Source organism: Molothrus aeneus, chromosome 2 (assembly GCF_037042795.1).
Source record: "Molothrus aeneus isolate 106 chromosome 2, BPBGC_Maene_1.0, whole genome shotgun sequence".
NCBI lineage: Eukaryota > Metazoa > Chordata > Aves > Passeriformes > Icteridae > Molothrus > Molothrus aeneus.
In genome coordinates, this window is record NC_089647.1 from 84,130,367 (window position 1) to 84,391,974 (window position 261,608).

General features: G+C 38.2%; 1 protein-coding gene across 1 annotated transcript; it reads left to right on the forward strand.

The window, feature by feature from the left end:
* Window positions 1–35,168: 35,168 nt before the first annotated feature.
* Window positions 35,169–194,577, forward strand: OCA2 (OCA2 melanosomal transmembrane protein). Its single transcript, XM_066571574.1, has 23 exons — window positions 35,169–35,434; window positions 56,115–56,213; window positions 56,826–57,014; window positions 60,408–60,465; window positions 61,324–61,396; window positions 69,526–69,680; window positions 70,158–70,240; window positions 70,583–70,736; window positions 86,632–86,703; window positions 87,533–87,598; window positions 88,690–88,746; window positions 90,004–90,128; window positions 93,612–93,750; window positions 102,728–102,860; window positions 113,734–113,881; window positions 115,312–115,369; window positions 116,794–116,902; window positions 129,161–129,288; window positions 133,853–133,912; window positions 134,467–134,571; window positions 144,681–144,774; window positions 157,621–157,714; window positions 193,977–194,577. Exons 1-23 carry the CDS (start codon window positions 35,169–35,171, stop codon window positions 194,062–194,064), a joined length of 2,553 nt encoding a protein of 850 aa, XP_066427671.1. The 3' UTR covers window positions 194,065–194,577.
* Window positions 194,578–261,608: the final 67,031 nt, after the last annotated feature.

The window sequence follows — 261,608 nt, forward strand, 5'->3', positions numbered from 1 at the left end:
GTCATGCCCAAATCTCAGTACAAGATCTTTGACCAAGTTCAATTGCCATTCTTAAATTTCAAGACCCGTTTCAGAAGCATATGGATTACTGTAACATGGAGTTTATAACTTGCTTGTAGGAAAGAAAAACAATGTCAGGGTTTTCTATCCAAGAAAAGCAAAAAGGAAGCATGCTTAAGGAAAGGAATCTGTATGCATTGTTGCATTAAATATTGTATTGTTGCATACTGTTGCATTGAACTGTAAAAGAAGTTTCTTAGGTCTTCTTTTTTGCTTTCCCATCATAACAGAAGAGTGGCAGGCAACTTTTACACTGTGATGCTTGTGACCTGTGGCCTGATTTACAGTATTTCATAGATTATCAGGTTGGAAGGGGCCTCAAGAGTCACCTGTTCCAACCTTTATAGGCAAAAGCACAATTTAGACAAGACAGTTCAGCATTCTGTCCAGCTGAATCTTAAAAGTGTCCATGCTGGGGAAATCTGCCACCTCCCTGGTGAGATTATGCTGTGAAATTTTTTTCTCTTCTAATAATAATCTCCTCAAGAATAATTTGCACCATTACCCCTTTTCCATGTCACTCCTTGTAAAAAAGGAGTCTCTATCTTTGTAAGCACCCTTTATGTACTGAAACATGTTGATAAGTTCTCAAGGCTGAACAAACCCAGTTCTTACAGCCTTTCCTCACATGACAGGCCTTCCAATCCTCTGGTCCTCTTTGTGGTCCTTCTCTGGATCCTCTGCAGCCTGTATGCATCTTTTTGCACAGTAGGAACTAAAACAGTACAGTGTTCCAGGGGTGGCCTCATAAGTGCCAAGTGGGATAAAGACTACTTTTATCAGTGCTGGTGATTCCATGTTGATGTAACCCAGTATCTGGTTGGGTTTCTTTGCTGCAGCAGCACACCGTTCATTCATTCATATTGAGTAGGCAATGTCCACCATGTGCCACACACCAACCCAGTGAACGTGTTGTAAAAGGTGAGCAGGTTTGTCAAGCCTGGTTTATCCTTCATGAACCCCTGCTTGCTTTTCCCAGTCATGGGCTTCATCTGACTTGTGATAGACCCCCAAGAGGATTTGTTCCATAATTTCCCCAGGGACTTAAGTAAGACTGATGAGCCTGTAACTTCCTGGATCACCCTTTTAGACCTTATTTTAGATGGGAGTCACATTAGCCTTCTTGCTGCCTTCTGGGATATCCCCTGATCTCCACAGTTCTTCAAGGTTGTGGAAAGTCAAAAATTATGTCAGCCAGCTCTCTTAAACACTCTCAGGTGGATAATGTCAGGGCCCATCAATTTGTAGGGGTTGAGCTCCTGCAGCAGTTCACACACCAACTCCTTCTTCACTGATGGTGAGCCTATGTTTGCATCAACCTGGATTTTTGTTCCAAAGGCCAGAGGCCAGAGGCTGGTAAAGACCAAAGTGAAGGAAGTGTTGAGAACTTCTGCCTTTTAAGCATTGCTGGTGACTAATTCACCTTTCCTGTTGCACAGCAAGTCCATGTTTTCCTTCTGTTTTTACTGGTTGTTTACCTACCTGGAGAAACCTTTTTTGTGTTTTTCTTTATTTTTGCATCTCTGGCCAATTTCAATTCAAGCTGAAATTTTGTTTTTCTAACTGCATCTCTGCAAACCTTGACAATGCCCTTGTAGTTCTCAGTGGGTATTCATCCCCTTTTCCTCTAGCCTATACCCATCTAGTGTGATCCTACAGCCATGTGAGTTGTCACCATGTTTCCATAATTCCTGTGACATCATAAATTTCTGACTGGGTGCAGAGCCCCAATTCCTTGTGCTTGTTCCCCAGGCTGCTGGCGTTGATATACATACACTTGAGGTGGTTAGTCCTGAGGAATATTTGTGTCTGCTTGAGTCTGGAGCTAGATGATTTTTAACATCCATTTGGGTTTGTTTGGGTTTTAACATCCAACCCAAAACTATTCTATGAGCCAGCAAAGTTAAATGAAAGATTCACCTTTCCAGAGAATGTGGGAAAAAGTAACCCCTCCAGACAGGGGTGTAGCAAGGAAAGGGAGAAGAAAACTCTGGCAGCCAACCCCATGACTTTTGTTTTCAGGATGAGGCTAAGACAGAGCTAGTGGTTCATTCTATCCTTAGTGATATTAAGCAAACCTACCCTGCACTCTGCTGCTGTTGCAAGTCTCTGAGTGTTTCATATCATTCTAAGATTGTAATTGCACTGCTCAGGCCAGCACCGAGTGTGCCGTGTGTGGAATGGCCACAGGGAAAGCAAAGCATCCACGAACTTTTGATCTTTGCTCACAGTGTGCAGCTGGCAAGGACACCGACGCACATCCCAGCCCTGTTGACTGTGCCTGGATGTGATCTGAAAGGCTCCATGCAGCAGGTCATGGGATGTGGTCAGGAAGGAATGCAGATAACAAGAGTACCCTTTCAGCTCTGGGCTCTGAAAGGTGGCATTCAGTGCCGGCCTGACACTCCTCCTGCTCCTGGCCATAGCCCCTGGCCATGCAGCTGCTCCACAGGCCAAATGCTGCCCATCTTCACAGGCCAGGGAGCTGCTGGACATTTATACCTTGCTTCAGGGGCACAAGGGCAGGACAGCAGTGTCCGGGTGATACAGGAAGGTCTACCTTCCTGCAGTACTGTAAGTGGAAGGACCATTACATTACTCTCTGTATAAGAAGATACAAGAGCAAATGCCCTTTTGTGCACAAGCACATACGTCAAAAGAAGCATGAGACAGTACTTATTTCATAAGGGGAGCTTCATGTCCAGAAGTCATCCCTTGTCCTTAGGATTAATCATAAATCAGCTGAGGCAATTACAAAGATAAACCTTTATCTGTGTGGATCTCTTATTTACATAGAGGAAAATGTCCTGAATGGCTTCAAATTCTGCATCTCAGTGCACCTATGCTGGTCTCCACATCTATTCCAGAGTAACCACATACACCCCCTCTCCACTTTCCCACTCTGCACTGGTGTGGAATAGGGCAAGATAAATAACTACTCCAGGACTGTTACACTGGTGTCCATGTAGAGGCAAATCTTATTCTTGAATGGGGTTATGGAGCCCATTATTTCTGTCTGTGAGGCAGAGCAGAGAATAATGCTTCTAGCAGAGGTGAAACTAATTTGCTTAAACTGGGAAGTTTTCTGAATTTTCCATAAAAGGAGTTACTTGACTGCCAAGATTTTTCAGTAATGTTTAATAGTGGTTAACAAGGCTTTTCCCCCTCTTCAAAATTACATATTCCTCTACCACTTTTTTCGAAATATGTGTATAATTAATAGTGATGCATTATGATAATTAATGATTCATGCCTATTTTATATATGATTCTGCTAGGAAAGTCATAACATTATCAAATATTACTTAACATGTCCCAGTCTGTTTTACAAAATCCGTTGTGTCAGTTCTGTTGAGCAGAAATATCTCTACCTCAGCATTTGCCAAACTGGTAAGAATTTTTTTTCCAGATTCTTTAAAGCAGAGGTGGTTCCCATAAGCTCATTGGTAAGAACACCTCACCATAAATCCTTGTCTCCATGTTGGATTTGGAGGTATGCTTCACAAGACACTCACTTTCACCTTACTTGACTGTTTTTTGTTTCTGACCTTTACTTTCCACTGATGTAAATCCATCAGACCAAAAAGCCATACTGAAAGGAGAACAGCTCTGCAACATCACAGGGATTGACCTCCAGGGACCTTGGCCAACTTTGCATTTCTGAGCTGCACACACAAGTTTATCTCTGAAGGGTGGATCTGATCACACAGGGTGCTGAGGACTGCTCAACACTGGCAATGCCATCTCAGAGGCAGGAAAGCATCATGTCACTTCACAACATGGATAGCTCACCAGATGAAAGACCCCTGTCATGCCAAAATTGCACCCCTACACAGTATAGCCCCTTCTCAGAGCAGACTGTCATTCCCAAGTTGGCTTTTCAGGCTAGTGGATAACCCAGAGCAGATACTCTGCAAACCCTCCCAACCCAGCAGTACCATGGTTATGATGGTATTAGGAGCTGCTGTCTTCATCAGGCAACAGACAAGTTTCTGAAAACTCTTGAAATTGCCACAAGACCAGCCATTGTCAGTAAATGAGTGCTCAGTTGCTTCAATTCACCTCCTTCCCAAAAGCAGCAGAAGTGAATCCAGGCTCTGATGGGTAGAGGGGGCACTGACTTTTCCTGAAAATGCTACTGTCTCAAAGTTGTTTTGAGACCATAAAATAACTGAATCTCCCAGAAGTGCCACAAACAGTTGTTTTACCATCTCCTGTGAGGCCTTAGCAGCAATTGTTACCACTCCATAAGGGATGAGAAGGTGATACTGCCTGGCAAGAATGAAGCCTTGGCTGAGTCAAAGAATTGTGTGTACATATAATTTTCATCAACATAGCCTATGTGATGAAACAGCTTTGTCTGTACAAAACAGGAACTTTTGATCTCCTGACTCCTGGTCCTGTGCCTTAACCACATAGGAGGCTTGAAAATCTCCCACGGGCTTTTCCTCCCCTATACACGGGTATTTTATCTGCACTGCAAACTGCCTGAGACCAAGCCAGACCATCTTGGAAACAACCACCAACCCAGTACTGACATCCAGCAGCACACAAGGCAGTATTTTTTTGTGGAATCCAGACTGAGAGGCAAAACCAGGTCTGAAGCCAAAAGTAATTTCCCTGCAGTTTGTCCCGTCGTCTTGCATCTTCTTATTAAATCTTTTAGTAACTCTCCCTCTGCCATGACTGCACTCTCTATCCCATGTATACACTCAGTCACAAGGGCTGAATGCCAGACACCAGTGAGATCTGTGTGGGAAAGGTGGTGCTAGCTGCTGGCACAAGTGAAGCCTTGGCATCAGCTGCTGGAACAGTTGAGGGTTTTTAACTCCTTTGTTCCAAACTGAAAAATTCCAAAGGTGGTGTCCTACATGGGGGATCACAGGAAGGCAGGTGTGTAATTTGAACTCCAAATCTCATTTCTTTCCTGGTTCTGTCCAGCCAGCTTTTGCCCAGGCATCCCTGTCCTCTGCAGGACCATGGAGGAAGAGCAACTCACCCAAGGCAGCCCAAATCTCACTACATATACCCACACAGATATTAAATACATTGCATTTCTTCCTCCTGCTATGTACAGCACTTCATAACCTACTGACTACTGCATTGCTCAGGTCAGACAGCCCTTCTCCTGTCAACTCAATTTTGGGCATCAGCCCTGTTCTCCAGGATATTGCTGGGTCAATGTGATGAAACTGATGAAAAACATGAGAAGCAGCAGAAGCAGGAAGGACATACGCAGGAGTCTTGCTCAGAAAGTCTTTCCAGTTTAGGAAAAACCTTCACATTTTGCCTGTAGTTTTACCTGTAAAATTTTGATGTTACACTTTCCTCCTTTTTTTCTCCTGTATGTTGCTGCCAAACAGCTTAACAAAGCTCAGCTGACCACCAAACCACATTGGCACTTTTTGTCCCCACACTCTGATGAAGTTTTCACAGGTAAACAAGAAGGTTTATACTCCTAGCTTAGACTTTATTTTCTAGAAGTGGTGTACCACATCCTTATTATGGCTAATTGGCAGTAATAAGTACATGCAAGTGCCCAGTAAAACTAAAGTTTCTTTTCACTTAACACTGACCATTTCCAGAAGAGAGTCCTAGAGTATTTTACAGTATATCCATGTTCTCCAAACAAATTTCTCAAAATGCTTCTGCTGAAAAGTTTTCACATATGATGCTAGTGCACCACATGTGAACTCAGTGGAGAGAGCTGATCAAAGATGAGCAGAGTCAGGAAACAACTGAAACAATTCTACTCTGTCTTTTTGAGTAATCTTTGCCCAATCGTAGTCGCTGACCATCAGATGACTAAATGCAAAGAAGAGTGGTGCCTTGTAGATATACCATTAGCATTCACATTTGAGATGGATACTCAGATCAGCAGAATCTTTTCCAAGTATCAGGAGCATCAATTCACAAATAGTTTCTGTGTCACATTCACAGTTGTGTTGCTCTGCTGCAGTTTTCACTTAAGACAATAACATGACACCATGAATATTTTTTCCATCAATTCCACACCTTTCAACTCCAGTTGAGTAAAAGAACTTGTGTTGGCATGCTTTAGTTAACACCACAATTTTTAATAAGAAGGTTTGCTGGGAGATTAGCCTTGAAATGCAATATCTGCAAGAAACTCTACATCTATACATTTTCTTTGATTTAAAAAGGGAAAATGTTTTATCAATGAGATCTTTGGAGTCCATGGCTTCTGCTTTTTCTGAAAGAGTACTGCATGATTTACTTTTCCACATATGCTGATTAAGATGCTTGCAGGGGAAGCAAGTATATACTGGCCTGAAGATTTCTTTCACTAACATGTTAAGGAACATATACTATGATTATAAATGGGTCACATCCCCTAAACTCCCTGATGGGACTCAATGACCTTCTGTCTTTATTCAAAGGTTGTTTAGCAGCCTTTGAATGTAGTTTTAGAAGGTTAATTCCTTTTGCTTCTCAGAATAGGAATTTGCACCTAAAAGCCCATTAAGAGCAAATCCCATTTTTGAACACTTAAAACATTTTTTTTGCAAGAACAACAACTGGCTACTCAGAAATACTACAGCCTGTTAGGAGTGGGGGTATCCACCTGCCTAGAAAAGGCAAAGGAATCTTTGGCAGCAGGCTGGGCAGCTTGGTGAAGCAGGCTTTAGGCTGCAGGACTTGGGTGGTACAGTCCAAAGTGGCAACACTCCGACCATCACAACCCACGGGGGAATAAGCCAGGTGTCTAAGCTGAAGGTCACTATCTGCGAACTCAGCGTCTATCCTCCACATTTTGGGAGTGGAGGCTTATTTAATAGAGCTGATACAGTCTGGAAAGTTTTTACTCTCATCCTGCAGTGGTGACCACAGCTAGCCGTGGTCAGGGTGTCTTTTCTTAAACTGCTGATCCTTCTGCTCAGCAGTTCCGGACTGTACTGATCCTTCATCTCCAGGGACTGCAACGGGAAGTTTATACCTGTGACTTTCGCGTAGCCGTGCAAAGTTCGCCAGAAGGCAGCCCTCCTCCCTACGGCAGGCTGGCACAATTCGTCAGTTTTAGGTGTCGGTGCGGCAAGGAGGGCGGCGTGGCTGCTCGCCCCCCAGGTGCCACAGAGCAGGGGCGCAGCCGGGAGCGATGGGACCGCGGCCGGAGGGGTCGCCCCTGCCCGCGGGGGAGGGAGGCGCCGCTGCCGGGCTGTCCTGCAGCCCCTCCGGCCCCGCCTCGGGCTGGGCGGGCAGAGCTCCCGCCTGGAAAGTCCGGCAGGAATGCGAAAGCCCCTCTGTGTTGGTCTGAGCAATGTAGTTTCACACAACAGCCGTCCTATTTTCAGGAACTTACTCCCTACTGAGGAATGAGTCCGAACTTCACCTCTAGCAGGGACTTGTTTAGAATGCACGGGCTATAATCTTATCTATCTAATCTATCTATCTATCTATCTATCTATCTATCTATCTATCTATCTATCTATCTATCTATTTACCTGGCTATCTATCTCAACTTCAAACCCAGAATTTTCTCCATAAAAACCTTGATACAGGTTTGGAACCCCCATTTTTGCTCTGAAAAGACAACCAGAACCAACCCTGGTTTGCCGCACAGCTCTGGCTAGTTCTGTGGGAACCAAGACCTGTAAGAATTTGGTATTACAAAAATGATCTGTTTGAATCCAGACCCCATTTAGCTCCTCTTTCACTCTACAGGTTTACAGACTTAAAATCTTAAATCAAAGGAGCAGCATCACTGCTTTCTTTTACTAGTCTTTTCTAGATGTGATTTTATAATTAACTAGTATTTCTTGCATCTTTTTGTTCCCATTGCAGCTTCTTCTTCAAGTGCAAGGCCTGATATTTCTTCCATTTGGGACATCAGCAGCAAGCACCACTTTGTCTAGTATGAATATAAAGTGCTTCTTTGCTTTTTGTCCTTAAATTTAATATTAGAATTAGAGAAGACAAAAACTTTTTCCTAGCAATATAAAGACATCTAACAACACTGTGTCCCCAGCTTTCACAATTCCAGTGTATTCCTGGAATAAATGAGAATATCACAAATGTTTACCATGAGTGTAATAAAGGCCACAGTATTCCACATGCCAATAACCTGCCACTAAACTGGAATGTTTCTGCCAACTCCATTGTGTGTTGCATCCTCCAGCTAACTCTGGATTTCTGCCTGGCCTTCCAGTGTTATCATGGCTAACTCGGTGATATAACACAAGTCTTAATGGAAATGTAGGTTAAACGGGGTGATGTCTGTTTGGTGAACTCTCACAGTACACAGAACAGTCTGTATCCCTTAGATGAGTGCCCTCTGGAAACCCTACAATTACTGTACAAATCAGGGATGTCTTACTTGCTCCTTACTGTGCTGTCTTCTGCATTTTACATAATCTGTAAAGAGGGACACTTCACCTTTTTCTGTTTTTAAAGCATCTGCAGCTCTGTGGTCCTCATCCATGTCTGAAGCACCCAAGCAATGGAAACACAAATGAATTGTTATAAAGTTGAAAGTGAATAATTTATCTTAATAAAGGGACTTTTTTATTTTTGTATCAGAATAATCTTTGAAAGAAGAAGTTGTTTTACTTGTCTGAATAAAATTGAATGGGAGGACACCTGTACATTAATGTTTTAATGGAAATTATATTTTCTGTGATTAAAAAGATGTTTCTCATGCTGGCAGGTCTATTGCCCCATTACTGCAGTCAGGGGATAATTGAACTGTGATAATGGGGATAGGTATAAATAGATTCACCATCACAAAACATGAACAGGTACTTTTGAGTTACAGGAATATAAATAAATTCCTATATCTTAAGCTATTGTCACCTTGGTGTTTGTAGACAACCAGATAAAAGTGGAACTTGTGTTGCATCTGTTGCATGTACTCTACAGCCTATGGGAAAAAATAAAACAGAAGGAAAAAAGCTTGGAAAAACACACTTTTTGATGATTAACTACCCCCAGCACAAATGGAACACTAATAGAAATTGCACAATGGTCCACTTTATTGCATTCTCTCACCAGACTCCTGTAGTAAGCTGCTCCCCCCAGAAGCCAGGGAGACAGGCCACGGATGTACATCCGTGATGCTCATCAAACGAGAACACTGAAGATAACTATTGATGACCTTATGGATAATCTTGAGGGAGCTGGAAGCATTCATCTCATATTTAAATATTAGAAGGTCAAAAATGGTTATTCATCTTTCAGTAACAATTGCTTCTTTAGGAAGGCTCAGCTAGCAGAAACCATCATTTCTATTTAATAACATGCAGCTATTCAAGGCAAAATGTCAATAGCATCATTCTCTTTATGAAGAATAAATGTTGCATTATTTTCCTTTGCTCTATTCTGCTTGTAGCCATGAAATTAATGTAGCATCTGTTTCTTCTCTTTCTTGGCATATACTATATGTAGAGTGTAGATTATATTATCTTTTATCAGCTTTTGGCTGATACAGACAAAAAGGTTTTGCCTGATGTAGTGCTTAGTTATTATCCCACTGAACACTGCAGTGGCATTTGTAAACCTCTGAAATTCCAGTATAAAGAACGAGTGTTTGTCAGGATAATCTTGTTAGTAATTTCTGACGGCTGAAAAAGTGAATTTTCCCCCCTGTCCCACCTTTAAATCTCACCTCACCACCCACCCCTCCCCAATATTCCCAATTTTTCCTAGTAAAAATTGCTAAATTTGTTCTTTTTTAATTTCCGTGGCAGTCTAACAATGGTACTTCTGCTCTGTTCTCCTTCTGCTTCCTGCCTAAAGTGTCTCAGTGTCTGGTCAGTGAGGCTAATCCTGATTTGTGTGCTCTTTCTCTCTTTGCCACTTGTTACAGCCATGGGAGGCTTTGGAAGTGCTGTGTTTGGGCAGAGAGTAACGGGTGCTGGGAGAAAGTCGAGTGCTAGTTCCTCACTGAAATCACATGATGGCAAATCTGGGAATTCCTGCTTCATTTAGGAGTGTGCAGAGAATGCAATGTCACTCTCTCCCCATCCAGAGATGCTTACTACAAAGAACTGAGCTGGATTCCACAGCAATGAAGTTATTTACCTAAATAAACTCTCTCTTCAGAAAGCAAGGGGCATCTCTCAGCTCCTGCAGCTGAACCAAGCCTTTTGACATCTGTGCATCTTTTTTTTTTTTTAATTGTTTTAGGTTTTTCTTTCCAAACAAAAGAACCTCTTCAAGAAATCTTCAAAACAGCAGGTAAAATGCAATTTTTCTACAAGAAATGTTTCCTAGAATAGTTTAATGCTATGTTATTTTGTGAGGATAACTTTTAATATGTGCAATAAAATATTTCATATTAAAAGTTGATCAAACTTTGCAATTAGTGAAAGGTCTCTGGACAGCATTTATGTGTAACTGAGTGTTCAACATTTTAAAACATCAGTGAGCCACATGGAGTGTATGTTATAATATTCAATTTTTTTAGTTGTATTCCTATTTACCATTACATTTTCTCAAAAATTAACCTTTCTTAGTATATTTATATTTAAAAGATTGTTTTAACTTATTTTAGATTGTAGATTCTTCAAGGACTCACACTTCTTGCTATTGTTAGTATAGTTTATTGTTGCCCTTCTTACTCCATTTATGTGTAAGGGATGAAGTTCAGGCTTACTTTTTGGAGTAGATGTTTTGTAAAACATGAAGCTTTGTGCATAAACAATGCACTTTTTGCATAAACTCATGCTAAAAAAAGTTTATTCAGCTCTGTATTTGGAGATAACACATTGATGTGGACTGAATATATCTCTCAGGTAAAATGATTTAGTGAAAATTGAATCACTTTTCTTAAGCATTCCTTTTCATGGATTTTACTGATGTTGGCTGTATTTGTAACAAGCTGTTGTGATTTTTCCAGTCACCTTGCTGGAGTAGTTTGCCAGCAAGGAAGCAGTCTGCAGACCAACAATGGGCTGGTCTGTTCTGCTCAGCCCTGCTTGTGCTGAAAGAGTAAAAGTGCAAACCTTCCCCATTTCCCAAGAGCTTGAAGTTTTATAAATGGGATGCTTGGTTTTCAATGGGACTTGAGGTGAGAAGTCAGGGGATCAGTCACTTAAATGTAGTTATAAACTTTTTTAAGGGCAATTTTTACCTGTATATATTTTTTAAAATAAAATCTGTAACTCATGTGAAATAGATGTTGAAGAGCTGCAGCTTTTGAGAGTTGCTCAGCTAATATGTAGGAAACTTTCTGTATTTCTTAATACAGTCATAGATGGAACACAGACACTTGTTTTCTGAACTCTCACAAACATAGTTGGTCATCAGAATTCCTAGTATTTCCATGAGGGCAACTGCCATAAGCTGCCAAAACTCAGCTTTCAATCCAGAATTTGGTCTAATGGTGGGGGGCTGGTTTGGACCTCCTCAGTTTTCTCTTGAGGCACCCTTATGTTGTCTTCTGTGTTAAGCAGGACACTATGAGTTAGTCTGAAGCATCACTGGAACAAAGAAGAGAAACCATGGATGGCAGAACTGCTGACATTTAGAGCTGAACAGATCCTAGTGAGTACAATCCAGAAAAATTGTCTGTGTTATGGGCTTTTCCTAGGCTAAATCTAGGAGGAGAAATGGTTCCTCACTGCAAACATTTTGGGCACTGCTTGAGTAGAAACAAGAAAAATTCAGGCTTGTGGCCTGATGTCAAAGGAGAAAGAGGGAAGAGGAGAGCATTATTCTAAGGGATTTTTCTATGATTTTTCATTCCGAAAGTATGTTAAATAAAGCTACATATATATATATATATATATGTATACTTGGAGAACTGAAAAGTTAAACTTTTGCCCTCTTTTTCACTGGTAGAGGAAAGTACAAAAGGGATAAAATGTATCACAGAAGAAGAACCTTGTTAGACTGAGACAATGCAGCAATTATTTCTATAATATTTCTCAATAATAATATCTACAAAAATACTGAGAGAAAAATCCCACAGTTTGTAGGTTGGGTTTTTTTTCTTTTTTTTTTTTCTTCATTCTGTGACTGAGTGCTTTTTCCAGAGAACATTTTCCCCTGTGGATTAACTTTGAACTGCCAATTAAAAGTTATTGCTAAATCCTGTTACAGCAGAAAGCCTTCAGGCTCTTACTGTTAAGATTTGGCCATTGCTCTTTCACATAATAGATTAAACTGCCGAGATTTTGGTAAATTGCTTTTGTACATTTTGTAGGATAGCCACAAAGTCAGTATAATTTTTAGGGAAAAGGTAGGAACTGTCTTAATTAATGCTAATTTCATTGAATTAAAAACAAAGGGCGAAAATTGGAATTGAGACAAGCAAATATTGTTCTGAACACATTGTGTTAATAGTGCAATGAAGTTTGCCTATCAATTGAGTGATGACCTGGTTTCTTCTGCAAGAGCTTCACAAAACCCGGTCAGCCTGTCCTAGTTAGAAAACAAATTTGCTGAAATCTGTGTGGTAAAGTTTAGATGACCTTTCCTACAATTTTTGGGCAAAGGAGACAGAATACTGCAATAACTCTGCTGTTTCTGACAGGTACACTCTGTGTGTCATTGCTCTGAGCAGGGACAAATTGAACATTATCTCAGAAGCCCCAGAAAGCTTGGTGGTAATGGTTGGCAGATGTATTTTTTTTTAATGTGGTCATAGTAGGATCATCAGTTGCTTTAAAGTCTGTGTGTTCAGCTAGGAACAGATCAAACAGGAAAGAGAAGTGAACCCAGTGATAGTTTAATTTTCCTGAGAGAAAGAGAACCATTCTGTGGCCATTAAAAAAGCTACATGATTCTTGCCAAAACCATCCATTCAGTCTAAGATATGATTACCATAAAAATGTGTTCAGCCATAAATCAACACATTTTCATGTTTTCCATGCTTCAGCCCTGATTCTGTGATCTTGCTGAAAAGATTGAATGTCTTGATTTCTACAGAAATATGACTGCACCCATCATTCTCCTATCAAAAAAGAGCAGAAAAAGGGGTGTCTTTTTGGATGAGTAAAGATAGCCTGGAATAAAATAAAAGTTGTGTTCCTGTTCAGCAAATGGATGGATGCTTCTATGCAGGGTACAGTGTCTTCTTGTTGATGAATGACTTTTTCTTGCATGCATCAGCTTGTTTTGAAGCCATCTACTCTCTGCCCAAACACAGCACTTCCAAAGCCTCCCATGGCACCAATCAAAAGAAGGTGTAGGCTGGCAAAAATCCTTCTGCAGCATTCAGTTGGTTTAGGTACCAGGTCTGTGGTATTTCAGGAGCCTATAAAAAAAGTAAAACAAGTATATTGAACAGGAGTCCTTGATAACTGGTAGCAATAGCCACAGTGAGGCTTTCTGGGGCTTTGGACATCTCTGTCAGAGAAGATGGCTTTTAAAACAGAGCATCTGAAAGTGCAAAAGAACAAGGGGCTATTGAGGTTTCTCTTTAGGTACATGGCACAGGACCAAGTAGGGCATGGAGACATCTATCCTCCATAGGTTTTTTTCAGTATGCTTGCAATCCCCAGCCATCTCTACCACCCCTCTCTCCCTCCATCCCTTGACAGCAGATGTCCTTATCTTCTTTCATGGTGATATGTCACTTCAGAGCCTTGCAGCGTAAGTCAGCTCAACGCTGTAGAGGTCTCATTTGATGCTCATTGCCTTTGTTAATTTGCATAAACTCATGCAAATTTTTACTCTTTTGTTGGAGGGAGGTAATTGTTGCTTTTATTTGATCTATAGCACTGCCAGCACACCCTGTGGATGCCATGCTTGAAGTCTTCTCTAACCATTTCTCTACTCTGACATCAAGTGCTTGTAGCAGAAAACTTCACCTCTTTTACACATATCATTACAATTATTGGCTTATGGTAACATAGACAATGCATCTGCTACATTCCTTTTTGAATTAAATAAAGAATCTAGGCATGATGAGTCTTACAACTTGCAGTTTCTAAATTGACAACAGCATTGATAATTCTTTTTTAATAAACTGGTCTATGGTCTTTCTGGTTGCTTCACACAAAGGGACAGTAGGATTTTTTCTTTCTTGTTTCATTTTTTGGGGGAGATTGTGTTTTGTTTTTTTATTACCCATTGGTTTCCATATGTTGAATTCTGCTCAGCCCCAACAAAACTGCTTTCTGTTAATATTGCTGTGGTGTTGCAGCTTGCAACTCAGCCACCAGAGGTTTGGATCTGGAAAACGAGGGAGAGCCTTATTCAGCTAATGCCACAGCTGGGCTGCAGTTCTCAGCAGCCTAATAGAGGTGGCCTACAGGGCACTCTTTACCAGCAGGGTTAGAAGTGGTGCCATTGCTTTTCCCTGACTGATATAATGACTTCTGAGAAATGTTTAGTCAAGTATAAAGGAGAGAGGAGCTCTCTTATGCTGGGATGGTCCCAGGTTGACCCAAAACCAGAGGCTTGCTCTGCCCTCAGGCTTTGCATCTAATTGTGTAATATTTTATTTTCTATTGTTCATGGGATAATTTGTTAAAATTCTCTTTTTTTTTACCTGTTATGAGAACAGGAGGACTTGAAATGTGTATTTTCATCCCAGTCCAGTGTCAGTAAGCCAATACAGTTGCATGACTTTTTGATTTCTGGATTTGTGATTATCATAGATTTGTTAATTACTGCACAGGGAAGCAGCTATCTCATAGGGTGTGATGCACAGCTGGGATGTATTTTGTGCTCTGAAAGGAGGAGCAGCACTGTGAGGGCACTGAAGTGCAGCTCCAGCTGCACCATGTGGGAGTGCTGGGAAGTTTACTGGTTTGTTTGAAACTAAATCAAAGCAGAAATATAAGTGTGATATTTGGTACCAGACCCTTTTTCTTGAACACCATCAAAGGGCACTTATGGGTGATTTTTCCTCTAAAAGTGGTTCTCTTTCAGAGAAGTAAAGAAATACAGCATTTTGTATTTGCTTGTCCTAGAAAAGCATTTTTGTTATGACTGTCATTTTACAAGTTTGCTATCTGCTTTTTAATCAGAACAGCTGGATTGGTTAAACTGTTTTGTGAAAACCATATTTAATTCATAGCACAAGCATAACAAATATTTGAGATATTTCCATTTTCTTGGAAACAGTGCAGGGACAAGGTGATAAATAGCAAAAGATACACTATGTATAAATTGGAGAGGTGTCACAACTGTTCAGGATCTAGCTGACAAGCTGCTACTCCTCTTAAACTACATCCTCTCTTAAGTCAGACATTAATCACAGTCTATAGGCATAAGCATAATTGAGGCAATATTTCTTCATCTGTAAAGACATCATCCAATAATTGTATGATTATGAAAGAGCCATTTTAGTGTTTGCATGCCTGTCTCTACTGCTTTATCTTTACAAACTGTGTCTGTTAACTTGGGCCTCTAGTTTTAGTTCCTAGTACAATTCATGCTATAAAAGCTGCCATAAATTCCACAAAACTGTGGAGATCTCATGATAAATGAGTAATTTAGAAATTTGCATTAATAGTCTAATCAGAGTTCTGGAGGCAGAAATATCTGTTAAAGCAGTATCACTTTTGATCAGCAATGTTCATCATCAGTAATGTTCACTCAAAGTACTTTTGAATGTGTGCCATTTGTATTTAGGAATGCATACAGAAAGGTTTGTGGTTAAGGGGCTGTTTAGAGCAAAAATAGTTTCTTCTTGTTTGGTATCTCCAGCAATATACTTTTTTTTACCTTTTCAAGGACAAAATGTATCTTTGTAAATCACTGTTAATTGTCTTCTAATTTCCTTATTAGGTGATTAATCTTGCCCTGTCTCACCAGTAGCAGGAAGAATTTTACCTGGCAGTTGTGAATGACCAGGGTCTAATTACAGAGCTTTGAATAAAATATCACTACAATTGGAAAGTGATATTTCACTTATTTTGTGAAATTATGCCTGGGAATATACATGGACTGAGTGCCTCAAAGCTAAAGCTTCTGAAAATTGGCAAGGCAGGGACAGGCAGAAATACTTCAATACTGCTTCTGTAAAAAATGAGGCAGCTGAATGCACTCTTTAATTGGCACAAGAAAATTTATTGGGAAAGCCTTAAATATCCTCAAACATTGCTCAAGCTTCAGTCAAGGACCTGACTTTTTTTCACTTTTTCAACAATAGGCTCAGTCTCTTACAATCTGTTGAAAGAAAGAGTCCCTTAGGTTTTGGTGTGGGTGGGGTTTTTTTTTGGTTTTTTTTTGATTTTTTTTTTTTTGTGTTTTTTTTTTTTTTTTTATGTGCTGGTGCTTTATACTCACTTTTATAACTGCTAATACATTTCTTTTTTTTTTCTTTTTTTCCAAAATTGGCAGTCTTGTGCTTGTATGCCTTTACTTCATTGACTTTAACATTTTATAGTATGCTCACTGGGGCTAGTTTAATATAGACACCTGTGTCTCACACAGCAGATATAATTTCTCATTGAAATTCTTTTTCCTGGAGTGTTACACTAAGAAGCTCAGAAGCACAGGAGAAAAAGCGCTCAACTATAGCCAGTAGTGGACAGTTATCTTTTATCTGAGCTGGACAAACCCACTGCCCACGAATGGCTCTTCATGCAGCAGCCTGAGGGAGGCTCTGGCAGAGCAGGGAACCAGGGGGGGTTTCAGGAAGCATGTGGGGCAGTAGGAATCTGTTTGTGGATCCCCACCTCCTCGCGCAGCGGTAGTGCATCCAGCTGCTCCTCAGACTGCTGGAGTGTGACCAGGAATGCCTCGCTGCTCTCTGAGGAATTTTACATAACGGTCTGGCTGGTCAGCTGAGGGGTGAGTGTCAGGCAGCCAAGTACTCTGGCTGTTCTCCTGTGTGATGGGGTCTGGCCCTCCCCTGCCATGCCTGTGCTATAGTTTCAGGTGGTGGCTTGCAGAGATGGTGTGAAGAATAAACTTTTCATGAGTCACTTGATAAAATAAGGACCTTGTGAATTGATAAGGAGACCTAAACCCTTAGAGAGAGGGGGTTAGGTCCCTGTTCCTTAGACACCGTGACACTTCAGATTCATTTGCCATTGATATCAAGATGAAATAAAGAATTCAGAAATAGGAGGCATCATGAGGATTCTCTAAGTGACACTCTCATGGTTGAACTTGGCCTCAAGATACACAAACTTCATATCTGTGTCTCCCAGGAGACAACAATGTACTGGCTACTGGGAGCCCATTCCCTTCTCTTGGATTCACATGTTCAGGAAGTGCCTGGCCCAAACATTGAGCTGTTTTGGGTACTCCAGCTGATAGTACTGTGATCTGTCATATGCCTTGGCTAACTTTGAAGCCAGGGCTGGTTTCAGCAGGGACTGGACTAGGAAATCTGGAAAGGTCCTTCCGGCCTGGACTGTTCTTGATTATGTTTCCTCCTCCACAGTGAGGCTTCAGATGGCTTCTGATCTTCCAGGGAAGGAAGAAACTTCAAGCTTCATTTTACCCACAGGAAATTAGTGCCATGACCAACGGCTGACAAGTGCCCTTTTTCCTGAAAGAAGAAATACACAAAAACTGGTATGGTAAACCAGTTTGCAGAAACTGGTGTAATTCCAACAGCTTGTAGTGGTACGTATTAGCAGGAGACTATGCAACATCAAGTCAAATGCTGGTCTGGTGGGACATTCAAATGCAAATCTAGTTTTGGACCAGATATTTTAACCCAGCTTCCCTCTATTTCCAAATAGAAATGGTCTCCCAAAGAAGTCCCAAGAGGGACTTTAGAGTCCCTCTTTTGGTTTGTTTTTAACCAGAAAGTTTGCAGTTGTCTAGGAAAAACCTTATTCTAATAAAATACCACTTGCAATGAAGTGTCATGGGTCAGGAGCTCCTTCTAGCAGGAAGCTGTAGGTAGTTGGTGTTTTCATGGGTTCACCAGGTGTCTGAGTGTGTTTGTGCCCTGGAAGTCCAAATGGGCTGTGGAGAGCAAAGCTATCTGCTCAGGAGCTGCAAGTCTCTGTAGACTGGGGAAGGCAGGATATTGGATTTAGGGCAGAGGGGATGTAGCTTTGAGCTGTTCTGGGATGGACAGTCTCCAAGCATGGCATTGGATGCCTATGAGCAGATTTGCTGAGTAGTGCCTTAACTTTAATCTCGCTGCATTTTGGCAGCAGTGCTGTGGTTTTTCCTACACATATTACATCCTCACATGATCATGTATCCTAATGACTGTCTTACAATCTAATGCACATGTTTTGGAGTAGAAATATTTTTGTAAATATTTCAATAGAGGAAGGGAATGAAAGGAGAGCTTCTTGTGTCGTTGTGTATTTGTTGTTTTGTTCAGCTGCAGGCTTTTAAGTTAAGTAAGTTTGGGCAGTGGCTAGTGCATCATGCTTGTGCCTGCCTCCAAGCAATTTTCCTAGCTGAGTAAAAATAAAAAACAGGAAATGAATGGAGATCAAAACAAGTAAATGTGAATTTAGACTCAGAGAAGCATCTTTGAAAAAAGAGATATAACAATCACACATACCCAACTACTTATAGTTTGAACTTTCATTTGTTTTAAGAATCGAAGGGCTGTTGCTCTACGTCTGTAACCTTGATGACCTTTGATGTGTTAGCATTTCGTGTCAGCCTGTTAGGGAGCATTCCTTTCCTCCTGAGCATTGTACAATGCTGTAACATTTTTCTTCTGAAGAAGGAGCCTGAGTAATTTCAGTGAACAATATGGGCTTTGATATCAATTAATGATCTAATGTGTTTTTTAAAGTACCATGTGGTAAAACATTTTCTTTTCGTCCTTGACGTTTTCTGTGCATTGTCCTTGTTACCTCTCCAAACCCACTAAGCAGTGAACTTTTTCACACCATCTATGGCAGTTTTATCTGCATCTGCCAGAGGGGACAGGATGACTTGTTTCAATACGTCCTTGAGGACAGTTGTTCAGGAGTTCTTAACTAGTTGTGTGGTGCAAGTTTGTAGTTTTTTCTCTTTGGGATGTGGGTGCTAATCTTTCGTACATTTTCCTTTTCTCCATTTAATATGACCACTTGTGGATGTCCGTTCCAGTCTTACTGTGCACATTGAAAGGTGGATTAGATATGTTTATCTGAACCAAATCTCCACAGCACCCCCCCAGTGCTGTGCTTTTGTTTGTGTGGAGGAAGAACCTCAGAGTGCACGAACTTGACTTGCAGCTGAGATTTAATCAAGAGGTGTGCTCTCACCACTGCTGGGTCCATGGGACCACACAAGGGACAGTCTACACTAAAGCTTTTTGAGATGTAAATAGTGGACAGTTTAGATATTCAGCACCAGTCCTTCACCCTATAGATTCATTCCTATTGTGCCACACCAATTACTAGCACAGATGTGGCCACAGATGGCTCAGGGAGTACTTTTGTCTTCTTTTAATACTATTTGGAACAATAAACCTATGCAAGGTGATATATGAGATCTGGTAATGTGCTTCTGGTCCTGACTCCTCCTGGTGTTTTTCCAGCCCAGAACAAATGGTGTACTTCTCTTTTTACTAGGTCGATTGTCTAATATCTCTCTTTGTCCATGTTGAAAGCAGTTTTTTGCTTCCCTTTTACACTCTCTGTGTGTGATGCACCCAAATGCAGTTCAGTTGATGTTTCAACTCCTAATCAAAACCCAAAGTCTCTGAAACCCTGAAACCAGGCAAACTTTGCTTTGTAGTGGCACTGGTTGCTTTAGTTAGAGGCTAGAGAGTCTCACAATCATCTAAATTGCAACTGGTCATCAAAAAAACTAGGAAAACTTTGCATACAATCACATCTAACTTGGTCTGGTGTGAGCAAGGAGTTGGTGTATCAGAAGACACCCCTCATACACTCCATTTTCTGTTTTCAAGGAAATTCTCAGCAGGTAGGTACTAATTTGTGCATCACTTGTTCACTTCTCTCCGGCAGCATGGGACATATTTGGTGTTGTGTACCCAGATGCTAGCACCCATATGTGCCAAATATATGAAGGTTATAACTTCAGAGTGTATATCTTTATAAAGGCTGTGTGGTCATTAATTCCATGAGAATACACTTTTCTGCTAGCATTTTCTGTGCATCAGATTTCATACTTGGTCCTTTTCTTGTCTTGGACATAGAGGCTGTTCAGGTGCTAGAAGTTGTGTATGTGGTAAGGTAAGTGGTTATGTTTCTGATAAGATCCTGATGAAACTCCTGTACAGAAGATTGTACGACTGAGGATGTCAGCAGGCACTCTTTTTACTCCATTCCCTCTCACTGTTCCTCATAGCACCTCTTTGCATCTCTTTCTTACCTTACTGTTTATAGCTTAAGTAAGCTTAAGACTCAACTCTGTCATGACACCCATGCTTCAGCTTAACTAACTTAAATGGTCCAAAAGAAATAATATTAAACCAATTCATTTGCATACATGTAGAAAACACAATGAAGCTTAGTGGTTTTAGTGTAAAACCATTTTCCCTTGTCCTATTTCTATCTTGTGTAAAAAGTCCCTCTCCATCTATTTTATAAACTCCCTTTAAGTAGTAGAAGGGACTATAAGGTCTCTCCAAAGCCTTCTCTTCTCCAAGCTGAACCACCCCAACTATTTCAGACTGTCTTCAGAGGAGAGCTGCTCCAGTCCTCTGATCATTTTTCTGGCTCTCCTCTGGACTTGCTACAACAGGTCCACATCTGTCTTGTACTAGGGACCCCCAGACTGGATGCAGCACTGCAGGTGGAGTCTCACCAGAGCAGAGGGGCAGAATCCCTTCCCTTGACCTGCTGGCTAGCTGATTTTAATGCAGCCCAGGACATAATTGGCCTTCTGGGCTGTGAGTGCACATTGCTGGGTCATGCCCAGCTTTTTGTCCACCAGAACCTGCAAGTCGTTCTCCACAGGCTTGCTCTCAATGACTACTTCTCCCAGTCTGTCCTCATACCTGGGACTGCTCTGATCTAGGTGCTGCACCTTACACTTGGATTTGTTGAACTTCATGAGGTTCTTATGGTCCACTTCTCAGGCTTTGCCCAGGTTCCTCTGGATGACATCCCTTCCATTTGTTGTGTCACCTGTGCTGCGCAATTTTGTGCCATTTGCAGACTTGCTGAGGGAATACTTGATTTCATTGCCACTGAAAGGAACATTAAAGAGCAAAAGATGTTAAAGTCACATGAGACAGTAGATTGCCATGAGCTTTTTACCCATACTCTGAGTGTTAAAAGGAAGAAAAGCCACTCTACTTTCATTTCCCAGAATCTCTTATTATGCCATGCAGAGAATTAGAACCACACATGAGTCAGTGACATCCTTTGCAAGGCTGTTGGGCAGTCCCTGCATGAGCTGCAGTAAAGCATCTGTGCATGTGTGGGTGCTGGGTGGGATCCACCTGGGCATGCCTGAGCATCCCACCAAGCCCAGAAAGCTCCTCCTGGGCACAAGAGTCCCTTTTAGCAGCTTCCCAAGAGAAACAGGGCCTGAGGCCTCTCACTTTTGAAACAAGATTTGGACTGAGAAGAGGAGCACATAACCAAGTCTCTCTCTGGCATGACCTATTGGGAGGCATTTCTGCTGGTTCATCAGCTTGGGGCTGGGAGGGGAGGCTGCAGGCATCATCACCATCATCATCAATCATCATCATCATCATCTTCCTCCTCTACAGAGAGGGGGAATGAGCCAATCCACTGGGGCTGGAATCATGAGGTTTAAAGACCCAGAGACATCCCGTTGGGCACAGGGGCTCAAAGGGAAAAAGCAGAGTCATTCTTCTTCTCCTTTGGAGGGTTCATTCTTAGATTTTTTTACTTTTACTGCTGGAAAATCCAATTAAAATACAATGTCTGGCTAAATGTGGTATCCTCATCACAAAAGAATAGGCTCTCTGCATTTTGTGTCTCTCAGCTAATGAGTTCTCCCTTTTTATAGAGAAATTCTGAAGACAGATTTTTATTATCTTTTTTTATTATTATTAAGAAAGGAAAAAAAAGATAGTCTGAATACGGTACCTCTCAGACATTCAGCCCATGTCAAGGGCTGGCAAGGCATGTAGAGAGTGATTACAGCTTCCTATTTTATTCCTGAGTGGCTCTATAAATAATAGTATTCAATGAAATTGCTGGCAAAAGCATTGCTTTTAAAACATGTAAATGTACAACCCCCCCCCTCAATAACTAGATGCTTTTTTTTCACCTAAGCCTCCTAAGGCTTTATAGGTCCAAAAGGAACAGATTATCTTAAGGATTTTTGAAACAACTTTTCTCCGCTGTGATAACCATTTCTGTTTTCCCTCATCGCTATCAAAGATCTGCAAAGCTAAGGTCTAAAAAACCAAATTCCAGTTGATGCTGAGGCTGATTTACTCCCTGAGCTGGAAAATTAACCTCAAATGAATTTGAGATCATGGACCAAAAGCAAATCTGTACAGCTGGACTTTCATAGCATTTGGGGCCTGAGGGGGAATCTTGACTCAATCTCTCACATTCTTATCACACATTTGCACATTTCAGACAGTTTTCCAAGTGTTGGACTGAGAGTCATGCCTTGTCTAAGCAGATGTCCCATTGATAGCTGCAGTCCAGAAGACATTGCCAGACTGCTGTCCTCAGTAGTTTGTTTCAGTACATAATCAGTGTGATGACTTAAAAAAAACTTAATAAAAATCAGGCTGTATCTCCTGTTTGAATTTATTTGTCATCGGCATCCAGCCTTCACTTTGTGTCATGCCTTTTCCATTAAGTGCAAAAGCCTTTTAGAACCAGATATTTTGTCTCTGTGAAGGTGGCCCAGTAACTGTGCCATTGCTACATCCTTTTGTTTTTTTCTTTTGAAAAGTGGAAGCAGGTGGAATACCAACAATCTCTTTTGTGGTATGGCATTTCTCAAGCTCTAGAATTATTTTCATGGAGGGTTTTTTTTTTTTTTTTTTTTTGTCTATACTGCCTCCCTCCTTCAAAATTCTATTCCAAAAGGGCACCTTGGAACCTTATGCAGAACTTGGTGAGTAACAAATTCTTACATGGAGAGAAAAAACCAATCTCAGTTTCTACCCACTTACACCTTCAGGGATTGTATTCATCCTTTTGCTGCCTGGTGCAGGATATTGTAGCCTTGCTATGTGTGTTCGATGCCGGGCCATTTTGCAGGGCCACAGCTCTTTGAGATACAGCTTCATTTAATTTTTTTTTTCCGTAAATAGATTTCAATCCTTATTCCTGGACTTATTATTTGCATGAGTCTCTTTGCAGAGATGTTTTCTCTAAATGGGCCCAGTAGACTGCCTTAAAAACAATTTACAGCCCTAAAAATTCAAATTACATTTCTGTCCATTAAGCAAAGGTATCTCAATAATTTTAGGGCATGCAACCCTAAACCAAATGAGTCTGTGTCTTTAAAGAGAAACTTCTCATACCAGTTCCAGCAGTTGTTACTGTTTTTTCTTAAATTTTGAAAGGAACAAAGTTATGTTTTCTTTTATAAATGGGTTCCATATATTTATCAGTCATTCACACATTGTAGACAGCTTTTCCCCTCTTCATGAGTATTGGTATTGTTTAGCCACATATTATACTCTGTTGTAGAAATTAACCCAGAGCTCCAACTTCTTGGCTTTAATGAAACAGATGAGAAACTAATTAATTTTGTTGGTAATCAGATTATTCTGTATTTACCTGCAGACTGCTTTAAAGTACCCCCACCCCCTCAAAGAAAAAGGTTTATCAGTTTGGATGCAACACATTTCATGAGCATTTTCAAAGAATTTTGGACTGTACTAAACAATACATTAGTTGAGTTACAATTCTGAGCATCAAGGAGACTCGATTTACTTTCAAATAACTGATATTTTGTTTTAAAAGACAGACTACTTGGCTGTCAGAAGAAGTTAATTATTTAGAATTTTTTGTTGCTCTGCTAACTCAGAACTATTTCTGCTATGTGGAAATTTTTGTGAACTTTGATAAATCCAAAGAAGTCTATTTCATCTAACAATTATCCATACTCTAGTAATGGTTGCGTATGAAGCAAAAAGAGACAAATATCTGCAGTTTGATGTGAAATTCATACATATCTTTGAATAATACATAATATCTTCAAATCTCCTGAAGAGTGATACGTGTTTAAATCAAAGACTTTTGGATGCACAAAATTATCTAGTCATTGTCTTCACTTTCATATGGTTGCTAGGGTAAGATTTCTAGATTGTATCAGAGAAAGAAAAATCTGTATTCTGTAAACTTTAGAGAGGCCATTTTATCTTTTTGAAGATAAATTGCCCTTATTCCCACCAACTTCAGCATTCATTTACACCACTTTGACTGTGAAAATAGGATTTAGAGTAAGTGCAAATATATCTAGCTGTAGCTTCATGGTTGTGTGTAAAGCCATTAGTGTGAGTGTCAGGTCCTACAGTTTTATCTCATTTCCTCTTATTTATACCTGTATCCTATAGTGGGAATAGGGTGTCATTTCCAGAATATAAGGATAGGGACCAAGAGCAGAGTGATACCAATTGTCACACAGCAAGGTGATAGTTTCTTACAGCCCTCTGTTGAGCTCTACGACCTGCAAGTTATATTTTTCAGGGGCTATATTCCATTAGGTATTTTTAAAGGGGTAGTGCGATGATGGAGGACATAAAACAAACTCATCCAAACTTTTCAAAAGCCCAGAGCTGTCTGTGCCTGTAGGTCTGCCCAGACACAAGATGTTCACAGCGCTCATCCATGCTCAGGACAACTTGCTGTCAGGTGGTGTGCTGCCCTGCACCACAGCCAGAGCCGCTGTGGGATGTTTTCACTTCCACCCAAACTGTTAGAGGCTAAAAAGCTTTGAGAAGCATAAATAAAGGAAGGGAAAAGTGGGTGAACATCTCCTTCCCCATTCTGTTTAGCCGTCCCTTACCCTGTTGGTTGATGGTAAAGTTTTGGTTGTGTAAGGCTGTCATGTCACGTTGGACTTAGCGCCTGAGAGCCAAAAATACTCGAGGGGCTGGAGGATCATGTGGCTGTTCTTCCAGCCAAGTTTCCCTCAGATCTTTAAGCAGCTGCTTCAGAAATGCATTCTTGCTGCAGACCTTCTGGAGACTTGGAATGACTCTCAGAAGGGCTCGCTAATTACGCTCCTGTGCAGTGAACTTTCTGCCCAGGAATGCACTGTCTCCTGTGAGCGCCAACAAACACAATCACTCGCAGGGGGCAGCTTGCTTAAGATAATCTGAACAGAGAGGCCACCCTTATTCCCCATTTCAGGAAAACACACTCAGGTGTGCTCTCATATAAGCTGAGCATTTTGATGAGCAGAGGCTGTTCCTGTTCGTACAGTAATGTATTTCCTCAAAGTATCAAAATAATTTATAGCTTTCCTGAATGAAATCTGATGGAAAAATGTTATTTGGCAGACAAGGTACGCCTTAGCCCTGAGACAAGCTTAAATGTATAGTAAAGCAGGGAAGGGAGAATTCCATCCTGTCTCCAGCAGCTGCTAGGCTGTGGCTTCACCCCCTCCTCTTAAATGCTTAAAGCATTTTTGACCATTTAAATTGCTTGAACACTTCAGAGATTTTATTGCTTTTCCTATTTACTGAAGTATGAAAGTTCTGCTTCTGTGCTAAATTTGAAGCATCTTCTTCCCAGGGATACCTAAATAAAATAATTCACAATTCACCTAAATAAAAAAAATCACATTCCCATCAACATGAGAAGAGTGCTCCCCATGGGTGAGGGAGGAGGAGAACATTGTGGCAGGCAGGGAGCAGCCATAGAAAGTGGAAATATATCAGTCTGAACATAGATACTCATACTAGGGGTTGGGGCTGCTCTGGCGTCCCCTTCTCACATTTCCTCTCCTCATGCTGCCAGCTTGCCAATGTGAAGGCTGCAGTTTCTCTGTGTAATTTCGATATTCTGGCTTTGAGATTCCATCACTTAGGCTTCCCCTTTGAGTTTTGAACTCAGACATTTTCAAACCAAACCTCATCCACAATCTAGGCATTTCAAGCCTGTGTTTTACATCTTTGAAAGGCTCAGTCCAAAGCTGAGTGAAGTCAGTGGAAGGACTCTCCCTAACCTCACTGTGTTTTGGATAAAGACCTAAGGCAAGGCTCACATTCCATACATTTTAGCTTGGATTTGGATTTTCATAAGCTTTAACACTCCAGAAAGCTGCCAGTTTCACAAATCTACATCCCATAGTATGTGTTTTCAGCTTCTTGGTTTTGTAAGAATGCTTAAAGTTGAGAGAGGAGTTAATGAATTTTTCAGGACTATAACATGAACCAGTGACCTCAGCACCACACCAGTTTTCATTGAGAAAGCTGTGTTTCTTTCTCGTGTGAACATTTGTGTCTAAGAAATATGAATGCACATAAAAGCAGGTTCATTTACAATGAGGGAGGTAAAAAGCTCTGCTCAGCAGAAGGGTGCAAACAGAGTGCCCAAATCCAGAAAAGAAAGATGTAAATGCATCTGGTTTCATATTCACCCTTGCTTCCTCAATGTAGGTTTGGTTTGTTTTTGATTTATACCAGAACAGATTATTAGAATACCACTGAAATTTCTAATCCAAACAGACTTATTATCTCAATTGGGTCTGACCCCTTCCTGGCTAAAATCAAAGCAAAATTTGATAGGAACAGAGCCAAATCCCTTTGGCTGTCTGCAAAGAAGAAGTACTCTGATGCCTGGAATCAGTACAGCTACATCCATTTACAGAATCACTGTCTGGCTCCCAGAATGCTTTGTTTTTTGCCATGACTGTCTCCAAAGAATGTTATTTTTGTATTCATTGCAAAAATAAATGTAAAACGGGAAATATGTTTGTCCTGTGATGATAATTAATTTCTGAATATAGCCATGAAACTGTTTAGTACAGGAAGAAAGCAAATTTTTAAATGGATAAAGCAATTTTTTAAAAACGTAAACGAAACCTGCAACATTTTTTGAGCATTGAATATAGAAATGAATCTATGTAAAATACTTATCTCCCTTAATGTCCACTCTTTGGTTTAATTATCTTGGATGTATTATGGTCAATAACAATAAATAATGTTATTTTTACCTGCAGTGGAGTAAAAATTCTAGCCATATTATCAGGCTATGGAAATTTTACAATAATTCTGAAAAGTATAATTATATAATCCAAAGTAGTATATGGCTTTGTTTACCACTTGAAATAGTTGCTGCATCAATGGGCATTTCATAAACCAAAGTCCTGATAATACTAGGGCAAAGAGGACAGTTAAAAACTTCAAGTCTATCCCACTGCTACCTCCATTTGCACCTGGGTCCTCCAGGAAAACATCTTGTTCTGCTTTGCTGCATGTTTGCAATAAGGAGACACCAGCAATATTGTGAACTCTACTCTTCTCCAGCTGTTGGCAGCATCTTTTTTCCATCATACAGCTGCCAAGGCATATGGAGGCTCTAATTCCTTTGTGCAAAGAGACTCTTTTTCATCACCTTTTTTATGAAGTAAATTTAGGCTAAAAGCATACAGGAGAAATGTGACATGAACCCTTGTTGTGTATGAGTATTCTAGCTGCTGCAGCAATTTCCAGCACCTGCAGTTTATCAAGTTAAACATAAGAACAATTGACATTGTGGGAATAACAATCATCTAGGCATGCCATTTGGGAGGCAATAACACATTTTTTCCATGCACTTTGTTTTTAGGAGCTTAGTGTTCAGCTTGAAAGTCTAAAGAAAAATTTCTTATGAACATGTAATATTTAATAGAAAAATATTCAGTAGAAAAATAAAGCTAAGAAACTCCTCCACCACTCACCCTGTAAAGATATTTCTTTTCTACCTGTCATCCTACTTTTTTATTTCTGAAACAAAGCAGAAAGTAACCAGCTTATTTTAACAATTTCAAAATTCAGTGTCAGCTAATCAACCTCTTCCTACTGTCTTGCTCATAATTAAAAAAAGGATGCTATGAATACTTTCATATGCACCAAATAAGAGCATAGAACACTTCTATATACTTAGTCTGACATGCCTAAAATAAAATAACATCGTCAGTCTGTATTAATCAATAAAGACCTGTTGGAAGACATTGAAGATTTCAAAGTACTGAAAGATTTCAGAGACTGAAGACCCTCACAGAGACTTCAGAGCTGGGCATTTCTTGCTAGTCTCTATCTTCAGATCTTGGCAGTAACCCACAGAAGCTCTTCAAAGTGAGCTAAGAGTGTAAGATCTCATTTTCTTCCCATGGCCATGTAAGGAAAGTTTATGAAGGGCAAAAGAGAAGTAGTATAAAGCTCTCAAAAGTCCTCTAGCAGAATTTGAGTGCTGAAATCTAACTCATGAGTGTGACTCATTTCACATTCTTGCACAGAAGTGCCATGAAAGGCCCTGGAAACCTTAGCAGGCTATTTATCTTTATTGAGATATGGTATATTTATCTCATTTTTAAGAGAATACAGAAACATTAACTTTATGGCAAAAAAAGCATAGCTAAAGGAGAAAAAAAATCTCTGGGTTTACACTTGGGTTGTGACAGGAAGTAGACTGAGTCTACTTTCCTTTCATAACTGCCTGATTTCTAAGCATCTTTTAATCAGAGTAACCTGCACATGCTGTAGAGACAGGCTGAGATAGTTTGGATTGCTCCACCTGGAGAAGAGAAGGCTCTGAGGAGACCTAATAGCAATTTCCAATACCCAAAGGAGCTACAAGGGAGTTGGAGAGGGGGACTTTGTACATGTAGAGATAGAACAAGGGGGAATGGCTTCAAACTGAGAGTAGGTTTAGATTAGATATGAGGAAGAAGTTCTTTACTCTGAGGGGGATGAGTCACTGGAACAGGTTACCAAGAGAAGCTGTGAGTGCCCCGTCCCTGGCAATGGTCAAGGCCAGGTTGGATGAGGCTTTGAGCAACCTGGTCTAGTGGAAGGTGCCCCTGACCATGAGAGGGGGTTGGAACTAGATGTTCTTAAAGTCCCTTCCAAGCCAAACTGATCTGTGATTCCATCTATTAAATTCTTAAGGTCTGCCTGGCCTGACTGCAGTAGCTGGTGTGTGAGCCACTGCTGTCAGTTCCCTGTAGGATCAGGAACCTGCTTCCCACTGCACCTGCACACAATGGGATGCTGTGCCAGCATTCCCGTGCCCCAGCAGCAGCTCCCGCTGGCTGATTACAGATGTTTTACCCAGGTACCACCATCAGGCGGGTGCTGCAGCCACCCCCTGGCCTGGAAACGCAGACACTCCTCTGACAGCCGGCTTTAAAAATTGGACTCGCCTGTAAGGAGGTTGTTTTTTTTTTTTTTTTTTGTTTTTTTTTTGTTTGTTTGTTTGTTTTTTTTTTGGTTTTTTTTTGTTTTTTTTTGTTTTTTCCCCCGGGGAAAAACGGCATGTGGCCTGTGGTCAGGCAGCCGGCAGGCGGCAGCCTGTGCCCGCGTATGGCTTGCTGAAGGTTTAGCCACAATGCTATGTGTTTATTTTCTGGGTTTTTTTTGTTTGTTTGTTTTTTGGGTTTTTTGGTGTGGGTTTTTTTGTGGGTTCTTTTTTTGTGTGTTTGTATGTTTGTTTTTTCTTCTTGCAAATTGTCTCCCCTCTTAAGCTGTTTGAGTCATGTCTGTACAAATAAGCCTTTGAACTCTGTCAAAGCCCTCAGCTTCCCTCACCACCCCTCTGGTGCAGACCCACTTATTCTAAACCCCATCCCGATTTACAAACTCCCTTCTCTTCTCAGGGCTCTCTAGCCTGGCTACCACCTCACTGCAGGGAGGAACCTCCATCCTGTAAGGCCTCCACTCCCAGGCCTCCCTGAATTCTGTGGGAGTCTAGGCAATGCCAGTCCCCAGAAGGCAATGCCATGTCTCCAGGCTCAGCAGCTGCTGGATTACAGCAGCATCAGGAGACTGGGGACTCCAGCCTTTGCAGAGGCCAAGTTTGGCCCTGAGCACAGCAAGATTTCTCCTGTGTCCTGTTTCAGTCAGCATCTCCCAGTGGAGCTGTGGTGCTGGATCCCCATCAGCCCTGTGAGCAGCCCAGGCACTGATGAAGCCAAGGCCGTTTGTGTGCACCAGGGGCTGCTGCCTTAACACAGCAGTAAGGTCTGAGCAGCAGGGTCTCATCAGTAAGGCCTGCTTTTGCTGAGCTGGGACATCCCTAGGAACCTTGTGCCAGCACAGGCTGCCTGCCAGCTACAGGAAGGCACTAAAGTGCAGCAAAGACTATCTTGCCCTGAGATCTAGGGTCTTCTGCTGAAGTCCTCAAGTCCTCCTTTTTCACATTCGTGGACACGAGAATGTCTGTCCCAGATCAACAGCATGGAATGTGAGGTCACAGGGAATGGCTCCATGCTGCCCCACATCCAGTAGGTCTCAGCATCTAGTACATGGATTAGGAAAATGAACTGCTCTCAGGCAAACACCCTCCTTCTGACTAAGGAAATGCAGCAACTTGCTGAAAGCTGTTAAGTTTTGCCAGTTTGCAAGTGTGGTATTTGAAACACTTTAAAACCCAATGAGAGAGAGAATATAAGGTAACAGGGCTTAAGCATTGGGTGTGCCTGCGAGCCACTACCTGGGAACAGCTCTCTTGGGGGAAGTTTGAAACCATTTCTTATTGGGCAGACTGATGGAGACAAAGCCTCTTATAAGCCATCACCCTGCTTCCACCTGCTAAATAGCCCTTCCTGCAGCCCTGGGCCAAGAAATCATGGGGAACAAAAGTGGGGAGTCTTAGACAGGAATCTTAGGAACATAATGGAGTCTTATTTGTATGTTTGGTGCATAATGAGAAAGGTTTACCTCACTGCTTCTCTTGGCACTTGAGGATGGCAAAAAAAGACAACCCCAAAACCATGGACAGGTCAGTGGTGATGATCTGCTGTGGGCTGTCCTGCAGCCCCACTCTGTACATCCATGGTCTGTCATCTTCCCAGTCATGCAAGAGGTCTGCTTTGCACAGCTTTTTTCTCTGCAATCTCTAACATCATCCTATGAGATAATGGGGATCATTTATGTAGGATAGGCAGCGATTTGTGGAGAACAGCAGCACTGGAACTGTGAAATCCTAGATGTCAAAGGGATTTCTTACACTCTGTGTATCCAAACCAGCCTTCCTGCCTTCCTACAGCTAGAGACACTTCCAATTTATAAGAGAAAACACACCAATTAAATACCAAGAGTTCTTGTTTGCACATGGCAACATTAGATACTGCAGTACTTTACTCAAAATAAATAGATATAAATTAATGTTTTGGCAATGGCATTGCGGGAGTGTGTGTGTGTGTGTGTGTGTGTGTGTGTGTGTGTGTGTGTGTGTGTGTGTAATTTTAGATTGTAACTCTAGGGGTAGGTTTTCAGCTGAGTTTTCATCTCCCTGTCCCCAGGATGGCAGGGCCAGGATTATGTGTATCAATGGCCATGTGAGGAAAAGCCTGTGGTGGGAGGAATTCTGAGCTACAGTACTGAAGCCTTGCTCTGTTTCTGTGAGCCACAGGCTGAGAGCAGCAAATCTCCTCCATGCTCTGACTTGTGGGGAAGCTGTGGGGAAATGCGTGTCTGGAGGGGAATGTATATATAGAATATATGCATCCCTCCTCAGCTAGTAATTTTTTAGAATTTCAGTTTCTGCCTGAAAATGGGAAGGTGACAGTGCAGAGGAGATTTTTTTTTTCCAGTCTTGGGGGAAAAAGGTTTTGATAAATAATAGCATGAGCAAGACAGGAAAAATTATTTCTGGGCATTACCTTGAGCAGATGTGATATTTCATAGCCAATAAGATTAAATTCTTGACCCTAAGATAAAAGTCTTAATTTTTAAATGCAAAAAGTCTCTTAAATAAAATAACATAACCTGTTGATCTTATTTGCACCTAAAAAATTACTTCTCCACTAGTACTTTTAGAGTGGATGTTCAGCTGCTTGGATGAAAGGGGATGAAAAGGGGTGACAAATGTGGTTTAAATACTGTATTAGCTCTTTTATTTATTTTATTTATTTATTATCACTTTATTAGCCAAAGACAGGATGGGTGGTTGCTGGACCAGTTTCTAATTGTGGCTAAAAACTCTTGGTGGTGCATAGCTCCAGTATGTACCCAAAATAGGCTTTTCTTGGCTAAAATCTCTCCTCACCTTCACAAGATAGCATTTCACCTATGTCTCATTGCTGATTGAGGCTTTGCAAGGTAAGAGAAAAGAAGAAGAAATAAAAGTGTAACTACTTCAAGATGTGATCGTTTGAGAATTTCTTGGATGCACTGATGTCTTAGAAGCTTAGATACCATGGAGATAGTTGCCTTAGCAATGTTTTAGCCACATAGGCATTCACAATCATGCCTGCCTCTTGTGGCAAAATGATGCTGTGTTACTTTTTTACTTTTTTTTATGGGTTTTTAACTAGACATCAGATTTTCTCTCAAGCTTCTCGTCCTTGACATTCTTATATTTTTTCGTTGATGTTAATTCTGAAAATAAATGTCTTTCAAGCTAAGGCTTTTGTACATACAAGAGCCTCTCTGGTTTGGTCCCTGTTCACATCAAGATAAAAAAAGCCCCACTTGGAGGGTCACAAAGGGTCAATTTCAGAGGTTGTGTTCAGATTTTTGTCTTTTAAAAACTAGTACAGCCTGAATTGCTGTAGATTTAGCATTTCCACAGCATGACATAATTTTAAAATCTGTGTATTTTCACCGTAGGAACTCAGACAAGCCAATGTTATGAAAAATGGAATAAATAGGCAGATGTTTCTATTATGATTTGCAAAGTATTTTAATAAAACCAGTATATAAATATAAAAAGTGGATTGAAGACAAAAGCATTTATCTCCTCTTGTTGGAATTGGAAGTATTTGCATTTCAAAGTTATTTTTTGGAAGGAAGACAGTTTGGAATTTTAGTAGAGACAAACCTACTGCCTGGTAGGGCAGCAGGCTGCCAGAGGTGACAATAAAGGGTTGGTGGGGCAGTGATGGCCTCTCTGTGGTGTGTTTGCCCTCCCAACACCTCCCAGCTTTAGATTCCATGCAAGAGTGGCAAACCTGGCTTTTCAGCACTTTCCCTCAGGATTTTGTCTTTGATCACAAAAGCTCTGTGATTTTCAAGCCATGGAGAAGCCCTGGACCAGCTCACTTACAGTGTGTTTGGTTTTACCTCACCCAGGTGTGTGCTCCTTACACCAGGTATCCCTTGATAGAAATATCTAGAGGAGAGGTATAAGCCATTGAAACTTGAAGTGTCTTTGGTGTTTTTTGGTGTATGCTAGCCATATCTAAATATGGGAGCCCTGTGAAAGCAGTAGATGCTACCTTCTTGCTTTCAGTTGTTTACCACACTCTCCCTACCTTCCATTTCATTTTTCTCCCTTCCAAGAAAATCAATAAAGCACATTTAAGAAAAAACTTATTTATGTTGGTCTTTTTCAGGCTGTAAACTATAGACTCATAGATCAACTCATGTTGGAAGGGATCTCAAAAGACCATCTGGTCTAACCTTTTGTGGGAGCCTCAATGAGATTGTGTAGCCTGTTTAGTTGTGCCTTCAAAACCTGCAGTGATGAGACCTCTACCCCTGGGGATGTTGTTGCTGTTATTCTTCCTGCAAAAAATTTCTTTCTTGTTATTGAGATGAAACCTATCCTCTTGCAACTCATATCCATTTCCTCTTTTCTTCTTTGTGTGTCTGCTTGTGAAGAGAGAGCCTGTCTTCTTTGTATTCACCTTTTAACTACTGAAACTACAACGAGGTCCCCCTTGAGCTTTCTCTTCCTGAGGGAGGAAAATACTTAAATCCTGTAGTCTTTTTGCATAGGGCAGATTCTCTAGCTCTTTGATCATCTTTGTGGCCCTCCTTTGGACTTGCCTAGTTGTGCATAATTTTTGAATTGTGGGGACCAGGACTGGACACGATACTTCAGCTACTGTGCAATGATGGGAAGAGTCAAGTTTGTCAATCAGCTTGGACGATAAGGACAGGTGAAAAAATATTAGGAGATGAGAACTAAGGGCATTGAAAATAGAAAGAAATAGAAATACAGAACTGAGGAAGGTTTTGCCACCTGGGGAATTTCTGATTTAGATTTAGTTATCAAGCCTACCTTTACCTAGGGTCAAGACCTGTGTTTGTGGTGGCTTGTATGTGCAGTCTTTTTTTTGTTTCAGTAACTTCCATTCCCATCTAATCTGTAAGGCCATGAGAGCTCAAATCTGCATGAAATCATAATTAGCTGTTTATCATTTCAGTTTCAAGTGATTTCTCACACTGGGACTGAAGCAGAGCCTATTATTGTGCTAATTTTGCCCCACAGCCCTGCAGGAGTAGCTAAGTGTCCTGTGCTGAGATCTCTGCAGGGAGGAGCAGGTATGTGCTCTGACAAGGCTATGTTCCCCACCTGTAGGATGTTGGAGGCTGACAGGCCTGTTTCCCAAGCTCTTGCTGTCCTCTGCAGTGGCTTTGGCACTTTATGCTGAAATATTCCCATGATTAAACTTCACAGCATGTGTTTAAGACAGGTTGATCTTTAATTCAGTTGTCATGTCTGAGTTGTGCACTTTGTGGGATTCTGAAGTGGTTTTTATAACTTTTCAGATTGAATTTTAATGATGAGAACATAAAAGCTTTTCAACTGTTATGCACTATTTTTTGTTATAATCACCATTAATAATCATATCATAAACCCTCATTTTCATCAAGGTTTGATTTACATTTCATAAAAGCCTCTGGCAACTGCTGGAATGGCACACTCTATTCATAAAACTCACATACCTGCTCTGCCTAATGAGGGTCCATCATCCGTGGTGGATCTGCAGCAGGACAGGGCTTTCCAAGGGAGCACAAGGCCTGGTGGAGAGTGATGGCTTCCATGAGGCTGCTGTCACCACAGCTGCTGGAGAGAAGCTGTGTGGTGGTGGTGAAGCAGTGCTCTTGTAAGCTGGGAAGATGTTCTGCAGCAGCAACTCTTGCGCCACTAATGCAGAGATGATTTTGCCTTATTTTATGGGATAAGTCAGTGCAAGTCACTGGGAGATTTGTGGGAGAAAGTAATGGTAGACATGGGTGAAGTAGATGACCCATCTATTTATCTAATTCAGTGCTTATAGTGGCTAATTTTGAAGTTGCAAAGATGATTAAAACATTGGAATTGTTCCTAGTGTAAATAAATGAACAAGGCAAATTCCCAAAAATGCACTCAAAGAAATCTGATTGGCATTTTTAACATGCATGTACTGCAGTAAACATTGAGCCCATTCAATTTAATCGAAGTATATTCGTTTTCACTTTTTTAGGAGAACACCCCCCAGGGACAGATGTACTTGGACAACAAAGATTACAGTACAGTTTCTAAACAAGAGATGGAGCTGAATCACACATCATCACATCAAACCATTTTATCTGCAAAGGTGGCAGCCAAACCAGCGACCAGAAGTTGCAATGAGCTGCAGTTATTTAAAGAGTATCATGGCATGGTAGCAAGCCTTGGAGAGTCACAGACCCTGTGTGAAAAATCAGCAATAAGGGAGGATGGCTGCATTGCACTTGGGAAGGATTTCACTCCTGTGCCCATGCAGGGAAGGTAAGAATAAAAACAAATAGAATGTTTTTTCTGCAAATTAAAATTAATTTTTATTTCCTTGCAGGACAGATACATATGTTCATGAGGTCAATATTTCTCCCACTGACACAAAGAGGCAAAACCTTAATGGAACATCAGGGCAGTTGTAATTGCCATGGAGGGGTCATGGATCACCAGATTTCTAAATTAGTCTCAGTGTTAATAGCCACCACAGGCCAATTTTGCTGTGTTTCAAGATCAGACTATTGACTTTTCTTCTCTACTTGGTGTCAGAAAACACACAGAGATAAAGTAGTCTCCATGTCCCCCTATACCTCTGTAGGGGGATAGAATATAAGAAAATATAGAAAGTAATCTTACCCCCTAAAGAGCTGCAGCTGGGTTAATTATTAAAGATTAAGGACAGGCCTGACTTTAACAGGCCACAGCTGTAGCCAATAAGAAGCGTGCTATAAAAGAGTAGATTGGTTGGTTGAGGGGAATTGGCGTCAGTTGGCTACTGCCAGAAGAAAAAAGAGTCGGTGCTTGGAGGAGCTGCTTATGAGAAACATCAAGGAGGTATGAAACTCTTGCTCTTAGGAGACAGCAATATGAAACCTTTGTAATATAATGACAACATACCTCTTTCAGAAAAATGCATCATAAAGACATAGAGAGAATCCCTACGGCTGAGGCTGCAAACACTAAAATGGCACAATATAGCACAACTCTGACAGCTGACACACCACACCTCAAATGGACAGTGTGTGTTTCTTATGCATCCTCTCCCACACCAGGAAAGGTGCAGGTTGCTGGGCAGGGGTGTTAATCTTTCCTGTTGAGACAGATACAGTATTAGCAGTTCTATTTGTAACTGCTTAGAAATAATTTATAGACCCCAAAATATTTCAGGTGGATTTTGAAAGCTTTGAACCAGCAGCAGCCACAGTCAGTGAAAGACAGCCAGGGTGGACTGGCAACTTTTTTGGGTCGTTTTGAGCACCTTTAGAGTGAAACCTAAAGTGAGAGAGAAGTGCTGTACCTAATCCAAATTCCTGCAGAGCATAGGCCTCAAAGTGCTGCCTGGCAGTGTCTGCATTGAGCAAGGCTTAAGCTGCAGGTGTGAAGTAGAGTGCCAGCACAATATCTGGAACCTGATGCTGGAGACCTTTGTTGTGTGGCAACAAATCAGGAAAATCATGTCATGTGGAAGATGCAGTCCTGGGGCTCCCCACAATTCTGGCTGTGCTGGTGACAGCTCTGATTTGATGAGCAGGGCTGAGATCTGTCCCATGCCCCTGCATCTCAGTTAGAAGGAAATGTGCTTATCTTGGGAAGAAAGGAACTTTGGGACATTTTGGTAAGTTCCCTGACCTGAGCAAAGGACAGCTAGGCTAGCTGGGTGAGTTTTGTTGTGCCTTTTACTTAGACACATCATAAGTATGGCATAGAGATCTATAGCCAAACCCAGTCAGTTTTTTAATGTGCATCTGAAAGTTGTTCTGTCAGAGTGAGAATTGGAAATCATTATAGCTATGCTTTCCAAATATTAAAAAAGCAATCAAATTATCAGCCTGACCAAAAAAGTCCTGTAAATCCTTTAGATTTTTCTTTTTTTTGAGTATTTGAGGAATTTTTGTGTTGATTAAAATTTTTTACTGACAGAAACAAATCTTTTAAAAGTTCTTCAGTTCAGTATGTGAAGGCATGGGTTAATGTCCTATTCTGAAAGAGTATGGTAAGTACAATATATATGTGAGGATGGGAGGAAGGCAAGGCAAGAGAAGGTAAGGACTGAGTGCATCTGAAGACAAGGTTTTTCCTGTGTGAATTCACATCTATATCTTGCTACAGCTGTATTTGCCAGTGCTATTTTCTCTCCTGTTTACTATCCTGGTACTTGACCAATATCCAGATTTGTATTCTTATGGACCAGCTTTCACCATTCTGGCTTAACTTCTTCCTATTATTTTTCAGTGAGTGATATGAATTTGTGTAGCAGTGATACACAACTTCTGTGAACTTCTGAACCAGTCTGGCAGTCATCTCTGGTCTCAGGTGCCAGAGATGAAAAATACTAGGTCATGGGGGAGGTCATCTTCCTGTGAGCACGGGGGTAACTCCGAGTCTTTTGCTAACACTGTTAGTGTTGAGTAAACTGGAGTTACTGTTTGTGATTTAGGAAGAGAGGTACAATTAAATAGACAAATGCATACCTGTGTTCCCTTACAGACAAGCGTATATCTAATCTTCAATAGCAGTATATTAGGGCTCAGGAAAGGATCTTTCAAAATTTTTTTCTTGTTGAACTTTGCCTATTGCTTTTCCAATATTGATTTTTTTTTTTTGGCATGAAGATTAAACTTATCAGTCTTTCCTTAGCATGTATTTTAACCAATATACATTGGGCACAGTTCAAATACTGATGTGACCTGTATCACCACTCTATATGAGCAATTACGCTTAAATCATTGGGACTACCAAACAGAATGCAGATAAAAACCTGGATAATCTTTTGCAAAGTCACAAGTTTTTTGATTAGTTTCATTAGAATTAGTTTTCAATGTAAATTGTTTTTTTGCTTGCAAAGAAAACTACTGATAATTAAAAAAGAGAGGGTACCAAATATTTTTTTCCCCATAAAGTGGTTCACTAAGTTGGCACATCTGTATGGTTTGTTTTAATGCATCTACTTAACTTAAATTGCTGAATTATCTTTCAGGATAAGATTCCCAGGTTCTCTAAATTTTTCAAATGTATACCAAGACAAGACTTTCCAAAGAATCTATTTAATGGAACAGGGGATTTATGTTGCTCTCTAAAATTAACTTTAAGAAAGTATTCTTGTTTAAGCAGGACCATTTACCCTCGCTAAGAGATGTCCACTCTATTTTGGACTGAGCATTTCTGTTTGATTGTAGCACAGTGCTGCAGGTATTTTGTGATCACTGTACCTATTGGGCTGCCTGCCTGTCAGCATGCCTTCTTATTTACTTTCCATTTTGAAGAGCGGTACCTTCTAATTCCAGGTTTTACTGCATTGCCTTAGGTTCCCTTGGCTCTGTGTGAGGGGATCTGGACCATCCACCATGGTCACTCCAATAATCCTGTATTTCCAGAGTGTCCTTCCCCTAGAAATAAGCCTGTCTGCCTTCTTGTGAACAACAGATTCTTCAGTCCTGCTTACTGTGGGCAATGTAGGCATGTCTCTCTGAAGTGGACCAAGAATGAGCTCCAGTGACATTCTATTCAGTTGGAATGCAGCAGGCCTAGGTGTATGTTTGCACTGAACTGTGGTGTACTTTGAACTATCAGAAATGCAGCTTTTAAGGTACCAAAATATGGCAATGAAGTCTGCATTTTGATTTTTAATTTCTCTCAGATTCCTCAGACTTTAAACAGTGGCTTGACCAGTATCCTTTTCATTACAGTTACATGAAAGTGAGTTTTACAGTCAATGGACCTTGGTCCAAACCACCTTCATGTGCTCTTCACCTTGCAGGAAGATTCCACACTGCTTTTTGGCAGCAAGGGCAACACTCTTAGGTCAGCACTGACATCTCTAAAGACACAGGCTGCTCCCTTCCATCATGTCTCTGTACATATGGAATGTGGCCCCCAAAAAGGCCCTTTGGTCTTATCCAAAGGGCCTTATCTTATTATCAGTGCTATTTGCATGGGAAGAACTTAACAGCATGGTTTTATAAGAACGAAATCTGAAATCCTCCTTTGTGATTCCAGGAAGGGGGTGAAGTCAGCTATTTTTGTCTTAGGAGTTCATGAGCATTAAAAGTAATCTGTAGAAATGAAGTGAATAGTAATTCTTAATTCCATGTAAGTAATTACTTTGCGTTACTCCACTGAAGTTATGTTTGGATGAATTTGGCCCTGGAGTTTTATGATCATTTAATATGATAGTCCTTAGAAGACTTTATTCTTTGTGAGTCATTAAGAAAATCCATCTATAAAATAACAAAAAAAAACCCCAAACAAACCAAAACCCTCAATTTTTAAAATCTGCTTGAAAATGTGTTTCAGCAAGCAAAACTATTTCTTTCAGCATTTCTCCTGTCCTTCAGTTTCACTTATGTAATAAAAAGTAAAAACAATCAACCAAATCCACCTCTTCCTGAATCTCCCAGGATCAGTAGGGAGATTGGTTTGCAGTGAGAAGGTCAGTGAGTTAAAAGTGTTTATTGAATCCTTGGTTTGTACCAAACAGCAGGAAGATTGTAATTTTATTTCCTGTTAGCAGGAGAAACTGGAAGAGGAGAAGGTATTGTATAGTGAAAAGTCAATATGAGAGTGAAGTTATGCCTTTAACCATAAGGGATTATAAATCTCAATTTTGATTTTTAATTATGTTGATGTATTGCTACTTTTAAAAGACGTTTATGAGAGATAGAATTAGATGTCAAGAAGACATGCTTGCTGTCTAAATAAGTAAAATTTATGTGACAATTTAAAAGCTTCTTTAATTTATATGACAATTTAAAAGACAGGGGAAAAGACTAAGGGGAAAAAAACCTCTTGAAAACAATAAAACTACTTTTTTTTGGTGCATCCTAAGGCTAATTTTGATCTTTGGCCACTAGAACAAAATGGGATAATATATTCAACAGTCAAACAGAGAAAGCATCGTTTTCACATCATAATTGCTTGTTTGGGTAGGAACCATTCTGATTTTAGTGTCAATCACACAAACATTAGAGAATAGTCCAGGACAGATAGATGACTTCATTGCCAACTGCCACCCTCAACATTCTCAAGTGATGGTTCTCTTGCTTGCTGTCTGAAAGATGGTGCTTCTGGCTTCCTTCTCATTTCTTATCTGTAGTAAATGTTTCTGTATTTTGATTCCCTGTGTGGATCTTTAAATACTATGACACTGCAGTAAGCAAATAATACAGAAGGAGTTGTACAGTCCGACTTTGCTAATTGATTTAGTTTGATTCATTTGGTTTTAAATTGACCCCTCTCAAACATTCATTGCTTCTGTGGAGGTGGCTGCAACACAGTTTACCATGAGCAAACTGTGTAAGGGCATGGAACTGCTGAGACTCTCTTAGCTTAGATTAAAGCTTCCTGCTGTTGCCTCTACAATATCATAAAATACCATTCAAAGCCTGAAAAGCTCAAAGGTAGCAATAAGCAGTTCTAGCAAATCTTTAGGTTAAATGGTAGGAAGTAAAAGAGAAGGACCATATTATGCACAATGGGCAAACAAATAAGTTATTGTGGGGTTCTGCTGCCCTGATCTAATTTGCTGTTCTGCATTTCCTGGGAAAAAGGTACCTTGACATGGTAACAAACAAGACTGAAATGTAGTTGTATGATGTAACTTAAAGAGAGTGTTTGACTTCATTTGAGCAAAAAGGGGTGTGTTCAGGAAAAGACTGATTTTGACATCGTTTCTGCTGTTAATGAAACCTACAGAAAGAGGCTTCACTCATTATAAGTTTCTTTGTGTTCAAAGTGGTTTAATTTTTTTGTTGCTTTGTATTATTCATCCTCTCAGTGCTAATTGCTTATAATTATTCACATTATCTCAGATTGGTCATATACTACAATTTCTATTCTGCCATTGACAGACTAAAATCACAGTGCTCCCATGTAGCCACTCAAATGCTTTCTGCTCTGACAGAACATTTTGTAAACAAGAAGCCACCATTATTAATTTTTTTTTTTCTGAGTGCTCTGTTGAAAGAATTAGGGGATACTAATTAACTGCTTCACACTTTCCCAATTGTCAGGCTAAACACTGAGCTTAACACTCAGTGAAGAATTTGCAGTGTACTAACCTTTAAAAACCAAGTGTTTCATTTGAGTGCCTGTGGCATTCCACAAAGATGTTGAATTTTGAAAGCAGCTGCCCTTTTCCTAATAGTTAATAATATGGTAATGTGAATGTGGGGTTTGTCTCTGTGAGACCTCTTAGGCCAGTTGTGGAAAGATGCCAGCCATATACAAGATGGAACTGGACAGCACTTTCCTCACATAAACTTCCCTGTTTAAACAGAGAAAGGCTTTTATTGTCAGAATTTTTTTATTTTGTTTTTTTTACATTGAAGGGTAAAGCCAACAAGTCAGTCAGACTTCAAAAAGCAATGTGTTGTGAAGGGCCGGTCACAGTTGAGCAGGAGGGTATGCCTGGGGCTTAAATAGCTGACATGAGGAGTAGCTGGCCATCTGTGATGAAGCAAATAACTCACTCAACAACTCTCCATGAAGCTTTTCATTGAAAAATGGGTCTGTGTGCTTTGCTCCTGGCTGATGTGTGTGCGTGCAGGTGGCAGCTCTGACATACTGAATGGTTTACAGAAATCATAACATCTCATTAGCAGCTGGACAAATTATATTAATTAATAAGATTTCAGTTTTGTCCCAGTTTTTCTGTCATGTGGATGTGCATGTTTTATGTGAGGAAAAACAACTGAGTTCTCATGGACAGTGACTAGGAAGAAGGAAAAGAAAGCATAAAAAAATCCATGGTCCTTACGTATATGACTGCGTCAGGCGGACATGCATATAGGCAGGCACTGCAGCACTGGTTTTGGGTGGTAAATGATCTGCATGATAACATGGCAACTTTTCTGTGGGCCCAGGCTCTGCAGCTGAAGGGTAGAACAAGACCTGAAAGTGAAGCCAAAATAGTTGCAAAAGAGATTAATAGAGAGAAATCTAATGATTGACTAAGTTTGGGCCATTGAAATTTAAGATGTGGATCTCAATGAGCCTGAGGAGGAACAGGAGCCGATGAACTTTGCAGAGCATAGAAGGAGAGGAAAGAAAGCATTTTGATTTCATGGTCTAATCAAAAAAGGAGTAATGCTAGTGGGGGTTACATTATGTAGTTGTTTGGTAGGAAATGGGTACACAACTTCTGCTTTGCTCTGAGTAGCATTAAACACACATCTCCCAGTTCTTGGTAAGTGTATGGATCCACCTGCATTTGTCAGACAGTCTGCCAAGACTGTATTTTCTTTTTTTTCTTTAATTGTAACTTTGAAAATATATACTGAAACAGCGATTAAAACAGCAACTTTTACTCAGGTATTTTATTTTATAAGAAAATTTCTTGTTAATCAGCATTGTTTTGTTTATATACTCTTGATTCTTCTTTCCAATCACTATTCTTTTGTTGAAAGTATAAAGGCCTAATAGGAGAGAAGAGGAAGGGTTTGCAGTATTTAGTCTAGTAGCCAGGGTGATGAGAGCTTGGTTAGCTTAGCTCATACTGAACCTTTGGCTAAAAAAATTGTCTCATCCTCTGCCCAGACTGCTGGGGAGCTGCTGAGAAGGAGAGAAGACTTAGAGACAGAAGTGGAAGAAGAATCTTTTAAATGGACAGATATGAGTAAAATGCAGGGGCAGTAGAAGTAGTGGAAAAGACGAATGGAAACTCTTCCATGCAGCTACAAAGGGACACTGGGTGAAGGTGAAATACAGCATGAAATACAGAGTGCATGCAGGGTGTACTTAGCTATGGATTGAATTATGTAAAAGCAAGTTAATGCTGTGGTTATAAGCTAGATTCTAATGCAATCAGTCCCCATACGTGAAAAAAATCTCAACTCCACCCAAAGCTGCAGATAACAAGAATATGAATTTGTCAGTCCCAAACCCTGAAGCTAGACAGCCAAGTTAGCAGCATTCCTTGCTAGCACTGAATATCTTGCACTCATAATTACTTACAGCTTGGTCTTTCAAACAAAAGCAAGACATGTTAACAAAATAAAGACATGGAAGGCTATGATTCCTCATAAAATAAAACAATCTCACCCCACAAGGGAGTACAGAAAGAAATATTTCCTTTCTTCTTTTTTTTCCTTTCTTAGCTTGCTGTCAGGAGCAGATGTTTTAGAGCACAGTTCTCCTGGTGATGGGGATCTTTCAGTCTCCCCCAAATTGTAAATGTCTCTCTCTTTAGAATTAATTGGCATTAGAGGGTTTTGTCCTTTTGTGTTAAAAGCACTGGAAATCATTCCTCAGCTGCAGCAAAAATTTCCCTGATAGCAATGGTCATATAATAAAGAACTGAGGTTCATGTTAAATTGAATGTAGCTGATGGAAAAATAGATTAATGTAGATGGGAGAAATTAGCCACTGAAGAAAGAAAAAAAAAGGTCACAGTCTAGTCTGGCAAATCATATGGCTTTTTTTAAAAACCTGCTGTACATAAGGAGCTCAAGTGATTTACTATCTGAAATAGACAAAAAAACTGATAAATGAGTCACCAAAATGCTTACAGACAATGACAAAGCAAGCAATTCTCTGCTTGATAGGGGCTAATGGGGCTGCAGGGACAACCTGCAATAATTGTGCTAATGGACCAGCAGCAGTCAGAGACCACACAGAGCTCTGCCCACAGCAGGTCGGAGCTACATCAAGGACAGCACTGTGAGAAGGAGCCAGGGCTGTCAGATCTGGGTAGGTTCAAAAGTAATGCACTTGTGTTTGTTTTTTCCTTTATATTTTTTTTTCTTTGCTGTTTTTATTTTATTTCTTTTGGGCAGGGTGCAATATAAAACAGATTGGCAGTTACAGCCACTCAGTTTTAAAAAGTGGAGCAGAAGCAGTTGAATTAGTACTGTGTGAATTAGCATCATTCAGAAGCAGCTGTGAAAGGCTGAAGGCTTTGCTCACACTTTCAGAGCTACTGTCTTTTCTGTGCTAGTCAGTAAGGACAGTAAACACAGTCCATCTGCCATTCACTCCCTGCTATCCTTGAGCAGAGCTTCTGTAAGAGCTCCCTTGCCTGAAGTGGAGATCTCTGAGGTGAAATATGAAAGCATCTCCTTCAGATGGCCACCCTGGGAGCTACATTGAACTCATATGTCTGGCAGGGCTTTGCACTTGATATTTGAGGAGGAAACACTATGCTTTTGAGGAATTTACGGTAAGAAGTCTAATCCTGAGTAGCATAGAGTAAATATTTTGCAGTGACTTCTCCTCCCACTCTTGTGGTCTGATGCAATTCATTCTCTCTGCTGGCAAGAAATAAAAAAGGCAGTTTCAAATAGTCTTTTCTTTCTAATCTTCCTAGATGTGATAGGAGCAATTCTACCTCCTCAACCATGTCAATGACATGTGACCTGCAATCCTCTTTAGGAGTCTATTGACAGCTGCTTCAGCATGTAAACCTCATACAGTGAAAAGGATGAACCTGAATTTAGTGAATTGTTCTGCCAAAAGGAAGAATAAACCCAGAATGAGCATACCAAGGGATTCCCTTCTGTTTTCTCTGAGGTGTCTTTAGTCATACGAGCTAAAAGAGAAGAGCTATGTGGTAACATTATATAAATATGTGAGGTTTTGTTGCATCCATTGGCAACATGAGTCTTCTTTTCCAGTTTGCTCTGTGTGTTGGGTCTCCCAGTGCTTTCTAGTACAGGTCAATGAAAAAAAGAAAAAGCTCTACAAAGTGGTGCAATGGAATTCATGCATTTTAGACTTTATTTTTGGGTTCCATCTACTTGGCATACTGTAGTATGTGGCCAAAACTTAGCCAAATCAGAACTGTAAGAAGTAGTGATGTTTCAGAGTAAAAACATTGAACATCAGTGTTTGAAAAAACTATTGTTTTTAACCTTAAATAAAATGACAACAAGCACTCCTTACAAACCTGTTCCTAGTTGAATGGAAATATTGAAGAGAATTACCTAGCCAGAAATATTCCAACTTGCCTATTTTGACAGAAGACAGACTGTCCTTGGCAGAAGAGAATGATAGATTGTCATAAGGCCTTGCATGTATGGACATTGTACTAATCACAGTTTTGGATCTATTTTTCTGTTTACAAAAGTTGATAGAACGACACTGTTGTTGTTGGACCTGTCATGCTTTCCTTCAGCTGGAAATCTGATGTTTGTGAGGCAGAACATACAGGGACTCTACATCAAAAGCATTTAATAAATGTATTGATCTATTTACAATTTGGAGTAGGACTGATCATTTAATTTTCTTGATAGACCACTCTGAAAATGTTTTAGGCTCAAGTAGATAGGTTGGAGAACAGAGAATTCTGGATCTTCATACTTCCTAAACTCTATGAACCTGAGAAGATTCAGGTCATGCATGTAATACTTTGTGATCATCTAAATTAAGTATTGACACTGGCTTTCTTATATGTAATGTAATTTATTTACTTGGATGCAAAATTAATCATCTGGATCCCACCTGTTGCTGCGTCTGTATCTCTTCAGGAATGAGGGTCTTCATTAACAATAAAGTTGCAAGTAGCAATATATATTCTCCTATTGTGGTTACAGCATTTGATTATTGACCAAAATAAACTAATAGATAAACTGGAATAATACTTCAGAGCTGAGACTGCAGCCATACCTTGTGACAAATAAAAAATGTTGATGGAGTCCATCCTCTCTAAACAATGCCCTTTCTAAAATTTGTCCACCTTCTTTTTTCTTAAGTTTCTCTTAGGTTAAAATCTGTTCTTTTAGCTCTACCATGTGTCATGTTATTTTTTTTTCTCTTCAGTCCACTCTTTTTCTTAATGCTGCTGGAGGAAATAATTCCTGTAGCTTCAGTTCTTCCACTATTCTAATTAATTTTCATATTCCATAATCTTAAAATAGTACAAAGTGTTTTTTCTGTGACAACCCACTATGGACTTCTCATAAACATTTTATATTTGTCTATTTTTAAAACATTTCTTTTCAATTAGAGCCTACTTCTAAATGCCATGACTCAAATGAACCTACATTATTTGCTCTCTAAACTGTTATTTTTGTATAAAAGAAAAGCCATTATTCTGTGTTCTTCCTTGAGGTGCAGAAGGCCTACTTCCACATTAACTTTTAATAACAGTGTCTGATAAATGGGCACTTTGGTGTCTTTTTTTGTTTGTTTTTTTGCTGTTTGTTTTGTTTTGTTATTTTTTGCTCTGCTGCCAAGAGCATCCACTTATGTGGCTCCTCTGCATTTCCATTTTGCCAGAATGTCCTTCAATTTTCCTGCTATGTCCCTTTCTATTTTCTTTTAAAAAGAGAGTTGTTGATGCTGCGACTGTTGACAACAATTTCTGGATATGTTTTATTGAAAAAAATATATGCAAGAGTTGTGTTTGTCAGCACCTTTTCTTATGTTTCAAGCTTTTCTTATTTGGAGGCACTGTTGGTTCAAGGAAATGAAACCTGTTTGATCCATCTGAGTTGATAACCAAATACCTGTGTAACTGTCTGGTTCAACACATGGCAAATGACAAGAACTGCTTATTTAACGTTTAAATAGTGGTTTCAGTTCGTTGTTTTAAGAATGCTAACAAGTGTTTTTGATTGAAAAACTAATAGATTATTCAGGCACTGTATCTGCTAGAGGAAGCAAACACCTGTAAAATTTCTTCTGTCTTTAACTGTTAGCTGTGTTCTGCTGCTGGTACAGAAGCTGCTAACATAGGGCAGCCATGCCAGCTTGGGCTTTCCCCTTTTCTGCACATAATCCCTTGCTGAAGAATTTTATTTTCAAGTCAGGCACACTGACACTTTCCCTTTTTGTATTTTCTTTTTCTTTGGGAAGCACAGAATGAAGTTTTATTTATGTAACCTCATTTCTGTGTGGCCAGAGATTTTCATAGCTTTGTGAAGAGTTATTTTTTTTATCTATATTTTGATGATCAGTATTCAGGATTTATTTAGCTTTGGGATGGTGCTAATTTTTAAAACATACACAACAAATATTATGACAGATTTCATGAAGACTATATTATTTGAGGAACAACATGGAAAGAAGTCACCTGTGTGAGACCATGGAACAACCAAAGTTATTCCATTCTGTATAGGGTTGAAGGGAATGTGGTGTCTGAGATGAAAGAGTCTGGCATCTCTTTGACAGGGAGGGAAAAAGTCTATTAAGAAGTATCATGTACAGTTAAACTATGGAACAAAGCCATCTGCTGTGTAGGAAGAGTAATTTCCTTCTGAATCCTAAGAGATGTGATTCTGGTTTTTGGTTTTTCAGTGCACAGCAGTATGTTCTTACCTGGATGAGCTAAAATCAGAAATCAGGAGGAAGGGAAGCTGAAAAACTTTTTTTTTTTTTTGTGCTCAATTAGCCCACTTTAGGGGGGGCTTACCAAATATAATTTGCATGATACCCTGCATGAGAAAATCAAATTCCCAGAATTTTTTTGGAATGTGTTATTTATAATCCTTGGTGTTTAGGTTGATTTGTTTAGTGGTCGTTTTTCTTTCCTGCCTTCTTTTTACTTTGAGAATTTCAGCTGAATATTTTTATGGACTTCAGTCTTGTGTCTTAAATTTGTCTCCCCTTGGTCAGCAACAAGTCAAAAATATGTGTTTCAAAGCTGCTTGTTAATACAGATTAGAAGCTCCTTCTCTGACATTGTATTCTTGAGGATCCAGATCTCTAAGGCCTTTTAAGGCAAAAAAGATGTCTGGTAGCCAGAACTCAAGGCTATGGAATGAATTTCCTGAGGCTTGTAGGAGGTGTATGTTAATGTGTAACAGTGATCTAAGTGAAGGACTGTTGCAGGGAAGAGCACCATCTTTGTGAGATAAAACAGTATTTACTCTTGAATAATTTCACAGAATATCACCCAAATGTAAGAGAAAATATTTTATTGCTATGAGCTGCCTTTTTATTCTGTTTGGGTTTTTTAACTTGTTTCTCTGGAATTTTCAATGTTTTAAAAGTTTTTGGCTCTGATATAACTCAAGGTGGAATGCAGATGACCAGTTATGTGGAATCACTCTGTTTTTTAAGTTACTTGCTAGGAAGTTATAAGTAAGTTGTGTTCGGAAGGACTTGTTGATTTTTTTTTTTGTGTGAACTTAATCAACTCTGAATAACCTTTTTGATGAGAACTCTTATGTATAAAAAAGAGATTTGATCCAAGTGCAAATAAAGTGTACATATAAAAGTACTTTTTATTACATTGCAATATAGACATTATTTGTATAAGGCTTGTATATCATTCAGTGAAAAAGTCTTTTTGTTATATCAGAGTTAATTCACCAGGTTGAAATAAAAGTTAATTTGATGACAGCTTGTTTTTTTTTTAAGCTGTGTGGTGGCCTGCCTCTGTAACACCTCTCCAGGCACAGAAATCAGCTACATTTTCTCATGTTGTTGGTGAATGCTTTTTTTGGTAGATGTCTGCCTTTTTTTTTTTTTTTGACTCTAAGGAATGTAGACACTTTTTTTTAGTGACAGTCTTTTTTTAATCTAAAAGTTACAGTTATGAATAATCCTATATCCAAATTCTTGGATGAAATATGTGGAACAACAATTTTCAAAGAAATGCTTTAAAAAGGAAAAAAATAGATTTTTCATTTCTTGATCTCTAAGTATAGCTAGCTAATTACTCTTTTCAGTCTCCAAAACTGGGGCTAATGGCATAAGGATATATGAAAAGCCAGAAGAATCAACAAATGTCACAGTTTGTCAATACATCGCTTGGATTAAGGAGAATTTTATCAAAATAATTCTCCCTCACTGTTGTGTATGAAGGTGTTCCTTCATCTTGGAAGTGGCCACTAGCCTTGTTTTAATAGTGCTTCCTTTTCTTGCATAATTCTGGAATTCAGCTGCTCTCTAAGTAAATCTTCATGTTTTAACATATGTTCCCCCAAACCTTTGAGATGACAACATTCTATCACTTCAATGCTTGATGAATAAAAACCTTCTCTGGGCATGGTTACATCACCTAGTTGTATCTCAGACCTACTCTTCTGTTCATACTTCGATCATTCAAGTGCCCATATTGCATCTAAAAGAGTGTCTGATCAGATACAAAGTATTAAGCTGTGACCACTTTCTCAATGTTTGAGATTTTTCAAATTCCCTTATGGACTAGAAAAAAAGTGTGATCCCCCTTTATTTGTCATAATTCAGTTAGCAGCAGAGCTGGTTAAGCTGGAAGCCCATTGAGAATGTCAAGGGAAAATGGTGGCATTTAAAAGCCAAACCTGCAGAATATACTAAAGTGTCACAAATGCTCTCATGCTTTAAGTGTTCTTGATAAATTGCTTCCCTATTGCAGACTCATTTTTCAGTATACCCTGCAGCATTTGCAGATAATACTTCTTAACAGGTTATCAGTGTAATCCATAGGGAAACTAGGGGTTTGGAATTTGGGCTGCTACCCATACTGGCTCCTGATGGCTCTTTCAAATTTGCAGCTTGCTGGCAGTTGCTAACAGCTAAACTCTTTTGGCAGCCTCTGCTCCTGAAATTTATTTTCTCCTTCAGACTCTCTGCAGTTTTCCATGTGGTCTCCTGTAGCTTTTTAATTTCCTTTGCTGAAACAGAAAATTTAGAGGAGGAAACAGCAGATACCTTCCTCAGTGCAACTTCTCACTCCTTCAAATGGTAGGTTTTTGCACCTGCTGTATCCCTGTGGTCCTGCTGGCTTCTCATGAAATCAGAGTTGACTTGTGCTTCCATCTCCACCCCATCCCTGCTCCCTTGTTGGGTGCTGTGGGACAGGCTCTGGTTGGGAAGATCATGGCCCTGCCAGACCCATGGCCAGTCCCTGGTCCTGCCTCCCTCCCACAGGCAGATGGACCTCATGATACCCTGACATGGGAGCAGAAAATGTGTGTCTCTCTGTCACAAAAACAGTCCCTCTGAGGTACAGTCAGAAATGTTTCATGGCAGCTTAAAGGTTAAGTCCTTTCTTTTATCTTGACCCACTAGAGTGGGGTCCTGGTCTGTTTACTATCCCCCAATGTCCTATTGATGGAGACCTTCCCTGACAGAGGTAGGCAAAGACTCTTGAGGTAAACAAATTACCAAATTGTGGACATACCCTTCTTTTCTTTTTTCAGAGAAGCACCCTACAAACCCCGATTTGATTTTAAAACAGGAAACACATGAAGCACTCTGTTTTCCAGGCTATTTTTGAACTTAAAATTGCCATTGAAGAACATGTTCACTTTCCAAATCCAGCAGAAATGAATGAAGTGCTCACATTGTGTGTGCCCTACCATTTCCATCTAGGATAAGTTCAGCACACATTTCCCTACACATTTCTTAAGCATGCTCTTTAATTGCCTGGGGTCTTGGCAAGGCATATGTTTCTCAATTTGGAATAATAGAATGATTTAGGGTGAAAAAGACCTTTACGATTACCAAGTCCAACAGCTTTCCCAGCACTACCAAGTTCCAGGAAAAGCACTAAATCCTGGGCCTAAGTGCCACATCTACATGTCTTTTAAATACCTGAGTTACCTGCTGGTAACTCAGCACTTCTCTGAGCAGTCAGTTCCAATGCTTGACAACCCTTTCTGTGAAAAAAATATTTCCAAACAGTCAATCTGAAATGTCCCTGAAATAACTTGAGGCTATTCTCTCATGTCCTGTAACTTGTTTTCTGGGAGTAGAGACCAATGCCCACCTCATTATGACCTCCCTTCAGGCAGGGAGATATAAGGTCTTCCCTGACCTTTCCTTCTCCTTTTCTTCAGACTAAACCACCCCAGTCCTCTCAGCTGCTCCAGACCCTTCACCACCTTATTTACTGTTTGAATGCATTCCAGCACCTCAATGTCTTTCAAAATGAGACCTGCCAGTTGGCTGTACCTCTCACAGTGTCATGCTATCAGGCAGTGCCAGCCCTCCAGGATCCCTTTCTGGGGATCCTTCTGCAGGATACCATACAGTCCTGTCCAATAGAAAATTAGAGAAGTAAAAAAGAAAATGAGTCTGTAGTAAATAATGCTTTCATTGCTCATTTTTTCTGACATCTTAGTGGGGCATGGGTTTAAAAGGTCTGGAGGTTATTTGATGATTTGGTGAAGCTACATAAAGAAGTCATCAGGAAATATCTAGAAACTGTTTTGAGATGAGAGCTCTGGAGTCTTTGATCCTTCTCTTGACTCTGTATCAGCTGCCACACTTGATTTGTGATGGGTAGTCATAACAATTTCCCCATGGTGTGCTACCTCTGAGGAGAAATCATCACAGAGGATTGTGTCTTTGTGTGGGCACATGTATATGACAAAGTTGTCAGATGTCTGCATACAGCTGCTTAGTGCACAGTAAAAGTTTAAGAGGTGAATGCTCTGATGTTGGTCAGCACAGTTTGTACCACATAACTGTTCCCCAAAAAGTGGACTTTATTAGAAAATCACAAATACCAACTTGGTGGGAGAATGTGTTTTAAGCGCAATCAAAAGCTGGTCTGGGGATCTCTTTCTTTGTGGCTTTTGTTTTGTTTTTACAGTTATGGTAAGAGTAATTAGTTCAGTACATATGATTTGTATAAATGTTTTCTATTTAGGAAAGATGAAGCTTCTGAAATTAGACTTTATTCTAAAAGAATGTAGTAATGATAAATTAAACTCATGCTGTTGTGACTAGTGTCGTTCATGATTAATTATCTCTCATATTTTTACTCTGGACTTCTCTTTTAGGAAACTTTGCTTAGTTGTTGTACTTGTTATAAACTCTTGGGTCAGTAGTATTCTTAAGCTTTTAAGAGGTAACCTCATGCACAGAATTCACAGAATCACAAGTTTGGAAGAGACCTTAAAGATCATAGAGTTCAACCCATGCCCTAACACCTCAACTAAACTATGGCATTGAGTGCCATATCCAGTCTTTGTTTAAACATATCCAAGGATGGCAACTCCACCACCTCCTCAGGCAGACCATTCCAGAGCTTTGTCACCCTTTCTGTAAAAAACTTTTCCCTAATATCCAACCTATATTGGAATGCATCAGCCTTGATGCAGCTTGAGACTGTGTCCTCTGGTTCTGTCAGCTGCTGCCTGATTAAAGAGACCAACCCCTACCTGACTACAATCACCTTTCAGTAAGTTGTAGAGAGTGATAAGGTCATGCTTATAATGGTTTTAGTTACTAGCTTTGAGTCAGATTACTAATTCAGGGAAGCATCCTAGTTCTTTTTTCCCCTGAAGAGGTTCTGCTTTTAATTTTTTTATAAAATAAAATTTTTAAATAAGTTATGGTAAAAACTGTTGATGTTCTTACATAATATATATACTTCCATATTCACCTCTTCAATTCTGACCAAATCTTTCCCATGGAAGTGAGAATTATTGCTTTCTGTCTTCACAGAAATTGCTCCCCAAATGATAGTTGTGTGCACAGCATATCATATGGGAGATGAAGGATTATATAGCTGATATTTAAAATGTATCTTTTTTATTATAGGGAATGAAAGCAATACATTGTGTACCATGATTAATCTTTTCAATACAGGGCTAAGTAATAGGTTCCAGTCAGATCTAGTGATTATTTTAAGTGTTTGCAGCCTAACTAGGATGAGCATGATTTTTTACTTGGTCGGGCTCTTGTAGGATGTATATTTCTTTTGGTGTCCTTTGCTGTTGTGCATTTGGGATTGAAACGTTGCTTATGGCTGAACATCAGGGTCCACCACAGTCTTCCTTTTCCTTTTGTTTAAAATTTCAGATGTAAACACCATTAGGAAATGCCTGAAAATGTGGTCAGAGTGCAGGTCTAGGGGTTGACAGCAGGAAGGTATCACCTGCAGGTAATGGGAAGCAGACTTTGTCAGCCACCATCTCTGACTAATGTCTGAGGAGTCATGAACCCATCAGTGGGAGCAACTGGAGTCTCTCACATATCTTCCTTTCATCTCCTGCTCTCACTGTACCTCTCCAGAAAGCCAGTTTGACCAACGCAAATTATTCTATATTCGATGTAGAAAATGCTAATTATTTTTGAGTCTGAACTGTGAGAAAAGAACTGTGGACACAAGTGGTGTCCAGCTTACCAGATCATTGCCTGCAAATCTAGAGTGGTCTTTTCATCCTGAGAACAGGCCTACCCACAATTGGTTAATGGGCTAACCTGGTGATTAACCTCTTGGTAATGTTGCTGAATTGCTCAGTAGAGGTGGATTGCACTCCATTCTAGCATATGGATATAAGCAAAGTTTCTAGATATTTGTTCAGGAAGAAACATTCAAAGTGTGACCCAACCCCAGTTTTTGAAATTTGTTACATTTTGATTTGTTTCCTATTTACACAGCTTCCCAATTATCAGCTACTTGCAGGGCTGAGGTACACTAAGAATTATGCTAAGATGGTTTTTGAGCTCTGTAGACTTCCTCCATCAGCAGGGGGTCTTTGGGCCTTCCTAGGTTTTGGTTGCAGATGATCTTTTATCTTTAGATAAAGTGGATTATCAAATTGCACCTCCAGCATCCAAATCCCCACAGAGGGGTTTGTGCCAGGCTCTATTCAAGGATAACTTTCATTTTTATAGTCCCTGCAATTTTTTAAATGATGTTTTCACAACTTTTCTTTCTAGAGCTTTCAGCCTGCAAGATTCCTTTATGCCCTAATTAACTTTACTGTTTATATTATTCTCATTCTCTAATTAGAGTAATCGCATCATGGGGGAGTTGAGGCTCTTCTGCTTTTTCTCTAATTATTTTTGTTTTGTCAAGCCTGGCTGTTTCCTGCTGCTTATTCTTGTCCATGTGTTTTTATTCTCTGCAAATTGTTGTTGTTGTGTACTAATTGTTTTTACTTTATCTGAAGACCTTTTCCTTTTTTTCCTGTCTTTGTCATTCTTGGCCATCTGTTCAGCTCCGTAGTTCCATTTAAAAGTGACAGGACCTATATGAGCAAGTGGGGATAACAAAGCGTAAGAAGAAAGTGAAGGTGATATCTAAGTAAAGGTGATATGTTTAATTAGCATTCTGGATTCTTCACCTCAGGTTCTGTCACATAAGCCATCTTTCACCTGACCTTTATACTCCTTTTCTTGTTGCCATTCCTGTGGTTGCTTTGCCCTCTAGCACTTTTTGCAAACTGGTCACTCACAGTAGTGGTGAAGAGCTGCTGAGGTGTGGATTGTCAGTGGATATACATATGCCTGTGTGACATAAAGCAATGTTGGTGTCAACCCCTAACAATTAGAAGAAAATGGAAGTTTTTATAGAAAGTGTCTGGTTACTAGTCTCAAATTTTACACATTCCAGGAGGAAAAGAACAAAAAGAAGTGCAGAAAGGCAAATAGTGTGCACAAGGTGAGGGAAGATCAGAACAGCATATATTATGTATCATTTGAAGCCTTTTTTTCCTGTGGAACATCTGACATTGTTGTGTTTAAAAGCAGAAATAGTAAGTGGTCTTTTCATCAGTCAAATTCCTGAACTCACACATTCAAAGTCCACCATCAGAATTGTTATAAATTTGCCTGATTTGGATGCAGACTTTGAGTATAGTGGGATGTTGGGATTAGACAGAAGTGTATCAGCAATGCATGTGAGTGCACATTTAAAGTCCTGGTAGTGTTCCTGCTATACCTATGGGCTCCGTTTTGTAAAAGCTCTAGGTAGCTTTTTACATTGAAAGCTGTGATGAGATTAGAAGAGTAGTTACTTCAAAATAACAGTTTCTCCAATTAGACTTTCTTCTGTGTGAAATATATTCTCCTGCTTAAAAAAGGAAGCACTTTGATAGCTACAGATTATGCAATCATCTCTTCACAGATGAAGTGTCAGTGCAATGTAGCACCTGAGTTGTAATCTGCCAAACTTTTTACATGAGGTATTGGGTAATTGAATCTCCCTAACTCTTTCACTTCATCTGATACTGAAAATATGTGACTTACAGCAGAGTTTGAATGAGTATTGTGGTCATTCAAGACTGAAATAACCGTATCCAATTGCTCTGCACCTAGCACATCTTCTGACTGAAAACACTACTGAACAAACAAGCCAAAGCAGTACTTGGAGGTTTTAATTTTACAAACTCAAAGTTGAGACACAGCTCTACAAATTGCAAGAAACTTCATTGTGTTATAAATTCAAATACACAAACCCTTCTTTTTGAGCTGTCCTTATAATTAGAGGACTGAATAACTAGTCACTGTTGTGTATTTATTTAGAAGTCAATGATTTTATAATTTCTTTCCCCTCACAGTCCAGCAATAGTGGAAGAAATTTTGGGTTTCCTCTAATCTGCATTTTGACTGTATGTCTAGCATATTTCTTTGAAACTTTCTGGTGGTGGGAGGCTACAATTTTGAAGGGAATAAATCTGAGTGTACCTGAATAATGTTGATTTTGATAGGAAATTTCTCTGGAAGAGCCTGGTCATGGGAACATGTTCTAGAATGGCTCAATTATTTAGTCTCTACCAGAAGTCTGCCTCAAAGCCAGACCTCTGTGACTGTGATTGTCTTCAGCTGCTTCTTAAGTTTGGGGATTTATACTTCAGCAAAAAAGGTCCTTCACAATGCTAAGCTGCAATATGGCATGAAGTAGCTTACACTGTTTAATTATCTGCAACACCAGGACCAAGACTTGACAGAAACCATTTGGAAGGGACTGTGCTGCAGAAATTAAGTACATGTATTCAGGTTTTCTTTCCTAATACCAAGAGTACCAAGGTTGCTGTAGAGATTTGATTTAGAGATTTGTAGATGGTGACCCATGTCTCAAATAGCATTTATTATAATAAATGAATAAGTTCTTCTATTATCTCATATTTTATGAAGTATGCTAGTGTAAACTTATATGAATGAGTCCCCTGTGAGTATAAGAAGGTAACTACTATGACTAGTTCAAACTTAATGAATGAAAACCCTAATTTAGGTCAACACCATTCTTAAAGAATATTTAACTAATTAGATGGGCTTGTAGCAAAATATTCTGCAGATCTTTAGTGAATCATTTTGCTGCAGACTTACTATTCTGTTTTTTTTTCTCCCTCCAAAGATATCACTTCAATTTTTCAAAATTATTCAGCTCAAGGTCAAAAAACACTGTTTTTACAGAGAAGACACCACTACTGAAGGTTTCCTCAGAGGAAAGTGGGTGAGTTACTTTCATTTTTCTCAAAATATTTTTTTCCTAAGTTATCCTCTATTTAGTTGCATGTGGTTCTTTCTTATATCCTAACACCAAACCTGCTGGGAAATAAAGGGAATAGCTGGGACTGTAAGCAGAGAATTACTCTGGAGGACCTTGGTAGCAGAGAAGGGGCTGAAAAAAGGGAAGGGAAGGATGTAAGGTGTGAGGTCAGGGTCATTAGAGAGCCCTAAGCATAGACAGCTGTAGGTTCTGTGCTCTTATTTCCTCCATGGGCTGTTACATAAGTGCACTGAAAGACTCAGCAGAACTATAGGGAAGGTCCTCACGATGGAGCTTGCACACCAAATACATCCTGAAATACATCTGCCTGGTGTGTCAGAGAACTTGTACTCTCAGGTGCATCTAAATGTCATGGGGTCTTTGCTCTTGCTCCCCAGACTACTCAGCTGTGTCACCAAGGGAACCTTGGTCTGTACTGAATAAATATTTTTCTATGAAATTTTCCATAAAAATCTCTCAGAGTGAACGTAAGGTTCTGCAAGGTCAGTTGCATCTACTACCTGTTGAAATAAAACACTGTTTTGTTTTATTATGTTTACTGAAAATGTGTGACAGGTTGCAGTGTATGGCTCTTCATAATCCAGATTTTACCACAGATGATGATTCATGGGACAACAGCTCTGCAGAATTTGAGCAAAGGTTTCAACTGGAAAGTGAAATGACAAGTTTTCCCAGATCTGCTTCTTCTGAGAAATATGAAATCTTGGACAACCTTCATGTCAAGTTCAATTTATCAAAGATGAGGTCTGAATTCAAACATTATTTTTTTTAAATTTCTGCATGTATTTGTTTTTATGCATAGGTATCTAAAAATTATTTTATGTAAATTAATATAATAGGATTCCATATTTAGACTGTATCTAGTTTGAAACTGATCATGGAGTCTCCATAATGATCAATAGCCCCTTCTTCTAAGAAGAATCAATCATTTACCTATTCTAAATTTGTAATTGAATACCTTCTATATTGCTTTTAATATTTCTCTGAAACCATTTTTTAAAAGACCTGTGGTTGATTCCACAGCATTTTTTTCTTCAGTGTTTTGTTGCTTCACTTTAATTTAAATATGTGTGTAAAAGTTCTTCTGTAGTCATTACAGTAGCTTTTCACATATGCACAAAGAAAAATATAACTGAGCATTTTTCCATCTTGGACAACATTAATATATTTCATTCTTTACCCCAAAGTAGTCATTTAGGGTTATGGCTGGAGGAAATTGAACCTGTTAATATATTAAAAGATAGCAATATGATAAGAGCATAACTTCAGATTTTCTTGGGATATTTTTGCTGGGGGCTTAACTAGCAGAGCCTTTAATCTTGTATACTAATTCCCTCTGCCCCCTCTAGAGGTTCAATGCTTTTTCTAGTTTGTTTTGGTGTCTGTAGGTAGCTCTGCAGGGTTTTCATGGAGCCCAGCACTGCAGGTCCGCATCTCCTTGTTGATTTGCTGCACCTTTCCAGCAGAATGTCAGTGTGTCTTTTCCCAATCTGTATGTTGTTTTAGCTCATCACTTCACAATTGTTTTCTTCTCATTGTGCATATGGTTTTGTGCTCTCCCACTCTGCTGCTGAACAAATGGAGCAGGAGAATTCCAATGACTGCAATTAGTGCAATGTGAGCACATGCAAAGAAGTTTGGCAGGTGTTTTTCTTCACATTTGTGGTAGATTTCCCTGGTGTTTGATGGAACAAAGGTATCAATTGGGAGTGTGAAATCCATTGTTTCCAGTACAGCATAGGTTTATAATCTGGAGAGGAGCAAGTTTTTCTGGCAGAAGCTCCCTTGAAATATTTTCACTGCTATAGTGCAAGCTGTACATATGGGATCAGCTCCTTGGCTGTTGTAAATTAGCACAGCACTGCTGAGATAACAAATGATGCTAAACTGCCCAACACCATATGCAGATCAGATCAAAAATCATTTGGCTTAGAAGAGAGGGTGAAATTCTTCATAGATTTATACTCCATGCATTTCCAACTGAAGTCAGATAGGATTGTACTGGAGGCATATATCAGCATAGGATTTGGCACAGGGTTTGTACTTGCATCCCTGTGCCAGATTAGCACTGTAGGAAGAGACAGATTGTGAACCACGGGTGAGTCCAAAGCTGATCATGTCTCAAATGTAAGCTGTTAAAAATGCTGCTTCCCTAATACAAAATGTCATGAAAACAAACAGACAGGAGGAAAAGACCCTTCTAAATGCTGTATTTATTAAAACCATTTCCAAAACCTTCTTTTTATTACATCTTGCCAGCTCCTTTGGATGAGTTTCTGTTATTTACAAACAACTGGTTATTAATTTATAAATGCTTAATTAATATTTTATTTCACTTGTGTCTTAAAATCAAAAGGTTTTTAATAAGAACTTTATTATCATAAGTTGTAAGTCCAAAGTGCAAACAAAAAAATAAAAAGTACACGAAAATTAAACTAGTCTGGATTAAAATTTATTAATTCATAACCTAATAAATTCTCAAAATTCCAGAAGGAAACTGCAATGTAAAGATAGACAGAAATGATCAGCAGGATAGAGAATCTATGACTAAACTGTCACTATTTTCCATAAATCACATGATACCAAAAGACATTATCAGCGATGAAGTGCTTATAAATGGCTTGTGTCATCATTCCTTCTTTTCATGCCTGTATCACTTTCTTCCTCTCTGTACCATCAGTAGATCAGGACTACTTGGAATTTCTAGAAGAAACCACCTAACTGGCTTCCTTCTCCTCTTCCTCCTTCTCTAGATTTTCATGTTGTGCAAAGTTTGGGTAAAGTTGTTACCACTTGTATTAAATAGGGGACTTTAGCCCCTTTGTACCAGTTTGTGACAAGACATTTTTATTAGCTGCTGGTTTTTATTAGCTGCTGTTTGGACAATTCTAGAGAGGGGGGAAACTTTGGAAAACAATGTTTTTGAAAAATGGATCGCCAGTAATTTCTGTTGCTTTTTGTCAATGAATTGATTTAGGGAATTATTTCCACTGTGATTAAAAATTATTTCTAACATTCTTCAGACTATTCTGCTTTAATATTTTGTCCTGTAGCATCTGTCAATGCAGCTTTTTATTGCACTCTTTGTTTTTCAACTAATTATGCTGGTAACTTGAAATGTTTTCCTTCTTGCTTGTCATCAGATTTAAATCAAGTCCTGCATTTGTCATTCTGTCAGAAAAGCAAAAGGAATAAGAATATTGATGCTTTCAAAATGAAAATATGTAACAAGGTCAAACCTACATAAAGGCTTCTGTAAATTAAGGCATCAGTATAACATATTGATGGGCAGTCAGAAAATTTTTAGTTGTCTTTTCAGTAAGATTAAAAAATGGTAATTTAAAATGTTAAATCTTAAGATTTCTTTCTGAAGACCATGTATCTTCAATATCCACATTTTAATTTAGAGTTATTCTTGCCTAACCCACTCAGTAGTAAGTGTGAACAATTCAGAATATTTTGTGGCATCTCATTTCTGGAACAAGGCATTCCTTTAATGGGCACAGGCATGCCATGGGAAAAAAAAAATCAGTTTTGTTAGTAGATTTATACTCATGAAGTATATGTGGTTTTAAAAGATACTGCTAAACCCAGAAGATTCTTAAATCTTGTTCTTGTCTTTAAACTGCATTTCCTAATACTTTTCAGGGTGTGTATTATAAGTCCAGTTTTGAGGAAGTCTCTCATGACACCATCTGTCTATGCAACAACCTGTGTTTTCAGCACAACCATGCCACCTCCCTGTGATAGCAATGCTCCTTTGCCGCTCTGGGAGAGACAAGAATCACCTGAGGGGGATTAGGGTCTCCCAGGGGCCAGCAGCAGTAGTGGACAAGTAGTTCCAGGAGCCAGCACCAGCTCATTCTGCAGCCTTCCCTTAGATTTTCCAAGGGGCAAATCCTCCTTCCTGTGCACTGAGATCCTTCTGTGAGCAGAGCTGGTGCAGGAGCCCTGATGGTCACCAAGGCGTCCTAAACCCTTGCTGACCTAGCTTTGTGGTGTCTGCACTCTGATGTGATGTACTATCACCCATAAGTGCTTACCATGATGTTTCTGAAATGTCAGAGCTGTTAAGAGAATAGGAAAGGTTGTTCTTAAACTAGCCAGATAGTAAATACGTGTTTCCTTGTGTTTCAGATGCTGTCTAAAGTTCCTGAAAGTTTCAGGTCTCTTTATCTTCGTAGTTGTCTGCTCTGTAAGTATTGAATTTTTAGTCTTCCCCTGGCCCCCATTTCTTTAGAATTAGTTCAAAATGAGCTATGATATTTTCTCTTAGCACACAGAAAATATCTTGGGGCAAAAACTGACAATACTGTACAGGGCTTCATGCCTAGTCATAGTAGTATTTGGTGCACTTGTCACCTCTCAGGACAATGTGGTTGGGTAAGCAGTTGATTTGGAGGGAGAAGCAGCTTAACCCCAAATTTGCAGGTTCCTTAAGGATGCTTTTTGAATTCAGGATGATCTTTTGATCCTGACACCTGAGGAATGCTCACAGGGAAAGCTGTGCTTGGGAGGATGCTGCAGCAATGACAGCGCTTCACAGTGTCAAAGGCAGAAGTTGATGGGGAGATTGGCATCTCCTTCAGGTGGCCAAAGTGCTGCCTCCCTTAGCAAAATCTTCAAATTCAGCAAAATCTTCAACTGAAAGTCTAGGGAAAATTTTAAAAAGCTGGAGTTTATTTTTTTAGTGGCTGTGAGGAATTCCTTTTTGGGGTAGCAGGGCTTCTGTGCCAGGAAGAAAATAGATGACACTCTGCACTTCCTTAGGTATGGGTGCTGCTTTACAGACAGATCCTGAAGGTTGACCTAGGAGACATTTTGAAAAAATGCATAAAATATGGGACTTTGGCTGTAAATTAACTGGAGGAATACTACTTACCCTTGTTAAGTATCCCAGAGATGCTTTTCAGCTGTGGTGGAATTATACTTAAAAATACTGAAACTCACAACTGAATGTGCAAAGAGTCTTTTTAAAGTACTTGAGATAAGTTTAGCAGGTCTTTGGCAGTTTTTGTTACTAATGAATGTTTATTCTTTATCCTTGCCCTAGATTTTATTTGGCATTTATCCAGATCAAGGTACGCCCTGGCAGATGTTGGCTGTATCACCTCTGGAAAGCTTCTGTATCCTTCTTTCATTGGAAAAAAAGGGATCTGATGTTTCATTGATAAAGCAGTTGAAAGGGTGTGTATTTACTGTCTTGCACCCTGAGAGGACAGGGTGATCTCAGAGCCTTGGCTGCATTTGGACTTGTCCTTGTCACTGGCCCAAGTATTCCTTCTCCAAGTTGTACTGAATGGCACCTGTCTGGGGCCAAGCAACTGTTTAGAAGAAGAAGCAATAGAACAACCCCAAATAAAAATTAGTCATCATAGGTCAATACAGATCTGAATGTGAAAAGTCTTTGAGGCTTGAACATTAAGTTAGTAAACAAACAAAAACTTTTGCAAATTAGTTACATTTATTCTTCACACTATATTTCTAGTTAAATCAGTCTGATCTGAAATCTTCTTGGCTCTTATTTCACTAGTGTTTAGAGAAGATGCACCTATAACTACATTTCACAAGCTCCTGCAAGGTCCCTTGTTTTGAAAAGGTGCAGTAGGTTTTCATTTTTGAGATGCTCTGTTCTTCTATATAACTGATCAGCTCCATAGCTTTGGGCAGGGAGAGTCCATTTTAAATAGATTTAATTATTAGCATTCTCACTGTCACCAATAATGACACTATATAATGCACTAATTAGTAGGGTAAATAAGGAAGAAAATGTTAGTGCTTTAGGGCAGTTTATAATTAAGAGTTGAGACTGCTTTTTGGAACGAAGCAGATGGACTTTTAGTAGGACAAATGACAACTTCAGCTGTAATCTCCTGTTCACATCAGTGTTTTTGGTCCTTCTTGAAACTGTTGTTGAAAGTTCCTATGGGGGTGTAGTGTTGAACAGCACCACGGTTGTCACAGCCTTATCCGCCAAAAGAGAATGAATTCAAAGAGGGTCTTTAAGCTCAAGTTTTAGTCAACTGTCGTAGCATAAATTGAAGTTTTCCTCTCTTTTCAGATTTGGGTTGGACCCATAGCTGTTGCATTGTACAAATTAGCTCTGCAACCAAATATTCCTTTTGTTTCAGGGAACTGCATTTGGGACTGGGATTTTAGACAAACAGATGTTCCTGTATTTTGCATTTTACCTATCACGTCAGGACACTTTGAGACAAATAGCTGTCAGACAGTCAGAATATAGCATTTCCATTTCTTACTTGACAAACCCAAAGCTAGAGCGTTTTAGTTTGTGTAATGTGTCTTGAAAACTAGATATTCTGTCTGCTGTCTGATGTCACTGAGCTGGGGAAAAGTGAAAGGCAAGCAATCCAGGAAAGCCAAGCTTCTTTTTCAAGATGATATAGTAATTCAAGCAGAAGAGTCAAGGAGAAAGATTGCCTTTCTAAAAGAATTTCGCAAAAGGCCCCCTGAATGTCCTCTTACTGTCACTGTCAGTCTCCATTTGCCCAGCAGAAAGTTAGTGTGGTTGTCTTCCCCTTTATTACATAGTGAAGAAAGGATTCCCCTTCTTGGCTAGGCCTAGGTAATGTTAACCATTCAGCCAGCAGTGCTGAAGATGCAATTTATGCTGGCTGACAGATTGCAGTACTCCCAGTGGACACTATGGGCTACTCTCTGAATGACCACAAGATTTTAATGGTAGGTTTGCAGGTGTGCCGCAGCAGTCCTTGCCACAAAGCCCTTGGAGGTTATAATCTGAGACTTTGGGTGGAAAATAAGTATCTTAGCTCATATGATGCCAAAATTGCAAATGAGCACACTTTACCTCTTGCTTCTGCTTCAAAAGCTGTTTAGAAGTATTGAATGGGTACTAAACACTTTTTTTTTGAGCTCCTTCCTCACAGTTTTTTATTTCCAGAAATGCCCAAGTACACTGTTGTGAGTGTCTGCTCACATATGCAATGTATCTCCACACACTCGAAAAGACAAAACAAAGTGTGAAATAGTTTTAAAAAACAAATTGAGTGATTACTTTTGGACTTCATGTCCTTTGTCATCCTAGTGTCACCCGGATTTTTTCGTTTTTTCTGCCATGCCCATGAAATCTCAGGTTTGCTTAGGGGCAAGACTTTCCTTCTCTGGTGCTGGGAGAGGCCTTCATTAGCTGGTGTGGAGGTGACCTGCTTTTCCAATGAGATCTCTGTTTGTGTTGCTATACCTGTATCTCTGGTTTGGTTTTACTCTAGCAGTTTTTCTTCTCATTACCTTCTTTATTATTAGCACACACGTATCTCCCATGGCTTTGTCCATCCCCGTGGGTACAAATCTGGCATGTAACACAGAGGTGTGCTGGCTGCAGATTCTGGAAACAACATCTTGCCCCCTGTGAATTAATAGAAGTTTTCTGAGTCTGTAATTTTGTGTGTGGTTGGTTTTTTTTTTTTTTAATACTGATTTCCGCATCAGCACCAGGCACAAATGCAATGATTTTAGTATAGCTTTTCAAAATATTGGTAATATCTTTCTTTGAACATAAATTCTTGGGATTTATTAGTTTTTAAATTCTAACAGTCAACTCTATAATACCAGAAAGAAGGAAGTTTATACTGAAGCCTGACTTGAGGACCCTTTCTGCAGGAAGCGAGATTCAATGTCACTGTTGATGTAAAATGTGTGAAGCATTTTCAGATCTTTTGTTCAAAGGCTGTATGTTAAGGGGAGAACATTTTTAGTTATTAAGATGATAGAAGAAGAGATATAGAGTCTGAATAAATTTCAGCATTTCTTTGTTTAAATTACATGTACCTATTCTAAGACATGAACATTTTTATTTTTTCTTAACTCTTTGGCCATTTAAACCTTCAGGAAGTGTCTCTCCATTAACTGGGTGATCAAAGAGTGAATAAGAAATATTCTTCACAACTTACATACATTTTCAGACTTGAAAATTTTTCTGAAGTATTAAATATACTTTGTGTTCATTCTTTTGTTTCTAAAAACTACTGCCCTGATCTAAGCAAATTTTAAGCTTTTGTCCAGCAATAGGGAATGGACAACTGGACCAGAACTAGACACTCACTTTTTGACTTGAACTAGGTTTTATGAAATTAAAAAGTAATTGAGAGTCATCATGCTTTTAAGGAATTATGCAAACTGTATGCTATTTCACTGTAATTTAGAGAAATGTCTGTCTCCCTGATGCAGTGCCTTCTTTTTTTAACTGTATCTCACACAGTTATAGCTATTCCTACACTTCTCAATAGTAGAAATATTTTATTTTTCAAAAAATGGTTAAGTCTTCAGCTCATTTCTATGCAATGGATCTCACACCTACCTCACTGAAGTGTGACTTTCTAGCTTTATTCTCTCCCTCAGTAACAACCTTTTCTTCCTCTCAACATTTGTACTTGCACCCAGTCATGTTATAGGTGAGGAAAGGTTAGATCAGTGTGAGCAAAGCAATTTCATTTTGCTTTTTTGGACTGATTGTCAGAAATTACCTGGAGAGTGGGCTGTAAATTCTTCCTGAGTCTGGCCAAGGATGTTGCATTTTTGTAAATATGTTTTAAAGTCTTTCAGTCCTGATCTGATTATCTGATTGTTTAGGTATTTGTTATCTCCCCAGTTAAATTTTTTGAACAAAGGATGACATTTTGAAAATTATATATTTTCACAGCACCCAGCATAGAGGGTTTCTTACTCACTTGCTCTTTATGTTCAAAATAAAACTCAATAAAAGTACATAACCTGAAGTCACATCTGAATGTGTATCTGCTTATTCCAAATCAGACAAAACCAGAGATATCAAACTGACTAGACAGGGGCCATTTTTGTGGATGTATTTCCACTCTCTCCATGAGAGATTTTATCACTTCCAGTCCAGGATTAAGGTCTCAAATTTAGAAAGTAGAAGATGTATCTCAATAGTAAAAATCTGTTGAATTTTAAATCATAGGCTAGATTTCTCTTTTCTTTGGATTCAGTGGAACTATTTAGAACAATTCCACATATGGATGAGGAATCTCTAGGACAAACGGACTTAAGACTCCTTATTATCGAATTCCTTGCTGTGGTTGTATGAGTTTGAATGATTTCTTAATGAATTTGTGTTATTGGTGCGACTGTTGGAGCAAGGAAAGGTCACTAGAAAACATGCAATCATGCCATGACCATTAGCGACACGGAAAACAACATTTCCCACTCCTGTGCAAGAGGTGTATATATAGAAAGAAGGATTGTGAGGCAAAGAATATAGCTATATTTTAGCAGAATTTTCAGCTTCCTTGAAGGTTCTTCTCCAGGGAGCAAAAATTAATGTAATTAATTACAAAACCACTCTAATTCCTTTAATTCTTTTCCTCCTTTGAATATTTTCTTATTTTGTAACTCTAGTTCTCTGCTGGGGGACTCTCCTCCATAATTTTTCCTTGCAGAAAGCATTTAAAAATTGTTTCTGTTTTTGATGTTGTTGGAAATGTACTAAGCATTTAGGCCTGCAGGCAATGTTCAAGCTGTTAAATAGATGGATGAAGACCAGGACCACGTGCAGAGGCAGCTAAGAAACAGAATCTCAAGACACAATTGATAAAATGCTGTAGAAATTGGTTTGTTACAGAACTTCTCAAACTGATGGAGCAGAGAGAAAGGATGTATCCACTGTAGACAATAATGGATCTGATTGCTCACACTCAAAAAAGGAGGAAAATAAAAAGTTCTTAGAGCATTCATCAGATGGGGAAGCCAATAGGGACAGAGAAGTGTGTAGTTTAACTTGTTATGTTAGGAAGGGATGATGTAGAAAAATCCTCACCAGAGATGAGAACAGGGATAGGAAATGAAAAAAAGAAAAGCACAAATACCAATGCAGAAAATAACACCAGTTAAGGACAATGCAAAAATGGATCCAGGGAAAAGGCCTTCTTTAAAATGGTGATATCCTAGAGAAACTAGCATAAGTGACCCGGTCATAAATCAGGATAAATGGTGTACAGCTACCTCAGAAACTTGAAAAGTAACCCATAGGCATAGCATTCTCAAGGTCTATTCTACAGTATACAGAATAGGATATACAAATAGATATTAAAGAAAGCATAAAGTCAGCCATCTGTGTGCAAATATAACAGAGAATCTCTGTCAAACAGAGCTTTTTGCCTGCCTCTGTACATTTGGAAATAATTACATGATGGAGGGTAGAGCAGGGGCTTGGTATTTTGGGGACTGACTCAGCTACTCCTAAGTTAGTCATCCTAGGCTCTCTTTACAGTTAATAGAGAGAATGGATGTTCCTCGTGAGCAGTTATTCTGATCTTCATGTGCTAGTCCAAAATCAAGCCATGAATTCCATCTTACAGGCACCCTTTCATCACTGATTTTAGGGAAGCAACCATCAGATGCAGATGTCCAAAGTACAGAAGCAGGACCTGTGGTGAATGAATACCAGTTTAAATGTTCAGCCACTGCATCCCATTCCATCATGTTGTCTATATAAGCCACATAAAAATAAAGTAACATGAGGTGACTGTCACACACTCCTCAAAACCTCTTCAGAAAACCAGGATCAGGAAACACAGCTCTTGGTTCAGATGGGAGCAGCAGACCTGCTCTGGTGCCAGGTGTAAATACAGACAGCCACAGTGTAATGCTTCACAGAGCAAACATAAACCCAAATCCCTTGACGGGCTAATTCACAGCAATAATGTGATTTCAAGAATAGAACTATATCAAAATGAAGCAGTTTAGCTGAAGTGAAATAAAAAATATCAGCTCTGTCTGTAAATCTCCCCAGGGAGATTTTTGCTTTAAAGGGGCACAGTGGAGGACGCATTACAAAAGAAAAGTTCAGGAAAGGAAAAGCATACTGAAATTGCAGAATAAAAAGGAATATTAGAAGTAAAAAGAGAGTTTTCCCAAAAGTTGTCCATATCTGAATGATTAAAATTCAGAGGAAATCACATTCTGGCAATTTAAAGGAAATATAAAAACAAGGTAAGGCAGAACAAAAATATTATGAAGTTCAACTTGATTAAAAAAATCATATTTTTTTCATGTAAGCATGTCTGAAGTTTTCTTCTGGTTTATTATGATTCCACCTTTCATAAAGGCTGTGATCTGCTGCAGTGTAACAATGGAATTATGACAGAGTCCCTAAATATTGTTTGGAAAAAGATAACTCTGATGGGTTTTAAGAGCCTCAATGCAGACTGGTGAATGCTGTTCTGTTGCACTTGCAATCAAAGGAGAACCTCTCTCCCTTTTTTTTCCTATGGCTCTTTATAATGGTTTTATAAGTGCACAGAATGGAATGGAAAAAGTATCCTTATCTGTAGAGGAAAAAAAGAAAGGAGCCACTCTTCTTGAAAATAAGGTTTAATTTTAGACATCCTTTCTAATAGCTCCTGAATGTGTCATCTAGGTAATTACAGGATTTATTTTAAAAGTATTGCTTAAAAGGAAGCTGCCATAATTATATGCACCTGAAGCTTTTCAAGACATAACTGGCTACATGCCTAGTGAAAAACTGACTATTAAAAGTTGTCCCAAATTGTAGGGTTAATGACTTCAGGTGAGCAGACCTTCTAGAAGGTTTAATGAATGTCTCTAGTTAAATGTATGGATATATGTCCTATTGAGACTCCTATTATATATCAACTAGTGACACAGAAAAACTGTCATGCCAAATTTTATTTAAAACTTTCAGAAACACAAGAGAACTGTTGTCATTTCTGTTTGTGTTTGCTAAGGATTGTGAGTGTAAATTCTTCAGACTGGACTTGTCTCCTGATTTGTTACATGTGAGATAATTTTTTTATCCTTTCCTGTGTGATTCCTTTAAGCAAAGAGATGCTTGGGAGCTTAATTCTTTAATTAATGGCATGTGAATGTCACTGGTGGTGTTTGTTCAGCTTGCCTTGCCAAGCAGGGTGGCATTTATTTACTTTGAATGCATCGGCTGCCCACCTGGTACCAGACCTAGGGTTTTTTTTTTTTGCTTACTATGAGAGATTACTCTTTTCTAGTTCCCAAAGGACCTCATAATCTCCCAAATCTTTCCCCATTAGACACTGACTTAACATGGATGATCTTCCCTGGGGGTCATTGGAAGCAGGACAGAGCACAGCACTGCCCTCTAACTATCCTGAGTTTTATCTTTTCCTGTCAAAGTCTCTTAGTTTTGAGGGCTATAAAGCATCTTTTTGGGAAAATTGTTTTGGTGGGTATATGATCTGGTACATTTTACTCTCTCTTTGTAGTATGCTCAATAAAATATTAGATGTTAAAACCATAAGATGTTCAAGCATGTGATTAAGTCTCATGATTTCAATGGAATACGTGTGTGTAAAACCGAGGAGTTATTTTTGTTTGTTAGCTTTTTTTTTGTTTTGTTGCTTATGCCTTAGCTTTCTACCTGTCACAGACAGGAGCAAAACAATTACAATATTGCTCCATTACTGTAACAAACAAACTGTGGAGAGTTTAAAAGCTCAGTTTTCCTTCTTCCCTCCCTTCCCCACCCACCAAGCCACAGGGATGCTTTTTTCAACCATGCCAGAAGTGGACTATTACAAATCTAGGTTTTAAAAGCCCTAGATGTATTGGAACTAATAGAACCAGACTTCCAATGGATTTGTGGATCATGGCTGGCTGATCTTTCAATTATACTAGACTAGGAATGTAGTTTGATCATATCTTATGTGAGATATCTCAAGAAAAAAGCAGCAGATGAGGGAGCTGAGTGCAATAGAGTCTGTGAGTACTTCAGCTGAAAGGACGCTGAAAATATCTTTCAAGTATTTGTAACATTGTGAGCAAAACTTTGACCTAAAAGCAAATAATCAGGCAAAATCCTCTGAAGTTTCTACATTGTTTTTACCAGTACAAGTTTTGTGATGTTTAAATTTCTGAGCTAATGGTGTAGCCTTTCATTAGTACCAGTACTTAAAGAGCCTTACTCCTCTGTCTCTCTGTGTATTTCTGTATGCTATTTTGAAGCTTTGATACATCAGGTAAAAGCCAAAAGTCACTAGAGAAGATATTTGTTCTGAACTTTTAACTCTTGTTTTATTAGGAAACTTGGTCAAAACAGTACCACTTGGTGAGGAAGTAGACATCGGTTTTGTTATTTTCAAAATTTCTGAAATTTAGCTGCAGAAAGTATTTTTTCAATATAAATTGACTAATTTTTTTTTCCTGGAAATTGTACAGCCTACACTATTTTTACTGGGAATTTGCACCTTAACAACTTTATTAATAGCTATGAATCTGACTGACTTTCACGATTCTGCTCTGTTAAAGTTAGACATAGGAGGCCCATTTGGGGCACAAGTTGATGAGCAAACAGAGGAATACATTGTCGTACAAATCAGCCAGAGTGAAGACACAGGATCAAGGAGGAGGCACCAGCAGCAGGTGACAGTCTTTAAATTCTCTTTCACTTTTTCTGAGATGTGTTTTATAATTTATTTCCATCACCACTGTGTGGATTAAGTGGCCATGCTTCTTCTTGCTTCAAAGTGTTTCACTTTCAGCATTAGAAAACTTACTGTAATTAAAGTTGCATTTTCTTTTGCCTTTATAAGGCTTCTCTGGGCTTCCTGCATCAAAATTTTGTTCTCTATATTCAGTGCAAAATGTGTTTTGGCATCTTCCCTCTGGAGGACATCCTGGAGGTGTCCTTCACTTCGTTGATTGAGTATGAGGATGATTTAGTTTGATTAAACCTGAGCATCCATAACAAACCTAATCAGGGAGAACTGATTTAGGCTGATTTTATTCCTGACCCACAAAAAACCACAAAAATTGTCAGAAGAGAGAAAAATAGGAACAAAACCCTCTATCAAAGACATATCACTTCTGCTGATATTGCTGAATATGACTCTCTTGCAGGTGGTATACAACTGGTCTCTACCCTTAAGTTCAAGAAGAAATCAGCAGATCTTCACAACTAGAACCTTTCAGATACCAAACAGGTTGGCTAAGAGACTGAAAAATGATGCATTTAAGGAGCAGTTTCCATAGACTTGACTAAGATATTATTTTAAAAATAATTATCACTGCATGTTTCAGAAAGGCAGGAAAGGATGACTTCTTGTTGGTCTTTGAAAGTATTTACAAGACTGTTTTTTTCTTGAGTTAATTTCTAAACAATACTTTTTAGAAGGAGAGAGTTTGTTTGAAGATATTTGAGGAGTTGCTTGCTTTTGTAAAGCTATAACAAATATATTAATAACTACTCAATATAAAATAATGTACAAATAAAACAAAAGGTATTTCATTCCAGGAATAAATGAAACTTCTTTTTCTTTCACCAGAGGCACCATCTTCATAAACATTCAAGCTTTCCTTCAGGAGTCTGGAAGTGTTCCTCTCTCCATGAAGCATCAGTACCTTCATGCAAATATAGAGGCACAAGTAACAGTAGCATCCATCATCTTAGTAGGTGTCTACGTGCTGATCATATTGGAAGTAAGTCAGTTTTGTACTTGGATTTCATTTTTTTTCCTAAGCTGTAAGTGGAGCACCAGAAGAATTTTCAGTCTTGGGCTTTGATATAATTTTAAAATGTGTATATAACTTCATGCACCATCAGTGTTGCTAATGATATGAATGAGATACATGTGGGGAAATTGTTCTGCATTGGAAGTGATTCTGCCAAGTTCTTTTAATGTTACAGTGATCTTGTATGTTTTTCTATTAGGCTCTATAAGTTTTCTAATATTTCAACAGAATTAAAGTTTTGTTGTGAGAGTAAAAATAGGTGAGAATTGCAAAAGGTGTGGAAAATTTGTTTTTAAGTATTGAAGTATTTTATAAGATAAAATAAAAAAACCATATTGTTATTTACATACTCTAAGGTACCTCAACTTTCAACAGGTTAAAATGAACATATATTTCAATAAGTGCCTTTTAGGCATTCTTTAACTGTATTATTTGAAGAGGAAATTGAGCTTGAATTAACATGAAGTCAAGGGACAGGGAACTTTTAACATATATTGCAGCAACATTACAAAACCTTGAGGTACTAAATCAAATAAAAATGCATTGTATCACACTAAGAATGGAAAACATATTATAAATAACATAGGACTCCAACTGAATTCTTTGAAATGAAAACACTTACTGTTATATTAAAATGAATTCCAAAGGTTGAGGAACACTTTAAAAAATTATTTTTAATTCATATGAGCCTCCACACTGTCAATTCTCTGAGTTGAATCAGGCCTGATTTACATTAGTATGAAACTAAGAAATGAATGAAATCAAGTCTACAAGGTACTCCGCAGTACATATGTCCAGCATGCTCATTTTCCTTCCACATCCATTGCATATTTTGAGCTTTTCACCCCGTTCCCCATTGAAATGGTAAGGCTGTAAAACTTCACCTAATCAAATACCAATAATGGATGCACACAACACATCAGATGCTTTAGACATTTAGATTATGTTGTTCAGCAATAATTATTTCTTTCTAAACCTAAAAATGCCTCTGTGTACATTGTAAATGAACAAAGAGACATTATGTTAAATGTAGAGGGGGATTGGACTAGATTTTTCTGTAAGTATGTGTAGGCATGCAGCAAAGCCCCAAAATAGTCTTAATACTTTTAAATGCAACTTATTTTTTCAAAAAAGCTGAACCAAACAAAATTCCCCACCCCTAAACCCCCAACCCCTACTATGCAACCTTTCAGCATTTGCAAAAACATCACGTTTTAAATATAAGCGACGGGGGGTTTTGTGTTTGCATCCTGAAAATCTGCTTTGGAAAAATTAATGTGGAAAAGGAAATGAAGACTTGAAACTAAAAAACAGAGCCAAAGAAAGAATTAGTTTTCCTGTTACTTTTAGGAAAAAGACTTAAACCAACCCATTAAATTATTTTTTCTGTGAAAATATCAGGGAAAGATTTCTATTGTTGGCTGAAAAATTATTTCTCCAAATTCAAAAGCAGAAATAGGTTCTCATAAGTAAACTTTTTTGAAATTTAGAGTGTGAAAAGCTACATATTGCATCATAATATTAGTTATTTTCTCCATAGCATCTATAGAAATGACAAATGCTACAACAAGAGTAAATTCTAAACTTTGTTTTTGAGTTCTATGGTTCCCTTGTGGATTTCTTGCAAGCAATGGATGCTAATATTGTTGGAATATGTAATACTGGCTTTCATCATATTCAGTATTTATAACTTCAATGCCTGAAGTCCTGCTTTCTCAACACATTGCACTCTCTATCCCTTTAGCTGTTATCACTGTTGGAGAAATCAATGTTACTGCAGAAACTACCTCTTTAATTTTTTAAAGAGATAGATTTTAACTTTTGGTGTTGCTGCTCCCCATCTTTTATCAGTCTTTATTATTTTCCTCTATTTTATTAATTATTATTTGCAATACAGCTTCAAATTCAGTGGACATCCAAACCAGTTTTAGAGCTATATTTTCTTTAAAAATGAAGAAAAAGGAAACATTTTATATGTTACAAATCACAAGAGCCTCTATTTCCTCCAGCACAGCCCATTTTTCCCAAGCATGAATGGTAAATCTTGCCCACAGCCTCCTCATTCTCACTGTACTCACGTTTTAATCTTTTCTTGCCTCCTCCTCTTGGTCTTTGCTACCTCAGTCACCAGGGACTGTGCAAGTCAGTGGAGGTCTCAGGATGTGCTATTCTTCACAAAACAAGCTGTTGAACTTCATTTCTTTGGGCATTGATTCTCAGTGTTGTTTCTTTTGAAACTGATTCCATGCTATGTATTCATAAAAACCAAATATGTTTCTCATAGAATAAGATGCCCATTTTCCTCTTTAATTTCCAGTGACTTCTAGTTTCAGGCTTAACACAGAATCACACAGAATCACACAGAAATTCTAGGTTGGAAGAGACCTTTAAGATCATCGAGTCCAACCCATGTTCTAATACCTCAACTAGATCATGGCACCAAGTGCCACATCCAGTCTTTTTTTAAACTCTTCGAGGGATGGTGACTCCACGACCTCCCTGGGTAGATGATTCCAGTATTTGACTACTCTTTCTGTAAAATACTTCCTCCTTATTTCTAGCTTGCATCTCCCTTGGCGCAGCTTGAGACTGTGTCCTCTTGTTCTGTCGGTTGTTGCCCGGAGAAAGAGACCGACCCCCAGCTCACCACAGCTACCCTTCAGGAAGCTGAAGAGAGTGATAAGGTCACCCCTGAGTCTCCTTTTCTCCAGGCTGAACAACCCCAGCTCCCTCAGTCGCTCTTCATATGGCTTGTGTTCCAAGCCCCTCACCAGCCTCGTTGCTCTCCTTTGGACACGCTCAAGCATCTCAACGTCCCTCCTAAAGTGAGGGGCCCAGAATTGGACGCAATACTCAAGGTGTGGCCTCACCAGTGCTGAGTACAGGGGAAGAATGACCTCCCTGCTCCTGCTGGCCACACTGTTCATGATACTGGCCAGGATGCCATTGGCCTTCTTGGCCACCTGGGCACACTGCTGGTTCATGTTCAGCCGACTGTCAACCAGCACCCCCAGGTCCCTTTCCTCCTGAGCACTGTCCAGCCACACTGTCCCCAGCTTATATCGTTGCAGGGGGTTATTGTGGCCAAAGTGCAGGACTCGGCACTTGGACTTATTGAACTTCATCCCATTGGATTCTGCCCATCCCTCCAACCGTTCCAAGTCCCTCTGCAAAGCCCTCCGTCCCTCTAACAGATCCACACACGCTCCCAGCTTAGTGTCATCTGCAAATTTGCTAATAAAGGACTCTAAACCCTCATCCATGTCATCAATAAAAACATTAAACAGAACTGGCCCCAGCACAGAACCCTGAGGAACACCAAATATGAATATTCTCTTACTTCACAATTCTGCTACTCTACTGCTGAAATTTTTTATATTGCTGTTGACTCCCTTGATCATGTCTTAGTTTTTTGTTTGGAGTTTATGGGCTATTTTCTTTTTTTTTTTTTTTTTACCTTTATGCAATCATCTGTTCTTTCATTAGAGGTTAATTCTCTTGAAAGTTATTTTCTTCAAATATCAATCTGTTCCCTCTTAGCATTTCAGTCTCCTATTCCCTTCCCTTGTCCCAAAGGAGAAAAACATTCAGCTTCTTGTAGTGCTTCTGCTTTGATCTAATCTATACCATTTTATAGACTTGTTGAAAACCACAAAGTATTTAATTTTGTTCTTGAAAGCATAAACTGCACAGGAAATTAAAAAACTTAATGTTAAAATAGAAAGAAAGGAAGAAAATAAATAAAGGAAAGGAAGAAAGAAAGAAAGAAAGAAAGAAAGAAAAGGAAGGAAAGAAAAAGAAAGAGTGGCAAGTTTACTTTTGTTGATCTCAGCTCTTCTGTCTGACCCTTCAGGATTACTGTGGAAACACTGGTTAAAATGGGTTACAAGTATGTTTTCACATTGGTCTACAGGACATCTGGTGTAAAAGGTGGATGTACAGAGTTCTACACTGATGTTGCTGTCTTAAATCAGTTTACAATGCATTTTCAGACAGGCTTTTTCTATTTTTGATCCTCAAAATGCATGTACTCTCTTGACTGTAAACTTGAAAAAAAAATAGAAAATTTAATTTTTATAAACCCCTGCTCCAAACACCTTTTTCTTTCAGCTGAAACTATTTGATCCTTTGCCTTGTTTGATTTCCATAATTTCTTCCAGAAAAGCATTTTCCTATGTGACTAAAGTGATTACTTGTAGCTCATTAACTGAATGATGTATCATTTCTGGTCATGAGGCATGGTCAAGGAAAAGTAGTGCAGATAAAATCTCATTGTTAGCTATCAGTTAGACAGATTTGTTAGATATCAGAGAAATACAGTTATCTTGTCCCTGTTTTTGTCTAGAAAAAAATGGGATAATACCCTGGTTATACTAAAGAGAAATCTATCCACCCATCTATATCATAAAATATCTGTTAAAATATTAAAGTTTTGCTGGTATGCAAAAAAGTTTTTAATTTATAAAGCTCTTATTTGTAATTATTAACTGCATATTTGCAGCTATGTTGAAGCTGCATTAATTAGAAATATGCAAGGAGGAATGCTAGGCATCAATTATTAAAGGATAGAGCTCATTAATTGAAATGAATTAATGTGTGCCCTTGTCCAACACTTTTCCCTAATAATATATTTGTTTTGTGTTGTGTGTTAAAATGCAGTGTTAGCTGTTTATGATACTTGAATGAGCAGAAGCAAATGTGAAAGTTAATTGCCTTTTAAAAGCTATTTTGTAAAACATTACATTTAATCAGGAGAAAAGGCAAAATAACATTTATTATACAAAGTTAATTTAAAAAAATTGAAGAAAACATAAGAGATACCAATAACATAGGAAATAGCAGAAAAGTGTATAAAAAATAGCAGAAAAGCAAGTATCAGAAATTCTATGAGAGTCTCCATAGGACTTAAAACAAATGATGTTATTGATCTTCATACACTATCTTGTAATTAGCACTAAGAAAGATCTTGCCAGGATCTTTTAAGTGGCATTTTAATGATCTGACATCTTGAATGACATTTACATATCTGTATTCTTAAAACACAAATACTTGAAAGTGCAAGATCTGGCCTTTAAAGCTTTAGTTTCTTACTAACATGAAGTATGGGCTTATAATCACAATTTAAATTACTTTAAGGTAAATGGAATGTGTCAGTTTCTCTCATATTACTTTTTTATTATTAACTAACTTAAATTATGAATAAACATCCCCTAAGCTTAATTTCTTTAACTCATATCAGAGTGATTTTTAATAGTATATAACAAGCAGAAATTAGTTCCAGAGAACTAAAATTTTATGTGATTTTAGTCTGACCATTTTTCTGTCATTTCAGGCTGGTTGAACCAGTGTTTACTGGCAGGAAACATTTTTACAACTGGAATAAGGGGTTATTTCTGCAGTGTATACTCACACAGTCCAGATTTTTTATCAAAAAAATTATGCTTTAGAGAGAGAATAGGAAAAGAGAAGAAACAGTCCTTGGCTATTATGAAGCATAACATTAAGTGATAGAAATATCCCTAATCTTAAGGAATATTTTTTTCTGATAAGGAAAGTAACAGAAAATGTGACTGATCACAGAAGTGATCAGCTTAGTCAGCATGGCTTCTGACTTCCCACCCATTCTTGTATTGATCTATCTTTAGATACAGACTGAGAAAAGTGTGGATTAGAATGTTCCCACCTCCACATATGTCCTTCCAAAAGACTGGTAGCAAAGAGCAGAAGAAAATCCATAGCAGTTATTGGAGAAGACCATGTGTAAAAGGAAATAGTAGCTGAAGCACTCCCTCGCCTTTTGTCAGAGAGAATATATTCCTGCTGCTATGGATTTTATTTGTTTTAGGATTAAAAAAAAATTGTGAAGAAGAATTAAAACAGTGCTTTAGGGTTGCCAGAAAATTAAGGATAGATTATCAGAACAAACCTTATACTCTCCTTAATAAGAGTCCAAACCATTCCTCCCTGGGCAAGAATAAAAGTTTCCTCTTATCTGCCTCACCGTCTGGGTGTGGTAGGGAGTAAAAGAACCCAGAAATTTTAAATACTGGGACTCTGAGGGTTGTACAGAACCTAAATCAGGGTAATGAAACCTAAACATAAAATCCAGTAGTAAAACTTACCTTAAATAGAAATTGAGCTTCCTCTGGAACAGTCTAACCTCATCTGCCCTGGGTAACAAATGGTTTTGGATCTTGTTTGGAGTCCCCATAACTCTAAAGCACTTTTACCATTCAAAAGTCCATTTCCCTCCATAGCTCCCCAGCTGAAACTGTGCACTTTGATGAGGCCACTCTTGCCATCCCCACGAGAACTGGTTTTAGGACATAAACTGAGGGTGTGCAGTAAAGCTTGCTGAGGTAGATGCTGGATGCCTGGATTGAACAAGGAGATCCAGACACAGGACAGATCCATCTATCCTGTTTCCCAGAGAGAAGTATTCAACAAGTGGTACCCTATATATTCTTCCAGAGAGAACAGCCTGCTACTGAGCTACCGATTAAGCAGTGCAGACAATTCCCAAATGCCTTTCCCTAATTGAGGAGGAGGCTGTGACCTCTCTGTATTTTGATCTCAGTACATTTTGAGATGCTCAGAATTACTTTCAAGTTGCTGTGCAGGAGCATTGCAAGTTGCTCCTTGTGAGGAGGACTTTTATCAGTACCCTCAAGGTGCCAGGATTTCTATTGCTTGTTTAGAGTAGAGCCACTGCCAACAATAAGGAGGGTATAAAAGGACAGAGCCAGCACCAGTAAGATAAACTAGCCATTTTTACCTGCCCTAGCTACAGCAAAGGGAAGAGAGCTTGAGGGAAGAAAAATTCTGTAACACAAAGAAGGGATGGGTTTAAATTAAAACAAAAATGCAATATAATAGCAAGCAAAATCCCCGGCTGGATCACAGCTTGAAATGTCATAATAACAATTTTGTATTATTAATCCAATATGAATATTGATTTTACACTGACTATTGCCTGCCTAATTGTTAGATCTATCTTTGTAGAAGTCTGGCTGTGCTCTGAATATGTGTGTTTTAAAGAAAACACTCCTTTTGGGTGCTGTGGTACTTCAGTAGCATGTAAACTGTCTTTAATTAAGAATGAAATAGGAAAAAAATTGCCACTGGATGGTGCTGCTCACTATTCTAAGGACTAGATAGGATTGTCTGCTTTGAAAGGTGTTGTCAGGCTTCTCTTTTCACAGAATGCTATTTTTTGAAATAATAGCACTCATATTTTCAACACTAGATGCAAAAACTAATTTCCAAATGGCTGTTTGCTAATTTCTGTGCCTTTAAAACCTAATTTTGAACTGTATTTTGTTCAATTTGTGAAAGACTGGCAAATACAAATGTTTTGCCCTGCCTTGCATACTATTTTTTTGTGGATTGGTGTGTTTCCTTTCTATTTGAGAGAAGGAACAGAACATTAAATTAGCTTAATTGAATGCTGCCGTTCAGCTTCTACCCTGCCTACGGCAACCAGAGGGTAGAGAGCGATGAAGTCTTAAAATTTTAACAAGTTGTTAGAACTCCTCTAATGCACACAAACAGGGATGAGAACCACTCAGATCTTTCTGGGGCCTCAAATGGTGTCTTCCTTCAGCAAGAGCAAAGGCAAAAGTGAGAGAAAATCTGAAAGTGTAGGGGGCAGGCTTGAAGGGAGATATGATGACATGATTTAAAGAGGATAAAAATTCAGAGCAGAAAAGTGCAGTGAAAAAAGACAGGAGATGTTAGGGATGAAAGACACTCCAGAGGAACTGCTAGCTAGAGCAGAAAGTTCCCTGTAAAAGTAGTGCAAGTACTGCAGCTTGCTCTACTGTTCATAGTGCATGGCTGTGTTTCTGTATGATTTATTAACCTACTATTTTAAGAGGGCTGACAAAAATTCAGACTGGAAGGGTAAAATTTCATTATTTGGTTCATGTCATTTATTTACTAGAAATTCCCAGTCTTATTAGTCTCAAGAATAGAGATAACTGAGACAACTGGGAAAATACAAATGGTGGCATCTTCTTCAGTTTCAGAAAGTGTTCAGAGACTGTAAATGGAATTGAGCATCTCAGTCCTCACAAGTGCCTTTAGGACACAAAGAATGAGGGTGTGCATTGGGAATGCTATCAAAGTACCTGGAGTGGATGGAGTCAGCAAAGCCTGCTGAGGTAGGTGCTGGAGAACTAGATTGACCCTTGCAAGACTGAAAGCTTGTTCCTAGGCCAGCCTGTAGGTAAACAATGGCTTTGATCATGTTGGCCCACAGAAGCAGTTTGGTTTATTTTCTTCTTGGTTCTTTACTGGCTCATGACCAGATCTCTTTACTTAAGTCATGTAGAACATGCTTTATGTAGCTAAAATATTTCAGGAATGAGTGCCTTGGCACATAAAAATGATCACTATCCTCTCTTTCTGCAGGGCTCACCTTTCTATTAATATGACTGGATTGAAGGTCCTGATTTACAGAACATGAATTTGTTCATTTCTCTATCTGTCCACTTCTGTAACAAGGCAAAATCCCAAAATTCATACCAAGTACAGATTTGCTTTTAAAATTTGACTCAGAGGGGCTATCAAGCTATCAGATGTTACTGGATAGTACCTTTTGGAGTTTTCTGGAGATATATAAAAAGGATTTTCTTATAACATCAGAACCATTCCAACATGTTGAATCTGGAAAACATCCACTTATGACTGTAGTGATATAGGTATGGCAAACTTCTCTCTTTTGTACGATTCTGATAGAAATATTAGCTAGCTATTTCTGATAGAAATATTATCTTTTTATCCCTCTTTACCTTAATATTCTGAGTTGAGAGGTTATTTCAAGACAAAACTCAATTTAGCAGTCATTTCAACCCTCATCTCATAGAATTACACCCTCTTCTGGGTCCTCTGTCCATCATCTCTACAAATGATACTTCCCCCCTTCCTTTCTAGTTCTACGCTCTTTTCTCCAGCTTTACTTTTTCCTCAAGTTTCTAAGGCATGAAAATTCAATAGTTTGTTTCATCTCATGCATCATATTTTTGTTTGCATCATTCAAAGATCTCTTTGAACCAGTTAATCCAATGCTCCATATCAGCATGAAGCTTCAGTCATTCAGTTTTCTCTACAAACAGCAAACAGTAATATAGCTGAGGAAGAAAACTCATAGACTCTGAAAAGATTGTAAATTGTACACTTTGTTCATTCAAAGCCTTTGACAGAGCTTTGGAGTAACAAATATCTCTGCAGAATCTAGAATCAGCCTACAGATTTTTGACATAGAAGAGGGGAATTAATTAATCTGGTAATTTATTCACAGGAAATAATTTTATTTCTTAAATCTCTTTCTCTGCCTATCTCTCTCCCCGATTCTCTCTCTGCATTGTTTTATGTATAGAAAAAATTGATGTTAGCTTAATGCAGTTACTTAATCACAGGACTTCAGGACTGCCTATCCTAGACAAGAATTGTAAGATATCCTTACCTTGTATTTCTTAACTTGTTCTAGTTAATGTGCTGCTGTAGTTTAATCCCAGCCAGCATCCAAGCCCCAGGAACTGCTTCTTCAGTCCCCCACCAGAGGGATCACAGAAAAAATTGAAAGGACAAAAGCTAGAAAACTCATGGATTGTGATAAAGACAGTTTAATAAGGAAAGTGGAAGCTGCATGCAACCAAAGAAAAACAAGGAATTACTTCACTTCTTCCCAAGGGCAGGAAGGCATTTAGCCATCTCCAGGAGTGCAGGGCCCCATCATACAGAACTTGGGAAGGCAAACACCACCAATCCAAATGCCCCTCCTTCCTCCTTCTTCCCCCCTCTTTATGCACTGATCATGATGTCATATAGTCTGGAATATCCCTTTGGTCTGTTGGGGTCAGCTGTCCTGGCTCACAATCTCCCACGCATCCATAGTCTGCTCATCAGCATGCAGTAGGAAAAGCAGAAAAGGCTTTGGCTCTGCACAAGCCCTGCTCAACAATGACAAAAGCACCTCTACATTATCAGCCCTATGTTCAACACATATCCAAAACACTGCCCTCTTCCAGGGCAGTGAAGAAAACTAGCTCTACCCTGGCAAAAACCAGCACACGTATCATAGGGATAAAAGTGAACTAAGACAGGCATTTACTTGGAGACCATATAGTATTACTTTTAATCACTTTCTATTTAAGACAATCATCTTGTATAGGTTTTATATTGAGCAGCATTGTATTAGAAAGTGACAAACTGTTGCCTTCCATGACTTCCCCTAAGGCAGGGTTGTTTCTACCAGGACTCCTCCACTGACATTAAATCAGAACAAGTAATTTGGCACACAATCTAGGCAGAAATAGTTATTATAGCAGAATATCATAGATGGGTGCTTTCTTTCCTCAGGGTTGAGTAGATGTTCAGAAATTATAAAATTTGCTACAGAGTCTAGTGTTTCCATTTAAAAATAACAATTTAGGTTGGGTATTTGTCTTTAAAAAGAGCTTATTGAATATATATTCCATATATATGAATATATATGGAATATTATTTTCACAGTTACAGGCATAAATATTTATTATGCAAAGAATTAATAAGAATGCATGTTAGTACTAAGATATGATAGTGTTTCTAAATCCACAGATTTCTTCAGATTTCTCTTAACTGGTCTTGGTCACACATTTCATGCAAATGGCAATACTATAATATTGATTCACCATGGATTTCTTAAAATGAGTAAACTTTTGGTCCCGGATTTTTTTTCCCTTGCAAGACATACTTATGTACAGTGATGCAGTTTTGACATATTTTGACTTATAAAAATGAGATTCATTATTAGATTTTCTAAATATTTAACCTAGTGTAAAGTGTTATTTTACGATTAATGCCTGTATGTATGGAATACATTTAGATAGAGTCCTAATCTTCAGACAAAGATGCAAATAGCTGTTCTTGTTGTCACAGATTTTTGTGATGCTTTGAGTCACTTTGGGATTCTTGATGCACATAATCTTTCACCAGTGTGCCTTACATGCTTACCTCAAGAATTGCTTTAGCCCATCCCTGCACACTGCACCAGCATGTCACACTTTCTAAGCTATGTGAAGCAGCTCCTTTTTGCCTCTTTAAAATCCCTACAGAGTTTACTTTCTACTGCTTACCTAGGTAATTCTAAGGCAATTAATCTTCTGTTGTCATTCATTTTGCACAAGCTGTTGAGCACATCCCCTGTGAGGGGTTCCCATGTGCTGGACACAGTGCCCCAAGGCTGAAGGAGCTGCAGAACTGCTTCTGCAGAGCTGGTGTCAGGAGCAAACTGGGGGCAGGAGGGTGAAGACAGCTAAAACATTAGCTGCCATCACCAGCTGAAGGGGAGATATGCTGCTATGCTTTCACTAACTGGTACTGGTCAGTCTCTTTACCAGAGGTAAGCGTGTGGAAAATCAAATAAATATGTCTGGCATCACAAAATTTCTTCTACACTGAACTCCTTTGTATCTGACTATATCCTATAGTTCTAGTCTGTTGCTTTGTTGTGTCCAGATTTTAAAATTTGCCAGAAATAAAGAAAATTTCCATGGTTTAAGAATTTGGTGACATTCAGCTTTGAAGTGGATCTACAGCAAGGCAGAGTTAGTTCAAAGTATTTAAAGGCTTTTTTTTTTACCCTTGTTTTCTATCATAAGCCCATATTTTCAGTCATGTTACTTGACAGTTAGGAAAAATTATCTAAATTTTAAAGCTAAATTACCATTGTTTTTCTGCAATTTCCATTTTTGATTACAGCTTTTGATGCTAGTGTTAGACTTCTGCATTAATTTTCCAAAATGTGGGGTTTTTTGAATCCATTTAAGAGTGAATCAAATATGTGTAGCCATGAAAGACTGAAGTTTCATCTGTATCCTGCTAAAACAACTGGAATAGTCCAAGGAAAACAGACCACCAAAATTTGTAAAATACATGACAGCATAAGCATAAGATAACTCCATCAAGGGATGTGACTGAGGAGCACATTTTCAGAGGCACTTAGGCTAATAGTGTCTTGATTATCTTTGGGAAAAACTGTGGAAAAAACCCTCTTCCACTGCTGAGGTTGTTTTATTTTAACCAAATCAATCCTTATTAAAACATAAAAAGGAATACATACAAAACATAAAGTCAGAAAAAAAAGCTATCCTAGGGTAAGTTATATTTCTCCCCCTCTTTGTCACCTGAGAATAAAGAAATAAACTAGAGACTTTATAAAGTCTAAGAGGGATTTGGCTGTTGATTTTATAAGGAAGATCTCAGCTATTCTGAACGTAGGTGAAAAATACATAAAACTCATATGTGGATATAGGTTTGGTGATAACTTATTGAAATGCAGTGTTGCCACTCTATCAAATGTAAATTAATTTATCAGTAAAATAAGTTCAATAAAACAGGCTTCACTGGAGACAAAATGGATAAGAAATGAATATGGGTTTTGTTTGAAGCTTTACATTAAAATCATTGACACTTATATTTCAACTGCTATTTATGACTTAAAGGACTTCTGGAAATAAAATACTTGGTATGATATATCATTTACCAAATATCTTCAGAAATGCATTATAGAAATGCATGTGTCCTGGATTTCAGCTGGGAAAGATATGCTCTGAAATAGCACCCAGGTTGTCACTCAAATGTCTTCTAAATATTTTCTTTTGCCTCCTGGAACACCATACAAGATTTAGGGTTTAGAATTCAGAATAATTTTTAAAATGATGCTGTTACAGTCTACCAAATTGTTTGATGAACTCAGTGCAAAAATTCCAAAGCACTTTCAAATAGATAAAGAAATTTAAATCTGGGAAAGGTCTAGGCTTTCTAAATCCAATTTGCATTATAGTTCTGCAACTGTATATTGTTAATTAATATCAAGCAAAAAGACTTGTGGCATAAATTATTTGGGTAGCTTTAATGTCTTACTTTAAAATGAACTCATGACTTAAGAGTATGGAAACTACTAGAATCAGCATTCAGCACATTGTGTTTATCACACAGCAGGCAATCATGAGACGAACTTTCTACAGAGAATTATGAAACAAAATTGCTATAGTAGCCTTTCCTAGTTTTTGCTTATTCTGACTGACTCTATGAGGTTGTTATCAACACACCTATGTTGTTGACACTGTTGTTTCACTGTTGCAGCTTTGGGTATTTCCATTTTTTTAATATAAAATACTGTAAATATCCATTCCCTATTTTTTTCAATCTCTTCATCTCTTAGACTTGTAATGTCCCATAACAGTGAGCTCTAAACTGAATCCTGCTTTGTAAAGAGTGAAATCTGGACTGCATTATTTTCAGTAGCACTTTGTAATGGTATTACTGTCCCTTTGACAAAGGCAAGAGCCCTATCCTTTGCTGTTGCAGTGGGTCAGCACTGCTAGGTATTCTTCAGACAAAAGTAAAGGTGATGGTGAATGCCCTTTTTGCAAAGAGTTTTTAAGGTTTGCAGTTGAAATGGGAGGTGGGGAGCTCTAGCATACAAACTGATACACTAAAAGTCTTGTATCTTCCCCCTCATCAGTCCTGTCTTTCTCATCTCCGTGGTCATTGCACAAGGATACGCCCTTTTTCAAGTGAGAGAACAATCAGATGTATACACATGATTTTTCACGTAACCTTTAAAAATGTCTTTAGATCTGAAGTCCACTAAATCTCTCAGCTTTCCTGGGATTAAGTCTCTGTCTTAATTTATTTTTAAGCTCTTTCAATTCTCTACCTGAGCTGTTGTTTATGGATACACTCCAAGAATCATCCTGAAAAGATACTCATCCTCCTGCCAATCTTCAAAAGGGTTGGCTCATCTGTGGTATTTTTCAAAAGAATAATAATGGAATTTCATTTGATATAAAGCCCTCCAAATGTTTATTAGATGGATTTGTGGTTCAAAGAATGTCAGAACTCGTAACCTTCACCTCCTAACTTCTATATTTGTAAGTTTTTAAAAATACCTGTGCAAATATGTTATTTGTTTGGGGTTTATTTTCTGTGAAAAGAAAATTAAAGAGAGTAATCTATATTTTCCTTAAGCTTCCTAAATATCAAATTTTGAATATTTACAGATCTCAGAGTTTACATAAGTGTTCTTTCTAGGCTTTACATTACTTTATGACTTTTATTTGATAGCTTACTGGAATGGAGAGTTGTACATTTACTAAGTTTTTTCTAATAAAGCTTTGCACCTTGTTCATTCTTCAGGATATACCTTTGTATATCCTTCTTGAAAAACCACCAGAATGAAGGAACTGACAGATGACTTAATTTGTTCAGTTTCTTTCTGCAAAAATTAAAGCCAACTTCACCCATAGGTGACAGCAAACTCTTGGAAACTGAAACTGCAGTCAACTCAATGCAAGCAATTAAGCACACAACAGTGACAACAAAAGTGCTTATGTGAAAATATGCAAAAAATCTGTAGCTAAACAAATTTCAGAAAACCTAAGATATCTTTCTGAGAACTGCAAAAGAGCCACCTAATGTGGGTGGGGATTGCATGAGGAGAAAACCTTCAGTTTGAGGACAGCTGAGGATTTCCCTGCAGCCTACACTAGAGCTTTGCTCTGCTGAGAAGCTGATCCCCTTCCTTAATGGACAGCTCTGCTTGGCATCTCGTATTGGAGAGAGCTGTAAATTCTAATTGCTGTACCTGCTTTCCAGCCAGAAGAGCTATGGAATGTTATCAAATGCTTCCCACCTTTGCAGAACCAGAAGGGCCGTATGTGTGCGTACATGTCAATGCACTGAAATGGGAAATCAAAAATGAGTCAGTGAGTTAAAACACACATTTCTGTAGGAGCTGGTGGGAGCTGCAGTCTGTGTTCTGAACAAGTAGGTCAGTAGGGCTTAAAAATCTTGGTCTGATCTCCTGCTTTGTAACCATGAATAGGTTACTCTTCAGTGCATTTTTAAGGAAAACAGGAGAATAAGATAATTTTTTTTACTCTTGAGTTAGTAATTTATGTATTTATTTTTCTAGTAATTTGATAAATTGTGTAGTTCTTTACCATTTCCATTAAAAATTTGTAATCAAGGAGAAAAAACAAAGCAAAATCTTTCCTTTTTTGCTTTTCCTTTACAAACATGGAGGAGAGCCTTGAGATGCTCTCATCCTATTGTTTGTTATCAGCAAAATATTTCTTATGAAATTAGAGGCAAATGAAATATTTCTAGACTCTTTTATTTCTTTCTCAACAATAATTTTAACTTGTGTTGGAATAATATTTAAACAGATTAATAGTGAAAGCTGGTAATTAGATTCAGTCTTTTGTAGTGTGATTTTCATTAATTACATGCTTACTTTAGCCGAGTTATTTTACACAATCTGTGATCTTTCAGACATAGGGGATTGAATAACTACAGTTGAGTTCTTGGAGAAATAAAGCACATTTTCAAGGCACACTTGCTGAACAAGCCCCTACTAAGAATGAGATGGATCACCTCCTGGGCATGCATCTTCTTTCCGTGGGAGGTGAAGGGAAGCCAACAGGACGAGGATTTTTGATCCTTAAGTTAGGGAAGATGAATTGCTTTCCTTCTTGGGTCACCTACTGGCAGATGTAAGAAACTGGTGCTGAAGTCCCTTCTCTACCTGGATATTAGAGATGAGACTTCCTAGCAGCATTTCCACAGTCAAGGCTTTAGTTGCTTAATTTCTTAAATTTGTTTTATTTGGTTTTTGGTTTTTTTTGTGGGTTGGTTTGTTTTTTTTAATAGCAAAGTAATTAACCATCCTCTAGTCGGAAAAAACCCTCAAGCAAGCCAAGAAAAGAATTGTGGACATGAGGTTTTATCCTTTCCCTACCTCCTATTTAATAGTAAGGAGATGCTTGGAGGAGTCTGTGGTCATCTTTATCATCATTCTTATCCTTTGTTGCAGATTGTTCACAGGACCCTTGCAGCCATGCTGGGTGCTTTGGCCGCTTTAGCCGCCTTAGCTATTGTTGGGGAGGTAAGTTACCAAACTGTAAGTGCTCCCTTTGTCTCTGGCTATGGTGTCAGGTGTCATTAATCTCCATATTTGCCCAGTTCTTACTGAGCACATGGCAAAGCAGTGTTTTTTTTAAGGAAGAGAAATGGTAGGACAGAAACTGGGGTGGAAAAGAGGTCAGACTAATGTGTAGACAAGGGGAGTACAGAAACATCAGCTGATACTTTTTTATTCTGATTTGCAGGAAGCTGACTGCAACCATTTTCAGCTTAATCCAGTGTTAGCTTAACACTATTATTTTCAGTAATGTTAGGCTACCAAGCAAGCCTAAATGGAAATACACTTTATACTACCCTAAATAATTACATCTCATGCCTGTATGTTCCAGCCCCTTTGTTTCACCTGCTGCTTACTCTTCGTTGATATATAGTCAAACATCAGATTGATTTTCTCGGTTGTTCTCATAACCACATCATTACTATGTTCCCTTTAATACCATCCAGTTTGTTCACAGGTGAATTGGTATGCTTTTGTTCTTTTACCAAAAAGGGAACTGCAGTGTACCATGTAATTTGGTTATCTTTTATTTCTGTAATGTTAAGTAAGGAACAACTAGACCAACCAATAGCCTGATAATGACTGACTTAGGATACCAGCAGTACTTTGAATTAGTAATAATAATAATAGTAGTAATGGCAATAATAAAGAGTCCTTTTTATGTAGCTTGTAGGAACACTTATTAATTTCCATCACATTTATTTAAATGGTTCATAAATTAAGTGGAGTTTATAAGTCATAGCTAATCACAAGTTAGGTGGCATTCACTTGTAATTGTATTTTTTGATTGCAGAGGCCAAGTATGGTCAAAGTGGTCGAGTGGATTGACTATGAGACACTGGCATTATTGTTTGGAATGGTAACTAAAATGTATCTTTTGCTCTAAATGTGCCAAAATAATCACGTTCAGTACAGAGATGTTTCCTTTTAGAACACTTTGTTGATTGTACTTTACTCAGACAACTTATGACGAACATTTGTGTCTTAAGGAATTTACCAAAAAGGATGAGGCTCAGACCTCTGAAAGAGTCTTTTGAAATGTTGATCCTTTAATTTTTTTTTTAATCTGTGAAATTGTATTGACAACATGTTAAAAACATCTTTGGGATTTATAAACAGAAAGACCTGTTTAAGGGTCAAGTATTATCACTCTCATTTTTCTTTTTAATTTTGTTTATTCGAAGCCTTCCTCAAACACACTCTGCTGGAAGAGTTGTTTCCTGTCTCACTGTTTTGTCTGAAGCTACGAAAAAGCAAGCCAGAAATGGAGAAGTAATATCTGATGAGATTTTAATCATATATTATTTTAATCACTTTGCCTGGAGCTATTTGTGGTAAAAAACATTGTCTAAGTGCTATTAGACTATAACACAAAATATACAATACACAGAGACAAAATTACAATTATCTGTTTCCATTCTGAGCTTTTCTTATTTCCTGACACTGGTCCTTGCTCCTTGCATTCTCCACAGAAAAAGAAAGCAAAAAAAAAATTACGTTTAGAGCAAAGACAGAAGGACAGGAGACCTCCCAGATGTGGGAAAATGCAAGCATTTCTTGAAGCCATTATCTTCTGTGCTCTGTAGAGTATTAATGCAGAGAGCAAACACACTTATTGGTTCTTCTTGATTAATGATGTAAGAGAGATACTTTGAGTACTTAATGTATGATGCCCACTTAGTCACTACAAATGAAATTCAACTAGACTCATATGACATTTACAGACTGCTTATGTTGAGAAGTATATTTCACCATACGATGTATTAACTAGAGATATCTGACAGCTGTAGTGGATAGTCTAATATAAGGGTGATTAGATTCTCAAAGTTGTGTCAGATAAGAAGTCCATTTGTCAGTATCACAAACTGCTTTGCTTTAGTTTTGAGTAATAATTCAATTACTTTTATATATCAGTTCCAAGTGATTATATTTTTCCCCATCTTTTGGCAGATGGTTTTGGTGGCCATATTTTCAGAGACTGGATTCTTTGACTACTGTGCAGTAAAGGTGGGTTTATTTGGTACTAGATTTATCAAGTTAGTATTTATTCAAATCTGTCACACCAAGCACAATTGTAAAGAACCCTTCTAAGGTCAGCATATACTTATCATATTAGAAATTACAGTGGTCATGTTGCAATACTGGAAAAATCCTTTTGGATGAAAGGAAGCCCTTAATGCAATTCTATTTATACAGGAGAATGTTAAAGGTCCCCAGTAGGGTACACAAGCATTTGGACACTATTAAGCTGAATATTTCACTGATTTCCCCAGGACTGCAGTTCTGCTGTAGCTGAACTCTATTTATGGCTGGCAGTGGGGCAGGAACTATCATTAACTGTATGACCACATATGAAAAGTGGTCACAGACCTCTTCACAGTAGCAGAACAAAAGTTTACATGAAAAGTGTAATTCATAGAATCACAACCATAGAATTAGAGAACGGTTTGGGTAGGAAGAAACCTTAATAATCTTGTTCCAATCCCCCTGCCATGGGCAAGGACACTTTCCACTAGAGCAGGTTTCTTGAAACTCCATCCAGCCTGGACTTGAACACTTCTAGGGATGGGGCATCCAAAGCTTCTCTGGGTAACCTGTTGTAGTCTCACCATCCTCACAGTAAAGAATTTCTGATATCTAATCTAAGCCTATTCTCTCTGTTTAAAGCCAATCCCTCTTGTCCTATCACTACACACCCTTGCCCAGAGTCTCCCCCCCAGCTGTCTAATTGCCCCTCTTTAGGTGCTGGAAAGTGACCCTGGAGCCTTCTCTTTGCCAGGATGAATAATGCAGATCTCTTCCAGCCTGTTCTCATAGGAGAGGTGCTCCAGTGCTTTGATCATGTTTGTGGCCCTCCTCTGGACTCACTCCAGCAGTGCTGCTCTGAGGATGGGCAATGTGTCCCAGGTGTGGAGAGGAAGGGAGGTCTAAACCCTGTTAATCCACCTGGGCATGCAGGCAGAAGATGGAGGCTCAGCCCTTCTCCTGCCACTGACCCTCTTCATGACTGGTAGCAGAATGTGGTGTTTCTTCAGACTTGTTTCTTTGTTTGTGTGATGGGATTGTTTGCCCACTTCCATGAATTATTTTCTTGCCAAATTATTTAGTATTGGAGAGGGTGCTGTTGGAGTAATAGTAAAGGAATAGTAAATGCTCTGAGCTCGTTGTTGCTCAACTTTGATCAAGTTGCTTTATCTACAATTTTTTGAAATCTAAGCTGGAGTGATGTAGTCCATTAATTCTGCTTCTGTTTGTTTTTCCTAGGCTTATCGGTTCTCTCGAGGCAAGGTGTGGGCCATGATTACGCTTCTGTGCCTTATTGCTGCAATTCTTTCTGCATTTTTGGACAATGTTACGACTATGCTGCTCTTTACTCCAGTAACCATAAGGTATTTTATTGTTATGGACTTGGACTTGGTCTTTTATAGCCAGCAATCAGTAGTAGACATGCCTGCAAAATATTTGTTTGGAGGTTTTCTTCATCATTTAAATGGAAATTAGAACTTCAAATACTCTTATTGTAGTAGAATAAAAAGCTAGCACTTTCAGAGGAATGGCTTGTCTTTTGCCTTTGCATTAATATTGAGAACATATCTGAAAACTGTGAACACTGCCTTGGCAGCTAACTGTTCTGGTTTGTCTTCATATTTCAACGGCAATAGCATATTGCACCAAATGATCCCTAGTAGATGATTTTTTTTTTCCTGTAAAGCAGGCAGAATTTTTAAATTAAAGCTGCTTTATTCATTGTGGCTGATATTTATATACAATTTTAGATAGTAATTTATGTATTAGTGAAGTTGTTATCACTTCTAATATTAGTGACAAATTTTTAAAAAGTCCATATTTCATCTAACAGCTTTTTCTTGAATATGAAAATCTGAATTTTATTCCTGTTGGTGATCATGTCGTTGGGATGGCTACTGGTTAATTGCACAGTTTGAGATTAGATATTTGGAACTTTGAGCAGACAACCATGAATTTAATTACTTCAGATTTCTGTAAATTAATAACATGTTTATGCAACTACATTTAATCAGTGTGGGATTATGAATTACTGTTTAACCTGAATTTAACCTGTGTCTGGTCAGGCAAATCTGTTTAATCCAGTTCAGTTTTGGAAAGATCTAGTGTATTTTAGAAATGATCCTGAGAGATGTAATGCTTGCAGTCATTGTCACATTAAAGTACACAAAATTCTATTAAGATATGCCCCCTCTTTTAAAATGCAGTGTAAAGCAGTAAAAACCAATTTTGCAAGTGAAATTTATTCTAGACTGGAAGCAGCTGGTGAATGAAAGCTCCATTTGTCTTCTGTCCGATTATATTTTAAAGAGATGGCTTTGCCGTACCCTAATCAATAATTGCATTTCTAGCAGTAAGCAGCACTGGAGCTATTAAACACCAAGTTTTCTTTAGCTGTGTTACAGAATATTTTGGATAAATATAATTTGGGAATTGACTGAAATCCAGAAGTCAATGTAGCATAAAAAGCTTTTCACAGTCAGAACTACGGTAACATTTATTCTGTTTTCAAAGAATCCCAGAATAGCCCAGGTTGAAGGGACCTCGAAAGGCCATCTGTTCCAACCTTTCATGGGAAAGGAAAACTAGATGAGATTATCTGGCTCTCTCTTCAATTACATCTTGAAAACCACCAGTGATGGGGGCTCTACCACATCCCTGGGGAGATTTTTCCAGTAGTTAACTGTTTTCACCATAAATTGTTTTTCTTATGTTAAGGTGAAATCTCTCCCTTGTACTTGTTGCCTCTTGTCTTCTCCATGTGGATTTTTGTGAAGGGAGAGCACCTGTCTTTGTAGCCACCTTTAAGTAATGGACTTTTGTACTAAGTATATACTGAGTCCTTTTGTTTTATACTAAATGAGCTTGTAACACTGAAGAAGGGAAACTCAGTATGTGGGAAACATTTGTATTTGAATCACTATCAAAACTAAAATAAAATTTTATCTCACCTACTAAAACCAAATAATTGCCTACTTCAAAAAGCTTCATGCTGGGGGTCATTTTCTTTTTTATCTTACTGCCATTGTCTACAGCTTCACTGTGTGTTGCACTGTGCAGTCTCCATTGCCATGGAGATAAAGCTTGCAGAAAATCGTACTGACTCTGCGAACATTAGGGTTTATATTTCCTGTGAAAAGGCCTAAAACATGATACTTGTTTCACTCTGCATTTTGTAGTAACCTGCTAAAAAAAGCAATAACTACCTCCTTTTAGCTGTTGCTTATTTTAAAAATACTTTGTTATTGGTAAATGGAAAAGGCTAATGTTTTTACACATGAGGAGTTATATAACCAGGATAAGTAAACTGAAGAACTGTGATCCTGCCATCTAGCTAAGATGTTCTGATGGATTTACACTTTGGGCTTAGCCTTTTCTTACTTTAGTATTCTCTTTTTAAAATACCACCAGGCCCATCAAAAAGAAAGAATCACTAAAGAAAAGTTTAGCTTATATTTGGAAATACTGGGAAATCAAGGAGAAATTGAGTCAAAATTGCATGTACAATTGTGGTCTTGTACCACAATTGATACATTTGAACCAGTAGCACTACAAAGTACCCTTTAACTGAATGATTTCATGCTGCTGAGGAAATAGTGTCTTTTTTGCACAGTTATTATTTTCCAGAGTTTTTATGTACTGACATATATGCCATCTGAGAATGCTTTTTCTGAGTTTTAAATTGACACTCTTGGTGATAGTGTAAGTGAATCAGGTTAAGCTTTTTTGCAATAGTCTTTTCTCTTTGAAATATAGGTTTTGATAACACTGACTTAGAAAGCATTCTTCCTGCACACTCTTTCCCCCATCTACTATGAGATATAGGGGACAATAATTTAAGTGTGGCCTCCATCTTTACATTCTGGAGCAACCTTTTGATAGGTTGAGAGGAGGAAAGCAGTTGTTTCTTACTCGAAAGTGCTTAGGTGTGACTTGAACTTTCAGCTTTTATTCGCAGAGCCCAAGTTTAAAATCGAACACGTACTTCAGGACAGAGCAGATTACGCAGGTGTGAGCGTAAACATAATTTGTGAGTTGGAGTAATCTGTGTGAAGATTACTCTGCGTAAGTAGGCTCTGAGTTCAAACAGATCATGAGGTTACTGAGTCAACCCCTGTGTTTGTCAGAGCACTTTAAGGTGCTTCTTATTAAAGAAGCAAGTTACTTTTTCTTATCAAAGCGTCATCCCACCAAAGAAGTATTAAATATATTTGAACTGCTAAAAAGATTTTGAGAATTTTTTAACCATAAGGAATGTGTATTTTCTGGTCTGGTTTCATCCCAAATAGAAATACTCATGATCAAGCTTTAGAGAAGGAGGAAAATAGGAACAGAACAAACTGAATAAACTAGCCTGAAAGCTGAAGTCTCTAATAGATGATTCATGGCTAATAGGCAGCCTGCACAATCCTCTACCACTGCTTCCTATAAGAAAGTTAATCACTGTTGCTGAGTGCAGAGCTTGTGGTTGACCAGAATAGGTTTCCACAGGTCAGTGCAGCTTAAGGACCATGGCTTCAGAAGCTGTATCACACTGAAAATTTGAAATGCTATTTTCTGTGAAGTCCAATTCTTGTAAAAGTTGACTACTTTTAATTATAAGCAGCAATTTTATTGACATTAATAACTGCATTTTAAATGTAAAGAAAATCTATCAATTTTCATTTACGTTGTTATAATTACTCTAGCACAATAAATGCTTTAACATACCATTTATTGACACATTATGTTTAAAATCTTACCATTTGTCTGTGAAATGACTGCATTTTGTAATGTTTGTGCATTTTAATATTTAAGGTAATTTATCCATGGGATAAGAAGTTAATTTCATTATCTTTACACTGCAGGCTCTGTGAAGTACTTAATCTTGATCCTAGGCACGTCCTGATTGCGGAAGTAATCTTCACAAATATTGGGGGGGCTGCCACTGCTGTTGGGGATCCTCCAAATGTGATTATTGTTTCAAAGCAGGAGCTGAGGAGGAGGGTATGTACTGCGGTTGTTTGGCTACTAAAATTAAGTTGTGGTGTTGATATATGCAATGTTGATCCTTCTCTTCACCCAGACAACCATATAAACAGAACATAATTGACTTTTTTTTGCCATGCTACTTCTTTTTTAATAGGATTATAAGACAGAAGAGAGTGATCTTTTGAGGACAAAATAGTGATGAAGAATAGACTTTTTGATCTGGACTGAGAATACCAGTTTCCTTTTTTTGTTGTTGGTGAGGATTTCCTTATTAATGGCAAAGCAAGGAAAGAAGCAGAAAATGGGGGGCTGCAGACAGGGCAACAAGTTGCAAAAAACCAAAAATATGAAAATGAAGATGAAAATCCATCCATTTTTTCAGTATAGGTTTTCTCTCAAAAGTTAAATATGAGATAACTTGACATTTTACAGAGAAGTTGCTTTGCCCCTGTAGAGCCATGACACACTTGAGGCACTTTATGCTTCAAGCACAGCCCAAGGGGATTTGGGGTGTGAGAGGCGGGTGGGTGCTTCTCCCATGCAGCACAGGCTGCAGCTGGCTCCCACCTCCTGACAACATTTTGCTACCTCCAGGCTGCAGAGACAGATTTTAGCTTCCAACTCTTGGCTCTCCTATTGTTTGCTGGGTGCCTGGTGCCAAAGGGAAAACTATGGTGCTGGGTGGGACTGCATGACATGAATGATACAGCAGGAGCATCACAGTCCCACCATTTCTTCCCACCCACATGGGTCTCTCTGCCCTATGGAGTGGCTGTGGCACTGCAGACAAGTGTTTGCAGCCCTCAGCATCGGCATGGAGCTGAGTTTGCTGAGTTTTCTGTGCTTTCAGCTATCCCTGCTACCCCTGAACATGAGGGCATCAAGTCTTCCTCCTGCCTCTGGCACTGCCTGCCACTCCCTTTCCCTGGTGTGTTGGGGGGCAGCAGGGAGACAATCATCTCAGGATGCAAGGGGCAGCCCCTCCTGGCATGGGGCAGATCTGCCCTTCTTCTCACCAACATGCAGCACCATGGAATGGGCAGTAATGTATGTAATGGGCACATCTGTAAGGACACCAGGGATGAGCTTTCTGTTTTGGCCTGGTGTCATAACCCACCCCACCCCCCCAAAAAAAAATTATAGAGAAATTTAGTGTTCATTGTGCTAGTGTAAAAACAACTGTGCAAGTGGATGAGGGAATTGTAGTACAAAATCCTGAGTTTATGTTTTGGGGTTTTTTTGCATTTGGAGTGACTTATGTTTCTATTGCTCTGTGAAAGAAAGATCTCTTCTAATTAATTGAATGCACTCAAATTAATTAAGTACTGTCCAGGTTGTGAAAGGTCTTTGAAAGTTTGTAGTGTTTAATAAACTGAATGTTTGCCATCAAAATGTTTGAAATGTCCTGCAGTTGGCTAGTTTGGATGACGACTTTGAAGACTGTAATATTTATTGTTAGCTGAGAACTTGCTAGCTAAGTTTTAAATTTTAGATGTGAAATCTGTGCACCTATTTAAAACTTCTGATCTAAAAGAGAATAATTAGCACTTCCATGCAGGTAATTTTCCTAAATACTCAGAAACTCATAATTTCTGTAGAACCTTTAGAAGTGGCTATAAACATGGGAGATAATTAAGCAATTGCAATTGAAAAGAAACCATGTTACATTTTTCTTGTTTGAGCTATTGATATTTTTAGGAGAACTCAGATGTATAAATACCCTGGCAAATATGATATTATAGCAAATTCTGTATCTGAAACAAGCACAAAAATCTTTCCAGATGTTTTTAGTCTGGATTATTTTCAGATCTTCTGCTTCATCACAGAAATAAGAATGCAGTGAAATAGATTAGGTTCAACACAGGGTCACAGAATTTGCACTGCTTCTTTTCTATATTCTCAGTTGTTATATCTATGTATATAAATAAAAGAGGGTCAAACACCTATCCTTGGTCCTGAGGCACAGTATCATGGTCTGGGGTATGTCCTCACTGCTTAGGGCTCACCCCTTCTAAAGGAGATTTGCCTGGGAGTTTGCTGGCCAGGGTAACTGGAAAAAGCCAAGAGAGAGGTCAGAGAGGGAGCTGGACCATCTGGCCTCTTACAGTCTGAGCTGTTGAACTAATAGCTGCATTCCTAATTTTGTCCACCTGCTCCAGCATGCTCTCTTTTGATCAGAAGGAGAAATGTAGACATTGCTGTCTTGTTTCTGAAACTGCTTCTAGTAAAAGGTGCTGTGCAGAAGAGTAACATGAGCTAGCACAGTTCTGTGTCTAAAATGCATGGGGAGCCTACTACATTAGTACCAAGTAAAATTTATTTTATTCCTTTTTTTTTTAACTCTTTCAGAGGTAGAAGTTCTTGAATGCATTAATGACATCTTAGAAACATTCCTCCATGTAGTATATGTTATAGTTTCTATTATGGTGTTTTCTATAGAAAATACTTGGTTTCTACCTCTTCTTAGCATTATGGTCATGTTTTTGGACATTCTAGAAATTCTAGAAAATTTTTCTACTTGATATTTTTGTTGAAATTCTTCTTTTCATTCTCTTCTCAGTGTCATTTTTGCACAGTAAGTACAGGAGTACTTGGACAACTGCCCCTGCAGGAAGTTGAATAGTGAACTGTCCTATGTAGATGATTTGGTTTTCTACTTTATTTAGGTGCTATCATGAGGAGAATTTTACCAGTCTTCCTGAACTTTTACTGCTGCACATCAACCTCTAAAAGTATTCAAGTAAAATATTATGCAAGTTTACACTTTTGTAGGAAACCTTAGCTTTTATATCAATATGAAATGAAATGCAGCCTTGTTACTTTGGGTGCTGTTATCTGGTTACAGTGTTAGAAATGCTTTACTTTCTGTTTACTGTGGTGCTGGAGAGACTTTTCTCCCTAGTTTCTGGGGAAAACTAACATAATATTAAAAATATTTTATTTAAACCATGTTTGAATAAATAAGATTTTTGTAACATTTTGCTCATTAAAATGTAGCAGTAAGTCTTTTTACTTGTCTTGAGATGCAAATTAATGTCAAAAGGATATTTTCTTTTTAGCTGTTGTTAATTTATAATCCTGACATATTCCCTACCATCATGACTGGAATCAGTGGAACATTTGCATAATAGGAGAGGAAGATTTGTTGTGTTCTTGGCTGCTCTTAGTTGAAGTCGGAAGAATTTTCCCAAAACAGCATTTATGTTTTGATTTCAGGATAAGAGCAAATGGAAAACTTGTTTAGTGAATAGAAAACATTTTTTAATGTTTTATTATCTTCAGAGGGCTGCTACAGAATGCCCACTGTTAACAAAACTATATTTTTATTTTGAAGAAATATGGGCTTCAGACTTCAGGAACTCCATGTGTGTATGCACGATAGAGCATGAACCAGTTGGATATGGTCCTTGCTCTCAGAAGAATTGAACAGAAAATCTTCTGTATTTGGGAACTTCATGAACTTCTACAAACACACCTTTGAGATCAGAAGTTGCTGTGCTCTAAGCACAGGGTGTGATTTCCAGTTCTTTAAAGAATGGATGGCAAATAGGTCTCCAGAGCAAAATGATGCTGTGAACAAAATGATAGTGAACATGTGCACTGGTGTGTCTAAGCTAAATCTGAATAAAAGAAGTAATGATTAAAGCAAAGGCAGTTTTAGCAAATGCTAGCCACTGGGTTATATCCTTTTATTTACTGTTTTGTTAGCATGTGATAAAGCTTGTGCTGTTAATCTGATGTCTGATGAGGATTTGGGGGTTTCAGCATACCACTCAGAATTATTCCTGCCATTTAACAGGAATTTCCTGGGAAACTGACAGACATCAGGTTTTGCCTGTGCTGCCTTTTAGAGACTTTCAGCCTTCCTGATGGAATTTAGCATGATGTGATATTAGCTGGTTATATTTAATGAGAAATTATGGTACCAAAAATTTATGAATGAAAGTAGGTACTTCTGAAAAAAAAAGAGAAGAAAAAATCCTATTTATGAAGCTTTACAGATATTTCAAGTACTGGTAAAATGGATTCCCATAGTTTAGTAGGCTATTTTTGTTGAGTTTGCTGGATACAAGCTTGTTAAAACTTTTAATCAATTTGTAAAACTCTACCCCTTCTGTTGATGTTTGATTGATTCCTTTTCTCAAGAGAAAATTACACTTATTAGTGTAATTAAAGTGTGTGAACTAAAATGTATGGGCTTACCTCTGATTTCAGAATTTTTGCCATCTATGTATGTAGTAATCATTAAATAGCATAATGTAACACAAAAAGGAGGTTTATCAGTGTCTCAAATAAACATTATCTTCATGTAACTGTGTTAGACCATCAGTGATTTCTGGCTCAGTGACATCATGAGCAGCTCCCATGAGAGACAATGCAGATCTTAGTCACTCAGCTAGAAGGGATGTTTAAGCCAGTGTAGAAATAATAAATTACTCTTGCTCTTCTTCATTTTATCAGTTTTAACATATTAAGTAAAGGGCATTCTGGCTAGAAACAGTACTTGCTGCTCCCCAGATTGCTGCACATAGCTATAATTTTTGCTTTCTCATTGCTCTAAATAGGTAGATTCCTTGTGGAAAGGTCTGAATTACTAGAATTTAATTTCACATCTCCAGAAGCAATGAAAAAAATAATAACCAAGATGATAAGAAGCTAGAATTTTAGGAAAACAATATGATGCTTCCTCCTAATATGAAATTGATATATTTGACTTTGCATTTTAAACTATAAACCAAGTAAAGATTCCCACTCTGTTTCAGCTCTGAATCTGTAGGCAGTAGAATCTTTAGGCTGTTGTCTTGCTAAAACAAAATCTTTAGATTTTCTTCTGACTGGGGAGCAGAAAGAATTTGACACAATCATCATAGCTTCAAGTAAGGGACATTTGAAGCGTGTTTTGCATTTATCTCATAGATTGAAATCTCCTGGAAGAAAAATATTTCTTGCCTATTGTGCATGTCAATTCTATTCCGGTCTATTGTGCAGGAAAAGAAAATCTTTGTGAAAATGCCTTTTTGTTGTATGCAGGAGACATGGGGAGCACTTTAATGCTTTTTTACAATGCTGAATCCTGGCTGCAGCAGTGCAGAAGACTCAGGAAGTATAAAATGTGCTATCCACAGCCAAAAAGGGTATGAATGTAGGCTCTGTGGAGATGTTGTGTGTCCTTTCTGGGGTGTGGAAAAAGGAACAGGGGCAACTGATGAAGCAACTGTGCCATGACCTATCCACTGCTGCATCCATGGTGTCTGTGGTACAGTGAAAGCCTTTTAGCCTTTTAAAGTTCCCCAAGAGGCTGCCAGCTGGCTACCAGGTATCTGACAATACTTGGTGTGACATCAGCCTTCCTTTTCCCTGAAAACAAATTCCTTGTGTTGCAGAGAGGCTGGGGCTAAGCACCCAGCCCAAAGCATCAGGAAGGGCAGCTGTCTGTATTTCACTGTATTTCAGCCTTTCTGATGTCAGCCATAAAAGGTAGTGCATTTGGTAGCCCTCAGCCTCCATGGCTACAGGGCATCCGCTGTCCAAGGCATCAGGATTCATTTCCACTCACTGTCTCTTGTGGATCAAGGCAAGGAGGTAATGGGGAGGAAAGCTGGGAGCAAGGGATGGGAAGAGAGGTGAATCCAGTCTTGCATTATCACTGACAATCCTGTCATGCAAGCTCTGTCCTGAAATAGGCACACTCCATGCTAGAAAACAATTTGTTTCAGCTGAATTGGAAAGCTGTTATGCAGTAGGAGCAGAGCAGCATGTTTTCTTTTTCACCAGGGATCTCAGAAATATGAAAGATCAATGTGCTGATATTATGAACTTTAACAAAGTCCTGAATCTCAGCCCAGCTACTCCCTCTGAAAAGTTTGGATAAGCTCTTGGATAGGATGCCAAAAAATCTAGCAGATATTTTTTTTTCTTCTTCTTGTGATGGTGTCTGCAAATCACTTTCAAGGCTTATCTACGTCAGCTCTTATGTCATGAAGCTGTGTTAATCCTGTTTTTTTTTTTTCAGGGTACTGTGATCTCTATCTCATTTCAATTCCTTTCAGCTATGAGTCAGACCTGAGACCTCCTTCTTACCCTCAGCATTTTAGTTTGTCTTCTAGGTTGAGGTGATTCTCTTCATCAAGAAATTAATTTTGTGGGTTTCAAGTGATGTAATTCTTCTACTGTATTTTTTTGAGAAGCCTCTGCATCGTGGCATTTCAGGAACCAGAGACAATTTTTTTTCCTTTGAAATAGGTGTGATAATAAAAAATGTAAAGGCAAGTGGCTTTTTGTATTTATGTTTACTTGCAATAAGCTATTTCCTTAAAGTCAAGATCCTTTAATATGTGACAAAGACATCACATATTTAAACTTGAGGGTTACCAAGAATTCATTTGGTTCCTATTTATTTTTTTTTACTTCCTACTTTAGCATTTATCTTTATTTCTGTGTATTTCTACAGAGAATTTCTACCATCGTAGTTGGCCAGGTAGCTGGCCAGCCTAAGAAAAATTTCATCTCCACTGCTTTTTTGTAAGACTAGTCTGACTGCAAAAGTAATTTTCGTCGTTCTGGTAATTCTGTACTGAGTATAATCTGACTACTCCTAACTATTTTATTGCTCTTCAACCACCTGTTTTCCAATCATTTTTCTTTCAGAGGATAGTTCTTTTTTCCAGTCAGGTTTAGGCATTTCCAATTTGGCTGGCGTAGCTTCAGTGGTTTTACAGCTTAAATAGTTTTGGCTTCCTACCTCTCTTTGCTATTTTAGAGACCATACAAAACTGAATAATGATTTTTCTTACTTCCTGAGTTGTTTATTGGCACACTGTCAAAGTTGGAAAATTTCTGAACTAAAGCCAGTTCAACTTTGGAGGTTTAAAGTTCTTATTTTTCTGGCCAAAATTTTATGATCTTTCTTTTTGTCTATAATCTTAGAGACAACCCTTATATAGATGGGTTCAGATAGATTAATATCTATATTTAGATATATTAGATATATTTATATTTAGATAGATTTATTGTGAATTTATTGTCAATGGTTTTCATTAAGGAAATAAACATGGGGGATATGGAGCTTATATATTTTGGGGGCTGGTCTCACAAACACTGAGCCTTCGCAGGAATCCTTTTTTTATTAATTTGTAAATTTCCTAGAGTTATGAATGTTGTTTTCATCCCTCATAGAAATGTCTCCTGTAGCTCTGAATCTTAACTTGATGCCCAGAGGCCAATCTCTGTAAAAACTGATTCGTAAATCTGTCTTAAAGAGATGTAAGACACCTAAGTGGCTGACCTATTGTGTAGGCAAACTGAATGAAGGTACATTATTTTTCTTTGTGGTGTCACTTTTTTCTGTCCAATTCTTAAAATGATCTCATTCCAATTCCTGAAGAGTCTTCCTTCTGCTTTCATAAAAGCAATGTCTGTAGCTAAGTTACAGCAAAAGGCCAACGAATGGACAGGTACAGTTTCACCTTTTAGTGTCTGCAGAGTAGAAGAGTCAAGGAATCTACTATTAAATAGCAAGTAGGGATGATATTACCTCAGGAAGCTTAAACCTGTATTTTAATAGGATCAAATTCTAATCCTAGGTCTGCATATTTATGGTTTGAGATTTATTTGACTGTCTGCAAGCTATGGATTTTTTTTTTGCCAAAGAGCACCAATCTTTATCTGGCTATGAAAGTTCTTTATGACTGTCATCAGTTTCTTGTGTTATGGGTCTTTTTATTATGCCCTGTGGGGCAATAGAGAGACTTTTTCTTCCCTTTTTTGAACCAGAGACATTTCAACTAGGAAATTTCCACATAAATTCTTTTAGTATTTGACAATATAGAAGACACATATTTAAAGCAGCAAGTTTCCAACAGTCTTAACACACTGAAGGTAACAGCTGATACTACAGGGGAAGCTGTTTTTAATATGCATCGGAATTACAAAAGGGCCTATAGGAAGCTCATAGTTAAAAATCAGGGAACAATAGAGACATAGTGGTGTGTCACAGGGAGATCCTACAATCAACTAACTTTCCAGAGTCTCTGGAAAATGAGTAAGTGCTCTGAAAATTCAGCTGGGACAACCTGGGCTATCATGGGCTTGAGCCATGCTTTATTCCAGGTGTCACAGGTCTGCTCTGCTGGGATCACCAGTTCAGACAGCCTCTGGTTTTTGGATATAAAAGACTTCCCTCCTACCAAACTACTTGGATGTGATCCTCCCCGGAGCTTCATGGGTAACTTTTGGACAGGCAAGTCATGGCTGCTCCAGAAAAGTCCAGCCCAAAGGCTAACCCTGATCCACTACAATGTGTGCAATATGGAAAAATGTAATAACTCAATTGAAAGGGACCCTAGAGGTCAGTTAGTCCAATGTCCTGCTCACAGCATGGCAAACTTCAAAGTTTTAGGACAAACTGTCACTGTGCATCCTTATTGCTTGGAAGTAATTAATATGTTCAGCCTTTTAATACGTTCTGCTTTTTTAAAACCACTTCATTAAAAGGTTTCACTGTGCAAAATACAAAGAATTGGGTTCATTTATTAACCAGAAAGAGGAATAAACGCAATATTGACATATAATACTTTTGTTGTAGAAGAATGGTTCAAATAGAATTATTGTAAACATTTCTGTTTTCACCAGTTTAAACAAAATCTGGTAATTAAAATTCAACTATTTCTGAGACTTTGAGTGATTTGAAATGAATTTAAAGTAATTTAAGTGAGAAGTAAATGTTAATGATTCAGTTTGGGTTTTTTACTGTACATTTCAGAACACTAGGTGTGTTTCAGAGTAACTTGTAATGCAATGTTCTTTGAATTAAATTTTAATGTGGCTTGTCTCCTTGAAACAGATGAAATACAGCAGATACTGTACTTGGAACTTACTATATTGCTTTATATTTATTATTGATTGTTAACGTATATAAAGCTGAATGCTTTTCCCTTTAGGTAATATAGAAAAATAAGTGATTTTTAATTTAGTTTTTTGTTTTTATTTTCAGGGATTGGATTTTGCAGCCTTCACAGGGCATATGTTTTTGGGTATCTGCCTTGTTGTTCTGGTCTCCTTTCCTTTTCTCAGACTTCTTTACTGGAACAAAAAACTTTACAATAAGGAGCCAAGTGAAATTGTTGGTAAGTGTGAAAAAAAGTTATATTGTTACACTAAATATGTGCTAAATGGAAACTGACTAGTGGCTACTACAATGTCTTCAGATGGAAGCGCCCACCCTCCTCATTATCTGAACATTAATTTTTCAACTAATAATTCATATTTTATTTTTAGTTGTGGAATTTTCTGATTTTTAGAACTAGATTTTTTCTGGTGCTAAGACTGAGGTTTTGACATGAGTTATTAAATATCTTATAAAATTTGCATGAATATTTTTCATCATTCATTACAGTTATGAGTATCAGGATGTTCTGTGTTGCAACAGATAATATCTGCTCAAGGTGCTGAGTTCACAGGCAAGATTTAGAAATATCCCAGGTTTCCCTTATAATAAACATAGGGCACTGATGTATTCCCTTGCTGATGGTTTTCTTCCATTGAATTTTTCAGCAATCTTTTACCAGTCTGTGGTCAGTGAAAGACATTTCATCAAGGCAGAACTTTTCAAGTCCTCCCCAGCTTGCCTCTGTGGCTTTTCCTACCCTAAATTTCCCTGGTGCATAATTTCTACAATTCAGTAGAACTAAATCTATGTCTTTTTATGTCACTCACCTCAATAGTCTCTAGAAGTCTTCTTAAAGCTGTTTCAATGACTGTCGACTGTGTCAGTCCCTCTTTGTCTTCGTGCTTTTATGTTTTTCAATTCAGTCATTTTGAAGTTTTTATCATTGTTCTAGGGCTTCTCTTTCAGTGCTGAAATTTAATACTAACCCCCAAAATGTTCACCATTTCTTTACAAGGTAAGAAATACTTCAGTAAGTATAATTTATTAGCAAGCTTTTTACAAAGACAGTCAAGTAGAACTGTTTCTTCCCTGGGACTGATGCTTGTTTCACCTTTGGCTGCAGAAGACTTAAGATCCAGGCTTCCACTGACCATGGCACACACGTTTTAATATCCTGTATGATGTCTCTCAACCTGTGTGTTCTGTTTATCGTGGAGAGGACAACTTCTGATGCTGTTGATATATCTTGGCTTCATTTGTTATGTGTGGAGAAAGATAAGTGCTTTTCAAGACTAATGGAGCTGTCTATGCTAGAAGAGATATACTGCAGGCCTTAAAAGTTTACTTTTCTCTTATAAGGAGACTCCAACTGTGGCAGAGACTTTAATGAAAGGTATCTCATTTAGGCAAAAGGGGTAGTACCTGTAGTGCCTTGCCCTGTTCCAGGGGAAATTTGCTTGAGGATTATGGTTTTATTAAAAGCCAGAAGTGACAGTCCTCTCCTCAGTAGATTATATCATGTGTCTCAAATCCCATCTGATGGAAAAGTCAGAGAAGAAATTTCCCTGCTTAGGAAGATCTTCTGAAGATTTTTGGTTTTGACTTTGGTGTCTATTCGGCACAAGGTGCATTCAGTTTACCTGTCTGTATTGCTAAAGGCCAAAGTCCCCCAGAATTTAGATCAAAAATATTTTTGAGGTTTTCTAGATATTATATTAACTATCTTCTAAGATATTTAAGGAGAATTTCTCTTTCTCCTATATATCTGACTGGTATGAGGTAGGCATTTTCATTTTAAAACTGCTGAGGCTTTCTGCACCCTTAGAGGTCTTATCCAGAGACCAAGAGAAATAAAGAAATTATTTCAGACCCTAACATGCTTAGATTCTTTCCCAGTGACCCTACAAATTATGATTTTTAAAAAAGCCATCAAGAGAATGAATTCTCCCAACTGTAAACAGTATTGATCCCAATATAATAGCATTATTTTATAAATCTATATTTTGGAACATGGAATTGCTACTTTTTTCCTTTTGGCTATAAAATTTTAAAGCATTTGTTTTGGATTTTGAAGAAATAAAGTATGTATGAAAATTTTTCAAATTAATCTGAATAGTACTGTTTATTCACTGACATACTATTTTTTTCCAGTGAAACACTAGTGAGCATATTTCCTTCAATTAATTTCTTGGTAATCCTTGTTGCTTGCACCTTAGTCTGCTCAGATTTAGCAGTCTCCTAATCAGTATACCATGTGTTCTTGTAATCAGCTACTTGCCCTTGGCTGCAAACATAATCAGGAGCTGTTCAATTAGAGCAAATGCTGGAGAACCACTCTTTCCATTGAAAATTTCTGTGAGAGGGGAAGAGAGACCAATACAGCTCCACTAGGAGATATCTGTCATGGTTTGGATTTGCAGAATAGCCTCCAAGGTGCTTCCAGGGGTCCTTTCATCTCCAGTTGAAATGGTTCTGTGATAACTTCAAATGGCTTGTTTGAAGCAGCTGTTTTAATCAACTAAATACCAGTCTTTCCTCACCTTGCCCTCAATTAGCAATTAAACAAGTTATGTGAGATTTAATTGGTATATTATTCTCCCCAGATTTTTTTTATCCCTGTGTACCGTGTGCTTTAAGCTTTTTTTTCTGCTGCTTTAGGATACACAGACTATTAAAATGGATTAGTATGAATTTTAAAAACAGACAATGCTCTTATTATGAAGATACGTTTTTGGCTTAATTTCAACACTATGTGCTACCAGTGTTTTTAATCTGTTGGCTTTCAGACTGATTTGTAGCACCTCTGCTGCAGTAAAAATACTATTCTTTCCCCAGGAACCACTGTCTACCTGCAGTGGCTTTAAGTGGGGTAGCTAACAAAAGAAAAAAGACTCTGAAGAACTCATCCATGAGAGAGAAAATCAAATGTTCTTTAAGAATTAAGGGATCTTTAAGGACTTTTTTGAGAATATCTTTTAGCTGATAAACCTGCTCCTTGTTCTGTGTGATGCAGCAAAAGATGCTAGGGCTAGAAGAGTAAGCTGAGAAGGTTTGAAAACTTTGTATGTATCTACACTTTCACAAAAGAATATGTAAGGGAAATACTATCTGAGTGTACGAGGAATTAAATTTACCATTTCTACTGCCACTCTGAAAACATGAAACCAGAGTTTTTTCTTCCTTTAAGGGTAAAGAATACATTATTTAGTTCCTGGGAAGTGTAGCAATACACTATTATGTCTCACCTGTCAAGCTGTGTTTGGCAAGGTTGCTATCCCCAGGAGAGTGGGTGGCACATGTTCTGGTGACAAATATTATTATACTGGCCATTTTTGCCAGAGAGGAAGATCTTTCTCCTAGCACAACTTTGGCACCAACTCCCCATTTCTACTTTGTTGCTTGCTCTATTTTTCCAACTTTTTCACTGGCTGAAAGACATCCACCCTTTAAGTGGGAGTGGTAATAGCAGGAGAGGGGGGAGCATGTTATTCCCTCTGGTGTAACTCACTGTCTGTAGCAGCTGGGAAAATACTGATGGTAGTATAAGAGTCAGCATGTAAAGCTGACAACAGAAGGAATTAATTAATCATAGTCATATGTAAAGTGCTTAATGTGTGAAAAACAGAGAGCTGTTTCCCACAATGGGAAATGCGGTAACCAGATGAGTGAGCAAATCTGTTCCTTTCTTCCACGTGAAGCTCTACAGATGTTCTCAAAGAGAAGAAAAGGGAGAGGAGGAGGGAAAGAATCACTGTGATGACTTGCAAAAAAACTACAGTACTTAGTGCCACACACTTTGAAATGCAAAAAGCTGACTTAAAATAATAGTGATGTCTAGGGCCACCAGGACACTGCAGGGACACAGAGGGCACCCAGGATAAGGTGTAGTGAAACATCCCTATGTGTGCTGCTCAGGGTCAAAGAACAGTCTTTAGTCCTATTTTTGCTAGTAACATATTTGTAACTTCAGGAACCATTTCTTACTAGAATCAGTGAAAGATACATCAGTAATGCAGCTGAATTAAGTAAATTGACAAATATCTGTCCTAAGATGCATCTGTACCTATGTAAGTACTGCCACTAAAGCATAGTTGGTATTTAATGTGATGTTGGAAGTAGTGGCCTGTCCTCATTTGGAAGCTGGTTCAAGTGAGTAAAGTAGCAAGCAGTTTATGAGGACAGTAATGTCCAAAGAAAGGAATATTTCAATATATTTTCATTTCAAGAATTCAACTTTAAGCTCAGTCTGAATGGAAGTTTTGCAATATGCACTGCACTCTGCTGTCCTCGCCTAAGATGCTAATTTCATTGGATTTTATGGGGAATATCTTTCAATCTTGAGTATCAATGCGGACAGTAAAATGTGTGTTGTTTTTTTTGTGTGGTCTCTTTTTCTCTCTTCTCTGCAATTCAGTTGTAGATATTAACACCAAATAGTGAATAGTTAACATTTTAACTCTCCTACTGTGAATGTTAGCATACTGAGCTAAAACGTGCAGCTTTCTTATGAATGCTCTTGGTATCTATGATAATATCTTTCCAGTACATATTGTGTCTTTTATTTGAAAGAACAGTAAGACTATCAGTTTCAAACAACATAGGTAGTCTCAATGTCCCTTCAGACACCATATTTAGTCCTTTTTGGATAATATATCAGGATCTACCAGGGCCATGGCTTTATGTTTGAAAATGCAAAGCAAAAGCTGTCTTTTATTATTTGCACCTTCAATAGCTCTCTTGATGATCAGGAATGAAAAGAAGTACAGCTATTTATTTGCCACAGATTGAAGATTTTTGTGTTTTTAAATATTTTCAATAATTTTATGCTTTAATTCCTGTATATGTCCTTTGAACTGCTTTAGAGTTGGTAGAGTATTCCCCTTGGAAAAAGAAAAACATTGATCTGCCTCTTCTTGTCTTCAGATGATAAAAATAGGATTCTGACATTGCAAAACAAGGAGAGTATGATAATCTCATATTATTTACTTAGTGCATTGATAATGTAGCCATCACAAGAAGGCAGCTGTAATATTACTTTACCTGTCTTATGCAGAAGGTATAATATAGTGTCATTCTGAATGAATAGAGCAGCACCTCACAATTTATTTTACTCATTTTGCATGCAAGGAATGAGTACTGGAAAATCACTGATGGGAGGGAAAAACTTAGTGGTAGCTCCTGTTTCTTTTACAGCCTCTGTGCCCCTCTGTTTTTGTATCCAGACCTCAGCTGTGAAAAGATTGTACAGGTATACAGTGGTTGGCAAGGCAGAGCCTTTCCATTGGGGTGTTTGAGTGAAGCTATGACAAAGTTTTTCCACTTTCATGGCTCTGAAGATCATAAGGTCTTCCTAATACACAGAGCTTAAAACAACTGTTCAGTTCTATGCAACACATTATCTGTGTTTATTTGTTGCAGAAAGCTTTCACTGTGATGGTGTTTCAAATTCAAGTGTAAGCTTGACAGACTTTTAATTGCTCTGCTATTTTCATTTATCAAAGCGTGTTCAATGTATTAGTTGTCATTTTTACTTCTAAACCACTGATAAAAGTTATGGTGAGTCTGAAGTAGACTGCATTGTATTGCTCTTCATCTTGTCCTCTTAAAAGCATTAGAAGAGGCACTATCTTTTGAAATACTCCAAAAGACTGTTGTCCTCTTGAGGCTTTATATTTTTATGGTTCTTTTTCGTTATCCTTGGGAATGCCATCTCTAAGTGGTGGCTTGTGGCACCTTTTCTCATATTGAAAGGATATCAGCAGTAGTTACATTTTATGCTAAATGTTTTGGGATTGGAATGTATCTAGTTGTGTTTGAGGAAAGTACAGTGAATTTAAGAGAGGTTGGTTTTTCTAAGGGAGACTTGTAGTTTAATGGAAGACATCAGCAAAATTGGCTTTCATTGGCAAGCCTGGCAGTCTGAATGAAAACTATTTGATAGTAAGCTGGAGTTATCTTTCTAGATTTCACACATGAGAAAAATTTCCTGAAACAAACTAGAGTGGAATTTTAGATAAATGCATGCTCAAAATACTTGGCTCTTGAATTCCTTGTCCCATTCTCAGTGTAACAGAATAAAGAATTTTAAGCATATTGGTAAGTACTAATGAGCACACAGAGAACCTAAATAGATTCAGATTCCTGCTTTTAAAAGATGGGGAATTGCCGTAGCACTAAAATAAGTTTGTGTCTCTAAAGTCTGACTTGCCCAGAGATGAGAACCAAACCCATGTTACCTGAGAGAGAAATATCCAACATGTCATTCAGGAACAAGCCAACTGAAGGTTAATGTATATTTTTATCAACCATCCTGAAATGTAATGAGAACTCTAATTCACCTTAATATCTGTGGATAACTCCATCTGAGTCCTATGTGACCATTATAGACATACTAAATTGACTATTCCATATAAAATCAGGGTTAGGCTTGTAATGTTGTAGATTCTCTCGTGGGCCTGCTGCAGCCTGCTCCAACTTACTCGGAAGATGACTCCTGGTGAGTAATTTAGGTGTTTGAAATGATGAACTTTGTGATTTTCCGCCCAGGCTCCAGTGCCTTGCTGCAGGATGAGGATGCCCTGTAATTCCTATGTGATGGATGCAATCCCATGCTGGGTAGCTGAGCTGGCATTAGGTGCCTTTATGACCAAATGGGGCCTCAGATGTCACGCTGAGTTAAAAAGCTTATATAAATTCTCTGTACTGCTTTATGCAGCATTGTGCACATTTCTTGTGTTCCTTTGCATGTATTTAGCTGAATAAGGTAAAACATGTTTTGATGTAGTTTTGAAGACCCTTCAATATTTATACCTATGCTTACTTTATCCACTATTGACCAACTGCACTATTCAAAGGAATAAAAACAAGAATATTCTAGGGTAGGGTTTTTTTTTGTTTGTTTTGTTTTGTTTTGTTTGTTGGTTTTTCTAGATTTAGATCCTCATGCTTGTGTCCTGTTGGGATGTGCTGCCTGTAGGAGAGAGGCATAAGTGTTTGAACTGGAATAGCCCTCAAGGTGATTTTTTTCTACTCATTGGTTTGAAATTTTGGATTTAGTTTCTGCAATTACAAAATGGAGATGACACCATCTAATAATGCTTAGAAGATTGGTTACATAATAAAAAGTTATAGGTATTACTATCACTAGTTAAGTTAGAATTCATGATACTTAATTTGCTTTACAGTTAACATTTAAACAGAAATATTCTCATTTTGAGAATTTTGATATGAAAAACAATTGCTTTACTGAAAATAGGTGAGCTACAGTAACATGTGGAGAAAAAAATGAAACAAATATTCAGATGAAGGTACTTTGAATGTTGTTAGATACAGCCCAGCAGTGCTAACTTGTGTTGCTTGCAAAAAGATAGTTTATGCAGTTGGTGCACGTGGAAGTTGAAAATTGTCATTTAATGATAATTCTTATAATCTCATCAAGGTTGGTCATGCTCTTCTGAGTATCTTCAATTAACCAAACTGGCCTTTTCAGATTCTGAGACTGGGAATTAATTAAACTCAGTTTTTGAGGATGTCTTCCTTGTTATTGGCAGCTGGATGGGACGGAATGTGTGGTTACTCAAGTAAAAATCAATCTGACTATTAATTGTCAGATTGCAGAAATAATATGCAGTTTTCAAATAAAGAATATCTTGTAAAATGAAGAAATTTTATCTAAACTGTCACAGTCCAGGTCAGCAACTGAAATTTTGTTAAAATCAGTGGGTCCAGGATGTAATGTTTGTGATTTCCAGGGCAAAATATGATCAACAACAAAGTCAGAACAGATTAGCAGCATAGGGTTTACATGTTTGAGGAGCCTTTATCTGATCCTATAACTAAACAAAAAATTAATATTTTCTTGTTAGAAATAGAGGTTTTTCTATTTTCTTGTTGGAAATAATAATGCTACGTATATTGCTGTTGTGCCTCATGGGCTTTATGAATGTACGGCATTCACAAAGGTTTTAGTGATCATAGTGAGCTGAATTCTCTGACTGAGCTGAGCTGCAGCCCTCCTGTCTTTTTGTGCTCTAGATCACTGAATACTAAACAGCTTTGCTTCTATCACTTCAGCTACTGGTGCTATGGTTGCAGTCAAATGTTAATTTAGCTGCTTTAACGAGAAACTGCCGTGCTACAGACTCATCATGTCAGTTACTGGCAACAGACCTGAGAGTGGAAGGTTACTTTGGATAGAAGGCTGATCCACCATAAAGTTAACCCTGCAAAAACCCTGCACATGGGGCCGGACAAGTGAGTGGAGAGAGCTCACTCTGGTGTAATATAACCACTAGATCTCATCTGAGGGGGGGACAAGAATTTATGGACATGGAGAAACAGAGTGTGGGACTATCCTGTGATTCTGTTCAGTGGCAGCCAAATGCTGCCCTTGTGCTGTCTTGGCCGTAATTTCAAAGATTGATTGATAAGACTCTGTGGTTGCTTTAAGTCCCTATCCATGTGTAAAACAGTATGTCATAATATATCAGATGGTCCCAGTCTCTGGGGGTTTCTGCCTAAATGGTTTTGCAGTTATGAAATAGGAAAAGCATAGCAAGGCCCGAAGGATTTTGGCCATGTTAATTGTTGTTGCTGACTTCAAGGTTGTGCACTACTTCTAATAAATGCGTATCACCCGATGCCACGATGGGCTATAAGAGTGTTCATGAAAGAGAAGTAGGAGAAACATTCTGTGGGATGACCTAGAAAACCTCTGCACAAGTCATTACTGCAACAAGAGTTGTGCTATAGAAGTTATATCAACAGTTTTGATTTTCCAAGTACAGTTTGCTCTGAAGTTAACTCCACAGCAGGTCAGATGTTCACATCCTTAGGAGGTTTGGAAAACCAATGACTGAAAAAGCAAGTATGCACTTGCTGTGCATAAAGGCATGATCAAAGCCATGTGAAGACATACATATATTTTTTAACATAGATCACAAAGCACCAGCCCAACTTTGCTCATCCTGGAGATTAGCCCCAGGGCATTTCAGATGTGGTACAGGAATCTGCAACACAAGTCATGCTGCTTTCCACTCTGTGGATTTGTTTGTGGCATAGATACAGGGATGATAGCTGCCTCTTTCTGAAGGAGAGAAGATAGAGATTCTCTGTATGAAAATAACTGTGCAGCACTTGCATCTCATTTAGGTGGTGCATGATTCAACTTCCCTCTATCAGCTAAACCCTTGGTGAAATTTCACTTGGAAAAGCTGGGGAGAAATGCAGGATGAACAGATGTCATCAGAAAAGTTGTTGCAGAAAAGACAACCTGTAGGGAAGTAGAACAGCAAACTGGTTGCTCATGCTTCATGAGCCTTTGCCAGAGAAAAAGACAAAACACACTCCCTTGGACTGATGACAGTTTCAAAGCTGCAGTCATAGTCACTCAAAAATCACATAAGAATGAAGTACAGAAAGGCCTTTTTTTCCCCTCTGTGAGTGGAAAATTACTGCTGTTATATATGTATGTGTCACAAATGTTGATGCAAAAATAAATGATGGCCAGAAGTCACGTGGATCCTTTGATAAGCAAGACCTTTCTGTATTGTAATATAATTTTGTTCCAGATTATGCTTCTGGCAAGAACCACCAAATATATTACAAAGGAAAGTGGTTGATTTGGCATATTTTTGGAATCTGTGGTTGAGGTATAAACTGTCTTTTGACAGTGTGAATTTCTATTTGTGGTGTTACACTGTAAAATTTAGGCAAGCGTAACCACCTTGACAGATGAGTGCAGATCTATAGACATAAACTGTATAAGATGTATGTCAATTGCTGTTCAAATCCCTTTCTTCATTGTCAATCAATCAGACTCTGGACATACTTTTGTTGTTAAATGTTTGAGTTTTGTTGAGTCTAATTCCTTCTCATGGTCAATCTTTATAAGATTCACTCTGCATTATCATTATGAATAGTTGTAAAGGAAACTGGGGAATTGAACATGTTTGATAGCAGATATCATCACCCTCTAGAGGGTTGTGGCATAAAATGTTAACATCACGGCCTACATCAAAACATGTTTAAAATTTTCTTATGTCACTAAATATTTTTGTTATAAATGATTCTTATAGCTTGTTTACATGAAGTAGAGAGTCCATTTTCAGAATGAGAGCAACTTGCTGATTGAACAGGAATCTTAAAATATAAACCTTGGATTCTTGACATTTTGTCTTCAATGACATGAAATTTCAGTGGAACAGAAAAGAAGGATGAGGAAACATCCCATTGCTTCAACAGGAAACATTTGCACAGATAGTTTCTGAATGAATATTCTGATTTTATTTCATTAGTGGTTTCCTGTAAAGTTCAAAGGTTTTTTTGGCATGCCCAGTTTAACATCCCTCTTGAACAGGAACACGTTTTTTGTTATTCTCCAAGGCCTCAATAGTACAGGGAAAAAAATAATCAAAAAGGACTGAAATTTCTGAGAAGATTCTAGAGTCTGTTTTTGAAGTGTTAATCAGTCTGTCTGAATTTGCATAGGATCAGAAATCATCCAGGTCAGCAGGAAACTGATGGTTGCTGTGTTTACACATCTTTTCGGTGCCTAAGAATTAAATCCGCTTAGGAAACCTTTAAAATATTATTGAATGTTAATCCATATAACACTGCCAAATTTCACTTTTGCCTTACATAGATAAAATTGCTCGTATGATCACAGAGTGAATGGAAACATGCTGTCTATTTTGAATACTGTGAAGGAGCATTTGCTGTAATTCCTGACCACACAGGGAACTGGTATCTCTTAGCAGTTTAATAATGTATACTGACTGCTTGTTTTCTGTTGAAAAAATGAACAAACTACAATTTTAGCCCTTAAGCTTGTTGAAAATGTTTGTAAGCATTTGAAGACAGTACTTCTTTTTCTTTGAAAAAAAGATTTTGTGGTTCATTTATTTAAAATTTTGAAAATTTTTTATTAATTTTTCATTCAGTTCAGCTCTGCAAAATGAGTGACAAAAGCATCTTCCTGAGTGGAAATGTGTTGGGAAACCATCCCAATAACTTTAACAGCTTTGAGTCCAGAGCACATTACACATATCTTACCCATGTCTGGTTTTGTACGTGTTGGACTTCACATTGATGTAATTTTGCTTTTTTTTCAGAGCTGAAACATGAGATCTATGTTTGGAGGCTGACAGCTCAGCGTATCAACCCAGCCAGCAGAGAGGAGACTGCTGTGAAATGTCTCTTGATGCAGAAGGTGCTGACTCTGGAGATGCTCCTGAGGAAGAAGCTGAGGACGTTTCACAGGTAAGCAAGGATCAGCTTGTCCAACCTCCCCTTTCAGGGACCTTCACAGGACCTGCATTCCTAGCTCTGTCTTGATGAGATGGATGTTGGGGCAGATAGGAACAGCTACTCTCAGCCTCAGTAAAACAAACTATTTTAGGACAAAACTGATGTGTAAGGCCTGGAAAATATATTTGTAAATATGGCCCAAAATTAAAGGCCTAGAAATTTCAGGCAGTTTTCGGTTTAAAAAGATCACAAATATATAACTACACTTTTCCTTACAGTTGTGACTTCATCACAGTAAAATGCTGGAGTTGCTTTTTTTTAACTGAAAATTTCAAATTCTCTGCAGTGAATGGGTGAATTTGAAAAATATTTCACCAGTGTATGCTGTGGTTTACAATTATTTCATAATCAACATTTCATTGTGAACCTGAGTGCAGATGTACTTTTATGTATAGAAAAGAGGTTTACATAAACTATGACAAAAAGAATAATGACCTTGTTTTGTTTATATTCTAGTAAAAACAGATGTTATGCCATGGAATTTGATGATTGAAAATAACAATGATAAATATTTTGGATGTTAATTGCCTAGAGTGAAATTGGAATATTTAATTTTAATTAATAACTTTGTTAAAGAATTTGAGCAAGAAAATGTAAATATGATTTATTGAACTATTCCAATAATAAGATTTTTTACATAATTTTTGCTGATATTGTGTATTTTGAATTGAGTGAGAGTATTAATTCTTCAAGACAAATAAGGCTGTTAAAATTGCCTCCTTTACAAAAGATTTTATGATTCTCATAGTTTATGATATTGTAAAGAGGACCCTACTGACTTACAAATAAAAATTGTATATTTAATCTTAAAAATCAGGATTCCTCCAGCACAGCACATTTGCAGCAATGTAAAAATTCATTAGCATTAACAGAGCTCCTGAAGTGCAAAGCCCAAGGCTTTTTGCTGGAGGCCGGACGGCGCCGATAACACAGTGAAGTTATTCAGATCTTAAAAACTTCATTATAAAATGCTAATGTGAAACATGTGTGTTCTGACTTGCTGATGTTAGCACACGACCCTTGTTTTATCACAGTGGGACACACACATCAGCTCCTGAAACTGTTAAGGGAACTACACATTGCAGATAGCCAGATCCTATCCTGAGGTCCATATCCTGAAGTCCAGCTCCTTCTCAGCCTGTGGCTTTCTTAATAAACAGAAGGGTTTGTGTATTAGTGGAGCATGTTACAAAAGTGGAGTCTTAAGTGAATGCTCATGGAAATTTTGCTGCTGGATGTAAGAAGGCCACAACTTCTTTGTGGTATGGGTTACTCTGCACAGGGAAAGAGGAGATCTCTATGTGATGAGAGGGATTTATTCCAACGCTCTTGGCTGAGCTCTGATTTCACTCTGGAAAAAAGTAGGTGTCATTTTCTTTCAGACAAATTTCACAAGAAGATAAAAACTGGGAAACAAATATCCAGGAACTTCAGAAAAACGTAAGTAGATACCATTTTTTCCCCAGTATTCATGTAAATGAAGCTATGCCTTTATAGAGAGATAGTGCCTTAAATCTAATGGAAATTTATTAGCTAATTTAGTAGCTAATTTGATAGCCAAAAAGTTAGCAGTCAGGGTGGTTGGCTTCTTGGTCAGACTAGATTACTGAACCACATGGTGAGGTTTTGTACTTTTGTTCCTTAGAAAACTGTAACTTAAAGAATGAAGTAATGGTTCAGCAGTGTTTTCTTAACTTTTTAATCCATAGCCAGAAAAGCTCAGGAGATGTCAATAAATTGTAGCCATGATGAATGATAATAGAGTACACTCCTACTAATGTACCCAATGCATTTAATGCATTTTGGTGACATCACTGCTTTATCTGGTGACATCACTGACTTATCCCTTCAAGTAGGGATAAACCATTTGATAAATCCTGTTCTTTTAGCTGTGCACATACTAGCACTGCTTAAGTCCTTATGCTGAAACTGAGAGGATGGAGACTCTGCCGCGGGATTAATGTCTCCTAAATTTAATTATCTAAGTGTCACAATCTTTCTACCTCACTGGCATCACTAATGAATCAGGCCTGTGTCTGAGAGCTCAAGTCCTTGATTGGACTCCTTGGGATGCAAGTCCTTGTCTGGGAGAACACTGTCCTAGGTGTCACACCAGACCAGACCAAACCCAGCAGATTTTCTTTACACCTTTTTCAAGGCATTGGATAAGAGAAAAACTTTTTAAAGAACAGAGACTTACTTGTATTTTAGTAGAGCTTTAAACTACATGAAACAAGAAACAAACTCAGTCTGGAAGAAAGTGATTCCCTGGAGTGGTAGTGAAAGCAGAGACATGACGGAAAGCACTGGGTGTGGGGGCTGAGGACACAAGGAGATTGATACGGTGAAGCAGGAGCTGGGTACAGAGGTGTACAAACTCTGTAGAGATGAAGGGCTTAGCAATTACATGAGAGCTGTACAGGAGGTGTGAAAGATTTGACCTCTGGAGTGGTTTACAGATTTTCAAAGCACACCCGAAAAAAGAAGGGTGGTTTTGTCCCAGATCACAAAACCTCAGAGTGCTCAGAATGCTCTCTTTGGTAGGAGTGGCATTTCAACGCTGCTTCACCCTCTAGACTGAAGTTGTGAAAGGGGTGCCTGAGTACAGCTGAATGTATGCAGCAGGTGCTAGATACTTGTATCTCTTAAAGCCTGTTGGACCACATAGTCATGTTTTTTTATAGGTATGCATAAGAAGCACACATATAAAAACTATTCAGGTAGTTCTGTCTTTTATGCTGAAGTGGAATATACAATACAGGAACAGCAGTTTGCACTTCACACATGCTTTTCTGAACTCTATGCATAAAACATAGCTTCTTCTTTAATACAATTGCTAATTTTATTTTCTTGTCTGTCTCCAGCACAGAATAACAGACAAAATTCTGCTCATCAAATGTCTGACAGTGCTAGGATGTGTTATTCTTATGTTTTTTCTCAACTCATTTGTTCCAGGCATCTACCTAGATCTTGGTAAGTTTCCTAGTTTTGTTCGAAGTAAAATAAGCAAACTCCCTGAAAAAAAGCCAGCCATATCTTTCTGAGTCTTGATCTTTTCAGAAAGCCGTTTTTCATATATTTCTGTCCTCATAATTTTACCAGGTTAAGCAGCAATTTCTCTGGGAAGAGAAGAGCAGGTTTTAAAAATTCAGTCACGTCTCAGTTACTCCAGCAGGAGTAACAGAGAGTGCTCATGACTTCATTTTCTGGATTTCCAATACTAATGAGCTGGCTAAACATTTCAGAATGAGCAAATTTGACCTTGGCATCATTTGCACTGTTTGAGTGAATGACCAAGATGCATCAGGGACATCATAAGATAATCACTCCATGGGAGAACAAAGAAGCAGTTTGGCATCATTTCTTAAGTATAGAAAGCTCTTTGTATAATTTACAGTCTCCATTACTTTATCACCAAAATAATTCATTTCCATAAATAAAAACTGGAGGACACTGTATATGGGTGAAATGAAAGTAGCTCTGTGTGCAATTTCTATATATAGAGCTATATGTGGAGGTTTTTATACAGGTAGTTGTATATCTCTATAAGAAAAAGTTCCACATAACCTGAAAACAGAACCAAGTAGAATCTCACATTTAACTTGAAGATAGTCATAAAACCTACCTATGCATTGACCAAAAAAAGAAAATTTTTTTTGGCTGCTGAGCTCTTCAAGATTATGGAATTCAAATACATCTTTCATGCAATCTGAATTTACACACTCTATACTTCTATCTCAGTGGCTGAAAGATGGAGCAGACTTGAAGAAGAACAGCTGATAATGAATAAATCAATAATCATAGACACAGATATTACACTAACACTTATTTTTACTGTGCAAGATATAGAGCCAGTTATAGCTCTACAATGGTGATCAGGTTGTAAGCAAGACATTCCATATCTGCTACTGACAGACTATTTACCATGCAAATGGGCAATTTCCACCCATGAAGATTACTGTCAAGAAGTTAAAAGGTAAAATGCTGTATTAAAACAGAAAAATGTGCTATGCTAATAAGGTCTGGGAAAATGCAGAAGGTCAAAATTTTTGAATGCGTTTGAAGTCACGGTGGCTGAAAACATAAGAAAGGCCTTTGTATTGACAATTTAAGAAATCAATGTACACTCTTACTTTTGTGTCTCAGATAAGTGGCACTGAACCATGTAGAACTTCTTGAATTAAGCCAAACATCTCTAAATGTTTTTGAAAAGCCAGACAGTCATTAAAGACTAAACAGTACTAGTTGTGTATGCTCCTGGTAAGAATTTTTTTTCAATACTGCAAAGGAGTTGGAGTCGCTGCTAGAGGAAATGTAGTAACTATTGATCTTTTTTTTTGTCCTGCTTTATGCCAGTAAAATAAATGAAAATAAATGGAATGTTTTGCAGTATAGGTTTCTGTTCAGTAGCCAAATAACAACCTTGAAAGCAAATAAGGGCTGTATGTGTTCTGTATAATTTCTCCCTGTTCTGCATTCATGGCAAACCTGTCACATCAATGAATAAATGTTACTAAAGCATACACATAATTTCTACTGAAAAGTAATTGAACCTGTAAACTTCTACTGATAAGTTTAAAGGTCCCATAATTTACAGGTTCTCAGTTTTGTTTCCTGAATTTCTCGGTCTTGATGATAGCTGTCACTTATTTATCATTACTGAAGTAGGGCTGCTGTGAGGCTCTATGGATTTTAGTCTTCCAAAGCATGGAAATATACTTCCTAATGTACACTACATCTTGTACTCTGTTGGATTGGGTGGGTAAATTTGTTCAATATGTTTTCTCATAAAAATTGCAGTTAAGTGTTTAATTTTCTACCAGAATAATGGTTTATACAGAGGTTGAAATGATAGAAATATAATAATTTTAAATTGCAGTTGGTAGAGAAGTTAGAAAGATTTTTAAATTCTGTATCAGTCCCAAGCCTTGATACAATTTTTTAATTATGAACATGGAATCATTAATATAATTTGAAGGTACTGACATTTTAATTTAAATAATAAAATTTGAATACTTAACTGCCTTTTGAAATGCAGAACTCTTTCCTATTCAGTTTTCTTGTGCCTGTTCATTAATTTATTTAGTGTAATTCTATGAAATATCTATGTTAATAAAAGATTAGTACTGAGACTTAAAAAAACCCAGATACTAAAAACTGTAAGACTCCTACACTACTTTCATTTGGCCCCATGAGATTTTATTTTATTGATAAAGCATTATTAAAACATCTGAGAAAAGATGACAAAGGATGAAATTAAAGCCCATTTGAGGATTTTACCTGGCTACTATTTTGACTTTATCTTTTAGGCAGGCATGTCTAGAGCTTTGGACTATATTAATATGCCTGAAAAAGATTTAAAAAGTAATATAAAGCAAGATTTTGCTGAAATTTTAAGCTAGATTTTTTGAATGGAGCGCTCAAAGTGACTGGGTCAGAAAAAATACTAAAATCAATTTATAGTTCAATTCCTTCTTCTCCTGTGGGGAAGCTGCTTTATCTTTGATTTGGTTTTAGTCAGTTCAATGAGTTGCTGAGCTGCTGTGAACTTTGTGCAGTTCCTTCTAATATCTGTGAAGAGGGACCCATTATCTCCATGGCCCTGCTTTTTCCTGCCTCTCTGTGCTTTCCGCATGAAATGCAGGCAGCCTGCTCTTGCAGACGCCCTCACCCTTGCTCTCTTCCGCCTCTGGACACCTCTTTCCCAGGGCCAGGCCCACTAGTTTCTGAGACATCGGAATGTCTTCTTCTCCTTTAAGAGGTTGAAACAAACTCTATTGCTCTCATATTCAAAGAACAAGGTGAAAACCCAAGAGTAAAGAGATGAGATAGTTCCTGTTTCAGAGAGGAGATGCTGCCTCAATTTTGGCTGCTGGAAGCAGAGATGGAATGCCATTGTGCTTTATGCCTTATTTGAAATACAATGGTGGTTTTGCCTTATTTGTATATTAATTCCTGCCTTATTTGCCCCCATTTTTCCTGTTAAAGACACAACTGTTGCACAGGTGAACCTATGGTGTTACCATCCATGGCTTTCCTCATGTTCCTTTGATGAATTATTTAAGCAAGGGAACAGGGAGAGATCTTTCGGATTCACTGAATTCTTCCATAATTAAGGACTGCCATTTGCTCGCTGGAGGGAGCTGTCTTGGATTTTTTTTTCACTTGTACAGAGGAGTGGTGTCTTAATGCTACTGTCTGAGCCCATTCTGGTATTTTTGGTGCAATGGGCATCTGTGATCCTTCAGACATCAATATTTAAGCTAATTACCTTCATCTGCCCTCAGAATAATCTTTGGGGGTGTCGCTAATCAGTGGAGGAGGTCAAGAGCTGTGATTCAGCCTGGTTTCATCTTTGGTATGATTAACCAAAGCAGTGTTAGCAAACTCCCCAAATTTAGGAACTCATAAATAACTTTAGGAACATTCAAGCAATGACATGATCACTATGACCATTCTGGGCACTAGGACAAGGTGTATAGTCAATATTCTATGTCACTCCAGTCAGGCAAACATCCTAGATCTGAATTTCCCTCATCATTCTTGCACTAAAGCTAAAATTCCTTAATATTTACAAACAAAGGTTATCTTGTTTGATGAGACTTCTTTCTCTTGCAAAACATTCTCTTGTCCTCTATATTGATGTTGTTTAACTTCTGAATGTGTACTAAGTCTGCAAATTCTGCTACAGCTACTTGTGAGGGTCTGAAGATCTCTTTTTGCAGTTTATGGCAATTAGTTGTATCTTGCAGCTTTGAAACATTTTAAAACTGTGATCGAAATAGTGGAGAAGTAGGAAAATAACTGCTTTAATTTGATGTAAACTGATTTCTGTTTTTTTGGTACACCATGTTGTGCAGACTTCTCTTAATTTTATTGCCAGAGCATTAAAGGAGAAATGTACTCGGTGTAGATAAGGAAGACTCTTGTTATATTGTCACTCCTTTGAATATCAGTTGCCATATTTATTGACTCATTTCCATAATTTACAAAAAATTTGTTCACATTTACATGAGAAATTAAATATCCCAATGGGAAAGGGCCTCAGTCGAACACTGCTCCTCCCTCCATTATGTTTACAGAGATTATTATGCAAATTATAACAAAAATATTGTCTTTACTGGAGAGAGGAGTCACTTCTCAAATTAAGGGAAGTGGATAAGATTTGAAGTTTCTCCTCTTTACAGGCTTTTGATTTTTGTCCTGCTTTTGATTTTCACATGTTTCAGTGGACATGCTCAATTTTCAGTTTACACTGTAATTTACATAGATGAACCAAAAATTATGATAGAGTTGAAACTGAGTGGCACTTATCAGATAGCTTGCTTAGTGAGGAAGAGAGGGCTGCAAAGTCCTAGAGAGCCTCACAAACTTACATTTTTTTTAGAATGTGTGAAGTTTCATACCAATATTAACTTAGAAACAATGATGCCAGTTCTCCATTACTGCGGCCTACTAAGATTTTAACCACTAGCTTAATCCATTTATTTTCTGTAACATTTAAATTAGGAGCTCACTGCAAGAATGATTCTTTGCTAACAGCTTTGAGACAGATTGGTAGGGTAAGTATGTGTGTGTGTAAAAGCTTGCGTGAGTTGCAGTGCTGTAACCAATGGCAGAAGTCTTTAACTTAAGGATCTTTGACTAAATTATGTGATTATGTAAACTAAAAATCTCCACTATTCCACAAGGGAAATAAATGTATTCTGTGTGGTTTTGTTCTGAAGATGCATCCTAGGAAGCTGCTTAAGAAGAACTCTAATAAACTTCCCTCACTCCCCACCCCAGCTTTTATATGGGGCCTAGGATAGGCTAGGTATGTGCATTTGAACTTGTGCTAAGAAGCTTCTTTAGAATGGTGAAAGTGCTTTTAAACTTGAACCCCTCCCCCACAGGCCTGTGAGAAAGATCCTGCCTCCCAGAGTGCAGCAGAATTCCTCAGATCCAAAAGATTTATATATCCTTGTAGAAGAGCACAGGGTTGAGAAAGGTGTGGACAGATCCCATTAGCATGAGAGGGGTGTTGATGTCAAAGGCTCTTAATTCTGTACTTTGAAATTTTATTTTGGAATATTTTTTCCATATCTTATCAGTGATTAATAGATTGAACTATGTTCTGCCACTATTCTGTGTGATGGTGGAATTGTATGAATATGACATTTGTTTACAAACAATAAAATGATATTTTCAGAAACAGAAAAAAATGACTTAAAAAACATGTTTGTTCCTATGGAGAGGAAGAAAAAAAAGAGTGCTTATATAAACCTGTTTAGTTTCAGGTTAGTTTGTGCAATAGTTAAGATGAAATGTTTATTATAGAGCTACTCAGTGTTATTGAGGAGTTGTTTTATAAAATATCTGGCAAAAACCATAGACTAGTTTAATAAGCTGATGTATAATTTTTTAATGCCTAAGAAAACAAAAATTCCTCTCGAGACAGACAGCTATTAAGATATAAAAACTGGTGAACAATCTAGATTTTAGAAAGCGTAGGCCAGATGCCAAGAGTGACATTAAGTTTAGCACATCTTATATTTCACTTCCTATGTCACTATATCCTCATTGTGAAAAGTGCACATTTGGTCTTTAATTTGTCACTAAAGCTAACATTTATCTAGAAATTAGCTAGGACTAGGAAATGAATCAGTTTTAGCTGATAAAAGCTTGTAGGTGTTGACTCCTAAGTAATGGCTCAAATGATACTTTATTGTCAACTGCACTTAAAGCTGTCCCAATGACTACTTTCTTTTCTTCATCTCTCTTCCCCCTCCTCCCCTCCCTCATTTTAATTTAAATTTTGTTTCATTATTTTGAAAAGCTTTCTAACATGACTTGATAAACTAGGCAAACAGATGCAAAGCTTGGGATGTAACATTTGTGGACCTTTTCTGTAGAGCTAAAAATACCTTCCTGAATAATCTGTAGTTGCCTGGAAACTCCTTCACATATTTCAGCAAAGTAAATGGCTTTGGCCTCCAAAACATTTGAATTGCCTTCTCTTACAAGGCAGAAGGCTCCTGTTCTTAAAGTCTCCATGGTCTTCTTAAGCTTGTAATATTCTGGGCAAAAAGGGGAACATCTTCTATATCTAGAGCTGAGAATTTGTTAACAGTAAGAAGTAAAAAGTTGTAACCAGTGCAACCAAAGGAAGCAGTTATTGTTCATCTTATGATAATATTAATACTTAGAGTCTAATATATCTAATCAATAAAAAAATAAAAACAAACCCTCATTAACGATATGCAGTATAGACTGTTGTTAAAAAGCAACCAACCAAGTTTTCTCCTTCCCCCCCAAAAAAACCCCAACCCAAAAATCCATTCAAAACTCAAAATAATAATCCCAGTATAATTGTCCTTTTTTCCCCTGTTGTTATGGTCTCCCTTTGATGTTCTCCAGGGTGCTAAGCATCATGCATTTAGGCTGGAAGGAGTTACAACAGAGGGTTGATAACCCGAGGTTTTTTGCTGGGATGAGATGACATGTTAGGGGTGTCCTCCTCTTCTTTGCCAAGATGTAAATAGTGTTGGTGTTGATGGTTTCTTACTTCCTGTGCTTCAGTTCACTTGAGCCCATTTTAATATATTTTATGAAGTGTCAAACTTTACTTATTCAAATTTGGTTTTCAGCTCTACATTATACCTGATTTTATTTTATGAGGTGTGATGTATATTATATGCTTTTTTTCTTGTTCTTTTTGTCACCCCTAAAATGGGTTTTGACCATCTCATAGGTTTACTCAATCATCTATAACTAAACACAGCTGAGTTACTGATAAACCTGGATTCTTTTTTATCATCTTATGTATTTCTTTTAGCTGTAGGTACTCAGGGACTCTTGTCTGTGGCAATTCCTTTCTTCCCTTACCATTTTCCATTAATGCTCCACCTAAATGAAGCTGTAATGCTGCTTTCCATGACTAAAGTTATTTCTTTAATTGCTGATCTGACAGTGGTAAATAAAGCACTGTGTTGTAGCCTCTGATAAAAGAATCCAGTCCAAGGTAGAAAGACATAAGAAGATTAGAGCCAACATTTTAAGCTGTACTCTTTCAAAGTCTTCAGGCTTTTCTGGAGACTCTTCCAGATGCTTGTACGTGTGTTTGCTTTTCCCCAGGTGTCATCAGCTACCATTGCCAGTGGAGCTCGATATATTTGTCCTCATTTAGTGCTCTGAACCTCCCTGCCTGTGCTTCATCCATTAACTCTGTTATCTGTCATGGAATGTGGTGGTGTTGGTTTAGGTGGTCTAGTACTTTTACATTGAGGTCAAGAAGAGCTCTGCATGGGACTGACCTGCTGGCCTCTGATATGTGGCATTTTCACTTGATTGCACTGTGAAAACGCAAACTGTTTTTTAAAAATGAGAATGGACATAACTGTATCGGAGAGACTTCATACATCTTTGATTCATAGCTGTGTCAAAAGCATTCCTGGTAGAGTGTACATGAACATGAGTTAAAAATAAATTTGATAATAATATTTTAATAATGAGAATGGGAGCGAAGCTACATCAATGCAGTCAACACTGACTCAGACTCAAAAAGTCTGGTCCAGATGTTAGTTACCCTGTCAGCATAACACCTTGCTTGTGGACATACAAGATGATCCTTGCAGTCTTAATTTATTTTAGGATAGTTTTCAAAAATTCTGCCTTGAAATGTCACGGTTGTAATTAAAAATAGATAATTATGCATGCATTATACAATACCCCCTGTCCATGCAGCTGCCCACACACTTGACAGGAAAAAAACCAAGGACCAGTAACAGTTGTATCTGCTAGTGCAGCCTTTGATCTTTATTGCTCACTTCTAGAGAAGCTGACCTTTCCTTTATCTTGATATTTGCAGCTCCTCAAATTATTTTTTGCTCACTAGAGTCAATAAGGCTGTGGCAATAGAGTGTGTTTGTTTGCAGCGACCTTTACTGAGAGTACTCTGTACTTTTTCAGACTTACAGACTGGTGTGATATAGACAGCTATATATCTGTCAGCTCATCTCTGGAGATGGAGTGCCCAGCTGTAGAAATGTCTAACCAGGTTTCTTTCTTACAGAGTTCTGTTTTGAGAGCCATCCTGCCTCATCTATAAAATTGTGTTTAGACAGTTGATGAAGCTGGGTGTTGGCATTACAATGCAATGCTGAATATGGTTTCACATTCATGCTATTACAGCTATTCAACAAAGTCCAGCACATCCTTTCCTGAGGCACATGGGATGATCTGGGATCACAGAGCAGTCAATTCTTTACCTTGTTTTATGCAATGCTTCTGGTTTTTATTGTATAATTACCTTGTATCAGCATAGGATCCTGCTTATTTTGCCTTGCATGGGGTTATAGCTTCCACCGTTTTTTTCCATATCCTTTTATTCCTCTTGTATTGTACCAAGTATTTATTGGTGTGGTGCAAGTCTTGGACTGTCACCTTCACTGTTCTCTCCCCTAAGGAGTTGCCTAAACTATGGTGCTAAAAATAGCAAAGAATATAAAATGATTTCCATGAAGCTAAGCCTGTGAAAAGAGACTGCTCAAAAGACCAGCAAGTTGCTTTGTGAGAGGGTAACTTTATATTAAAAAAAATAATATTAAAGATAAAAGAGCACTTACCAGTGGCAGAAAGTGCTTCTTAGAAATATTCACCAAGAATTCAGAATGTATATTTTCAGGCATTCCTGATAAAATAAAAGATAATTTGAATAAACCAAAATATGGAACATTTTCATTCACATTCGGAAGTACTGATAAAACATATTCTATGAGAAAAGCAAGCACTACTGCACATATATCTTTGATTTAACTTTTTCACCCCAATGTTTTTATAGGCTTATATAAGAGGCTGATGAAGCATATACTACATTAAGGACTGGCACACATCCTTAAGCTACAATGACAAAAAAAGAACTTTAAAAAGCACAGAAAACTAAAATCATACTTTGAGGAAAACATAAAAAATCAGTGTGTCCCTCCCATCTGTTTGCAGAGCGGGGTACTATATTTTCATCTGGCAGAAACTGGTCTAGATGTTTTTTAAAAAAAATATTTCTCAATCACTATAAACGTGTGACCCTGAATACTGTGTTGCCTAAATCATTGTCACTGCTATTAACATCTTCTTTTTACTCTTTCTTGTCCTACCCACTACTGCTGACACAAATGGATTGCTCTCTGCCCTTTGGGGAAGCCTGGTATTTACCCAAAGATTTGTCAGGACCTCTTAAATTATCTTATTTTTGAGCTAAGTGGCCTGGATTCTTTACATTTTTCCTCAAAATCAGCTCTTCAGGCTGTTGATTGTGCTTCCTTCCCTGCTTCAGATTTCCTAATGGGTATGCACCTTACAATATACATTTTCAGGGTTTGCCAGGGATGAGGAGAGCAGACGCTGTTTCACAGAATTTACTATTTATAGCCCTGGTTCAGTATTTCAGTGGACCATGAGATTTAGTTATGATACACTGTGTTTCTCAAGTCTTTTCTGGAGGACTATTTGGCATCCAGTTGCTTCCCATCCTGGATTTTTGCAGTTTTATCTCTTCCTACCTAAATGTATTCTCTTGACCTGTCTTGAGTAGCCTGCTGTTTCGCCCAGGCCATCAGTGGGATCATGCAATGTTACCCTGACTTTGGTTTTCAGTTCAAAGTCTCAAGTGCCATTTCAGTTTCCAGAAAAGTCCAGTCCAGTCTTCTTAAATGCATTACTCCAAATTCTGTGCATATAAAGTGAACATGCAGAGTCCACATTCTCACTTTGTTCAGAGGAAGCTTGTTATGCTTCTATGCTTCTGACCTACTACTATGAGGTAGTAGGCCAAAATTACTTTTGCAGAGGAATGCACATTCTTCTTAATGAGCATTTGAAAGGCCTACAAATTACAAAGCAATTTTTCTCCCTAATTTATTTCTCTTTCTCCTGCCTACCTCCAAAATCTAGATATCTATTTTACTCTATTAGATTGTTTTATGTTTTCAAGTTCATTTACTTTATTATTTAAAAATAAGGGTTTTTTTGAGTAGGACTGCAATTGTGTTCCACTCAGCATGAGCTAAGTATTATTCCAAAGGTGGTTTTGCCTACTTGGTATAAGAAAAGCAAAGCCCTTAAGCAATTTCTACTGTACTTTTTTTTTCTGGCACCAGACAGAAGACATGGAAATCTTTTCTTATGAAGAATGCATTATAAATTTGCAAGATGCATTTTATAATAAAATTTCATTTCCTTTCCCCTAAAATGAGTAGAAACTGTCATCCTCTTCAACAGGTAGAAATAGAATTTAGGTTCAGTTTCTGTCTAAGTTCTCTTTCTGGGACATCAATTGTTATGAAGCAGAGGCAATAAAAGGCAGTAAAGGAAGTGGTCTGTGGAGCAGTAAATGGGCTTTGTTTTCACTAGAGTAATGAGAAGTTATTTTTAAAAATTATTTCTATTTCTCTTCCTCATGGCTCTCTTTTGTGGTCCAGGAAGCTAAGAAAAAAAAAAGACAAACAAACAGAGAAGCCAGTCTTTAATGTGTCCTAGTACTTTCAAAATTCTTCATAGTAAATAAAAAATTCCAATAAAGCTCTCCTCTCCTCTCCTCTCCTCTCCTCTCCTCTCCTCTCCTCTCCTCTCCTCTCCTCTCCTCTCCTCTCCTCTCCTCTCCTCTCCTCTCCTCTCCTCTCCTCTCCTCTCCTCTCCTCTCCTCTCCTCTCCTCTCCTCTCCTCTCCTCTCCTCTCCTCTCCTCTCCTCTCCTCTCCTCTCCTCTCCTCTCCTCTCCTCTCCTCTCCTCTCCTCTCCTCTCCTCTCCTCTCCTCTCCTCTCCTCTCCTCTCCTCTCCTCTCCTCTCCTCTCCCAGACTGAAATCAGCTCTGTGCAGCCACAGCTGGCAGCTGATGTGTTTGCACTTCCCTCTGGAGAGCTGTACTTGCTGAAGCATGGCAGGATGACACCTCCCTTGCCTGTCTGTATTCTCAGGGAAAAATATTGTAAGGCCAGGCACTGTTCCCCCATGCAAAGCTGCATGCTTGAAGCTAATGTGTGCTGATAACACGCATGGTAAGAGAAAATGCCTGGCTCCATCCACCTCTTCTGCAATTCTGTATTACTTCATTAGCTTTAGTGATTAATTGTTATCTCCATATAGCATGTTCTAGTTGATTCATTATTATTGGAGACAGAAGGGTAGAAATAATATCAAGATATTTTCACAGGTTGTCCCATAAGTAATGAGAAATTCTTTAATTCTTCACTTTGTTGTAATTACATTCAAAATGTACGTTGTGTTGTCAAGTAGGTTTTTAGAAAATAGTACTTAAAATTCTGCTACCTAGCTTCAAATCAGCACATACCTACTCTCCCTTGCAGCATTCTAACAGAAATTGCCATCATATTTATTTAAGGTGGAGTTGGCCCCACTGTTTTTAAACAGAATTCAGAGAACAGCCAAGACAACAGTCAGAAGAAAATTAGGCAGTGCATTTCCATAAAGCTTTCCTTTATGTACAGACTAAATAAATTTAATTTTCATGAAGAGATTTGCTTTGTTTTATAATACAGCAGATCAACTTTGCTATTGAAAAGTCGTGGTAGATAAAACTGACAGTTCTCTTTCCTCTGCTGCTTTGGGAACTCTGTGAGTTATAAGATAAATGAACCAGAGGGGTCAAGCAGCTCTAGAAAGAATTTTAACTATGCAGAGGGAAAGTGAGTCTTGCTCAGACAGGAGATTTGCTATTTGCATTTTCTGGCTAATTGTGCATTTGATTTGCATTTTCTCTCAGTTACCTAAATATGTGTATTAAAATACTTCAGAATGTACTGAAGGATGATATCTGAAGAGAGCTTCTTTTGCTCCAAATCTCTCTTATTTTCTAAGGAGAGAGTTTCCTTTCCTGGTTATCTTCTAGAGCAGGCAGCCACTGAGTCTTCAAGGTCCAGGGGATGCAGCCAGCCTTTCAGGAGCTGCAGAATCTTTCACTATTCCTAAATACTTAAAGGTTTCTCTGTGATCCAAACCCATTGATCATTGGGGTAACCCAACTTTGTCTTACTTGCTTGTTCTTTTTATTTGAGATTTTATTTTAATTTGAAAGCAGAGGCCATTCATCCTGTGATATCTGTGAACTTTTCCTTGTTACAGTCAAAGTGAAAATGTGGTGAAAATCTTTGAAAATCACAATACTGTAACTTACATGTTGTTAGCACATAACAAGTCTGTGAAGTGTAAAGTATTGTTCTCTTTTTCTCTCATGCAGGGTGGATTGCCATGTTGGGAGCCCTTTGGCTGCTGGTGCTAGCAGACATCCATGATTTTGAGATGATATTGAACAGAGTTGAGTGGGCAACCCTTCTTTTCTTTGCAGCATTGTTTGTTCTCATGGAGGTAATATTTTCTGATTCTAAACCCTGAAGAATTGAAAAAGATTTCAAATATGAATTATGTTCCTGGAGAGAGGCCTCCTGCTGGTTCAATCCCACTGGAATATTGTTGATTAAATGTAGTTATGATAATATAGAGAGGATTAGCAGAGAATGAAAGTTAGGTGGACCACTTTCCTATTTAAATTTTCATTATAAACTTGGTCTCATTCTCTTTCCATATTCTGCTTTTGTTGAATGTATCAGACACAATCATTTTTCTATGATTTAAATTTCAGTTTCTGGGTTTATTGTTGGTCTATGTGTGCAGATATTTTATGTGTATTTATGTGTTTGTTTACAATTATTTATACAGATGATAGGAAAAATAATAGAACAAGATTAAACTAGAGTTGAAAAATGCTTCTACTGCTGTCTGCTTGCTACATGCTGGCTATCAAATGGTCTAAGATATTTCATGGGAGTGTGATTTGAAAGGAAAATAACACTGAATTTCAGTTTGCAATGCTAATTTAAAAAATATTCAGCTCTTGAAATGCCTTGATATCTTGCTGTGTATTTTCTGTGTGCTTGTCTGCTTGACAGCATCCATGTCCATCCATGTTTGTATCCCCTTTTATTGCCTATTTGATGTTTTGCATAGCTTGAGAGGATTTATTCTTATGCCAAATATTTGGATTTTTTTTGGTGTGTATGGATACTCACTGTAACTTTTTAATTAGGCTTCTAGAATGCTGACTATTTTTCAGTTGTTAATTGTTGGGTTTAAATGATGTAATAATGTAGACACATGACTGACAATACCCAAGTGATCACTGACAATGCCATGGCTAGTGAATTGCCTGAGTGAGAAGCCTGGGAAAAGCCTGTGATAACTAATTTGCTCATGTAGCCTCATTTCTCCCCTCTTCCCTCCCAATAATTGCAAAGATTCCAAGAATCTGGAAATTGGAATCTGTTAAAAAAATCAACAGCAGTAACAGGGACAGCATTTGAAGGAAATAGAAACAAGAACCAATCCGACTGACTCTAATTAATGCCAAACCGGAAGTCAAAATTTGGTAACCTCCAAGAAGATGAGTGGAAACTCTGATTATCATTATGAAATTTTCTGTGTTCTACTCAGTCTAAAGTTAATCAGGAAATATTGATTTATTGTATGCTCATTAGAACAGGAAATTTTTAGTCCTCCATTTTATGAGGTTCCATATAACCTTGAATTTCTAGCTCTTATAAGGAATCAATGCCGAAGCCATGTTTATTTTGTCTACTGCTGTTGTAAGAGTTTATTAGTTGTGTTCCCTGATGTATTTATTGTTTGAACTTTGATTGACCGTCTGTGAGTTGAGTGCTGTGTGACTGCACAATACCATAGTAAAAATACACAGGAAGTTATTTGTCTTTAGATACAACTGTTATAATTCACTGAGCTTCTTTCTTTCGGTTTCTCACGTCACCAGTGAATAGTTTGCTAATGAAATAACATTTCTCCTGGCTTTCTAGAATAGCAGTAGTTTAAGGTCATGAAAGAAACTTGTCCAGATAATGAAGAAAAAAATATGAGATATTAAATTCTTCCCCACAATGAATGAGAAAATGTTCTGTGCATATCATCACTGCTAATTTTTATCTGAATCTATTGGATTAGTAGGTGGTAGTCCTTTCCAAGGTATTTTTCTTTCCTTTACATTACCAGTGTCAAGAAGAGACTGGTCAAAACAAAGATATACATTGAAATATAAGAAATCTTTCCATAGTCTAGCGTATCCAGAAATTGCCAGCTCATACTGCTCACCCTTGGTGATTCTTCAGCTTGGATAGTTCCCAGTCTGAAGCTGTTTCCTGCTGCTGTAAATATTCTCTTTCCTATTAAAAGGCACATTTAAAAACCTGTGTGGGACTTAGGCTGCAAGTAATTTTGGAAAATGTGATTTGAATTCCAGATATTTTGGAAAACGTGATTTGAGTTCCTGAACTACAGGGGAACTCCTGATGGTTCTGCCTTTGGGGGTCCATCAGTCCAGTTTGGTGCATCTTTTACAATTAAAAACTGGGAAATCCTTGGAACTCTCTTGTTATCTATTGTGTCCCCTGGGTAATTAATCTTTACAGCTGTCTTTTTAGTCTTTATCCACATGCTATAGAAATCTTTCTGCTTCTTCTGTCTCTGTAAAATAAGTCCCTAAGCTTCTCAGGATTACAGTTCTTTGCTCAGTTTTATAGTAGAAATTGGCATGTTACCTTAATTCCTTCAGGCAGAGTTTATTTACAAGAGTCATCATGACATACTGTCCACAAAAGGATTAATTAAAATTTTTATGCATAAATTAGATTTTGTTTTAAAATGGCACAAGATTTCTTTCTGCAGAAAAGCTCTGTTGTGAACTCCCCCACAGGAACTAGTGTGCCTGAAGACACCAATTATGTGCAATAATGCTTACTCCTCTTAGAAGACACAGGAATATCCAGGAGAGCCTCTGTGCAGTTTACATGCAGGGGAGGACGGTGGCAGGGTGCTAATTGCTGACTTGCGCTTAGGTGCTTGCAGGAGATTGGCCTCGAGATCATAGAGACATCCTAGAATTATTTATGTGATTAATATTGTCACCATCTCTAACGAGATGGGCTACATGCAGACTCTCTTGCAGGAGTGATGTGTGTGTCCTGAACGTCTCTTTTTGAGTTCCAGAATTAATTTGGAGTGTTACTGTTAGTAGATAATTAATAAGGCAGCAATATTAATTGAATGTAAATCTGGGCTCTAATTGCTGGCAACTATCTGTTTAGAAGTTTATTTTGGAGCATGAACACAGCAATGATGCAAAAATTATTGCTGTTCATTAAGAATATTGCTTTTACATACATTTAAAAAATCACTGTCATATCCTTTGAGTTGATAAAGCAACACAAATAGCTTAGAAAGAAAATGGTAACTTAAAATCAACAGCAAGAATTAACTTCTTAGGCAACATTCTCCTTGGAAGCCAAAATAATGAAAAAATGTTCTTTTTTTTAAGTGTAATTGATATGTGCCTATTTTGTTGCTTGTTTTCTGCATGCTGTATCTTTAATTGTAGATAAACCTTTTCTTGTTCAATATATTGCTAAAAATTTATATTTCTGGGCCAAATTTACTGTGATTTGGTGATATCCAAACCACTATTATTCTGCTGATATCCAATTGAGGTGCAGGTACAGGAATTGCTAGTCTGAATGAAAGCACCTTAGTCACTGACAAACCAGTGTCCTGTGCCACACCACTCAATGCCTATTGGGATCTTTGTCTGCATCTGTCATGGAATTTGACAGCATGTGAATTGAATGCTTTTTTTCCCACTGCAGTCTGTGAAGGGCTCTGTCTGACTGCCAGGCGGGGGGATTATACAGAGCTGTGTTGTGTGAATACTGACACCTGCAGCTCTGTGAGGGACTGATGTCAGTAAGGGAGGCATTGCAGGTGACTGCTTCTTTTTCTTGACAGAAAAAAGAAAGCAAGCCAACCAGCGTGGTCTAGGCTAAATCAAAAATGATGTGATTTTCTCCCCTGAGAAACTGAGACGTCATCAAATAGATATACCTTATCAAACCTGAAAATAGTACTTTGTTCTTCATGCCTACAAGAAAAGAAAATGAAACCAAAGTGAATTAAGGGCTAGCACTCACAAGTTAAAATCACCCTTTTACTTGTGGGTCAAGGGAATATGTCACTGTCTTCAGGTGTGAAGACTTGGTCTGTATATTGTGTGCCCAAGGAGAGATCAGAGTTAATACCACCAGGCTGAAGTTTTCCTATATCTTTTCATCTGTGGTAGCATCACAGGATGCTGTCTAAATGTCCTGTACAACTGGGAATGGTTCTCACAGGGAGGACAGAGCACTCTGTCCCAGGCTGCCCTGGGGTCCAGTGCTTACAGGGCTCATGACCTTAGTCCATGTGCCTAACTTTGGGCATTGGAGAGATGGATTTCCTGCCTTTCAGATGCTGCTGCCTCTGTGCCAATTTCCATTCACTCAAGATCTCTGTCCTGGTTTTAGCAGATGGATACTGGTTTTGGTAGTTTTTTTTGTAGGTTTTTAGGCCTCTTTTTGAATGGGTCAGAGATAGCCATAAAATAGAAATATAATTTGTTTTCCTGTTTCTTCTTCTGAGACTGAGCATGAGATGCCTGATTTCATCCAGCCTTTGAAACACGTTATATACTTCTATCTATATTGTGGGTTTGAGAAAGTTCGTTTAAAATCAGTTGTGTTCAGGTTTTCAGAAGACATGTATCCACTGAATAATGTAATTAAATTTCAGCCATTCTCTGATCTTGTGTCCCATGCTCTTGAATAACACTACAAGTTATTTCAGTGCAACCTTTACTCACTTTTGCAAATACAGCCACCAATTTCTGTTGTATCTTTTCTTGCCTAAAATTAATTCTGTACAAGCTACATGAGTTGAATATAAATATCTTGTAAATAGGAATAAATTATTGCCTTTTTTTACATCCAATGGAAAAAAAAGTAAGTACGTCATGCACTTCATTAGTTGACATCAACGTCCTTCTTTTTTTTTACCCCAGGCTTTGGCTCATCTGCACTTAATAGACTATATAGGAGAGCAGACAGCTTTGTTAATAAAGGTATGTTTAAAATATTTATAATTTCTAAGAGGCAAGAAAAATAGTTTTATTCCAGTAGAACAATAAAGAATAATTTTATTTTGAATTTGACGGTAATTATTGCATTCCTGCATCAGTAGTATCAAGAAAGGATGTCATACTTTGGCATGGGTGATATTTAATGCGTATATATCTGTCCACAGCCAGAATACATATAGCCACAAATGCAACAGAAAAGCTTTTTTATTGTCTAAAACTCCAAATGCAAAGGTGAAAAATGTATAAACAGCTAAAGGTCAAAATTCACAGTTGCACAGTGTATTTTTTGTGTGAAATCTGAGTATTAGAAATATCAATCTCTGCACTTCTATTTGTCCTTGTTTTCTTGGAAGAAGGACTGTAATTGTGTTACTAAATGTTAGGCTCTTTTATCTAAGATGCCTTTCCTATCTCAGAGCCTAAAGGAATAATAAGCGTCGATAAATTAAAACTGTAAAGAATGTGCAATTATGCCGTGGGGGACACACAGAGCAACACTGATCTCAAAGTTATAATTTTCTATCTCTCATTTCCAGGTGGTTCCTGAGGATCACCGCTTGGCAGTGGCCATTATTTTAGTGCTCTGGGTGTCTGCTTTGGCCTCCTCTGTGATTGACAACATCCCCTTCACAGCTACAATGGTAAGCTCTGTGCAGCACTGCACATCATCCTCCAGGTGCTGGCAAGGGAGCTGAGCTTCCTGATTACAATTTGCTGTTTGGTTTCTTGGGTTTTTTTGACCTCTGCTGTGCTGTAGCTTACTTTATCCTGTGAGATTGAATCAGTATTAGAAACTAACTCATGCTCTTAAGGCATCTTGCTGGCCATTGACCCCTGCAGCTGCAGGTATCTGTGGGACCAGAGGCACAGTTCTAGCTGCATTTTTGCTTTTTCTCCTCTTATATCCACATACATACTTGAAAAATAGAATCTTCTTTTTGATGGGAAGAAAAGATGTCACTATCCATCCACTGCTATAAATGTTTTTCCTCTATGTGCTGAGTAGTTATGCTAATGCTAATGCTTTTTTAACACCCATACCTTTTATTGCTAGCTTACTTTTGTAATTAGTTTAAAAAACACCAAATTATGTTAAGCATAACAATGCTTGTCAGCAGCTGAGCTTTAATATCAGAAAAGTATCACATTATAACAAATTATGGCATGCTCAGATAGGTTTATTCAATCAAGTTCTCTGTTTAAAGTGTGATAATTCATTCATTATACCATACTAATATTTCATTGTTACAGCTCTTTCTCAGCAAATCTTTTCTACACATTTTTTCGTCCATTATTGGATGGTCATGTCCACTCTTAACCTGTGCCAAGGTTTAACACATTTCTTGTAGGACATATGACAAATTGGGCAGATTTGTGACCACTCTATAAATACATATTGCTATGGTATTTTGCTTTGATTACCATGGTGTTTCCTGTGAAATGATGTTGATTTAGCCAAAACAGACTGCAAGCAACAGGCGTGAAAGGAAAGATTGTTTTGGGATGAGTCACCTCCCAGCAAATGCTTGAGGATACTAAGCAATAATGCAGAAATCTTCACTTAGAAAATTTTTGTCTCATACCCAGCTAGTCTATAAAAATTGTCTTGGAGTAGTACCAAACAGCACCATGAAATGAGTATGTTTTGGGAAATGGGACTGAAGTGCAAGAATCTTCTGGGATGCCTGAGGACCATTTCTTTTGTATCTTTGAGGGTGGCAAAAACAGATTGACAGCAAGGGAACTATTTTCAACATTTTAAGCTATTTAAAATTTGTATTTTTCTAATTTTGTTATAGGATGAACATAAGAGACTGCTACAATATTTTAATTTTATTTTAATAGTCAGAAAGAAGAGACAAGAAAAAAAATGCATGCATATTGTCACCCATGTAAAAGCAATCATTAGCTGAAGTGTTAAGATGTTAATGTGCTACTTGGCAAACTAGAGTTGAGATTCTTCTTCACTTCTGTGAATAGGCTTGCACTTTAGCCTTTGTCATTCTGCATCAGCAAATACTTACAGAACGTTCCTAAGTAACTAAGTCCCAAGATCTTTTAACTTCCATTTAAAATTCTTTTTGATTCTTTAATACTATGTTCATACTCTTAAAACAAGCAGTATTTAGTTTTGGAAGGCTATTTTTCAGTGTATGCACCAAAGTTATGAACTTCTGATGAGGAATATAAAATATATTGAACCCAACTCTTTTGTAGAATGACTTTTCACTAATCAGGAATTTCTATATATGAGTTTGGTTTGGCATTCCCTAGTGATGTAGGAGTATGGGGCACCTGCTATTACGTAGCCATGAATGATCCTGTCCTTTCCTGGGAAAAGGTTCCAGCTCCACAAATGAGCCTGCACTCATCATAATGAAAGACAGATGTAGTGAATCCGTCCAAGTGTCCACAAGTCTCCTTCATGTCATGACATGAAGGAGATGTCATGACAATGGGTCAGCCTCTCCTGCATTTTTCATTAGTTATAGCTTTGATGGACTGGGTACTGGCTTGGGATGTGGAATCCATCAAGTTCCTTCAGATACAAAATAATCTGGGCAGTTTCATAGGTATCAGCTGTGTACTATGAATAAAATGTTTGGAGGATGACATCACAGACCTCTGCCTACATTGGCTTTGCCACTGACCAGAAGGAGTTAAGGGAATCCAGTCTCATGACATAATAGGTTTGACTTGTACATTAATTCCTTAAATATCATATAGAGATGATGAAAGGCCTGGTGGCAGCTCACAGTCAATGATACTAATAGTGTCATTTCTACATTAGAAAGACAAGCATACAATGATTTTTGTCCCATATTTCAGGAATGAGGCGGTCTTGCCAGTTCTTTTGATTTTGAGCCCCCAGATGACTGTGGGAAAAACTACTGTGATGGTGAGGGCATCTGGAAAGCTACACTGTGTTGTTCCTTCAGGGGTGGGAAGCTTCAAGACAGGCATCAGTTCGTACATGAGATGTCCCCAATACTGGCTCTGTGCTGTTGGATAAGGTCTTCCACTCAGCCCCTAAAACAATATGCTGTGCATGTTGTCCAGACTTGGAACAGGGAGAGAGTAGTAACTCAGAAAAGGATTGAGGAGGGGATAGTCTTCTATGTGAGGTGACTGCCTCCCTGGGCTGAAGGCACTGCAGATGTGAACTCTCAATTTTCTGTTGTGCATAGTGTTTTGACCCAGGAACTACCTGAGAAATGGAAGAAATACACAATTCCTTTAGAGCCTGAGTCGACTTAGATGAATAGCTGAAGGGAATCAAAACAGAAAAACCTGCAAATAGCTCTGTAAATGTGATGTTGTGTTTCCTTTAAAAAATCAAGTTGATGTATGGTTGTCCAAAATTTCCTTTCACTCTCTGTTTTTGAATTAGTGAGATAATCAGATTCATAATGATTTGTTCTGTGTATAGAAAAAAAAAAGGAAAAAATATTAATGCCTAATTAATGGATCTTGAGACTGAAAGTTTCACTTTACCTGTATTTGGTTAAATTCAACTGCTTCATGTAAAGTTTCATATAAAGTAAAATTTATAGCTGATTTAATAGTCAGTTAACTTTAAGAGGATGCGAAAAGTGGAAACGGTAGATTGATATTTTGAAAAGTCAATTAGAATTATCTGAGCCAGCATTACACAGAATTCTAGGAAATAAACTATTTTATGATTTGAAGTAATGAAAACCAATAAGGAAAATTATTTCCTAGAAGAAATTCTATGTATTTTCAAGAGATTCTATGTATCTATGTAGACAAATTAGGATTCTTCCTTATCCTAAAACACAACACATTATCTACAGTCTTAAGAATAAAACATAAATATTTTTGGTTATTTTAAGATGGGTATAATATAGAGTGAAAAATATTCATGCGTTTAAACAGAGAGACCATATCAATGATTTTCAGGAGCCTTCAGCAACATAAAGAAAATTTCTCTCTTACTAAAATATTCAGAAATTACAAAAATCAGATCAGTGTATTATTTGAAGTGACTTACACTGGAAATACCTTTCCAGTGCAACACTTTTGTTTGTGGAATTCTTCTCTGCTCTAGGCAAGGGTAAATTCAGTGTAACCTACAATCAAAAATGTCAGTACCATATGGAATTCATGTATGGAAGTTGCTAAATGGAAAACTCTGTGAAGAGGGCAGAACACAGCATGTATTTTTGCTACAAAGGATGCTGTACAAAGATAATAGCCTACAAGAAACAATTGAATGAGTTTCTGAGTGCACTTAGCTCATCATAGGTTGAGTACTTTTATTGTTTCTGTCTTGCAAAATTCTGTGTTTTTAAAAATTAAAATAGAGCACTGGAACTGCATGATGATAAAACAGTTTTTGAAATGTCTTCTAATTGCTTATTTCAAATAATTTGTTCTGTATGCAAAGACAATGAACTGCCCCAAAACAAGATGGGGGGAAGTGGTTGAGAATTGCCCAATGAACTGTAATCCCAGGAGTTTCCTCTTCACTCCAAATTGAAATGTGATAATCCAGCTCCCTAATTAAATATATGTATGCATGAGTGTTTATTGCATTTCTTTGCATAAGCATGCCTGGCAACTCTGATAGCTATCTGCAAGTGATAGGACAATCAATCGTTTCTTGTCACCAAGTAAAAGAAATACTGTATAAAAGTACTGTAGAATTATAGAATAGACTATTTCACTTGGAAGAGACCAACAGCAATCATCCAATGCCTGAGCAAATCAGGACTGACCAAAAATTAAAGCCTGTTATTAAGGGTATTCAAATGACTCTTAAACCCTGACAGGCTTAGGCCACTGAGCACCTCTCTAGGAATCTTTTTCCTGTATTTGACCACCCTCTCAGTAAAGAAATGCTTCCTAATGTCCAGTCTGAATGTGCTATGATGCAACGCTGAGCCATTGCCCCATATTTTGTCACTGGATCCCAAAGGAGCTCAGCACATCCATCTCTATTTCCCCTTCTCAGAGAGCTGTAAAAAATAATGAAATCACCCCCTCAGCCCTCTTTTCTCCAACCTGGCCCAACTCAGCTGCTCCTCACAGGACACACCTTCCAGCCCTGTCACCAGCTTTGTTGCCCTCCTCTGGACACGCTCAAGGACTTCATACAGTCCCTCAAGAGAGTCAACAGCACCTCCCAGTACAGCATCATCAATAAACCTGCTAATGGTGCATTCAACTTCTGCTTTCAGATTGTTAAATATTCAGATAAATATTTTGAACAGAAGTGGCCCTAGAATTCTGAGGAACATCTCTGGTGCCTGGTCACCAGTCAGCTGTGGCCCCACACGCTGCAGCACTCTGGGCTCTGCCCTTTTGCCAGGTGTTCACCCAGTGCACTGTGAACCTGCTCATCCCACAGCTGGACAGCTTGTCCGTGCTGTGAGGAACAGTAACAAAAGCCTTCCTAGGATCCAGAAAAACTACATCCACTACCTTCCCTTCATCCATGAGGAGGGTGACTATCATAGAAGGATATCAAATTAGTTAAACGAGACTTTCCCACTGTGAGTCCCTATTGGCTGTGCCTGATGGCACTGCTCTTTAAATGCTTTTCAACAGTACCCAGTATAATCTTTTCTGCATTTTTTCCATGCTCCGAGGTTAGACTAACAGGTCTGTGTTTCTCTGGGTCTTTCTTCATGCTCTTTCTCTAAACTGGAATAACATTGACAAGCTGCCAGCCAGCAGGGACCTTCCCAGGTTCCCAAGAACTTAGTTGATCAAGAAGGGTTTTGCCATAACCTCTGCTGGCTTCTTCAATACTCTGGCATGAATACCATCATGCTCCATGGACTTGTGAACATTCAGCTGATACGACTGGTCCTTTTACAGTTTCAGGGTCCCACATTTTGAGTTTGAGAAATACTTTGTAGGAAACTCTGTGAACTCTGTATGTAAAAGGATGTGTTGCCTGGAGCAAATCTAATCTGTGTTGCCAGCTGAAAATCCAGTATATGTAGTTATACCTGGGAAGTGCTTAAGAAGCACCAAGATAATGTTTTATCATAAAAAAATTCATAAACCAGGAGCTTGGCTATTATATTTCTCACATTTTAATTTTTGAATGGCAAGAGTTTTTGTCCTGTTGCATATCCAGCTTTCTTTGCAGAATAAATGTATTGATGCTCTATTGATGCCCTATGTGACATTCTATTAAACCTCTGATATTCCTTTTCCTTTATCAACAGGCTAAACTCACAGTGATTCTTTGACAGGCAGACTTCCTAATTTTCAAGGCCTGGACTTTCCTAGTATTGTCATGTTTGAATAGCCATGAATTTCTGCCATTAGAATTTTAAGTGACATGATGTTATTACCAGTATGCTCTTTAGTTTAATTTGCATGTTTTATCAGCTATATATGCTGAAGCCGTCTCTTTGTTTTATTACCAGAAATGAAAAGACAGCCACAGTAAACCCCCATTTTAGCTGAGTTTAAATACTATTTCCTCAATATAGAGCAACAATTTCTGTGAGTCATCTGGCTGACAAGGTGACTTAGTCTCTGACAGGTCTTAGAAAGTAAACAATTTTTGACCCACTGTTTATTGTCTCTAACACTATTGGATGCTTTTCTCTTGCAGTGCTGAATGTTTCTCATGTATCTCATGTTCTTAATGCCAGCTCTATTTTTGGAATTGCCTTGCCCTCTGCCCTTCCAGCATTATCTATGATGTCCTGCATTTCACTGCTGGGTAAAAGTGCAAGACTAGACTGTAGCTGTCTGCAGAGACAGAGCAATCATCAACAATTTGGAAAGCTACAAATAGTTTGTTTTCTATTAATTCATATTCTCTGCAGTTTTCACAGAAGACATCTTTGCCACAGGCAGTTCTTAGTGAAGTGTGTGTAGTGGAGTCCCATGGTGTAGAGCGGCAATGAGTCCCTAAAATAACAGCGTGAATTGCTGTTTCATAGACATGCACAAATAGACAAACCAGACAATGTCATAGGAGCATGGAATGCTTTAGGTGTGAAGATCTTTAAGATCATCCAGTTCCAACCCTCCTGCCATGGGAAGGGACACCTTCCACTAGACTAAACTTTTAAAAGCCCTGTGTAACCTGGTCTTCAACACTTTGTCCATACTGAAGACAAAAGTGTTAAATGGTACCAATTCCAATATCAACTCCCGAGGAATGACACTTGTCAATGGGGTCCCCTTGGACATTGAGCCATTGACCACAACTCTTTAAATATGACCATCCAGCCAATTTCTTATCCACCAAATGGTCCATCAGATCCATGCCTCTCCAGTTTGGGCCAAAGCTATCAAATTTGCCAGGCACCATTTGCACTTAGTGAAGCCATATTGGATGTCATCAATCACTTCCTTGCTTTCTATTTGCCTTAGCATACTTTCCAGGAGGATCTGCCACATGACCTTGCCAGCTACTGAGGCGAGATTGGTTGGCCTGTAGTTCTCCAGGTCTTTCTTCTTCTCTTTTAAAAATGAGGGTTATGTTTCCTCTTTTCCAATCAGTGGGATTCACTAGACTGCCGCGACTTCCCAAATATGATGCATTGTGGCTTAGACACTTCCTCAGCTGGTTCCCTCAGGACCTGCAGATATATCTCATCGGATCCCATGGATTTGGGCACCTTCTGTTTCCTTAGAATGGTCTCAAACCTAATCTTTGCCTACAGCAGGTGGTTCTTCATTCCCCCAGTCTCTACCTTTGCCTTCCATGACTTGAGCAAGGTAGCTGGAGCTCTTGCTGGTGAAGACCAAGACAGAAAAGCTATTGAGTACCTCAGCCATTTCCACATGTCCTGGATAACCAGGTCTCCTATTTCCTTGCTCTACATTTTCCCTAGTCTTCCTTTCATCACTGAGGTACCTATAGCAGCTTTTCTTGTTTTTCTTGATGTCCCTGACCAGAATTAAATCTCTCAGAGCTTTAGCTTTCCTAACCTGATTGCTGGCTGCTTGTACAATCTCTCTCTATTACTCCCAGGATACCTGTCCTTGCTTCCACCCTCTGTAAGATTCTTTTTTCCTGTGTTTGAGTTTGTCCAGGAGTTCCATGTAGGCCTCCTGGCATTTTTGCCTGATTTTTTCTTTGTCAGGATGTGCTTCTGAGCTTGGAGGAGGAGGTCATTGAATATTAACCAGTGTTTTTGGGCCACTCTTGATCTCCTGAATTCTCCTGCACTGCACAGCTATAGGACCTGGTAACTTGCTTAGGTGACTCTTCTTGCACAATGAGGGTGTGTGCAATTCCTTGTACAAGTGCTGCCTTTGGGAAGCAGAAATAGCTGAGAGGGTTTCCCTCTTTGTGAGCCTGCTGCTCATCCCAGGAGGAGATGCTCACTGAGAGAGCTGTACCAGTGCCCCTCCTCTGGTCTTCTCTCTGCATATCTGGTGCACTGGTGGTGTGTGGGACATTATTTGCTCTGCACTCAGGAGCTGTCTGCCAATGGCTTTAGGACTGATCTCAACAATAGGAAATATTGAGAACTAAATTGTTTTTAATTAAATATAACTTAATTTTGTATTGCTTATCGCATTCTATCTGTGATGGTTTGAAAGGAATAAAGTTTGTGATGAGAAATGACATCTTTATTTACTGTTTCATGCACAAACCATACAAGATGTTGAGCATGCTGAACTTTCTTTAGGCCTTGAAACAGAAATAGACATCTTCAGGCAATGTAAAATTCAAGAATAATTGTTTAGAAATTAGCTTATCTAGGCTAATCGATAAGAGGGTTTAAGAGGGATGAGTAGCATGACTGGTGGGAGGAATGGGGAAAGGGCTGTAATTCTTCATTAAGCCTGTATATTGCTCCATACCAAAAGAACACATGCAGTCAATAAAGCCGAGCATCACTCAGCCATCAAAGTGAAAGCATTTTTCAGAAAGCAGAAGAGATCATACCCCTTGAGGGTGAACTGTGAAATACATTAAAATGACAAATTGGAGGATTAAAAGTCATAACTCTATTGACTACTGAAACTCCTAGACTCTGAGAAAGCATTAATTTTAAGATATATCACAGTTATTTTCTCAAATCTTTTCCTGTTTCATATGTTACTGTTCCACATTTTCTTATTCTTTCTCTTTCCCTTTTTTCCCCATAAACCTCTGAACATGTTAAAAACAAGAGAATGATATTGTCACCTCTCCCCTTCCCAATAACTTTCTCTCTACAGGTACTGATCACATCATTTTTTCAAACCAAGTAGTCACAAAATTATGTTGAACTCAAACCGTTTTTCTGAACTAAGGTGAAGTTGTTTAGCTTTGAAGAATGTTACTGGCTGAGAACTGGTGCTAGATCTGGCTAGAAAGCCTGCCTGCTGTATTTTTGGGCTCTATACCAACTGGCTAATGAAGTCTATGATGCCTTCCTACCAATCTTATTTCACTTTTTGGGGTTTTTTTTATGTTTTTCTTTTCTTTTTTTTTTAAATTGTATTTTATTTGCTAAAGCAATTAAATGAAATCCATGAAACTGCCTGTTCTGGTTTTGACTGGCATGGGATTAATTGTCTTAGTAATAGCTGCTACAGTGCTGTGCTTTGGATTTACTACAAGAATTATTTTGATAACACACTGATGTTCTGGTTGCTGCTAAGTAGTGCTTATCCCCAGTCAAGGACTGTTCATTTTCCCATGCTGTGCCAGGGAGCAGGAGCACAAGAAACTGGAAGGTGGGTGAGGGGGCATAACCAGGAGAGCTGACACAAACTGGCCAAAGGGGCATTCCATACCACAGAATGACACACTCAGTAGGGAGTTGTCCAGTTGTCACCAATTGCTTCTGAGGGATGGGCTGAGCAGCAGTCAGCAGGTAGTGACCAGTTGTATTATACATAATTAATTTATCTTCCACTGTACTCCTTTTGCTGTCATTCATTTTCATTAATATAATAAAAATAAAAATAAAAATCTTATTTGCTATCATGATAATTATTAATTATTGTTATAATATTTTTAAATCATTAAACTGTTTTTTATCTCACCCCATAAGGTTTAATGTTTTTTTCCTGATTATTCTTTCTCTCTAAGGGGAGATGTGGGGGAGTATGAGATGGGAACCACATGGTGCTTAGTTGCTGGCTGGCATTAGAACTTTTGCAAATATTTCTCAGTCAACTAAATCCACATTCTCTGGTAAATATAATGTTGAAATAAGAAGTAAAATAACTCTGATCTGCTTATGAATTCAGAAGCCTGCCAAATGGAGTTTTCTCAATTTTTCCATAATCAATCAGATATTTTTGATTAAAAAAGGATTTGTAATTTTTTGGTTACTGACTCAAGATCTACAGCCATCTTCACTGTGAAGGTCTGGGCATCTTTTACCATCATCTCCAGCGAGAAGAGGAGATACATCTCTGTGCTTTAGCTTTCATGAAATGAAAGGGGAATTGATTTATAGTCACTGTCAGTTCCCTGTAGACCTAGGAGGGTCTCATGGAAGGCACTCAAAACCTGAAGACAGCCTCAGTTTTGTTAGCAGTACTTGTGTCAAGCTTGACCTAATGTCAATAGCTTCTCCTCAGCTATGGGACTGGCACAGTCAGTGGGGAAAAGGGAGCAAAGATCAAGCATATGATGCAAAGAAACTAATTAAGAATAATAACATCAAGAACAAAAAAAATTCCTCCCCCCAATTACTCTTTGGCCTTACTGGTGGTATTAATTGTTTCCTTTAATGAACTTTGTTTATGTTGTGCTGATGGTTGGGTTATGTCTTCTGATTCTCTCTCTTTTCTTCTTGAACCACAGATTCCTGTGCTTCTCAATCTGAGTAAAGATCCAGATGTTAACTTGCCTATGAAACCATTAATCTTCTCATTGGCTATGGGTGCATGCCTTGGAGGTAAGAGTTTATTTGAGAAAGCTGACATAAGGTAACAGCTATGCAATTGTTGCATGTATAAACTGGCACAATTGGTTCAATCATTTTACTGTGTGAGGCATATGGAGAGCCCGATTCAGCTCCTTTGACTTCAAAGCACTCCTGGATGAAGATCCCAGTCAGTTGCTGCTGCTACAATAGGATTTTTGCAGTCTGTGTTTGAAGTCTGTATCTGCATAATCTACAGACATAGAAACAGTCCAGATGGTGCTTATATGGCTCTGATCTTTTGTGAGAGAAAAGACAAAGATACATTTGGCTTTCAGAACAGAAAGCCATCATTGCTCATTGAAAAGACGCAGAAAATGTATAATAGCTAGGATCTGAATGCTTGATTCAAAATCTGCTGAAGTCACTGGAAGGTTTTCTGGCTGCTTTTGGATACAGAAATTATTTCAGTGTCCATTTGCTGACCTATTTATTACTTGTCATTGTAAGAAAAATACTTTTTAAGTCTTTGGGAAATGTACCTTTAATAATGAATCTAACAGCCATTCTTCTATTGCCCATCTTGATGTTAACTGGAATTTTGGTTATTGTCAGTATATTAGCACAAAAGAAGGACATGTTTTTTGACTGTTTTTAATTTTTTTAAATTAAAAAGGTTGCATGTATGTACTGTAGGCCCTGGATTTTGTCTCTATTTTTTCTAAGAACAAAAGAAAATAGCAATCCAGTAGTTTTTAAATTAATACTTACAAGGATTTTTATTTTATATTTTGGAAATGACATGTGGTGAAGATGTTATAATACAATGTTTCCATGTAGCAAGTACACTAAGTGCCATTAAAATATGTAAGTTTTAAATCAAAAATAAAGTTAGTACTATTTTTTACTAAGAATTTTAATGCAAATTACATTGTATTGGCTATGTTTTGATCCCTAAATATTTAGGTAGCTAAGTTATATAAAGTTAAAATAAATAACCTGTTGTTCCACCATGGCTCCTTCTTCCCCTCCATGCCCCTCCAAACAGTTCCTGTGACTCCACAGGGATAAATAAACCCAGTTTTGTGTGCAATATAAGTTCAGGTTTGTTTATTCAACTAAGTGATTGTAAGTACAAGTGACCTTAATACCTAACAATGATTACAGTGATGTAATTTACAGATTGAGTTTTAAGAGCATGTTACAAAGGCAGGACAATTTCACACCAGTTATTAATTTGAGGAATATCTCTTTATGCTTGTCATTACTCATCATTATATTGTGACTTTAATCTGTTCCTCTTTAAAATCAGTGATTGGAATGATCAGCATGTCTTCATATAGATGTTTGCCATAAAAATATTATAGTTCTTCACCTTTTTATAGAACTCAGATTTCTTAGGGGTCTTTTTCAACCTAAATGACACTATGATTCTGTGAATTTGTTGATCACTGAACATACTCTCACTTCATTAAATTCCAGATTAAAAAAAAAAAGCATAAGGAATATAAAGTTAGTCAGATTATGCTGACATATTCTGAATGGGATGTGCTTTACCAGTCTTGGAGCCTTTACCAGTTTCAGCTGACTTTCCTAAACTATCAGTTATCATCTTAATCCAAATTCCTTAAATTTGATTTGCTGAAGGGCTGCCTGGATTTTGAGAGACATCCGTATGTATGCAGTATGAGACAAAATTAAAAATGTAAACAGTAGCATGAGAATGATTTGAATTATAGAGATTAGAGATCCATACAAGGTGCCTAGGTGCTCAGATTCATACAAATATTTGGATAAAAGGTTAGATCATTATCAGCAAAAGCTTAAACTTTCCTGACTGTTCTCCATTAGGATAAAGCTGAGCATATGCTGAGTTATACTGGTAAATGTCTTCTAAGGAGTGTTAGGCTCAAATTTCATGTGCTTCTGGTTTTTCGTTGACGAAAGGCTAATGGACAGGAGCTTATTGTTGGAGAATAAATGTGTGAAAGCTTTAGATTTTAAAGATGCAGCATTGAAAAAGGGGGAGAAAGGGGCTTGTCTTTCTTAAAAAAGGAAGTGTTGGTGGTCCTTAAAGATTATTTCCAAAAGAGAATTCCCATCATCCCTGAAGTGTATGAAGGAATCCTCAAGGTAGGCTAATGCAGTTGCAGAAGGAGTAGATGACAATGATATTGTTACTGCCTGGTGCTTAGGGCAAAAGATTGGATCTTATCTCTGCTTATGCAACCAAGGGAACTTGAGAAACAAGATATTTTGTAGAAGAGTCTTATGAAATAGTACATTACAACTACATATTGTAGAGTTAGCTGTTTAGTACATAATGCAGAACTTCATTTCTGGTAATTTGATAACATTTCTGTAGTTCAGGGTAAACACTGTAATGTGTCTGTAAAGGGAGCATCAGCATTTGTTCCTGTCTTGGAAAACAGCATCCATTTTATCCTAAAAATTTCCAGTGGTTTCAATTACTTTATTCCTATTGCCACAAAGTGCACAGGCAGATACATGTTTGGAAGATGATAGGATGAGAAAAGGCAGTAATTTTCCTTCATTGCTTTAGCTGTTGTCCTGGAAATGAAAGAAGGATGGAGTCAGTCTCAAATAAGATGAAAAGACCTTTGATGGTATAACTGTCATGTTGTTGTCATTGTCTCCCAAAAGAGAGCTGCTGCTGCTATATTTCTGTCTTTCATAGCCTGGTGCTCAGACAAAAGGAGTAAAGGAATATCACATAGATGCTCCTTGTTCTGTGAAGTGTGTCTCTGAGGGTGAGAAGGGATAAAAAATCCTGTCCCTTAATCAAGAAAGACAAGGGCAGTGATGACCATGATGAGTTCCTGGTGAGAGTGTCACAATTTCAAAATTTTTTGATATTGCTCATAGTTGGCCGGTTCTTTTTGGCAGAAATTTTCTTGTTTAGGTCAGATCAGTCTTATACAGTTAAGAAATGAACATGATAATTTTCCAGGGGATCTGATTCTGGAAATTTAGATCTATATTTGTCCCAGGTATCTTTAAGAACTTAAGTAGTAAGTTAGGAGTCTGGCTGCCCCAGCATCCATAGTTAGTGATGGAGATAGTGGTACAGCCAAGGTGTTCATTCCTCCACTGAAATTGCCAGATGATCTTTGCAGAGCTCATTATTAATACACATGCACAACCCTATAAATTCACATCTTCCTGGGAGTTAGTGATCAGGCTGACTAAGTATCTGGAAAAATTGTGTTGTTCATGGGGTTTTTTTAAGTGTGATCCACCAGTATTTCAATTACATGTTAACAATGAAGGGAAAGAAAACAGGAAATATAAAAGGTACTAAAGGAAATATACAAGGAAGAAACTTATGGGGTGCTCTGATGAATATGTATTACTTTAGCATGAGAGGGCTCTGACAAAAGCTTCATTCATTAGTGTTTTGTATTCTAGTACTTGATGGAATTATAACACTCTGGAGACTGACTTTTATGCAGACCTTCCAACAGTGTCTAGGGAATGCTGAAATTCTGGAGAGCAAATGAAGGTTGCTAGCTACAGCAATTTCAGAACAAGAGAAACTTTAATTGCACTTTTTATTTTGGCTCATGACTTTTAAAAGAGCATAAAATAAGGATTCAACTTAAATTTATTAAGTGTACAGTCAGAAATTCACCTGTTAAGATTGTTCAATTGTGTAGAACTAGACTATTTACTGAGCTGAGAGGTTATAGCTAAAATATTATTTGAGGGGTTTTTATACATTTGACATTTAAAGAATTGGCATTTATTTGCCCTTTTATCTCTTTCTCTCTCTCTCTCTTCTTTTTTTTTTCATGATTTATAAACAGTATGCTTTTGAAAAAAAAAATAGCAATATCAAATTATTTTTTGAAAGTTTCTACATTCTGAGACCTCAGTTGCTAGCATAGAAAAGTGCAAAAAGTCCGCTGCGGTGACTATTAATGTGGTCCAGAGGGGGTATTTTTTACAATGTATAGTTTTGCACTATTTTCCTTCTCTGTATATTTTCCTGAAGGACAATACCTGAAAGTCATTACTGTTACAATTCTGCAGAAATAGGCAGTTTCTAGGATGTATTCAGTTGTGCTATTCTGGCCACACAATTCAGTTGAAGGCTCTATGTCAAGACAGGAGGCAAGGAGAGAGGATTGCTGGCACTTTTCTTCTAACCTTACAGGGTCAAAACCCAGGTGTGAATAAAATTCATTATCCACAGGACATTGTGCTAATTACAGCTATTACAGCTATCCCACAGTGTAGCTAAACAGTGGGATTTCTCTCAATAGTCCAGTGCTGTAGCTATTCTGCCTCTCAGCAGTCTTCCTTAGGTCCCTGGTGCAGATGGAGCCTTGCACAGTGGAGTATCACTGATTTATTATTCTGCAGATTCTGCTCAATAAGATCCTAAACTAGGTTTAAAGCTTCAGACACACTGAAGGTATAAAGCTAAAGATATTGTTTATATTCATAAACCAACCCTCCTTCTCTGCAATATGACGAAAAGTTATATCCTTCAGAAAGCATAAAATGTAATAAATATATGATAATTAACATTATAAAGAACTGTAGCTACTTTACTGTTCATTTATAGTTATAATAGATCAAATTTTTATAACACTTGTCAATTGGAAAGATTAAAACATCTACCAAATATGAATGCATGGTGTAAAAATATAGCTGTTATTTAGGAGGAGCAGCTTTGGTTTTGAACTTTATTGTTGTATAAAATGTGCAACTGAAACTGTAGGAAATTTTTTCTGGTAGAGAAAATATACCTACCTGAGCTTGATTTTAACCAAGACATGAATATTGGAAGATCCTATTGGTTCTTGACAAGAAATCCTGGGGCTCAGTTCTATGTCTTATGGGCAAGACAGTCCAGATTCCGATAAACATTTTTTTATCAACATAAAACTCAATTCAAATCAAAGGGAGGCATTGTAAGGAATGAGAGCAATCTTTCAGAATGTAAAGGATATTGCTGCTCTTGACCTTGAAAGACAGGCAAATCAAATAGGGAAATTTAAGAAACACCTCACAGTTTTTATTTGAAGACCTCAGGCCAGTCTTTAGCAACATTATACCTTTAAATTGTACATATCTAGAGGCATGTTTTTTATATGTCTTCCACTAATATCTAATTTGGTTTCTAAATGTACCTTGCATTGTTTCTATGATGTTTGCAGTGATGGAAATTAATTCAACAGTGGCTGCTGTCCATTAAATGGTAGTACTCTTTTCTTGTTCTTAATGATGAGCTCATTCAGATGTAACCTGAAAGTTTTTGGGATTTGTTGTATCGTGAAAAACATTAGATATAAGCATGAGGACTCTTTTCACTCAATTAATACCTGAGAGCCCCAACTGTCCTTTTGCTCTTTTCTGTAAGAGCCAGAATCTGTAACCTTCTATAAAAATCCAGTTGCTCTTTTCCTTAGCCCTTTAATTACATACAAGCTCTGAGATATCTTCGTGCTTTTTCAGTGTGAAGTTCTTAAAGCCCAGCAGTGCTGAAAAGTCCCTGGTGTGAGACCCAGGCTTGTTTCCAGACTCCTTGCAACTAAAGGATATTATCTAAGATTGCCAAAGATTGTCCCCTGGGGCATGGAAGACATGCAGAAGAAAATTTTGAGCCTAAAATATAAAACCAGGAAAAACTGAGTGTGATCATTTGACAGACATATCTTTGTCTGTATGAAGGCACTATCAGACATAAGTTTGGTTTTAAGATATTGAGTTAATACGGAAAATAATCCCCATAATGAAACTAGTATATTTTTTTCAGCAAGGACATTTTTCTAAGCTTGAAAAGAGTTACCTTGGCAGACATGCATATGTAGATATATGCATACCATTAAGGGTGAAATATGAAGCCTATGGGGTAAAGGATAGTGTTTCAGCTGCACTGATGAGAATTTATAGTTTGGATGGTCTTAGACTTTAAATTGGAAATAAGACAGCTATGTGTAATATTGATTTAGAAAATAAATTTATACCAAACACCAAATTCACTTGATTATAATGCTTACATTACTGATGACTTTGAAATGCTTCAATTAATGGTTTTCAACCTGTGTAAAATAACTGCAAGCTATAAAGTTCTGCAAATCAGAGATAGGATAATGATCAGACACAACACTGGGGCTCCTAGGAAGTATATATGGAGATGCCTTTAATTTTCTTTACCTGCTTTGTGCATTTCTTTATTATAAATGACAGAAAGTTCTTTCCAGGAGCTTTAGCCACTTCTGTTTTCACAATTATATGGAATAGGCAAACTGATTTTGTTGCATCAGTGAGTTGCTGCAGTCTGAGAATAGCTGTCAGCAGAAGAGTTATATTCAGAAGGTAGCACTTGGAATATCAGGCAGAATAAGGCAGGGAAGCTACAGCAGGACTCAAAACACTTAAGTGCAGAATATAATACTGGATTATCTACTTTTCTTCCTCTCCAGACACTTTCCAGGCAATGCCCCCTCTTCTGCACCTTGAGGAGGAAAAAAATCTTGCAATATTCATATTGATTTATATTGACAAATCAGATAATCTGTATGACACTAAGGAAAGTTATAATCATGGTCTAGATATTATTTATATAGATATTGATAAATCTATTCAACACAGTTATCTTCAAAGTATATTATGATAAATAATGAATAATGTACTCATATGCTAGGTTTCTGTATATGAAATGTTTTTTCAATATTTCAATATTTGTCCCCATTAACATGACATGTGGCAAAGCTATGAAACTGAGACATAGTTTTAGTCTTTGAATCTAAAAATGAGAGATGAAATATGTGCAGCATTAAAAATATGAAATAAGTGCAGTATTAAAAACATTAAGTGAAAGCTACTTGAATATGTATCTCAGGGCATAGGGGAATGGAGTGTCAGACAGCTGGCACTATCCATCATTATAATTGTATTTTTTACACTTGCACTGGGTGGGTTGACTCTGAGGAGAAAAGTGGCTTTAGTGGTCACCCCAGATTTTATGTATTTTTTAGAGATGTCTGGATTTCATAGAAGTTTATGAATTTCTTTAGGTCACTAAAGTAACAAGTGCAGGATGTTCAGCAACTCACCTTATTTATTTCACACTTCTGATAGAAGAATGGCAAATTTAAATTTCACCTTTTCCTCTCTTAGCAAAAAGGAAACAATGAGCATTTACTAGTGTAATTCTTATACAGCTGTCCTGCTGGTGGTGTTGTAGTGGTAAATGTAGTGGTTTGTAGAGAAAAAGTGGTAAATTTCACCTGATTGAAAGCATTGTGTTGAATGCAGCTCAATGACATTTTTTTGAAAACTGAACTCAAAACTTTCATTCATGTTCTTTCATTTTTTCGCCTACAATGTCCATGTTTAGGCATTTATGTAGAAATATACCATCAAAATGTTTCCAAAACAGTAAAATCAAAAATCTTGGTATCAGAAGACTGCATTTTATCACAAATACAAATATTAGGTGAGTTCATGCATGCCTATGACTTGATGTCCCTTTTAGGGACTGCTACTGTTCAACTGGCCTTGATTCTCTTTATTGATGACAACGTTTGATTATTAATTTTTATACATTAAAAAGATTAAGTTATTCAAGTCTTGCCTGTTATTAGAAGGTATTCAAGACTTGTGGACATTGAACAGGTGAATATAATTGTGGATTTCTTTTTTTTTAATGAGGCAAATCTGTATTACTTTTGTGTGAAACTGAAAATTTATCAAAGCTATGAAGGCTATCTTCTATAAGGCTAATCAAAACCAGAACTAGTCAGTGTTCATTTTGGCAGACAGATTTGTTGCATTTTCTCAGCCTGTGCTTTAAGTAGAGAATCTGCTGTGGAAAGGAAGCCAGGCACATCAGTCTGCCTTTATTTTACAATATAAATTATATGGGAGAGTGCACAGGATTTTCTTTTAAAAATGCCTTGGAAGTAAGGAGCTGGTTTCCTTCAGTAAGTTTTACTTTGATACTGTAACGGAATAGTTCATTACAGCAAAAAGCAGGGCTGAGAATCCTCACCCTAAAATTATTCATGACTGTGGAAAATTTCTTGTTTCAGAAAGAGAATCCTTGTCTGGACAAAGCAGAACCGTTGTCCTGTATAAAACTGGGCCTGTCACAGATGCTTACTAGAGGCTAGGGAAAAGCTGTTCTCAGAGCTTGTGTTGGCACAAAAATAGCGTAGTTTTTTACTTCTGCATTAGCTGTCCCAAGATACAGGAGAGAGAAAATGCAGAAGGCTTCTTGGTTAAGCACAGGTGTAGGGGAAATGGTCTGTAATTTTCACACCAAAACAAACTTTTCTGTTAGCCATCCATTTGGTTGTTACCCAAGGTACTATCTCCTTCATATACAAGGAAGTTACTCTTATGATCGTTGCTCATGCTAGGCCAAACAGCTTTGTTAGTGATAATCCCTTCCCTTTGATTTCTCAGTGCTTTGAGTAATAAACACTAATCCTGCCAGGCAGTTTGAGGTGATTCTCCAAGTGAACACATTAACTCAGCAAACAAAAGGGTTAGGCTTGCTCTTGAGGGGGCAATACCAAAGGGACTCCTGAGAATTAACAGCATTTAGATATAATAAATGTGCTGCTGACAAGTAAAAATCAACATTGAGGATGAGGCTTGAAGTCAGAGGATGCACATTATTGATTCAAACTCACTCCCTTTTCTTGCTGTGATTCTAATCTGATTTCCCAGCCCCCTTTTTCAGTAAGCCTAGTTGGTTCTCCCAGCATTGATTTTCAGTGCATTGCAGGTTACAGTGACTTTTGAGCAAACTCTCTCTGCTGAGGAGGAGGCTGTCTGGGCCCATGAGAGGTGCATTGTGTGTGGTGTGCAAGGTCTGGGTTCAGATTTGGCAGTCTCTGAAGGAGCCAAGTAGCAAAGTGCTGGGTTGTGAAGAAGTAGCTACAAATGGAAGAAGAAGGCTGGAAGAAGCAAGGTTAGTGGATACTGCAGGTATCAAATCAGGCTTACCAAACCTTGACAACATCTTCCTGCTTGTAGCTCTAAGTTAGCTGGGGATGAAAGGGCACATTTTAATGTGTGGGTCTTGGATATTTCTAGATAGCTTTATTCTTAACTAAAACTTAAATACTGTCTCACACTTGGGGTTGATTTCACATTCCCTAAAGATATTCAAAGTTATTTGCCTTGAGAAATATCAGAAAGAAGATCTTATATCACCTTTTCTAGACAGAAGCAGTAGAAGACCTTCTACTTTGTTTCTGAAATGATTGTGCAGAGCTAGGGCAGCTCCATGGAAAAAGGATTACAATCTGTGAGGATTCCTCTGTTGTAGTATAAGCAGTTAATTAGAATTTCTATTATTTTCATTAAGAAAAAGGTCTCTCTTGATTTCATGCTTATGAACTATTAAGTATAGTTAATATTGACAACAGTGTATGTAGTCTGTCAAGGAAAAAAGGAAGAAGAGATATTCAGAATAAAATGCACTACTCGTTCATAGATATCACAGACTACTGACATTAGAAATATCACAATTCATTGTAGTGAATCCAGTTCCTCAGTAACCATCTGCCTTGTGATAAGGGGTGAGTAGGAGTCATCAACAAAGTTACAATAGGAGTCCTCAAACCAGACTGGTTATTGCAATGTGTTGAGACAGTTGACCCATGTGTTATTTTGTTTTGAGCATATAAACAAGCAAGCAGGAGCCTTCTTAAGCTGAATTGTTCTTAAGATTGCAGGTGATGTGAAGATGAAGTCAAGACTGAGTGAAGTCCTAAAAAATGTCTAGTCTTAATTTGCATCAATCAGAATGAATTTAATGTATAGGTTTCTGTGTACAGTAACTTAGGCTTGAGTTTTCCATGATTCAGAGAGTTATGGTGTTGCTATTTCACTACTGAGTTAAACCCGTGCCGTGGAGACGGATGTTCCTGGGTGGTGAAACAAAAGTTTGCTTCTGTTGTTAATTTGAGTGCAGTTCTTTGAAGCCTGCTGAGCCAGTGCCTAATTAAACTGCACACATGCTCCAAACAAATGAAAAAGTAATGCTGTTCCTCACAGATAACATTTAAGGTGACGATTTCTTCTCGACTGAAATCTACTTGGGGAAATCAATTCACTGCTGAAGCAGAAACTCTTTCCATAATACTGCATTATGTGAAGGCATTACTATAGCCCATGCAGTATAGGAGAGCTTGTGCTGTTTGGAGATCTCGACTGTATCTAGTCAGAGCCATGGGACAAGCACAGTTTCAGTCTCATTTCTTTAATTTGAAGCCAGAGCTATATTCCTTGTCTGCGGTAACATTATTCTGAGAGTGATGATTGGTTGTGCTACACATAGAGCAGAAATCTCTTATGAAATGTTTGGATGCTGTAGACTAGTGATTAGTTTGGAATTGAAAATTCCTGAAGTGTTCCTTCCTGACTCCTCTAATTACATCAGCTGTATTCATTTGTTCTGTTTTCACATTAAGCCACACACCTTGTGCCTTGGTTTCTCATGGCAGTTACCTACCAGGAAAGCTGTTCAAGTTCAGTTTTGTATTTTAAAATGTGCAGTAAAGTAATTTGGATATACTTTGAGGCAAAAAGAGAGAGGGCAAGGGAAACAAGCTGTGTGATGTTTCTAATGACCAGAGCTAGACACTATTTTTTAAAGATTTCTGTACCTCTTATGATGTTAATAATTCTTTTTTTCTCCACACCTAAAGCACCTGTGGAGGTGGTTTTCTGTGTATGAAAAGAAGCTGAGGTTACAAAAAATTCTTGGTGTCTCACAAGGATGATCACAATAGTTTTATGATCAATAAGGATACGTCCTTGTATTGATGGGCAGTTTCAGCAACATCAGCAGAGCTCCTCAGAGACAGTCAGGATATCTCTGCACTGAGCTCCAGCTCCTTTGCAGTGTAAAAGCCTTAAAAACAGCAAGTAGGAAGCAGGTCACCTAGCACAGCTCCTAGGAGAGCAGAAAGAAAAGGAATTTAAAAAAACATAGAGGGATAATTAAAAATAAAAAAATAAAATGTCTATTTGGGACTAGAGGGAGTGGGAAGGGAGCACTTTTCTCATCTCAAGAAATCTCCAACATTTCTGTGACTTCCTTATTCCATTGTGGTATCTGCTCAAGAGCTGCTGATGAGAAAATAAAACCAGTCTGTTGTTCTTAATAGGTGTTGCTTAGGCCACTCACCTGAAACAATAGATACCTTTGTTCTGATCTCTACTCTGGGATGGAAATCTGAGTTTGCTGCCTAACGTGTGTTGATAATAATTGACCATCCTGGAATAAAAAAGACTCCTGCATTTTCTTTGGACTCAATTGGAAAAAAAATTGTCATATCAGGGCTTTTTATTGGAAAGCTTTGGCTTTCAAGAAGTCAACTAAAAATAATAATAAAAAAGTCCTGAGTGACTTCTGGGGTTTATTTTTTTCCCTCAGATTTGTTACTCTGTCACTATAATGACCAGTCAGCACCATCTGAATTATAGCACTTAATTTTATTTTAATTTAAGAGTGTTATATTATTTTTTTAATAATATTTTTAGATATCTGCTAATTTTGTGTGCACTTTCAGGTGCAGAAGGCCATAACAGTACCATGTGTGAATACTTTGAGGGAATAATTCTTCTGCCTTTATTCTGAGATAATTTTTGGTATACTGATCTCTGGGTGACCCGAAACATTTACTGAATCAAAACAATTAACCAGAGCATTAATTACATTATGATCTGTTTCTCTCAAAGTCAGACCAGAAGAGTTTCTATGGAGCTAAAATTTTTAACAGAACTAAAGTAAGAAGAGTAACTACATGCCAATGGGAGGAAAGGAAGGCTCCTGCTTAGAATAATGGATTGTTAATGTAGTGATGTATGGCAAAAGAGATGACTTACTTAGTACAAAAAAAAATCTCATAGATTGTTACCTTTGTTCAAAACTTCAGTTAAAGAAAAGCATGTAGGAGTCACTGTCACTTCCTGAGTCGTGCCTTAGATCAGAAACATTTGCAGGAGCCATCTGCTTTGTGGAAGTCAAGTATGCAGCATGGATAAGTCTGAGGTATGACTCATGGGAATGATATAGAAAATGGGTCAGTCTTTCTGAGGTCTGAATAGCTGACTTCATTGTGAGATTGTTAAAAGTTTAGCGAAAATTAATTTCTGGAAAAGGCTTGGGAGAAGAGAAGTGAGGATAGATGTGCATTATAAATTGGCAAATTGTTTTTATTTTTCTTTGCTGTGTTCCTCTCGTGTGGGGGCTCGTATGAGGTAATTTGGTGAACTTCACTGAATAAAATTATGTTTGAAGAACCATGGTGATTGGGTAAACAAAGTCTTTGATCCTTTTGTCTTTAGGAGAGAGACCTGAAACAGATCCATTCCCCTTCATTGTCACACTTACGTTGTTTTAATTGCTATTAAAAAACTCCAAAAAAAATCTTACAAATTACTTAATTTATCAATAAAGAAAAACACTACAGTGTCAACATCAAGTTGGCATTAGGAAAAAGGTATCCATTTTTCTTAGCATTCTCACACTATCTTATCTTTTCACCTCATCTGATGGCACCTTCTAGTTAAGTAAAACTGAAAATCAACATGTTTATCTGAATGCAGATCTCTGGTGTTATATTTTTATTGGTACTATGTTCCTTCCCTATTTTTTTTGGCCTAAGTAGAACCAGGGCGTAATACTAGGTTTATATTTCAAAGCATGAAGCTATTTATAGGATGTGGAGGTATTGACTGTATGTTTCTTTCCAAACCTATATACAACAGAAATTGATTTTTCATTTTGTAATGAGTACATCTTAGGCCTTCAACACAGAAAAACAGAGGAGGAGTAAGAAAGAGACCACAACTATAAACTGATCTTTGTTCTCTGAACTGCAGGTAATGGAACATTGATTGGAGCATCTGCAAATGTTGTTTGTGCTGGAATTGCTGAACAGCATGGTTATGGCTTCTCTTTCATGGAATTCTTCAGGTACATTTTTAAACTTCTCACATCCAATCTGGTTTTGTTGTTTTTTTATTCTCTCTTGGCGAACAATGAATCTTCTAAGGAAAACAATCTAGAGAAAGGGTCTATAAAAGATACTTGTGTTCCTGATTTGGTTTTGGCAACTGAAATGCAGATGGCAGACAAATCACTTTATTTTTGTATAATGTTGATAGAATGCATGAAGCTCATGGGAGCACAGTGGAACTCCAGGAGAAACAAAGCCTTCGAAATTCCTGCTTTGATCACCCTCAATCATCAGCTTTGTAGAAATTGTAAATTATTGCTTTATTGTAAAATGCAGTTTAAACCTAGTTTCTCATCTTCACATATTCATGGATGTTCTATCATCGGAGAAACTGGAATGTCCTAATTTAGACTGAGTTGATTTTTATTCCATGATCCCACACGTAAACTATTTACTTAAAAGTAGTTACTTCTTTTGACCAGCTTCTTAGGAACTATGAATGAAATTGTGATGAGCATCCAGGTTGGCTCAACTCAAGTTGTTGCCTAATAATTGTTTAATTAATAATTAATAGATGTTTTTAATAGTGGAGTTTTCTTTGCAGGTAATTCATCAGCAGGTTTTTAAGGGACAAGGTGTACTTAATGCATACAAAAATTTAATATTTTTCCAAATACTTCCCGTTTTTGAGACTGTGGTTTGAAAGATGTAAATGGAAACTGGTAAATAAGGACAAAACACAAAGTTCAAGTTTAAAGTGTAGTTGATTTAGCTAAGACATAATTCCTTGCTTCTTTTTTCTGCATATTTAGGGCAAAGGATACTGTTAAGCTCACACCAATTTGTTTTTTCTCTTTACTTTGTTTAAATTGTTTATTATAGTGTGTCAGCTCCGTCAGCTTTTTTCTAAACTGATTACCTCAAAGCCCTCAAACCCGTGTTATTAATATGATTAATCGACCAAGTTTTGGTTGTCAGGATCTTTGAGACTGCAGAACAGTCTTATGTAGCAATAGCTTAAAAAAGTCTTATAGCAATAGCTAACAGATTTCCTGGAAATCAAGCCCTTGCACAAAAAAAAAAGGTAATGCAGTAATAATGGGCTGGTGGATTGCACTGTTCATGTTTCACAGATTTTAACCTTGGCATTTGGAGATTTAACTTGTATGTAGCATTAACAGTGTGTCTTCCATGTAGATTTTGTATTGAAATGCTCTTAAAACTTCTATGAGACTGACTGAGAAAACAAAGATGTAAAGCCTGGCTAATCTCTTCAGCAGTGTTTACTGGAACACATCCTTTGGTACTGATGACAGCAGACAGATGCTCTGAAATTGCCTTCTATACATATGCTTTTGGTGGAACTGATTGCTGGGAAAGGCTGTAGCCACCTTGAACAAAGATGTGAGAACAGAATGCATAGTGGTCTCAGAGAGATAGCAATGGATATTTATTAGCAGAAAGAACATAAAAGCTCACTTTTCTGGCTGCCTTTTAATCACTGAACAGGCAGACCATGATCTTCTTGACAATTTGCGTTAGGAAAATACTCGTTTCAGTCAAATGTTCACAAGTTGAATATATTTTAAGGCTTCTCCTGGCGTCAAGAGGTGTTTTGTATATCTCTTGAAGATTTTGATTTTGCTTACTTTTATTTATGAAGGTTGCGTCAAAGTATAAAGTGAATTTTCTGCATTTCTTCCCTGTTAGCCCAAGATTACTCAATAGGTTTCACATCCCCATTGAGAGGTCCTCTGCAGTGCTTCTCCCAGTAGACACACAGATTTTTACCCTCTCATCTTGCAAACCCTTGGGAGTCAGCAGAGAAAAATCATGGATACCTTGTGTGGGGAGATGATGATCCTCTGCTGGCTGACTTTTGTTAAGATGTCTTTTATCAGCCTGAGCTGGTGTTGTTCTGCCCTTCCCAAGTGTCTCTGCACAGGAAACCCATGCCATGTCTGTCTCAAGTGGTGTCACACAGCAGAGCACTCTACTTCCAATACACTTCCTTCCTAGCTGCCTGCATGCTAAGCCAAATCATGCAAACGTGTTTAGGGGAGGCCTTTGCTAGCAGCAGCTTTTTTGAAAACCCTATTTTGACACAGTGGTCTGTAAGAGGAGTTTCAGAGTGGGTTGATAAGCTTGTCTGGTGAGTTCACCTTGATACAACAGAGGGCGAGATTCTACGGAAGCTGTGGGTTCCTCATGTCCATGCTGTGTGGGTTCCACAATGCCTCTCTGTGCAGGGAGAGAAAAAGGCAAGAAGCAGGTTCCTTGCTCTGTAAGAGGGTTTGTGGGCTCATGACCCTTTCCTCTGTGTGTCTTTCCACGGTGGCACTTGGTGTGGGTTGAGGTTTCTCTTCTCTTTTTAAGAAGGTTGCAGAGGCAACCTGGCAGATGTGTTGTGCAATGCTATTCTGCTGCCCAGCCAGAGCCAGAGGTGGCCAGGCGTGATAACTTGCCTAGAGTGCTGAGGTCTTACCAGCTTGATGTGCTTCTCTCTGAGTGCCTTCCTCAGAAGAAATCCCATGCTGGGGAGTTCTGTGTGTCTGTCAGAACAGCAACTAATTGCTTCTTTCCCTGGATCAAGAGTCCTACTGCCTCAAGGACCTGGTCCTCCACAGATGGATGTAAGGGGAGACAGGTCTGGTGTCCCGTTCTCACCATCCAAGCCACTCAGGCCATGTGCTGGAAGTGTTGTGCCTGTAAGGTGGTTCCAGTAGGACGGCATTTAGGTGGGAAAGATTATACTGAGAAAGAAGAGGGAATGGAATAAGGTTCCCTCTCTGTGCTGAAGCACCATAAAGCAGCCTGGTGTTCAGAGTACACTGCTGGTTGAGGAGATACCAGGTCATATCCATGCATGCCTGGCTGTGAATGTGCTGGCAAGTGTCACCAAATATCTCACCCAGAACACATTCAGATCTTGTTCCCTTCTCTGACATTACCCATCAACACATGCACCACTTCTGTCTGAACAGTGCTCACAAGGGAAAGAGCAAGATTGCCTGTGAGAAAAGATCATTTGGCTGTCATGAATTCTGCTTCTGTTTTCAGACCCTGTGAGGTTTTTTGATTATTCATTATGTTCCACTGCAATAAAAAGATTCACAAATCATTTAGCATATACAATATTGTAGTAAGTTTAATTTATCATCATGAATTTTTTTTTATCCTTGAATCTGTTAGACATGTTGGTAGAAAAAGAGAAAGGATATCCTACTGGTACATCAGCATCAAAAGGAAGAATAGGGCTTATATGAGACTCCTTGAATGGGGAAAGGACCTGCTGACAAGGGATGTGGAAAAGGCAGTCGTTCCCAGTGTGATCAGCTGCACAAAAGCCTGCTGGAGACCAGTCACTAATGCTGTTCCCCAGGCTTCTTATTTGTCCCAGTAGTACCTTCCAAGCTCAGCCACTTAGGGATTCAGCTTTTAACAAGCCCCACAAATATGAAGGCAAATAGTGAGTGACTGCCACTGGATGATTCATTTGGAATAACTCAAATTCAAAAGGAAAGAAAGCAATGTTATGACAAAAACAAAATTGAAATTCATAAGAAGAGCAAGTTCTGAATAATAATTTCCTTAAAGATGCTCTTGCATTTTTGGAATCAGTACAGCCAAATTATGCTATTGTTCCATTTTGAAAACTTCCTCATCAAACTGTATTTATGTGTTCAATCTTTCGTCATGAAAGAAATATGTTAGATATACCTATGTGAAATAAAACTAATCTAATTAAAGTAATATTAATTATAATATTAATATTCCCTTCCTATAATATTTCCTTATTCTTCTAGTAATTTAGAGTTGTACATAATAGAGCTGAACATGATATTCCAGTCACAGTCCTCCTATTTTTTTCACATGTAAAAAAGATAAGATTTAATTCAGAATGTGGAACTACTTGCCTTTTCTTTGTTAATCTAGGCAATATCAAATTCCTGTTCAATTTGCTATTCAGTGTAAATCCAAGTCTCTTTCAGTTTTCATGTTACTTACATGAGTGTGATTATATCTGTTCTCCCCTCAAATTCTTATACTTTTCCTACATCTTGGACACAAAGACAAGTAATTAAGTGATAGAAATAGAAAAAATTGTGAGTCCATGGGGCTTGGAAAAGAAGATAGAGAGCAGTGGAATATTTGCTGTGTATGGTCAAGAGTAAACATTAGAACAAGCAAATATCAGAGCAAACAAATGATCATTATGTCTCTAGTCAGAAGTGTAACTATTTTCATAGTTTTGACCTGCAGAAAACATCAGATATGTTAATAATATGAAGGTAATTGCTCAGAGACAGCATTTATGAGTAAGCAGAAGGCAAGGAAAGATAATATTCCTATTATGATTTTAGTCTAGTTATCAAAGAATTATTGCACCTAAATAAGAGCTTAACATAAAGGAAAACCCCAGATCTAGGAGAGTACTTTTCTCTTGGTAAGTGGTCAGATAAACACATTGTAGTCTTGTTGCTCGGATGAATTCTAGAGGTTAATACAATGATTTTATATAAATTCAGACTGTAAAATAATCAACAGAGCCTTATTTTTTCTCAAGGTTTTCTCAATTTTTTCTCTTTATTTTTTCTCAATGATAAATAACATTTCAGATGTCTCTTCTAATCTAGATGCTTCATTTCATAGACATTTTTAAGATTTTTACTAATATATGTCTGAGTTTGTTGCAATATGGCATTCTACTAGGTCAGACCACCCTGTGGAACATGAAAATGATGCACCAAAATCTTTTTGTTGCAAATTAAAGATTTGATTCCACCTCCATAACATAAGATGTTCTCATTGTTGTAAGGCTTTAATAACCTTTTTTTTTTAAACTTGCTAATAGAATTTACAACTTGACTTTCATTTTCTCTGCAAGATAAGCATTTATAACCTTATAAAGATACATAGTATTTCAAATATAAACTAGCTTATGTTCCTTCATCCTATCGTAATTCATTATTAATCACCCCTCTGTGTCCATGATGTGTGATATCAATAGAAAAAATTAATCACAGATAAATGATGAACATATTTGACAAAAATATAAAATGGGTATTATGGGACCTACTCCAATTTTATGTCAAGCAAATTTTGGCTGACTGTGCCTATATTACAGTGCTGGTCATGGGAAGAATGGATTGGATAACTAGGTAGTGGATAAGAATGTGGGAGAAATAATTTGATACATGAGGAAATCAGTCTGCCCAGAGGAAGAGGTTATGACCCTAAGAGCCTAATGTAGAGTTACAGTTGTAGGGCTAGCTGGGTATAATCCTGAAGGCATTGTGTGTATTTTCAGGTTTTGCATTTTTCTGTCATTGCCCTCCCTTCATACGCCACCTGCAGAGCTGAATTAATATCCTCTGTCTTCTCTGGGAATAAGAATAATTTGGAAGTGTCAAAAATATTGGTTTCTGTTAATAGCTTAGGAAAAAAAATTGGTTCTATCATAGGATTTGTTTTGTGAGGCATTCACAGCAAAAATATTTTCAGTAGGATATCCTATTTATCTGTTTTTGAGAGCACTCAGATGCAAAGGCTGTGAAACAGAACTTCCCATGAGAAGTGTCATTCATATAAGTGGGAGGACAAATATGATGTTCTTTGCCACCTCCTGTGTATCCTATTTACACAACTTATAGAAAATAGTACTTTTAAAAAACCCATAAATGTCTCTACTGCGTTATGTGTTAGACAACTCTAGTCCTTTTCATTCCTGATAATTTAATTCTTTTTTTAAATTTTCTTGCTATTAACACCACCCCATGCCACAATTATGCTGTTGCTCTTTTAAAGCTGACTCTGAGCAAAATAAAACCAACTCTACATTTTGGATATGAATTTTGATGGAGACTGTCCTGATTTAGGGCAAATTTGGAGGAGAATTTCCAAAGGAGGGCCCCTCCAGTAAGCAAACCCCCACGGTCCCTCCCCCCAACTGGTTCGGGAAGGATTCCTCAGAGAGAAGTGGAAAGAACCTGTTTATTTAATAAGCACAGCACCCCCAGCACACAGAATGAACAATACCAGATGGCAACACTCTGAAAAGAGATGACAAATTCAGAAAGTCTCTCTTGGGGGTGGTCACTCTGTTCTCAGTCCCTCCGGCGCTGGGGCAGCTGCTGCAGCCACAAGGTGCAGGATCTTGGTGTTTCTCAGGTCCCAGTCCGGAGCAGGTTCGAAATGGTCAGAAAAAGGAAAGGAGAAACGGTCCAGGAAGAAATTGGACAGTTTAGCTAAACTAGCTAATGAGCAAAAGCAAGCAGAAGCGAAGCAAGCAAAAGCAAGAGAGAGCAAAGCAAAAAGCAAAAGCAGAAAAAGCAAAAGCTGCAGTCTCTGTGTCCCGCCAGGCTGATAAGAAAACCAAAACAAAACTTTCCCTCTTCAGAGCCGGTCTTAAAGGTAGAGAACATAATATCCAACATTAACAGAACACATGAATGGGGATACAAGCATCATAACGTCACCCTAGGACCCTTTGGTTGAGAAATGTGGTATCAAAATACCCAAATTCAATTCACCCGTGGACTTTCTGATCAACTGTGCATCTCCAGAAGATAGAATCTGGGGATGTTCAAAGTACCTAGGGAAGACTCAATGAACTGCTGAGAGAAGGTTTAACAATTATGATGCAAGAATTATCTCAATCTCACTTCACTCTTCTGATCAATAAGGAGGAGTAAGTGGTCATGGGTTAAATGTTGATAATTGACATGATAACAGAGTTCTTCTGTTCAAATAAGTGCAAATGCAGCACTTGAGTAAAGCACTCTCAGCAAAAATGCATTAATACATGGACAAGTTTGAGGTTTTCACTACTTTTCCTTTATAAAATTTCTATTCTTAGAAATCTGGATCTCTTAGGTTTATTAAAGCTTGTTTTTACATTTGTCTTGATTTCTTTACATGTGTAAGAAAAATATTAGAAGGATTTTTGGTAGCTTATTTTAAGAATAAATTTCAAAATGCATATGAAAATCTCTATCAGATTTAGGGAACTGAGTTTAACAAATACAATCTAGATTTTAACATCCTAGTCACTGTTATGACAGAAAGGGCAAAACTATAAACAACTTTCAGCTGATAACTCAACTCAGTAGAAGGGTAGTTCAGTATTTAGTCATCTTAAATTGTTAGGTTCTAAGCTGGTTTTGTTAAGAAAAATGCCAGTTTTCTTTGAGGTATCCAACAACAATCATTGCAATATTTTAAAGCATCACTGTTGATCTAATAACTGCTCTCAAATAAACGTCATATTGACATCTGTGGCAGTTCAATAAAATAAATGCTGCTTATTTTAAGTATTTGCATGGCTGGCATGCAAACCCCATGAAAATAAATATTCCTACAACTGTGGTGCACAGCATTTTTTCCTGAGTTATGGGTGGCTTGGTTTTTTAATATTTCTTCTGATTTTATTTAAGGTCTGCAAAAAGTGTAAATGGAAATGTGAATGGATATGCATTTATTTTTTTTTTACTTTTACAAAAAAGGATGAAAAGTAGTATTTTGAGCCTTTAAGTAAGAGGACATTTCCAATTTGAAACATGATTTATCTTTACCGTGAAGTTTTCATGGAGCTTATAATGTTCCTGTGTCTTCTGAGTAGAACTAATAACTTTGAATTGTTTGGCCTGTGGACATACAAGTATTGCTTTTTTTCTTCTCTTATTGTGAAGTCTTTTGTATTCGCTTTTAGTTTCCAATAAAGAAAATGGGATTTAAATACTTGTCTCACTCATCGCAAAATAAGGCTATGTGATTCAGGTATTAAAATTTTGGTATGGTTTTAGCCTTTAAACTCTGTGAAATGTGTGTTTCATCCCCAGAGATTTTGATAAAGGACATTTAAAATGCAATTGCAGTGGTCCAGTGTTTCGTTGGGCTCCATAGGAAGCAGTGATCCTTCAGAATGTGTCATTTTAATATTAATGGGCTAAAGTCATTGAAGCATTATTTAATCACAGGATCATAGAAAAAAAACATAGATGCAGACTGGAGATCTTCCCCTTTCCATAGAGTTACAGAGGCTGCTGTTGGCTGCCTCTGGTGCTGGGCTTCCCACAGGCTCATATGAAGATCAGCACTCCAGAGCCTTCCTTGCCAAGCTGCTCCCTGGTTTCTCTGGCTGCCAAGCTGCTCCTGGGTTTCTCTGTCCCCACATGTTGTTGTTGCAGGGGCTTTTCTTACCCTTGGGCAGGATTTGGCCTTTGTCCTTGTTGAAGTTTAAAAAGTTCTTTTTTTTTTCCCAATGCTTTCTTTTGTCCAAGTCCTGCAGGATAGTGGAATTGCCTTCTACTTTTTCAACCAGTGTGAGATTATAGTCTAGTAATTCCAGTGCAGTTTTGCACAATTGTTTTGGGATGATAATATCCATTAGTATTCAAAATGGTGCCAGTGTAAGAGAAGAACTTTGCAAGTATCTATTTGTGTTGAAATGGCAAGTTTGATTCAGTCTCATGTGTAACTCTTCTCACTTGATCCTCTGTGTTGATCTCATTTAAAATTAAATAAACCCAAACCCTAAATATGCCTCAAACAATTTCCAAGAAATAGATCTGACTACAAAATGTTGACATTAGTTAATTAGGTGAGGTTTTAAGCAAGGAAACAAATAATAGTAAAATGAGATATATGCAACAGTAATACATAGTTTAAGGTATATATATATATATGTAAAAGTTAAATGTTCAATTTGTATAATAGTTCTCATTGAAACATTATTAATTGAACACTGGCTCATAAAATCCTCAGTTTCAAATCTTTCATAGTGAAGATTTAGAGACTGGTTTGAAATTGATTATAAATTGTATAGTTTGTGCATGTATATATCCATGAAACACACTAAGAGGTTAAACTAAAATTTTATTGACATAAATTTTGTGTTCAGGTTTGTAAGTCAAGAATGAATGCTAGTACCTCAGGTGAATAAAATAAATGTAACCCCCTATCATCAAGATACTTAACTGTGGAATTACTGTCAGATGGAAATATTTTTTAGAGAGGGAAAAAAAGGTAGCAAGTTGAAGAGTAAACACAAACCATACCAATCTAAGAGCCAGATCAACTGGTTTGGTGCTAAAAAATATTCTTATTTTAAATTCTGAAATTTTATATGCCATTTACAAGGTGTCATATATAATTTCTGAATTGCCTTTTTGGGTTTCAGAGTATCTTTCCCTTTCACTAGCACAAAGCTATGAAAGAAGAAAGAGAAAAGTCCAAGCCACCCCCAAGTCCAGCCAGGTGTAAAATGGGGGAAGGTGTGCATTAAATAGGACAGTGATGAGATGTGAAGAAAGTCTGTGGGGTTTTTTTTTCAGGGTTTTTTTCTGTTTTGTTTTTTGTTTTCTTTTGAGTTTTTTGTTTTTTGTTTTTTGTTTTTGTTTTTTTTTTCAAATTAGTGGTTCTTTGGAACATAGAATCTTTGAGGTATTCAGAAATTCATAAATTTGAAAGGTTATGCTCAGGAGTATTAAAAGACAAGTTCTAAAGAATACTGCTCTGTCATACATGTGAGTAATTAATGTAATTCTGAAAGCTCTTCCCTAACTGTTGCATGGATGCCAACTACTCACATTTCTGGTGTATTAGCTGGTATACCTTTTTCTTTCTGAACAATAAAATATGTATACATAATATGCATTAAATTATCCATCCAATTCTTGCAGATACTTTAGTCTACTGGCACATATCACTAAATTAAGTGAGGAAAATAGAGTATAGAAAGAAAAACTGATTTGGCTTGCACTGAAACCAGATGAGAATTTAATTTTTTCTTGTTAAGCTGAAATGCAGGATACTGATCCTGATTTATTCTGAAAAGCATATTTGCATCCAGTATGGATGGAAGAATTAGGCCTCTTACTTGGGAAGTTATGATCATGCTAGGGTTCCTACTAGATATACAGGTTATAGAAGTGATCATATTTATAGAGTATTCTGTTAGAAATTGTATGCCATGGATCTTATAAGTCACAAGATGTATAAAGCAATTTAACACCTTAAAAACAAATCAATGAACAACAAGGAGAGTGGTAAATGTAATATATATCTCTATTTTCTTAACACGGACCGTAACCCATTCTTGGTTACCTTTTATGAGTACAGGCTACCAACTAAATCAATACCTAATAACTTCCCAACAGCACTTGGAATGAAAATAATTTTAAGAGTAATGATTTCTGGATGGTTTTGGCAGTGTCAGAAAGCAGATATTCTGCTGTGTTTGTGCAGTGCTACTCCTATAGAAACTATTTTATGCAATGGATTTCAAGATATCTTGGATTATAATATTTTTATGAAAAATTTCTTGAAGTATCTCTAAAGCCCAGGGTTTTATAGCAGATATGATTTATGCTGAAAGGTTGATTTGAAAATCAGAATGTCTGCTCCAAAGAGCAGTGTAGTGCTTCTTCAGTGTCTCTTTAAGTAGCACTCATGTAAAAACTGGAAAAATTAATTACTAGAAAAATCTGCAGAAAACAACTTTTCACTGAGAGGTGATGAAATTTAAATAAAACCTCTTTGCTGACATGTCTGGCCATGGGGTTTCATATTTTACCACCACTAATATGGGCTGAAATCATAGCTGAGAATATTCACCTTTCCAGCAAGATTTTAAAAGGCAAGTAAATTACCTCATTTTTCATTTCACTGCATTTCATTTCCACCAAATCCTCTCAAACTAGTTTGAGAGGTTCTGTATCTAAATGCACAGAATTTCATGATTAGATAAAAGATAATTAAACTAGGTGTTATCCAGTTTCAGGGATTTCTGGACTGAAAATAAAAAGAAACTCTATTTGATTAAACTTCTACAGTAGAAGGTAGGAATTAATTTGTAGCCTTTTTTGCTTTTGCATTGGGGTAAATATGCTTTTGTTAAATGCTAAAAGGCACAAACTGAAGGTCATATGTACCATTATGCTGTTAGGCTTGTCATGATTTTGATTTAAATTTTTTTTTAATGGAGCCTATTAAATCAGAAAGCAGTTAAAAGAGGTCAGTGCATTATTCTCCAAGATAATTCATCAATGTCAGCAGTGCTAACGAGAATGTGGGCCATGTGTCAGGAGCTATTGTGTCCATGTCTCTGCTCTGCTGTGGTCTAGCACTCATGTTTCATTGCAGATCTTTAAATAAAAGGTTTGATGGTGCCTTACCTGATCCATAAGTAAGTCTGAGTGAGAAGAAAGGAGTGTCTACAGTCTTGAGTGACACCACTCTTACGATCATGCAGGCTGATATTTCCACCTTGTTTTCCTAGCTAAGATTAGAGGTATTTTTTCTGGCAAGAAAAGAATTAGGACTGAAATAGTTCTTGCTGATTTCTTCCACCATGTCTTTGAGTTAACAATTGGGCTGAATTTCTTTTTGTTACCATCTCAGTATATCCAGTGCATGGAAAAGGAAAAGCTTCTGGTAGATGTGCTACCCAACTGACCAGGGTGTTGTGTGTATCTCCACGTTATATAAGGGGGAAAAATCTAATGCAGAGTCTTAATCTTAGTTAATTTTTTTAGAATATATTTATCAAAAGGATTTATTTGCCACAAATGTGGGAAGCTACTGATACATTTTAAACTACAGACGTAAAACATGATAAGAAATGGAACAGATACATTAAAAAAACAAAAAAAGTCATACTCCTATAAGCATAGCTTTCTAAAATGTGCAAATTATTTCTGAAATCACATCATCTTTTGTGTTCCATCCTTTCTGTGGTTCAACTAGTCCAGACTGGCTTTCTTTTTCACTGGAACTCTCTTTTAGGTATGAAATAATCTTGGTTTGCCTGTAATTAGGGTATAAGTAATTTTCCCTCCATGGTATTTGTTATTCTAGGACTCATCCATTTTTTCTGCTAGACGCAGTTTAGTGATGTATAAAGCCCTTTATTCTCCCTATGACTTTCTGGGACAAAATCCATCTTTGTTGGGACCTTATAGGCAGTACTTTCTGTAGGTTAAAAGGTATTCTCACAGGCAACTAAACAATTTGGCTGTTGGTGTCTTGTTAATTGGTCTTGAGTAGTATCTGGTCCAAAAGTAGCTAATTATATTGAGGTTAGCTGTGTAGTTGCAAGGTGTGAGAGCTGTTTGCTGTCCTTCAGGCTGCCAGGTCACACGGCCATTAAAGCCAGGTCAGATAGCCCACCTGTAAAGAAGAAAAACATGAGCTAATAATAATCCTTCTAAATATTACAAGTTTTCTGTGTATAGACTTGTGCATGGGACAGGATTTGCTGGAAGTGTTCTTGTCTTTTTACACTAGTTTTACAGCTGTTTGTATTTAATGACTTTTACATGCTTTAGGTTTTTACACCTATTTTCCAATTTCTCTGTCAGAAAAACTGGCTGCTACACTTGCTTCTCTTGATCTTACCCTTTTTGATTTATTCCTGGAGGCCTTTTTGGGGAGGTTCTAAATTAATGCCTCAGGCCTAAAGCCCTGCCTTTTGAAAGCCAAATGCAGAAGCAGTATTGAAACACTGTTGCTTAGTTTGTTAAATTTCTGTGAAAATTTGCCTTACTGAAGTGCAGGCTGAACTCTTTGAAAATTTTATTGCTGTCCCTGCCATTAATTGAAACCTTGTTTACTAATTTTTTTTTCATTGTGACTGAGAATTAATGTGTCTTGAAGGGGACTCACTTTGAAATAGACTGAATGGCATTTTTGCTTTTCCTAGTGTAGCAAGGATCTTTTTAATGGTGGAAAGTGTGCTTTTCTCAGCAAGAGCAGAAGTTTGTCTGTAATGATAGTGATAAATGAAATGTGAAAAGAAAGAAGGTGGGCAATGTAGCTTGGAATAATCAAGCCAGGGAGCAAAGAAAGAAAACTGAGAACATTCCAAACCAGCAAAGGACAAAACCCAGTAAGATTAAAAAAACCCCAAAAACAAAAACAACAGAAGAATTGTTTTGTATTTCTTAAACACAGTATATCAGTGAGGACTGTTTATAGTAGAGGCTATTTGCAGTGATTGGGAGAACAGTCAAACACAGGTCTTTTCCTCTGCTTTTTCTGCTTTGGTGAGAACTCACTGCAATCAGTATTATCTTTTACTTAAATTTGAAAGACTTTGGATTGTTGTTGATATTGATATTTCCATGTGCTGTTTCCATTGATCATTGCAGCCAGCATGTGGCCATTAGCATATTAATAAAATATTTTCTATATTTTCATAAATAAAATTAATGAGACTTAAAGCAGTTTAGATTATGTCTCATTTTTAGACTTCTCACCATATGGATTATTTGGCTTAGTGGCTAATGTGATGAGAAACAGAGCAGTATTCTCTTGTATACATAATCTGTCATGTTTTCTCCTTAAATGTTATATTTTTTAAAAATTGCTTTTATTTATCACAGGTATGAGAGTAAAGTAGGGGTTTTGGGATCTCTGGGCTTTCATTTTGAAGTTAAAGCCTGCCACCTACAAATTGTGCCTGCTTGACAAGAAAGGTTTTATTTTTGAAGGTTTTGCAGTAATATCATTTTGACAGATTGATTGTGTAAGTCTTGATGTTGCTCTAATAACTCCTTTTTAATGGGAGAACTTTAATTGATGTCAAACTCAAAAGTTCAGTGACAGATAAAATGTCTTTTAGTTAAGAGGTTAAAAATAATTGACACTTTTATATGCACAGAATAAACTGCAATAAAAATATTAATTTCTATGTCTATTCTGATAGGAAGAGATAGAAACAAGTTCAAAATGAGTGGTCAACTTTTCCATAAGTTTTGAGATAGTGAATAGAATTCTACTAATAAATACAATAAACAGCCATTACTGAAATAATTAAGAAAAGCGTGGTGAGCCGGTGCTTGTCATAATTACTGTTGCAGGTGGGGTAGAATTACAGGTTTTGAAATCTCTAAGTTTTCTGATTATGCAGAAATTTCAAAAATAATTTTCAGAAAAGTAGCTAATTTCTGAACTATTTTAGAGTAGAAAAAATTATTAAATTTCTTTTTTTAATGCAGATGACTATTTAAAAAAAAAAAAACACCCTTTGCTAAAATAGACTGCTACCTGATTTGCAATGTGTGTTTCTAACATGGAGAATGTCTGGCTGGGAGAGCCCTGGAGAGGGGTGAAGTGGGATCCTGGGCCACAAATAGAAGGGAGCTCCAGAGAGGTTGTGTAGGGACACTGGGGTCTGTGGGTGCCCTCAGGGCCTTGGCAATTTGAAGTGTAATTGGAAATCAGATCTTTCCCAACATGAGCAGTGTCTGCAGGCTGTTCTGCCTGGTATGTATTGGGTCATCAGATACAGCACAAAAGTCTGCACACCTACACTCATAAATGTGAATTATATGATAATGTTTAAAAGGGGTTTTTAGCCTAATTAGTGGCTTTTTAGGTCACCTTTGAGGCGAACCTTCACCACAGAGAAGTTATAGATTTTTCTTATGATGGTGTTACTCCAGAACTTTCTGCATTTTGCTCATAAGCAGCAAGACAATTGTTAGAAATAGGATAGTTGACTTCAAATATGACTTCAAAGTAACACCATTGAGTTCATCCATGTAATTCAGCCTGTTCATTTGTATTCCTTCCGCATTCAGTGGAAAGGAAAAGGAAGAATTGTCCTGACATTTTGAAGGGATATCCTGAGATGGGGAGAATTAGCTTCTTGAAGTCCCTTTCTTTCAGCTGACCAGAACCAACTCTATGCTTTGTGTAACAAAGCTAAATAATGCATATTGTATCTTAAGTAATGCATATACTTATATAGTTAATTTTTAGCAGCTCTAAAATAAAGGTTTCACTGTAGCACATTACAAAATAAATACTGACTTTGACTTCTACTACTTCCTGATTTATGAGAGTTAAAGGGTAAAAACTATCAATTTATATTGACAAATTTTAATGATTTATACACAAATATGGATATGTCTATGAATGCCACACTAAATGAGAATAATGATGCATCAATATAGTGTACTTAATTAAAAGGTAAAATTTAAAATATTTAATTAACACTTCATTTGAAAAACAAGTAAATCAAACCCACATCAATTTTGAAATAATTTAGTCTTCAAACCACCCTAATGCTATCTTCAGTTATTGACCAATTCAAGCACTAAATTTTCTTGGTGTTTTTTATTCCAGAAAAAATGTAGAACAGAAGGTGGATGAATGCACTATCTTAATACAATTTTTATTCTGGTCAGACAAAAATATCTTGAACCTCAATAGAGCATTTTACCAGAAGATGGGCTACAGCTTGAATTGTAACACCTGATTTGATAAGAGATAATTGTCTAAGCTCCCATCTGAGCTCCTAGTGGGTATGTAAGCCTGTACTCACTTGCCTAAACACTCTAAATTTTCCACCTTCTGCTGTGGGAACTTAGATTAAAAAAGCCTCTTTCACATAGCTCTCATCTACATGTGCCTGAATCTGGAGCTGAATCCCAAAATTAGTTTCTCATCAGGCATACACTGATATTGTGCAAAAATTCTTCAAAGGAAAATGCAAAAGAGGAAATAATCAATAACCAGGACAAAAACATATTAATAGGAATTTTGTATACTGAAAAAATAATACATGCACTGAAAATTTAAGACACTGCAACCCATTTATCTGCCTTCATTGGTCTCTAGTCTCTTTTCTTGTCCTTACTGTCTCTCTATTCATATCTCTTCCCCTGTTATTTCCAGCCCAGTGGCATGTAACCTTTTCCTCCCCCACACAGATGTGTGAGAATAAGGAGAAAGGCAGAAACAAGGCACAGCTTCCCAAGCTCCTGCATGGCTCCCAGGTCAATGGTCAGGACTTTTCACCAGGATCTGCCTGAGCCAGGTTCAAATCTATAGTTCATCTGGCTAGTGAATATAGTAGAGGTGGCATTTGAGTCCTAGCAAAATAGAAGTATTGCACTTGAATATCTGTATAGAGGCTTTGCCCTGGTAGGTCTCGGTTGTCCTTGATGGGCTGCAGCTGCGATGTCCTTAATTGGGCTGCAGCTGTGACCAATGAAGATAACTGGGATAAAAGGGGGTGGGTTAGCCAGTCAGGGAGAGCCTTGGAGGCGCCCTGAATTGAGAAAGAACAGCATGCAGAAGAAGGAGGCTGTGCTGTGAAGATCTGCAGCCATGAGAACATGCCCAAGAGGTATGGACTTTAGAAATCTGATGACAACAGTATGGGACTCTAGAAATATAACAACAACAAGTGAAAGGGACTTTAAATGGCAGCCTCCTTCTTTAGCCAAACATGTGTTGTTTTGGGGCCTTTGGTGGTCTTGGTATTATTGTTTGCATTTCTGATGTCGGGTGGCAGGGCCAGGTTCTCTGGTGAGCAGAGGACAGAGGGGAGGACTCTTTCCCTCCTGACCCTGGAATGTCCAGAGCAGTTCACAGTGAAGTGTAGCCATATGCTAAGCAAGATTTGATTCCCTGGGAATATGGGGATTTGAAAGGGATTCTTCTGCAGTGCCTTATTGATACCTTCTTGGTGAAGGTTGTGCATGGAAAGGTGCCCAGACGTTGTATTTCAATTTACATTAAAAATATATGTACAGGAAGCAGACATAATTTGTCCAGTATATTTAGGAGATAGAAGTGGAAAAACACTGACTTGTTTTTTCATTCTCAGATGTAAAGTATATTTAGTTAACAAACTTCAATTCTTTACCTGTCAGCCATTTAGTCTGCTGAAAATAATTCAGCAAAAGTTATGTTTGTTTCACCTTATATTCTCATTCCAGGGAAAATTTTGAATATGTTTTGACGCTTCTGTTGTCACATAACAGATTCACATTTAAGTTCTGCATTTGTCATTTATTATTTATTAAAATTAAAAGCTCATGCTGGATACACACAGTAAATTTCAAATTCTGTGAGAATAATGTTTGTGAGAATAAGGCATTGTTGATATACATGATCTTCAACTCTGATCATGTACAAAAGGAAATCTTAAAGTGTTGTTGACTAGGGGGAATTTTTTCTGCACGAGAAACACAAGATTAGTTGTTTTTGTTTATGGTTCATGGAGACACCTGTGGTTCCAAAGGAATTATTCTCAATGAGACTCACAATAATCTTATAAATTTTACCCTGAACATCCTTTTTAATGCTTCTGTGACTGGTTTTCTACATCCTATGTTCAATTCCTAAAGAAGTGGTCTATAATTTTCCTTAGATGAGGATCATTTAGTTAGTTACACCCCCAGACATGAACCTACTGTTTGCAAATTTCACCATTAAATATGACTATTTCTGTATAACTTATTTGGTTGAAAGCAGGTGAAATTTTTTGGTTAGGATAAATGAATTCATGTTGAAAGTGATGCACTATTTTGATAAGACAGAATTCTCATTTCTATGTATGTGCTGATAATTTGAATAAATACAAGAATTCATAGAGGCATGTGTGTTAGAAAGGAACAATTTCTGCCTTTGTATGGAGAGAGCTATGGATTCCAGCAGCAAAGCTGTTAGGGATTTAATGACATTTAACATTAAAATTATCAAAACCTTCTCGTGCAAGAATAAAAAAATCAAATATTGTCTGGTTATTTCTCAGGGTCTTTGTGATGTAAAGTGTGATCTTTCTGTATGTTTACCATTGTCAAGACTGGTTACAGGTAGTTTAGGATCTCAGGACCCATTCCAGGTTGTGACTACAATGAAATTTGCTTTTATTAAACCCAGCATAACTAGAAAGTTTCCATAAATTCTCAAAGTTGATGAAAGAATAGTCTGAATCTCAAATTGGAAGAATTTGAAATTAACAGCAAGTCTAATCAACAAAAGCTCTGCTGAAAGTCAAAGGTAAATCTAAAATCTTATCTTCTGTTCTCACGACCTTATTCATATAGATGACATGATATCACTTGTCTTCATACCTCAAATTCACTCCAATGCACAAAAATAACAAGAGACAAATAACCAGATCCCATGGCTGTCCAGTAATATCTCTAATTTTATGCATTCAAGTAAAAAAAATAGATGGGTTAAGTACTTCATTAAACTGGAGAAAAAAAAAATATTTTAAAAATTTTATTTCCTACACATTGTGCTGGCCACGTTGGTGAGATTTTTTTTTGTATGTTTTGCATAAAGCCTGCATTTTTCTAATGATTCCTGTAGGATTATTTCAGCTTTGCAACCTCTTCAAAGAACCTTCTAAAATGCTCCAAAAGAAAAAGGAAACTGTTAGTCAGTAAGAGGAGCATTTTGTTTCCTCAATAGTAGTTTCCTTGTATGTCATGGTTGGCATTGCTAGTGCTGAATCTTACTAAAATAAATCTAAATTTGTAGTTTAGCATATGTAATTTATGATGTTTCTGTTTAGCCAGTTTTGGTTTTTTAAAAATTCTCTTAATATTTGCTTCTGCTGGAAAGGTTTCCACATACCAGTCTTCACAAACTATGTTTTACTGTCTAGGTGCTGAGCAATTTTGGATTACAAAAATAGCAATCTGAAATGAAAACATCTGTTCTTTATAGAATCTCTGACAATAACTTCTGTTTACATATGAGCTTTGAAGGAGAAATATCTTTAGAGAATCCAATGGGGATATTAATATATCAACTTTGTTTTATTATTTCAGTTCGGCATCTCATTTCTTAAAACATTGTATTTAATTAAAAGCAAAGTCCTTATTTATAGCTCCCTAGCTATAAAAAACCCCAGAACTATCTTGCTAGTGAGAAATTAATAAATATTTAAAATATATTTTCATAAGTACAGAAGAGGATTTATTTTTCATTAGCATTTGTTTCAGGAAGTGTAATGACAAAGTAGTTAAGATTGGAACTAGCTTTCCATTTAACAGCTGGTTTTTCTACTGTCCTAACTTACTTGAATTGGCCTAGATCAGGGAGCACACACTTAACAGTAAGCACATGAAAATTCCTGACATGTAGAGTTGTAAAATGAAGACATCCTTGCATAAAGAGGAATCAAAATATCCAAGTTTGAAAGGGTTGTTCATTACTCTAGAGGTGAGTGATGAAAGAGACAGCTTTGCAAGTATTAGGCAATAGTGGGAGCACTTGGTGTGGTGACAGTGGGAGAGAATATACTGGTCTGGCTTATCTTTCAATTTTGCTGCCATAGAAAGGTGATTTTTTACAAAGAGACAGCCTCTATTTTTTGCATCTTTATCCAAACTCATAGTGGAGGGAAGGCAGGATTTATCTATAAAAAATTGGTAAATTAACATAAGAACCTCCAAGTTTAACTTTGTCAATCTATTTAAACAGACCATGCCCTTTGGATAAACTCTGATATTGCTCATGCTTCTTTAAAGGGTGGGCATTTATGCAGAAAATATGAGTCTTTCTAATTATACTGTTGAACAAGGGAAAATATTTCCTATGCCTTTAATGATATTTCCAGAATGTCTTGTACATTTGTTTTATCTCTTCCTGTGAAAGAACACATTTTTTTCTTAATGCCAATATTCAGTGTCACTGTAGTCACTGTTGGATTATGTACAGAGCTTGTGAGATGGTTCAGCACGGTGTAAGCCAGGAGGTAATACCTCAATTCTAATGCAAAATAATGTCTTCTGCCAGATGGAGCTGTACCTTGCTGAGGTGTTTACAAGGCTGCTAATAGAACAGCAAATGGCTCTTGGCCCTTTTGTTTAGCTTTGGGACCAAAATGACCAGGTTAATCTAGCAATATTCACATCTGTTTGTTGCTGATACTACCTTTTTTGTTTTTTTCTTTCAATGCTTGTTCAATTTAAATTGAATTCACAGGAACATACATTACCATATAAGTTGCAGGTGTATAAATTCATGTAAAAGGGCATATCCCCAGGCTGTAGGAGTTATCTATCAGTTCCTGAGGCTAGCACAATGTTAAAGTAGCTGAATTGCTCTTGATGGCCAGGATTGTAAACTGAAACAGTTCAGGCAAAATCTTTCAGTATTGCAGAATATTTTCTGCAATTTTTTTATTGTTCTTTTGATACTAATTCAGTTTTTGAGTCCAGTGTCTTCTGGTAAGCACTTCATTTGGAAATATGCTGTGCTTCTGGTTTATGCCATGCTAGCACAAGGCACAGTTACTGGGCAGGTAGTTTTCATCCATGAGGATGGCATTAAATGTGCATGTCCTCAACCCAAGCTGCCTACCCCACCTGGGTCAGTTGTGCTGAGTTTTGCACTTGCTGATGCCACAGACAAAAGTTCTTACCAATGTCCAGCACAGTTAAAAAGGCAGGGCAGAGTAAAACACTGATCAAAAACATGATACCTGTCCAGCCAACATGTAGTCTGGGCGTAAGATTGCTCAGCAGTGATGAATACAAAGAAAAGGCTAATTTAGGCTAGTGAGGTAAGGTGCCCTGTACTTCCTGTTCTAGGGAAAAGATGAATGGCCTGTGGTGTGGAAAGTTTTAGTGAGGGCACTGAACTGGGGAGTACCACCCCTAAAGCACTGTCGTTGTACAGTAAAAGATAATACACTACAAATGGTCAAGTGGAGATGTGCAAGAAAATATTCATGAATGGCAAACAGAAAAACACTTTCTCTAAGAAAAGTGAGGAAGAATCTGGTACAGATATGTCGTGTCATTGATCAGAAATGGGGTATCCTGTGTTGGAGCCATTTCCTTTCTGTTCTTCATTTGCTCATACCCAGCTGTAGCTCTTTTTATAGCTTCTCTTACCTCCTTTGCATTTTAACCACACAAAGTGTTTCACATACATTAGATATCTGGAAATCTTCTTTGCTCTCTTTATTTTGCTTTGAAACCAGTTATACCTGGCACTGCAGGTGGCTTCCCTTCAGTCAGGAATAATTGACCTTTTGTGAGTTGTGTCCGTATGTGTGAGAACTCCATTGTCATCCTGCGCTTGTTCTCTTTAGAGAACAGAGATGTTGCTGCATGTTTAAAGGCCATATCAAGCACAAGGTTTGTAGAAAGAAGTAAATTCTTTTATTAGATGACTTACTGACATTAGGGGGAAAAAAATGTCTGAGTTGATCTGAAGATAGATAGGGATCTCAGTGCTCACATGTATGTGTATATGTGCATATCTCTTTCTGATAGCTGCACAGATTGCTGCCCAGTTCAGAGTGCCTAGGCTTTGGGCACCCCAAGTTTGGTGAAGCTAGTCCAGCAGAGAGAGAAATACAGAAAATGTAATACTGAACTGCAAAGATGTCTGGTTTCAATATTGCCCTACAAATCTGACTATATTCTTCTGGCACAAAGTATATGTAGTCAGTGTATATTCTGAAGTGCTAGCTATTAGTATGTCAATGCATAGAAGATTTTGAAACACTAAATATGTGCTAAAGCTTATCATTAAATAAATTACTACAGGGACATTCATGTAAGTTTTTTATTTCCATTGTAACTACCAGAGGGCACGGTATATTTTGTGCAAACTTAATAATGTAGTTGCCTTTGCAAAAAGTCTTCAAATACACTTTTAGTCCTTAATAATTTCAACCAATGCATGCAAATAGTTCATTTGTTCTTTAAATTTTGGCAGATATTCTTCATCATAAGAATAATTGGAGTTTTCAAGTTTAAGGTACACTGATGGAATATTAATTTTTGGCTTTGTGAGACTTCTGAACAGTATTTAGAATATGGAACTGTTCAGAATAAAAATTGCATGCAGAAGTATTATTGCTTTCAGCCATAATTACATATTATTCCCTACTCTAGTAATGCTTTCATGTTTGATAGGTATACATCTGAGTTGTAAACAGATTAAAATCTTAAGGCCTTTGAGCTTTGTTAGAGATTATTCATTAAATCTTACAGCTTTCAAAACTATTTCAGTGAATGGAACTTCACTTTTCTACTTCCTGTTAAGGTCAGAAGCATATGCTGTGGTGGTATCAACAGCAGTGCACTAATCAAATAATATTGTAATTTAAAATTAAATTGTAATAATAATTTTTTTTAATAACAGAATTTTAGTCTTCCTATATAACTTAACACTTCCTTAGGATTTACATGAAATTTCAAAATGTATGCCAAACTTTAACTTCACATTTCTTTCTCTTCCCTGTTACCTTCCCATGCCTATAAGCAGTCTGATTAAATTGGAGACTAGAACTACGTAATGGAAGCACATGCAAAGCTAGGTCCCTTGCTCTAATCCTTCTTGATTCATATCAAGTTTTCACCTTGTAGCAAGTATGTTTCAGAAAAAAAAAAAGCCTTTGAAAAGTTTTTTGTTCCTTTCTTTCCATCAAAGCCCAACTTTTCCTCTGCTTTCCTGCACAATCGTATTGCTGTGAATGTGTCGCTGTGTTTTCCACCTATTAACTTCTGAATGTGCTTATCAACTTCAAACACTTTTGGCAGGGGAGAGAATGGTGGGGATAGGAGGCTTTATTTCTCAAGTATAATTAAAACCCCTGAAATGTCATCAAAGTTAATGGCTGGGAAGAGGAAAGAAACCCTATTTATATTCTCACTGAGGGAAAGAGCAGTCAGAGGCCACACTTCTTTACACACTGAAAAAAATCCATGTAGGTGTGCATCATTATATGTTACAGAGGAAAGGTTTCTACCTAGACAGAAAGTCAATCAAACGTAAGACACAAATAGATAGGAAATAAGGCTTCATTATTTTCTAATGTTGATGGAGCTGCTTGTCAGTAAAGGCGAGATTCATCTCACCTCACTTTTCCATTCTACAGTGTTGATATCTTTATTTCCATACTTGGCTCTCGCTGTAGTCACTGGAGAGAAACAGCTCTTGGAAGGTCATTCACTTCAGAGTATGAGTTGTGTGCCCAGGAGCAGGGCCTTGGGCTCCTAAAGAAATGGGAGAAGATTGTCCTGTCCCACAAATGGTGTGTCCAAAGCTGTGGATAAATGAGTTGGTGGGAGCAGGGAGGAAAGGGAGCTTGAGAAGGGAACAAATCCAGGCAATCAGAGGTGATTCTAAGAAGAGAAGAATAAGGGAAATGCTTGCCCATTTACATGATTTTTGTTATTTGATTTGGAGAGAAAAAAAAGCCAAACTGCCTTAACTTAGTTTCTGTTTCTGTGTCACCTGGGAGATTTTTATAAAATACACACACAGTTTTTTTTGTATTGAGTAATACATATTTAAATTCTCAAATATGTAATGTCTTATGTTCTGATATAAATTGGGTTTTTTTTCCCCAAAAATTCCTACTTTTTTCAGCTTCATTCAGATTCATCAAATGCCAAAATTTTAGTTAATTACAACATGCTCAATTTGATTAGACAGTCACTATAGTTGCTGAACATGAGTGTTATTCAAACATTGTTGAAATTAGAAAATGATTTTCTAATTAAATAGGGTATTTTTGCAATTACCAGAATTATTCAGTGCTGGCTGGAGAATACTTGCTTGGAGAAATTCTGTATCTCCAAACACTGTTTTGTAAAACAACTTGCAAGAGATCCAAACAAAAAGATACCTGAGATGGAAGAAAGATTTATGAAATCTGGCAAACTTAGAGAACACTGTCAGTACGAAACTTATATATATATGCCATTTACACACTGATTAATAAACCATCTTACGAGAAAATATTATTTTTTTCTACAGCTAGAGTTTGCTTTATCCAATGGTTTATTTCCTGCCAAACCATCATACAGGCATTTGGAGTCACATCATAATATAATTTTCCAGGCATTTAATTTTCTCAAATAATTTGATATTTTTATATTTTTAATAGAACTAGCAAAGTGATTTTCCCTATTACTAGATAATGTGTTAAGTAGACTATGCTGGTGTCTCCCAGTACAATCAGAAGAAAGGAGGGTTTACTGTTTAGATTATTTTCATTATAATGCATTTGAATTTAGAGCAGCTCGAAGGAAATAATGCTTTTTATGGAAGAGGAAATAGATTTTTATTTTCTTGTGTAAACTAGACACTATTTTTCACACAAAAGATGTGGTAGTATTTACTGTATTCCTTGCTTTTTTGCTGCTTGAACTTAGCAGTGAATTTTGATAACTTAAAAAAAATTATCTTCCTGATTATATTTACACTCAGGGGTACTGCATTAATATAAACAGCACTAGTAAAACCCTTGAATTCTAACTTCTTGATCATTACTTTCAGTTTTTCAGCTGCAATGAAGGTTACTTAATAGGGCTGGTCTAAAGTTTTAAACAGAAAAAAGGCAGCTCAATAGGCTAAAACAACTGTGGTTAGGTAATGAGAGTGGTTTTAAATTGATAGTGACTAAGAACTGCTTTTATGGGAGGAGGTACAAAACTCACTCCTGAAAAATAAATAAAATTTTGTTGGTTTGGGGAGCTTTCTTTGGGGCTGTTTGTTTGGGTTGTTGGGGAGTTTTGTTTGTTTGTGGTTTTCTTTGTTTGGTTTTTTGTTTGTTTTTTGTTGTAAGGTTTCAGTTTTATTCCAGATCTTAAAAATTCCAGTAAAGAAAAAGGAAAGGATTATTCCTAAGAAAGTTTATAAAAGAGTGCTGGGCTGGAGGATTTCTGTGCTTGTTTTCTTCTCCTTTGTGGTACTGTTTGACACCTATTACTAAACAATTTTAAAAGTATTTATGTTGGGATTTTTTTCCTTCTTTTTCTGTGTTTGTTATTAAGCCATTTGTTATTTTCTTTACTGCTTGATGATAATAAACCGAAAACTTATTAGAGGTTCAAAATAAATGTCATCATATGGATAAATTGTTCTTCTAGTATTATGGAAACTATCTAAATAATAGATTTTCTAAAGGCAAAGAGAAAAAAAACCCTAAATATTCCACTCAATAAATACTCATATTCCATCTCTGGCACCGTAAGGATATTTATACCTAGCTTGTTTCAGATTTTTTTCATAATGCTACAGTAAAAATGCATTAAAGTGTGTTACTGTACCCTCTCTTTCTAATACAGAAAATTCAAAACTGTTAACCTTAGCTGGAAAGGCCAAATTTAGAGAAGTAAACTAACATGGAAAATATCTTAAACATATCTGAAATAATAATCCTGATATTTTAGAAAGTTAATTTTGTGTTTCTCTGGTGGGAATTAGGAACAGTTCAGAATTACTTGATTACACTTAAACCAACTGTTTGACTGTCCAAGTTCTTCAAAGGACTAAAACAGAAAAAGGATGAAGACTGGGGTACCTGGGTGTAAATTGCTGACCCAGGCCATCTCCTACATAACTCACTAGTTAGTGAACTTCTATTACCCTCCTGTGTTCTGTTCTCAGTTAAGTGCAGATCCATTTGCATGTTTGCATTACAGGAGTAGCAATCCTTCTCTTCCACTGCAGAGTCAGAGGTGGGAGGAGGGAGGCAGAAATCAGTGCAGCAAGCATCTTACTTTTCACCCATTTGTTAAAAAGATAAATACTATCTTCATAATTAAAAAAAAAAATCCAGTGCTTTTATTTCTGTTTTTCTCTCATTTCAGACACTCTAATTCCTATTCCCAACACAAGCCTGAGTAACACTCATGATGGTGTGGGTTAGATGACAACACCAGGGCTAATGTGTCTTTCTCAAATAATTTCTGAAAATGTAGTACATTTTTAGGGATTGAGAACTGGACTTTCTCAAGCTCGGCCCTATCAGTTGGAAGTGCCTTAAGGCCTAAGTTGGGCCATCTGTAACAATTAGACTGTGACACTTCTGCCTGATTGATTACAATATCTGTGAACTGCTCCTGTAGCTAAGCCCATGTTTAATCATCCTGCTGGTGTACTTATCTGCCTTCCCACATTATACTTTTTCCATCTTCACCATCTGTTAGGTCTCCATGGGGTGACCTTGTTGTGGTCTTTCAGTACCTGAAGGGAGCCTATGAGAAAGGTGGAGAGAGACTATTTACAAGACCGTAAAGGCTCCAAACAGAAAGCAGGCTTAGACTAAATATTAGAAACATTACTGTGAAGATGGTGAGACATTGGAACAGATTGCCCAGAGAGGCTGTGGGTATCCCATCTCTGGAAGTGCTTAAAGCTGGGCGGAGGGAGCTCTGAGGAACCTGGTCTAGTGAGATGTTATCCCTACCCAGTGCAGGGGAGTTGGAACTAGATGATTTTTAGGGTCCCTTCCAACCCAGACCATTCTATGATTCTATGACTTTTTCATCTTGTTAAAAATGTTGGTATATACATCTGTGACAATCCAGAGGGTATATTTATATATTATTTATTTTTCTAATGCTTTTTATATGGGAGCTTTAACATGCTGTAGAATGGATGCACTTAGAATAGGATTCATTTAATTTAACCTTAGTTTGCTAGTGCACTTAAACTTTTATAAAAAATAGTTCTAATTTTTCCCTGTAAAGAGCAGATAAGAGCTCAAATCTGTGGCTCCTCTGGAGCAGAAAGGCCTGTACGCTGCAGTGCACCATGATGGCAGTGAGGGCTTGTGACACTCCACCTGCCCCCTCATTCACCTTTGGTTAACATTTCATGGTGGGTGGGAGGGAAACCTCCAAGTGCACCCTGCTGGAATGAAAATCTCTACTCTCTGCTTTCTCTTAGGCTGCACAGCCTGTAGATTATACCTGTGGTGGAAAGTTTACTGGCCTTACATCATTAACAGGCTTTTATCAGAAGGCATCTGCTGAATTCATAATGAAAAATAATCATTAGTGCACAGGAAACATCCTTTTACTTAATTCAAAATGCAATTACGTTGCTCCTTTGTCCTGGTGAACTTCTGTACACAAGTTCTCTATCATTACCTTGTGTGGCATTGTGGGAATCTCAAAGTGGAGAGAAAAAGAGGGGAACAGGGTGGAACATACTCCTTTTTATGCAACATCTGGATTTTTAACAAAGTCTAGAGTTTTAAAAATAGTTGAGTGTGCTCTGATGAAATTATTAAAGAATGGGCTGATTAATCTCTACCATAAAATGTAATTTACTTTTATCTTGTGCTTTAACCAAAATAAGAGTCTATTTGGAAGAAAATAAAACCTAAGAGAAGTGCCCCAAGATACCATTTGTGAGGGTTGGAATTAAGGACATTAATGGAAATTACATTCAAGCAACTTCTTCTCCTGAATCCTTGCAAAGAAAAAGCAAGATAATAAAGAGTTAGTAAAGGTTATTTAATTTGAAACATTTTGGGACTAAAATAAATCACAGTAAATTTCTGCCATACCCATTGTCTTTGATTTGTTTAAACCATATGCAAATACATTGTAGTCCAAAAAATGGGTAGATCCAATTTGTTTTAAAAACATGCAAAACGTTTTATTTCATATGACATTTCTATAGCAGGGAGATTTGAGCTATAAAAAGGTATTTTAAGAAAAATGTCCTTAAGCCTTGAATTTGCTTTTGGCAAGGCAGAAAAGTATATAATTGTCAGAAGTAAGTTTACAATATGTTAAATGTTTCATAAAATACAGAAACTGTAACTGCAAATATTGCAAAACCCATTTCAACAGTCCTAATGCATTCATTTTTGCACAGTGAACCTCACTAGTTTTGTATAAATCTATCACATTAGTAGAATATTTGTATCAGAATCATTCAAACAATTCATGAGAACAAGTGCTGTCAGACAAGATGTACTTCATTGATTTTCTCTTCTAGCTGGCCATGATGATTTTAATCTTCTTAAGCTCAGACTCACAGCCACACCTCATTACCCAGATGTGTGGAAGAGAAATAAGTATAGCTTTCCCAAGAAGCTGAACTAATTACATATATTTGCATTTCCTAGACTTTAGAATGGCATGAAGATTTCATAACCAGAAGCCGCAAATTGAGGATAAAATTTGTTTTGGGGTCTGCCTAAAAGATTTGGAGAGCAAATACATTGCTAATATGTGATGATAGATCCAAGGGTGACATGAAGTCACAAAAAGCACTAACAGATTATCTTGAATGCCACGCTTTATCATGGCATGTTGAGCTTCTTTACTAGGATACGAACTGGTGTGTCTATAGATAAGACCTTCCCCTAATATTCATAGAAACTTGGAATCCTTTAGCTATTAAAAGACTCTGGACATTATCAAGTCCAACCGTTACTCTAACGCTTCAGAGTCCACCTTCAGGGATGGTGACTCCACACTTCCCTGAGCAGCCTGTTCCGATGCCTAACCACCCTTTCAGTGAAGAAATTGTTCTGAACATCCAACCTAAACTTTCCCTGGCAAAACTTGAGGCTGTTTCATCTTGCCCTATCACTGGTTGCCCAGAAGAGACCAACTGACACCTTGCTACAACCTCCTTTCAGGTAGCAGTTAAGCAATAAGGTCACCCCTGAGCCTCCTCTTCTCCAAGCTAGACAACTCCAGGTTCCTCAGCCGCTCCTCACAGGACTTAGCTCCAGCCCCTTCCCCAGCTCTGTTTCTCTGGATAAAATCCAGCTCCTCAATGTCTTTCTTGTGAAACTGAGGGGCCCAAAATGAACACAGCACTTGAGGTGTGGCCTCATCAGCACATGGGCACAATTATGCTCCTAGTCCTGCTGGCCACACGATTTCTGATACAGGCCAAGATGCCATTGGCTTTCTTGGTCACCTGGACACAATTTGGTTCATGTTCAGTGGCTGTTGACCAGCCACTAGGGTAGATTTTCCATAGGGTAGATTTCCAGCCACTCTTTCCCAAACCTGTAGCACTGAATGGGGTTGTTTGACCAAAGTGCATTATGTGCATCTAGGTGGATCCACACAGACAAATTTATCTGTATTATGCTGGTCTTTATGAGAAAAATATTAGCCCTAGTTCTGTGTGTTCAGGCCTTTTTCTGTACTTGAGATTTTGCTCTTGCCTGGCTGTCTGCAGGATTTCACCTTTTTCTATTGGAATAGTATATTTATTTTTGAAAGAAAAATGAGATACCCTTGTCATCTAACAATTGTCTTGCTGATTTTTAAATTATCAATTACAGTATCTTTTTTACTAGAAGTGATGTGTTTTCCAATTTTTTTCATGATTTTTCTTACTAGCTACTAACTTACCATATATGAATAGGCTTTGGATAAGTATCAGAGTCACTTATTCTGACAGTCCTGTATTTAATCTCAGTTGCACCACAGAGACCTAGACAGAGACTACAACAAATATTGTATTAACAGTCATTTGAAACTGCCAGGTGGAGCTGGCAGACCAACTACTCTCTCAGAATTAAAGTCTGAAATTTTTCTTTCTGTAATCAGAATTTTGAAAGGCCAAGGAAAGGCCTGTTGCTTGTTCTGCATATAACTCTGCATATAACTATAAGAGCCAAACACCTCTAGGAGAATATTCTAGATAGAACTTTTCTATTTTCTCACTCAGGATCTGATTTTCCCTATCTTAAGTTTACTCCAGGCAGTAATTCTATGGAAAATCTTGGCATAGATTCAAACAGACAGAATATAATGAGAAATTGTTAAAAATTTAACAAGCAGACAAATATAGAATTATAGGTTTTGTTCTGTATTTTAAATTTCACAGAAATTCCTATGTATGGTAACTAGTAGGTAACTACACTGTAATTTTTATGTAATTTCAGACTATATGAAATTTTCAGTAGTTTAATGTTAACTTAATGATCACTTGCTGTTTTAGCCACCTGTTTTCTGAGCTACAACAGGTGTCTTGATTTGTCTATATGATAAACATTTTGAATATGTTTTCTTTAAGCTGATAGGAAAGTCCATACGTTCCTTTCAGGTAAGCTGGATCAGTATGTCAAAGACTAGCAATGATGGAACGGTTGATACAACTGAAATGATAGGTCACTCAGAAGGTAGTCTGCATGGATAGAAAGGGAAAGAAGAAATAGGATGAATCTTGTGGTTATATCCTTTTGTTGAAAAGAAAATTACTTTGCAAATTGAATTATGACATTTCATTAAAATGTATAACTTTCCTTTTGTTCAGAACTAACCTTATATATGTCCTAAGCATGCTCACACCTGAGTCTCTTTTTTGGGGCTGCTTTCAGAGACTTTTAGATCTTCTTTTAAGAATGAGTTTGTATTTATCAGAATTCCAGAGCAAAACACTGCAGAAAGTGAGAGACGGTCCAAGATTGAGAAGAATTCTGCCCTCTGTTCTTCATTAAATATTTTCTGATGAGATGTCCATCTTCAGGTGTGCAGATAATGCCTACTTATCCTGTGTTGAATAACAGAGAAACAAATAAAAGTCTGAGAATTACAGAGTGGTTGAGGTTGGAAGGGACCTCTGGGAGTCTCTCTCAAGCAGGGCCACCTAGATCCTATTTCCCTGGCCCATATCCATATGACTTTTGAATACCTCCAAGGATGGAGACTTCACAATCTCCCTGGGCAACCTGTGTCAGTGCTTGGTCACCAACACAGTAAAAAAAAGCATTTCCTGATGTTCAGACAGAACGTCCTGTGTTTCATTTTGTGCTGTCTCTGGTCCTTTCCCTGGGCAGCACTGGGGAAGGCCTGGTGCTGTGCTCTTTACACAATCCCCTCAAAAACTTATACACATTGACGAGTTCCCCTCTGAGCCTTCTCTTCTCCAGGCTGCACAGCCCCAGCCCTCAGGCCTTTCCTTGTATTATTGATCTTCCAGTCCTGTAATCATTGTAGCCCTTCACTGGACTCTCTCCATTATGTCCATGTCTCTTTAACTGGGAAGGCCAAAACTGGATCCAGCACTCCAGGTGTAACCTCAGCAGTGCTGAATAGAGGAAAAGGATCACCTCTCTTGACCTGCTGCTAATATTTTCTTAATGCATCCCAAGGTACCATTAGTCTTCCTTGTTGCAAAGACAAGTTCATGGTTCATGTTCAATTAGTGTCCACCATCTGTCCAGGCCCTGTCTGTTTCTGCAAAAGCTGAGGTTATAACTTCTGTAAAACCTGTGGCATGAAACTGATACAAATTGAGAAAAACTAAAATTTTAAGTGTGATGAAACTCTACCAGTTGAATTTAAATTTTGCATTAAATTGCAAATACAAGTAGAAGTTAGCTTTAACTCTTTTTTAACTCTTACCCCTGTTTACCACCAGTCTGCCAGTGGTTTGGTCTTGGGCAATTTCTGCTGTTGCTTTTCCACTGAAGGTTCCTTGGTTCTTAGGAGACATGCTCCTTCCACAGATTTCCCCAAGGATGCACAGACTGTGCAAGTTATGAACTGTCAATGAAGGTAGTGCATGTAGGCAAGGTTTTAATGCACAAGAACTTCTTGTATTTTGTGTCCCAAATCAAGCAGAACAGGGCAATGAACCTGGGTCTTATACATGCTGGATCCTACTGGCTCTTGAAGCATTGCAAAATAGAGCTGCAAAGTAAAGCAGGACACCAGTTTGTGCAAGAAAACTCAATTCTAACCCCAAAGGCTTCACTATTATTATTTAGCAAATAATATTGGATAAACTTATAACCTAAGAAAACTGTAATATTCACTTCCATAGAAATTTATTAAAAATGGATTTTATTCCTAGAATAATCTTACAGTGGTTTTCTTTTTTCCAAGTAAATACAGGGCCAGAAATCTTGCAGTGAGACAGAATTAGAAATATCTAGGTCATTTTCAGCAAAAAGGTTAACTTCTCTTGCTAGTTTTATGCCCACAGTTGACTTCTAATACATATTTCACACTTACCTCCAGAGTTTAATTTTGTTCATTTCAAATCCTCATTTTGATTTGCTAAGAAAGAATATGCTGAATTCTTTTCTCCACAGAGTCTGACATCTCTCCCACACTGGGACAATTTGCAAGCTTTTCGTTATTGGCTCACTGAAGTTATTAATAAGTAAAACTTTGTCCAAGACAGGTCCCTGGGGCTCTCACTTGAAACATTCTCACTACCTCACACTGAGCTAACATCTGTTTTTCGTGTATATTTAGGCTGGGCAATTTCATTTAGATGGGAATTTTCCATGTAAGCCTCTAATATGAAGAGGAGGAGAGGAAAAAGGGGGTGACTGCTGAATCCTGCCATCCTTCCCTGTAGCATTGTGTTTTTTAATTGTAATGCATTTCTAGCAGTCAGTTTTGCAATCTTTCTTACTTAGTACTGTTATAGCATATTTTATTCTTGATGGATTGTTCCTTTCCCCCGTGTTATTGGGTTTGCCCTGGCTGTCCATCTCTCCAAAGATCTGCCCCTCCGTTCCTTCTTCCTCCTTCTATTGAGCGTCAATCCCTCCCCAAGCCTGCCTCTTTCTCTAGAAACTTCCCTATCAATCTTGTGTCCTTGGAAACCCCACTGGTTTGTTTAAAGTATTCTCCTCCCCTGCAGTCTCTTATCAGTTTAAACATTGCATTCCCTACCTTGTGTTCCACCCCCAATTTCTCCCAGTTGGTCTAAGATTGTATCCTTCCCTGAGACCTCCTTCCCTTTATAATCTGATGTATGCAGTTGAGTTTGCCCTTTCTGTCACTGAACCTCCGGGAATAACCTTCTTTGGAAGCCATACAGAGAGCGTCACCCTGATCCTTGTCCCTACCCTCGGCACAGTCTGCAGTCCACCTGAGCCGTAGAGCTGCCCTGTAGCTGCACCCCGGATCGAGCAGCTTTCTGGGGGCAGCCCACCTGTGCTGTTGGTGCCGGGAGATGGTCGGAATAATCCGGCACCGCAGCACTTCCCTTTCTTGTATCTGACCTTGCTTCCTCTCTGCAGTGGTAAACCCTCCCTCAGCTGGCTGCAGAGCACCAAGATGCACTTTTTGAACCATGCAGGCTTCTGTGTATATCCCTGTCTGCAGAGAGGAAGAGACAAGGAAAGGGCAGTGCAGGATGCAAAAATGTATTTTTATGCAAATATGATCATTAGTGTTTCTTATGAGTCTGAAGCTTTAGAACACAAAAGGTTTTGAAAACTTCTAAACTCCACTGATCCTTTTCCCTGGAGAGGAGCAAAAGAATGTCATGGTCCTTTTTGATTCCAAGGGGTATGCTGGAAACGAGAGTGGCTGAAAGTAATTTTCACATTGTTTAATATGCATTCTTGGACCTAATATACTAAAGAAAACATTTGTAACCATACATTGTGTCATATGTCGCCTGGGACAGGAACTTTTTGTTCCTTGGGGGAGAGCAATGGGTAGTGTAAATAGCATGATCCCATGAAACTCAAGGACTCTATTAACTCTGCAGTAACTAATACTTACTGCTTTTTTCTCTTCTTGCTCTGGTACACAAATTCCACATTGAATTTGATCCAATTACATTAGTGCTCAGGCCAGTGAGCCTGAAATTCAGACCTTAAGTTGTGGGATAATTGCTCATGCAATGAGAATAACAGCTTTGTAATTGTGCCCTATGCAAGCATCCACACTATGTGCAATGAGGTTCCTCCCCAGGCCGGCTGCTTCTGCCTCCAGCTACACATTTGACTGGCACTGTGACAGTGGTGGTGTCATCCCAATTCCTGCTTGTGGCCCTGTATAATTAATCCATTTTCTTGCATGTGCCTCCTCCAAGTTTGAACAAACCTTTTTGTTCTGTTTTCAGTGGTCAAGTAGCCCTTGAATTTTTTTGGATCCTTTCTTCCCCTTGCCAGTCTTCACAAAGGCATCATATTGCCATTCATTGCTGAGCTACTGTGCATTCTCCAGGGAGGTTTGTTAGGTGGCATTAATACAGACTAAGATCTGCTCTGTCTCCATACCTCCCAGTGCCAGCTCATTGCTTGCCAAGTGTGAGGTCAGGAGATCTATGTTTTCTGTCAAACAGCAGCTGCTGCTCTTGAGAGTGCTGCAGCAATCTCCAGCTCACTAGCCTGTCATGGAGATAGAGCCACAGGGGGCATTCATTAAATATACTAAAGGATGTAGTAGGGAGTTTTAGCTAACCTATTTTATTCCTATAGCCATTGCTGGGGTTGCTTTTTTTTGTCCCATCAGGACACTTTTGTCTAAGTGAGATTAGGCAATGCCATAGATCAGATTGGCTGACAGAAGAATGGAAAGGGTCTGCAAAACAGCTGGCTAGCCAGGAAATTGATTAATTTATTTATTTTTTGGGGTTCTTTTTCCTAAAATATCTCCAGTAGAAGCATTAGCTCTTTTATTTTACAATATAATCAGCTTGATCATAGTTTAGTGATGGAAGAGTGATTCAGCCCTTTCAAGAAACAAGTCATTCAAAAGCAAGGATCTGACCAGTTGGATTGGAAAACAAATAACAATTCTCTGCAGTATATTTATGCATGTTCATAGATGCATAGAAACAAACCCCTTCCACTTCCTAAAAAATCCTTCAAATGCATTTCAGACTTTTCAGGAAATATTTGAAAGCTGTGGCAATGCTCTAACCCTTTCTAGCAATCTTTTGTACCTTTCTCCATTCACCTCTTGGATTCAGCTGGCCCTTCTCTCTAATCTCATTTTTTTTCCCAAGTCCAAATGGCAACTTAACATCAATGCTTTCAGAGCCAGAAGAGCAATAATGATGCCCGATGCCAAAATGGCAGAAAAAGCCAGCTCACCAGGTCCAAACCCCTAGAGGGATGAAGAAGAAAGCCTCTGGAGCCAGGCATGGTGGTAACTGTCCTTCTGAGGCAGATCTTGCAGGCAATATTGGGTGATGGACACAGGGACACTTCTTGTACACAAGGAGCCAGGCCAACTTCTTCAGAGGGGTGTCAAGGACACAGAAATGAGATCATCTGTCAGTCTGACAGTCTTCTCTTTGGACATTTTCTGTCTTGCAGGGATTTCCTTTTCATCTCTTGGATTGAATCTATTTCTGTAGGTGTGTGAGATGAGCACACTTCCATACTGGGATGAGTGACCATGAAGCTGCCATTATGGACAAACTTGCTCTTTCCTAAATAATTCCAACATATTTTTTAGAGTGCTTGTGTTCATTAATTTCCCAGCTATTCTACAAACTTTATATGCTAGTGCTGATTATTTTTGTGTTTGCAGTGACCTTCACTGCTGGTAGAATTCCTTTCTCAGAAACTCAAACCAATGACTGTTAAAGGCACTTCTGATCTGCTGGTCACATCTATGCCTCTGCCAGTCAGCTTTCCAGAGAAACAGCTATGGAAGAAACATCTCATGAGGATCTCATGAGTTCAGGGTAATGTTGCAGCTGCAGGTAGAAGCAGATGGTAATGAGCAATTGAGAAGTTTAGTTTTCATTTTATGCAAGGGCTTCCTAGCCTGAAGAAGTGGGGGCCATATTTAATGCCCCAAGATATCTCTTCTATCTGTAGCTTGCTAAAGGAAGGAGTTGCTCATTCAACCAAGCTCAGAGAACAATGTCCTCCTGTCCCCTACAAAATGGTCATCTCCTAGTGTTCTATCAGTAATGGCAGAGGGGAAAAGGCTTGAGTAACTTCCTAAGGGCAAAGCAAGGCAAAAGGGCAGAATTAATATACCCACATGTGTAAATTAGTCTTAGTTCAAGAAAAAGAATTAATAAAATGCTGAACTTCAGACAACATTGCTGTGCTTTTCTGAGTTTTATGAAAACTCTTGTCTGAATCTGGTAAAAGAAAGTGTATAAGGGTATCATTTGTGGCATGATCATATCTCTGTTCTCCTTGTGATTTTAGTAACATGAAATAAATTAGTGTGATCACAGCAGTGTTTTTTCACAGACTCCTGGTATCATACAAAAATGCTTTTGAGTTTCAGAAAAGTTCTTTTTCACATATCTTAAAGACCTGCTGATTTAGCCATCAGGACTTGGCCAACTCCACAACATCCTTTTCACTTGTCTGTCTCTGCTCTCTGTATTTGTCAGTCTAAATAGACGTATCAAATCTGGGTGTTGTCAGAAAATATTTTCCTGTGGTGAAAAAAAATTAGTTTTTTGGGTAGAGCAGCAAGGTTTTAGTAATTTTACAAGTGCCTGGGGTTTATTTCCAACAGTCTGTTAATACTCAAGTCTATTAGACATGGTGAGAGGTATGAAAGAGGAGTGCTAGCTCTATGTGACTCAGACCAACAGGGAAACAATTTAATGGGTTTGATCCAATATTGTGTTACAAAGTTCCATACCAGGATCACACACCTAATCTGAAGGGATGCACGCTTGAAAGTAATTTCTAATGCTGCATAATTTGTAAGAATTGTTATTTTACCTGTATAATTGCATGTTGTGTGCACGGAAAAAAACCTGAAAAAGGCCAAAAGAGCAAAGCATGCAAGATTCTGAGACAATGTAAATTGGAACAGATGTTCTGAAACCAATGAAACTATGTAAATTTTGACCTTGTATCTCTAAGGTTCGAAGTAGAAAGGTGAGCTTGAGTACGATACTGTTATATGCTCAGAACATCTCTGCTTTTGGTATTGCTATAAACATATTTTTCACTCGGAATGTGTCAGATAATTCAAACTATCCTTTTTGTAAATTGGTTGGAGAACAAACTATAGTATCCTTATTAATCTTTGCTTTATTTTATTGTTGTTCCAGGTTAGGTTTCCCCATGATGATCGTGTCCTGTACCATTGGGATGTGCTATCTTCTTGTTGCTCATGTTTTAGTAGGTTGGAACTCATAGTTATTTATACTTTCAAGAGTGAGATAAGCTTTCCCTTTTGTTTAGCTTATATCAGAATGTTAAGAACACATATGAAAGGAAAAAGATGTGTAAAATCCCAACATATGGTATCAATCAAAATGATTGTTGGCATAAACATCAGATGTGGTCATTCTTAACCTTTTGTTTATGAACAATATGGAGAATTAGACAATCAAAATTAAAAGAATCCATATATTTCATTATGAATGCAATTAGTGTGCCGATAAAAAGGAACCATCTCAAGGGAATATGCTGTGCCTGAAAGTTTGTCTTGACACAATCTGAGTATAGTCACAGATGAAAAACTCATTCACAATAGCAGATGTTCAGTAATTTCTTTTTAGGGCTTCATTTTTCTTTGTCAATATATTTAGCTATTTGTATGAAAGTAATTAATATTCAAGTTGTAATAATGGAAAGTTAAGCAGAATATCTGTACACTTCGAAGGATGTATCATTATCTACATTAAAAATAAACACATGTCCTGGAAATGTGCTGTGGAAGGAATTATTATTTTGGAAGCAGGATTGTATTGCCCAGAGGCTTTGTTTTTTATTTTAAAGTTCCTAAACAATGTTATGCTACTTCTACTTTTTTTTTCTTAAAATAAACCAATGTCACTCTTGTTACAAAAGGACAAACATAAATAGTGATAAAGCATCAGACATCTTCCATTTAATCATTAATTCACTTTTGTGAAGGAGTACTCTGAGTATTTCAATAGGTTAATACACTACATGGAAGAATAAGCTCATACTGTGGCTTTGATTTCCTTATCTCTGGTGATAATATTTTAAACCACATATATTGTTTTATATAATTGGCTGCCACAACAGGTCAGAATTGTCTTTATGAGTATTAAGTCCTGTGAGGTACTCAAGAGCTCAATTCCAAATCTTCCAAAATCTTGGTGGATTTGGCCTGAATTAACGGTGGGTGTGTTTTACTGAGTCAGAAAAATTGGCAACCTGGTGAGTGCAACCCACCAGGTGGACGAGGTTGAATTACAGGAAGCCAGTAGAGATGATCAAATGTGGCTTTTGAGAAAGAAGCAGTATTTCCCCCACCAAAGTGAGGAGATGTGAGATTAATCATGCATCCTGTTTGACTCATATATAGGTTGTATCCTTCACAAGGTTTGTTTCAAATGGGAACTGTTAAGAGGCCAATGGAAATGAGGCACAGCACCCACTCAAGGGTGGGTAACCTTGAGGTAACCAGGTAAGTGAGAAAGAAGCAGTATTTCCCCTGCCAAAGTGAGGAGATGTGAGATTAATTATGCATCCTGTTTTACTCATATATAGGTTGTATCCCTCACCAGGTCTGTTTTAAATGGGAAATGTTAAGAGGCCAAATGGGGCACAGCACCCACTCTAAGCAAGGGCTGCCACCTCTCCTAGCAGGTTCAGTGATAGCAGAGAAAGTGTGTGGAGCCAGAGGGGAAGAGCTGTCTCCACTGATTCCAGGCCTCTCACCAAGATATCCATCCCCACCCATGCTCGGCCCCCAGATCAGTGAGAACTCCTGTGATGGAGCTGAATTTTGCAACACTGTTGAGAAACCTTGAGGTTGTGCCAACAGTGACCACCTGTGGAAAAGATCTCCCAGAACCAGCATAACTTCTGTGTCCTTTTATAGATATAAAACAAAACAAAACCAAAAAAATCCCACCAAACCTCTGTGATGTCTGGATCAGAACAAAACAGAACAGAACAAAGAATAAATGATGACTCTGAAAGACACTCCTTCATGCAGTTTTTCTGCAACTGAATTTGGCCTGTCTTACTCTAAATGCAAAGAGTAGTTTACTATGTAATAACTGAAATTCTGTTTTGATTAAACAAACATTTATTTTAATCACCTCAATATTGATCTCTGGTTAAAAATAGTCACAGAGTATTGTATAACCCTCAATATTTCTCACAATGGGGCAATATTGGTGCAGTCATTGATTGCACGAGAACTGTTGTATTAAGCGCTAGAAAATGCAAAATCAGCTTCTGCTAAAACACAACATTTAAAGTTTTGGTTTTTTTTCTTTTCTGTTACATTAAAACCCAGTTTGCATGTATGAATATAAAAATGAGACTATGGTCACACAAAACAGTGTGCTAATTATTTTTAATTGTGGTTTTTTAGGAATAAAAAATTAACTAAAACCATATGCTACTTTTGAACCCTTGAAACTTTCCTGCAAATTCTGACCAAACTGTGCTAGTAATGCAATCACGCTAGCTGGTACAAAAATGCATTTTGCATTTACAGTCTGCTGGAAGGAGGAAAACAGAAATGCAGCAAATGCTATCCACTTATTCATGTCAGCAAATACTTCTGAACACTTTGGTGCAAGAGAGATCTCACTGCCTTCAAAAGTGCCACATCAACAGGACTCAAATGGGATTTTCTTTCTGCTGTGTAACTTGTCCTGTGGAAAGAAGACAAGTAATGCACAGGGAGTACAAAATCATGTTGATAACAACACTTTTAGGCAACTGAACTTGAGTTTAGTCTGCTTCAAGGAATTTTTTTTGATGGCATATTGTTTTGCTGAGGATTTTCTTAATATAAACTGACTTTCCTTCCTTTAACAGTCTTTTATCTTCTTTTGCACAGCCAAGAGCTCAGTAAGACCTTAAATGAAAAAGCAAATTGTAAAAATAAAATAAAATTATCTGTTTACACAGAGCTTTATGTGAGTGTAATGAAAGTTACCCAGGTGCTTCAGATAATTTCAAGGTAATGAAGTACACTTTTCATTGCCTTCCATTACAGTTATCAATGTAATCTGCACATCAAAAGGGCACAATTACAGCGGCTACATCCTGGACAAAACCAGTGTGCAGGATTCCATAAAAATGGATCAGATCTGAAGAGTGGGTGGAGGTTATTTTTCCAGTGAAATTCTCTCTAAATAATTTAATAAAATATTAGTTAAGAAATAAATAATGTACAAGTGTATTATCTTTAGCATGCTTGTGGCTGTGACATATAGTAAATATAAAGATGTGATTCTCTGAGGTCTACTTGCCCTTTCTGAGCTGTGTAAAATGCAATAAGATAGCAACATATGAATTACAGCACTACCAGACAAAGTAAGCCATGCTGAGTAAAAGAAACCATCTCCAGTAGATAAGCAAGGCAATCACTGAAAGCAAGGAAAGAATCAGGGAAATACTAGAGCTTCACCAAATAGTGAGCTGTGTAGCAAACACCAACACTGAGAGTGGCCAAGGGTCTTCTCAGCCCAGCATCTGCCCTGGCAATTGGCTTAGCAGCTGCCTCTTTCAAATAGCAGAGCAAACATAAAACTGCATTCTCTGTGACCCAAAGTTTCTTAAATGCTAGACAGCACCTTAATTAATTACAGACATTGGACTGTCCTTCCACAAACTTATCCAGCTCCTTGCTGAACCTGTGTGATTTCAACTGTCCCAACAGTTGAGTAGTTTATCAACAGATAAACTATACACTGTGGGAGGGCGATTCCAGATGTTGGCTTTGTCCTTTGCTCATTTATTTTTATGACACTTCTCTCCCAATTCCTTTGCCAAGTTTTTTGGTTGAGGAGGGGTAACACATAGCCATCTTTTTTTCTGAATCATGATTCTAAAGATCTATTTTCAATCTGATGTCTATTTTCAATCTGGACATCATAGTCTCTTTGTTCAGTTGCCATAAGGAAATGGTCACATATCTTTGCTCATCCCCTTTTCCACCTTCCAAAGTTTCACTATGGCCTTTTTGAGTTGAAAAGGTGAGAAGTGTCAATGCTAGCCAAGACACCATGGATTTACACAGCAGCCTTCTCATTTCTTCTGATTTTCCATTTTATTCCTAGTAATTGTTAAGACCCCTTCTTGGACTATATTGGCAAGACTGTATTGACAACTGAGGAATATATTTTTATAGAAGAACATCTTACAATAACAAGCAGCATTTCCTGAGTCACAATTTTTAGCTCACATTGTTTAGCATGTCAATTAAGGTCAATTTTACTTTACAACTGTCCACAGTGAATACCATAGAACAATTTTTCCCAGTTGTTTGCTCTTGTTAGGGCTTTTTGTAATTCTTTACTATTAATTGTATTCTTCTGAATAACCCTTAGACTTCCACATTTAACCTTTTACTTTAAACTCTAGACCATTTAAAAATATTTTGACCATTGCAGAACCAACCTTACTCCCTCTAGAGCTTCATGGAAGGGTCATACCCCTTATATTGTGGTAGTTAAATATTTTTGAGAGCTGCTGGACTGGATATATTTAATCTCTATAGTAACTACAGGTCAAATAAAAATGACTTGAAAAACTGGAAATGTTTTCTTCTGTGGCACAGTGAGTTTATGAACACCTTGCTAGCGAGATGTTACTGAGGTATGATTCAAAACAGTTTCTCAATTCTATTAGAATAATAGAACTAAACTGTAGAATTTAGAAACAGCCAACTGTCTTGAGAAAGATATTTTGATTTATTCTTTGAGGAATATGCCAAGTACAGATCACAGTTATAAAAGGAAACTTGCCTAATTGCAGAGATTGTTTCACAGCTACTCATAAAACTTATTTGAGAGCATGCTAAAGTTTCTGGTACCATGTCTTCATTAACACTAAGTCTAGGCCCAGAAAGCAATTCTGATTTTCTTAATAGAAGTTGAAATAAAGTGTGTTATTTCTAAGACACCAAATTTAAAAGGAATAGTAAGAAACAAAAATGGCTTGACCACCAAGGAAGAGAAAGGTCTCATCTAAAAAGTCAAATATTATTTACAAAGTATTTGCAAAAATTGTCTTCAGACAACTGGCACTGCAGACTTCCTCCAGTGACTCAGCATGATTTTAGATCTAGTACATGGGAACAGGTCCAGGAATCAAAGGCTTTGATTTCCTGCTGTGCTGCTGGTTTTCTTTGTAACTTTTCATAGTCAATGGATTTGCTCACCTATTTGTTTCCTCATTGTATCCAGATTTCTGAAGTGCTTACTAAACACACATTTTCTATATGGATGCTTTCAATTTTGCTAAAGAAATAAATAATATTGAACACATAGCAAAATATGCAGTTATATGCAAACACAATCTATTGTTTTAGATACTAATAAAAATGTGGAAACATCAGTGTAACAGCTATCAGATTGTTATTCCCTACATTTACCCACATTACAGAATTCATAGGTTTCAAACAGCAGAAAATCAGTGGCACCTGAAGTAGACCAAAAATAAATATACTAAGCATAAGCCTCTGTGTTTGTTCCAATGGGATTCCAGGAAAATTATTGGGAACCAAATAAAAAAAAAAGAAATAGCTGAAGCATTAAATATTTCTGAAGTGAATTTATGATAGGAAATCCTAGCAATTCAGAATAAGTGCTTATCAGAGCAGATGAAGCCAGCATGTTAAGATCTGAGCAATTTATTAAGGACAACTGAAAATCAACAGGTGTTGGTGATTTATTGAGAGAAGGATTAAAATCTTTCTCCATAGATGTTCTAAAGGGAGAGGATGAGAGAGAAACCTTTCTTCACACATTTCTTATTAGGGGGAATATTATAGGATTACTGACATCCTGGAGCTACTCAAAATAATAAAAAGCAAAAGGGGTTTTGCACTATATTTAAAGTTGACCACATACTGTTATTTTCTCTTTTCAGGTTGCTGTTTCAACTTTGATAGGCAGCAGTGATTCATTAGCAGTGGTTTCAGTTAGTGCTTTGCCTAATGAATCAGTAATGGGAAAAAAGCCCTCTCAAGATGTGGTCTTGGCCATCATTACTATTATCCTGGCTGGAGTAAAAGACTTGCTGTTATTTTAAGAAAATCAACATATACTGGTTTGTCTATGGTGTATGAGCTGCCTAACTGTGCAAGATAACAGGAGTAAGGTTGCTGCAGACTGCTCCAACAAGAGACATAATCTAGCAGGGAGCTGCAGATTTTTCTTTTTTTCCTGCTTCCTTTCATGCCTCCTTCTTTCCTCTTGCATTTATTGTCCACCAGATTTTTAATTTTCATACTTATCTGCTATTTTAAACCTTACTCCTTGTTCATTCACACTCTGTTTGTCAAATAAAACTTTCACTTATTTGTTTTTCCCACCCCACTTTTCTCTGAATGGCCTCTGTCTACTTACCCTTAATAAAGTTTATGAGTGAGAGAAACCCCCTCTTACTTACAAATAATTTTAAGGAAAATAAGAAAAAGGGTTATTTCCTAATGTCACAGTCTCCTTCTATTTATTATATACACCTACTGTACTTTCCACCCTATAACTGCTTGTGTGTGTTTCAAGCATTCATTACGGACACTGAATTGAAGTAAAAAATCACAGTAAGTCTGGCAGTGCTGGGGCTCATGAACATAAATTGAAAACTTAAGATTTTCCTCTACTTGATCCAGAAGTGTTAATGGTTCAGGATGTCTTGTTTCTCTTTATCTTACCTGAATTCACTTTTGAACTCAGATGGCTACAGATTATATCCAGTGAATTGATTTATTAAGCTCCCAGAACACTCAAAAAAAGGAAACCTGTGGAGTATGTAATAGTTTAAGGTTTTATAAATAAGGAGCAACATACCAGCTAAATAGAAATGTATCAAAGTTAGTGCTGCTAGTTTGATTATAGCACATAAATTATTCAATTTTGGTCTAGATTTTTAGTGGTGGTTAAAGCTGTGAGCAATGAAATCTAATCCACACATTCTCTGCATTGCCATAGCCAAAGATCAGTCCACGATCTCAGGAAACACATGACTGCTTATTATTAAGATTTGGTTGGTAAAACAACTTGGGGGGTTAATGTGGGCAAATACTCTGAACTCCGTGCAAAATGTTTGTTTTTAGATCCACCAGGTCTGGTCCCAAGCAGTGTGACTTGACTGGCAATAATTTATGTGAGGAAATTTTTCTGTCTTGATTTTGTGAAAATGGGAAGAAATATTAAAGTCAGGCTGAAGAAAAATATGAATAATGTATGCTGAGTTTTTGTACCATACCAACTGAAGTAAGTGAAGAGTCCAAATGTAATTTGCTTAAGCTCAAAGACCTCAGTTACTACTACACATGATGTAAGGTGTGCACATGCACAATATGGATGTGACTGCAAGCAAAAACTTGTCAGACACATTCCAGATAATAAATATTGTCATTATAGGCACAGTTTTCAGTGTTGCCAGTAAATAAGGCCACTTGACAGTTCAAGGTATTTGTCAAGAACAAGATTAAGGGAAGATGAATATTAAACACATAATCACGCAATCCTTTCTCTTGCAATAAAATACTTTCTGTATTCTTGTCCCACTGTTAGATTGGAAAAATAGGTAGGTGGTTAGATTTTCTCCAAAGCAGGTTAGAGCTGGAAATTTGTTTCTAGATAAGCACTCTAATTTAATGCAAATATTCTGTATTTACAGAGAATTAAATATATATTTTTTTGTGCATTTTAATTGCTATAAACACCTTTAAATAGCAACAAAATCTAGAGAACATCTGTTATATATACTGCATATAAACAGATTGGAGATTTTTAAATATTTAAATTTGTAAATATTTATGTTTTAGATTTAGCATTTGTTGTAAGGGTTTTTAAAACCTTTACAGTAAATATTCCCTGATGTAATTAAATTTTGCATGAATTTTCTGTGGTCTAAATTAGAAATTATTTTTCTATTTTGTTACTCATGTGAAATATCTGTTAAACCTCTCTGCATAGGAAAAGAAATTAACCCATCAACAAATTTTTCTATTGATGAGATAGATACATGCAGGCAATGTCTATACTTGCTGCATACACAAACATTGAAAGAGGCAAGCACTCAGGAGAGGGAGAACACTGAAATAAAAGTTACACAACCAAGCTTAGTTTTGTTCCTATGTGTTTTATAGATAAAACAGAGCCCTGTACACCACCTTTGTGATAAATGGCTGCATTTATTCTCTTTCTATACTGCTGCTGCAGAAGTCCTCCTTGGATTTCAAATGTCTATGGTTCTTTTTCTGTTTTAATGTTTATTAAAGTATCACAGAAAACTGGACCTCATACAAAGCTCAGGTAGGTTCCTGTGAAACATCTCCTCCCAATCAGATGTATTAAGCATATGCTCTTCAGAGAAAGTCCTTAATTTGGGGAGACATTTTTATATAGAAGTATTTAAATGATATTTTGTTTCTAAAAAGACATCTGTGTTCTTGAATGGTGAAACACTTGCTTAACTGCTTTCCTGAACTGGGGCTTAGATTGAATATTTAAGGTTATTTATCTTGGTTCTATTACCCTGACCTTTATAACTTGGAGAAAGGGAATGGGTTTGTCCCTGAAGAAGTGCTGAACTACTGAAATGTTTGTCTAATTGCCCTGTTTGTACATGCAAATCTGAACTTGGAGGTTTACAAAACGATGTGTCCCCAAAGGGCAAGTGTTTAATAATGTAAACCTATCTGTACTGAGAAGTGGGAAGACCATCCATATTTATTCGTAGAAAAGTCTTCATAAAATCTTCAGAAATACATGGGATTAGTGGCAGTAAGGACAGTGAGGGAGCCAAGTTTCAGGGTGTCTGAGAGAGTTAGATTTCTCAAAAAAAGTGCAGCTGAGGATAACAGGTTGTCTGATGAAGACGGTAATCTTATTATGTTAATAGGTTTTGTGCTAAAACAAAATCTGCATTAAAGTCCTTGATTTTGTAAACAGGCTGTCAACAATAATTTTTATGTATTCACATTATGTTTTGGCTTATTATTCTTAGTAAAACTGATGCCAGTTTGCATTATGTTTGATTTTGGAATGCTAAACACATCTCAGTGATAGAACATAAAAGGATTCATACAGTTTTCTCCTCTATAAGGCTAAGCAAAGTATTTTTGTACCATAAATACACATTTAGCTTTTCAATGTGCTTAAAAATAGAAGTCTCTTAGTGGCAGGAGGTAAGCAGCCTTGAAGATGCTGCATCTTGTATTACAATTCAGATGATGATAGAGGAAAGGGATGGCAAGAGATTTTTTTATGCAGCAGATGAAAAATGAGAATTTTCAATCTCCATGCCATTAAACAGGGCAGTTAAAGTCAGACCTGCTCTCTTTTCTACATTTCTGGTTATTTGGTGCCTGGCAGCTGGGTGTGAGCTCTTCACTTCTCTTGTCGTTATCATTATTATGTCTCAGGGAGGTGAATTAATCAGAGCTGCTTCAAACAGCACAGCAGAGATATTTACTTTTGTAACTAAAGGATGACAAAGCTCAAGGAAGGAAATGAAGGAGAGAGGATTTCTTCAGCCTTGCTCATGAGCCAAACTTACCCCTGAGGATGGAGCCATTGATTCTGACATGAGACAGGTCTGCACCTGCATTTTGAGAGCTCCTCCTCACAGAAGACCTGCTTTAGGGCTGCACAATGAAATTTCTGGGGTGACATGGAGCAAGAAGTAGGACTTAGTCATTGGTAGGCTGTTCAAGAACCAATTCTGACTGGTAGCATGAAAATAACACCTCCCTCATATCATCCTGAGGGTCACAGATCCCAGTGGCTTCTTAGTTGAGCTTCATTTCACAGTGAGTTATTCTGTTTTGCTGGAACTTTATGGTTAGTCACTGCCTTCAATGACAACTGGAAACATCTGCTGGGGGCAGCCAAGGGGGCCATTGCAGGACCAAAAGCAAAAAACAATGAACACAAGAAAAGCTCCCTGGAGAAGACAGATGCAAGGGAAGCACCAATAAACTCTTGGCTGCACAACTATCTCTGCTTCCTGGAAAGAAATTATTTGCATCATTTTGGCTGCTGGGAGGACCTGTTCTTTGTTGTTGGTGTAGTCATAGAGGCCAGTGGGAATAGGATGAGTCTTCATGGCTGTAAGCAACTGTCAGCAATAGTGTTTTGTATGGCAATTTCTCTCCTGCTGCAACTGATATGGAAAGGAAATGAATGACAACCAAAAAGCCGGCAGGGTACCTTACAGTTATGTCATTGCAAACGCTGTTAGGTGATGTTTAATACTGATTTTGTGAAAGCATAGGTAGTTGTGCAAAGAATTCTCTTGTCACCCACTAGATCTTGTGCATAATTGTCTCTGTTTCTGTGCATGCATTTAGGAACAGGTCAATGTAAAGAGTAGGAAAAACCAAGGAGGTGTGAAGGAGAAAGAGAATCCTGTGGTACAAGGATGGTCTGTAGCCCATGCACATGTTAAGTCTGGAAATAAATCTAGCAAGTGTACTATGCACAAATGAGTATGAACTGGGTAAATAGTTTTGTGGTAGTACTTACTTTGCACAGAATTTAGTGCAATCCCTACCTCACTGTCATTCTCCTTTAAGGAGATATTATGGTTCCTTTTAATTCTAATTCTAACTTTTCTGATCAAACTAGAATGTTTTGCTGTTTAGGGATTTTAGATGAAAACCTGAAGTGGTCCTGTTGAAAATTTTTGCTAACTGTTCTTTTTCTCCCCATAGAGCAAGATTTTTTGATTCCTCTTGTCTATTTCTGAGGAAGAGAAACCCTCCCTAGTCTTCCAGCAGCTTTCTCACATATACAGATTACATAGGTACCTCTTTAATGTCTCCCAAAGAAATGATCCTATAAGCTAGTAGCTTCAGAAGTGTTGTAATTTGTGCTTAATGTTTAATGAAACTACACTTGAAAACCAAAAAACATGAACAGAAATTGAAATTTAGTTCCTTTTCTAGAAATCAAGAAGCTCTTTTGATGGAATATGCAAGCCAATATAGTAAAATAAAGGGACTGATGTCATATACGTCTACAGATAACTCACAGGAAGGGTCAGAGAAAGTTGACACATAGAGGTCTGCTTAGAGGTTTTCTTTGTTACCCTTAATGGTAACACTTCTGTGACCGAAATGCAGAAAGATCATCCTGTATTTTCTGCCCAGAGAAGCCCTGGCCAACAAATCTATTGAGCCTGTGCTATAATGCACATGTTTTTGAGAAAAAACAGATGAGATGTAGCTCTATTTCTACACACATCTCTGAGAAAACAGCTGGTTAGCAAGCTGATGGAGCAGAAAAATCTGTCCTTCCATCAGTATCTTTTCTCTAATAATTAATAGTCTCCTTGCTACTGCGTTGGCATACACTCAGCTCTGTTATTAATGAGCTTAACTCCACTGATTATGCTTTGTTGTGGAATTTTCTCTGATATAGAGACCTCTCTGGCTCTGCTGGACTGGGTTCATTAATACATAATATAGGGAAGTGTGGCCCTGTCTCCTTTAAGACTGACCATGGAAGATCTTTCTCCAGAATTCTGGCTCAAGACTGGTTTCTGTGATGATGCAATAACTGTGAGGATACAATAACTACAACAGATCTAACTCTGATTTGTGCTGGTTTGTTAAGTGTGATAAATTGATATAAAAATCCCTTTTAGATGTGAATACACAGTAGAAGAAAACCAATTAATTAAAACTTGGATTAACTGAGCATAAGTGTTTACTGTGGAAGTGGTCCCTGCTGCTATATAGAAAGCCTCAGTCCTCAAGAGTCTGTGACTAAAGGACACCAGACTGAATCACTTAAGTAGTCGTGCTGTCAGTAAACATTAATGAAGTTTGCTTTTGCATACTAATAATAGAGACTCTGGCCTCTGTCGTGTGAATCTTTATTATCCTCTATCTAAGAAAGCAATCCAGCTGCAAAAATATTAGTAGTAGGAAGGGATGAGCATAACAGTTGCTGCTGTCCATCCGTGCATGAATTATCTGGCTTATCTCATCTACCAAGATGCCCTTGGCATGCAAGCACTGGTTCAGTCAGCTGATATCCATTGTGCCTCAAATGCACTGTAATTGCCATGAAACTCAAGAGAAAGGAGGATTAGTTTGTGCAGAAATCTTGTTCTCTTTGATGTGATTCATAACTGCACTTGAAAGATGTTCAAAATATGCAGGTAGCAGGTTACCTCCCCAGAGTGCAGCACTGACTGTGGTGTATCCCTGCACAGTGTGTGGTCGGGTATTTCTGCCATCTGCTTTGGACCTGAGCTTACATGCAGTGAAGAGGACTGAAGTTAGGAGCCCAAAGCTTGAAGTCTTCCCTCAGAGCTGGAACTGTGTGTATGAGGAGGAAATGAAATTGCCTAAACTGACAATAGTGCTCTCTGTAAAGGATAAAGTATCCTTTCATCAGAAATCATGCAGTCAAAGTCTGCATCTGAGGTGTCTTGGCATGACAGGATCCATGCAGGGACTGGGAATTTTTGTTTGAAAGGTGAATTTATAGTTTGATTGTAGAAGTGAAACCTTTCTGCAATACAACTTGAGGCTCCATTAAAAAGCTTCTCTGTGGCTGCTGCTGCAAATCCTTATCTCTTCTCCAGCCGGAGTGTTGCTTTGCTTTTGTAGCTATTAGCTGTATTCTTGCCCTGCAGATTTTCTATTTCTTTTAGGAACATGGTCTACTGATACCAACACATTAAGATCTACTATGCTTGTGCAGTAGCAAGGGTTTAATAAGCCAGGAAAAGTTAGAAAGAGAAGCAAAAATAATCCCACTTTGGTGGTTCTTGCATTCGCTTTGGAAACATTCGTGTGCAGTGTTTGACATCAGTGTACCAACCTTCTTAAAGTTTTCACTAATTCATTCCAAAGAGGCATTCCTGGATTCACAGTATTAAATTAATAGTGTAGGATGTGTTGCAGCAATATGGTATTTGTGTACAAATATTCAGCAGCTATGATGAAAATTAATTCCAGGATGAGTTTAATCTACATATTCATCTTCTTCAGTTGTGTTCAAAATGGAAAGCAAGAACACTTGAGAAGTAAAGTTAGATTAACTAGGAATGTATGAATATTCTGGGCTTGATTACCTGTTTCTAAGACTACTGTTTTTCAACTGAAAAGAATCACCACAGCATTGTTCCTCTTATCTTGTACTTTATGACAATGGTTGGCTTTCACGTGTCTTCCTGCAGCCTGGGATTTAAATTTGTATCTTATTCTCTCTTGATAGTATTTGTCTTTCTTGCCTCATTGGTTCCAGATAATTATTTATACCAATTTTACTTTCAGATTTTCATAGACTTGACAGCTTTGCCTACAGGGATATTTTCCTGGTTTACCATACGGTTTCATAAGCACCTGTCTGTTCTGTTGAGATCAGGTTCTTCAATAATTCTCCTGTACTGACAGTAAAGGTAACTTGTGGTACAACACTCCTACAGACCACACTTCGGGGTGCTGCCAGTCTTGAGCCCCTTACACTTCAGAAGTGGAGGCATTTTTACTCTCCTGCCCCCATGGTGGAGCACAAACTCTTTTAGGTACCGTGAAATTGAAGTTTTAGCACCACAGTTTTTATTTCAATTCTGTGTCAGGAAAGAAAGAAAGAAAAAACTTTGTTCTTCATGGAAATGTTCCCATTGCCACTTAAATGCTGCCATTGCTACTGCAAGAGCTATAGCTCTGATCACTTCTGATGCCTTGGTGACAAACATAGCACTCAGATCCTTGTAATTCTCAGTCTACTGTAAGGAACATTTAGATTACAAAATAGATGTCTGCACAATGGATAGTTCCATGGAATTCTAAAAAAGTCAAAATAATCTCTCTGGGAATTTTTGAGCCAAGTTGGACAGTGCCTAAGGAGTTTCCAGACCTACAGACATTGCAAGAATCTTGCACATGAGGATGGAGACAACATTTTCAACAAGTTAATTCTACTCCTACCTCAAACATTTAAAGCATTTAACTTAAAAAAAAAAAAATCATAGCTTTGCTTTCTCTTCCAAAAAAAAATGCAGAATGATATAGTGTCTCTTTTTTCTGACTGCTTCATACAGTTCCACATAACATTGACTGAAACAGTCATTTTAAGCCCATTGATTTGTTGGATAGTTTTGTAGAAATGGCAGAAACGAACAAAGTGATGAGTGCAAGCAGATATTTTCTATGAGATAAATGATTCAGAGTAAATGTGACAATTTAATTCTCTAAGATATTCCAAAGTGCCCTTTTCTTTTTTCCTTTTTTTTAGATTTGTTTTTTTAATTTGAGAAAAGGTAACTTTTTTTTTTGATTGAGACTTGATCTTGGCAAACTGTGATTGCAGATGCTGGCAAAGAAAGGAGTCATGGATGGTTTTTGAGCCAAAATCAATCACCAACAAAAATTGCAATTTCCACTTGTCCCAGTTGCTGTTCAAGGGCAGAGAAGTCATAACTGTGGGAGACTGCTGCTTGCTCTTTCAGCCACCACTGTGCTGAGACAGCCAGTGGGAAAATACTTTAGCCATGGTGGTTTTATAAAGGTGGTAAATCCTTCACTCTATTAAAAATAATGGAAGTTTTCCCACCATATTTTAAAGTGCACAGATCTGTTTACTCTTCATTTCTGTGGTGGTACTATCCTCCCCCCCCAAAAGGTTCTCTTTTAATAAGATAGTTCTAGAATGTGACAGGACTGTCAGTCTGGTGCTATGACGCTGTGCTGGTAAGTGAAAATCTTCTGCAGACATCTTGTCCAGAAATCATGTACGTGTACGTGTATGTATGGATACACATAAAAATTATGTACAGATAGATATGTATTTATGTGCATACCCACATTAAAAATAACTTTTAGAACCTTTTCAATATGGATGCCCTCCCTGCCCCCGTGTTATGCCCTGGCTGCTGTTAGCATGGAATTCAGTTGCAGTTTGCATCAAACAGCTGACTTACAGACAGCTACTGAGTATGTCTCTGTTGTGATGTCCATACACTTGGATGTGTATGGATAATGACTGAAAGATGGAGTGAATTAGAATTGCTATTATCATTTGTATCCATTCTTGCATTATTTTTTTTTAAAAGGCCTGAAGCATATGTTTCACAATCCCATTTACTCCCATTAGCACACAGACGTACTCTGTTTCAAATTGACTTTTAAAACAGATGTGTTATCAAAACCATTTTAAAAATAGTTTGTACCTACCCCGGGGAGATCTGGAGTCTTTTAAAGCCTACAGCAATTTACATTCAGAAAAAATGTTCAAGTCAAGCTTTATCAGCTCATACTGGGCACAGTTTGCTGTGTTCAGAGTGGATTGTGAAAAAAATAAGAGCTTTGTTACTTGTAGCAGTGTGAACAAAGGTCTGATACAGTGTTTAGGATAAAATGACTGGTTCTTTCTCTTCAATAAAAGGAACAAAATCAGTGTTTTGGACCTTGCATCCTCTGCTCGATTAGAGGTGTTAATTATTCCAGCATAATCACTGTCTGTGTTCACAAAATGTGGTCCCCTCAGGACTGCTGTGCTACCTCTTATCAGCTGCCTCAGAATGGCAGCACTGGCTCAGCTGTAGCTGTGCTCTGCAGAGCATGTCAGATGGGGTCAATAGATCTTTTCAGCTCCTACTTTACAGCCATGTATCTGCCTGAGTGCTCTTAAGTTATTTATATGCTTTGGGTAACTGGGCATTACAAGAGGAAAAGTCATTTTCCTTCTGCATGTTTTAGTCATATGCTGTTCCAACCTTCTCTTCAGTTAAGTTTTAGAGAACACTTTTGGGATAAGAGCAGGAAAGTTTGTGGGGTCACCAGAAGATCCACTTGTAAAGATTTCTACTGCATTTCTGCAATAATCCTAGGTGTGTCCCAAAGGATCAAGCAAGGGTTTTGAGCATCTAAGTCCTTGAGCTTCTTATGGGTGCAGCTACTTCTTGGCAAGAGGAAATGTGTGCATTTTCTAAGGGGAGATTCTTCAGCCTTTAGAGTCAACAATGTGGTTCATAAGCTTAGTAGAGAGGAAGAAAAGGAACAGAAGTGATGGAAAACCCAGACTTTTGAATCTGTATGATATCTTCAAGTGCTGCTGACTTTCTGATGACTCCTATCTGTCTTCAAATCTACAAGATTTCACTCTCGCTGTTTGTTGAGCCATTGTAGACATTACCATTCTTCAACATTGTTTTCTATATTTCCTCACTCTGAGTAATTGCTCTTGTAGCTTTGACTCCTTTATTTATCTTTTCTGTAGAACATAAGTTATCCTGAGAGAATTCTTTACATTAGCAGCAAAGTTATGTCCTAGAGTGGATATTACAGATTTATTTCATATCTGAAATTGCCTACAATTTTTTTCATCTCAAAGAACAATCTCTTCTTCTTTGGCAACATCTTCTTTGAACTAAGCTTTCATGAGTTTTCCTGCATCCCTTAAAAGAGAAAAAGTAAGTCTAATGCATTTCCTCCTATTCTGTGACCCTGAATTCTTGTACTGCCAGGTCAGAATTCTAAAAGAAAGAAATAATTGGGAAACTAAAAAAAAATCTTAAATAGTAAATTTTAAATTAAGGGCATAGCACATCATTTGAATGCAGTACAAGCATTTCCATCAAGCTGAAAGAATTCACAATTGGCTGCACATTGGCAGAAATGTTCTCTGGTGCTTTCTTACTGCAGGTCCTATAATTCAGACCCTTTAGCAGCTTCAGGAGCAAGCTGGACCTCTTTAAATAATAGTTTTCAATAATGATAATTGCACACCTGTCATGCAGTTGGGAATGCTGCAGAGAAATTCAGTGAAGAAGGGAGACCTGCAATTTTCAGGAAAAAATTGTTATTGCCTCTAAGGACAGTTGATTTAGAAATAACTGTTCCATGACATGTCAAGAGAGCAGCTGGAGATCAAGCACAATCTGTAGCTGAAATACTTGAAAGGTGGGCTGGAAAGCAGAAAAATGGCCTTTTTCTTTGCATTTTCCTTTCCATGATATGTAAGATCTTCCAAAGACTTCTTCCTTTTTTTCCCTCTTCTTTTCTTTTTCACATTTGACACTTTAGATCAGGTATCCGGAACAATGAAGCTATCCAAAGACTTAATTAGCCAGGTTCCCTTACTCCACTTACCACATTTACTGTCAAAATCTCTTATTCATGTGGGAGTCACCATTATTTGCGCCTTTCAGAGGCCATATCAACAAACATAGAGGAAACTGAGACAATTTAGTTAAGCAGGAAGCAAGAGGCAGTTGAAACCAGATTAATGTGAGCAATCAGTTACCTTTAGCATGGACATGAGCAGTGTTTTGTAGGTAATAAAGTTCACATCTCTGTTACAAAGGAGAAACAGCTGTAAGGGAAGGTCTTTCTGTAGCAGAAAAACATAGCCTTCCTACCTTTTTTACTGATTCAGGAAAACAGGAGAACAGATTTGAAAAGGGAAAAACTTTTTGAAGTTCCTGACTCTGGTGGAGCAAATGACGTTCTATGGGGCTTCTGCAGGAACAGATGTCCATCCATTTGTTGCTGATAGGGCTGAAGACTGGTTTGCTGGGGAACCTGTTTTCTTCCCTCCCTGGCTGCAAAATCACTCCCCAGGAGGCCTATTTGTTGCTGTTTTGGGTTTTCTTCATCTACTTCTGCCTGCTCTGTGCCTGTCCCCCAGCTTTCTGAAGCACAGCAGACTTTCTTTCCTTCACTTGTAAATTTTGCTATGTGTTTCATCACTCTTTGTGGCAGTGTTTTCATATCAGAGAACATCTTACACTGCCTTGCCATTTCTTTGAGACTCGCCAAGTCTCCTCACTGACTTTCAGCCCCTCTTTCTTTCTTCCATCTCTGTCTGACTCCAGGCTGTTCTTTCACTTAGAAAAGAAAAGCCAGACACTGTGTGAGACCCAAAGCTTGGGATGTCTCTGATTTGACTGTCATTCCTGTTAGTCAAACTTCAATAATTTCTTTGTTAGAGCATCTTGAGACAGAGGATTTTTACTTAGCAGAATCAGTTATCCAAGTTATTACTGCATTATGTTTATGCTGCTCCATCTCCTCCCAGTAATGCATCTAGACTATTCCTTAATTTTATGTCCTTCAAATAAAAGAAAAAGAAAGAATGCTGCAAAACCCAGAGGCCACATAAAAATTTCCACTTTTCAGAGAGTGTTGGCTGTGTTTCTGTCTTTCAAGCTTGCACAAGTTCTGCTGACAGAGTAGTTATTTAGTGGATTGCAAAGAAGATGAAGAATTTCAAGGTGTTAAAGAAAATAGTTTAAATCTTGCCTAACTGAAGACAAAGAAAGATTTAAAAAAAACCCAAACAAACTTGTTTTTCACCAAGTAAGCTAACTTTTTTGTTTCCCCAAGCATATCATATCTTTCTGTGTAAATCACTTTGGAAGGTGGACATGCTCATTCAGGTTCAGCAGCTTCAGTCTCTCCATCATTCTGGTGTCAGTGACATCAGCTGACACCAGCAGTTTTAGTGCTGGAGAGCATTTAGGTACAAACTGCATCTGACTGGGGATATGCAGAAGTTTTCATATAGTCTGGTTTCCCTAGCTGAAAAATGCTTGAGACAGGAGCTAAAACTCTGTCTGAAGAGGTTGATCTTTATCCAACGAATACAAACAGCATCTTAAATTTCCAATAACCTCCTGAAGAAAGAAGCCTAATTCTGATGCAAATGCTAAGTAACAGAACAGGGTTTCAACACAAGAAAATTATGCAAAATAACCCCCAAATTATTCAAAATGTTAGTTGCAAATTTAGACAATTGCTTTTATTTCTGAGCAGATTATGATCCTGAAATTTCAACGTTGCTGAAAAAAAGGGACAAACTCATACTGAAAATATATAAATGGCATTTCTCAGATTTCTGGGAGATGACATGCACAGATGCAGATGAAACAACAGATTATGTGACACTAACGTGATTAAAAGCAAAGCCAAACCCGGTGAAAAATTTGAAAATGTTATAAAACCTATCAATAAGTCAAAGAAATTTTCAAATTATAAGGTGTACATTACAATTTGAAGTAGATGCATTCTGATACCCTGTTGGGCTATCATTCCCCCAAGCTACCAGCATATTATCTCCCTGAAACTAAAACTCAGAAAATGGTATTTTTCCAGCTGTTGTTCAGCCCCATGGACAAACGGGACCTCCTTAACACACATTTCAAGGATAGACATCCTGCAAATGCAGTGAATTTTTTTGGCTTACTGGCTCAGTGACTCAACAAAGAGGAAGAGCAGGCACAATCTAAGTGAGAACTTATCATGGTTTAACCCCAGCTGGCGACCAAGCCTCACTCACTTTCTCCCCCATCAGCAGAATCAGGGAAAGAATGAAAAGGGTAAAAGCCAGAAAACTCGTGGGTTTAGATAAAAACAGTTTAATAGGGAAATATGCACATTGAAGCAGTGCAAAGCAAGGAATTAATTCACTGCTTCCCATGTGAAGGCAGGTGTTCAGCCATCTCCAGGAGAGCAGGGCCCCATCATGCAAAAAGGTTGCTTGGGAAGACAAATGCCATCACTGCAAACATCCCCCTCTTCCTCCTTCTCCACCTCTCTCTGTATAGTGAGCATGATGCACTGTGCTCTGGAGTATCCCTCTGGTCAGTTGGGGTCACCTGTCCTGGCTGTGTCTCCTCCCAGCCTCCCAGGCATCCCCAGCTTCCTCACCAGTGTGGAAATATGGAAAGCAGAAAAGGCCTTGGCTCTGTGGAAGCCCTGCTTGGGAATCACAAAGATGTTTTTATATTAATCAACCCTGTGTTCAGCAAAAATCTAAAGTGCAGCCCTATACTAGTCTCCGTGAAGAAAATTAACTCTACCCCAGCCAAAACTAGCACACAACTTCACTTTATGTACAAAGTTTGGACTGAATGTTTACAACACAAAGAAATATGTGATGAGCTTGCCTGAACTTACCTTTTGCATGCTTTTCTGATTCAAGCTTCTTTAAGTTGCTCACAGACATTTGTAGTCTTTCTCAGCTGCAAGAAATGTAATTTCCTTGCCTTTATTAAAAATATTTATAAAGTTACATATTGGGACTCTTTCTTCCTACTAGTCTTTTCCATTCCTTTGCCTGTTGCCTACTGTATGACACCATACAGTGTGGTATTTCATAACAAAATTATTCCATGTTAGTAAAATACTTTTGAAGCATTTTAAAGAATTGCCTTCATTTATATTCAAAACAACAACAAAAAAACCCCTAGTTATTAAGAATATGAAACAAAGAAGCAATAAATGTAATTAGGTAAGGCCTGCATTTTTCCTGAATAAAAATAATAATAAAGAAGTATTTTGCATCATAATGAGTCTTAGGCCTTTGGGCAAATATCTGTGATTAATACTATGCATAGGTTTTATTCCTCTTTGTTTTCTCTGCCTCGCAGCAAAATTTGAAGTTTTAGGGGAGCTACCTAATCACTGCCTCAATTTCTGCTTCAGTAAAATAGGGGTTATATTACCATACTTAATCCATTTTCATACAGATGAATGATGAGTCCTGTGCAAGTTTTCTTTTTCTTTTGCTGGCTTTTGAATAGAGAATATGAGTTTTTTCCTGAGATTTTCAAGGGGAAATTTACTGCTGGGAGAAACTTCTGCTGTAACACAGACCTCCCTCATCTAAGCACTGGTGGAACAACTTGCTGTCTTTCCCTTTCTTCTATTTCCTTTCCTTTTTGTCAAATACAGGCTTTCTGGGCACCTAGAATACGACCATCAGATGCTGCTGTGGCAAGGCTGGAAGATGTTTATTTTGGCTACTTGTTGGCAGATTCTGTATGAGTGATAAAGGAAGGTTCTGTATGTTTCACTGCTGCAGTGACCTGAGAAAAGGAAAGAAAAAAAAGGCAGAGCCGACATGCAGTGTTTGAGCTGAGGAAGATAAATTTTGCTGGCTACATGGGGAATCTTGCATTCCTGAGCCCCAGCTGGTGAGAAGGAACCCTTGTGATGCCATCTGGTCACCTAGAAGCCAACATACATGAGGAGGGAATCACAGAATTGTTTGGGTTGGAAAGGACCCCTGAGATGATCAAGTCCGATCATAAACCCAGCACTGCCCAGTCCACTACTGAACCATCTCCCCAGGTTCAGTTGCATATCTTTTAAATGTCTGCAGGGATAGTGACTTTTAAATGTCTGCAGGGATAGTGACTCAAGCACTTCCCTGGGGAGCTTGTTCCAATGCCTGACCACCCTTGCCGTGAAGAAATTTTTCCAAATGTCCAATCTAAGCCTCTCCTGGAGCAATCTGAGGCCTGTCCTGTCTCTTGTTACTTGGGAGAAAAGTCTGATACTTTTGGCCCCCTCTTTCTGCTCTCACTGCAACCTTTTCCAGGTGGTTGTAGAGAGTGATAAGGTCACCCCTGAGCCTCCTTTTGTCCAGGCTGGACAACCCCAGCTCCCTCAACCATTTCTCACAGGACTTGTGCTCCAGCCACTTCACCGGCTCTGTCATCCTTCTCTGGACTAGGTCCAGGACCTCAAAGTCCTTCCTGGAGTGAGGGACCCAGAACTGGACATGGGATTCAAGGTGTGAATACTAGAGCAGGAGAATGACACCAAGTCTGCAGACAGCCCTGACAAGTGCCCCTAAGGTTTTGTGTACTTTTGTGTAAAGACTGATTTTCCTTCTGCAACATTACAATTAATTTCCTTTTAGTGGTATGGTATTTACTTTTCACATAAGAACCTTAAACATTTTGTCCGGACCTGGTAATACTACTAGTTCCTTGGCTAGCTTAAATTAAGCTATAGTGCCTGTTTTAGAATTAGTCTTTTTTTTTTTTTGTCTGTTTAACAATAAAGGGAGAATGAGCACAACTTTTGTGCCTGTATGAGGTGGTACCTAAATATTAGGAGAAAAACAATGCACTAGATTTGCATCCAAAAATGGTCTGAGGGGGTGAGGCTACAGCAGCTCCATGCCCCATGTCCAACCAGCAGTGAAGCTGAAGATGCATTCCCAATTAGCACAGTTACACACAGCACACACATGCATCATGATAGACATTATATACATGTTGGCCACACAAATCACAGACAGACATACAGAACACTCATATGAGAACATAACACATTTTGAATGTAAATTATTATTCATAAATCACAACAGATTCCAAGGACAAGCAATTCAAAAACTATGACAGCATCCTTACAATGAGATCTAAAAAATAACATTGTATTTCGGCTGGAAAAAAAGAGTGCTGAGGAACAACAAAGGTAGCTGTTTTCCTAAATTATAGAACCTAATCCTAAATCCAAATTCTCTCACCCTTCCACTTTGGTATTCTGTACTTTTGGTCCTCAGTGGAACTATATAATTGGTATTTATGCTTTACATACAGAAGTAGCATTTCAAGACAGAACACAGAGACTTAAAAGCAGAGCATTTTCAAAGCTTAGTAAATACTAAACAACTCTTTCTACTCAAGCTATTGTTCATGTTTCTACAAAAACTTAAGAACGCTTTTATTTTTTTCTAGTGGCAAGTAGTGCTTAATAGTGATGAGCACCTACATTCTATGACTTGTAGGCATAGAATGTAGGTGCTCTTTCCTAATCTTTCTTTTCATCAAACCCATATTTCATTGGAAACCTTGTGACAAAGGCTATCTCTTTGTTTTATTTGGAAAAGGAATAACACACTAAAAATAAAGTTTAAAACCACATGGGTCTATAAGCAAGACACCAGGGATATCTATCAATCCTGTAAACTCCCTGTGTTCTAGAAACTTTTGACCACAACCTGGAAACGTGGATGTTCTTGTTGGTGTTTTACACTTCAAGTGTGCTATAAGTAATAGACATAGAGATAGCAATTGTAGATATATAGATAGCAACAGATATAGATAGCAGGTTTTACAAGCCAAAACTCTAAGGAGTAAGAAATGTCATACCTTTTTTATCTTTTTTTTTTCTTTCTAGATGTATATTTTGTCTCTTTTCTCAATGATCTAGGAAGATTAGATGCATGGAGCTGTCACAATACATTTACTAGATGCAAGAAATCAAGCATTTAACAGTTAGAATATGTACTGAAATGCCAATATAGAAACAGAGATGATATTTTCTATCTCAATTTGTCATTTGAAAGGTGGCTTTTACAGTAATGTTTCTGATTAAAATGCACCAACAAAAAGAAGCTGAAATAAAAGCTGACAATTTTGTCATATCTCTATCAAGAGCAGCAGTATGTCTTTTCACTTTTCTGATGTGGTAAAACTTGATACCAGATTCACTCTTTCCAGTGTCTAAGGATTTCCTTATGAACTGTGTATAAAATTACAAGTTTAGCTTCTACATTTCACCTCTGAAAAGTGGTGATGCTCTTACTACTTAAAGTATGGTTTTTTTGCATTGCTATTTTTTCTTTGGGCACAATAAGAGGAGTTCAAAAGGCTTGTAGATGCATTTTTTGGTGTTATGCATCTGAGGAAAAACTAAGCTTTTTGGTGGTATTGTGTCTATATTCCTTCAGTTCTCAGGAAATCATATTATCTTGAAAACAAAAAAGCCCTATTTTTTTTTCTATAACATTCATTATATGCTGAAGAAAAAGCAATGAATCAGGATCTAGTCTAATTTCTCTAAACTACGAAAATAAAAGACTGTGTTTGTAATTCTGTAAATTCCCCCAGATTGTTGCCAGGAAAAGAAAATGTGCAGTGAAGGTGGTCTCATTTGGAAGTGCCATAGCAGAGATCAGAGGCACTGAATGGCTTTCATCTCTGACTACAATTCACTTCCTCTGAGAAACCACATATGTTCACAAAAACATAGGCCAAATTAGGTTTGTGACAGGCAGTCTCCTGCAAATGCACATCATCTTCAGATATGCATTGGAGAAGAGAGTTTAAATTTATCTAGAATCCTAATCCTCTCAGGATAACATCAGAATTATCCAAACACTGTCACAGCCTCTAGGTTAAGTAACAGCATCCAAACCTGAGTACATCTGTCAGTGGCAGATTGCAGCTAACACCATGCAATTGGCACCATGCAGCCAGAGACTGATTAGAAAGAGCTGAGTGATTTTGCTGCTTAGTTCTTTCCTTTTGTTTGCTAATTAATTAATGTATACATTAAATTTAAAAAAAAAAGAAAAAAGTATATTTCCTGGTTTTCATTGAAATAACCTTTAATTAGGATATATAAATTTTTTGCAGGTTTTTGTGTAGGTGCCTGCTGTAATTTCACAGGAGAGCAGCTAAATGTGTTTAGACATAACTTATTTAAATTCTGCAATAGCTCCCTTCAAGAGCCTTCTTTAGTTTATAGATGAAATTTATTACTGGGCACATTTTTCAACCTACTGAATTCCCCTTGACAGTTAAAAACATTGGATATTTGCTATTTCAGAAGTCTTCTATTTAGCTAAAGCATTTGGAAGTTATCTACTGTCCTCCTACTTTGAGGTTTCCCTATGTCTAAAAAAGATTTCTCCTACACCTAAATCTGCCCATCAATGATAAGTTTTTATTTGGCAGACAACTTAATTCAGGAGAAAAAAAAACCCTAGTAGATGGGTATAAAAATATGATGCTGATAAAAAAACCCTGAGTTCTTCTCACTACATTTATAAATAGATGTAATAAAGATATCTGACTTTCTCCATTACCACTAATAATGAGGGTGCTTGTTCAAAGTAAATATGTACTATACAATAAATTTAATATGATTTTCGTTATCTGAGAAGCTGCAGGCATCATTCCCTGTCATGGATGAACAAAGAAGAAAGCCAGAAAAGTAATTCAATACTGCCACATGTTAGCACTCTCCTGCTTCTTTCCTTTTCCCTCAAAAGAAGACAACCCAGAGATCCCAGCACTGTGATGGGCAGTGGTGAATGGAAGGGATGGAGCATAATGGATGGGAGGCTCCTATTGGATGCTGTGGTTGGCAGTCCAGCCACACTCTGTGCCATATGTTTTTGTACAACAAAGGAAGCAAACCAAATATTTTAATCTAGGTCCAAATTAAGGATTTGCAGTTATTTAGAAAGTAGAAGCACAGAAGATGATAGACTGGATTTGTAAAAGTAGAAAGGTGTTTGGTTTGCCATTGGTGATGGCCAAGGTGAAAACCTAAGAGAGAAAATTGTATTCTGCAAAGCAGAAATGTGGTTTGAAAGAGAAAAGTGTTTGAAAATTGCCCCAAAATAGGGTAACTGCTCCTCTCATGCTGTTTGTAGGCCTTGGTCCTGAGCTGCAGACTTTGTGAGTTGTACACTGTTTGGCATGGTGGACAAGGGCTCAGAAGAGCTGTGCTTACTGACAGGCACAGGGCTGCCACTGAGCTGCTTGGCTGGGTAACCTGGAGGCCAGAGGTAAAGCTGTGGAGACACGTTACATCCAGGCAGAACAGCAGCAGGGCTCTTGCAAGCCATCCAGGTGTGTTTCCCAGAAGCCTCATGGATGTCACTGCTCTAAGGGACCTTTGCAGAGCCTTTGACTGAAGAGTACAACCATTCATGCCACTCACCCTCAGCCTGTGCAACTCCCCAGGACGTGCCTGGTGAACAACTCTCCAGCAGAGCTGTCACAGGGGGCTGCACCCTGACCCAGACCCCATATCTAGCAGCATTTCCTACTGCTCTCAAAACCATCTGTGTCCCTCCCAGTGAGGCAGGCACCTTTTTGCTCTCTTGGGTTTCCTTGAGTTCTGTGAGGAGCAATCAGCTCCTGACCTAGCTGTGCCTGCCTCTTGACTGCACAGTGAATTTTGGCAGGCAAGGAAGAATCCATCCTGTGTGCAATTGGTTCCACCCTTCCTCATAGGGGCATTGAGGAGTTTTTACCTCTTCCCACACTGTGACACCAAGAGTCCCTTACCCAAGCACACACCTCAATACTGTCCTCAGTACCGTCTGCTCCCTCCAGAGTAAGAGTGTGCAGTTTTGCAGGTAGAATGCAAAGGTTACATTTGCTCTGTATGAGCAATTAAATAGCACAGTGTGTCTGCAGATCAAAGCAGATGTTTGTGAAGACCTGAGACATGCCTTTCAGGGGAGTTTATTTTGGACTAGTTCTTGCTTTCTTGGTGGACTGCATGCTGTTTAAGAGTGGGAGTGCTTTATGAGTGATCCTGACACTCTTCTAGTTCACTTCAATCCGTGGGTAATGTAGTTTGTGCACTTTGGTGAGACGTCATCTATGTGAACCAAAGCACAGCAGGGAAATCAGCTTCAAAACATTTCTGGTGAAACACCAAGATAGAGTCATTCAGAGAAACCTGGTAGACCTTAGACTGGAAAGTTGATAAATGTGATTTGTATCTTATATATGTTCCACAAGCCCTTAAACATCCTTTCTTTAGATACCTCAGGGCCTCTCTTTAGTTTTTTGAAAGATGAATGCGGACTATAATAAACCCATTGGATACAGTAAGATATTTCCTCAGGGTGACATCTTCCATTGGCAGTGGGTAGTAAGACCAACTGTGCCAAAAGAATTGAGATAATTCAGAAAAGGACAGAAAAAAGAACAGAAGGGCTTGTTGTATTCTCTTTTACAATAGAATACTAAAAACTAAATATTTAGGTACAGAAAATTGTTTTCCTTTGTAATGCACACCTCATAATTTTATGAAGGACTGAGTGCACTTTCATACAGTAGAGTTTCATACTGAATGTTTTGCATATAAAAGATGTCAAGCTTTTCCAGAATAAGCCATTGCTACTGCCTTTTCCTTATCAGACCACAACAAAGCTGAGAGAACATTAACATCTGAGCTGCACTAGTGTTTAAATTTCTGATTTGGCCACTAAAATGAAATATTTACAAACATTTTAAAACTCTTTCAGAATAAGGCTCTTCACTTACAGCTTGTTACAGTTCACATTGCTAAATATTCTTTAGTCTCAGAAGAGAAAGAAAATCTTGGAGGTAATTTAATAAAGGTGCTTGCTGCAAAATGTCAGTTTGAATCTCTGCTTGTATGAATATTAATTTTACATAAAGTATAACAAGATATACTCTGTACTTACCTGATAGATTAGGTGTCTTTGGGGAGGGTTGCTCTGAATCACTGCTCTGATTCAGGCAGAGTGAGGGTTTGAATCTGGATGTCCCACGTGTATGACCAGTGTCTTGACTCAGTGAGCTGGATTTGGGGGCTGTTTGGGAAGGGGGAGAGAGGACAAATCAGCTCCACTGATTTTTGTGGATGGCGTCACAGTACTGGCCCTTAAAAGCAAAACAGCAAGAATGGGACGCAGATATTTATCATAATTTATCCAAAGCCAAATATTTATCAAACAAAATACACTCCTCACTAATCTCCAGGATTCGTGTGGTAATTACTCGTGTGAAAATGCAAAACAAATTTCCAAGATCATCCTACACCACTGCTGTAAAGAGCAAAAGACATATTTCCATCCACTATTTCACTCACAGATACATCTCTAGGAAATAGTGATGAGCGGAAAGTCTCAAATGTCACAGGCGTGCTGACCTTATGAAGCTCTGTGTCTAAAGAAAATGAGGTGCTAGCACAGAGCACCTGTTTTTTAATTCCTCATATAAGTGGGGAAAACAACATGTCTGTGACAACCAGAGTGATTCAGCAGCAGCAAAGCTCTTGCAGTGTGTGCTGCACTAGACTTTCCTAAACAGGCACTTTATATTACTGCAAAACCACATCTGGGGAGGTTGCTGGGTTTTGCCTGTCAGCACATGTAGTATATGGGTTTCATAGAACAATTCCTCACCTTTTTTTTTTTTTGGTTCAGCCATACTGCATAAAAACATTCCCCTCTCTTTTGCTGTTCTGCATACAGCTCGAACATATTGCCACAGCCCCATGAAAATATTGAAATACTGGTTAAGATACTCTTAGCTTTAGTTAAAACTACTTTTTAGTTCAAGTGTTTTGAACTGGAGTTACATGAGAAAATGGAGAACTAAACATAGTTTTAAAAATTCAGTTAATGAACAAAATTACACTTACAATAGGGAGCATTCTGGTTTACATACAACAGACAGGTTGTTTACAGAGCTGTTTTTTGGGGTTTTTTTTGTCCTGTTTTGGTCGTTTGTTGTTTTTAATTTTATTTTGTTTTGTTATTTTGAAGGCTCTGCTTTAAACTCCTCCAGGGGTGTCTGGTCAGTTGTTAACACTATTACTTGAATGTCTGTAAATGAAAACAAAATGCATGTTCAGTGCAGCTCACAGCTGGGATACTCTTTGTTTCAGAAAAGGGAAGGACGCATGATCTCAGGATGTGGGAAACAAAGCACTACTCATTCTGTGTCACAGATAAAAGAACTGGCAAATGGACAGACTGAGTGACTTGCTGGAGCTCACATAGGATCAGCAGGGAGAGCTGAACTCTTCCAGTGATATTCTCATCACCTATCCACGAGTTCATCCCTTTCCAAAGAGAAAATTCAGAGGAACTTGCAACCCAGGAATCCAATTTCAGCTCTGATTCACCCATTTCTCTGCTAATGATCATCTGCTCTCCAAGTGCCTGGCATCAACTTACACAGTAAAAAAGATAAAGATAGGAGTGACTTCTAGTCCTCCTGCTGTAAAGTCCTCTAACAGCTCAGGGGTAGCACCTCTCCTGCATTTTGAGAACAGAGGGGGCTGTTTTCCAGGGGCTGCTGTGGTAAGCCCAGCCCAGAGCTGCTGACAGGGAGGAGGGGCTGAGGCGGTGGGAAACCAGCCTGGACTGTCCTTTCTTTCCAAGCTTGGCTGTCTCCTGAGTGGGTATGAGAACACTACCTTGGGTTTTGGGTATCACCTTATTATCCTTTCTTTTCCTCCTTAATTCAATATATTGTACCTAATAATTTTTGGCTGACATTTTTTGATCTCTCTTATGATGTCCTGAAATTTTGCTGTCAAAATCCTTTGGAGTCTGTTCAGTATACATAGATCTCTAGTTATTTTATCTGTGAGTATCCCATGACACATACTGCTTACAAATATTGAAAAATGTTCAGAGCATCTGGAACCTAAATTCCTTCCTGCATAGCATAAACCTTGCCACGCTGTTACTTTGCAGATTGGCACTGAATACTCAGGCAAGATGAAGAATTAGTTAAACATGAAAGCCCCAGACAATGAAAATAATTAGGCAGCTAATTAGGCTTACACTACCTAGCTCAATACTCTCCACCTCCTTGCACACATGTGGCTGCATCTGGGGGAAGTCCTTCTGTCAATCCTATCACAGAGAGGCTAAAAGTCATTGTAAGGCTTTGCTCAGTGTGAGGTGGTAAGGGACTAATTCATTTTTCTTGTTCTTAAGAAGAACCCCATGCCTTGCTGTACTTAATGGCAAAGCAAGAAGTCCCAGGAGAACAGATTTGGTCTCTGTTCAAAAGGATTATCTGAGCAATGGGATAATCCTCACCATGTCAGCTTGAACAAGGCTTTAGGTCTTGATTATGTTTGCAATGCAATGCAAAGTGATGATACCAGATCAGAGAATCTGGCCCATTTTGTGTGGTGAAAGACAATTCTGCATGTTGCCAGGGGGCATCTGTCATTTAATATAGGTATATATACAAAGAGAAGGTTTTTTGGTTTTATTCTTGCTCATTATGTAGAACTACAAGAAAAGCTTGGCTGTGGTACAGTAGCTCTCTTGATCCACAGATGGCAGTAAGAAAAATACGGCTTCAATTCATGAAAAAAATGTGGGTAAGCAAACAAGTTTCCAGATAAAAACTCTCTTCACCATAGATATAATTTTAGAGGAAGATTTGACCACTCTATGCTAGATTTCTTTTCCTAAAATATAAATATTTTATTAGAAATGTAACTGGAAGAATTACAGACATTTCATTTTGGTGACGGAGAAACAATTTAAGAGATGTCCAAGACTCAAAAAAGATAGACATATATTTCCTTATTTATTTATTTATTTAGTGTTTTAAATTATGTTTAGACACGTTTCCCCCTCCCCTCAAGTTATGCAAGTTATTGCAAGCCAATCAGAATAATTTACTTCATTGTAAATCAAAGTAGTGGGTTTGGAATTTTTTGTTACTTATTGTAATTGCAAAGGGAAATTATTTACTACCCTTATATTTAGATCTAAATTAATTTTTTTAATACCTCCTCCTGTTTGGCATCAGGCCATGGCTTGAGGTCATCTAAAATGCTGCCAGCTAAACATATTCAAGCCATCTATGAGATTTCATTTTTCAAATGCAAACTCAAATAATCTACTCAGATTTTCCTTTTTATATTGTTCTGTTGGATCTGCTGAGGTTGAATTAAGCAATTCTTTTCTGAGTGATGAAAAAAATATCAAAAAGTACTAATGTATCAAAGCTTGATGCATGATGTTAGACACGTATTTGTCAAGAATGACATTATTCCAGCTGATCTAACCTACAGAAAGGCTTAGACAGGTTTCCTGATCTCCCTTCTGTGGCTCTCTGACCCCCAGTGAGGCTAATTTCTGTTTGTGACACTGTGCTCTCTGCACCTTTAGGTTCTGCAGGACACAGCCTCCCTGAAAATGCCTTTGGCTCCAGCCCCAGGATCCCAGGGGCAGGGTGTTGTATGGGGCTGTGCTGGTCACTGACATTGCTCATGACCACACCTGGCCTGGAGCATTTTTAAGGACTGTAAGTAACCAGGTTGGGTGTCTCATTTAACCTGTCTGGGATTTATTGTCTGCCAGCAAATGTGCTCAGCAGGATTCACAAAGTTGATAGCAGGAGCAAGCACCCCACATGGCTGACTGAGCATGGCTGGGCTGGGAGGGCTGAGCTTTTCCTGCACAATGTTTTCTCACAGCACAGACAGCAGCAATATCTCAGCTACCTGAGCTCTCACAGCCAAGTGTAAGGTGCTATTTATGCTGAAAATGATGCCGGCAAGAAAGGTTTCCAGATTTAAAATGCTCCAATTTTTTTTCAGCTTTTGTAAACCCAAGTACATAAAAGTAAAACAATACCTTTAACTGTAGATGAATAGAGTGGTGGCAGTTAGAAAGTGATGGTACAGTGTCCATTTAGTGTTCAACTAACTCATGGAAAAACACCATTCCTTTCTCAAGTGCTTTACAATATCCTGTAACTTCCTTGAAAATTAAAACTGCCAAATAAATTTAAACCAGGCTTTTATGTAGTAGCCTGCAAAGTGAACCTTGACTTCAAGCTCATTTCTGGGACATCTTCAGAGAAGGGAAAGTCATTGGCTGAGCACTGTCCATGTATAATAATGAATAATACATATCTGGTATATAGCTAAACTGAAATTCAAACAACAGGATACAGGGAAAACCAGGAAAAACGAGCAATTGTCACGCCAGAGCAATCATCTCCTGTGACAAATCTGATATCTGAGTCTAGAGATTCAAGGACTTGAGAATAACAGCAGGGGGACGAGGCAGAAAAAATATCACCACAGCAGTTTAGGTGAAAGATTGCACAGTGAAAAGCTACAGAATTGCAAATCTGAGATCTTTAGCATTACAAAGGTTAAGGCACAGTGTGACACGGGGAACTCGAGGCATTTGATGAGACAGTCATTATTCCTCAAAGAAAGAAAGGCAAGATCAATAGGAAAATAAATAGACCACTCTGCAGCTTGACAGGATTTTACAAGATCCTCTAATTGCTTAGTTTCCTCCCTTTGTGTCTTTCAGAGAAATAATGACACCTGGCTCTGTAAGTCTCTGCTAAGAAGCCAGCTTGACAGCTTCAACTGAGGAGTTTAGATTTCAGCTTAGAGCCCCTCCATGGACAAGATGGAGATTGCAGAAAAGGAGGGAATTGTCAGGTGTATGGCAAATGTGTCAACAGCTATGGTTGTGGATATGGAAGTGGAGCCTCTTTGAGGAGATTTGGAACTAGAATAATTCTATGCTTCTTAGGGCTTGCTGACCTGATGATGCTATCCCAACCATCTGTGATGCAAAACTGCTGACATGCAAAAGTGTCTCCTTCCACTGTGGGTCTCAGCTGTTTGGTCAGACAAGCTTTAGCTGTAAATAACTTCAGGCCAGCTCTTGCAAAGCCTCCCTCCTCTTGACCTCTGAGGACACACCAAAGAAGGGGACTATTGGAGTATTTCATAAGTCAGAGCATCCTCACTTATCCTATTCAAGTTTTGTGAAAAATATCTCTGAAGAGGAATCCATATCTAGTTGCTTAACATCAACAGCTGTAATGGGTATGGAAGCCAAAAATCAGGAAAGGTAAATAAGATTGAGTAAAAGAGGAAACAGCCAGGACTCTGTTTGTAATGCTGTTTCTTCCCAAAGAACAAGCACCTGGCAAAGAAATTTCTAACCTGAGGAATTTGGTAGAAGACAGAGAGAGTGGTTTTTCTGGAAGATGGTGGGATGCCCTTGGCACAGACTGTGGTGGTCCTTGGAAGTGTGCAGTAGGTACTGGTGGGTTTTTCGGTATCTAGTAATTGAAACTACATTGCCGCTACTTCTTTCTTCTTTCAAGTTCTAGGAGTTCTCCTACTATGAACTGAAGGCTAGCAGTTTTACTTCAGGATAATAATTTTAAAACTGCGATCAGCTACACATAAATTACCTAAACCCATGCTGATACTCTTGGTTTCATGGCTCGGTGCTCAAAGTTTGTGAAAAGAGTGACATTGCGTTGAAAACCCTTGAGAAATGCTGGCCTTGAATTGCCTGTTTGGAAATGACATTAATTACAAAATAGCCAGGCAGGGAAACCACATAGAAAAGTGTCCCTGAAAACGGCATTAATGCTCCTAAGGGGTTTGTCACACAACCCACATGTTTTACATCTAATCAAGCTGATTAATAAAATGACAGATTCACAAGTTCTTTCTTCTGCCCCAAAATGCAACCCAAACATTTCTGCACAGCTCAGAATTGCACTCCTGTGATGGTGTCATTTTGGGACACTTGTTCTTCTTGCAAGTTTAGCCCTTTAATCAAACCCTGCAATCAAGGTATACACACTTTTAAGGGATATAACAATTATGTCTTAGTCAACACACACAAAAGTTAGCTGTGCTTATGAAGCCACATGGTTTATTATATTTTCCACCCAAATAAGACGCTGAAAGAGTGTTTGCAGGCCAGGTAGGCATTAGTCAGGAAGAGGGTTGAACTGCTTTGCTGCATGGCATACATTCTGCTCCTGAGTTGCTATATTTCTGCATTTCATTTGGGTTTTTCTGTTTGTTTTTTGGTTTATTTGTGGTTTCGTGGTTTTGTTTTTCTTTCTTTTTTTTGTTTGTTTTGTTTTTTTTTTTTTTGTTTTATAACTTTCCATGAGAGCTCTTTCCTTCTTGAATCCTAGAGCTACTTAAGATCCTATCTCAGCATTCTTACCTGTCTGCAACTTTATCTTCCTTATTTTTCTCTACAGACTTTTTCACAGCTCAATCTCAAACCAGTCTGAGTGAGAAATCTGAGCCAGAGTTGTGCAATTCAGCCACATCATTATGAGGCTTCACATTCCTGGCATGCCTGGGACAAATTGCAGAGGGGTGAAGAGAGGGAGAATTACATCACCTTACCTTTCATATTTTGTGCCAGGAAAAGGACAATGAAGCAAGGAACAGAAACTACAGCAATGACTTTCCTATGTGCTAAAATTTCGCTTTAACACAGCTTCTAATGGTATTTGAAAGAGCTTCTGAGGGAATCATTTATGTTTTCGTAAAAACAGAGTTAGGGATCCCATGCCTGTGTAGCAAAGCAGGCACTTACCTCCCAGATTTCTTAAAAGGAGCATTATTTCCAGATGCCTTATCCTTATATTGTATCCTCAGTTCAACTCCAACATCAGAAAGCAATTAACTGTTTTGATGCCTGCTTCTGGCTGGGTGCATAGGCAGTGGCAAGCAGTGCTTGGTTGTCAGAACACTTGATGTGAAGAGCTGAATTTCCACTTCAGTGTGAGAGATTCATCCCTCTGCCTCCTATTAACATTAATGGGGATCCCTTCACTAAATCCCCTGCAGTACACTAAAAATCTCTTCCTGTTTATAATTCAGGGTCATGTTGTTTTTTCTCCCTGGATTGTGCCCTGAGGGGATTATTTCCATTTTTATGCCCATGCTCTCACATAAAATAGAAGTTGACAATTTTTACATTTTCAGGCAGTGTAATTTGCTCTTCATGAGTCTCTAGGAGGTTTAAGATGACTAATAGATTGCAGTCCTAATTTTCCTCTATGCCTGGACACACCAAGAAACAGTTCTTCCAGCCTCCAAATAACAACAAAAAAAGAGGAACGTATATCCTCTTAGATCTCTTCTTTAGTTTTATTGCAAGTTGCTTCAAGACCTGAAATCTGCAGCTGGTCTGAACTGGCACTTTGCAAGAGTACACTGTCATTCTTGTGTGGGTCATGTACATAGACCTTGCTTTAATGTGCTGCTGAGGATGGTGAGGAATGTTAATCCCTGGAAAGCATTCACAAATTTCATAGTATATAAGTAGTGCTTCTATTGAAAGCACTGTGTGTGTATATGAGGTGAGTTACTGAATTGCCTTTGCAGCTGTAGGTTTGTAATAAACAGTTATTTGGACAAAGCTAGTCACAGCTGTCTCTTCAGGGTGGAACAGAGTTGCAGTAAGTGTTGAAGTGAGAAAGCTGCGAAAACATTAAGGAGTAAATGCTTTAAAATATGCCTGAAATGTCGAGCACAACTGGAGAGTAAAGTGAAAATGCTGTATTCAAAGACTACTTTTATAGCAGTAAAAAAAATGTGCCTAGGAGTAATCATGGGCATTGACTGATACCAAGGTCCATCTCAGCAAAGAACTTTTATCACTCTCCTGGCCTGGTTTCAGTTGGAATAGTTAATTTTCCTCTTGTGTAATGTTGTGTTTTGGATTTAGTATGAGAAAAACATTAATAACACATTGATGTTTTAAGTGTTTCAGGTTAATGCTTACTCTAACTCAAGGACTTGCCAGTTTCCCATCCTCTCCAGGCAAGTAGGTTCACAAGAAGCTGGGGGGGAGTCATGACCAGGACAGCTGACCTCAATTGCCCAAGGGACTTTTCCATATCATAGAACATCATGCTCAGTATAGGAACTCGTGGAAAGGGCCTTTTCTGTCTGGACGTGTGTCGTGAGCAACTGTACTGTGCATCACTTGCCTCTCTTGGGCTCTATTCCTCTCTTTCTCTCCTTTCAATTTAATTACAACAACAAGACAAGTTGTTACAATAACAATTGTTATTGTTATTACAATAACAATAACAAGAGCAATAATAATAATAATAATAATGATGATGATGATGATGATGATGATGATGATGATGATGGGGTTAAACCCATTATTATTAACTGGGGTTAAACCATGACATCTCCCAGAGCAGATTTTCCTTTCTGCAAACTGTATGTGTGTGGGGAATTTTCTCTCGCATGTGCTGACTCCTGAACTATGCCTGGGAATTATTTGTATCACCCTGACTGGTTTGGACCAGAACAAACCCAGAGTTCACCTATTTAACCATAAAAAGAGCTGTGTTGCAGACATCTTTTATGAAAAATCCTTTCCTTAGGATTTTTCCTCCTGAGAAGCTGAGACACCTCAGGAACAAAATGTAAACAACGATTATCTGCTGCTGTGGAATGCAACAGGTGGATCTTTGATTGGCCCATGTTGGATGTTTGTAATTAATGACCAATCACAGCCCAGCTGGCTCAGACAGAGAGCCGAGCCACACACCTTTGTTATCATTCTTTGCTATTCTATTCTTAGCTAGCCTTCTTATGAAATCCTTTCTTCTATTCTTTTAGTACAGTTTTAATGTAATATATATCATAAAATAATAAATCAAGCCTTCTGAAACATGGAGTCAGATCCTCGTCTCTTCCCTCATCCTAAGACCCTGTGAACACCGTCACAGGGCTGTGCTGCTTTATCTACTAGTATAAATGCATCCATACTGTTTGCACGTTTATGTTTAGTAGTTTAAATAACTGGCATAAGAAAAGTAGTAAAGATGCATCAACTCAGGCTTTATCTGAGGTAGGTGCTAAGGTGCAAACTCTTGACTCCAGGAGCTGATTCTGTATGTGACCTTCTAGCAGCACATGCTGACATTGGAACTATCCCTTCCTGTTACTGTTGCTGCCCCTGCTAGATTAAATCTGCCACATTTGTTTTGTGGTGTGGACAGGCCATATGTTCCTTAGAATTTAATTTCCATTTTAAAAATCATTTGGGTGTTTTGCTGCCTTAAACTTTCAGCAAGTCAGCAGTGTTAAGGTCACAAAACACTTGGTAAATCTGTACAAATGCTGCTCAGTGCTGGTCACAGGCTGGCAGCCAGGGGACCAGTGCTGCAGCTTGCAGCTGGCTCTAGAGGCCTATGTCTGGGCCATCTTGCTTCAGGGCAGACTCTTCTTGTGTTGACACCCAGGACAGCCGCAGGATTCCATGGTGAAATAGGCAGATCTCTGTATATGAGTTAGGAGATCACATACCTTTTGTCAACCTGCCCTTGCTCACTTTGGTTTAAATCATAGCCCAGTCCTACCTGGAGCAGCTTCAGCCTACCTGCCTGTCACATAGGATGCTCAGGGCTATAAAGAGCTTCTTGGGTGAACTTTGCAGCCAGTGTTAATCTCAGTGTCTTTGATTTGGTGTGCAGGCTAGCCAATTTAAGGGTAATTGGGATCTGCTGACATTACTCCACAGGCACAGCATGGTTCTCAGCAGAGCCACACATCAAGAGAACAAGCAAGGCCTGAAAACTGCTGCCTGTGCATGTTTGGATACTCACAGAAACACGGTTCATTGCTCCTCTAATATACTGGTTTGTATCTGTTGGTCAGAGGAAAGGCTTGTCCTTTCCTGGCCCGGTCCTCCTACCAAGCACAGTTTCCACCTTGAGTGCCCATGGAAGGTCCCAGATGGCTCAGGCACAATGTCAATGTCAGCTGTTGTTGGAATTCAGGACATTCCTCTGGCTGTCCTGAGCAGCCAAGACCCCTGCCAGGGAGCTCAGAGACCCTGGCACAGAGCCCAAGATACTTGTGGTTTTGATTATGACCCATGGAGCAAATTACCAACCTTATATGAAGATCTGCAAGCTACAACAGTTTAAGTAGAATGATAGTGAAGTTATCATGGGGTGAAAAATAGATTTTTGGGGTTTTTAGAATGGGGGTTCAGGGGGCAAGATGGAGGGATCTGGGTGTGTCCAGCCTTTCTCCTTCTTCTTGGCCTTCATCTTCTGCTGTGATGTTGGCACTTTTAGATTGGTTTAGAGTAGAAGCTCACTGTCTAACATGAGTGATAGATATTGGAAAGTAATTGTAAATATTATATACGTGGTTTTTTGTATAAGAAGATAACACCGTCCCAGGGCAGGCAGAGAGTGCCTCTGACTGTCTTGCTGACAGGACCTCGGCTGGACAGGAGAAAAAAATTATAGATAAGGAACAATAAACAACCTTGAGACCGAGAACTGAAGAGCTTTGGCTCCTTCTTCAAGTGCCAGGCTGGGAAAAGAGACTTTCTAACGTTTCTTGGGGTCACTCTGACCAGCTAGAGAACCCGAGAAGCTGTAGCCTGTATTTCCTCATTTGCTGCTCAGGACAGTAGATGAAGAGTAGTACATTCAGAAAAAACTTCACTGGCATTGTAAAAACATGGCTCACTCACCACGACCTGGAACACTACCAGGAATCTCTAATAATCATAAGTGGCTATGGCTCAGGATTGTGGTTCTTCATGAGAAAAAACCCCACAGTAAAACCCTTTTTAGTTCACTCCACCATGGAAAGTATTAGAGCTTGAATCAGAAGGGAGAGTCCTGTCAGCTGAGTAAAATTCATCTTCACTAAATATAATTATCCTGACTACTGGCAGTTCTACATTTTAAATAAGGAGTGATGTAGCTGGTTCTACAACAAGTATACATTTTTAAATGGACAAAAATGATTTAACAATAGGAAGTTTTGTTATATTTTTGCATGAAAATCATGTCCATGCTTCACACCGCAACACATGTCTTTACTTGAAGATCAGCCAAAGACTCTAACCTTTCTCCATTCCAAATAAAGACTTGCACTTTGAAGAGGGGAGATCACACATAGGCAATGTTTAACCCCAATTTAAAAGCTAAAACAGGTGGTAGCAATTACCATATATGTTTTATTGACAGCCATAATTATTTTAGTGATCTTGGACCCAAATTCATTGGATGGTGGAAAAGACTGAAGTACAATCCCCTCAAAAAATCCCCCAAACCAACTGACACAGACCTTTCCTTTTTTCACAAGTTTGTGCTGTGTGTCAAGAATCACATTTCTGGGATTCATTGAGTATGTCCCTGCTGGCTATTTAAAGGCACTAGTAATTCTGCAGTTATACTGTTTATCACTGTCTTCCAGCACTTCAGAGCATAATTGTTTATGTTTCTTTTTCTGCCCACTTTTAAAAGGATTTGTTATCAAGTTTTTAAAAAAACACTAAGAGGAACATAGTTCTGACAGCCATATCCTGCTAGTGGACATAGAGATGCATCCTCAGGGAATGCTGGGAGCTTCTTTTAATTACCTGCACAACCGGTGTCCAACTGACTGAACTTTACTCCCTTCTCATTTTTCATTCAGACTGTATTCCTTTGGGACAAACTCATTGCACTCCAATGAATCACATTTGTCAATCTATTGCAAGCAGTGCTTTAACCCCTGGGTAGCTGTAGCACTGTGTCTGTTCAGGTGCCTGCTGGGGTGCTGAGGAGAATACCTGCTGTGTGTGAAGGGAGTTGAGCTTGAAGGTGAATTGAGTTGATGAACCTCAGCTAGGTCTAAGTGTCAACAAGGAAACCTCAGAGTTTCAGCCAGGCTGTGAGATCTTATGCATGCAACAAGGTCCTTTGCCCTCTGTGTTCTCTGTGTTCCTTACAAAGGTTGTTCTTTGAACAGGTATTTCCCAAATTTCTTGTGCTGTGTTGAAGCAAAGAAAATAGAAGCATAAGGATAAGAGCACAGGGTAACAGGCAGGTTAGGAAACCTTTGTACTGTAGCTTACTTATGCTGTATTAATACATTCTTTACTACTTGAATTTTTAAAATTTTACTGTGGTAAAAACAGAAAGTTCATTTTTTTCCAGATGTTACTCTACCACTTATAAGGTATCCTTTTGAAGGGAATAAACCCACTGTTGAGCACTTTTTGCAGGTAAGCACTGGAAGAGATTGCTTAGGAGTGTAACTAAATCTTCTTTACTGAAGACCTTTATGAACATCTGCCATGAAGGTCATAGGTCCAGCAAGCCCAGCTGTGGGGGGAAACTGAGTGACCTCTTGGGGTGCCTTTGTAAGTCAGTCTTACTTAAGTTTTGTATGAGTTAAATTAAAAATAAAACTTCAAATCCATAAGGAAGATACAGGACCAAAGCCAGTTTTTTCCTCTTTGGTCTGAAGCTCCGTAGAGTGCAAACCTGAAAGAGGGCTGTAGTTTTTTAACAACTTTTAAGTGGACAACATAAGTTTTGAGAAATTTACCAGAATCAAATATTAACTTTTTGAGCATGGATAATAAAAATTAAGACACTGTAGAGCTGGTTACTTCCTTCCTAAGTAGGAAGGTTACTTAGGAAGGCTGGTTACTTCCTTCCAGGGACCATTTGAGAGTTCTTAAGTTCGTCATCTTCCCTGCAGAGAAAAGTGCCTACTTCTTTTTCTTCAAATACTGAAGTTCTGACATTAAGATGAGATACAAATCACAACATACAAGACAGATTTTTATGTCCCCTTCCATCTTGCAAGACTAATTATCTTTTTCCAAGACTGACAGAGTACTATCCACATAAGGACAGCAGATTTGACATCTCACAGAAAAGGGACACTTAATTTTTTCTAAGGTATAGTGCAAAGCTGTCCAGAGATTGTCAAAGGCATGTCCTTGTATCCATTATGCCTGCTTCAGCTATTTCCATAATTTTTAATAGCTAAGATTTACTTGCTTTTCTTCATTAAAATGCTGAACTTAGGGCAAAAACCTCAGAAAAATGTTGCCAGTACACACTGCTTGTGTTTCCAATCCTTTCTCAACATGCTTGGATGAACTCTGCTTGTTCCTTCTGTCTGTTGTCATTGTTTGTGCTGTGTTTTGGTGGGCAGCCAGGAGAAAAAAATAAAAAGAGGGAAAACAGGTCACAGTTGTATAAAGGAAATGTGTGAAAAAATTGCACATGAAGTACGAGTGAATAATGAGCTAATTAAATTTCCCTGTATGTTTTAACACTATAGCATAGTATACATTATAATTTCTTTCTGGATATATTGTCCCCATCACTGTGATGGTCATGATCTCGCAAGTATTTGGAAATAGGAATAATTATGGAAAGCTATTTCTGGCCAAGATATGCTTGGTGGAAATTTGGAAAACAATGAATAATTAGGGCTTTAGAGCTCATCTCTTACAAGGAAGACCTATAGCATTGGCAGTGACACAATGATACTGCTGGAAGGTCAGGTGCTCCTGAGGGCTGCTAAATGAATTCTGCCTCCAATTTTGAGAGACTTGAAACAGGAGTGTAATTAACACCCTTGCCTCTTGATTTCTGGCTTGTGACATAAAGTCTCAGAGAACAGAATCTTCTCTGTAAGTAAATGATATGTATCTCTAGATACCCTCGATGTTCACTCTTCCTCTTTGAAAAATAAAAAAATGCTATTTAATGAACATGAGGTCGTTTGTATTTATTTTCCAATGCAAGATACAAGGTAGTGCAGTGGAGACTGACTCCTGATATTTGTTAGATTAACAAATCATCCCATCTTGTTCATAGAAAGTGGAAAGAGGTAAATCTCTGAAGAACTCACTGAAGCAGTTATAAATTCCAGTCAACAAAACTGTGCTATACCAATGAAGATCTCTTTCTTTCTTTCTTTCTTTCTTTCTTTCTTTCTTTCTTTCTTTCTTTCTTTCTTTCTTTCTTTCTTTCTTTCTTTCTTTCTTTCTTTCTTTCTTTCTTTCTTTCTTTCTTTCTTTCTTTCTTTCTTTCTTTCTTTCTTTCTTTCTTTCTTTCTTTCTCTCTTTCTTTCTCTCTTTCTCTTGTTCTCTCTTTCTCTCTCTCTTTCTCTCTCTCTCTCTCTCTTTCATCTCTCTTTCTTGCCTCTTGTTATTTTTTGTGCACTTTTGGAAGATCCTTTGGGTCATGCTGATACCTTCTCTTTGATTATTATTGCATTGACAAATTTTCTGATATATCAGAATTTTCAAATGAATCTCTGGAGCTGTTGCTCATGGATTCATATTTTAGAAACTGATTCATTAAAGAATGTAAAAAGAATATTTTATTTGCATACCTCGAGCAAAGCCTGTAACAGAAACTTTTGATAGGTGTGATAAAAGAAGAAGTATTTGCCTTCATTTTAAATTGGACATGATTGAGAAGATGAATTTTGCCATTTCTGTGCATCCTGCTCTGTGGTCACAGCCTGGTTGTGTCTGATTTGTAACAGAGGGTGCTATTAATAATGGATGATGTTAAAAACTAAAAATTAGTTCTAACACAGATTTATCAAGAGTTACAGTAGGAAGATAGGATATACTATATATATAGTATATATGTACTGATATACTAAAGTCATATATCAGATGTTTCAAAAAGGGCCTTCCTTGGGAGGTTAAATATTTGTGAAGCCCACAGTGAATCATTCATTGGTAACTTGTGAAGTGGCAACATTAGGACACCATGGCTGAAGAACAGCTAAATGACAGTGATTAACAAAGATAACTCAACTCCATGCTATTGATAATAGATGGGTACTTAGACAAAATGGGCAAAAATTATGCCAAAAATCTGATCAAGCTGATTTAATCTTGGGGAGTTTTTCTTTATAGTAAAACTGAGGGATCCTGACAGATCACACAGCACATCTACAAGGCAGATGAAGAGGAGTCATGCAGAAAGATGGTCCCATACTTTAGACAGCTTCAATGAGAAGCACTTAAATATTCTTAGACAGACTTGTGTACAGGTTAATAATTGATAAGAACTTGTCATTAACTAATTACAATTATAGAAATAACTACATTATCATTTTAACTTCTCAAGGAGATGGCATGCTCTACTTTTATGTTAAAGCCCTCCTAACTGGTGTGTGACACTTGGTCTGAAGTGAGTACCTTCTCTGAAGATCTGCACTGGTGTACAGGCCTTGTTCTGGCCTTTGAACTCCAAAAGCAGGGATTTTCTTGGACACCTATAGTTTTGTTAAAATATCTAAAAAATAAGTTTTAAACAGTTAATTTTATTAACTTAATTTCAATTAAATTAGGCTTCTTTGATTAAAAAATTAAATAGACAATTGTGTTAGAGGAAGAATAATATTAGTAGCCAAAGCTAAATGTGTATTTTAATTTAGCTATCCAGTAAAAAATATATGACACCTTATGTAAGGTTTTAATCTTCCTTCTTGTGGGTGTTTTGCAGTGGATTCTTACTAGCATCCTTATTAAAAAAATCCTTCTGTATTCATGGATGTTCAGCATTACTTTTCACCAAAGGGAGAGATCAAGGACAGGCAGACAAAACTCATCCATCCATCCATCCATCCATCCATCCATCCATCCATCCATCCATCCATCCATCCATCCGACGTCATGTCATATCATATGTTGTGAATTAAGAATTATGACCTCAATTTTGTTTGTATTGTACAAGTGGGTTAGGCCAATTATTATTCAAGCATAATTATTTTTTGTCTTTATTAAATGAACCCGGGAATGTTGTCCTGAAGCAGGATGTCCTTCGGTGCAATCTGCTTTGACATAAGGCGTTAGGGGTTTTTTTTAGGGAGCAAACATCTCACAATGGATTTTTGTCTTCTGGAAGAGTCAAAAGGTACTGTATCCACCTATATTTATTCTTTTAATGCCTTACCATGTGACAAATCCTCTTCCCTTCTGGTCGCTCCTCTTGGAAAACCATGAGTGGCCAATTAACCCAGTTCCTTTAAGTTCCTCTTCAGGCATTCAAACTTGCATAACATCGTCCATCGCTGTGTAATCCATGATGGGCTGCATCTGGATGGACACTGTACTCCAAAGTGGATTTAGATTAAACAGATAATGTACAGTTTAGAATGCAGGGCTCACCTCTATTTGTGGCTTTTAGGGCCAATGAGCTTGTCTCCTACACAGGTGTTTTTTTCTATAATGACATTAGCACTTTGAGCATGTTTAAATGTAACTGAGACACTAAAACAACCTGTGTTGGCAGAGTGCAACATACTCTGGTTTACTTTAGGTATAAATCTATTATTTTCATATTTCCAACAGTAAAAATATGTTCTATGTTTAAATACTGTTTAGACTTTGAATGGCTGAACTCACCCCTTGCCAGTGAGGTGAGCTGAAGAGACAGTCTCTTTTTCTTTTTAAGTTGACAGTAATATACTTGTTGGTTTGTGTAAACTTACTTCACCCATCCCAGTGGTTCTAATGAAAATATATTACTGGATTACCTTTATTATTTACAGAAAAATCTGAATTTATATAATTCCTGTAAACCTTGTAAGTGCCAGCCTGCACTGTCCTCCTCTGGAGGAGCTGGCTAGATTCACTAGTGCTGGGTGTAAGATGGGCGTCATGAGATGATCTCAACCTGCTCATGGTCATTTGGCACCCATCTGTTTCTTGTGCCAGTGCTACCTTATTGTCTTGATGCCGATTTTTGCCCCAAAAGGCGAGAAATTACTGCTTAAGAGACTCAGTCAAATAAGCAGGAGGTATTTTATTACGACGTCGGAGAAATCCTAAAATGGGATTTCTAAATCCTTACAGCAAAAGCGTACCTTTTTATACAGTTTTAGGTTTGGGATTACATCATATTCATGCATATACATATGGGGAGTGGTGTAGGCGGAGCGTGGGCGGGGACTTCTCTTTTGAGGATCTTCTCAGGGGTCGTTCCGGTCGGCCTTCATCAGCTTCGAGGAGTCTTCCTCTTTAAACTTTTGAACCTCTCCCCAAATTTGGTCAATTCCCGGTGTAGTTGGCTTAGTCTCCAGGCCTTGGCAAGGGTCTCAGGGTCAATTTGACATGTTGGCCCTAAACGTGCTTTACCCAGCAGTTCTTCTTGGTTCTGAAATGCACTGAACTTATCACTGTCTGTCCTTATCTCTTCCCTGTCATTGTGTTCCATACCTTACCCAATTTATTGCTCTATGTGGTTTCCTAACATTGAATATTTCCCATAACTGCTTTGTATTCTATGCTTTAACCCATCATCTCTTGAAAGTAACTGTTTTAGGGGCTTCATTTCCCTCCTTTTCTTATAACTTACGAATTCTTTCGTCAAGTTCTAATCCTTCAGGGCGTTGATACGCCCGCACCATCGCCCAAATCATTTGGATCTTACTCATCAAGGATTTCAGCCTCCACCACAAGCATAAGTTCATAAAAGTCAGTATAAGCATTGCTATAGTTAAAATTAGTATCGGGTGTACCACGTAATGAAAGACCTGTGTTGCTGTTGGGGAAAATCCTGTGAAAACGTCCCACCAGTGGTGTTGGCCTACTTGTTCTACTTCAGTCAGGATGTTTTTTATTCTTTCTGAGTTGTGCTCCACCTGTAGGACCATGCGCTTGACTGTTTGGTTCACTTTTTGCACCAGTCTTCTTACTTCTGGATGCACGAGCATCGCCTTAAGAACCTCAACATCCATACCTATCTGTAATTTTGGCAACTCATGATACAGGTCATAGTCTGCATTAATTAGCTGCTGGGTGGTTACAGGAGCGGTATAGTTAAAATCACAACCTATAATCTTGGTAAAATTACATACACAAAAGTTAGTATTGTTAGTTTCCTCTTGGCAACTATCTACAGTTACGTTACTGCAAGCTGTTCTGACGCAGGCGCATCCATTCCCTACATAATAAACCTGCGACCGTACTCTATTGTGTGGAAGCATTTCAAAAGTGCATACACTATTTTCAGCATCTAAGCATAAATCTTCTGTATCTACTATAGCATTTTCACATATGTATCCTAGTTGCCCCCTAGGAATACATGCTTCTGTACTAACAGACTGCCACTTATTTTTGGCGTCATCATAACTCGCCCAAACATTATGATCTACTGGCCTAACAAGGACATTCTGATGTATGGTCCCTAAGGTAAGGATAGGGAAAATCGCCCTTTCCTCTGCAGCACTGATGGTAAGAACATAGGCTTCAATGTGCTCATGCTGTGGTACATAAGTAAAGTTTACTAATTGCCACCAGGCTTGATGGTCCCTTTCAAATTGTGTAGTACGACTATCCTTCAGTATCGTTTCTCTTATTTCCTGGGACAGCGTTCCTGACGTTCCTTCTCTTATTATCCCTGCTGCCACTGACTGTACCCACTGTTGTGTTTGTGTGCATTGGATAGCAAGCGCAATTTCCTTGCTAATGTCTCCTGTATAGCCGGCAATTCTAGCAAAATCTTCAGCAGTGTGATTTGCTACCAGGGTTAGTAACCTAACTACCAGTGATTGTGTTTCTGCCAATGTAAGCATGGATGAACTCAGGGGCACTTTAAGTTTTCTTAAGTTGGTGGTGACAGTACTCAATTTGTTAACCAATACCTCTTGATCTATGGTATTCAGTATTCCAAATCCAGTGCCGACCCATCCACTTATATCCCTTTGCGCCCGCCTGTGATAAGACCTAGTAGCTAGCCATGCCTCCCATCCTTTAAGGCTTTGTTGTATGAACGGTTGACAGTCCTTTTGCAGATGGGTAATGTTAGTCTGAATATTCATCTGCACCTTTTTCAGAGAGTACGTGGGGTCTAGCAGCAGTTTCAGTTCATCTGACCTCCTTACTACCTGGGGCCCGATAAAGGTTAAGTTATGCACCTTTCTACATTCAATTGGTGGAGTAATTTCTTGGGGCAAGTCTAAATTTGGATATAAGGAGATCACGTCTTCCGGTGATGCCACTTCGTATCTGGTAACACGTCTGGGGAAACTAGTACCCTGTTCCAGCGTTTTCGACTCTCTTTCACATGCGAACGTCATCGACTGATCTAATCTAAATGCCATCTCACACTGTGCTTTCCCTTCCTCGGGACCGCTAGATGCTACGATCTTTCCCACAGGAAAGAGGAGAGGGTGAGGGTCAAAGGTTATATTTTGAGGATGTAATTCCCCAAGTGAATCTTCTCTATAAATTACCGAGTTTCGGGGTTGTGATCCAGGTGGGTCTTCCCTGAAGTCACTCCACAGACATGAAATTGGGCCCTTTTGCTGGATCCAAACGGTGGGCTTGCCCATTTTCACTGGACTAAAGGTAATCAGATTATGTTTAAGAGTTGGCATCAAGGGTTGGATTGTTAATACCAGCCGCCTTGTTTTTCCTTCTACTGGGTCAAGTTCCCGGCACCCAATTTGGATTTGATCTCCCTTCTGTGCCACTAGGTATGTCCGCTTATCCCATTCCTCTTTTGGGTATGACTGATTGTTACGTAAGGCATAAACCTCGAAATAGGGCCCCTTCATCCCTGACTCCGGATGAATACACTGGTGTGCATTGGACCATGGGTCTATTGGGGCAGAGTTTCGAGGAAAAACTACATTCTGCCCGAATTGTATGGATGTTAGAAAAATAACTATCATAAGTATGGTTTCCCCCATTGATCTTCCTACCATTTGTATTTCCTTAGTGTGGGTGGTGCTGGATTCTGACGTCTATATTGCCTAAAATAAATTTGGTTAACTCGTGTAATAACCTTTTCTAATTCTGAGTCCAAATCTCTCTGTTTCTTGAATGGTCCTATTTGTTCAATTGTAAGAGAATGTTTTGGAACAGATGCATGACATCGGGCTGTTAATACTTTAGAGCGACTAAGCTTTAAACACTTTTGAAACCAGCGTTGCGCTTTCCAAAAACACCACCCTAATACCACTTGTTCAGGGGCCTCATATAATTCTCTGGCATCCAAAATAGACTTATTAGCAAACTTTTCCAAAGCTAAATAAGGATTCTTAACATACACCCAATCACCGGGATTAAAAGGATGCAACTTACAGTTAGGTTGTTTAGGTTGGTGGTCAATCACCACCGCAGCATTCTTGTCAAATTGCTTCCCCACCATAATCACATAGTCATAAATATACTGATTACCTATTTGATCTACAGCGTCCCCATTTACAGTTTGCATAGCATAAGGTCTGCCGTACAGAATTTCAAATGGGCTTAGCCTTTCTTTCGATCTTGGCTTGACTCTCAGTCTAAGCAGAGCAATAGGCAAAGCTTGATACCAATGCAAATTAGTCTCCTGGCATATTTTGGCAATCTGCTGCTTAATAAGATGGTTCATCTTTTCCACCTGGCCGCTGGCCTGTGGGCGATAGGGCGTGTGTAATTGCCATTTGATTTGTAGTGCTTTGCTTATTGCCCTTACCACTTTTGCACAGAAATGTGTACCCCTATCCGAAGAAATGCTCTTTGGTACCCCAAACCGTGGAATGATTTCATTCAACAGTACTTTGGTCACTTCTCTTTCCTTATTTGTTCTGCAAGGGAATGCTTCAGGCCACCCAGAAAATGTATCAGTTAATACCAGCAAATATCGAAACCCTCCTTTTCTTGGGAGCTCAGAAAAATCAATTTGCCACACTTCACCTGGGAATTTACCTCGATTTATGGCCCCTGGATGTATCTTAGTTCCTGTATTCGGGTTGTTCTTCAGGCACCTCTCACACTGGGATGTGACATGTTTTACAGTGGTGAACAATTTTGGTCCTGCTATCCGAGCCTGCAAATACTGGTATAGCGGGTCCAAACTCCAATGGGCTTTCTCGTGTTCTGCTTTCACAAACTGCCACATCGTATTCCCTGGTATTATTAACTGTCCCGTTTCCAATTGACCCCAACCATTCTCTAACATTTTACCTTTATTTCTCTGAATCCACCTGTGATCTGACTCCTGATATTCTGGCCGAAAATTTGTGTCTAACTCACCTGGTACTAGAGCTGCTACTTTTATTTCTTCAGTTCTTGCAGCAGCTAATTTAGCCTCTGCGTCTGCTTTTCTATTCCCTATCTCCGGGATAGTGTCCCCCTTTAAATGTCCCTTACAATGCATTATGGCCACCTGTGCTGGGAGCTGGACTGCTTCCAGCAGTCGCAGGACCTCTTTTGCGTGTTTGACTGTTTTTCCTTGAGCAGTTAACAGTCCCCTTTCTTTCCAGATGGCCCCATGAGCATGTACGACGGAAAAGGCATACTTAGAGTCTGTCCATATGTTGTTCCGCATGTTCTCCGCCAATTCCAGGGCTCGAATCAGAGCTATCAGTTCTGCCTTCTGGGCTGAAGTCCCTGCAGGTAAAGGGTTCGACTCAATTACCTCTTCTGCGGTGGTAATTGCATAGCCGGCCATTCTCACTCCCTGCCTCACGAAGCTGCTTCCATCCGTGAACCAGTCGTCCGCATCTTCGAATGGTTCTTCTTTGAGGTCCGGGCGGCTGGAGTAGACGGCCTCAATTGTTTCCAGGCAGTCGTGCTCGATCGGCTCTGCTGGGGCTCTCCCTTCTAGGAATAAAGCTGGGTTCACAATGTTAGTGACCTGAATAGTCACGTCATCTGACTCAGCCAAAATGGCCTGGTATTTTAAAAATCTGGAAGGTGACAGCCAGTGGTTACCTTTCTGCTCCAACACAGCTGAGACGGTGTGAGACACCAGCACCGTTACCTTTTGGCCCAGCGTGAGTTTCCTGGCCTCTTCTATATTAATGATTACTGCGGCCACTGCTCTCAGGCAGCCAGGCCATCCCTTGCTTACTTCATCCAACTGTTTGGAGAAGTAGGCCACAGCTCTCTTACGTGGTCCTAACTGCTGTGCCAGGACTCCTAGGGCCATCCCCTGTCGCTCGTGGGAGAACAGCCAGAATGGTTTTGATACATCTGGGAGACCTAAAGCTGGTGCTCTCATTAGCTCCTGTTTCAGCTTTTTGAAGGCCCCCTCTGCTTCGGGAGTCCAAACTAGGACACTCTTGGTCTCCTTCAACAAATCATACAGCGGTTTAGCGAGCATCCCGTACTGGTAGATCCATAGCCGACACCAACCTGTCATCCCCAGGAAGGCACGCAGTTCTCTCACCGTCTCTGGTTTAGGCATCTGGCAGATGGCCTCTTTTCTGGCTGCTCCCAGGGATCGCTGTCCTCTGGAGACTTCGTATCCCAGGTACACCACTTCTTTTTGCACCAGCTGCGCTTTCTGTTGGGAGACTCGATATCCACTTAAACCCAGAAAGTTTAACAGGGAAATAGTCCATGCAATGCACTCTTCCTCTGTCACTGTTGCTATTAGGAGGTCGTCTACGTACTGTAGGAGAGTGCCATCTCCCAGCGGCCTTTCCCACTGCTCTAACTCTTTGGCTAACTGATTCCTGAAAATCGTGGGGGAGTTACACCATTCTTGGGGCAATACTGTCCACGTAAGTTGGGTCTTTCTTCCTCTATCCACAAATTCCCACTCAAAGGCAAAAATCTTTTGACTCTCAGGAGCTAAAGGAAGGCAGAAGAATGCGTCTTTCAAATCCAATACGGTGAACCATGTCAAACTATCTTTCAGTTTAGTTAAAAGCGTGTATGGGTTAGCAACTACCGGATGTAATGTCTTGGTTATCTCATTTACTGCTCTCAAGTCTTGGACTAATCTATAAGTTCCATTAGGTTTCTTTACTGGCAGAATTGGGGTGTTAAAATCTGATTCACATTCTATCAATAATCCTAATTCTAAGAACCTTTTAATTATGGGCTCGATTCCCTTTCTATCCTCTAACCTCAGTGGGTATTGTTTCCTAACCACCGGCCTTGCTCCAGGTATAAGTTCAATAATGATGGGTGTTGCTTGTTTTGATTTCCCAGGTGTATCAGTAGCCCATACTAGTGGGTATACTTCACTTAGGATTCGCCTGATGTTATGATTCTCAGGCTTTGGTTCCACACAGCTGATTGTCAGGCTTAGAGCTGTGATCAGCTGTTCCTCATTTACTTGGAATTCCAATTTGTCTTTGTTGAACTTTATTATAGCTCTCAAATTCTCCAATAGGTCTCTCCCCAATAAGGGCTTTGGCGAATTTGGTAAATACAGGAACTGATGGATTCCCATTTGTTTCCCAATTTTGTATTTGATGGGTTTCAAAAAGTAAGCTTTTTCTGGTTGGCCTGTTGCTCCCACAACTTGCACAAATTCATCACTTTTAGGTACCAATTCCTGATTTAGAACCGAAAAGGTTGCTCCCGTATCAATCAAAAAGTCCAATTCCTTTTCACCTTCCCCTAGCTCCATTTTAACCAGTGGGTCTGCTAGGGAACGGCCCACCGGTCCCCCTCAGTCGTTATCCTGTTGTGTGGCCGTAGTAGTGCCCAATAGTCTCTCCCTTAACTGGGGGCATTCCTGCTTCCAGTGTCCCATTTTCAGGCAGTACGCACACTGGTTTGGCTCCACTCTAGTTGGGTGGGGTTGGAGTCTCCCCCCCCCCTCTTGCCGGATTGCTTCTACCTCTTCCCCTGGTTCCAGGTCCCGAGTAACCTGTATTCTGAGCTGCCACGGCTACAGCCACCACTCGAGCTATCCTCCTGTCCTCCTTTTTCTTCTCCTCAATTTCCCTATTATTATACACCTTCCATGCCTCATTTAGCAGTGTCTCTAGGTTTTTATTTGCTGGATGCTCAAGCTTTTGCAATTTCTTCCTGATGTCTGGATTACTTTGTCCCATCATTAATCCTAACAGGTGTTGTTTCCCTTCTTCCGTCGCTGGGTCCAGGGGTGTGTATTGTCTCATGGCTGCCCTAAGTCTATCCAAGAACTCTGATGGGGTCTCATAACGGGCTAGCCTCCCCCCAACTCTTGTCTAACTTATCAGGGCTGCACTCAAACTTAGATTTCCACCATCGTTCCAGTTCTTTTAATGGGGTCGGATCCTCTCGTTCCTCTCCTGGTTTGGGGAGGGGCCCTGGATGGTATTCCCACAGGCTTATTTCACTCTCTTTTCCACTGTCCCTCCTTGTTAGCTTAAGACATCGCTGCCCAATGCTACATGCATCGCAGCAACGTTCTTTAGGTTTTGAGCCTTTCTTATCCTTTTCCAGGGCTAGTACCAGAGGGTCTTGAGGGGCTGCATTAATTCCACACTCCTTTTGCCACTCAGGTTTATTCCTCAGGGTGAAGAACATGTCTGCATACATCACCTCATCCCATTTATTGAGCCGGCGGAGGAAGAGCATTAGTTGTAAAATGGTATTATAATTAATTGTCCCCTCTGGTGGCCATTTCTCACCATCATCCAATTTATACAACGGCCACCACTGCGTGCAGTATTTAAGGAGTGTCTTTTTACTTATACTTCCTCCTGGAATCCCCCCCAAGTCCTTCCAATGCTTCAGAATACATCCTAAGGGGGTTTTCATATTTATATCTTTGCTCGGTTGACTCCCCATTGCTATTTTCTGGGTCGGTGTTTCTTATCCCACCAAGTAAATCTCCTTCCCACAAGCACTATATACCAGTTTATCTTAGCACCTCATTCATACAATATCCAAGCGCTTCGTCCTTTTCTGACCTGGCCTCTCGCGAGGGACAGGAACTGCAGAGCCGGACTCCCACTCGCTTCGCAGCCGGGCTGCGTCTCAGACACACTCTCTCATACACGGTGCCAATTCATTCAAACTGTCCTACCTTTCCGTTCTATCAGAATACACTGCTTTACTGCAAGATGTCGCCGGCAGACCGTAAGATACCGATATTGGTCGGCTCCAGGCCGTCACACACTCGCAAAGCTGTAAATCAATAGTACGGTTTTGCCGATAATATCACAACAAATTTCAGACAACATAAAAACCACTAAACTCGTCCCTTTGCAAAAATCTTACAGTCAATACATCAAAGCATACAACAGGGTTAAACAAAGGTATAAAACGTATACACTCCTTCCAAGTTCCTCCAAGGGAGTGGAGAAAATTGGACCGAGTCCCGGAATTTAGTTCAGTTCAGATAAAAACAAAAACTGACCACTCTTTTTAACCCTTAAATCACAGTTTCAAACAAACCAACAAGATCAATACAAGAAGAACAAGTGCATCAGAGTCTTGCCTCTTTTTTTCTTACTCTCCTTATTATTTTTCTTTTTTTTTTTTCTCTTTTTTTTTTTTTTTTTTTTCCTTTTTTTTTTTTTTTTTTTCTTCTAATTACCAAAAGGTACCCACCAAAGGCATCAATTACTGGTTAGCAAAGACACCAATTACCAAAAGGTACCCACCAAAGGCATCAATTACTGGTTAGCAAAGACACCAATTACCAAAAGGTACCCACCAAAGGCATCAATTACTGGTTAGCAAAGACACCAATTACCAAAAGGTACCCACCAAAGGCATCAATTACTGGTTAGCAAAGACACCAATTACCAAAAGGTACCCACCAAAGGCATCAATTACTGGTTAGCAAAGACACCAATTACCAAAAGGTACCCACCAAAGGTATCAATTACTGGTTAGCAAAGACACCAATTACCAAAAGGTACCCACCAAAGGCATCAATTACTGGTTAGCAAAGACACCAATTACCAAAAGGTACCCAAAAATACCAATTAGGGATTCTTTACCAGAGCGTCCTCTGGTTTACCCTCTGGTGGTAACGTCTGACCCCGTGTTCCCATAAAGCGCTTTATCCTAAAACCAATGAACAATGATAAAAATACCTCTTTAATTTGGAGCAGGAGAAGCAGGAGATGCAGGGAACCCTTCGTCCACCAAAGAGCGCTTGGTCCGAGGGGGAGTCTCTTCTGACAAAAAGTCGTCAGGGGCGCCCAGAGGGTCCCAGCCCCGGACCCAGCGAGGGGACTCCTCAGATCCTGGATCCCCTGCTTCATCCCATCTGGGTCGCCAGAAATGATGCCGATTTTTGCCCCAAAAGGCGAGAAATTACTGCTTAAGAGACTCAGTCAAATAAGCAGGAGGTATTTTATTACGACGTCGGAGAAATCCTAAAATGGGATTTCTAAATCCTTACAGCAAAAGCGTACCTTTTTATACAGTTTTAGGTTTGGGATTACATCATATTCATGCATATACATATGGGGAGTGGTGTAGGCGGAGCGTGGGCGGGGACTTCTCTTTTGAGGATCTTCTCAGGGGTCGTTCCGGTCGGCCTTCATCAGCTTCGAGGAGTCTTCCTCTTTAAACTTTTGAACCTCTCCCCAAATTTGGTCAATTCCCGGTGTAGTTGGCTTAGTCTCCAGGCCTTGGCAAGGGTCTCAGGGTCAATTTGACATGTTGGCCCTAAACGTGCTTTACCCAGCAGTTCTTCTTGGTTCTGAAATGCACTGAACTTATCACTGTCTGTCCTTATCTCTTCCCTGTCATTGTGTTCCATACCTTACCCAATTTATTGCTCTATGTGGTTTCCTAACATTGAATATTTCCCATAACTGCTTTGTATTCTATGCTTTAACCCATCATCTCTTGAAAGTAACTGTTTTAGGGGCTTCAGTCTTCTTTACATGTCCTTATGTCTCTCTGATAAGCTTTCACCATTGTTCCTTCTGGCCTAAACTTCATCAAATCACGTCAATAATTTTTCTAATCTCCTCTTGGATAACTTAGCCTTCATTTTCCTACTGTCTTAACATCTTCTTCTGTACCTTTTCCAAAATCAGTTTATATTTTCTAATCATAGCTGACAAGAAATGTATGTATTTCATGAATTGTGTAGCCAGGACTGCAATAGCACTCATTTTCCCTTACTCCTCAAATATTTAAGACATATTTTCTCTTTATTATATGTAACCTTGCATTGATTGCACATAATTATGTGTTAGAGACTAGACTTTACAGAACTCTGTCTCTGATTCTCTTCCTACTACAGTCAATCTTTCTGTCAGAGATGGGGCGAGGAGGTGTGAAACTCTCTTATATTTTGCAATATTTGTCGCAGAATCACAGAGCAGGTAAGGTTGGAAGAGAACACAAGGAGACATCTGGTCCAGCCTTGCCAGCTCAAGCAGGGTTGTCCTAGAGAACATGGCACAGGATTGCATCCAGATGGTTCCTGAATATCTCCACATCTCTCTTGTACTGGGGAGCCCAGATTTGGACACAGAACTCCAAATGTGACCTCACCAGTGCTGAGTAAAGGGGTAGAATCATCTCTCTTGACCTGCTGCCAATGATGTTCCTGGTGTTCCCCAAGACACCATTGACCTTCTTGGCCCCAAGGACACATTGCTGGCTCATGGACAGCCTGTTGCCCGCAATTTAGTAAGCAATGAATGATTAAGGAGAACTGCAACATATAGTTCCCTTGGAAAACATAAAGTTGTGGTGATAAAAGTAATAAAAAATCTGTTCAGAAAAATGCATCTTAATATCTACCAAAAATCTCTCAGACTCTTGAAAGAGACTGGAATAATAATTGTAGGGAAAATGGGGAAAAGAGGATGCAGTAAAAATTGTATAATGATCACTTGCTAATTTTGATTACTTATCCCATTGGATCACTGACCCTTTGCATATTCCTCTGTGTTAATCACCAGGCATTGTATGGCATAATAGCTAAGAAGACCAGAATTTTCTTATGTTGCTGTTTTTTTAGGCTTTACCGGGTAATGTTCGAACTCTTTGAAAACCAGAAAAATCTTTCTGTCAGAGGAGTTTTACATATATTTTTTTCTTGCCTGGTCAATTGTGTGTAGCCTCAGGAAGATAATGCCAACTTAGCTAGTTGTATTATGACTTACACTTACAAGTAATATTATCTTCCATGTGAAGATTATCTGAGGTTCTGAGTGAAATTGATGGACAATGAAAAAAGTATATCAGTCCTTCAATAAGACTATTTTGCCTTGATAGTTGGGGCTTTTCATTCAAAATTGTGCAGAATAACTGCAGTTTATTGTGCCCTGGAGACTCATTAAGGATGTTTCAGTAGACACTGGTGCAAATCTGATATTTAAATCTACCCTCGACTTTAGAATAATATTCTAATTTATTCAAAGTCCACAGTTTCCAGCTGTGTGCAGTTTGTAAGCTGGAAAATTCATAGTATAAATATATTCGGCAAAAAGTATTTCATAATGGACTTTTGAAAAATGCTGTAATCCAGTAACAATAACTCCTTTTGAATGGTGAATCAATATGCAGATAGAACTTTGCACCAGGAGTGTATCTATTTCTTTTTGTGTCTGTGAATTGAAAAGCTTTAATGAGAATATGAGTGCACCACCAAGTTCTTCTTGGCCAAACTTGTCTTCAAAAAGAATGGAAACTTAGCCTTGATCCTGTAGCAGAAAGTATAAATACAGAATAAGCAAGATTATACTCACAAAGCAGAAAGGTGTTTCAAACTGTAAACCCTGTGGTAATACCTCTGCAACCTCTGGCCCAGCGCTCTGCTCTGGTAACTTCCTTGCTCAAACAGGACTTGATGAGGGCTTGGCTGTGGTCTGAGGAGAGGCTCAGTAAGGAAAAGTTGTTATCTGTCCAACACTGAGAAGACAGCTCATGAGTTAAGGACTGGGCCTGCAAAGTAACCATTGCTTGAATCCAGTGATTTAAACAGATGCTGTTTGTGAGTTTAGTGATTTAGTTTTCAGACATACCGATCTCTCCATCTCAAGGTATTTCCTGTAGTGTCTGCTGACCTGCTTAGTTTAACCTACCTCTGTGTTAATATGGGAGGCTCAAATTCCCAGACCAGTTTAACATATGTGCACATGCCACATTAGAAAGAGTGAATATCTGCACTCTGAGAATGCATCTTCCCTGGGTTTAAATCTAAAATATCTTTAGTAATGATGGGAAAAAGCACCTTCATGTTTTGTCACTTTTCCTTAAAGCTTTTTTCCAGAGCACTAGACTAGCCACTCTCTATGATCTGTTTCAGCTTGAGCAATTCTCAAAGGTTAATTTAAAAAATGATGCCACAAAATTGTTTTCTGGAATTCACACACACACTTCAATAACAACTGGACTTTCATTAACAACTGAAATAAATATGCTGACTTTTTTGTTTTTTGCATAAATCACCAACTTTTTTAAACAAATGGTTGAAGAATGGAAGAAGAATGGAATGGCTGTGTTACCATTAGAGACAAAAGGTGTGATGGGTCCCTTACTTTGTACAGAAACTACAGCATTAGTAATGAACAGTAATGCATGAAAAATACTGGTTTTAGAAGTCAAAAGCACATAATGGTGCAAATGTTCCTAACTGAGGAATGTGATAATTACTGTGATAGTTGTGTTAATAACTTAGTGCATTGGTGAATTCCTCCCAAATTTTCCCCCTTATTAGTTCTATGTGAAATATGAACACTTTTCTTCCTAAAATAACGCCAAAAGATTCTAATCATGTTCTTTTGAAAAAAGAATTACACATTAAAATGGCCTGGGGGTAAAAAAATCTCAATAACCATCCTTGTTAATAAAGGGCTTTCTCTATATGAAGTGTTTCAGAAGAGGCATGCTATAGGCCAGACACGGACCATCTTTTATCTAGAGCGTTGCCAAGCAACACTTCCTTGCATTCTTAAAATTAAAATTATTTCTCTTTCATTTTGCAGAGCAATAGGGTTGAAAGGGAGGGGGTACATAAGGCCTTCAAGTGAAAAAAATGAGCTGGAACTTTGTATGGTTACTTATTCTCTGTGTAATTGAGCAACACATGAGCATTCCTGTTCCGCACAAAGATTCATTTACAGTGACCAGGACTGTAATGTGTGAGCAGGTGTGTATATCAGATGGAGCACACTAGTGTTTCAAATTACAAAATATTTTTGGGGGGTTTTTGAGGGTTGATTTTGGGGTTATTTTTTTGTAATCATCAATTTTTTCTGTACTAGAAGTTATCTATCATGTGTCTCGTGCTGAAAAGGGATTTGCAGTGCTGATAATGAGTGACTAACAAAGCAAAGACAAGAAGAGCTGAACAAGAGCAGACAAGAACTCCTTCTCATCATCATAAGACACCAGCTGCAGTCCAGAGGATTGGCTCCTCCACAGCTACGGGAAAAAATCAACTAATTAAGTCCCTGGATGAGGGATGACACACACTAGAACTTGAAGAGAGACATTTTCTTGTCTTGAAAGGATTACAGGTTTCTACAGGAGTTTGGAAGAGCTGACATTAATATTTAGATGCAGCAAATTGATCTCTTATGTATTTCTAGAGGCAAAAAAATATAAAGAGACCCCAGAAATCCCCCAAATGCAGGGGTCAAGTTCAGCTGTGGATTGAGACACTGAGTTTCAGGAACTGTAGTTGTCTGTAATTGACACAGATGTCTAAGCTCCTAGGATGGAGACAGCACAATGGGTCTACTCTAGTGACATATCCACCTCATCCTTAAAGGATGGTGCAGATGACAATGTCTTATCATGTGAACAGACATCTTTAGGCATCTCTGTCTTTACTGTGGCCTTGTTATAGACAACTACATGAAGGTACAGTTCACCACTGATGATAATGAGAACTTAGATGTACAGCACACAGGTTGATATTTATGTCAGGATACCTGATGCTGTCTGGAACTTAGGCTTAATGCTCCCCGCATGTGATAATTTGTCTAAATATTGGCACCTACTCCTGTTTCACCTCTTTGGAGGTATCCATCTGGCTGCTACATACCAACATACAGCCCTACACCCACAGCCCTGCCATTTCCACAAGCCTCACCAGCACATTTTGGACTCTGCATGATATCTGATGTGAAGCTGGATGTCTCTGTTTAGGCAGAGGTCTCCATGGCACCCAGTGCTTTGCTCCACATATATCTTTGCACCCATTCCCTAAGGGTCCAACCAGTGCAATTCTAAAGCAAATTGTTGGATTCATCTCATCATCCCCAGAGGTTTCAAGTGTAGAAGAAGATTTCAGTTTCCAGACAGAGCTTTCTAGCACCATTTCAGACATGCAGTATTATCTGAAATTTCTGCTAATTTCTTCAGCTAGGTATAATGCAGGACCTACAGAAGGACAGGTCTTAAAACAAGGTGAGATAATTTGGTAGATTTGAAATGGTAATAGGAAATGGTAATGGTAATGGAAATGGTAATACTTTTTAGGTAACTGAATTTCATCCCGGATGTCTATATCTAGGCTGTCCACCTCTTACTTCTTTTATACTTTATAGAGAGAAACAGACCCCTAGAGACATGATAAAAATATCAAATCCACATACAAATGTCTGCTCCACAAAGCTCAGATATTGACATGCATTGTAATTGTCTAAAGCAAGGCAAAATTAAGGTGGCTGCAGTTTCCCACTCAGGTTCACCTTAAATGTAAAGCAAGAATGTCACAAGAAAGTAAGGTTACATCTGCATACTGTTTTCTGAGGAAGAAATGCTTAAGAAAAAAGACATATAAAGTGTATATTTATAACACCATTACCTACAACCTGTTCAAACCTAGGTGTACTTTCATGTAAAGGTTTTTTAAAATGCAAAACATAGACTAAGAGCTGGCACAGGATGTTTCCAAATGCAGCTCTAGACCTATTTACTTTGATAAAGAGGAAAAAAGATGTCTGAAGAGATGATAATCTAAGAATCACCTATGGTTTTCATGACTATATAAATGTTACTGTTGAGCCAATTATGCAATGAAGAGGTTAATAAGCTCTAAAAGAGTGAGCTAATAAAGCTTAATAGTCTAAGATAGAGTGACATTTCTTATACTGACATTATGCCACCGTGTTGCCTGCACTGTTGGTAAAGGTGAAGATTATTCCTGATCTCATTCCTCTAAAGTTTGTTTCTGTGGTGATGTTTAAGCAAGCATCATTAGTGAGGCATGAGGTGAGAACAGTGTGAAGCAGTGTATTTTTACACAGTAGATGGCAGGATTTCTGGGTGTGAGTGATTGTATTGCTTGAATGTTATATAATCATAGAATCTATCAAGATGGAAAGGACACAAAAGGATCTTTAAATACAATTCCCCGCTCCTTGCAGGGCTGCCTAAAAGTAAACCATGCTAGTAAAAGCATCATCCAGACACTCTTTGACCTCTGGCACTGTGACCACTTCCCTGTGGATCCTGTTGCCATGACAGACCACCCGAAAATTTTCTTACAAACAACACAGCCATATCTGAGATGGTTTTCCTCAACAGTTTTTCAGTTCTGTCTGTTTTCTGCAGAGCCATATAGAAAGCAATCTGAGGTTAACCCCTTTTCATTTGTGAACCTAAGCAGAACATTTCTACCCTGTCAGAAACTGTTAGATATAGAGGGGACTTCCATGACCTTCTCTGATTACAAGCTGGAGACCCTTATTGCATTTTGCTTTCCATCTAGCTGAGTGAGAGGAAAATTACAGATACAACCCAGCAGGGAATAAGATCCTAAAAGGGAACAACAGTTGGAAAGAAGTGTTAGTGTAATAAAAGTTGAGAAACACCACTACAATGCAGCTAATACAGCACACAGTAAAATTAGTATTTCAAGGAAAAACATCCATCCACTAAGCAATAGAAAAATCTCTTGACATTGTTTTTTGTGCTCTGAAAAGAAGACCAATGAATGAGATTGTTTCTCTTACAATTTATTTGAAATATGTTCTCAGTCCGATTTATAAAATGCACCACATTCTTTGAGTTGGGCTGGAACCCTGAGTCTTAATTAATGACAGTACAACTTGAATAGAAACATCCTGGGGCCAGCAAGCTCCCTTCTATTTCATTTAAATATTCCTCCTTTTGCTTATTCTCCTATCTTGTCTTCATGACTTTAGGAAACACTTGGGGGCCCAGTAGAGATAATAAATTGTATGACATTTGCAAATGCCAGTTTAATAAACATCTCTGGAGATCCTGGGTATTGTCATTGGCTTGCCTTAACATGAGAAGAATGAAAAGCAGCTGCTCTTTACCAATTACAGCCTATGAACAGATATAAACTGATGGACAGCAGAGATACTATTCTCCTGACTGTCAGGTAAGACAGCTTACCTAGATAGACAGTTTTCTTTTCCACCGAAATTACTGTAGGTAAATCTTAAAGAGATTACCTTTCTTCTCCAATTACTTCTTCCAAGTACTGTAGGTTGTTTCCCTTGGTGTTTGTAAATCTCAGTTTTCAATACTAGCATCTTGTTTGCAGTTAATTTTTTTTTTTATTTTCATAAAAATATTTACTGCCAGTTTTTTTCCCTCTAAACCTATTTTTCCTTATTTTTTCTCATATGTCTCTGATGCACCAGAGCAAGATTTGACTTCTCCAACCTGGGTTGCTCAGGCTCTAAGAACAAGACAGGCTCTCTGTTTATATTAATTCCATTCCTTGCACTGCAAAGGTGATTCTAATTTCCCATAGTAAAACACAACAGACTGAAAAATCAAAGCTGCTTACCAGAATAGTACCATGTTGTACTATTTCTATTAGACAATGTTGCAAATGAAAGACCTTTCACAGGACAGTTACCTCTGAATGCCCAGTGAGGAAAGAGGAAGTGTTGAAATGCTGAGGGAAAAGCAATTTCCAGGAATTCCTTCTGAAGGAAATACTACGGTGTTGCTGGCTATGCTGGAAGAGGAATGTGAGAGGTGACTTGGTTAAACTTTTGCAGTTTAACATTCAGGAATGTCTGCCAGTTGATAGAGAAATAAGCATGAATGAAACAGAAGGTGGAAATGTGAACTAACATGAAGGAACCTGACACTTGGCACAAGGGAGTAACAGAAATCGTAATAACTAACACGGAAAAGAAAGCAAATTTAGGGAGATAATGCTTTAAAAATAGTCCAATAAAAGAAAGGATTATTTCAGATACTGCTCCCTTTCATGCTGCTGCAGAAAAAATTATTCTAATGAAGTCTCTGCCATCCTTAAAAAGCAAAAAAAAATTAATTATTATTATTATAATTCACTGAGAGAGAAATGGAGCAAAGAGGTTATGTGACCCAGCACAGCAGCAGAGGACATTGGCTGGGGGGATGGGACTATAACTTTTAATACTTGGGTTCTCAACCTTATGTCTGAAAAACAAAACAAGGAGATTTTAAAAGAGGGTTGGAGCTAGTCATAGGTATTTCCTAACAACTAAGCGCCTCTTTTAGAAGGCCTACTCATGTTCTTTTTGCATAGTTTCCTGCTGACAGCTGTGTTTCTGTTCAACCTGACACTCTTTTTGAGAATATATCAGTTACATAATGAAGAACAAAGAAGCAAGAGGAAGACACAGACTTGCTTTTGCTCTTTTGCTAATCCTAGTCTGTTAACTTCACAAAACTTCATCATACCATTCAATTTCCCAGGTGAGACTGGATCTTGGAACAAGCAAGTTCAATGCTATTGATGTCAATGGCTTCACAGACAAAAAACCTGTTGTGCTATTCCCCCTGTGTCCAGAACAATTTTTTTCAGGAGAAAATGTGTTGATAGGAATCAGGATAAATTTTACTAAAATGGCTGTAGGTAAATGCAGAAATTACACTTGTTAAAAAAGTAAAAACAATTGTTATATCATGTTAATTATGCCAAAAAATTTGTCTTTGAAAAGGTCTGGCACTCCACTTTAGAGGTACAAACCAAATTTTGGGAAATAACAATCTTTTACGGGAGCTTGCTGTGAGTATACTGAGTCCAAATAGCAAATTCAGGGAGAGAATACAAAATCTGTATTTTAGACTCCTGACTGTGATCTACAAACTGCCTCCCTAAAAGCTCTTTTCACTTTTATTTATCATCCAATTTAGACTATGCAGGTTGTTTTTGGTTGGTTGGGTGGGTGGTTTTATTTGTTACTTGTTTTTTGCTTTTTAATATTTTCTTTATTTGACTATGCAGTTACTTTCCATTCTGTCTGTCAAGTGGGGTGTCCTGTTTCCATCATGTTCTAGACTTTGGGATTTTCTTGTGATATTCGTTGATGAAAAGACAAAGCAGGAACACAGAGCTCTGCAAGTTTTCCATAGTAGAAAAATCCATCAGTACATAGAGATCAGAAATGTCTGGAATAGATAAAGTCTAAGTAGACTAATTCACATGTATGTTTTGTAGAATTTTGCCTCATTTCTCTTTAGAAAAGCAAACAACTTTATTTTGCCTCTGGAATGAATGTAATGATTCTGCTCAAGAGTTGAAAAGACTGGGTAATTAAAATGCATCCAATTTGAATGTTGGTGGAGGTTTTTTTGTTTGTTTGTTTGTTTGTTTTTGTTTGGGTTTGGTTTTTTTTCATTTGTTTGGGTTTTTATGAAGAGCTGCATCTTACAGAGTTGGGACTGAAGAATCTGTCTGCAAAGTAGGTTCAAATGCTTTTTAACTCAAAAAGAGGAAAAACTCTGCAAAGGACGTCCCACTTGAATTCAAAGAGAGAATAAATCCTGGGCGTGTCCCTGGTATCCTCCCAAAAACATTACTTTTTGCATCCAGAAAACTCCATAGAGTGGCAAGAAAAAGCATAATCGTGGCTTATAAGAGTAACTGTTTGAGGCTTAAAAAACCGTGAAGCTTTAGAGTTTGCAACTGTTGGATAACACACGCACTCCTGTAGGCACTGGGGAGTATGGTGCACAACAAACCAAGCTGGATGTGCACAGAATCAGATCTTACCTCTCCTCTTGGTTTTAGCATCTTGTGGATATAAATGCACCATTTAACTTTGGACCTGAGTAAAGAATTAATGATATGCCCTTTATGTAGGCTGCTAGCTCAAACGCAAATCTGCACTAACACAGAGATACAGCTCTCAGACTAGAACCAGCTCCAGTCCTCATTCCATATCTCTAAAAGTCTTTTATTTGTGAAAAGCAGTAGGCAGGGTAGAGGTAGCTCATTTTGGTCCCCTCCCATCTTTTCAAGGCACAGTTTGAGCCATTAATGAACACAGGTCCTCAGTAGAAATCATCAAATGTCTCTACCCAACAGGACTTATGTATTCCTCTCCCCATCATCAGTGTCAGGATTCTTGGAAGAAACCTAAAATCATTGTTTTATAGCTCTTTATAAGCCACCTTTTTTCATATCATCTTCACAGCCACCTAAGTTTGCATTGAATTCCTATTCTACAGAAGAAAGACAGGCTACAGTTCAATGATACCTTGATCTTCTAGGTCCCATTTCTTTTTCCTGCAACTTCCTCTTCACATCTCCCACAGAAAGCACTAATATTTCAAATACTGTTTTTGTATACTGTACTGTAATATGTTATAAGCTCAGATAAGAGGTATTAGCTCTTTGAGTTTTTCTGTCTTGTGGAGAGGATCGGGGGACTTGCTTTGGCACTCTGGCACTTGTCAGTTTTTTAGGATTATTGGCATCAACTCTCAGATTAGTAGTCCACACTTTTTGCCACGGACCATTTCATGTACTGCTCCTGTCAGAAAGTATTGTAATGCACAATACCCAGTCTTTTGCTCCTACTTTGCCTTTCTCCTTCCTTTTTTGACAGGACACACATTTTTCTATGTCTTCTGCCAGCCCACCACATTCCTCCCCCTTTCAGTGCTGTCATGTCTTTGCATTTCTCTTCTGCTCTACTCCTCTGTTCACTTTCCATTCATCTTCATTCACTTCCCTATCTCCCACCACTCCTTGTCTGCTATACCTTCCTATTTACTAAAAGAGGGGTTTTGTGGGAAAGCTGAAATAGCTGTAGGCTTAGATATTTTCTTAACTGATGCCTTGATACTGTGAGCCTACTGTTTGTCAACATTTGCAGTTTTCCAAGTCCCACAAACTGCCCCACTCCACACCCCTTAAATTCCCATACACATTGAAGATTTTCTTTATGTATACACACTCTTGTTTTGTACCCGTTTCTTTTTGGAATACAGCTTCATGTATTCAAATATCTTCCTAACCAAAGGCAAGAAACATGCAAATTTAAAAAAATTAAAAAAACAGTAGATTCTCGTTTGCTCACTTAGTGATAGGAGCAGGACATTAAGTCAATGCCCACTATTACAAAAATTATAATATTTGGAAATCTGGCAATGTAATTAAAGCATTGAGAAAATGTAGCTATTTGTTCTTTTTTTTTTTTTAATTTTCTTGTGAAAGTGGGATGAATATAATTGAAATATAAATTTTAAATAAAGAGAAATTTAATCTGAGACATAAGGCTTAGCTCTGATTTCCCTGTGTGGATCTTGAAAGTGTCTTGAATAAATATTCCTGTGTAACCTGCTTAAGGTGACCCTGCCTTGGCAAAGAGGTTGGATTCTTCAGAGGTCCCATCCAACCCCAGCGATTTTGAGATCTGTGATTCTTTGAATATGAATTAACCACTGCTCCATTGCTATGTTAATGTGACATGCAGATAGAGCACTTCTTTGTGACATGTCAACACTTCTGTACAATCTCATATAATAATATTTTTTCTTCTGAAAGCGACTTTGATGTTTGGATGCTATTTTTGTAACTATTCATCAGCTTTTCTTCATACTGATTACACTTAATACATACCAAAATTGTTTCCAGGCAAGTATTAATTAAAGCTATCTTTATGGACAAATAGGAGAACAGAAAGAAAACCAGTCTGAATATAGAGTTTTGCCTTTAACCCTTTCATACACATCTGGGAAATGTCTTCAGGGTTTCATGAGGAAAATTTGATAGCACTGGTCTATATTGCTTTGTTGTTGGAAGCACATTAATACGAACTGGTTATTTTCTTATGATAGAATCAATATATGCTTTGCTATATCATTTGTTCCCCATTTTACTTGTGTGGTTTTTCCAGGACTTGTTTATTTTATGCCTTTCAGCCTTTGAAGGGTACACATAAATATCACTGAAACATAGAACCATAAAATAAACTGAAGGGACCCATCAGGATCATCAAGTCCAACTCCTGGCCTGCACAGGACACCTCAATAGTCACACCATGTGCCTGAGAGTATTGTCAAAATATTTCTTGAATTCTGTCAGGCTTGATGCCCTGATCACCTCCCTGGGGGAGCTTGTTCCAGTGGCCAACCATCCTCTGGGTGAAAAATTTTACCTAATATTCTTTAACCTAAACTTCTCCTGACTCAGTTTTGTGTTGTTTCCTCAGGCCCTGTCTCTGGTCATGAGGGTGAAGAGATTGGTCCCTGCCTCTCCACTTCCCCTCAGGGGGATGCTGAAGACCACAATGAGGTCTCCCCTCAGTCTCCTCCAGGCTGAACAGACCAAATGACCTCAGACGCTCCTCACACAGCTTCCCCTCAAAGCAATTCACTATCATAATGTCCCTCCTTTGAACCCTCTCTAACAGCTTAATGTCTTTTTAAAATGGTGGCACCCAAAACTACACACCATGTTCAAGGTGAAGCTGCCCCAGTGCAGAGCAGAGGGGACAATCCCCTGCCTTGCCCAGCTGGCCATGCTGTGCCTGAAGCCCCTGGGACATGGGTGGCCTCCCTGGCTGCCAGGGCACTGCTGACTGATATTCAACCTGCCATCAACCAGGATCTCCAGGTCCCTTTCCACCTCTTCTCCAACCCTGGTGCAGAATCCTGCATTTTCCCTTTTTGAACTTCATATGGCTGGTGATTGTCCATCTCACTAATTTGCTGAGGTCTCTCTGCAGGGCCTCTCTGCCCTGGAGGGAGTCAACAGCTGCTCCTGACAATTCAGTGTCTTCATCATTGAGCATGTCCTTAGGTCACACTCAGTTCAACAGGTCTTACACACAGGGTATCTTGAATTAGGTAGGTGTAAAAGGATACCAAATGAAGGGGACTATTTGCCTCTTCTTTGTGCTTCTGAGTGACATGAAATTCATATTGGCAATGGCTTTGCTCCAAAGCTATGTTAGTGTGAGAAAAGTGATTTCAGCCATGGAAGCAGCCAGGTTTATGTTGTATGTGTCTTCTTGATGCCATGGCTGCATTGATATGCATAAATTGGCTTGGACAATCAAATTTGCCTGAACAGAGGACAAGACTTGAACAGCCGAGAGATTTTTCAAGACACATTATTGTGGCTGACTCTGATTCTGTCTGCCTTCTATACTGTTGCTTATGCTCAGATCAGTAAATAACTGGCAGTGGGCAGGTTGTTACTGCAAGTTTACAGGGAACCTTGAAATAAGACACCTGAATTTAAATGCTGCCAGTGTTTTAAGACTTGTGGATATTCACTAGGGATAAAATGGAAATACATGAAAAATATAAAACCTCTGCAATTACCCATTCTTGAGTGGAAAACAGTATTTATTTTGGTCTTTAAATCAGCCATACAGCTAAACCCAAAATGAAGAAAAATCTTAAAAGAGCTTAGCCTTGACACAGACTGTTTGAATCATGTTAAGGGTATACATGTGTTTAAGAATTTTATTACAATGAAATGACAGCATATGGTAGGATTGGACCAATATTTCTCCAGGCTACAAGTGTAAGATTCACCTTGTCAAGGACATGATATAAAAATGACACCTTAACAAGTTTTTCTAAACAAATGAGATTAAACTGTAAAGTAGAAAGAGAAACTAGTTGTATTTTGAATGTGCCAATGTGTAATGATCTGAGAGAAACATAAGTACATGCTAGGACTGTGTAAGGTAATATGAAACAGGCCATGAACATGCAATAATTTATTTAACTTAGAAAAAATGATGAAATAATGGATGGTTCTAATTTAATTATATTTTTATTTGATGTGCCAATTATTGCTCAAAGTAATTGAAGAAATAAACAATCATCTGAAAGCCTTTAACATACTCAACGTTACTCATATATCTACCTTTCCTGGTTTTTCCTCTGCTATAGATAATGAATCTTTTGACTTTCTTTGGGCAGACACATTCAGTGAACTTTAAGATTTCTTTAATTTTTAGACTGAATTTCACATTCTCTTTCTGACAAAAATAAGTTAACTGAAGATATGTATGATTATCTAATTAATATCCTACTCTTCTTCATCCAATAAATTTGTCTTTTCTATTTGGGTCTATGTGAGCAACTCTTATCTAAATGCTAATTTGTTTGGTTTGATGCAATTATCTGGAGAAAAATCAAAATAAATATAATCAATACATCTGATTCTGGCAATAGGCATGGGGCTAAGTCTTTGAAGATATACAGAACTCTTGAATAATCCCCTTTTGCCAATATACTCTTTTTCTCAGATAAAATCACCCTAACTCAGCCAAGGTCTTGACACTTATGAAGTCCCTCGGCTCTTAAAAATAGGGCTTTGGTGAGATAAAATTTGTATGCAAAGCTTGTGCTGCCTCTGTGTACATAAACATATCTGTCTGGTAGGTTGAAAAGCTTGTGTTACTTTAATGTTTTTATTGCCTGGAGTTCAGATTGTCATGAGGACTTATATAGAAATAGCCCTAGAGTAAGCCATATTATTTATTAGGCAGACCTTAAAGTAAAACATCAAATACTATTCTTATGTGGCCAATGAAATCACAGCAGAAGAGTAGAGGGATCCCCTTCTCTTTTATTATGTGTCTTTATATAGTCTATCAAATTTTCAGTGGCAAAACAAATAATTTACATTATTTCAGATGCAAATGCCTTCATTTGCATGTGTGACTGTAAATCTGAAGGCAGTTTATTTGCATGCTGACAGTCAACCTCATCTTTAAACAGTTTACTGAACTGTGACTCCTGCAGAACTATGTCAGTATTTGCTGCCTTCTGAATATGTAGATGTCCTGTACATGTCCTGTAGTTACTGAATGGATGGACACTGAATCATGGCAAATGTGTTATGTGAAATTGCAAAACCTCAGTACACACAACTCACTTAAACAGGAAAGGTCATTGAATGATTGTCTTTTGCTGAGGTGATTATGGACTTCTGAGTGGGCGCCGATTTAAATATTTCCCTCATTTGCTATAAAGACTATGAATTTACGTAAATTGTTGCTGGTATCTCTTTGCTTACCTTTTGTACAT

Excerpts from the sequence above, each read along its gene's own strand:
- OCA2 (XM_066571574.1), top strand. The coding sequence starts at position 35,169 with ATGTACTTGGACAACAAAGATTACAGTACAGTTTCTAAACAAGAGATG. Across the intron at positions 102,861-113,733 it reads GGAGCCAAGTGAAATTGTTG|AGCTGAAACATGAGATCTAT; the intron begins GTAAGTGTGAAA and ends CTTTTTTTTCAG. Across the intron at positions 116,903-129,160 it reads AGGCATCTACCTAGATCTTG|GGTGGATTGCCATGTTGGGA; the intron begins GTAAGTTTCCTA and ends TCTCTCATGCAG.